The following is a 288,358-nucleotide window of genomic DNA, read 5'->3' as shown; positions in this document are numbered from 1 at the left end:
TGCTAATGTGGGTTTGGCAACTCCTGCAGCCCGGCTGGTATTGCCCTGCTTTCCTTTGGACGATGTGATGGGACGATGAGCTGCTTGTGCGTAAAATGCAAGTCCCTCAGAGTTTGATCAGGTTTTCAAACCTCTGCCTGTAACGGAGCCCCTCCAGCATGGCTGCGTCAATCACTAGTAGAATCCGAAAGTGGCTGCTTTCGGAAACGTTTCCAACATAAAAGCTCCTTAACGGAAACACGTCGTCTGGCCTCTCGGCGTGACAGTTTCCGTCGAGGTGTGGGTGTCCCTATAGGAGGTCCTGAGACCTCCCCACTGGTTTCGCTTGAAGCGTCTCTGAGCCATCCCTCCGACTCACTTTCCCTTGGAGTTCTTGCTCGCCCTCTACTGGTTCCCTCTTCCGCTGCTACTGCTCTCTCAACCTCAGGGAGCCTTTGCACCTGCGGCGCTTTAGATGTCAGTTCCCTGACATCCACCTCCCCTCCAGGGCCCCCTTCACCCCCTCCCGTCTCCTCTCCTACTGGCGGTGAGGAGGTAAAACCCCTGAAAGAACCTCCCTCATCTTCCGACGTCGCGAACACTTCCTTCCACTTGTTGCTGTTCCTACTCTCTAGGTACTCTTCGTCATCAGAGTCCACTCCATCTTCCAACTCCGACTCCGCGAACCCTTCCATTTCCTCTTCCTCATCGGTGGTGCCGAAATACTCCCTCCTAAACCTTGCTATAGGCTGAGGTTTCCTCGGGAACCTTTGGTGGAACGTTTCTGTTAAAACCTCGTCATTGACTTCCTCTGCACTTACCCAGGTGTTTTCTGACTCCGGTTCCCCTTCCCACGCCACCAAATACTCCACCTGATTACCCTTCCACCTGGAATCGAGGATTTCCGCTACATGGTTGCGGCGTTCCCTCTCTTCCAAGGCTGGTCCCCTGACGTGCTCCCCTTCACGTCCCCCCCTGTATGGTGACAGTAACGACCTGTGGAACACTGGGTGCAATTTCATGTGGTTGGGTAATCGGAGTTTGAAAGCTACCGGGTTGACCTGCTGAATCACCTCAAAGGGTCCCAATCTTCTGGGCCTCAGTTTCTTACAACCCCCTTTGAACGGCAACCCTTGGGTTGACAACCACACTTGATCCCCCACCCTTATGGTTTCACCTTCCCTTCTGTTCTTGTCTGCCTGCTTCTTATATTGTGCCTTGGCCCTTTCTAAGTTGAGCTGGAGCTGCTGATGGATGGCTTCCATCTCTTCTACAAAATGTTCAGCCGCTGGAACGCTCCATCTCTCCCCTCCTTCCCCTGGAAATGCCCTGGGGTGACACCCGTAATTAGCCAAAAAGGGACTCATCCCTGTGGACACATTCTCCGCATTATTGTAGGCAAATTCTGCCAACGCCAACTTTTCGACCCAATCGTTCTCTCTGTCATTGACATAACACCTAAGATATTGTTGAAGAATGCCATTTGCCCTTTCCGCCTGCCCGTTGGTTTCAGGGTGCCGGGCAGTTGAAAAATTAACTTCCACGTGTAGCAAGCTCATGAGCTTCCTCCAGAACCTGGAAGTAAATTGTTTGCCTCGATCTGAGATCACCCTCGAGGGAGCCCCGTGCAACCTAAATATATGTTCCACAAACAACTTCGCCGTTTCTTCCGCTGTGACTGCATGTGAGCATGCTACAAAATGGCACATCTTAGTTAACAGGTCTACTACTACCATGATGGCTGTTTTCCCCTTGGACCTTGGCAGATCCGTCATAAAATCTATTGATATCGCTTCCCAAGGCCGTTCTGGTGTGGGTAAAGGTTCTAATAACCCTGCCGGCGCCCTTCTTTCCCCTTTGGCTCGCTGACATTGGTCACACCCTCTTACATACTCCCTTACATCTTCCCTCACCTTAGGCCACCAAAATTCCCTGGTAACCAACCACATGGTTTTGTGTTGCCCAAAATGTCCCGCCGTGGGGCTATCATGCAACTGCTTGAGTACTCTCCCCCTCAATTCACCTTCGGGTATATACAGTGCCCCTTTGTAATACAATGCCCCATTTCTTTCCTCAAAACCTCCGGGGCTCTCGCCCTCCCCCCTGAGACCTCTGAGCTTATCCTGGGCATATTCATCATTTTCCGTTTCCTCCACCAGTTCCCGTTGCCCCACCAGCGCCGCCCCACACACCCAGCGGTCCTCCGGGATGACATGTCTCTCTTCGATCACCTCCTCCCCTTCCCAATATTCTGGTTTGCGTGAGAGCGCATCCGCCCTGACGTTTTCTGGGCCTGGCACATAACAAATCTCAAAGTTAAATTTGGAGAATTCCTGTGCCCATCTCACTTGTCGTTGGTTGAGCACTCGAGCTGTTCTCCAATACTCTAAATTTTTGTGGTCGGTGCACACTTGCACCTTGTGTTGTGCCCCAATTAATAAATGTCTCCACCTCCGGAATGCTTCGTGAATGGCAAGTAGTTCCCTGTCATACACCGTGTAATTCCTCTCGGACTTATTCAGTTTCCGCGAGAAGAATGCACACGGTCTCCACTCCGACGCACTCCTCCCCGGTTGAAGAAGGACCGCCCCTATAGCCCGGTCGGATGCATCTGTTTCCACTCTCATGGGTTTTTGTAAATCCACATGCAGAAGTTGTTCTTCCGAGGCGAAAGCCCTTTTCAGTTCTTCAAAGGCTCGATCCGCCTCCACCGTCCAAACAAATTTCTTCTTGCTGCTGAGGCAGTCGGTGATGGGCGCCGTCAAGTGGGCAAAGTTCTTGATGAACTTCCGATAAAAGTTCCCAAACCCCAAGAATCTTTGCACGTCCTTCTTGGTCTTCGGTGTCTTCCATTCCAGTACCGCTTGAACCTTGCCTGGATCCATGGCCAATCCCTTGTCTGACAAGCGGTACCCCAGGAATTCCACCTCCTTGGTATGAAACTGGCACTTCTCCAGTTTCACCCACAGCTGGTTGGCTTGCAGCCTGCCCAACACTTCTCGAACGTCCCTCACATGCTGTTCCTCATCTTCCGAATACACCAACACGTCGTCTAAAAAGGCCACACAGTTCTTGTAGAGCAAAGGTCCCAGAACGTGGTTTATAAAAGCTTGAAAACAGGCGGAGCCCCCTTGTAGACCGAAGGGCATAACGAGGTATTCAAAGGCTCCCAAAGGGGTAAACATGGTGGTCTTCCATTCATCTCCCTTCCTTATGCGTATCAGATTGTACGCCCCCCGCAGGTCCAGTTTTGTAAAAATCTTTCCCTTCCTTACTCTGGTCAAAATGTCGTCAATTCGGGGCATAGGGAAAGCCAGGGGCTCCGACACTGCATTGAGGGCCCTGAAGTCACACACCAGTCTCGGTTTGTCTGTGTTCTTTTTGTCCACAAAAAACACTGGGCTGCCCCCCACCGCTCGGGACTCTCTGATGAAACCTCGCTTCAAGTTTTTGTCAATGAACTCCCTCAGCTCCTGCATCTCCCTGTCTGACATGGCGTACAGCTTGCCTACTGGGAGTTGGGCCCCTGGGAGTAGGTTGATTTGACAGTCAAAGGGTCTATGCGGTGGCAGTTTGTCTGCTTCCCTTTCGCTGAATACGTTGCTCAGATCTGCGTATTGCGGGGGCACCTTCCCTTTGCCCATCACTTCCATCCCCGCTAGGGTGACTCTGTCTCCTCCCGAGACCTTCCCCTCCTTGCAGTGTTCTAGGCAATGCGCTGACCCAAAGGAGACCACCCTCTGATGCCAGCCCACTAGCGGATCGTGTAGCGCCAGCCAGCTCATCCCCAAAATGATGGGCGCTCCTCCCAGGATGGCCACATTAAACGCTATCTGTTCGGTGTGCCTTGCCACTCTCATTATCATCGGGACAGTCTGTTGGCTAACTTCTCCCCCCAACAGCTCTCTGCCGTCAATCGTAGTCACCTGCAAGGGGTTACTTAAAGGGATGGTCTGTATCTGGTGCTCAGCTGCAAACTCCTTACTCATGAAATTACAGGAGCTGCCTGAATCCAAAAGCGCCTTGACCTTTAGTGGGTGTCCGTTTGGCAGTTCTAGTAACACCTCTATCACTAAAGCAGGTCTGGGAGGTTCTGGCATGGGCACTTTCATTGCTCTTTGGCCTGGCTGCTGTGCCCCGACGGTGGCAGCCAGGCGTTGGCTTTTACTTGCTCCTTGCTTTCCTCTTCCTTTCCCCCAACAGCTCCTGCCATCCCTTGCCATTCCTTTCTTTGTGGGCAGACTCTGGCAAAGTGCCCTGGCTGTTGGCAGAGATAACATCTCTTGGCGCTCTTTCCCTCCTTCTTCCGCCCTTCACTGGGATTTGAAACTGCGCGCGCCCGCGCTGTTCCAACTTCCATCGGCTCTGCCGGCGGGAAAGATGGCTCTGGAATGTCTGGAATGCGGAACTCCCTCCAACGGTCTCCTTTCCCTTCCCGCCTTTCCAAAGCCCTCGCCTCCTGGCGCGCTCCTATGGCCAGCGCAGATTTGGTTAATTGGTCCATAGACTCCGCCCTGGGCCCCCGGGAAAGCTCATCTTTGACGGTTGAAGAAAGCCCCTCTTCGAAAAGCATTTGGATGGGCTCCGCCGATAGGTCCCACCCCAATTTATGAATCAGCATAGTAAATTCAGTCCAGTACTCACGGACAGATCTGCTTCCTTGCTGGCAAGCCATTAACTGCCTTCGCACCACCCCCTGCTCAATATCGCTGGAAAACATCAGGTCCATGGCACGAAAAAACTTCCTCGTGTCCTTTAGGATCTCATTATTCGCTGCCATCAGGGGTCTAACCCAATCTTTCGCCCCGGATTCGAGATGGCCAATCACATACGCCACTCGCGATTCCTCGTCGGGGAAGTCATCAAACTGCAAGTTTAGAGCGTATTGCATCTCTGTTCTAAAGGCATGATAGTTCCTGGGATCCCCCCCGAATTTCTGCACCAATCCTGGTACCTTTCTGGCGAGCGGGGTGGTTTTCTCCTTTCCCTTTTCTGCATCCTGAGCCCTCCTCTCCTCAAGCCTCGCCGTTTGCAGCGCCAACTGGATCTCCAACGCTCTGTACCTTTCTTCCAGGCTTGGACCCCCTCCAGCTGCTCCTGCACCCCCGGTTCCGGCTGGGTTGCTCATGATGCTTCTCTCTGCACAAGCTGGCTTTCGGTGACTTTCGGATTGCTGTGATGGGACGATGAGCTGCTTGTGCGTAAAATGCAAGTCCCTCAGAGTTTGATCAGGTTTTCAAACCTCTGCCTGTAACGGAGCCCCTCCAGCATGGCTGCGTCAATCACTAGTAGAATCCGAAAGTGGCTGCTTTCGGAAACGTTTCCAACATAAAAGCTCCTTAACGGAAACACGTCGTCTGGCCTCTCGGCGTGACAGTTTCCGTCGAGGTGTGGGTGTCCCTATAGGAGGTCCTGAGACCTCCCCACTGGTTTCGCTTGAAGCGTCTCTGAGCCATCCCTCCGACTCACTTTCCCTTGGAGTTCTTGCTCGCCCTCTACTGGTTCCCTCTTCCGCTGCTACTGCTCTCTCAACCTCAGGGAGCCTTTGCACCTGCGGCGCTTTAGATGTCAGTTCCCTGACAGACGACATCAATGAGGCTGAGGGCAGGAGTATTGTCATTTGGGCAGCCCAGCCTTATGCCATGGGGAGGTCAGTTTGGTGCTACTAATGCAGCAGTTTGACTTCACCCCTGGAGGCACACTCCATTATTTTTCAAGACAGATGGATGCCAACATTGACAACTTAGTTCTCCTTGTGTTGGCATTATATCAGCGATCTCCTGAACAGAAGAATTGCCTCAGCCTTTATTTAAATATAATGTCTGGCGTCTTCCCTTCAATACTGCAAATATTATCCACATTCTACCATTCATCAATTTCTAACATTCATTGACTTGAGCACCTCCAAACTCTGTTACCCCAGATCTGTAACAATATTACTGCTTATATGTGACAGGGGTTAAAGATAAGTGCCTTAACTGACAATTACTATACTTTTTGGCCCATGAGAAAATTTGTAAGCGGGCCTAACTCTTTTCTGGAATGGATGGGGTTTATATATATATATATAATGTTAGAATTTTCCACATATTTATTTGAATTAACCAGCCCATTCTTTGGCTTTAGGTTTCTAGTTGTCTGATAATGGCGTACTTGGCAGCCTAAAGGTTGCCTTAAACACCATATGTAGAAGATCAGCAAAAGTGAAATGCATGCAGTGGGGATGGGAAGGGGGACGAGAACAAGATTTGGAACAAGAACTGATCTAAATCTCACAACTAATATTTGAGTTAGTGGCACCCTGTATTCTGGTATTTTACCTCCCAGTGCCTGTGGTATTTAAGTATAATGAGGTTTTCATACTTGACCCAAAGACAACTCTTTCCCCCCGCTAAGCCTGCAAAAAGTGTTTTTTTAAATAATCGTTTCTGGCATATTTATTCAGAATGTACTATACTTAAGGTTGCTGTAATCACAGACACACATTGGTTTACCAGCCATGATGTTCAAATTATTAATCGTAGACCAAAATCTTTGGCAGATGTAAAAATTATGTTTTATTTATCAAACTGACTCATTTGAAAAGGCAATTCTGGTCATTAGATTCTGCTAGCAGTACTGGCAAAGGATGCTGGGATACAGAAAATTGTAAATAATTTTTCGGCTTGTTTCAGATTGTATGGGAACACAAATGCAGGTAGTTGTTGTTTTTCTCTGTGAATTCAAACCTGATTATTTGCTGGCATTTATTCTCCTGCCAGATTATATCAGCAAAACTAGATAGATAGATAGATAGATAGATAGATAGATTCTTTATTGTCATTACACAAGTGCAACATTGCACAAGTGCAACGAAATTGGATGCCATCCCTTAAAAAACAACAAAAGCAAAACAACAACAACAACCAAACAAACCACATTCCAGCCACACCCACACCCACACCCATCAAACTCCCAGGTCACACTATCGAGTTACAGCATTCAAAAAGGCCACAGCTCTTGGATAGAAACTATTTTTCAGTCTATTTGTCCTTGACTTGATGTTTCTATATCTCCTGCCAGAAGGCAGTAGTGCAAACAGACTGTATCCCGGGTGAGATGAATCCTGCAGGATGTTGTTTGCTTTCCTAAGACAACGGGAACCGTACAGTTCTTCCAAAGATGGGAGAGGATGACCAATAATCCTTTGGGCTGTGGTTATGACCTTCTGGAGCACCTTCCTCTCCCTAGCTGTACAACTGGAGAACCAAGCACAAATACAGTATGTGAGAATGCTCTCTATGGAGCCTCGATAGAAGGACACCAGCAGTCTCTCACTCAGATTGTTCTTCTTTAAAAGTCTGAGGAAATAAATTCTCTGCTGGGCCTTCTTCACCAGAGCAGTGGTATTTGCGCTCCAAGTCATGCCCTGATCGATAGTCACTCCCAAAAACCTGAATTCCGCCACCCTCTCCACCCGTTCCCCGTTGATATACAAGGGCTGAATGTCCGCCTTTTTTTTCCTGTAATCCACCACCAATTCCTTGGTCTTAGCCGTATTAAGAGCCAGATTGTTCTCTCCACACCAAACACAGAGCCGCTCCACCTCGTCCCGATAGGCGGACTCATCCCCTCCTGAAATGAGCCCCACCACCGTAGTGTCATCAGCAAACTTGATGATTTTGTTGCTGGAATAGATGGCTGTACAGTCATACGTATAGAGAGTATAGAGCAGGGGACTCAACACACAACCCTGTGGTGAGCCGGTGTTAAGGCTAAGGGCTGTGGACATATGTGACCCTACTCTAACCCTCTGAGAACGTTCTGACAAAAAATCCAAAACCCAGAGACAGGTGGAGTTGGAGAGTCCAATCGCCTCTAGCTTGGACACCAGTCTATGGGGGAGGATAGTGTTAAAAGCAGAGCTAAAATCCACAAACAGCAGCCTCACATAACTCCCCGGCTGCTCCAGATGGGACAGAGCAGCATGGAGAGTGGTGGTGATAGCGTCTTCTGTGGATCCAGAGACAAAGCTAAGACACCTCGCATAACAGTGCACTTGAAATATATATATTTTTTTCTGTTTGCCAACTACCCCCCAAAACTGAATTTTTGGTACTGCAACTTGCCAATCTCACATTTCCCTTCTCAAAAGGGCAGAGAGAAGGACAGAGTGTATCGTGTGTGTGTGTGTGTGTGTGTGTGTGTGTGTGTGTGTGTGTGTGGCATCATTCCATTTGCAAGGCTTTTAAAAGTCTCTGCTGACTGGACAGCTTCTGATCTATTCTTATGGTCACCTGAGGCATTCTCATGTTTTATAGCTGTACCACAGGTCCTGTTATTAGGTAAAATGAGGATCCCACCACAGATATTGGGTAGCAAGAAGCAGCAGTGAGGTGTGGAGAAAAGAGCTAAATGGGCCATGGAAGTGGAGAGTGATGCCTTGTGTCCTGCGTTGAAGTAAGACTCAGCTGCCAGTCCTGTTCTTTCCCTGCCTGCCTCCATCTTCCACCCTGACAGGTGTGAGGAAAAGGGCTGCAGATACAGTGGTGATTCTGCTGTTCCATTAAGACCTCCCTCTCCCCACTAAGCACCACTTCTTCCCATCAAGCCCCATCTCTTTTCAGCTGGGCATTGGGTTGCAGCCTCAGTTGGGAACAAGCCCCATTGAACTAAGGGGGCCATTTGTAACTATGTTTAATAATAATAATACATAATTATTATTATTTATAATTGCATCCTTAGTCCATTCATCTAAGACTAACGCTCTTTGAAAAATCAGCCTAAATATTTTGGAATACCTCTTTCTAGTAGTGAATCAGTGAAATATCTGAGAAACTACCTTATCAGGGATTCCAACTTGAATAAAATATTGGGGGGGGGGGAGTAAGCCCCGCCCTGCATAATTGATCACATGATGTGACACATACACACACACCATTTGATTGGCAATGCCCATCAACTTTGGGAGGGGCGACCTCTCAAATATTTTATTGGGGGGGGGGACTGAACACCCCTCAGCCCCTAGGAGTTGGCTCCTATGTACCTTATAATTGCAGTGATGTTGAGTATTTGTGAATAAACAGTTTCTCTATGTTGGTGGGCAGTGCTTCTCATAAGAAATGAATATTCTGCATTGTGTTTTAATGTCAGTGTAGAATTTTAGAATACACACCAGCACAGTCTAATGTTGCCTCGTCATTTGTCTGTTCTAGAATATAAGGGTGTGTGTGTGTGTTTCTCATTAACAACTTTGCAAACTATGTGCTTATGGTTTTCATGTGTGGCACATTTGAAAGACAGGGAAAGTGTCTGTGTTTCTGTGTGTGTCAGTTTGGTTTCATTTATTTGTTTTAGTTACTTAAGAAATTTTTATCCTTCCTTTAAAAAAATACAATTTTTCCAAGATGACTCACCAAAGGACAGAGTGGAATCACAATTGAACAGTTTTATAAAAAAATAATAATAGCAAAGTAACAAACAGTACACGCAGTATCAGATTAAAAACATATTTTTTTAAAAAAAACAAAACACGAGACAGATTTAAAAAGCGGCATTAGTGCAACGTGTTGGACTGAAAGAGAGTGAAGCAACAGCCAAGCAGATATATTTATGCAATGCTCCTGACCCCACAGCTGACTGGCTGTCCAAAATGCACTTTGTTTACAGACCCTGCTTTTCTGTAAACAGATTGCCTCTACACAGGCCATGCAGCAGGGAAGTTTCTGATGGTTGAAAAATGCCCAGGTGTGGTGCAAACCATCCACTTGGGGTTTGTATTAGCTGCCATTCTAGCGTGCTGAAAATGTTGAAGCTGGAAGCTGCAGAAACGAATGCTTCTCGCTGAAACTGAACGCAGGATGGGGAGGAATTGGGTTTTGTTACTATTTTGCTCCTGGGATCCTATTCTTCCTTTTTGAAAAAGAATTCTATAAATTGAATAACGGCTGAAGCAGGTAGTGTTCCATTCAGACTCAGCTGTTTTCAGGATCTCAGATTGTCCCCAGAGGCTGTTTTGTAGAAAGGGTAGAAATGGTGCTATAGATATTTTATAGATTTTTTTGTTTTTGTGTTTGAAAACTAGGCTAAGTAGCCGTGATAAGCTCTATGATTACTTCATTGTCCAGCAGGTGGCAGTCATAGAGCCTCTTCTGATGCTAAACCACAGACAAGTGTTAAGACTGTTCACCTGTATACAGAAAGTCAAGCCTCACACTTGCCAGAAGCTGCTGCTCAGATTTACCTCCATGGTGCTGTGGTAGGAGGAACTCTATACAGGTGAAATAAAATTTAAAAATTCCTTCCAGTAGCACCTTAGCAGACCAACACAGCTACCTACCTGTAACTAGATCTATACAGGTGGAGCATCTCTTAGAAGACGTCCAAATACGTCCCTGATGTTTGGACCTGATGAACTAGACTTGATTCTATGGCAAATGTACAGTGGGTTAAGGGATCTGAATCGATTTTGAATTTCTGCATTCCTGCACTCCTCCTTGAGTGGGCTTTGAATTGCTGCACCCTGCTCTTCCCATGTGCCTCTTGAAGGTATTAGTACCTTAGCACACCTTCTGCTTGCTGTTTTGCTGGCTGTGTGACAACACCTGCAGCTACTGTGGGCTCAGGCAATAGCGTTTTCATTAACTGCTTTACTGGATAGTATGGAGCGAACATTCAAAACCAATAAACGTCTTCAGTGATTTACAACATGGTCAAGGCAGTAAAATATGCCTTCCCCGTAAACCCAAACTACAAAGATTTTTTAACTTGCACAAAGATTGAAGCCAGTAGGTCCTGCATGGCTAAGGAGTTCCTGAGTTGGATTTTTCCAAGGACCAATGTCGCTTTATTGAGGAAAGAGTTGCAGAATGGAGAGAAACTGCTAGATATTTCATTTAGCTCATACATGGCAAACTTTAGCATGTGATTCATGGCAGAACTTTCTGACAGTAAGAGCTGTTTGACAGCGGAACGGACTCTCTCTGGAGGTTGTGAACTCTCCTTCCTTTGAGGTTTTTAAGCAGCGGTTGGGTGGCCATCTGCCATGGGTGCTTTAGCTGAGATTCTTGCACTGCAGGGGGCTGGATCAGATGATCCTCAGGGTCCCTTCCAACTCTTGTGTGTGTGTGTGTGTGTGTGTCCGTCCAATCCTGTCCTGTCCTGTCCTATCCTATCCTGCCCTATCCTATCCTAGTGTTTCTGTTCCTTGGGCTATTTCATTGAGTTCATTTAGCCAGCTCTTGAAATGTTCTTTGTCAGGAGACCCAGCTCAGTGATCACATCTGGGATTTTTGAACTGGAAAACTGCAGAGGATTCTAATCCTGCTAGAAATAAATGTCTCTGAATCCTTTCATACCCTTTTGTGGTGATGATGATGGCGATGATTTACTTGTTCTTCCTACTAAGGGCCCAGGACAGGCTACAATATTAAAATGCAATATTAAAGAAAAAGAGTTTGAAGCAACTTAGAATCACATAAATAAGGTGGGTCCTGAAAATAGACACTTCAAGTGTCAAAAACCAGAGCAAAGAGGTGTGTCATTGTACTTAGAATGACTGACAGGAGGAGACGTATAGCTCCTCATCTACAGTTCCCATCGTCCCCGACCATTAGCCACACTGGCATGGGCTGATGGGAGTTGAAACTCAACGGCATCTGGAGGGACCTTAGTCCTCCATCATTGTTTTAAGGGCTTAGTGTGGTCCATCCTATCGGCAGCAATATATTGCTCTGTAAGCAAGAGGGTGGGGAAGAGACTGCATACAAAGGGAGACCAGGCATGAGCAAGCTGCATTCTCCTGCATCTGATAATTCATTTTGTTAGAGGGCCACATAGATAATGTGCTGGAGGTTGGCAAGTCAGCACCCTGCATATGGGGTGTTGTTGTTTTTTTAAAAAAATAGTTGATATTGCCTTTCCTCTCAGTTCCCAGGGTTAAACTTTTCCATACTTGGTCCCCATCCATGACTCATAGCGCACAAGGAGGGCAAATGTTGTCCCTATTTTCAAAAAGGGGAAAAGAGGGGACCCAAATAATTACCGCCCAGTCAGTCTGACATCAATAACAGGGAAGATTCTGGAGCAGATCATTAAGCAAACAGTCTGTGAGCACCTAGAAAGGAATGCTGTGATCACCAATAGTCAGCATGGATTTCTGAAAAATAAGTCATGTCAGACTAACCTGATCTCATTTTTTGACAGAATTACAAGCCTAGTAGATGAAGGGAACGCAGTGGATGTAGCCTACCTTGATTTCTGCAAGGCATTTGACAAGGTGCCCCATGATATTCTTGTAAAGAAGCTGGTAAAATGCGGTCTTGACTATGCTACCACTCAGTGGATTTGTAACTGGCTGACTGATCGAACCCAAAGGGTGCTCATCAATGGTTCCTCTTCATCCTGGAGAAGAGTGACTAGTGGGGTGCCACAGGGTTCTGTCTTGGGCCCGGTCTTATTCAACATCTTTATCAACGACTTGGATGATGGACTCAAGGGCATCCTGATCAAATTTGCAGGTGACACCAAACTGGGAGGGGTGGCTAACACCCCAGAGGACAGGTTCACACTTCAAAACGACCTTGAGAGATTAGAGAACTGGGCCGAAACAAACAAGATGAATTTTAACAGGGAGAGCAGTACATGTGAAAAGGATCTAGGAGTCTTGGTTGACCACAAACTTGACATGAGCCAACAGTGTGACGCGGCAGCTAAAAAAGCCAATGCAATTCTGGGCTGCATCAATAGGAGTATAGCATCTAGATCAAGGGAAGTAATAGTGCCACTGTATTCTGCTCTGGTCAGACCTCACCTGGAGTACTGTGTCCAGTTCTGGGCACCACAGTTCAAGAAGGACACTGACAAATTGGAACGTGTCCAGAGGAGGGCAACCAAAATCATCAAAGGCCTGGAAACAATGCCTTATGAGGAACGGCTAAGGGAGCTGGGCATGTTTAGCCTGGAGAAGAGGAGGTTAAGGGGTGATATGATAGCCATATTCAAATATATAAAAGGATGTCACATAGAGGAGGGAGAAAGGTTGTTTTCTGCTGCTCCAGAGAAGCGGACACAGAGCAATGGCTCCAAACTACAAGAAAGAAGATTCCACCTAAACATTAGGAAGAACTTCCTGACAGTAAGAGCTATTCGACAGTGAAATATGCTGCCAAGGAGTGTGGTGGAGTCTCCTTCTTTGGAGGTCTTTAAGCAGAGGCTTGACAGCCATATGTCAGGAGTGCTCTGATGGTGTTTCCTGCTTGGCAGGGGGTTGGACTCGATGGCCCTTGTGGTCTCTTCCAACTCTATGATTCTATGTTCTATGATTCTAAGTTGTAAAGCTTTTTACATTTCCTTTCAGGTTGGATCAAAATATCCCCTATTTTTGCTTTGTTGCTTTGCCTGTGAATCCGAATGTCACAAGGTAATTTCATCCATCTCTTGTCGCCTGGAGGATGGTGTCCAGATAACGTTCCTGCGTTATAAAATAAATAAGATAATATTTTTATGTGCAGCGAAATCTGAAATCAAAACGATTGAGGAAGAAGAGCCTGATCTGAATTATCCAACGGAATATAAAGATGTATAACAGGGAGGTTGTTGGTGACAAGTTTGGCTTTATGAAACTAAAGTACATAATGGAAATCACTCCGTCGAGCTATCTTTTTGCCAAGCTGACAGCATTTAGAAGAGAGGCAAAGAAATGAGTCAACGGGTTTTCACGCTTGAATGCCGCACCTAAAAATCATAGATCCAAAACAAAAGGAACCGGGGAACGTGATGCCATGAATAATGATGAAAGCATTCTTTGCAGCTTAAACAACTCTGCTTACAAAACGCTTCTCTAAAAGTGCAGATAGCTTTCCCCACCCTATCTAAATTTGAGAAACAGAGTATTTAAACTGAATATTGATAAGTGCACAGCTGTCCCTAGGAACTGAAATGTGTTTGGTATGTTGTTCCCTTTGGATTTCAGGGAATGGCATTCAAGGGTGTTTTTCGTAAGGCCAATAGACAATGTTATTGTACAGGTTAAGGCGATACTAACATCTAAAATGCAGAGCAGGAACTCCTTGCCAATGCTGTGGTGCAATTATTCACGAGCAAAGTGTTTGCCCACTTTATTCACTGCACTGGACTCCTTGATGATATCCTGCAACTAATAAGATATCGATTTATTGAAAGCATGTTTTTTTATACCACTTTTTAGGCAAAAAAAGAGGCTTCTAAGAGCAGCTTAGCTTAGATACAATCAGTAAAGATAAGATGTGTCACTGCCCACAGGCTTACAATCTAAAAGACATGATACAAAAGGGAAAAGGGAGTAGGAGGGCAGAGGGGAAAGCAAACTCCAGTATGTCAAGTTAAATTGTTATTCTGCCAGCATCAACCTACTAGAATGGAAGGAGTTCAGGCGTCAAATGTAATGGGTCTTCCAGCAAAGCCTTCTGCCGCAGCCTCGTGGAATGACTGCTCTCAGAGAACAGTTGAGGGAGGAAAGACCGGATGAAACTGGTCTCCGAGCAGAGACAACAGAGTGATCCTGCTTCCGGTGCCTCCCTCTCTCCTAGAGACCGGACAAATCTGGATGATGATGTTAAAGTGACATGAACTCTTATCACAGAGAGCAGCCAACGACTGGAGGAAAATGGGATGGTCCTCACCTAATTATACGACATTTTCCAATAAAGCGGGGGTTTGCACATGTGATGCAACACTTTCATACAGCAACAGAAATACTCCCATTGATGAAGGGAAAATATGTTGTCCCCTCCCCACCAAAAATAATATCCACCTTTCTCAGTAACTGGATGCAACTGGATTGAGTGTGCAGTTCGGGGCCACATCTGCCCAGTCTAGTGTGCTGATGAGGATCTCTACATATTTTCATATAACAAAGTTTTCATTTTCATAAAATGATGATCAACTTTTCATTTAATCATCCAAGAAAAAGCAGTTTCCACTTTTCTTCTGTTCCACATCCTTGGTTGAACTGAGTTTGTTTATTCTTGGTCTGTAATTGTTTGGATCTCTTCTGAAAGTAAGACAAGAACTTACTCATGCCAGCCAAAGGAGTTGGAGGACTGTTTGCCACTGTGCACCTGGATGGAATGCCATCAAAGACAATGACACAATCTGCAAGGTAGGTAATCATGATGAAGTCGTGCTCTACCACAAAGGCAGTTTTTTTTAGCATGGAGAATGAAACGTTTGACAACTCTAGCTGCCATCAGACGTGGTTCTGTGTCTAGGTGTGCAGAAGGTTCATCAATCAAGTAGACATCAGCTGGCTTGCCAAGACAGAGGGCAAGAGCAACCCGCTGCAACTCACCACCAGACAATGTTTGTACCTCTTGATCAATGATATTTTCACTCTGTAGAGGTTTCGTTACATCAGTCAGAAACGGGGGGGGGGGTGTATAGGCATCTCGAATCTTTGATCTCTACATAAGTCAGAGATGGAAACGCATTTCCTCTTTGCAGAAGAGGCAAGCTGCTTTCTGCCGCAAGCCGTTTGCCAATGCGCAACTGTAGCACTAGTCATGTACAGTGGGACCTCGTGTTACGTACCGTCCTCCTTGCGAACGCTGCAGGTTGCAAGCTCCGCTAACCCGGAAGTAGATGCCCCTTGTTGCGAACTTTGTCCCAGGATGTGAGTGGAAGTCGTGCACCAGCAGCAGCGGGAGGCACCACCATTAGTGAAAGCGCGCTTCATGATACGAGAGGTTTTGGGTTACAAACGGACCTCTGGAACGAATTAAATTCATAACCGGAGGTACCACTGTACTGCATGCACTATGCCTGGACCAGCCAATCGAAAATAAACAAATTCTCAAAGGTATTGTGATATGGACCTCAGAAAATGGCCCTCAAAGCTCACCTTGTTTCTAAACCACACAAGGTTTACAGCTTATGTGTCACTGACCTCTAGGGCCAGGTTTGGGAACTGCAGTTTCTGTACCCAAAACCCCACTGGCTCTGCAGGTATCAATTATGTACAGCCAGCCACCACAGACCATTTAAGACATCTTATTTCTTCTCTGGCTTATGCGATCAACTCATCATAGATCCTGACAGATGTGCCTTGCAGTTCTGTAGTAGCTCACCAAGCTGTTCCCCTTTTATTGAACTCTTCTTCTGGATCACTTTGGTGGATCAAAACTTGGAAGAAGCTATGTGTCAGGGAACTGCCATCTAAAGCGCCGGGGGCGCAAAGGCTCACTGAGGTTGAGAGAGGAGTAGCAGCGGAAGAGGGAACCAGTAGAGGGCGAGCAAGAACTCCAAGGGAAAGTGAGTCGGAGGGATGGCTCAGAGACACTTCCAGCGAAAACAGTGGGGAGGTCTCAGGACCTCCTATAGGGACACCCACACCTCGCCGGAAACTGTCACGCCGAGAGGCCAGACGACGTGTTTCCGTTAAAGAGCTTTTATGTTGGAAAAGATTCCGAAAGCAGCCACTTTCGGATTCTACTAGTGATTGACGCAGCCATGCTGGAGGGGCTCCGTCACAGGCAGAGGTTTGAAAACCTGATCAAACTCTGAGGGACTTGCATTTTACGCACAAGCAGCTCATCGTCCCATCACAGCAATCCGAAAGTCACCGAAAGCCAGCTTGTGCAGGGAGAAGCATCATGAGCAACCCAGCCGGAACCGGAGGAGCAGGAGCAGCTGGAGGGGGTCCAAGCCTGGAAGAAAGGTACAGGGCGTTGGAGATCCAGTTGGCGCTGCAAACGGCGAGGCTTGAGGAGAGGAGGGCTCAGGATGCAGAAAAGGGAAAGGAGAAAACCACCCCACTCGCCAGAAAGGTACCAGGATTGGTGCAGAAATTCGGGGGGGATCCCAGGAACTATCATGCCTTTAGAACAGAGATGCAATACGCTCTAAACTTGCAGTTTGATGACTTCCCCGACGAGGAATCGCGAGTGGCTTTTGTGATTGGCCATCTCGAATCCGGGGCGAAAGATTGGGTTAGACCCCTGATGGCAGCGAATAATGAGATCCTAAAGGACACGAGGAAGTTTTTTCGTGCCATGGACCTGATGTTTTCCAGCGATATTGAGCAGGGGGTGGTGCGAAGGCAGTTAATGGCTTGCCAGCAAGGAAGCAGATCTGTCCGTGAGTACTGGACTGAATTTACTATGCTGATTCATAAATTGGGGTGGGACCTATCGGCGGAGCCCATCCAAATGCTTTTCGAAGAGGGGCTTTCTTCAACCGTCAAAGATGAGCTTTCCCGGGGGCCCAGGGCGGAGTCTATGGATCAGTTAACCAAATCTGCGCTGTCCATAGGAGCGCGCCAGGAGGCGAGGGCTTTGGAAAAGCGGGAAGGGAAAGGAGACCGTTGGAGGGAGTTCCGCATTCCAGACATTCCAGAGCCACCTTTCCTGCCGGCAGAGCCGATGGAAGTTGGAACAGCGCGGGCGCGCGCAGTTTCAAATCCCAGTGAAGGGCGGAAGAAGGAGGGAAAGAGCGCCAAGAGATGTTATCTCTGCCAACAGCCAGGGCACTTTGCCAGAGTCTGCCCACAAAGAAAGGAATGGCAAGGGATGGCAGGAGCTGTTGGGGGAAAGGAAGAGGAAGGCAAGGAGCAAGTAAAAGCCAACGCCTGGCTGCCACCGTCGGGGCACAGCAGCCAGGCCAAAGAGCAGTGAAAGTGCCCACGCCGGAACCTCCCAGACCCGCTTTAGTGATAGAGGTGTTACTAGAACTGCCAAACGGACACCCACTAAAGATCAAGGCGCTTTTGGATTCAGGCAGCTCCTGTAATTTCATGAGTAAGGAGTTTGCAGCTGAGCATCAGATACAGACCATCCCTTTAAGTAACCCCTTGCAGGTGACTACGATTGACGGCAGAGAGCTGTTGGGGGGAGAAGTTAGCCAACAGACTGTCCCGATGATAATGAGGGTGGCAAGGCACACCGAACAGATAGCGTTTAATGTGGCCATCCTGGGAGGAGCGCCCATCATTTTGGGGATGAGCTGGCTGGCGCTACACGATCCGCTAGTGGGCTGGCATCAGAGGGTGGTCTCCTTTGGGTCAGCGCATTGCCTAGAACACTGCAAGGAGGGGAAGGTTTCGGGAGGAGACAGAGTCACCCTAGCCGGGATGGAAGTAATGGACAAAGGGAAGGTGCCCCCGCAATACGCAGATCTGAGCAACGTATTCAGCGAAAGGGAAGCAGACAAACTGCCACCGCATAGACCCTTTGACTGTCAAATCAACCTACTCCCTGGGGCCCAACTCCCAGTAGGCAAGCTGTACGCCATGTCAGACAGGGAGATGCAGGAGCTGAGGGAGTTCATTGACAAAAACCTGAAGCGAGGTTTCATCAGAGAGTCCCGAGCGGTGGGGGGCAGCCCAGTGTTTTTTGTGGACAAAAAGAACACAGACAAACCGAGACTGGTGTGTGACTTTAGGGCCCTCAATGCAGTGTCGGAGCCCCTGGCTTTCCCTATGCCCCGAATTGATGACATTTTGACCAGAGTAAGGAAGGGAAAGATTTTTACAAAGCTGGACCTGCGGGGGGCGTACAATCTGATACGCATAAGGAAGGGAGATGAATGGAAGACCACCATGTTTACCCCTTTGGGAGCCTTTGAATACCTCGTTATGCCCTTCGGTCTACAAGGGGGCTCCGCGTGTTTTCAAGCTTTTATAAACCACGTTCTGGGACCTTTGCTCTACAAGAATTGTGTGGCCTTTTTAGACGACGTGTTGGTGTATTCGGAAGATGAGGAACAGCATGTGAGGGACGTTCGAGAAGTGTTGGGCAGGCTGCAAGCCAACCAGCTGTGGGTGAAACTGGAGAAGTGCCAGTTTCATACCAAGGAGGTGGAATTCCTGGGGTACCGCTTGTCAGACAAGGGATTGGCCATGGATCCAGGCAAGGTCCAAGCGGTACTGGAATGGAAGACACCGAAGACCAAGAAGGACGTGCAAAGATTCTTGGGGTTTGGGAACTTTTATCGGAAGTTCATCAAGAACTTTGCCCACTTGACGGCGCCCATCACCGACTGCCTCAGCAGCAAGAAGAAATTTGTTTGGACGGTAGAGGCGGATCGAGCCTTTGAAGAACTGAAAAGGGCTTTCGCCTCGGAAGAACAACTTCTGCATGTGGATTTACGAAAACCCATGAGAGTGGAAACCGATGCATCCGACCGGGCGGTAGGGGCGGTCCTTCTTCAACCGGGGAGGAGTGCGTCGGAGTGGAGACCGTGTGCCTTCTTCTCGCGGAAGCTGAATAAGTCCGAGAGGAATTACACGGTGTATGACAGGGAACTACTTGCCATTCACGAAGCATTCCGGAGGTGGAGACATTTATTAATTGGGGCACAACACAAGGTGCAAGTGTGCACCGACCACAAGAATTTAGAGTATTGGAGAACAGCTCGAGTGCTCAACCAACGACAAGTGAGATGGGCACAGGAATTCTCCAAATTCAACTTTGAAATTTGTTATGTGCCAGGCCCAGAAAACGTCAGGGCGGACGCGCTCTCACGCAAACCAGAGTATTGGGAAGGGGAGGGGGTGATCGAAGAGAGACATGTCATCCCTGAGGACCGCTGGGTGTGTGGGGCGGCGCTGGTGGGGCAACGAGAACTGGTAGAGGAAACGGAAAATGATGAATATGCCCAGGATAAGCTCAGAGGTCTCAGGGGGGAGGGCGAGAGTCCCGGAGGTTTTGAGGAAAGAAATGGGGCATTGTATTACAAAGGGGCACTGTATATACCCGAAGGTGAATTGAGGGGGAGAGTACTCAAGCAGTTGCATGATAGCCCCACGGCGGGACATTTTGGACAACACAAGACCATGTGGTTGGTTACCAGGGAATTTTGGTGGCCTAAGGTGAGGGAAGATGTAAGGGAGTATGTAAGAGGGTGTGACCAATGTCAGCGAGCCAAAGGGGAAAGAAGGGCGCCGGCAGGGTTATTAGAACCATTACCCACACCAGTACGGCCTTGGGAAGCGATATCAATAGATTTTATGACGGATCTGCCAAAGTCCAAGGGGAAAACAGCCATCATGGTAGTAGTAGACCTGTTAACTAAGATGTGCCACTTTGTAGCATGCTCACATGCAGTCACAGCGGAAGAAACAGCGAAGTTGTTTGTAGAACACATCTTTAGGTTGCACGGGGCTCCCTTGAGGGTGATCTCAGATCGCGGCAAACAATTTACTTCCAGGTTCTGGAGGAAGCTCATGAGCTTGCTGCACGTGGAAGTCAATTTTTCAACTGCCCGGCGCCCTGAAACCAACGGGCAGGCGGAAAGAGCAAATGGCATTCTTCAACAATATCTGAGGTGTTATGTCAATGACAGAGAGAACGATTGGGTCGAAAAGTTGGCGTTGGCAGAATTTGCCTACAATAATGCGGAGAATGTGTCCACAGGGATGAGTCCCTTTTTGGCTAATTACGGGTGTCACCCCAGGGCATTTCCAGGGGAAGGAGGGGAGAGATGGAGCGTCCCAGCGGCTGAACATTTTGTAGAAGAGATGGAAGCGATCCATCATCAGCTCCAGCTCAACTTAGAAAGGGCTAAGGCACAATATAAGAAGCAGGCAGACAAGAACAGAAGGGAAGGTGAAACCATAAGGGTGGGGGATCAAGTGTGGTTGTCAACCCAAGGGTTGCCGTTCAAAGGGGGTTGTAAGAAATTGAGGCCCAGAAGATTGGGACCCTTTGAGGTGATTCAGCAGGTCAACCCGGTAGCTTTCAAACTCCGATTACCCAACCACATGAAATTGCACCCAGTGTTCCACAGGTCGTTACTGTCACCATACAGGGGGGGACGTGAAGGGGAGTACGTCAGGGGACCAGCCTTGGAAGAGAGGGAACGCCGCAACCATGTAGCGGAAATCCTCGATTCCAGGTGGAAGGGAAATCAGGTGGAGTATTTGGTGGCGTGGGAAGGGGAACCGGAGTCAGAAAACACCTGGGTGAATGCAGAGGAAGTCAATGACGAGGTTTTAACAGAAACGTTCCACCAAAGGTTCCCGAGGAAACCTCAGCCGATAGCAAGGTTTAGGAGGGAGTATTTCGGCACCACCGATGAGGAAGAGGAAATGGAAGGGTTCGCGGAGTCGGAGTTGGAAGAGGGAGTGGACTCCGATGACGAAGATTACCGAGAGAGTAGGAACAGCAACAAGTGGAGGGAAGTGTTCGCGACGTCGGAAGATGAGGGAGGTTCTTTCAGGGGTTTTACCTCCTCACCGCCAGTAGGGGAGGAGACGGGAGGGGGTGAAGGGGGCCCTGGAGGGGAGGTGGATGTCAGGGAACTGCCATCTAAAGCGCCGGGGGCGCAAAGGCTCACTGAGGTTGAGAGAGGAGTAGCAGCGGAAGAGGGAACCAGTAGAGGGCGAGCAAGAACTCCAAGGGAAAGTGAGTCGGAGGGATGGCTCAGAGACACTTCCAGCGAAAACAGTGGGGAGGTCTCAGGACCTCCTATAGGGACACCCACACCTCGCCGGAAACTGTCACGCCGAGAGGCCAGACGACGTGTTTCCGTTAAAGAGCTTTTATGTTGGAAAAGATTCCGAAAGCAGCCACTTTCGGATTCTACTAGTGATTGACGCAGCCATGCTGGAGGGGCTCCGTCACAGGCAGAGGTTTGAAAACCTGATCAAACTCTGAGGGACTTGCATTTTACGCACAAGCAGCTCATCGTCCCATCACACTATGCTTGCCCAAAGTTCCCAACATGCACTGAGCAAGGTGACAAAAGTGAAGCCAGCTCTTTCTCTTGGTGTGTACATGTCTGCCTATATGTTCAGCCTCTTGCTGCCTGCAGTGACTCACGAGGGAAAACCTAAACAGATGCAGTGGGAGCAGTACATATTTATATCCTGCCTTTTCCCCCCGACAGAGGCTAAAGACAGCTTACAGATAAAAAATAAGAACAGCTAAAAATCTAGGGAAGAAGTATTCAGTACAAACAATTGAACCTATTTTCATTGCTTATCAACTAAAACAGATATTGAAAAAATTAAAGAATAGTTTCAAAATCACAATGGGAATTGGCAGTGGAGTGGGGGAGGGAGGTGGGTGGGTGGGTGGGTGATGGCATAGGCAATAGCCAGTAGGCACCCATAACAGCCGACCTGTCCTTGATGTGCTAAACCTGCCAAGTTCAGTTTCTGCACAGCTTGTTTCAAGATGCTTAAGTATAAAAACACTGGTGTATTTTCAGGGTAATAAGGGAGTGTTAAGGTCAGCACTGCCAATGTCAAAATTTTACAAATCTTACCTTTGCTAGTTACAATATATGTCATTTCCACTCAGCCTTTTAAAATACAAGGGATCCACAATCTGTCAGGAATTAAGTTCCCAACAGGACTTGGCAAGGGCAACTGCCAAAAATTAACACACAAGCACCTGTATACTCAGAGATAAAAAAGCTGAACTGAAAACTGGAGATTTGAGGCCAGGGAATTACTGCCTGTATGCTTCTCTTCCTAAATTTTTGGTTCCATGAATCCTGAGACCTTCCTAATAAATGTATTTACTTACACACGCATAACTGCAAAACCACCTGTGTCTTTCTTTCTTTCTTTCTTTCTTTCTTTCTTTCTTTCTTTCTTTCTTTCTTTCTTTCTTTCTTTCATTTGATACAGTGGTACCTTGGTTTTCGAACGTTTTGGAAGTCGAATGGTCTTCCAGAATGAATTTCGTTCGAAAACCGAGATATTTGTTTTTCCAGCAACAAATGCAACTCACAAGAATCTCAACAGCATTGGACAAGTGAACCATTGTAAACACTATAATATCAAACACTGTCTGTCTATCTATCTACAGTGGTACCTCGGGTTATAGACACTTCAGGTTACAGACTCCGCTAACCCAGAAATAGTACCTCGGGTTAAGAACTTTGCTTCAGGATGAGAACAGAAATTGCGCAGCTGCAGCTGGAGGCTCCATTAGCTAAAGTGGTACCTTAGGTTAAGAACAGTTTCAGGTTAAGAACAGACCTCCAGAACGAATTAAGTTCTTAACCCGAGGTACCACTGTATCTATCTATCTATCTATCTATCTATCTATCTATCTATCTATCTATCTATCTATCTAACTAACTATCATCTATATCTATCTATCTATCTATCTATCTATCTATCATCTATCTATCTATCATCTATCTATCTATCTATCATCTATCTATCATCTATCATCTGTCTATCTATCTATCTATCTATCTATCTATCTATCTATCTATCTATCATCTATCTATCTATCTATCTATTATCTATCTATCTATCTATATCTATCTATATCTATCTATATCTATATCTATCTATCTATCATCTATCTATCTATCATCTATCATCTATCATCTATCTATCTATCATCTATCATCTATCATCTATATCTATCATCTATCTCAGTGTTTCCCAACCGGTGTTGCCTGGTGTGCCGCGGGAAAAATTAAAAAATTCGAAAGATATCCGGAGAGGCGGCCTTCAGGCAAGTTTTAATTTTAATTTTCCTTCTCCCACTTAATGCCCCACGCTCGCCCGAGCAGCTTGCAGTCCTCGGTAACCACGGCGACCCGAGGGAGGGGAGGGAACAGGGAAGTCGAGGGCGGCGGCGAGCCGCGATGACATCAGTGGGCCGCGCCGCCTCGCCCTGGCACGGTGTGAGAGCCCCGGCTAGTGGCGCGAGCTTCGGAATAAGTGGGATCCGCGTGCGCGAGACCGAGATCGCGGGTAAGGAGCTCAGCCCTGGGCAGGAGGAAGCGGGGCCGCGCGTGCCGGCCACATCCCCACAGAGAACGAGCCTCCCCCGGCCCACCACTCCGGGCAGGTCCACTCGCATGAGGGGGCGGCGATGCCGACGGCCGGCAGCTTGCCTGCAATGCCATCCCTCGAGCAGGCGAGGAGCCCGGAGGCTACCAGATGCGAGTCCTCTTTCCCACCCTGCTCGGGAGTCCAGAGCACTTGGTCGCATTCAGGATCTAGAGTGGGGAAGCGGGGCTTGTGTCTGGGCTGGACACATTGGGCTGCCTGTGCCGCTCGACCTGCGGGGAGAAATCAGGGTGGGAGTCACGACCGTGAGGCAGGGCTGCCAAGTGTGGCAGAAGAGGACACGGCCGTCGCACCTGTCCTTAGGTAGGAGCTTCTTCCGTGTCGACCTGCTGCCCTAAAGTCTTGGCTTTTTTCTTGGCTTTTTGGCGGTTGGCACAGAAGGAAGGCAATGGGGAGGGGAAAAAATTGAAACTTACACTTTCGTGCGTCCCTCCCGGCGTGACGCTGCACGCTGACGTCACAGGGCTGTAATGGTGGTGTGCCTCGAGATTTTTTTCATGAAACAAGTGTGCCTTTGCCCAAAAAAGGTTGGGAAACACTGATCTATCTATCTATCATCTATCTATCTATCATCTATCTATATCTATCATCTATCTATCTATCATCTATCTATATCTATCTATCATCTATCATCTATCTATCATCTATCTATCATCTATCTATCATCTATCTATCTATCATCTATCATCTATCTATCTATCATCTATCTATCTATCATCTATCTATCTATCATCTTCTATCATCTATCATCTATCTATATCTATCTATATCTATCTATCATCTATCTATCTATCATCTATCTATCTATCTATCATCTATCTATCTATCATCTATCTATATCTATCATCTATCTATCTATCATCTATCTATATCTATCTATCATCTATCATCTATCATCTATCATCTATCTATCATCTATCTATCATCTATCTATCATCTATCATCTATCATCTATCTATCTATCTATCTATCTATCTATCTATCTATCTATCTATCTATCTATCATCTATCTATCTATCATCTTCTATCATCTATCATCTATCTATATCTATCTATATCTATCTATATCTATCTATCATCTATCTATCTATCATCTATCATCTATCATCTATCATCTATCATCTATCTATCTATCATCTATCTATCTATCATCTATCATCTATCTATCTATCTATCTATCTATCTATCTATCTATCTATCTATCATCTATCTATCTATCTATCATCTATCTATATCTATCATCTATCTATCATCTATCTATCATCTATCTATCATCTATCTATCTATCATCTATCTATCCATCCACCCACCCACCCCAAATGTCCCAAAGTTACCCCCTCTAACTAAAATGACTCAGTCATTCAAATAGTTCCTCTTGTAAGCAAACCTAGTTTTAAAAGCTCAAGGCAGCAAATGTTCTCCTAGCCACACTGCAGACAATGCGCAGACCTGTGAAGCGGAATCCCATTGCGCCGGGTACAAGGCTCTGGAGGAATTTTCTGTGGGCAGCCCTTGGTATGTGCCCTAACAGGGTCAGAGTGGGTTTAAGAGAATAGGAGAACCGAGCGAGAAGCTTAATCTGCAATGAAACGGGGGTTTAACAAGGAGTATGAAGTGTAGCGAAATATTACTTCCATATGCTGGAGAAAACCACATGTTGAACAGAAGCAAATGGTAGCCTATCAAAGTGGCAACTCAAAATCTGTGAGGGTTGGCAAGCTAACTCGGGACCAGCACTAAAAACAAACCACTTGAATGCTTCAAAAAACCTGGGTTGTTTCTCTTTATTTGGAGGGTGTGTGCGACTGTTACAGTCCTTGTGATCAACATTTGTCAGAGGAGGCGAGGCAGAATTGTGTCCCCACCCTTTTTTTAAACTTTTATTATGTTTGAAGATGCACTTTTCTTCAGGAAACAATTCCTAACAACTGCTGTCTAAATAACCTGGGATGAGCAAATGTATCCATTTCTGTTGCTCTCTGTTTCTCATTTTTTCTTTTTCAATTCATTTATTCACATTTCCACATCTGTTCGTGTGCTTTTTTCCTTTTAAGAAAAATCCTCATGAAAATTTTTCAGCAGTGTGGTGTAGACTTCTTCTAATTTTGTATGCAGTTTTGTATGTATTTTTGAAAGCAATTTCCCCTTATATAATGCATCTTTGTATGCTATTTTCACCAGTATATACATGTTTAATGCACACTTTAAACTAGTGTAGGGCCACATTACTTGGCTGGAGAACTGCATTGCAAAATTTGGAGAAGAGAGAATTTTGAAAGGTTTTGATTGGTGTATTGCTTGAGAAAGTGTGAATTAGGTAGTTTTGCCTTTAAATGTGGCATGAAGGATGGCAACGTCAACACCGCCATGTGGGAATCCCTTGCAGATGGCCACAGTGCCTATAAACAGACAAGTTGTGCATCCATAGTAGTGGCCAGAGGAGGGCTGACCTCTGGGAGGAGCGCAGAGAGAAGAAACGCCATGGCACTACTGGATTCCTTCATCTGCCCAGCTGCAACAAAACATGTCTCTCCTATATCGGTCTCTTCAGCCACAGCAGGCGCTGCAACTGTCCAACTGCTTGACTTCACTTCCAAAGGCACACTCCTCTGTTGTTTCCCAAGGCAGATGGATGCCAGACAGGACATTGTGAGCTGAGTTGAATTTCTGACTCATTCCTAATAACATCACTATGTTATAACATATCTGTGGCATATGTTGTTGCTGTTAGCTTTGCTGTCTGGTCTTTGACCGCAATAAAGATTGATTGATTGATTGATTGATCTCTTGCAACAGAACCTGGATATAATGTGATAACAGTCTCAGACTCATATGAGTTGCATTTTTATATGTGTGTTTGTGTTTGTGTGTGTAAATTAAAAAAGAACACAGCTGTATCTTGTACGCACCAAATTTTTAAAAATCAGCATAGCATAGTCAACAGCACACAGTTGCTAATGGATTCCTTAAAGTGCAACTGAGTCTTACCAGGACCTATTAGTCAAAATCGAAATATCATGCATTATTTATGAAATGAGATGAGTTCTTTCAAAGAAAGAAAGAAAAAATCTGTATGAGGTTATTCAATGCTTTCAAGTGCATCTTATCAACTTAACTTCAAGGCTACTTTCATTCGTCAAATATTGAACTCTCTTGCCGACAAACAAATGACTGGGAGTCACAGGTCTGATTGTTTGCTGTTACTTGGTTTTTAATGCCAGTGCTCAGATATCTTTTTATTCTTCTTCTTTTACAATAACTGGAATGGGAAAAAAGAACTATGTTTATAGAGCAGCGAATGATTTCCTGTCGTTCTTGTTAACATTTACAAGGAGATCCTATACCAGGCATCTGAGTCTCAGACTGTGATTTATGTTCATTTGATATATAGTTAAAGTCAACAGCAAACACTGTGAAGGACTGAATAGGCTGTGTGTTGGCAGATAACCTCTTGTCTAGCTTTTACAAGGTTTGCAAAGAGTCGGTTGCTCTGATTTGTGCTGGCTAAAATTAGCCAAAACACCTCGGCCATCTTTGTGTATCCAAGTTAACAACTAATGTAAGAAGCCATCCGGCATTAATGAACCTTGAAATAATGAACTGCTGATAACCTTTCCTTTATGTACACTTTTACATACAGATACAGACAAGGCTTGACTGAGTCACTGGGGCAATGGAAGTTGAGTTTTGTTCTGCTTCACTATACTAGACCCTTCCGTAGCATCAGGCTTGAAGGGCAACATTTGGTGATGAGGTACTTTGATGCTGGGCTGCCACAGTTGAGGACTTATTTATCAGTGGAAATGACAAAACTGTAAGTGGCCAATTCTAGTTCCATAAACTAGAAGGAGGGGGGACCACCTTTACATGGGTCTGTCAATAGAGACCTCCTTTATCTTGCCTTAACGCTAAGGTAGATGGCTGTGCAAATGGATGTAAGATAATCAGTGCCTTCCTATAAACAAATAGGGGGCTGAAGCCAATAACTACCCGAAGGAGCATCTCTACCCACATCGTTCAGCCTGGACACTGAGGTCTAGCTCTGAGGGCCTTCTGGCAGTTCCCTCACTGCAAGAAGCGAAGCTACAGGGAACCAGGCAGAAGGCCTTCTCAGTAGTGGTGCCCACCTTGTGGAACCACCTTCCCATCAGATGTCAAGGAGATGAGTAACTGAATAACCTTTGGAAGACATGTGAAGGCAGCCCTGTGTAGGGAAGCTTTTAATGTGTAATGTTTTATTATGTTTTTATATATGTTGGAAGCTGTCCAGAGTGCTGGGGCAACCCAGTCAGGTGGGCAGGGCATTAGTAGTAGTAGTAGTAGTAGTGTCTAGTCATGTTTATACTACAATTCATTATAGTCAAGTATTTGTATGCCACTCCAGAGCAGAAAGTTATCTACGTTGAGCGATCACAGCTTGTCTCACTCTGGAATATTTTTTTGGGAAGGGCAGCCTGAAGCAAGGGATAAACTGTGGTCTAGTTACAGCTCTGACCTCTCCCAGCATTCACATGACTGGTCCTCAATGGGTAATTCCACATATAGATATATTCCCACTCATTGAAGATCAAATGGGGTTTTTTTTCAACTACAAAAAACGCACCTGATTGGGGGCTACCAGAACTAGCATTGTGGGCCAGATCCAGCCCACAATGGATTCACTCCTGGTCTAATACATCAAGTGGAAATGCAGACAAATTGGAAGACTAGAAAGGTTCTCTGGAGGAGCCAAAAAGTTGGGTGAGTTACCTTGGTGATATTTTATTTTCAAAAAGCTGGGTTTTATGCACTTGCTAATCTCTCCAAGGAATTATGGATTGCAAATTATTTATATTGTAATTTGGTTGTTTTGTTAACTACTGACTAGCCACCTTATAAATAGATGTTGAAGGTAGGTGGATATAAATTATGTGCATCAATCAGTAAGCAATACTATTTTCTTTTTTAGAATCCCTGCATTCACATGTGATAAAGGATGTGCCCAGCACCTATTTGTGGCTGCAAATAATGCTCACTTCCAGATCAGCATGTTTTCCCTCCTGAGCAAGAGTCGATATGTCACAAACATGCCCTCCAGCAAACACAATCTAGCTTTTAGGCAACTATTTATTTTGACACATCCACGGTCATGCCCACATGCTCTTGTCAATTAACTAAAAATAACCCTGCAGGTAGGTGCAAAGAGCAATCAGTGCAAACAGCCACAGCACCTGTGGGCATGCTCTGAAAGGAGATGGGCAAGAAGCCAGGCTTTCCCCACTCTCAAACGACACCACCTGCACATAGGCTACATAAAAGGTAACAGAGTGACCCTGAGCACATTTGAACCCTTAAAAGGGCATGTATTCAGATAAATTTACAGGTTGATTCACCTCCCTGTGGCCTTTCCTGGATACCCAGACCAACACACACACACAAACGCACACACAAATGTAATTTCTGCCATAGCTTCTTCTACTCTGACAAACACCCACAGCTGAGTCAGCTGACTGAATGGGGAAAGTGTCATTTTAAGACATCTTCCACCCACTGAAAGAGCTCTTTCAGCTCCCATGGAGAGAAGTCGCAAAAGGTGAGAGAACGCAATTTGAGGTGGGAGTGGAATGACGCTAATATACTTGTGACACACAAATGAATAACTTAACCTCTCCTTCCCCAGAAATAATAGATTCTTATGCTTCAATGCAAACTCAAGACTTTCATTATGTAGCTGGAGGGGAAATGTATTGGCCTTTAAACGCATGCACACAGCGAGAGAGAGAGAGAGAGAGAGAGAGAGAGAGAGAGAGAGAGAGAGAGAGAACCAGTCCTTAGTGAAGAATAACAGTACTTGGATATATGTTCAATGTTTGTGAGACCTCTGTCTCCACCATTGTGTCTTCCAAGTGGAGAACGTGGGGCTGAGATCAGGATCTGGAGATGAAAAGGCAGCAATCAACTCACACTGCTTGATGCAACAGAAGACAAGCAATAACAATCTGACATTGCCGAATATTGCTTAAGGTGCAGAGGAACATAGGAAGCTGCCTTATACCGAGTCAGACCACTAATCCATCTGGCTCAGTATTGTCTGCACTGACAGCCAGCCCTGCCTGGAGATACCAGGGATTGGCCAGGGACCTTCTGCATGCAAAGGAAATGCTCTCTCACTGAGCTATGGTCCTCTCCCAGCTTGAATGCTTCACTAAGTAGCCAGGCTTGTGGGGCCAAATAATAAAAAACCACAAGCCAGATGTGCCCACTTTTTCCTTCACTGAAAACTGTAGTGGTCTTTGCTTGGCTATATTATTTAGCATACTTGTAAACACAACAAATACCGTTTGTGGAGTAGACAGGAACAATATTAAAGAATATTAAACTGTGCGGGGAAAAACAACAGTATAAACAGTACAATGAGAACCATTGGAAGACTCGTTTTGTCAGAAGTCTTTTTTATTTAAGTGTTTATTTAAGTATTAATTAGGAAGGTTAAGTTTTTTTATGCATGTAAAATGCTTTTTCTTCTTTCTTTTTTCTGTATTTTCTTCTTTTCTTCTTAATTGTTTTTCTTAAATTTTCTTTTTGTAGTATGAGATTGTAAATTCTTTGTAAATTCTTTGTATATGTGTGTAATTTAAATTAATAAAGATTATTTAATTATATATAAATCATTTAGCAAGAGAAATTTTGAGAAAGAACAACTAGTGACTCCTTTCTGCTAATCTGAGAACATAACGACTCCAAAATCAACGCAGATTGCTTTTACTGTATTCCCCACTCCCTTCAAGTTGGTGGCATTTCTATACACCACCCCTCAACCATGTCCTCTGGGTGGTCTACAAACTTGAAATGAAATTTAAAAATATGAAATGCTAAAGATCTAAAATGCACTAAAGCATATCATTAAAATGCCGGGGGGGGGGGATTAAAAATGGTATTCATGTGGTGCTGAAAGAACCGCAATGTAGGCACCAGGAAAGCCTCTCCGGGAAGGAGATTTAAGAATGGAGGCACCACCACCAAAAAGACTATGTCCCCAATAGCCCCCTGTCTCACTTTATTAGGTGCAGGAATCCAGAGAAGTGTCCTTGTTGAAGATTTAACTGCTAGGGCAGGAATATATGGGAGAAGGTAGTACCTGAGGTAACCTAGCCTCAAAGTGTTCAGGTATTTCAAGGTTAATGCCAGTACTCTGAATAAGGCACAAAAATGGACTAATTGATTTTAATGGAGAATACAGTGTATAATTTATCTCTTCCTCAAATCCATATGATGTAACTGCAACTAAAAGCTGCTAACAAGAGTAATACAAATACAATAAAATATGGGGAAACAACAAAAATACAGTGGATAAAAATGTTTTTGGGTCAGGATGATGCCCTTGCTTTGTCTCTGTGTTTCTAGCAAATATCAGTCAGATGACTATAGGGTAGCCTTTGCCAGTCTGGTGCCCTTGGCCAGTCTGGTTCTATGGGAACTGCAGTCGAAGACTGGAGGGCATGAGATTGGCAAAGGCCACTGCTGGATAGTGATGAAGGACCATCTAAGATGTGATGAAGTAAGGTAAAGGTAAAGGGACCCCTGACCATTAGGTCCAGTCGTGGCTGACTCTGGGGTTGTGGCGCTCATCTCACTTTATTGGCCGAGGGAGCTGGTGTATAGCTTCCAGGTCATGTGGCCAGCATGACTAAGCCACGTCTGACGAACCAGAGCAGCGCACGGAAACGCTGTTTACCTTCCTGCCAGAGCGGTACCTATTTATCTACTTGCACTTTGACATGCTTTTGAACTGCTAGGTTGGCAGGAGCAGGGACCGAGCAATGGGAGCTCACCCTGTTGTGGGGATTTGAACCACTGACCTTCTGATCGACAAGTCCTAGGCTCTGTGATTTAACCCACAGCGCCACCTGTGTCCCATGTGACAAAGTAGCCAGAAGCAAATATCTCTTGCAAACCAAGGAAGTGCTAGACCAGGCTGTTGGGTACCTTGTAAGAGATGTCTCACACTTAAAATTCCATGTTTTTCTTTAAAAACCATGCTGGAGTACATCACTACCGAGTGAACATCAAGATTCCTGCCTGTAAGGATCCTTTGCTGCCAGTGGCGGAGCTTCATGCTCTGGCACCAGGGAGGGCGGAGACCAGGCGGGGGCAGGGCTGGCGCGCATCCCGGGTGCATGGTGCACTGCCCACAGGGGTGTGATGCGAGTCCTGGGGCGTGGCATGCTGCCTGCGGGGGCGTGGTGCCCAGTGGGGCCAGGGGGGAAGCCACAATGGCATCCCACTGGGATCTCGCTGCCGGGGGCGATGCGCTTCCCCCACACCCCTCTTCCTCTGCCAGTGTTTGGCACCGACAGTGCCACAAGGTTGGTATGGAAAATGTGACTTGTGAATCCTGGCCTTTCCAACAGGGAGGTTATTCCAAAAGGAAATACTTTGCAGCTTATCTCTGACCATTTCAACTCGAAGTGCAAGACTAGAATGTTGGGCCACTGGCTGGCATCTCGCCAAAACTACGGCTGGCGCCAGACAGGCTCATCATATTAGTTAGATCAGGCTCTTGCCTGTGTTACTTGAGCTTATAATTGTTTGTGTGGTATTCTTAGAACACGAACACGACTGCTTTTGCGGCATTCCAAATTAATTCATTCCTTTTGATTTATTTGATTTCCCGAAGATGGCAGCAGGGCGAAGCTTAATATTTATTTTGAGGAACCTAAGATATGGAGGTATCGCAGTGAGGGTGAGGGATCAATGAGGTTTAGTTTCCTTCCAGTTGCAGAGGATACAGCTAATGCACAAGATTTTGGCTGCAGTAAGGAGACCAGTATAAATGTTTGCTTCACGGCATAGACCAAGATATGATTATGCATAACATGATCTTGCAAGGGGAAGGGGGAGGGACCGCTTATGTTCTCCTTTAAGTGGCATCCATATATCTTCTGAAGTTCACCCAGAGGTCTTACGGGAACTGCATAAACTACCCAGAGTCAGACTGAGGACATTTTACACATGATACTGGAATGCATTTCAGATGCACAAATGTTAAGATGGAAAATGAGTCGGAGACTTTTTAAAATCAAAGATAGCCAATGTCGAATTTAGATTTGAGTTTCAGCGACGGGAAGTGCAACTGCTTCAAGTGGCATTTGTGAAAGTTTCTGCTGGCTGAAATCTTTGACGCCTTTGATCAAGAGATTTTAGGAATGCAGCGACAACAACTGAGCAGACGAAAGTTAAATAAAGTAAGCTTTGCAAGGACAATCCATGCTGCTCTGATGCTGGCCTCTGATTAAACGGAAGGTGATACCTTGACCTCTTTTGGATTTGGATGTTATCAAATGGAGTGGAAATGTGGACTCCTTAATAAAATACAGTGGTACCTTGGGGTACATATGCTTCAGGTTACATACGCTTCAGGTTACAGACTCCGCTAACCCAGAAATAGTACCTCGGGTTAAGAACTTTGCTTCAGGATGAGAACAGAAATTGTGCAGCGGCGGCATGGCGGCAGTGGGAGGCCCCATTAGCTAAAGTGGTGCTTCAGGTTAAGAACAGTTTCAGGTTAAGAACGGACCTCCGGAACGAATTAAGAGCTTTTTTTCCTAACACTATTACAGTGGTAGAGGTACCACTGTAATAATAATTGTTTAATATGAAGAGGCACTTATGAACTACTTAGACATGTGCAGAGCTCTGAGTCAGAAAAAAATAAACCTTTATCAGATATGACTGAGAAATGCTGCTTAAATCTCTTCTCCTTTTTTGCCAGATCTTCCTTTAACATACTTTTGAGACATGGGGAAACCATTCCATACAAGATAGGAAAGAGAGGCAGGGAAATAACTCCCTAAACACGTCAGAAGAATATTTGGGTCTTAAAGCTGCATTTTCTCACTTCAGCTATTTCTGCCTCTCCTTTTGACAATGGTATCCACATTCAGTTCCGAGGGTATGTAGACAAAACAATTCCTTCATTTAAGTAACAGATCCAAGAAGCTTGCTCAGCATATTGACATTCGGTTGAAGATGGATGCCTGGCTCGCAGTTTCCTTCCTCCTCACGGACCACCATCTGCTCATCTGTCTCTCTAGGAATTAGATTCCTAGCAAATTGGAATAAATGTGCAATTAGGGGTGGGAAATCCAAAGCTGCTTAGGAGGAATAACCAAGTAATAGTATATTAGTATACTGGTGACTTGAAGCTCATTCAGCCTGGCTTATAAAAAAAAAAAATTATTGAGATTTTGTAATTGCAAATATCAAATATCATATACCATTATCCAATCCTACCTTAGCATTACATTTACAATCCCCTCCCTGACATCCCTCATCTTCCCCTTCTGGTTTGTTACATTGTTTGTTGTATTCTGCATGTATAAAAGGTAAAGGGACCCCTGACCATTAGGTCCAGTCGTGACCGACTCTGGGGTTGCAGCACTCATCTCGCTTTATTGGCCAAGGGAGCCGGCGTACAGCTTCCAGGTCAGGTGTCCAGCATGACTAAGCCGCTTCTGGCGAACCAGAGCAGTGCACGGAAACGCTGTTTACCTTCCCGCCGGAGCGGTACCTATTTATCTACTTGCACTTTGACCTGCTTTCAAACTGCTAGGTTGGCAGGAGCCAGGACCGAGAAACGGGAGCTCACCAAGTTGCGGAGATTCGAACCGCCGACCTTCTGATCGGCAAGTCCTAGGCTCTGTGGTTTAATGCACAGCGCCACCCTCATCCCATTCTGCATGTATATATACTATTAAATGTTATTGCATTATGATCCTCTATTTTTGTATTCAATAAAGTTGTGAAAGTTTATTCAAATGCTGCCAATGAGTCCATTTCTTTTTGTTGTTTCTGCAGATAAATTGTAAATGGTTCCTAAAGTCACTGTTATCTTTTTCATGTAGTTTGTCAGTTAACTTTGTTACTCTGCATAGTCCATCAATCTTTCTTGCCATTGTTCTTTTGTTGGTATTTCTTCAGATTTCCAGTTTTGAGCTATTAAAATTCTTGCCGCAGTGGTCACATACATAAATAACTTGCATTTCCCTTTTGGTAATTTTTAACCTAAAATACCTATCAAAAAGGCTTCTGGGGTTTTTTTTTTACCAGCCTGGCTTATATAATGGCAGCCAGGCAGTCTTGCTTTGACTCCATTTGTCTTTCACACAGATGCCTTTGCTATCATTGCTGTTGCGGTGGACCATTTTTTCCTTTCACTCGAGGTCAGAGAGGTGCCAGTATAAACACTAATCTTCATATTAAAATCCTTGCCAACACTGTGACATGTTTCTAAGACACTAAATTATTCCTTAGATAGGGAGCCTAGAAATGCTCTGAGGCAAATAGCCTTGTGAGGAATTTCTGGGCTATCATACAAAACCCAAGGTATGACATATAGACCATTGCATCAATGGCAAAAATGCTCTGCTATGCATTTCCTCTCAGCTGTCAACCAGACTCACAGTTTTTCTATGCATTGGAAAGACTTCTTAGGAAACCCTTCCTATAACACAGAATGCGTTGACAGCTATGGCATATCTTGGCTGCTTTTTGGATATTCCCTGGGCACTCTGCATACTCCCCAATATGGCCTTGAGGAGTATTCATAACTTAACAGGGTTTTGTACATCCAACCGGCCTTAGGGAATGTATACATCTCAACTGCATTTTGTATGTTCTTTGGCATTATACACATTCCCTGGTCATTATGCATATCTACCAAGAAACATGTCCTTTGTTGCTATTTCTAGTTCACTGGTGGATAATCCATTGCCGCTGCCCACCGTCACACTCCACATATGTTCTTGTGTGTAATGAATCTGCACATTATAATCTCCATATTATAAGGAACCAAATATTCCTTAATTAAAAAGTGAAACACATACCCACAGAATTCACAGTCTCAGACATGTATAAAAACTGCACAGCTGGAGGAAATAAAATGATGTGGGCATGAAGTGTTGGTGGGCATTTGTGCATAATGCTTCCTGCAATAACATACAGCACTATCAGGAGCCGGCGCACCCATGAGGCAAGGTGAGGCAACTGCCTCAGGTGGCAGGATCCACAGAGGCAGCAGATCCCAATGTAGATCTTTATTTCCCTGCCTGCTTTTGATGTAGAACTTTGCTCACCCATTCTTCCTTGGAAAGGAGGGGGTGCCATTTTGTGGTTCACCTCAGGTGCCAAAATGCCTTGGGCTGGCCCTGAGCACTGTCCTAAACCAAAGCCTCTGCATATGGGCTGGACAAGAATGATTAAAAGAAGCCCTTCCAACCTTTCCTTGAAAACCTACAAATCAGGAAACCATGCAACCTCCTGTATTGCCCATTGGTATTCTACAAGTGCACAACCAGGCACGAGCTGTGTGCATGATGCTAAACATCCTTCTGTAATACAGATGTGCTGGTGAATTTCTGTGGATGATGACAAAGAAGCATGATGGGTGTCAAGGACTTTCAGGATCACGCTGTTCTTGACTAAAGAGGTGCACTCTGTTCTCTTGCATTGGACCTTCTGAAATAGACCATGCAAACACAACATAAAAGAGTCCTGTTTTACTAATGAGTTTCCCAAGAACATATAACATTGCATCAAGCAGCACACCAGCATTTGCTGACCAGTTCAAGATCTTCTATGTGGCAGAGGAAGATAAACTGTTGACTTGTTATCAATATGTAACCAGGATCAGTTTATCTGACCTAAACTGCCAGCAGTTTCTGTGCTTCCTTCTCTTGCTCCAAGGAACAACAGCTCTTTGCAGATTTGAAAGCTAGAGGGTTTTTTGTTGTTGTTTTGGAGAAGGAGCTCCCAGTTGCCTTGAGCTGAAATTGAAGATTAAACATCTCATTCTTCATTGTGAAACAGTTCAGGATTCTTCTTGGCTTTCATTAAGAAGAACAAGAAGGCTGCTATAAAGTTTGGATGGTGTTATCCCAGTAATCCAGGAGGCATTAAGGCCAGGATCAGTCATTCCCCTTCCCCCCCCCCAAATGAAATGTTTCACAGGGGATCTGTTTGGATTTTGGCAAGTTACAAAGATATCTGCCAACTGTCAGCTTTTTTGCAAACTGGAGAGCTTGGAAGCTGTCATTTTAAAGATGTGTGCATTGCTTCCTTGAATGCTGCAGCCTTCACACCTGCCAGAAAATGTCAGCTTGTTTGTGCCAAGAATAAAAATGTGGACATATGTCTCATTCTCCATATAAAAAGTACAGCGTCTATATTTTTGTATCCACTCCCTGACGAAAGTCAGTCATGCTTTTCCTGCAAATCAGAGATGCAGAGAACATAAGAGCCATCTGGGATCCAGGTAAGGGTCTGTTTCAGGGTGGAGAACCTCAGGCCTGTGGGGTCAAATGCGGTCTTCAATGCCTCTCTGTCTGGGCCTCAGGACTCCCCCTTGGCAACACCCCTTCACTGCCACACATCCCTACTGGCACTGCTTCCTAACCTCCATGAATGTTTTCCCCTAACTGGAAAGCTTTGTTGAATTCTGGTAAAGCTTTTTGCTTGCCTGGATGCAGGACAGAGAAGGATGTGTGAGTATTTGTAGAAACTTAGGCACCTGTATAAAGGAAAAATGTACATTAATTGCCCCACCTACTTTTGCCTCTGGTCCCGCCAACCACTGCCATGTGGCTCCCGGAAGGTTGCCCACAGAGTACTTTGACTTTCAACAAAATACCTCACCACAGACTCCTGAGTAAACTTAGTGGTCAAAGAATAGGAAGTGAGGTCAGAAACTGGTTAAGCTGCAGCAAGCAAAGAGTAGGAATAAATGGACAGTTCTCCATATGGAGAGAAAAGAGTGGAATCCACCCCAAGGTCAGAATTTGAACCTGTGCTTTATAACTTGATCTAGAGTTAGGAGCGGGTGGCACTGTGGTCTAAACCACAGAGCCTAGGGCTTGCTGATCGGAAGGTTGGCGGTTCGAATCCCCATGAGGGGGGAGAACGCCTGTTGTTCGGTCCCAGCTTCTGCCAACCTAGCAGTTCGAAAGCACATCAAAGTGCAAGTAGATAAATAGGTACTGTTCCAGCGGGAAGGTAAATGGCATTTCTGTGTGCTGCTCTAGTTTCACTAGAAGTGGCTTAGTCATGCTGGCCACGTGACCTGGAAGCTGTATGCCGGCTCCCTTGGCCAGTAAAGCAAGATGAGCTCTGCAACTCCAGAGTCGATCACGACTGGACCTAATGGTCAGGGGTCCCTTTACATTAGAGTTAGGAGTAGGCAGTGAGGTGGCCAAGTTTGCTTACTAAATTGTTCAGGGTCATTAAAACGAAAAGAGATTACAAAGAGCTCCAAAAAGGATTTCTCCAAACTGAGTGAATGGGCAATAAAATGTTGAATACAATTCAATGTAAACTCCCTGCTTCCTGCTACTTAACCAGTTCCTTACATGACTGCTAAGAGCTAAGCTAAGCTGGTTAAGAGAGCTAAGCTAAGCTCTCCATGACTGCTAAGCTCAGGAGTCTTTGGTGAGGTACTTTGTTGAAGGAGTTTTGAAAGTCTAAGTACACTCTGCTGACTGGATCACCTCTGTCTGAATGCTTGTTGGCACTTTTAGAGAACTGCCTGAGAATCTGGAGAGTCCAATTAATCATGTTAATTGCCATCAGTTGGCCTAGACCACCTTAAAGAATCTTATGTCCAACTTTCGGGAGAGAACAATGAACATGTTTTGCCAAACACTCACCAAAGGGGGAAACTGCTCTCTGTTGATTTCTGTTTCAGTGATGTATGAGTCTGTGTAAGGTGGCATTCCAGCACAGAATACATATATTAACAAAGAAGGTTAATGAATGTCTGGAATCCAATATTACATTTTCTCTGATGTAGCAATGCAATGTGAAAAAAGCAAGAACTAAGACTGTCTTAGATTGATCCACCTTCCATGTGTTTTTTCTACATTAATGAGAAAGACTAAGAACTCATGGAGAGTATACGTTCTTGACAAAATATGTAATAAGCAGCATAATGACATTATCCACACAGATATAATTGTCATTATACAGAGAAATTACCTCTGTGACCCCAAAGCAACTTCAGAATGCAACTCTTAGAAGGTAGAAATCAGCAGCCATTTTCCCCAGTCCATTAATGCATGCGGTGTTCATATTATCTTTTCCAATTCATATTTGCAGGATTTAAGTATTGTACACTGTGTAGTTCTCCTACGCAACCATTTGATCAAAAAACTGTCATGAACAATCCCAGAAATCCCAGAATAGCATTGAAGTTGACATGTTGGAAAGTGCTCACCCTCTGGCTACTACGCTGTCATTCCAAGTCATCCTCGCTGCTGACCAAATCTGTACTTTCCAAGAATAAATCTTGTGAAATTGTGTAGTCAACATATTTAGACGGAATGGAAGAAAATCCCAGTAATGGGAACACTTAAGACTAGTTTCCACTGAAAATCAAACGAGCTAAATTGCAACAAGCAACTCCATCTTGGCATACACATTAATCTTTGTCCTCTTTACAGCCAGCTTATTTTAAAGAATAATAAGATTGATATTTATGCCTTTCATAATGAAATTAAACTGATACTCAGTGAAAGATGCAGCAGATCCACATCATGTATTTAAAGCACACCCAACACACAATTAAAGAACATGACTTTTCCCAAAGAATTCTGGGAACTGGAGATTAATTCCCAGTACCCTTAACAAACTACAGCTCCCAGGGTTCTTCGGGGGACACTGCATGCTTTAAATGTATAGTGTGGATCTGGCCATAACTGGAGAACTTGGAGAGCCAGTGTGGGGAAGCAAATAAGAGGGCTAGGTTTGGACTAGCTGCACTTGGGGTCAAATCCTTGGACAGGTACATAAAATCAGAGTACAGGATCACCATCACCATCAGTGTTAGCTCACCTCTTTTAAGCACTTTAGGATGAGATTTGAAGATGGCTGGTCATCTGTGTGATAATGTCATTACACAGTTTAGTAGCTGGTTGGTACTGGCATTAGTTGTATCTGTATTCTGAACAGTCTGGAGTTTCCTGTGTCTGTTCCATTCTTGTTGGGGAGAGACAATTGACGTGCTTGTCAAGCTTCCGAACTGGTGTGTCCTCTAAGCCTTCTATGATGCCCTTTCTTGTGTCATACTGACTCCAAGAAGATTGTTCACTTTAGGGAAAAAGAGCCAGACTGACGCAGAGATACTTTGTCCATGCCATACTTCTGCTTTTCCCCCCTTCAGCTTTCTGAAGGATTTCATGATGGCACAGACTTGAGCATGAATCTTTTACTGCCACTTACTGGAAACAGGCATCACTGCAGCCAGTAAAACTCCTGAAAATTGCTCTCAAGAAACAGACCCCTAGGTGTTTGCTTTCCAAGAGTACAGTGGTACCTCGGGCTACATATGCTTCAGGTTACATACGCTTCAGGTTACAGACTCCGCTATCCCAGAAATAGTACCTCGGGTTAAGAACTTTGCTTCAGGATGAGAAGAGAAATCATGCTCCGGCAGTGCAGCAGCCCCATTAGCTAAAGTGGTGCTTCAGGTTAAGAACAGTTTCAGGTTAAGAACAGACCTTCAGAATGAATTAAGTAGTTAATCTGAGGTACCACTGTACTGGTAATTCAAGGTCAATATATATGTACCAAGATGGCAGGTGTTTTTTTGGTTTTTTTGTAATGATGAAGATGATGAAACAATTTGAACTGTAGCTCAGTGAGAGGTAAACTCCAGTTCCTAGGATGTACAATGTGGATAACGTTCACACACTATGTTTCCCATAGAATGCTCTGAGAAACAGACAAGGAGGAGATGAAGGCAGAAGTCCTACCCACCAGTTTGTTTCTAGCAAAATGTATTTGGAGGTATATTACCTCTGAATACAGAGGTTCTGTTTTCCTATCATGGTTAAATATAGTCCCAAAAAACACATTTAGTTTGCAATCAACTATGCACTTTCAAGAGGGAGTCCCATTGAACTCAGTGATGCTTACTTCTCAGACATGCATAGGATCACACCATTACTGGCAAAATCATCACCAGACAGATTCCTAAATGCACTTATCTCTATCAATCTGTTGCTCAGGGTCTCAGAAAATGTCACTGTTTTCAACTTACAGGTGGAAAAAAATATGTATCTTCACATGTCTTCCTTGTTGTCCTATGTTCTTAGAACCCACTCATCAAGACCAGCCACCCTTTCTCCAAACAGTTTGAAGAAAATTACAGAAGACCTATAATTTTGGATGATCTCTATTACCAAGAGAAAGATAAACTGCTGTGTTGAGTTAGGAGACTGAAGTAAATTCTAGTTGGGAAGACAACTTAATATGCTCAGTTGCTAGGGAAACCAGACACATCAGATATGGAGTTTACTCCTGCAAAGCAGTAAAGACACTAACCCACCATAATCCAACCCACGAGTTTCTCAGGTTTGATACTGTGGGAAAGTAATATCCCTGGTGATAAAGCACCACAGCACAGCTAATAGGACAATAAAGGCACATGAGGCAAGGAGATCAGCAGCAATACTGGAGAGGAGAAACTCCTCTTTAAGTCTTCCAATTGAAATCTCATGAGATTGAGATCCCACCCAATTCCCTTGTTGGAACACACTTCTCAGCAAGGCATGTGTGGAACCAACTTCGCTATCATTTCAGTCGCAGTTTTTATCCTCCTGCACATGTGGGGAGCTCTCATGATATTGTTGTAACAGTGGCTTGGTTCACATGGCACACGAAGCCAAACCATGGTTTAGCCTTGCTGCTCCCAGGCCCTTTGTGCTGTTGCACCACACTGAGTTGAGCCAAGGATTGGTTTAGCATGTTGTCCAAATCTGGGTTCGTGATCTAAGTCTCTCCCAGACTAACCAGACATGGTAAATCAAGAGCAGGCCTTGGTGACAGCTCAATGCACATCTGGAGAGAGCGTAGCCATGAGCCAAGGGTTAGATGACATGTTGAGCCTAACTTTGGCTTATCTTAGTGTGGTAGCAAAAAGGAGGGAGGGAGGGGGCAAAGCAGCTGTGAGCTCCTCTGCAGGAACCTGGTTTACACTAAACCATGGTTTGGCTCAGTATGACCGGTGAGCCAGGTCACTATGTTGTGTGCGTTTTCCACAATTGTTATTGTACCACCATTGTGCCATTTAATATTTTTCCCATTGTATTCTATAGAGCCAGTGTGGTGTAGTGGTTAAGAGAGGTAGACTCGTAATCTGGGGAACCAGGTTCATGTCTCCCCTCCTCCACATACAGCTGCTGGGTGACCTTGGGTTAGTCACACTTCTCTGATGTCTCTCAGCCCCACACACCTCACAGAGTGTTTGTTGTGGGGGAGGAAGGGAAAGGAGAATGTTTAGCCACTTTGAAACTCCTTTGGGTAGTGATAAAGCGGGATATCAAATCCAAACTACTACTACTACTACTACTACTACTATTCTTCTTCTTCTTCTTCTTCTTCTTCTTCTTCTTCTTCTTCTTCTTCTTCTTCTTCTTCTTCTTCTTCTTGTGTTGAGACTTTTGTGTATAAAGCAATATGCAAGTCTAATAAATCGAATCACTTGTGACTTCCTTACTTTGGGGACAGACAATTGTATGGGCACAACCATCAGAGGTAAGACAGTTCTTACCGCCATGGCTTCTTGACAAAGCATTCTGGGAACTGTAATATGCTGAGATCTCTAGTCCTAGCTTTGCTATAGGGAAAGAATTGTTAAACCAGTTTTAAGTCTGTGGTGTGGATTCCTGGAGAGATTTAGCACTTCTATCCTTTATTTGTAAACCATATGTCAGGTGTCCTTTATTATGCAGATGCATACATTAAGTGCATTTTACAACAGTGTAGACAGCCCTTTGGTATGTGGCCCACTCTCTTTCCCACGGTCAACCAAATGTTAACTCTGTGATTGAACATACGAAAAAGTCATAATGAATGTATGTCACACAGCTTTGAACGTTACTTAACTGAGGCGAACAAGGAACTGAGTGGGCACGAATTTAACCAGGCAGGTTCCCACAGACCATTGCAAAGTGTTTCTCAGACAACAGCTTGCAAATCCAGTTTGGAATTATCTCATCTGCTTCTGCTTATCTTGACATAGGTTTTTTTTTTAAAAAAAACACTGCAGTAAGCGAATAGGTTTCAAATTATGGAGTGGAGGAAGAGCAGTTGAACATAACTAAAATATGGTGCATTGACTAGCATTAATAAAACCTGCTCTTTAAGATGCCGCTCTTATCAGATATTTTACATTAAAAAGAATAATTATCCTTCTCAGTTACTAATATCTTAAATAGGTGAGGGGCCATACCTTATGCCTTGAATGCAGAAGACCCAAGGCTAGTAAAAAGCATCAGATATTGTTCAGTGAGAAAAAACTTCTCCCTGAGACCTTGGAGGGTGTTGCCAGGTAGAGTAAATATGGGACAAGCAACTTGTAGCTCCCCCTATTGTTGTTGGGCTCTCATCAGCCCTGACTACCAGCCATACTAATGAATTCCAACAACATATAGAAGGTCACAGGTTCCCCATCCATGGGAAGAGGGAATGATTGTTAACCCCTCTGGAAACTGTAGCTCTGTGAGGGGAACAGGGGTATTCTAACATCTCTCAGCGCCATTAAGAACCACACTTTCCGGGATTCTTTGCAGGAAGCCATGATGGTTTAAAGTGGTATGATACCACTTTAAATGTATAGTGCATATGAGGCACTCATCTCACAAAGAATGGTTGAGAAGTCCTGCATATGTTTATCTTGGAGGAGAGAAATTAAGGGGAGGCATGAGGCATGTCTTCAAGGGTCTGAAGTGCTGTCATGTAGAAGATTAAGCAGACCTGCTCTCTTTAGACTTGCTTTAGAGGGCAAAACTAGAACAAATGGGTGGAAATGGAAATGGGCCCAGAATTATAAGGAACTTCTCTACCGGAGGTATTTAAGCAAAAAGTGGGTAGACATATCTCAAAGGCTCTGTAGTCACAAGATTCATATATTGAGCAGTGTGCTTGATCTGAAGACTTTGAACGTCTCTAAATAATAAACAATAACCAATAACCAACAACGTTCTACTTTGGGATATGAGGAGATATGAGCAGACTACTCCTTTCCAAAGAAAGCCCCACAAAGCCTTTTCTTGGCTGTAAATGTTGCCTGCTGTCTTGTGGACAAAATACGGAGCAGAACTTTTTCAATCGGGATGCCAACCCTGTGGGGTACCTTACTTCCTGACCCAGCTACCCCCGACATTAAACATTTTTAGATCATGTGTTGTTTGTATCATTTTCTGGTTTTGCATTAAAACTGTCGTCGTTGTCGTCTCCCCCCTCCCCCCGATCTGTTGCTCCAATGTTTTCATGAAAAAGATTTTTTTAGCTTTGTATTTTACCTGGATTTAACACCGTGTGTTAAAAGTGCAGACTAGAAATGTGTCAAATAAATAAATAAATAAATGTTGCCGTTTTTGTTTTTATCCTTTGAAGCTATGATTTTATTGTTGCAAATTGGATTTTATTTTATGTTGTCAGCTGCTCTGATTTCTTTTTTTTGAAGAAGAGGAACAAAGTTCTTCTTCTCTTCTCTTCTCTTCTCTTCTCTCTCTCTCTCTTTTTGAAGCAACAAGCTATTTCTTTTTCAGTAGTCTTGGAATCTTGGAAATGATGTTCTGCATGTCATTTATGGATGAGGAAAGGAATTATGAGGCTTTCTGAAAGCGAAGATTGACTCTGCTGATGCAAAACCCAGTTTGAGGTGGGCGCAACTAGAAAGGTGCTGGACCTGATGGACCTGTGGCAACTCTTGCAGTAGCCCTTCCCTGTCATCAGTGAGCATGTGCTATTATGCATGTCTCTAACAACTGTGTGTGTGTGTGCACTCACAAGTGACACATTTGATATGGGCTGACTGTGCAAATAGCACACATTCCCTCTCTCCAAGTCAAGGTGAAAATGATGCTGATGATGCTTCATTTATATGCCACTTTTCCTCCCAGGAGCTCCTGGTGGCATACATGGTCCTCAACCCCCAAATTTTATCTTCACAAAAACCTTGTGAGGTAGGTTAGGCTGAGATATAACAGCTGGCCCAAACTGTCTCCCAGTGAGCTTCCAGACTTAACATGGCTATGAACCTCGTTCTCCCAGCTCCTAGTACAACACTTTAACCACTACTTCTGATGTTGGCACAGTCAGTCAAATTCAGTCAGAAATTCTCCAGCATTTCCTTTTTGAATTATATGGGGAAATCTGTTATTTGTTCATGGATGGGAATAAATGCATGACACATAAGGTTGCTATGTTTGCCTTAGCAGCCCAACAGCTCAGAAAAAATATAATTTTATCACATGGGGTGCCATGTGCTGGTGAGCACCTCTGCTAAAATGTACTTCATTTCTGCAGCAGCCAGTGGTTTCTAACAAATGCACCTGACAGACAGACAGGCTGAAGCAGAAAAATCCCACACATGCCCCTCTCTCCCTCTTTATATAATATTACATGTAAAGTAGTAATACAGTGGTACCTCGGGTTAAGTACTTAATTTGTTCCAGAGGTCCGTTCTTAACCTGAAACTGTTCTTAACCTGAAGCACCACTTTAGCTAATGGGGCCTCCCGCTGCCGCCACACCTCCGGAGCACGATTTCTGTTCTCATCCTGAAGCAAAGTTCTTAACCCGAGGTACTATTTCTGGGTTAGTGGAGTCTGTAACCTGAAGCGTATGTAACCTGAAGCGTATGTAACCCGAGGTACCACTGTATGCTGAACTTTCATGGCACTCAAATTCAACTGTCTGAGGCGGCTGCAACATGGCCCTCTCACTTTGCCTCATGGTAGGGCTGGCTCAGCTGGCTGGAACAGTTTTTATGGAGTTGGAGGCAGAAAATATGGTGGTCACTGCTTGGGCAACTGTCGAGAGTTAACCCAACTGTCTGTGTATGCAAGGTGGCTGGATGGGTGAAAAGAAAGGGTGGCGGAATAGCTCGGTGGGTAAGCATGAGGCTCTAAATCTCAAGGTCGTGGGTTTGAGTCCCATAAGATCCCTTCACATTGCAGGGATTGATGACCCTCGTGGTCCCTTCCAATTCTGACCAGCTGTGGAAGAGAGAGCTAGTCTCTAGGCTCTTCCATTGCTCCTTCTTCCCCGTCCTCAACTGCCTTTCCAGACCCAGGGATCCCCCCTCTCCTCCCAGCTCCCCGAGCCTGTCCACTTGGATGCCTGCCTGCCATCATACAAGCGCCCCTCCGGGCAGCCCCTTCCGCCGGCTCGGGCGGCCAAGGGGCCGTCTCTCTGCTCGCCGCAGCTGCGCACGCGCCGTTTCCCCCAGCGTGCTCATTAACCAGGAAGGAGGAAAACCTGATGGGAAGCAAAACCCCGAGCGCGGCCAGAGAGAGCGAGGCGGAGAACGGCGCTCTCCCAGCCGCAGGCGCGCACCATGTGGACGACAGCAGCCTGCCTGCCCGTGGCGTGCCTCTTGCTCCAGCTCCAGGCTGCAGGTAAACACGCAAGAGGACCCAATCTGGCCGTGCTAGGATGGCGTGCAGAGCAGCCGAGGCTTGGGCTAGGAGGGTTGGAAGGGGTCTCTCTCAGCGCCCGGGCACGTTGAGAGGGAGAGAGGGAGGGAGAATCGGGGCCATTAAACCACCTGTTGGGTGGTCCCCCTCCTTGGGTGCGGGGCTACCATTCTTTACTGGCGTCCCAGGAAGGGTTTTGGGGCTGAAAAACGAGCAAATCGGCGTTGGATCCTCCTCGCTGTTCATCTGCGCGTTTTTGTGGGTCATTTGCTTTTGCGCGTTCCAAAGGGTGGATTTGGAGCAATAGCTTGTTCGCTTTAGCAGAGGCAGACCATCTGGTTTGCAGCTCCGGCGACGTGTCTTAGCCCCGCCGTAATCTGGGCTAGATTCGCCTCGAGCTCTCCCCAAAGCAGCCCGGAGCTGCTTCTCTCGAAAGCTGAAGATCCCTCTTTTGTTCGGGAAAAGTGTCTGTTTCCTGCCCAGACAGGAGCAGTTTGGGGGGATCGGGTGGGGCTGTTTTCTGTCGGTGTTGTCTGGTGTGGGCGCCTCTGTCCGTCTGTGTACAGTGCATGTTTTCGGGTTTCAGCACCAGGGTCAGCGACAAGCCGAAATACCTAGAAATGCGAAGCAGCAGGGAACCGGGCCAGACAATTTCTACATCTTGCAATCATACGGTCCCCGCTGTCCTGAGCTCTGTTAATAAGAATTACGGTAATTCAAAACAACACAGCATTGCCTGTGCACCTTTTTTGGTTTGTTTGCAGGGGAAATCGCACAAGTCATTATTGTAGCATGATGGAGGCTGCGCTTTAAATGCGTGCTGGGATGTGGAAGTAGCATTTTAGGAAAGGTGAAATCCTGCTGCGACAGCTCTCTCTTGTGCAATATCCGTACAGCGGGGATAATAAATCCCCTCTCTGCTTACCTAGCAAAAGCTTTGCCGCCTTCGGGGAAACGCTGCAATTAAAGCATTACAGCTCCCCTCCGTGAACACCTTTTTAATTTTGGCCATCGGTTTTAGACTAGTTATTATATGCTTGAATTTCTGCACAGAAAGAGAAAGATGGTTCAAAGAATATCGCAATCGTCTTGGGCTCCTGATCCCCGTCATTTAAAGTGCAAGGTCCTCATTTTAAACAGAAGGACCATTACTTAAAGATAACTCTCTGTTAACAGAACCACAGCACCACCTCATTTCAGCAAACATTGCTGTGAAGTTCTTCCTGCAATGAAAATGGATGTCGTCTGCTAAGGAGCTTCACTCCCAGTTTGTCTGAGTGGTCTTACATGGCTACAGTTTGGTGGTGGGGAGATGTTACTTGCCCGAGGGGTTTGTTTGGAAAAATCGAAGAAAGAAAAATCTTGCGGACTCAATACCTCACTAATCACAGGCACACACTGATTTGGAGTTGGGCATCCCTCCCCCAGCTGGTCATATTTTGTTGCATAAAACTCAGGTATTGCATAAAACTCAGGTGTTTAACATGCCTTTTCAGAAGCAAATACTGTTGCATTCAATGGGAATAACACTTTTAGGATTGCAGTTTTGAGTCATCTGTCTAATAACTGGAATGATGTGCCTTCTCTCACTCCTGCTAGTTTAATGCAACATTTTTATAATCTCTAATTGTATCTAGCTAGTGTTGGATGATGGAGGCTGCAAGCCTGTATCTACTTACCTGGGAGTAAGTTCCACTGAACAACAGTGAAACTTACATCTGAGTACATATTATAAGACTGTCCAGTGAGAACCCTTAAGGCCCTGAGCGCTCTCTGTATCTCTGCATTCATATGGATGGTTTGCCCCTGGAGGGCTTCCACCTGTGGACCTCCATCTTCACAGGTAGACCTTTCTCTCCACAATAACCTCTGGCCCCTGGGATGTACTCTTGGGGACTGCAACGTTACACCCTAAAACCAATTATACAATGCAAAATATTTCAGAGCTACAATATAGTAGAAACAGAGAATGGTGCAGCAGATAATACAAATTGTGGATCAGATAAACCTAAAGCCTATCAAAGGAAATGGTTTTTGCCCTATGGCGCCAACTGAGCCTCACAGGGCAAATACTTCCAGAATTTAAGTGTGGCCACAGAGAAAGGCCCTTTTTTATGCCCCTCAACTTATCTTCTGCCATGGCTGGGACATTCTAAACTTGCATGTCTGCATATGTTTGGATGGTAGTCACCTAAAGTTTACTCATAGTAGACCCATTGAAATGACAGCATATGACTAAGTCTATTAATTTCAGTGGGTCTACTCTGAGTAAAACTTAGCTGACTATTGCCCTTTATTTTTAAATAAAGTTTCAGTGGCTAAGATTACTTTGGAGATCAAATTGGAAGCTAATATTTAGAATAAGACCCCTGAACCTCAATCCAGAAGAGGGTAGGTAGATCACTGCCACATTTTTCCCCCAGTGGGAGTAGATTGCAGTCTCTTGGGAGTTGGACATTCCTGGACTATAGGAAAGGAGAGCCTGTGTGCGTTCAGCTGTAGACTCTCCCCACCATCAGGAACTTTACATCAGGTGGATAGGCTCTGCTTATAGGCACATAGGTTGCCCTTTTTGGTGGTCTGCTGAATACATGGGCATGGAGGTGTGTTTTAATGGGCAGTCACACCTCCTCATGGACAAGCACATCTACGTACTTTGAGTGTGTAGGCGTAACAATTGAGGAGCCATCCGATTTGCTTAGGATTGCATCTGTGCAGCCCACTCCAATGGAAACCCAGTCCTATTTATTTCATTTGAATCTTATTTCATTAATCAATATTCTTAAGAATGAAGTCTTGTGCTTAAGGTCATGCCCTATAAGCCATCTAGCTGGAGTAAGCCACAAATAAATGGGTTTAGGATCACAACCCACTAGGCAAAGGATAGCTCAGTTGGTAGAGCATGAGACTCTTAATTTCAAGGTCATGGGTTCAAGCCCCATGATTTGCAGAGGGTTGGACTACATGACCCTTGTAGTCCCTTCCAGTTCTATGATCCTGTGTCTACTAGTTCTCATGGTGGAAGTAAGCCTGTGTCTAAGCAGCACTGCTTCATAATGCTTCTCTATTAAAAACAGCAGCAACAACTTTGCACATAAAATACTTGGTGTCAGGGAAGAGTTCTAGCTTAACCTTCTCCAAGACATTCTGGTTTTCTAAGTGAGGGGATTCTTGTGATACACCTAACTATGATTCCTGGATCTCTTGCATACAGCAAAAGAGGAATCTGGCCAACAAGATTGTGAAATTCATCTAATCACGGACTACAGTTATGAATTATGCATGGTGGTTTCCATCTATAGCCATCAGCTGCATTGCACTTAGTGCGGCTGTGAGTCTCTCATTATATCCCCTCTGTGAGATGTGGCTGAAACATCTCTGGTTCTCAGTATGGCTCCCATTCTGTGGAACAAGCGGAGACTTTCTCAGTGTGGAGTTAACAATAAGCAACATATTAAAAAAATCTCTAGCATTCACTAAGTTAGGAAAGAAAATAGGTTTGTGGGCTTTAAGCTCCAGCATGCCATTGGCCAGAAGTTAGATTCCTGTTGTTATTGTTGTTGTTGTGGTGGTGGTGGTGGTTGTATGGGAGAGATCCAAGAATCATATAGTTTGGTTTATTGCAACAGCAATAGAAGAAAGCTGACTGAAACAAAGTGCCTGTGCTTTGGGCGCAAGAGGACGGCCCCCAGCTGTGCCACGGTTTAAATCTCCTTTGGCCACACCTCCCTCCAGCACTGATTGGCTGGTGGGGTCCTGCCCATGGGTGGGACCCCGCTGACCCCGCCCCTGCATTGATCTCCACCCCCAGCTGGATCACTGCAAGGCCCTAGGCCCGGCCACAGCACCGCCCACCAAAACATTAAGCAGACTTAAAAAACATATAGGCTGTACAGGGTCTTTAGAGCACATCTTATCCCATTGACTGGATGTGGAGGATGTCCTATGTAAGTGAAAGGCTTGCACTGACAATGCCTACAGGTTAATAAAAAGAATGCCACATAGGTTTGTTGGTTCAGTAAAAGGCAGCAAGGTGATATACAGCATACAAAATTACAGTAAGATCAATAAAAGCACCAGTAAAATATATAAATAAATACTGGTTGGTAAAAAGAAATTCACATTGTAAAGGCGTGTCTGAATAACACAGTTTTTAGGAGACATCTTAAGGAAGGCAGTAATGATACCTAAAACTGGTAGATATATCAAGCACTGTGCCTAAGACCTACCTTGGAGTATTTATTTACATTAGAGTATTTATTTAAAGGCTATGCATGCAATTCAGCTCATTAAAATGAATTGGCATAAGCTGCGTAACTGCTGGACTGCAGCCAATGAATCACATCTATAGGGCAGATCTGTCCCTGTCCTTTACTGGATCCTGGACATTTGGGGAAGGTTTTGGGTAGTTTTGTTCAGCATCAGAACTTGGTCACCACCACTAGGAGATGTTTGATTCAGAAGATCTTTATGTAAGCCTCTAAAACAAATCTATTGGGTCACATTAAAGCTCTCAACAATAATGCTATGCTGACAAATTATCCTGAATTTTTCAGCCATTCTACCACAAATTTATGTAAAAATCTCATGAGTGGAATTCAGGACTTACCTTACTTCTGGCATGGCCAAAGGATGCTTGTGAGTGTCCTTTCATTCTACAAATCCACAAGTTCTGCACACTTGGAACAGAGGAACCTGCCTTATATGAAGCCAGGCTGTTGGTCCATCTGGCTCAGTATTGTTGACACTGACTGACAGCGGTTCCCCAGAGTTTCAGACAGGGATTGAACCTGGGACCTTTTGCATGAGAAGCAGATTGCCTGCCACTGACTGGGCTATGACCTTTCCTCAGATGGCCATGCTACCTGAAAACTCTGCGTTGTCCTAGCTTAGGCTTTTCATAAGTTCAATGACCCTGCCTACCACGTGCCTGACAACTGTGCATTGTTGTTGTTGTGGTTTAGTCGGTTTGCTTTTATAGAAATCAGCACAGAAATAAATAAAGGAAGCACTTCCCTTAAAAACAAAACCAGTGAGTGAACCGATCTTAGGGGCTCAGCAGCCACCCTCCCTAAAACCCAGGGGAATACATCATGAGAACTCCTCCCTTGAGTACTTTTCCTCCCCAGAACAGGAAGCACAGGCAACTCTGTAGGCTGCAGAGCCCTGAAGAAATGTTTCATGGGATGGAAAAACACCCACACTACCCACATCAACCTCACAGGAATAAAGCAAGCCCAATACGGCACCCAACCTGCAAGTGAGGTAGAAAAACAGAAGGCTCTTTCGCAGGTGAAGATAACTTTTAGAAATTGGGGGACAGGTTTCAGCACAGCACTAGCCAACAACGATTTGTTTTAGTTTACTTTATTTGATATCCTATATTTTAATCGGCGCAGGACCCAAGGCAGATCACAACAAGAATAAAAAACAGATGCAGCTAAGAACATGCATAGAACAGTTAGGAAATTTTGCATATTAAAACCAGCACTGAATCAAAACAAGTTAAAAGCATCCAAAAGCACAAGAGGAGAAGAAAATGTACAACACCCACCATTAAAGGATCTTGTCATAACAGCCAGTTAATGGCCAAAGACCCTTCTAAACAAAAAAGTCATTGCTTGCTGGTGAAAGAAAACCAGAGAGGAGGCTGGCCTGGACACCCATGGAAGGGAGTTTTATAATCTGGGAGCAGCCCTCGACAAGACACTCTCACATATCCTCGCCAAATGTGTGGTGAGGGTGACAGGACAGAGAAAAGTGTCCGCTGAAGATCTAAAAACCCAAGTAGGCTCAGATAGGTTTGGAACATAGGAAACCACCTTATATGGATTTAGGCCAGTGGTTCATCTGGCTCAGGGTGGTTGGTACTGACTGAAAGTTGCTCTCCTGGCTTTCAGAAAACAGTCTTTCCAGCATTACCAGGAAACGGATGGATTGAAACCCTGACCTTTTAATAATCATAATAATTTTTTTATTTATACCCTGCTCATCTGCCTGGGTTTCCCCAGATACTCTGGGCAGTACATATAAAAACATGGTAAATCATCAAATATTAAAAGTTTCCCGATACAGGGCTGCCTTCAGATGTCTTCTAGTTCTTTATTTCCTTGACATCTGATGAGAGGGCGTTCTGCAGGGAGGGTACCACTATTGAGAAGGCCCTCTGTGTGTCACTTCTCGCAGTGAGAGAACTACCAGGAGACCCTCAGAGAAGGACCTCAGTGTCTAGGGGGTGGGGATGCTCCTTCAGGTATACTGGGCTGAGGTCATTTGGGACTTTAAAGGTCAGCACCAACACTTTGAATTGTGCTCAGAAACATACTGGGTGCCAGTGAAGATTCTTTTGGATCGGTGTTTTATGGTCCCAGGGGCTACTCCCAGTCACCAGTCTAGCTGCCACATTCTGGATTAGTTGTAATTTCCAAGTCACCTTCAAAGGTAGCCCCATGTAGAGCACATTGCAGTAGTCCAAGCGGGAAGCTAACTAGAGCATGCACCACTGTGGAGAGACTGTCTGTGGGCAGGTAGGGTCTCAGCATACCACCTGTGCCTCCATGGACAGCAATGAGTCTAAAATGACTGCCAGGCTGCACACCTGGTCCTTCAGGGGCACAGTTACCCCATTCAGGACCAGGGAGTCCCCACGCAATAGAGCATATGCCAGGCATAGGCAAACTTGGCCCTCAAGATGTTTTGGGACTACAACTCCCATCATCCCTGACCACTGGTCATATTGGCTAGGGATGATGGGAATTGTAGTCCCAAAATGTCTGGAGGGCCGAGTTTGCCTACGCCTGGCATATGCTCTACTGACCGTTTCTGGTTTAACTAAAGCAGGGATGGGGAATCTGTGGTTCTCCAAATGTTATTGGACTCCAACTCCTATTGGCCGCAACGAATGTAATCAGAAATGACAGGAGTCCAGAAACATCAAGGTGTTTGTGAGGCGCAGGATCACCATTCCTGAGTCTTTATCATCCTGGTGCCTTCCAGATGTTGCAGGACTCCAGCTCCCACCATCCTCGACCATTGGCCATGCTGGCTGGGGCCTGATGGAAGTTGTAGTCCAACAATGCCTAGAGAGCAGCTGCATGACAAAGGCTGATCTTCATATTGCCTACATGCCATTCTCCAGGAGCTCTGCCTAAACTGAAGCAGAGAAGAACAAAATGTATTATCTTGAGAGAAGAGCTTGTCACCACGGAGGTGGACTGCTCAGTGTGATCCAACTACATTCTACAGCAATGCAATTTCCATGTGCAGAATTATTTTAGGGGGAAGGAGGACTTGCGCTGCTATGTACATCGCCAGTCTACTATGCATATGAAAAGAAAATTTAGAATGAGCGTAGCTGACTCTGCTTTGAAACATGTTTAGAATTCTGCTTCACGGCATTAATTAATTTAAACACTTTCCAGCCATTATCCCTTAAATTTGTTCTGCTGCAGAAGGTTCCCTGCTGAAATTTTATTAGGACGTAATCTATGCTAGGAGGATGTAGACGATTATCTTTTTTTCTATGTGAAAGCTCAGCAGACATATTACAAAGTTATTTTTTGCTTTGTTTCAGAAGAGGCTAGTTAGGGTGTGTGCATGTGAAATAGCTTGCTGGTTCTGCATTGAGAGGGGGGGTGTACAGTGGTACCTCAGGTTAAGTACTTAATTTGTCCCGGTGGTCCGTTCTTAACCTGAAATTGTTCTTAACCTGAAGCACCACTTTAGCTAATGGGGCCTCCTGCTGTTGCCGCGCCGCCGGAGCACAATTTCTGTTCTTATCCTGAAGCAAAGTTCTTAACCTGAAGCACTATTTCTGGGTTAGTGGAGTCTGTAACCTGAAGCGTATGTAACCTGAAGCGTATGTAACCCGAGGTACCACTGTATGTGTTATTACATTGAAAAATATCTTCAAATCTGTAGGATGGAAGAATATTGGTAGAGAAGATTCTGACCAATCCAGGACTTGTGTGGTAATATATGGGCTGAGTGGACTCAATCTCACTTTAGAAATGTGATGGAGTGGTTGCATAATTGTTGTTGTTTCAAAACATACCTATATTTTATTATGCTGCCACCATACCCCTGTTGGAAACCAATACAGTGGCACGTTGAAATCTGCCTTTATGCACATGATAAAGCAATCAAATGAGCACTGCATGGTGCAAGTCACATCGATTGATTTCCTGACATTTCTATCCTGCCTTTGTTCTGTTGGGAAACTCAAGGTTCCTCAGCAGTTTCCCATCAGGGCATTGACCCAAACCCAGACCTGATTAGCATCAGCAAGGTGCTAGCTTTATGTGTCTTCAGACCATAGCCTGTCAGCACCGCTGTAATCCAGCAGACAGAGATTTGAGATTGAGGCCTGGGTTCCACGTGTCCTGCAGATCTTAGTATGATCCTAAGGAAATATTTATCTGTCAACTGAGAAGAGTGATGAACTGGGATATATTTGGAGATTTCTTCCCATTGTACATGAAACTTGAGAAAGCTACTCCCAGTCAGTGTGAACAGCACTCAAGTAAATTGACCAATGGTCTGATTCAGTATAAGGCAGCTTTGCTAATGGGATGGGGTGACACTGTGGGTTGAACCACAGAGCCTAGGACTTGCCGATCAGAAGGTCGGCGGTTCGAATCCCCGTGACAGGGTGAGCTCCTGTTGCTCAGTCCCTGCTCCTGCCAACCTAGCAGTTCGAAAGCATGTCAAAGTGCAAGTAGATAAATAGGTACTGCTCTGGCGGTAAGGTAAATGGTGTTTCCGTGCGCTGCTCTGGTTCGCCAGAAGCGGCTTAGTCATGCTGGCCACATGACCTGGAAACTGTACGCCGGCTCCCTTGGCCAATAAAGCGAGATGAGCACCGCAACCCCAGAGTCGGTCACGACTGGACCTAATGGTCAGGGGTCCCTTTACCTTTACCTTTAATGGGATGGTATATATAGGAATAAATGGTACTTCAGATAGCTTCATGTGGTTTTACTTAATGCTGTGTGAAGAACAAGCAAAAAATAAATTTATATTCAAAAACAAGTGCGGTTAATACAGAAGGCAGACCCTCTGGAATATCTAACACATGGACACAGCCTTGGATGCATGAAAATAATCCCAAATTCATTTCTTGTAAAGTGAGATTATCCATTCTGTTCAATGCAATCTCAGGGACGATGAAAAAAGGCACCTTCTGGAAAATGTCCAAGTTTTGCGCAACATTAAATGAATCAATATTCTGTGTATGAGTGAGTCAGGATTGTGAATGCATTAGGGACCAATCTATCAACTCTTAATTCACATGAGTGTACCACAGAAATCCAATTGCCCACAATATCAGATTTCCACTTCACTTAAAAGTTGATCGTGAAATGCATCTCTATAGTCAGAAGCTCAAATAAGCCCTTTTTGGTTTTGAGCCTTAAAATGCTGCCTTGGTCATGAGTTAAACACATATGGATGATTTATTCTCAGTGACTTCTAGCCTGTCAGATTTTCGTTTAAAAGTGTACCGAGCAGTATTTAATTATTTCACAAAGTATATTTAAATGCATGTTAAAATATGCAAAATCAAGGAAGAGCTTTGCTCTGGATGCAATGGATTTAGGGGAGGGGAAATGCAGGCAATGAGCCTGTCGCAACTGGCATGTGACCTCCTGCTCATTTGAGATGGATTTGTTAAGCAGATATTACAGATGCCAGGGATGCTAGCTCCAGATGGCTCTGTACTCAGTTGGACATTGAGCATCATTTGAAAGCATCCTTTGGGTAAATATGTTCTATGGTTTGGTTTGTTTAATTGGGAAAGGGGATATAATTAAAGCAAGCTATTTGTCTAAGCAGTTTTTAGTAGAGTTGTCCATGGAATCAGATATGTGCGTTTACTTATGGGGTTTGAGATGGGGAGAACGCACTCTTTATACTCGCACTGCTTCCTCTGCCTTCAATTATCAGCAAAATATTGCAAGCAGACGTAACTCTAAGTAGGCTTTAGAATTCAGTGCTCCAAGTAGCACCAGGTTTGTTATCTTTTTGGCACCAACTGAAGATGTATTTGTATTTATTTAGGATTAATAGTGATTATTATAATAGGTTTTGTTTTATTTTTTTACTCTTCCTCTCTCTGGGTTTCTGTGGTTTTTAAGAACAACTTCTTTTTTTAATGCTTTTAATTTACTAGGTATATTTTGCTATTGATGACCATTGTTTTAATTGATTGCTTTAATGGTTAGGCTCCCTGATCTTCTTAAGACTGAATAAAAACACTGTAAATAAATGGCTACTTCTATCCATGTCTCTTTTTAACTAGGGGTGGAAGACCTGTGGCTCTCTGAATGCTTATAGACTCCCAGCAGGCATGGTAAAAATGCTCAGGGATTATGGGAGTTGCAGTCTAGCAACATGTGGAGGGTCACAGGTTTCCAGCCCCTGTTTTAAACCATAAGAGTAGGCCAGGTGAACAGAACTTTTGGCTCTGTAGATATTGCTGAACTGTAACTCCCATTACCACCACCCCTGACAAGCATGGAAAACAGCCTGGGATGATGGGAACTGTAGTTCAGCAGCATCTAGAGGCCCAAAGCTTCCCCACATGTGGAACAGGTGATGTGATAATGATTATCATCAGTGCACACATACTTGTAAGTTTAAAAATGGTAGCTGGAATGGTTAAACAGGTACATTGGATGCTGAAGGAATATAGAGAACAACATCAACATGAAGCACAGAATCTCTTCTTTGAAGTTGGTTGAAACCTATGAATTTCCAAACCCAAGTCCATAATAGTCCAAAGGTGGATGCGTGCACACTTTCTGTGTAGAGTTTAAGAATACAAGTTATGTGGTGGGGCTGAGTACAGCTGAAGTCGAGGTTAGATGTACTGTATTTACTCAAATGTAACACACATCTTTTTTGGCCAAATTACATCACAGAAATTAGGGTACACATTAGATTTGATGGTGCAAGCAAATACTTTTTTGGTTTCAAGGTTTTGAAAACTGAGGTATGCATTAGATTCGATGGTGCGTTAGATTCACGTAAATATGGTAGTAATTTGGTTGTCTTCATGAGAATCAGTGTGATCTAGGATGTGAGAGAAGGCTTGAAAGATGAGGAATCTGGATTTGAGCCCTGACTGGGAGAGTTTGGAGGATCAGTCCTCTAAGGCTGTTCAGTGGTAACAACAGTGATGTTCCTTGCAGGGTGTGTTGGGAACTACAGGCGCAATCTTATGCAAACTGGCATAGTCAGTTGAACTCAGTTGGATTTTCTTCTGAGTAAACATGCTTCGCCTCATGCCACGTGTAAGATAAACACTGGAACACACACTGCACAAAGAGAGCAATAAGGAAGTTGACCACAGGGTCATGCTTTTCAAGTGTTTAACATGGAAACTGTATGCTCCTATAAAATTGCGGCCAATTTGGGAGGGAGGGGAAAGGCAGCAGTGAGCCTGGCACGGTGCAGACACAGCTGCAGGAGCATTGAAATGGCTCCGCTGCCATGCCTGCACCTGCCAAGCTCCTTACTTATAGAAGGAGCTATAAGTAGCCCTCTTCCTCCTCCTGGTGCTGAACGGTGTTTGAAAGGTGGGAAGGAAAGCAGCCCCACTCAGCTGCCCCACCAACTGTCTTTTTTCCACTGTTGAAGAAAGGACATGGGAACCTGTAGTTTCAGAAACAAAAGTTAGCACTCCTTGTTAGGAGGAGATGGAATCGTAATTTGTTTTTATTTTTTCTTCCTTATTGCAGTAGGACACTAGGACAAAAATAGCCGCCGAAAGATTAACAACTCTGTCACGAGTTCTCACTCGTTAGATTTGCCTCCAACTGTCAATTAATGGTCCAGTTGATTAATCTGATTAAAACTTGCAGTCCTGATTTATTAGGAGTAGTCTTCGTTGTTAAGTGCATTGAATAGGAGGATAGAAGAGGCAGCCTGTTCTCTCAGTAGGAAGCACCATCTGCTGTGAGGAGGTGGCGAGTGGGATGTCGGGTCAATTCAAAACCTATACAGAGCATCCAATGGATTTTATTGATAGCTACAGTGTGTGTGTGTGTGTGTGTGTGTGTGTGTGTTTGTGTGTGTGTGTGTGTGTGTGTGTGTGTGTGTTGAGGAATGAGGGCATAAAAAATACCTGAAACAGAGGTCTAAATGGTAGGTCAGATCTAGATTGAGAAAAGAAACCAGGAAAGCGACAGTGGTGATAAGAGACAAAACCTGCCTTAAGAAAAATAAATCTTTTTCAGTTTTCAACAGTAAACCAAAGAAACCCACTTTCAATTAGAATGACTACCCAATCACAAAAGGAGCCAATACTCTCAGACTTTTTCCATCGCTACACTGAGATCAGGTGATTGTATGGAAAGGATTTTATCTTTTTATTCAGTGGAAACAGGAAATTCTTTCTCTTTTTCATTTTAGAGAAAGACAAAACATATTAGGGGGTAGGTTCTGATATTTTTCTAATTTTCAGAGCCTATCTGCGTGGTAGGCTCTGGAAAAAAAAGTCCTCAAGGTTGGGAAACTCGGGTGTGAAGTAGTTTTCCATTCCTGAACATCCCCATAGACCCAAGATAATTACCAGAGGATAAAAGTGAAATAACCTGCCATTAAGCTGACTAATTATAATTCACTGGATTTTATTCATGCCAACAGAATGGCAGATACCATGTGTCGTTGCCTCTCACTAAGAGGAATAATCCATCCCTGCGAGGTCAAAATTCATAAGACCAAATTGTCCCAGCGGGAATGTGGGGTAAGGTGTGTGATGAAAGGATTGTGTGATTCTTCATCCTGACTGTAATTCCCAAGTCAACCTGTATTTAATGTTGTGAAGCTACTGAAAGTTAGCTGAATGAAAAACCAAGATGCTCACTGAGCAGTGAGCGACGAAGCAGTCATATTACCCCAGGGGTGGGAAACTTTCATCCTGAGAGCTGAATGTGACAATTTAAGCCTCTCTGTCTGGCCTTTCTCCTTAGGCCACATCTATCACTGATCCAAGTGCTTTTGTGTGTCTGGATTGAAGGTACGGAGTGTTTGAATGTGCGTAAAAACTAGCCTAGTGTACAAAGCTAAACGTCATATTTGTTTCTTCACCCACTTCGGCCTTTGACCTCCACACCACCAGCAAGCAGCATTCAAAAGGTTGCCCAGAAGTGATGTGGCAGTGACATGGCGTTCAGACTGAAAAATGTTCCTCACCCCTGTGATACTCCTTCTGTACAAGCAAAACACAATTCCATCAATCCACATTCCCACCATGTCAGAGTCGGGGTGTAGATTGTTTTTCAAAGCATCCATTTCCATTTCTTGCTCTAAAACAGGGTTTCCCAAACTTGGGTCTCCGGATGCTTTAGGACTACAATTCCCATCATCCCTGGCTGCTGGTCCTGCTAGCTAGGGATGATGGGAGTTGTAGTCCAAAAACAGCTGAGAAGCTCTGCTCTAAAATGACAAAAGGGCATGAGCAATTGCCAAGATACTTCAATATGGTTTCGTCAGGAGCGGGGACAGGGGGAAATTAAGCTGAAAGCCCCTTAGCGCCAACACTAAATATTTGTTCCCCTTTGGGGCAGGCTTGAGCTGGGAGGTGAAAACATCAGTCCTTCCAAGATATCAGGGAAGTATAACAAAGGGATCCAAAAATGTTGGTTGGCTCTACGTTTTCATGGCACTGACTCAAAATGATTACTGTTCTAAAAATAGAACTGACCACTTTTGCAACAAAGGGAGAGAATGTTGGGAGTCTGGAAGAAGAATTCCATTTCTGGAAGAATTATTTCTGTGGGAAACAAATTACGTTATAAATATTAACTGATGGCCTTTTGTAGCTGCTCAAGGACCTGGAATATTAGGCAGCTGAAACGGGCTGTGTATGTTTCCAGAGGTTAACGCTTCTATAGAGGTAGTGTCGGTGCATTGTTATGCTTATGTATAATTATCTTGACAGGTGTCAACTCGGATTTCTTTGATGAGAACACCTGCCCGTTTGGTGCCTAGACTGCAAGCCTGAATCTAATATCTAATGGCTACTGAAATATATATAAATGTCAATCACTCTTGGCTTGATTTTTTTGTTTTGTTTCGTTACAGGTTTCTCTTTTTGTTTTTCCAGGCTTGCTCACATAGTTGTAAACCTGTTGTCTGGTTCTCTTTCTACAAAAGCACAGAATTAAATGTCACCTGAACACAGCTAGAAAAACACTCACTTGCATAACTGTCCCGTAGATCAGAGTGTTGCAGCTGTTTGCAAGATCTGAGTTTTGGAATCTCCTTGAGCTTTCAGAAACTCTGCATAGTTCTTGGGTTTTGTTTTTTCTTCTTCTTCCATGGAACTTCAGCTTCCTTAATTTTTACATCACAGTTCTAAGGTTCAGGTGCTACAATTGCACTGGGCATCCATCCATCATCATCTATCCTTTCCCCCTCTCTCAGGTTACTGAATTTTTTCTCACTACTATGGTAACTCTGCTATACTCAGCCTTGTCCATCACTTACCAAAGTTCAGATGCTGCTACTGCACATGGTCTTCCATCTACCCATCCATCCTTACCCCCTCTCTTAGGTTATTGAACTACTTTCTGGCTATTTAACTGTGTTTTATTTTGCCTTTTCCATCACTTACCAAAGTGAAGTGACAGACTGCAATTCACTCTACAGCAGGAGACTTAATATTCTTGAAGTCTGTGCATGTGAGAGTGTTTCCATATGATCTCATACACATGGAGAATGATAATGTTCAGTTGTCCTTTTGTGTTACTGAATTCACATGATTCCTCCTCCAACCAGCAACCAAAAATTAAGAAAAGGCAAAAGTGTTTTTTACGGTAAAAACTTGTCTGAAATTGTCTAATAATTCTGACCTCTTCCCATATAAAGTGTTCTTAAAATAGGGAAATATCAAAATTTGCCTAAACAGAGCTTCCTTCCTAGAGCTAATAGAGTCTGCAGTGGAGGGTGTTGCATCCAGTGCTATTTTTCTAGAAAAAGAGGTGTTGGAACTCACCATGAACACCTCCCTTGTTTTCTTGTAACGGCAATGGTGCCCACATGAGAGGTGCCAAAACTCAGTTCTGGTGAGTTCTGGCTTGAAATAAAGCCCTGGTTACACTCCTTTCCATTTGTTTTGTAGTCCCAATAAAATTCGCCCCGCTCTCTGCTTCTTCTTGTTTTAAGGACACAGCAGCAAGGGATGCATTTAGCTTCATATCTAGTTTTACCCTTAGCCCAGGCTAGGGTGGAGTAGAAATCTGATAAGCTAAGAATTCTAAAAGAAAGGAACTCCTGAAATCTTTCCTCTATATGTTTGTTTGGAAGCACCTTCTCCCTGCATGCTCCTGTAAAATAGAAGAGGGAGCCCACCCTAGATAGCCAGCCCAAGAGGGTAGCAAGGTGAGACTATTGCTAGGGCTCCCAAGGCCAAAAGGGTCACAAACTAGCTTCAGTGCCCATCAAAGAGGACTGGAGAGAGAATGAAAGAATGCCGTGCCTCTTCTAGGTTTAAGGGACACACAGTTGGCCATGGATCCACCAACTCCTGGAGCTGATTCTGCCCTGTACAAAACCTCTTAAACTCCCCATGCACAGAATAGCTGAGGCTTCCTCTTTTCTGTGCTTGTTTTCCACAGGAAGTTTTGTGTTGCCCTGAGGGACCATCCCTCGTGGCGTTGGAGCACAACGCTGTGTTTCCGTCACGCACCAGCATAGACTGATACACCGAGAGTCAAAAGTCTGCTCTGTTGCTTTGTTGTTTTTTTCCATGCGCACTTAATAATGACAAACAGGAATCACATTAACAGCTTCCATTCACTCTGCGTCCTCAGTGCAAGCCAGATGATTATGAGCATGTTTTGTGCTTTTACAGTGTAGGCAACATTCAGCGATTAGTCAAGTCCTTTCATGAAGCGGGAGATTTTTGTGTGGGTTGCCGTTCTGAGGCCAAATTCTGATCTCACCGATACGACCGGATCCAAAGACCACTAATATCAAAGGGAGACTTCCCACTGACTTCATTTGACTTTGATTCAAGCCCTTAAAGGCCACTTACATCAATGGGGTTGCTCATATTTTCAAAGAGTGGATGCTGGCTCAAAAAGTTGCTTATGAAACATATTTTGATCAGCGATTAAAAAAACAACAACTTCAAAGACTGCAAAAGTTGCTCTCCTGGTGTAGTTTGTTTCCGAATTATGTTGAGTAATCAAATCCTTATCCTCTCATTATGTAGAATAAAAGACGAAATAACTGGTAAGCTACATTGCTTGTTACCTTTCAGTCCCATATCTGAAGTTGACGGTACAGTATGGACTTTTGTCTTTTATTGAAAGCAGGGAGATATGAAACAATTGAATATTTCCGGGATAATCTTGTAACCGTTTCAGGATTGTCACGATATACTTGGGAAATCTTGTACTGATACAATTACATCAACTCAAGGTCTTCTGCTCCCAATAAAGCTGGTTAAACACTATGCGCACAAGCCACTGGCCAAGCATTGCAGACATGCCAACCATTCCCCCCCCTCTAGAATTCCTTCTTCAACACACAGAGAGCATCTCTGTACTATGGGCTGGTGTCAGAGACATTCCCTCCCCCAGGGAATTCTGGGAATTGTAGATATGCAAGGCATGGTTGGCATCTCTAACACAGTATTCCCGGCACCTGGGCCAGACTCAGTATCCCAGGATTCCTTAGCAGTTCTTGGATTCTGTACATTTAAATGAGTATGCAACTGATATGACCGTACACTCCTTTCAAGAAGATACAATTTTGGGGTTATAAACTGAAATCGTAGGTGTAAGATCCTGATTTTAATTAGTCACAGATTGCAGGATCTTTCTGCAAGTTCATATTGCCCTGTCTCATGTTACTTTTCGATGTAGCAAACTCACAGGGTTATTTGATGTCATTGATGTCTGATGGTAAAGACCGTAACATTATATCCCCCCAGCTGCAACAGAATGTTAGTTCTCTGACTCTTCACCTGATATCATAAATACCATTTCGGTTATTAGAGATCCCATCGCTATTTAGAGATGTCTTTTTCAAGGACAGGTCTATGCTGATATGCAAAGTAAAATATTGCCAAAAAAACCACAACCCACCCCATCCTGTTATGCCACCAATATGATAACATTTGGAGGTTGATTAACTCCATCCCCTATCAGCCCCAGCCATCATAGTCACTGGATGATGGGAGGGCACCCCATCAGGAGGGCACCACACTGACTACACCAACCTCCTTTTTTGTTAATCTACTGACAGTCCTTTGCAATCCTTCTGTCTCCCCTGCTGTGGCCTTGTTCTGCCTCCACTGTCAGAAGCGGTAGGTTTCTGAAGGCCAGGTTTCCTCAAAGGGCTGTTGTCCTCAGGTCCTGGTTTTGGGCTTCCTGTAGACATCAGGGCAGCCACTGTGAGAACAGGATGTTGGGATAGATGGACCCCATTGGCACGATTCAGCAGGTTCTTCTTATGTGCTGATGCAAATGCATGACAAGGGCTGTTTCACAGTGTAGAGCAGGGTTTCCCAAACCTGGATCTCCAGCTGTTTTTGGACTACAGTTCCCACCATCCCTGGCCACTGGTCCTGCTAGCTAGGGATGATGGGAGTTGTAGTCCAAAAACAGCTGGAGATCCAAGTTTGGAAAACCCGGGCGAAGAGCTAAAAAGGAGAACTTGTGCCACCCAGATGTTGTTGGATTACAACTTCCATCATCTCTGATCATCGGTGGTCACTATTCATGATGGCTCTGTTCTGTCTCTGCTGTTGGAGGCATCATGCATCTTGCATACCTGTTGCTTGGAATCACAAATGGAGTACAGTTGCACTCAGGTCCTGTTTACAGGCTTCAAAATAGGTCTTGTGTTGACCACCCTGAGAACAGGATACCAGACTAGATAGGCTTTTGTTCTGATCCAGCAGGGCTCTTCTTATGTTTATGGTCTTAGATCCTCCTTTCCTTGATTTTTCAGACTGATATGAGATAGCTCATAACTCCCAGTGTCATCTGGAACGTAACACCTAATGAAATTTGCCATTGGTGCACCCACTTCCACAAATCAATTGCCAACCCGACTGGGGAACTGTGTTTAATAACATTCTTAGATTTCCCCGTTATCACAGGAAATCTGGATTAGTTTCACCCAGATTTCATAGCCCATTCCTTTGGGAGCATTATGCTCCCAAATAAATGTGTCCAAGGGGTTTGTTTGAAGCATCATTGGTATTAAAAATACAATAAGGTTTTTTTGCACTTCCCGTGCCTCTAAACCAATACAGTAAATGTCTACCTTCAGTGAAATGCTAAAGAAACTAGAACAAATATATTTTTCTTAACAATATTCACCAGTGACACTTCCTAGATTAAAAGCCATTTCTAATGTGAAAATGCCCTTTAGATGTTGCATGTAAAATCTGGCAAAGCACATACATGATATTGGATGTGTTAAATCCTTTCCAATCTTGTGTCTACAGGGACATACCTAGGGGTTGGCTAGGTTTGCCCCTGCCAAGGGTGCAGGCACGGGGGGGGCACAAAAATTGCTCTTCCCCACTTTGGCTCAGAGTGGCTAGGAGTCCACCTGCCTGTCCACTCCCTGGGATGCTCCTTCATTGCTCTGGGCAGCCAACATCTCCTTGCCAAGGACGCAAGGGATGGGGTGGGGGCACCAGTATAGCTCCTTGCCAAGGGCTACATGACTTCTACATTACATTTCTGCATAAATTCCTTGTAATAAGACAGACCTGGAAAATCTTCTGTTGCTCACAAAGCTCAAACCCAAGAGCTCGATGCCTTTGACTTCCCCTCCACTTCCAGCAAGATGTACCATATATCCATCCTTCTCTGAGCCTGATACTGCCAGGTGGGAGTCCTGCCTTGCTTTTTAAATTCCCAGTCCCCATCTGGTTTTGTTCTCTCCATGAAATCTGATATCTGGAGACAAGAGTGTGGGACTGTTTTTGATCAACAATAATTGTTTCCCCCTTAATCGACAGACAAGGTACAAATTACGTTAATTACATCAGAGATAGGAGCAAACCTCTTCCTTAACCGCAGCTGTTGGGAACATATTTTGAAGAGAGCATCATGTATGTAAAGTGGATTTTTTATTTTAAAAAATGCATCTTGTCATATAGATGGGGAAGAGCTTAGCAAATCCAGTCAAAGATTTAGGCAGTGTGCACATAGTGCATATGGTGGCAAATGTAACAAATTTGCAAAGAGTGAAGAATAAGGTTTCTTATGAGCTGTATAGTGTGAATGTTTAAATGACAATGGCAACAAATACAGCCCCACAAAGCATTTCAGGCATGCAGCATACCACATTCAAATGTGTTTCTCTACATTTCCCCAATACAGTTCATTACTTCAAGATGGTAAGGAAATGGGCATAACCAAAAAATAACTCTCTTTATTTTCCTTTTTGAAAGAGTCTTGTTTCTGTTTTTGTTTTAAATCATCCTAAATCAAGAAATAGTAAAGGGAAATAATGACTTATCTTCCTCCCCCCCCCCTTTTTTTAACAGGATGCTTTTCAGGAGACAATGATCACTTCTTGGCAATTCATCAGAGAATGAGCAGGAAGCCAATATTCATTTACCACCATGTGCAAAGTGTCGAGAAAAGTCTGGATACAAGTGATCGGAAGGATTATGGACACAATTCCCACTTATCTTCCCATGGAAAAATAAGCAAGCTGCACCCTGCTGTCATAGTTAAGCCAGCGTACGAACCCTCTCTCAACCTATTAGCTATGACTGGTGATGAGGACCAGGAAGTGGAAAATCTGCCTATTCCAGCAGCTAATGTGATAACTGTGGTAAGTTTTCTTGCTCTAAGTTCTGGCCATCATAGCTGAGAACCATCTACTCCAGAGGTGAGGAACCTGTGTCCATCCAGGTGTCATTGAAGTCCAACTCCCATCAGTCCAAGCTGGCATAGACAGTCGGTGGGGATAATGAGAGTTGTAGCTCACCACACTTTGGGGGCAATGTGTTATCTACTCCTGGTGTAGCCTGCTGTTGGTTTTTAGGCTGCTGGTGGCACAAAAGGCAGAGGCCATGTAAGTTTTAGAAGTTAGGGGTTAAGTGTGATTGAATGATCCTCAACAAAACCAAAACCGTTCCTATGCTGCAGGATACCTTGGAGACATTTGCTTTGTTGCACTTGCTGATACACTAGACAAACCTAGCCGTAACCTGTTGTACACAGAAGGTGATATAGTATAAGAAGCCCTGAAGGCTTGCTAGGAAATGAGGAGCAAAATGATGAATGAATTTGAATTTACAAACTTTCCTAGTGTAAAACAAAAAAATGTTGAGGACCACCAACTCTGGACCAAGCTTTTTTGCCATTGGTTGCCCTGGGTGTACTAGAGACAGCATATACAGGACAAACTATCACATTTCCAAGAGAGGAGCAACAGTGGTCATCCCTGACCACTGGGCACACTGAGTGGGCTTATGGGAGTTGAAGCCTAGCAATATATGGAGGCTATAGGAAATGTCGCTGAGGAGATGCAGTGATGAGCACATCTGCCTCTCTGTGTACCAGTGTCAATGAAAATATGGTAGAAAATCCTCTGGTACAATCTTTGCCAACCTTGTGCCTTCCAGAAGTTTTGGACTACAACTCCCATCAGCCTTGGCCACCCGTGCTGACTGAGATTGATGGGAGTTGCATCCAAAGCACCAGATCGGCAAAGACCGAAAGAATCGCCAAACTTCCTTTCTTTTCCCGCATGTGGATAAAGCTGAGCCATGCAGGTGGGAGGCAGGCGCACGCTTAACACAGCTACCATAAACATAGCAGCAGCTGCTTTTTAAAAGAAAAATGTGTTGCAATTTGCATGAATTATATGGCAACCCCACATGTGTAGAACAGAATGTGAAAGCTCCCTCGATTTGGCCTGAATTCTTCTACTGTGTGGGGGTTTGGGTTTTTGTGTGTGTTTTTTTACATAAATACCTGAAGCCTGAATTAAGCACATTTGCAGTTGGTCATTCTTACATAACTGCCCCATTAAATCTCCATTAGCTGCCTAGTGAGAGTCCTGACTTCCTCTACTTAATGCATTTGTGCAGAGCAAAGGCTGCTCTCCTGCGAGTGCCGGCCTGACTGAGAGCCATATGGGCAGCAATGGCTGGAGCACAACAGTGTGAATTAAGCACCCGGTTAGCCTCTATTTAGAGTACAAGCCCTTCTGTGAGGATATCTGAGGACTTTCTACTTATAGTATTGCCTCGTTAGGGTGGGCAGAGAAGTATTTCAGTGCACAAATATGGAGAGGAGAGTCAACTGCCAAACTGAATAATCATTCACAAATAAATTTCCCTCAGGAATGTCTTTGGGGAAGCCTTGACAGCTGGGGTTCTCCCGTGTTCCAGGAAAGCTGTGTGGGCCAGCGAGCGGTTAGGAGAGATTTGGGTTTAAGAATCCGAATGTTCTTCCCCACAGAGTCATTCCTCTCTCAAAGCATTTTTTGAATGATTTGCATTTTATTGCCATGCACTTTTCCTCTTTGTTTGCTTGCTGCTTTTGCTCTCCCCCCCTTTTTTTTTGCTTTGAACTTTCAGGAGCATTTTTTGTCATCTTGCTGACCTTTTCAGGAACACTAATACGCAAAGACGCTCCCCTGTGCATTAGTCACCTTCAAAGAAATGAGGTTGTGTCAGGGTTGTGGAACTGGCGACCTTCAGAGGTTTTTGGGGACTATAACTTCCATCAGGCCTGACCTTGGCCATACTGGCCATTCCAGCTGATGGGAGCTGGAATCCAACAACAACCAGGGGTTGTGGTGGTCACAGCTTCCCCACCCAGTTTTGCTTTTTGGAAATCATAGTGAAGGCTTTGATAGTAGGGCTTCTCCTGTGTTCTCTCAGGTGGTCTTTATCTGAATCCATTCTATTTATTTGTTTATTAACCCCCAGTTGCGCCACCATTTGATCACCCAAAGTGCCACTGAGGCAGGTTTACAATATTAACACACCTGCTCAAATAATGGTTCAGATCTGCTGCTGGTTACTTGGGCCAGTGGCAGAGGAAGCCTCTCAGGCACCTGGGGCAGCATGCCCAGGGGCAGGATGAACTGCCCATAGGGGTGGGGGGGTGCAGTGCCCATAGGGACAGAATGGGGCACTCGGCATCCCGTCCTGTCCCTTTGGGCGCCATGGGGCACATGGCGCCCATAGGGATGGGGCACGTGGCTCCCATACAGGACGCACAGCACCCATAGGGACAGGGCATGCAATGGGGCCTCAGCCGACCTACAACTGAGGGGGGAGGCAGCGGGCGGACAGCGCAGAGCCTGCGGGCACTGAGACGTGTGGCTGGTGTGCACTGCAGGCCCCACTGTGACGAGTGCCGCTCGCCATTTTGTCACCGCCCGTCAGGGTGACACCCAGGGTAGACCGCAACCCCCGCAACCCGCTTCCTACACCCCTGACTTGGGCCAGCTGCTCTATCTCATGCCAGCCTACCTCATAGGCAGGGCTTTTTCTCAGCTGGAACTCGATGGAGCTCAGTTCCGGCACCTCTCAGGTGCCATTATAAGAGAACAAGGGAGGTGTTCATGGTGAGTTCCGGCACCTCTTTTTCTAGAAAAATAGTACTGCTCATAAGGTTGTTATGAGGATAAAAAATATGGGGTAAGATCAGTGTAGGATGCCTTGGCCTATTGGGGAAAGGGTGGAATAAGGGTGGCCCTTGTGGTCTCTTCCAACTCTATGATTCTAATGTTTGAAATAAAATGATATTTATTTCAACTATTTGCTCAGTCTTGCTAGGGTGGCTTACAAAAATCCAGGAATCTCTGCTCTCAGGTTTACAATCTAAGAAGACATGGCATGTGAGGGAAAGGGGGTGGGAGGAAAGAGTTTAAAGCATGAGGACCAGTTATTATAAAGAATATGGTTGCCCCTCCTGCCACCAGATCAGCAATTGTTATTTTACAGATCCCATTTCTTTGAGTGGGTTTTGCCAAGGAAACCTGACCTTTAGATCCTGACTTTACTAGCGCTCCTGGTTCTTGAACTCATGAGAGCAATTGCAGATCATAATATCTCCTGCAGTCCAATTGCATCCTTTGAGTGCATTATGATGGAGTAGGAAAGTCTGGAAAGTGAGCTTATTTTTTCCTTTTAAATGCTGCCAGCGCTTGCAGCAGAACAAGAAGGTTCTGAGCACAATCCAGTTTTATGTATTTGCAAAGTAGAAGCAGGAATGGTGGGTGGGTGAATGTGCTATCAATCCTCCTTATTATGAGTGAAAATTTTGCATTAGAAAATGAGAATCTGAACAAAAAAAACAAAACACCAAAAGCTGTATTTCTACCCTATTACCATTTCCTTGAAACAGATTGCAGATGCTGAGAACTGGATGTAGCTAAGCAAAACGAAAAAGAAAATTGCTTTGTGAATCTCTCAATAAAGGAACTATGCTAATGGATAATCTGAGGATACATCTTGGTGTAAACCTGATCATTTTATTTGTATGAATAGGAGGTAAAGGGATTTTTCCCCCTCCCAGGCATAATTTCATATAACCTTGAGGGGCTTCCTACTGCAAGACAATGTTGTTCTTATCTGATGTTTTTAGCCTTTTCTATTAAGGAGCAACAGGAAATTGCTATGCAATTTCTAAGTGCCCTAAGCAGAATTTGATTATACCATAAGTAGGCCCCACAGATTCCGACTGACTGTTCCTCTTTAAATTTGGGCTTTAACTGTGCCTTTTTTGCAAATGTTCACAGTCGACTGCCTTAAGTTTTGTGTTGTTGTTTTTTTAAAAAAAGAAGCACTTGAAATAAAATATAAGATCAAATGTGGCTTTCCTAGTTTCCCAGAAGATTTGATGTTCACAGAAGTGGCTGAACTGAAAACAGAAGAATCCAATCAAACCTGACAACTTGCCCTGTTTGAATGGGAACTGTCTGGTGCAATTTGAAAAATAAATTAGAAAGTGAAAATAAAAGGTGTCATTATTTGCACTTTGAAATGTGATCTTCTGGTCTGGCCTTTGCCCTAGGACTCTTGCAGGCAGGTGATTATTGTGGAATAGATGCTCCTCAGTGTGGAAGTTTTTTGCAACTCCCACACAATGGCGATTTCATCAAAATGCCAAAAACACCTGTTGCCAACGAACTGTGTGATAGCTCATTGACCCCGTGTGCAGGGCCAGCTTTATGCATAAACTAAGGAAACTATAACTCAGAGCCTCAGATTATGAGGGGCCTCTAAATTCAATTTTTAAAAACTAGATTTCAAGTTTTAAATAATAGGTTAATAAAGGAAACAGGATAAACAGATGTTGTTTTGAGGCATACCCTCCAACATCTTGAGTCCCTAAACCAGTATGTTGGGTCTTCCCACCTGTGCTCCCGTTCGAGTCACATGATCACGAAGCCCATAATATGCGCTTCTTTTCAGGGCCGTGCTTGCATGGTGCCCAAAACTGTGACCTCCCAAAAAGCACATTTCAGGGCAAGATCTTGATGCAGAATTGCATGAGCACCAAAATTTCATGAGCACCAAAAATGGTTTCCATGTTCACACAAGAAAACGGGATGTCCCTTTTTTCCAGGGCACTTGTGGGGTATGGTAAGATGGCAAAAGTATACTTAATTCCTACACAATTCTTTGTCATATAGTGTTGATAAATCTGTGCATAAATAACTATAATGTAGTTTTGTATATGCCATTCACAAGGTGTTTTCATTTAAAGGTATTTTATCTGCAAATAGGCCGATGGTAAGTTGTTTATGTTTGTTAGGTGATTGGCTTTCACTGAATCCTCATATATGAAAATTTAAAAGTTTAGTATTTCTGTTTTCATCGTTCTTTGTGTCACCGAAAAACATGTGTATATTTCTAACATGATGCGGCCTCCTAAACTTGGCAAAGCTTAGAGCCTCAGCATGTCTTAATCTAACCCTGCAGGGCTAAGAAAACCACTTAGCAGAGCTAGCCCAAGACGTTTTGCTGCCTGAGGCGAAGAAGATGATAGCACCCACCCTCCAATCCTGTACCTAGTCCTACTGGACTAGCAGTTGAATCTTTCTTTAGTACTTGTGACAGAACAACACTGTACCTGAGGGTTGCAGGGTAGTTCAGGGGGGCATAGAACAGGCTAGCACAGTAGATTTAGGGAGAACAGTGAAAGGGCTGCTGTGACCTCTGGCAGCTGCTGCCTGAGGCAGCTGCTTCACTCTGTCTAATGCTAGGGCTGGGCCTGCACGCTGGTACCAAGGGATATCCTCTGGCAGCTTGCAGTGTGGAAGTAGGTCATTACATGCATGTCTCTTATCATTTAACTTCACCTTCCTATGGTTGTCCCCCCCCCCAAAAAAAAAACCACACACACACACACCCAAAACCTTCATTTTCTTTTTATGTTTTGGACCATTTTATGGTAACATGATTCCTTCAAGCTATGTAGCCCTCAGATTTCCTTCTTAGGGAAAGATGCCTCGTCCCCTTTATTTTGTGAATAATTCTAATTGGCACGGCACGTGTTCCAAATGGCATCCAAGGAGCCTCCAGCTCTGTCGTTCTGTATTTTGTTTGCACAAAGAAGTTTGCTGGCCTCATTTCCTTTTTGCTTCCTTCGGTGCACTTCAGCAGGGATAATTGTGGGACGAACTATTATGCTGGCATTGTGCTTGTTGTCAGTCTTTGTAGAGAGGGCAAAAAGGATTGTGTTTAGAGTCTAATGTACACTAGAACATCCCAAAGGCATTTTTATTTTTGTCTTGTTCCATATAAAATGAAGAGGAAAAATAAGAGTGCAATATATTCTTAATTTATCATGTGTGGAGTGCAGTGCACATATACTTGGAAGCAAGCCTCACTGAATTAAACGGGCATTGCTCACGAGTAAGTGGGCATAGGATTGCAGCCGTAGGAGTGCATTCAACTAATCCTACTCAAATCCAACCCATTGAAATGAATGAACATGTTAATCATGTAAATTAACTTCAAGGGGTCTTTTCTGAGAAGGACTAGTGTATACAAGGACTAATGTATACCATGTATACAGAACCCACTGTGCCAGCCCAGCCCTCACTGCTGCTGTTGCAATGTGGGCACGGGGCACAGAGGGCTCACAGGGCTGCACTGTACCACCTGCCCACCAGCCCGCACAGGGGGGAGCCCAGCCAACCGATGCAGCCCTAGGCCAGTGCATCACCCTGATGCTGGTCAGGCATCCATTCAGCGAGGGGCACGGTGGCACAACAGCAAGGCCAGGCTGGACTCTGTGACCCAGAGACCAGCAGGCAGGCAGGGTGGGATGGGAATCCCTATGTTGAGGCACGTGGTCCACGCCCCCTCAAAATCATGTGCCCCCTGCCCCCCCCGACCCTGACCCCACATTGATCCTTCTGTTCCATCTGGACCAAAATGGGGACCCTCTTCCTGATGATGTGACTTCGTGGATGATTAATGGCCTATAGCTTGGTAGGCTGTAAATGCACGAGGAAACCTTGCCTTAAAAAAAACACCTAGTGGACTGTTAGCAAGTTTTGCAAATGGGGGCAAGCTGGGATCTCTATTATCATTATTAGTACTATATTATGGTTCCCATAACAAATGTTGTATCATCCTTCTGTTGTCCTTTGCTTCAAGGTCACTCCTAACTGACAATTGGTAATGGAGCTTAATTCTTATTTGGCTGTGTTCCAGAAAGAGATGGGTGAAAGGTTTTCAGAAATCGAAGGTTGAGTTAATGCATGTCCTGTTCACTGCATGGTGGAAGCCTTTATGGGAAGAACTAGAACTAAGAATATATATGCAATAAAACATTATAATTAGGCATTAGTATTGGGTATGGTCAAGAAGATATATGGTAAATATATGTGTTACCCTCATGCAATCTTTGTTCCGATGTGGGTTTGAAATAGAGTATTATGTCCTTTATCAGTTCTTGGAGAATATTGTGAGAATATATTCTCTACAGTCTTGGGTGATATATACTTGAGAGATGATGGTGTGGAAATCATCAAACTGTTGAGCTGGAAGGGACCCCAAGAGTCATCTAGTCCATAAATGCATCTATGTTGTGTTAAATTTCAATTCAGATTAACAGTTTGGGTAGTTGTTTTCCTCTTCTCCCCTCCCCTATTATCCTTCTCCCATAATTATTTATTATTTTGGACATTAATATACTGTTTTGGGGGGTGCAAAATGTTTTCCAACTGGTCCAAATAACACAGTTGAGCAATACAGTATGAACCAGCAAAATTAAAGAATGCCAGATGAAAACAACATTATGCATAGATTTCAGTTTTGAAATTGTATTGGCTATGCTGTCTTTTTGCCCAAGAATGGTACAAGTGGTTTTTGTTTGTTTGCTCTGGTCTTTCTGTGATCTGTTAGTATTTTTGTAATTATGGATTATTTGGGTAAATGGCTTCTGGCACTATTTACATTGTGCTGCGTATAATATGACTTTGACTGATAACAGAACAGTCACCCAGGCTAATGAACACAAGCCCTGCTTTGCTGGCAATTCCTAACTTCTTCCATACAGGGCAAAACCTGCATGTAATGGACTCATTTGTGCCATCCTAATGTGACCAATATGTCTTGTCTTTTTACGAACCATCCTTATTGATTGCCTGCTCAGTTTTATTCTCAACACTTATAGGAAATCATAACTAATGTACGTCCAGTGCAAAGGCTCATGGATTTTTTTAATCTTAAGGGAAAGCCAAGACAGCGACACAGGAGAGCAAGCAGATTCATTAGCAGCATGCCAGACAACTTCCATTAACGTATTAATTAATTATTGCAGTCTAAAATCTAATTATATTCAACATACTTACAGACCAGGACCAGACTTTGTCTAGTGTCCTTCACTTTAATCACTTTCTTTATTCAGTCAGTGTAAATGAGTCTCTTCAAATAAAAACATCCTGAAGGTCCTAGGCCACAGAGAGGTTAGGCTGGCCTCAACTAGAGCCAGGGCTTTTTTGGCTGTGGCTCTGATCTGGTGGAACGCTCTGTCACAAGAGACTAGGGCCCTCTTTCCGCAGGGCCTGCAAGACAGAGCTGTTCCGCCAGGCCTTTGGCCAGGGCACAGCCTGACTTCCTCCTTCGGGAATCTTCGTGGAGCTCTGGCCCAATGGTTGCCATTGGTTTGATTTGAATTAATTTTATAATGAATGATTTTAGAGTGTTGTGTTGTGTTGTACTGTTGTACTGTTTTATTGTTGTTAGCCGCCCTGAGCCTGGCTTCAGCTGGGGAGGGCGGGATATAAATAAATTATTATTATTATTATTATTATTATTATTATTATTATTATTATTAATATTAATATTAATATTATTAATATTATTAATATTATTAATATTATTAATATTATTAATATTATTAATATTATTAATATTATTATTTATTGATATTTATTATAGACCCACCTTTTGTCCAGCGATCTGGCATAGGATCAAACGCGTAAAAAATGCTATATGTACAAATAGACATCTTAATCCTTCCAAGCAGTGTTGTTGGCGGCATCCAGCTGTCTCGAGAGACAGTGGAGTGTGCCTCCAGGGGTGAAGTCAAGCCACTGCACTTGCAGTACTGAAGCAACTTTCCAGGGTGTGCAAGCCAGGGCAGTGTGTATGGGGTCCTGGACTGCTCAGACAACAAGACCACCACCCCCAGCCTCTCTGATGTGGTCCAAAGGAAAGCAGAGCAGTGCGTTTGCTGCTCTGGAAAAAGTTCCAGAGCTGCACTCCTCCACATTCCCCCAGCACAGCCCCACTGATCTTGTCAATTTGCTCCCTATTTTTGTCCTTTTAACAGAAGATATCCATGGGAGATTGTTGCAACGTGTCTATGTGGGATGACAGGCAACAAGTGTCGAGGGGGCTTAGCTCAGTTTCCCAGGCAGTTTGTTCCTTTGGTTCAAAGCAATCTCTTAAAAGCCTACCTCTGAAGTCATTTTAAATCAAATACATTAGCATCCGCCCAAAGGCAAACTAGCAAGAAATTGCCTCTTTATTGTGGTTCTTGGCTTATACAAGAACTGCAGGGACACATAGGTGATTATAAGACCCAGTTAAAGGCATGTGAAGAATATGAGAAGCAAAAACACCCCCCAACAAACCCTAACTGTTTGACATAAATGCTTTGTGCTGCCAAGTGTGAAAGCATTCAGCATTGGAAGTCTTGAGCTCTGTATTGAAAATTGCTTTTAGAACAAATATTCAAATAAGGTGCTGGTGCTGTTTATTCCCTGTGTTAGGGATAGGGAACATCCAGGGACAAATGTGACCCCAGCTGGCCCTTCCCAGGCCACACCCCTCCTGAACTGCACCAACTCACAGGGTTGCCAACTTGAATAAAATATTAGGGGGCCCCAGGTAAACCCCGTGCCATATAATTGATCACAAGACATGGCACGCACATCCCATTTGAGTGGCAATGCCAATCAACTTGGAGGGGGGCAGCCTCCTCAAATATTTTATTATGGGGGCTGAGGGGAACTCGGCCCCTAGGAGTTGACTCTAATGCTACCTCACAACCCTTGCTTTTGCAACCTCCTTTGCCTGGCTGAAATGTGTCCCTGAGCTCTTCCACTTTGAGCAGATCCACACCAGACATTTAAAGCTCACCTGGCACCATCATTACATGCCTTTAGGCACCCACCAGGCAAAAACATTCCTCTTTACCCTATGGTAATAGCCTATGGCTATTAAATTATGGCCTGTGGGGGAGAAGACTGATATTAGGATGACTATTTTAATATTAGGCTGTCAGTATGCTTTTATTATGTCTTAATCGTTAATGTTCTGTAATGTGTTTCTAAATATTATTATTATTATTATTATTATTATTATTATTATTATTATTATTATTGGCAGCTCCCAACAGTATATTAAAAATGCGATAAAACATCAAACATTAAAAACTTCCCTAAACAGGGCTCCCTTCAGATGTCTTCTAAAAGTCACATAGTTGTTTATTTCCTTGACATCTGATGGGAGGACGTTCCACAGGGTGGGCGCCACTACCGAGAAGGCCCTTTGCCTGGTTCCCTCACTTCTCACAGTGAAGGAACCGCCAGAAGGCCCTCAGCACAGGACCTCAGTGTCCGGGCTGGATGATGGGGGTGGAGACACTCCTTCAGGCATACTGGGCCGGAGCCGTTTAGGGCTTTAAAGGTCAACACCAACACTTTGAATTGGGCTCGGAAATGAACTGGGAGCCAATGAAGGTCTTTCAGGACTGGTGTTATGTGGTCTCAGCAGCCACTCCCAGTCACCAGTCTTGTTGCCGCATTCTGGATTAGTTGCAGTTTCCAGGTCACCTTGAAAGGTAGCCCCACGTAGCACGAATTGCAGTAGTCCAAGCGGGAGATAACTAGAGCATGCACCACTCTGGTGAGACAGTCTCAGCTGGTGTATTATTATTATTATTATTATTATTATTATTATTATTATTATACAGATCAGTAGTAGAGAATGGCTTTTGGACATGAACTTGTAGGGTACCAGTCAGGGTAGATTTACAAAGAGCAAGAGATCACACAACTCTCATCAGCAGCCAGAGACCCTATGCATGACTTTGACCATCCGTCCTGCAAAGATGTCAAGAAGTGCTCTGGCTGAATGAGATTGTACTGTGAGTGTAGTATAGGGATGACCCAGCTGAGGTGAATTGAATGGGAGATATAGGTGTTCAAATGCACAGTACATCATGATGCCATGCCCTGTGAAAGCACACACCATGAAAAGACATGTAAGAAGACTGATTGTTCCTTTGGAACAAGCGTGGGATCTTAAGTATTTTGCAGAATGAAAAATCTATATATATTCTGGGACCCCAGATGTCATTACCTTTTGTGCAAACGACCTTTCCTGAAATGAAATGAGGGTGTATAGTGTAGGATCTTTTTAATTCAGCTCCTGACAACCACGTTGTGTTCATAAGCAGGAGATCTGTACTGTTCTGCTTTCCACGAAATCATCGGCGGTTCACATTTTCCTGCAAGGAGACAGCTGGACCAAAGAGAATACGACGACACGAGGAGATAAAAGGAAATCTTAACTTCAGAGTAAAGGAAATGGCATACTCTTTTCCTTGAGCAAAAAGAAGAGTGCGATAGAACATTACCCATGCCTCCTGATTCATACAATAACAAAAATGTTTTCCCCCCTTTTAAATGCTTTTCTTTTAAAAAGAATGGAAGATGCAGTTTTCATTTTTTTAAAAGGCTTTAAATGCAATCCGTGTGCCACTGAAGGCAGTGATTTTCATAGCTGTAAGAATGCATATTTAGAGTGACTGAAATCCACAATTTTAAAAACAAGGCACTTTTATAGGCAGTTCGTTGGTGGCAATAAAATAGCTTTCAGATACTTTACTACAGATGTGCTACTAGAACAACAATAAGTGGGAACAGCAGCAAAACGTTGCAATGTAAAGGGCTCCTATTCAGTGCCGTACACCTTTTCCAGGACACTCCCTTCCACTATCGCCTCCCCAGTTTTCCATTCCCTACTTTGACTGCCAGCAATCCATAGCAATTGAGCATGTCCAATCCTTGTTGGCTATTTGGATTTTTATTTTATTTTTTTATTCTCCTTAGGCTTTGTTTTAATTTGTAAACTACCGTTTGGCAAGCCTTGGGGTTCCTCAGCTTCTTGATCTCCACCCCCTTTGCGTGTGAAGGGTGTCATCTTGGCTATAAGGATCTACCCTCGGAAAATGAGTCACCCTTGGTTTATAGGATGTAAATGAAGCTGATGCGTTTACATTTACAGGGAGCTAACTATATATTTTAATCCTATCATCCTATTTGAGGCTTCCAGGAATATCCGTAGTGGCGTAATCTCGTAGCATATGATGCTTTGCATGCTTTGTACCATGTATGGAGGCAACTTGAAAGTTTAAGATAGACTCTCAAATTAATGTACTGCTTTGAACATACTGGCAAGCACCAGCTACAAGTACATTAAAAAATGAAGAATGACTATGTAAGTACTGATTATTAAAGAGCCTGGGGGTTTAAGGTGTCATTAACATTAAGAGGGAATCAGTAGTTAGAAATTTATCTATTGATAGATTTTGGTAAATATGGTTTATGTGATTTGATTAATGTGATTTGCATCTCTGCTTTTAGATATTATTATCAGATGAACTGAGATAGTAACGTAACTTTTATTTCTCCGTCTCCTATATAGATAGACCTTATTAGATTCTAGCGAATATTTGTTCATTTACTTCATTTTTCTACTTGCCATTTGAAAACATCAACACCTGGAGTGGTTTTCATTCCTTTTCAGTGTTTGTGCCTAGCAGAGGGTCGGGGCCATATAAATCTTAAACATCTGTAAAACCAGAGTTTCTAATCCAGTACTCAGACACATTGGGGAGAAGGTGCAATTTAAATGTGGAGTTTAACGTGCAATTTTCCTGTGTGTTCATGAAGAAAATGGAGATGCAATAATAATAAATCATAAAGAAGGGAAAGAAATATTTGAGCATCCCACTCATTAAAATTATACAGCTAGCCAGAGTTTCAAATTGTATAGCAGGGGTTTCGTTGCAAGTCAAGTCAAATAGCCTTTGATAAATAATTTGCTTTGAATAATTGGACTGTCTTTAAACATTAGCAATTTGCATATAGGCCTGGTAAACAAAAATGGATTAAGATTAGCTTAGACACCATAAAGCCTTTATGTTCATACTGGAAGCCTCTAGAATATCTATCAGCCTTTTAAAAAGTAGTTTACTAGTCCTTAATAAAGTGATAGACTTAAATCTGATTTGCCAAGCTCAAGTTTAGAATTTAGGGATACAATGAAAACTTTGGCTTGTAAGGCTAAGGAATTGATATTTGTCTGCGATAACAATGCTAAACCAAACCTTGTCACTGAAGCAATCAGAATTTTGGTAGGGTTGCAAAATGTCTGGAATTTCCCAGGTATAGCTGGTATTCGGCCCTCTTAAAAAAAAAAAAAAAGCAGCTGGATTTTCACTTTTTGAATTTTGGACTGTTTGCATATGGCTTCTTTTGGTATAACTCATCCTCACTCATTTGGCCAGAAAGATGTGCTGCTCTGTTGCTGGAGTAAATAGAAACAGAAAATAAAAGGAGCAAGAGAGATAAGCCCAGTGGTAAAAGTCTGGCTGCAGCCCATAATTATAGGAATGACTAAATTTACCTCCATAATAGGCACTCTATTACTGGGCTCAGTCAGCAAATCACACAGATGACACAACTGTTCTTGCCTTTTAGCCTTACGGGAAACATTCTGCAGAAGACAGAAATAGGTTTGTCCTGGACATTTAAAAACCGGAAACACAAACTCTGATATTTTTCTATATGTAATTCCAGTTTATTATATATTTGGGACTATAGTACCTGGCTTCAGAAAAAGCTTTGTTTATATGAAGTGGTGCATTCTGTGAAATACGCTCTTTAATGCAACTTTCTATTAGGGCTGTGCACCAGATTTGGCTGAGGCCCAAGTACTGAGCCAAATCAGGCTTACTCGGGGTGACTCAGGCATTGGACGAATAGGGTGCAGATGGTCTCATGTGGGGCTGGATGGCCCAGGACACTCCAGGGCTGTCAGGGAGGCAAGGCATCAGGAAGGAAAGAGTTGCAGGCATTGGGTGGGGAAACCCAGCAGAAAGTTTGAGACCTATTCCGCCTACCATCTGCGACTGGTAGACAGGAGGTCAGGTAAGCCCTGTCAACTGCTATTATGTGTGTGTGAGAGAGAACAGTGTTAAGCCAGAATTTCTGCAGTTTAAAATGGGTTTAATGAGGAGTTGTGCAGACTTAATTGAGATTAGTCTCTGCCTGGTACTAAAGAGCTTTTTAAGTTGCACAGAGGGCAGTTGTGACTAAGAAACCAAAATGACTGATCCCCTATTTTTTGAAAACATAACATCCAGCACTTTGCTTGCATCTCTCTTAATCCTTAATTGAAGCATATCAGTCCCCCGAGAAGCACAGAACAGAAGCAAAGAAAAATGTGGTGGTCATTATACAGTATTAGCAAAGCTCATTTCAGCTGATTGCTAAGATAAGAAGTCAAGGGAAGCCGAATTTGGAAGCATTACTTAGTGGTCAGAAAGCATGTCGCCTCCCACCCCACCCCCCAAAGTAAAGTAATACCATCTTCAGGTGATAGAAAATTAACTCCCTCTTATTTTAGGTTCCCTGTCTTGTATGGCTAAACTTCTACCTGGGGACAACACCTTAAAATTGCAAAGATTTTAAGGGACGTCCACAACTGAGATTGCGTGTTGGGCAGTCTAAATCTGTATCCCGATTAATTTGCCTTTTGAGGGATGGATAAATCTGCCAGTTTTGCTTCTCTAAGCTTCTCATTTTTCTAATCTTAAATTCAGTTCTTCACACAGCAATTTGTGATTTTTCAAACAGAAGAACTCTCCTGAAATTCACAAGCATTTTAATGCAAATTCCTCCTAACAGACACAAGTTTGTATGCAGTTTTAACTAACACACACATCTTTGCAAGCAAACTCCCCTAATGCATTTTTGTATGTTATTTTCACCTAAGATGTGCGTTTTGTTGAGTTGTAGAACTGTATCACAGTTGAGTTGTAGAACTGTATCACAAAATTTGGAGAAGTGTGGTTTTCAGAGGATAGCTGTGTTTTCATTTGCGCATTGGTTTGAGAAGTGTAAATTAGATAACTTCTCGTTAAAATGCAAATAAAATAGAATATTTCCTCCATCCCTAGAGAAAACTCGATGGCTGGAGTTTGCTACATGCTCCAGATCTTGCATGTTGCCTGTTGACAGGCTGCAAGGATGCTTTAGGTCTCCAGTTCAATTGAATTTCCTGCACCTCTTGTTTCCTTTTTTCCAAATGCATGTGTTAATATGCTTTTTAAAAAAAATCAGCGGTGAGCTCTTGGCACTGGGGAATAATGAGATCTAAAAGAAACAGTAGAGATATTGAGCATGCAGAGCTGGAATTTTGGAGAGCTCTTCTGCGTGCACTTCAAAATGAGTGTCAATAGGACTCGAAATGAGGGCAGGAATCTCCCCGAAGTCTGTGTGCACTAAAGAGCCAGTGAGATGCTCCAGCAGCAGGTATTAATTTCTTCAGTCAACAGGCACAGAAAGCCATGGCTCAGGCAACCGTGCTGTGAATAAGGTAAAAGCAAGCAAAGAAGTGGCTTCAGGTGCGTTGTGTGACTATGCAGGGGGCAGAAAGGGAAGCTTCTTGTTCTTTTCTGCGTCTCTGTCAGATACTAAAGGACAGTTCTGCAACTCCCTCAGCTGGGAAATAAGCAACCTTCCAATATAGTCCAATAAGAACATAAGAAGGGCCTGCTGGACTGATGGCCGGCATTCTGTTCTTACAGTGGTCAACAGATGCCTGTGGGAAGTCCATGAGTGTGACAGAATTCACCACACTTGTAGTTTCCAGCAACCGGTATAGAGAGGCATGCTGTCTCCAACAGTGCAGGGAGAACATAGCCCCACGGACAGCCTTATCTTCCAGGTATTTATCTAATCCCTTTATAAACCTATGCAGGTTGGTAGAAGGAAGGGAGGTCTCACTTTTCACTCCAGCCTCTGATGTCTGGGTCACTGCTTTGGTTATGTACCAGGTGCAAGGAGTGCAGGGAAATGTAGTTTTCCAGCTCTCGGTGAGCAAGTCAAATACAGAGAGATGCAGGCAAGTGGATCAGTTAGCGGCAGAGTTCTGAATTGGCTCAGAATATATGGACAGCACAATCCCAACCATGTCTACTCAGAAGTCCTATTCAATTCAGTGATGCTCCTGGATAACGGGGGCTACGATTGCAGTCTGAGTTATTTTTGTAGCCCCTCTACCCCCAAAATTGTATTCCTCCACTCCCACCCAATTTTAAGCTTGACTTGTGGAATTCTCTCCATTAGCAATTGATTCAGCTACATTGTGAAGATGCACAGCTAGAAGCATCCCAGGTAGCATATTTCATCTCTCTTTTGGAAAAGCATATAAAAAAGCCTGGTATGCTGCTTTATGTTCACACCTTGTACACAAATTTCATTTAAGTTTCTTTTAATTGTTTAGAAACCTAATTCTTTTTCGAGAATGGGTTGTTTACATTCCAGCCTTTATCAATCACACCTGAACTTTTGTAAAAGCTGCATTTTGTCGATTCTAGTGCGTTCTACCTCATTGTGACTTGCAGAATATCCACATCATTATGTGACGATAGTTTGATCATTTTGGAATGTGCTGCCAATGATCAGTTATAAAATATATGCAGGTATCTTAACGGGCTTTACTAATATCTGTGGAGTCTCGTTTCCTTAGCTGAGTTTCTCTTTTGCCATGTTGAGTACTTTCCACAATTCCAGCATATTAACATGCTAAATAATATATCACTAATGAGCTTGGTCTCTAGAGTTCATAATATTTGACTTTTGCGGATACAGTAATGCAGAAAGAGAGATAATGAAAATCAGAAATTAATTCGCTGGAAAGCTTCTTTCACTTTTCACATGTATTTTGGCTGGTACATAACTCACCCTTTTCTTTCTGGTCTCCTAAGTATCATTGGCAAGAAATTGAAGCATTGCAATTATTTCTAGTCATGAGTTTTGTCATTTTCCTATGATTAAAATCTCAATGTCTGTGTTATATGAAGTGTGTTCTTAGCTTATTGTGGTTTATATCCACACTATGCACACACTACATTTACTCCTTGTTTTTCTGTATTGCTTTTTCATGTTAAAAGCAATGGTGTATTCTTTCCTGGATGCAACTTTCAATTCCCATTAACATTAACGGGAGAAAGCCACAGGCATCAAGGAGATAGAATAGTCCCCTAAGGCCATTAGGTTCTCTTCCATGCTTTCAAAACACATGGCAAGGGAATGGAAAGTACAAGGGCATTTCAAGGAGAGATATTAAATTACACTTATCCCCTCCCCACTCATTGTATGGAGTGAGTGAGAATGGGGGAAATGGGCATGGGCACAAGGCCAAACGCACACACACATCAGTGTGGATCACTTGGGGTAACTGATCCATTCAGCAAATGATTTCCCCACCAGCACCATTGCAAATTAGGCTAGCAAGGCCAGCGGATATGAAGATTTTGGTGAGGTTCAGGAAATGCTGTTGTTAGACTTTGCTGATCTCATGGTTGTTCCCACCTTCCACTTTTTGTCAGCCTCTTCTTCCAAGTACTGGTGGCCACTTTAAGGTCTTGGTGCCTCTCTTTGAACTCAGTTTCCTTAGATTTTCATGATTAAGACACAAGCTGCCAAGATCAATACTTTAATAACATTAGTATTGGCATACCCACTGTAAAAAAAAATGTAAATGTACAGGACCCTACAGGGGATAATTAGTGAAAAGGAAATAGTTTTAATAACCCTTTAAAGTGAATTCTGGCCCCTCCAAATCTTCAGATGAGCGCTCTCTATACACGCAGCTGCTCAATAGTGTATCTTTTTTCGGCTATGGAGAGAGAGGGAGAGAGATGTTTACCCAGTTTCACAATTTGCCCCTGAAACAAGACACAATTTCACCACCGTGAAATAGGGGCAGCTATTTCAAGGGTAAGGCCCCAAACTAGTTTGTCCAAAGGCCATTCATTTTCCAGATAGTCATCATTCCTTCTGACGCAGTAATTGCTGCTTGTAAACATCTGTGATCCTTTCAAAGATAGTTACCTTCTTTAATCATTTGTTGCTTAACTGGATCACAATAAAAATAATAGTTAAAAAGCCTTGTCTTGTGGAAGAGCAGAGCAATGACTCTAAAGGATAATTGTTGTGATGCACAATTTTACAAAGATGAAAGCTGCCCACCTAGACCTTTCTAGACACTATTAAGTACATTAGGGTGATATTGCTTGGAAAAGTCCATTGCCAAATTAGTCGCAAGTGAGTGATCAGTGTAATGCAAAGTGACAGTCAGCAGGAGGTACTACTAAAAACCCATTTTTATAAATCTTGTATTGATGTCCCTCCCCTCTTTATACATATCAGGCTTTACTCTGAAAGCTTGGAGGTTAGCAAACCTAATTCCTTGTAAAGTATACCCAGTGCTTAATAAGGTCTCCATTAACAACTCAATTGAGTGCACTCCTCCATTGGGGTGGGTGGGTAGGGTTGCATGAGTGAAGCTGGAAATCTAATCTTTTGTCAGGAGCCATCTGGAGCTTGTACCAGGAGGAAACAAGGCAGGGCAGTGTTTTCAGCACCATGGAAAGCTCCTATTGAGCAATGTCTTCCAACAAAGGCTAGAGGTGAAACTATGAGTCTCTGGGTCCAGTCTATTCACCCTTAGCTTCACCCGCTTTCCTGAGGAGGGTGAATCCTTAAAAGAGTAATCTCCCATCGCATTGCTGCTTCTTTCTGTGGTGCTATTGGCCAGGCACAGTGAAACAGAAGGGACTTAACTCAGGTAAATCGCACCTGGGGAAAGGCATCCATGAGAGTCCCGGCACGGATTCTGCTGGCTTCTTATCGCTAGCCTCAGATCTAGTGTCAGGAACCCTGTCCAGCCGCCCCCAATGATCTCAGCTATTGACCTGGGGTGTACAGGACAAAGTGATTACCCTGTATCACATTGTGCAACTCACTCATTGCCTCTTTTTTCTTCCCCAGCAGGGGGCAACAACACATAAATCATCCAGAAGGGGAAAGGCTCCTTTGCTAGTGTTGAAATTTACATGGCTGGTGGCTCAGAAGCTAAGAGGATAAGATCACATGGCCCACAGAGGGGATAAGTGGAAGTGTCTGTGGTGGTGTATGACTCCAATCCAGGCATAGGCAAACTCGGCCCTCCAGATGTTTTGGGACTACAACTCCCATCATCCCTGACCACTGGTCCTGTTATCTAGGGATGATGGGAGTTGTCATCCCAAAACATCTGGAGGGCCGAGTTTGCCTATGCCTGCTCCAATCTTTTCCATGCAGTAAGCCCACAACTTATGCACATTTAACTTGTATGCATTCAGCTTTATACGCATGGCAAAATGTTTGTAAAAAGTGGGTAGGGTTCTGGGAAAGATGACATTGGCAGTCCCACCTGCCGTTGAACCCAGTGCGTTTTGACTGTACACAATTTTGACTTTAGGCACGATCCGTGGAACATAACCTCCATGCAAATCTTGGGCTTACTGCATCTATGATTTTTGCACTCCCAATCCCAGTGCAAAGTGCAGAAAAGTTCATTTTAACCACAGAGATTCCTTAGAGTTTCAGCTACCTTTTTAATGGGAAATGATGCCTTAGGCTGCAGTAGAGGAGGGACTGATGAGTCAATTTTAACATAGATAAATTACCGTTACAGTGTGTAGTGAGTCTTCTACCCATACCATACACCCTCACCAGTCACACCTTGGCCTTTCCCACCACTGGTATGTGGCCTCTGGAATGTTGCCCAGAAAGGAATTTGGCCCTTGCTTGCTTTAAAAACACACACACACACACACACACACACACACACACACACACACACAAAAGTACAGGTTCTAGCTTGTTAACCCAATGAAAACCATGAAGACCTGCCTCTGTGTCTCCATCAACAGTTCATATTCTGTCCTGGAGACATATATTGGATTAATCTTTTTCCCACTCACCGCAAAGGTTCTGTTATTGTCCTATGCGGGACAAACCCAGTGTGCTAAAACAGAAGAAAAGCAGGGCACTAATAAGACTAAAACTGACCAAGATCTTTCTTGCAAATATTTAAGCTAGCCGTTGACTTCGAACAATGCAAATCCATGCTAATGCTTCATAGGAATAAGATCACACCTCCTCTTAGAAGGCTAGTGTTTTTTGTGTCTGGGATTCTCCTTCTGCCTGGTAGATAATTCTGCAGCGACACATCCTAATGCTTTTTGAGTTAGTGAATCAATTCCATTTTTGCTCATTGCAAGTCTGAATGGCTGGCAGGAACTTGCAATTCATTGAGAAATGTAGGTCACTGTCTCCCAGTAACACTTAGCAGTGTCTTCCTCTGAAGTTGAAATACGAAGTGGCTTCTGTGATTGAAAAACGGAGGTGGGCAGACAACAAGAAAGCCAAGAAATGTATGATTGGAATAGATCAATCACATTTACACAATGGTCCCTAATAGGCATTGTTCGTTAGGCCAGAACAATTTGGCAGGGGGGCTTGTCCTAGAATTTGAAATGTTGCCTGTCTGTTTATTTCACTCAAGAATGATGGGAGGAGAATTGGGGGGTGACAGGTGTGCTTAGACAAGGAGCAAGGAGGAACCAGCACACAATGTCTTCCCAATAACAGGGGTCAGCCAAACATTGCAAGAATCTAGAGCGATTGAATGGCTAATGGAGAACCCTTAATGCCCAGCTCCAAAGCTGGTCACAATTTCTTGGTCCTTCCTGGCCAGAGATAAATAGGTGAGACCTGCAACACTATACTGTGGAGTTCTCTCATTCATAGCCACACCATTTCCCATTCTATTCTCAACCCCAGGTTTTCTGTTTCCCATAGTCAGTTAACAGTACCTGGCCTCTGAGCATTTTCAGTTCTCATTGTCTCTTATTGTTTTTTGTCCTGGTTTGGTATTTTCCCTATACTTTTTTTTTAAATAGTACTTCTGCAAACAGGGCCGGACTTAGGTTTGATGAGACCCTAAGCTACTGAAGGTAATGGGGCCCTTTATATGTGATGTTTTATGGATGTTTAGCAGGTGTGGCCCATTACTTACATGATAGGAGCCTACACAACACAAAACATTGTTGCTGTATATAGGTTTTATTTTATTTGTTTTTTATCTTATATTTTGGAAATGTATATCCAGTTTATTTTTCTTTTTTGGGCCCCCCTCCCCAAGAGAGTGCAGCCCTAAGCTATATCTTGTTTAAATCCGGCACTGACTGCAAAGATTGGGCTTCCCCCATGCCTGCTGATGCTTCTGTCCATCTGGGTGGTGCTGTTTTTCTGCATAAAAATGTAGTGATTCTACAAAGGATCATCACTGTGTTGTTGCAAAGGTACTAAGTATCTGCCTCATCAGAGCAAGGATTTCCAAATGTGTGATGGAACTTCCACATCTCCTTCCCCCCCTTGCACCCCACACTCTCCCCAAGATGGTTGGGAAGACCCCCCAGAATGGATTTCGGAGGTGCACAGAGGTGGGGAAATCCCTTTGTGCAAGCAGAAATTCTTGCACTGGTGGGACAACTACTTAATGCTACATTCTGAGCAAGCCAGAATGTTTCTGAAATTGTACCCCATCACACTGGTACAGAGACAGAGGCTATGTTGTGGCTTAAAATTTAGCGAGGTCATTTCCCGCCCCCTCTGTGTTTCAAGGCACATTTTCATGTTGTGGTACGCAGCAGATAGAGGGCAGGGAGATCTTCCCCTGAATTGCGTGACCTGCTTGGTTTCCTCATATGTGCCACAACTGTTCTGTTCCTATTCATGAAGCTGTCATGTGCTTGCACACTGCTTTGAGAGAAAATGGACAAACCAGCAACATCGGGATATATATATGGATTGTGGTTAACATCAAGTGTGCATGGCTTCAAACTTTGCTGTTGGGAGCATGCTGGAGCCAGAGTAAACGCAGCCAGAGACTTCCTATTTTCTCCTCCCTTCCCCGCTCTCCACCATGCATTCAGATGCTCTTTTCTTTCAAGGCAAGTATGCGATGCCAAGTGTTGATGCAGAATAATTGCTTTGCCAGTTTTCTAAGAACCGGCTTTGATATTTGCATTAGGGATCCACTTACTGAAGACCTTCACCAGCACCACGACGCTACTTCAAAGACGCCTTGTCTATGCTCTCGGTAATGTGCTTTGCCCTTTGGAAAACTAATCAGTTAAATCTGATCCTCTTTAATGTTGACATGACTTGCAGCAAGAGAACTGTCACAGTGCATTTCAATTAGGTTTGATTTTCTTACCTAAAAGGTCTTAAAAGCTAATTGCCACAGAGTGCCTTTGTCTCCCCATCGCAGAGGGAGACACGATTATCCGAGGGGCTGGGGAGAGGGAACGCATGGGACTCGCACAACTTTGCAGTCGCTAAGGAGTACATCTAAAAGGGTAAGGGGATCGTGTTACATGGTGCTTTGGCACAGGACAAGAATGTGTCATTTTAAAAGCAAGGAGGAGAAGGGAGTGAGATAGATATGGCTCAAGTGCAGAGATTCTCCCACACTGGGATCCATTTTGCCAGCAGGTGCTGTCACATGCTAAACCAGCAGAAGGGAGGTAAGGAAGTGATACTGTGGTATCTAAGAACAATGCAGTGTGTATGCGTTCCTCGAGGAGTTGGCAGGGTACAAACCTAAGTCTAATCTATATATTGTTACAAAAGTTGTGTGCTGCCCCCAATCTCTGCAAGATTCCTGAGGGTTCCAGGCACTTACCCAGGGTCTGTGTTACCTTGGTGACATAGCGAAGACTGTTGTAGCTTTAAGAAATATGGTTTATTCACCTACTTACACCTTCAGTCGGCATGGAGGGAGACCAGATCTTACAGCATGGTCATTTCAAGAAGGGCTTGTCCCCCATGGCCATGCAGGTAGCCTTCAGCCAGCCTGCCCAAGATGGATCCCAGTCTTCTTTCTTCTTCTTCTTCTTCTTCTTCTTCTTCTTCTTCTTCTTCTTCTTCTTCTTCTTCTTCTTCTTCCTCCTCCTCCTCCTCCTCCTCCTCCTCCTCCTCCTCTTTTTCCTAGAACACCCTGCTAAAAACTCTCTTTTCCTGTCACCTCACACCCAGTTACCCTGGCAACCTTCCAAATCCCCTGTTCACACCTCAGGGCAAGGAGAGAGGGAAGTCTTCCTGCATCGCCATTGGCTCTCAGTAACCCTGTATTGTTTCTTAATGGCCCTAGCTTGGCCAGGTCATTTTGCATAGGCTGGTTTAGGAATTCCTCAGCAGCTTGCATTTTTCCTTTCACACCCCAAATAATAAAAAACCTACCATTTATTAATTTCTAGGGTTTAGGGGGGTACCCCTCCCAAAATCTATAGCAATATATATCAGTAATAGGGTGTTCCTCACCCCTATCCCACCTCCTAAGCCTAATAGCAGCATGGAGGAAGCATGGCTAGGGAGAAATGACTTAGCCATCCATCCCATCACACTGCCATTGCAATAAAATGTATCTCCCACACCTGCTATTATTATTTTTTAAAGCTGCCCTTGTCTCTAAGGACACCTTTAACATCACAGGTACTTTGCTGTTTACTCCCTAAGTAAGTGTGTGCAGGATTGTGGCCTTAGGCGTTTGCTTTTACTTCAGTATTATTTCATTTACAGTATATACAGTATATATTTTTATACTGTTGCAAGCAGCCCTTGGGGTGCATAAATTGGCATTAGCCTCATAAGCAGCCTCTGGCACTCAGTTTGAACTAAAAATAAATAACACTGCTCATTCATTGAGCAGAAGCAACAGTTTCACAGAATGGCTCACTCTAAAATGCTTAGGTTTTCTCACTGTTAGGACTTTTTTATTTTTTGAAATTCAATAATCAGATAAGTAATAATGAAAAAAACTGGTTACAGTTTGAAAGACTGGTTGAACAGGAACATTCTAAAGATAAATCAGAGGGAGCTGGTTTAATATGGATGGGGAGGGAATTCCGTAACATTGCCATCCTGAATACCGTATTTTTTGCTCTATAGGACGCACTTTCCCCCTCCAAAAATGAAGGGGAAATGTGTGTGCATCCTATGGAGCGAATGCAGGCTTCAGGAAGCTATCCGCAAGCCTTCGGAGCGTGATGGGAGTGCCCGCCGGGCTCCGAAGGCTTGCGGATAGCAGCCTGCAGCCCGAAGCCCGGGGAGCACAGCGCTGCGCTCCCCGGGCTTTGGGCAGCTATCCGCAGCGTTTGCTGCCGCTCCCGGACCTGTTTTGGGGGCTGGGGGAAGCTCTGGCTGTGCGCAGCCTTTCTCGGCTGGAGAGGTTGTGCGTGGCTAAAGAGGAAGCCAAGACAGCCAGCGGGATGGCTTTTTCTTCATTTCCCTCCCCACAAAACTAGGTGCGCCCTATGGTCGGTATGCCCTATAGAGCGAAAAATACGGTACGCTGAATAAGCTTTTTCCATGCAAGTACCACATTCCCTTGTGGTTGTCCTTCCAAAGGTCACATGCTAGCGGTGGCCAGATCCTGAGGCAGAAGAGGGCAGATCTCTGTGTGTTTGCATTTTCTAGCTATGCAAAAGCCAGGGGTTTCTACATCCATCCCCATATCTCTCAGTCCAGGCACCTGGTGCCCCTAGAATCTTGCACTGCTTGGATATTTTAATGGCGCTGTGGTCTAAACCACTGAGCCTCTTGGGCTTGCCAATCAGAAGGTTGGCGGTTCGAATCCCTGCGATGGGGTGAGCTCCCGTCGCTCTGTCCTAGCTCCTGCCAACCTAGCAGTTCAAAAGCATACCAGTTCAAGTAGATAAACAGGTACCATTCCGGCGGGAAGGTAAACGTCATTTCTGTGAGCTCTTGTTTCCATCACAGTGTTCCGTTGTGCCAGAAGCTGTTTTGTCATGCTGGCCACAGGACCCGGAAAGCTGTCTGTGGACAAACGCCGGCTCCCTTGGCCTAAAAGCGAGATGATCACCGCAACCCCATATTTGCCTTTGACTGGACTTAACCGTCCAGGGGTCCTTTCCTTTTTACCTTTTAGTGTGTAACACTATTTTTTGGCCAATGTTGCTTTTAATTCTAATTTTCAGCTTTCATGCATTACCTATTATTGCTGTGGTGCTTGCCCAGAAGCGAAATTTCGTTGTCCGTGTTTATTTGCTTTACTAACTAACCAGAGAAGCGTCTATTAGAAATTGCTGTTGTTGTCATAGCAGATCCATATGTAACGTCCTATTATACAAATGTGATTTCACTTGGTTTAAAAGAGGACACCGCGAACCGAAATAGAACATCAAAAGAACCCTGTTCATTCAGAAAATTCAGAAACTAATTGGCTTTGACAGGTTTTATGCAACAGTAACTATATCCTAACATTGCAACTGTCAGTAATCCAGTTCCCCTTAAGGAGTGACCCATATAAGGTAGCAGGAAAACCTCATGGACATGCAGGAAAGTGTACAATCTTTCTTTGGAAATAATGAATACAGAATGTAATCAGAGAGCAGAAGTAACTAATCATTAAGCATGCAAGCGTATTAGCACCCCAGCACTGTTCATTGCTGAGATCTCTGCCGGTGATGCTGACCTAATTTAATTTTTTGCCCAGCTAGCCATAGGATTGAATCATAAGCATGTTCTGGTTAGCTCAGTATTTGCTTGGGCTTTTAAGTTCCTAAAGTGGTGAGATTTGCAATTATATTGTATTTTTCCTGCTTTTATTTATTACATTATGTCCCTAATTCTGTGACCACTTAGGGAAAATGTGCGTGACTTCTTGTTTTTTGATTCATAATGAAAGAATTAAAAAGAAGAGAGACTCGCAGCACTTTTCAAAAAACAACCAAACTCAGTAATTCACCCCCTGTTACTTTTAATGTTTGCTAAGATATCCCCCCCCCAAAAAATATTGCAGTTTTGTTTTGATGGGACTTTGTAAATGTTATCACACTGTTATGAGTGTGATTTAAATTGTGCACTTATTACACTTAATGTGGAATCAAACACTTAATCCAGTTGCATTCAAAAGCATTCTTACATTTCATCCCTGGGCCAGTAGGATAAACTTGCATGCATTCTTCTGTTAACAAAATATGATATTGAAGAGCAGACATAAGTGGGGTTTTTAAAAAAAGGGATTCTAGTGAATTGAAAGCACACTTAGGCTCTTAAAATGCATTTCTTTGTGTTTATCTCAATTATTGTATTTTCTGGCGTATAAGACTACTTTTTAACCCAGGAAAATCTTCTCAAAAGTCGGGGGTCGTCTTATATGCCAGCTACAGCAGCACCTCCTGCAGCAACTCCCCACCAAAGGATAAAACAACAGCAAATTAAATCAGAGGACATCAAGCTCTCTAGATGAAGCAGAAATATGCTTGAAAATTGGCCCCAGAAGCCCCCAGCCACTCGGAAGTGGAGCGGATTTCCGAGCCGGACTGGAGACTGTTTTTTTAAATTTTTATTTGGTGTGCGTTGGAAGAGGGGTAGTCTTATACGGCGAGTATATACCAAACTCTATATTTTAACTGGAAAAGTTGGGGGGGGTCGTCTTATACACCCAGTTGTCTTATACGCCGGAAAATACAGTATCTATTTTCAGTGGATTTAATATATTATTTATTCAAGGTGGTGCTTTTCTGCAAACTGTTAAATGCCTCTATATTTTCCCTTTGGACAGGAGCCGCAAAACATGTAACTCCAAACAAAAGTCTAGAAGTTAGTGTAGATGAAAATAGATGGATTGTTTGTTTGTGTTTGTGTGTGTGTGTGTGTGTGTGTGTGTACACACCCACCCAAATGAAGAGCACTAGTTGGTGTGCCTGTGGAGCAGTGGCTCTGGAAGTAAGTGTGAGCCATAAAACCTGGGGCAACAGCAACCTTTGGGCATCTGGTGTAAGGAAGAGGACTCTGATTCCACCAAGAAATTGTACTGGGGTATCTGAGCTGGACTTACCACAGCTATAGGTAGGCAGCTACATAGCCTGAAATGTGTGATCTCACACATTCTAAAATGGTGGCAAGAGCTAATCCCAATAATATTTCCGTTAACCCTGATTCCTGAAATGGCCAACATTCCTCCCACGGGTGGCTTTTCCGCAACCTCCCCTTCAGGGTGTGGTTAAAGAGTTCTATTTTTAACTTTTTCTTTTGTGCCTGTGAAATGATTTGGATGAATTTCATGAGCAGAAGGGTGGTGGCAGATGGCGAGGGAATGAATAAGAGTAATCCATAGCTACCAAGAGGGTATAACATGTATCATATTTCAAGGGAGGCAGGCTGGCATCCAAAACTACATCGAATTCACAAATGAGCCCTTAGGGGAAAATGCAAGGGAACATTAGGCTAGCTTCCTGAAAAGTTCTGTTGAAGCCAAAGTTGACTAATGGATGGCACACTTCAGTTTCATTCATTGCTGAGTTGATGTTTGGACGATTCCTGTCTCCTTGTTACCCTTGCGTAGAATCTGATTCTTAACTTGAGTCCCTTTAGATTTGCCTGTAGCTTTAGGCTGATTCACACCTGATAAATTGATTTCTCACAGCTCATCTTGTGACCTTCCCTGGTTCCTTTGGGAGGAATGGTGAGATATAAATGGAATGAATAAATAAAAAGCCCTTTGTTCGAGCTATTATTGGGAGATATACAAACCCTTGGTATTTGACTGGGGATGGCTGTGCTCACTCATGCAAGTCTTCAACCAGTGCTCCTTTGGTTGATAAATATGTACATGTGAACTCACATGGTATCCAATGATTCTCGGAAACCACTCTGGTGCCTACTGCACTCAAAGCATCTTTGCCGAGTTGTTTGTGCTCATGTTCAGCAAGGAGGGCAGCGTTAGGAGCAGCTGCAGATGCTAAAATGGATGATGTAACAGGGTCAGAAAGTGTACCCAGACAGTACAACTAACCCCCTTTTCCTTTAATGATTTAAACCACTTTAGTTATTGCAGTCACATTTGAAATTAGTGTCCCTGTGGCAAATTTCCAATCCTTTCGCAATGTCATATATTGGGACACAAATATAATAAAATCGATAAGGGTATGCATAAAAGCATAATTTAAAAAAAAAAAATCAAGACTGAATGGACTAGATTGGCTATTGACATGATGCAGCAGGGCATTTCTTATGTTCTTAACATTCCCGAAGCACCAGGAACACTTCAGGAAAATCTTGGGGCAGCCTGATACAAATCCCTCTTCATCTCGGGAAATTCTCAAAGCTCTTCAAGGCAATCCTTTTTGTCTTGGGATTTGGGCTTTACTGCATCTGACAGCGGGTGGCGCTGTGGGTTAAACCACAGAGCCTAGACTTGCCGATCAGAAGGTTGGCAGTTTAAATCCCCGTGACTGGTGAGCTCCCATTGCTCGGTCCCTGCTCCTGCCAACCTAGCAGTTCAAAAGCACATCAAAGTGCAAGTAGATAAATAGGTACCGCTCTGATGGGAAGGTAAATGACGTTTCCGTGCGCTGCTCTGGTTCGCCAGAAGCGGCTTAGTCATGCTGGCCACATGACCCGGCCAATAAAGCGAGATGAGTACTGCAACCCCAGAGGTGGTCACGACGGAACCTAATGGTCAGGGGTCCCTTTACCTTTACCTGCATCTGATATACTTCTCTGGTTTTTCTATGTTTTTGGTGAGGCATGGAGTTAATGTGAAGAAACTTATTTTGGTGCACTAACTGTGCAATCTTGTGTAAACTCAGAAGTAAACCCCACTGTGTTCAATACACTTTTTCCCCATATAAGTGTGCAATTTGGCTGTATGCTTTTTCCAGGAGTTAGCTGGTGGAACACAGTAAACATATATGGGATTGTACTGAACATACAAAATTGTGAAAGATAATGTCTAACTGTTGGTAATTTCCTGTGTTTTCTTTGTAGGGCTTATTCAGTGGTTTAAATTGATGTTGTGCTAATTAAATAACACCTACAGGAACCAGGAGCAAATTGCATTCTGTGCAAGCTACTCCTCAGGTGCTGTGTGTCAATTGCTAACATTCAGCTCATTAGCCATAATAAAGTCAATATGTGTTTACAAAGCTAGAAGCAGCTGGAATATCGCCCTTCCCCCTCCTCTCTGAGTTGCTGTTTGTAGCTGACGCAGCCTGCATGGGCATATATGCGAGTATGTGATAGAGAATAGTAAATAAATGTCCGATTTGTGACAATAACTTTTGCATTTTTAACCCAATTTGCTAGAGAAACTAAAACGACAAACTCCAGAGAGGTATATTGTGCATACGAGACACACAGAGCTTTCATTTCATCTACTATAATAGCCAAATCACTGTTGGATGATGTTGGTTGAGTGTGTTCCTGGAAAAGTAACCACAGTCACGCACCTGATCCTAAGAAGGCACAGTACACAGACATGGATATTTTCAGTGCAATTTTACTTCAGTGTGCTCAGAATAAAAGTACAAGGCTTGGACTCAAACTTGAAGTCTATGAATAGAACAAAATTCCCTCCACAGTCTCCCGCGCCCATGAAAATCTTTAGAAGATCCTAAATATTATCCTGGGAGGTAAAATGTAGAGGTGGTTATGACACTGAAGGAGGAATGGGGTGAGTGAAAGCTGGGACCACCACCACACACACACACACACACACACACACACACACACACACACACACAAAAACCACTGGCCCACTGACTTTCATGCTGTTAGATTCAAGCTATACAGTTGTACCTCGGCTCCCAAACGCCTTGGGAGCTGAACGTTCCAGCTCCCAAACGATCAAAACCCGGAAGTGACTGTTCCAGTTTTCGAACATTACGTAGGAAGTCGAATGTCTGATGGGTCTTTCACTGCCTCTGATTGGCTGCAGGAGCTTCCTGCAGCCAATCAGAAGCTGCGCTTTGGAAGCTGAATGTTTGGGAAGCCGAATAGACTTCCGGAACGGATTCTGTTTGACTTCTGAGGCACGACTGTAGTCTCTTCAATTTTCAAACTGGATTTTATTTTCCTCCTTTCAGGAAAGAATATTTTTAATCTATATCCCCCCCCTTTCTGTTACAGACATAGTTACTTTGGCATTTCACCACAAAGGCAGAAACATTAGACAAAAACTTATGATAGCAGCAACAACTGAGGTGTGGAATCACCTCATTAATTAGAACAGGTGAATAGCATCTGAATGTAGAAAAAAAGGAGTGAAAAATTCCCAGTGGAGGAAACACGATAATACCTTAACATTTGATCCAATTCCCAGTCTTCTGCTGGCATCCTCAATGAAATGCTCACATGCCACCCCCTCAGTCCAGCGTTGATTTTGTTGATCATTCAAGCAATTTGATTTTAGCCATGCTCTTCCAGATCTTATAGGACATTTAAAATTAGCCCTATTTATGATAATGAAGTTTCACAAATCTGCACAGTTACACAGCTGTGTGCCTTAGAGAATTTGAATATATCCAACAAAAAAGGCAAAATACAACCAAGACCAAAATGTTTTGTGAATAGTTTAACTTATGAATCATACTTATTATTATGTATTTATGAACTTTTATTCCACCTTGGGTTCTGAAGTGCTCAGAGCACCACACATGGTTATGGTCTCCCCATCTGACCTTCACAGCAACCCTGAATAAAATGAGAGAGTGACAAGCCCAGCATCACTCAGTGAGCTGAGTGGTTGATATGGGATTTGAACCTGACTCTCTCCACTCATAAGAAGAGTCCTGCTAGCATAGAAAAAGGGCTTTTCTTTGTCCACTGCATCTAACAGTTGCCTGCTTCTGGGAAGCCCAAAAGCAGAGGATGAAGAGGTTGAACTGCTACACAGAACCAAGTTGCCTCAAAATGCCAATTGAGCACTTAGTCCCATGTGGTAGACAATTCTTCCACTAGAGATTTGACAGACATCCTTGGTGATGTCCAATGTTAGACATGCTTAGAACAGACCTATTGAAATAAATGGACTTGAGTAACTCTTTTTTAAATATTTATATTTTATTAAGGTGATTTCAGTTAAAAGAAATAAAGTGATACAGAAAAAAGAAGGGAAAGTGAGAGGGAGAAAAACAACAACCACAAAGATACATATAAAAATATGCACACAAAAGAGCAATATACGATATTCCCACACATTCTTGTATAAATTGGTATAGTGTTATTGCCCTAGTGCTTATGTAAGTGCTAGTAGCCTACTACATTTTGTAAAAACTCATTCCAAATGTTACCGTATTTAACCATATAGAGTCTGTGCCTGTAAGCAATCGGTTCCTCAATTGCCAGTGATGTCGGATCATCAGTCCATTGACCGAAGGGTATCATATCTTTATTTTTTCCAGTTCCTCAATATCAATCTCTTGGCCACCATTAGGGCATGGAAAATCCATTTCCATTGTCCCATTGATAATTTCCATACTGCAGGTATATAATTCAGTAAGATATTCTCTGCTGAGAGATTTAACTTTTTTTCAATCATAGTTACACAGTCCAACACGTTCTCCCAAAACTTATTAGGTAAAGAACATTGTACAAACATGTGTTTCAGAGAGGCATTGTCCTTGCCACATGGACTTGAGGGCTTATCCACACTTATCTTTAACCAGTGCTTTTTTCTATTAAAAATATGTTTAGAGGTATAATAATAATAATAATAATAATAATAATAATAATAATAATTTATTATTTGTACCCCATCCATCTGGCTGGGTTTCCCCAGCCACTCTGGGCGGCTTCCACAAAAACCAAAAATACACTAAGATGTCACACATTAAAAACTTCTCTGAACAGGGCTGCCTCAAGATGTCTTCTGAATGTCGGGTAGTTGTTTATCTCTTTGATGCGTTTTCCTACTCATATTGAAATACTGCGACTCAATGAGGCCAAACTTAGATTCACAAAATGTTTAGGGGTATGTGTACCTACCCCTGCATCCCCCCAGGAAAAAAAAAACACTGCCTTTAACATTGAATCAGAACGAACTGCAATTCGGGTTTTCTGCGAACTGTCGTTTGCTGTGATCCAGTGGTAAAGAGCAGGTTTTCGTGGGGAAAATGCCAGGGCAAAAAGCAAGCAACAAGCCCAAACACTTGGACATGACACTTTAAAACACAGACCTGTGTCTGGAAACATGGCACAAAAGGAAGTCTGCATGAGCCCTGAGAATCTAAATTGTGGCAGTAATTCCCGCAGGTTAATGACGGGCTGTGCTTTATTTCCTCTGTCCAGAATCTTTAGTTCTGTTGTTGCTTCTATCTCATCAAAGACTATTCAACACTGTGCCTTCCTTTTGTGAAAAGTCTCTGTGTGTTTCAGTTCCGATAAACTGCAGGATCAGGAGCAGGCACCTGAGCTGCATCCCAAAGGAGCCAGTCTCAGCAGTTCTGGGACCAGTTATGCAGGCAGTGAGTTTACAGGGACTGGATGGGAATTGCTCTGTATTTCTCTGTTGGCTTAGAAACCAGGGTGGTTAGAGTGAATCACACCCTGACGAGAAAATGAGACAATCAGTGTCTTGCACATGGAGGTGGAGACATCAGCCAGATCTGAAAAAAATAGAGAAGCCAGGAAATTATTCAAGGTACAATGTTGTATTTTTTCCTTTCCCCCCAACCTCCCTGCCCCTTAAAAACAACAACCACAAAATAGAACAAAATGTATATTAAGTAAGGCTAAGAATTACGGTGTCTGCAATATCATGGGTTTTACAGTTCAATCCTATCCATATCTACTCAGAAGCAAGCACAATTTACTTCAATGAGACTTGCTCTCTGGTAAGTGTACAAAGGATTGCAACTATAGTGGCTTCAAAGCTGGTTTTATATAGTATTTGATTTTATATTTGGGCAACCCGTTTTTTAAAAAGCTTAGCACACCATGTAGCTTGATTGCATTAGTTTATTAAACTAAAATAATAATAATAATCTGAACAAGATATTGCAAGCTGGGTGCAGGTATATCTCCCAATTTCTAACCATTTCATTCAACTAAACTTCCTTGCCACCTCCTTCTGAAAGTGTTCTGTTTTTGGTACCTCAATCAAAGCCATCTTTTCATGTGAACCAGCCCTATCGGCTTCCAGGTGGATTTACTTGCAATAATGCTTATTTACTAGATACAGCCTTCGGGCATTTTTGATACAGTGGTAGTTAATGCTACATTTTAGCCACCAGGATGATAAATGACCACAAATGATTAAAAGGTGCTATTTTCCCGTTCTTAGGTATCTAATTTAATAAGAGCATAATTGTTTTTCCACTTTAATGTTCTCTTCGAATCAGCTGTGGTTTAGAGTTTGGTGTTAATAACAGGAAAGAAAATTAATCTGTGGGGGTGTGAAATTTTACTTTCACTTTACCTGGTTCAGTTATGGGTAGTACAGTGGCTCTGGTGTAGCCCCCTCCCCAGCCATTTCATCTCACCCCTGAGTGCCCTACAAAATACTCATCAAGTTGTTTTCAATAAGCTGTTAGATCCTAGTTTCCTTCATAGCCTTGCTATTGTTTCATTCAAATAAATCCTATAGTTCAAAAACGGTTTCACTCAAAAGTGGGGAAAGCATTTTCTTCAACTCTCAGAAGTAGGCAGACTCTGCATTTGAATGCTGCATTTTGATTTGGATTTGGATGCAATTTTCAGTCTGTGTCTCTCTGAGCATATGTGTTCCATAATATGTTAAATGATTTAATTTACGCTGCTGCTCCTGTTTGCACCCCCAAAAATGTATTATTTATTTTAGTAAATCTTTATCTCAAAGAAGGCTAGGGTGGCAAACAATACAGTTAAAAATAAACATGAGCATAAAAGCAGTGCAATTAAAAAATAAAAATAAAAATACCTTTAAAAACATGTAAAGCAAGCACATGCTGTCATTTGTAGCTTGACTAAAGCATTTTTCTTATATGTGGCTCCAGGATTTCAGTAAGGCTATTGAGCAAATTGGAGTGACACAGAATGTTTCCCATTTACCCTTTACAGTATAGATAACTACTTTTTCCATACCTCAATAGAATTAAATGTTGTTACTGAGAAAGGCTAATTTGACATATAAATGAAAAAAAAAATATTAATATATATTTAAAATGGTCTGAAATAAAATGATCCCCCATTCCCTGTAATTCATTATCCTACCTCTAATGACCATCTTCTGCAATGGCATGCCGTATTTTCAGGGATAATCTAATATCCTTAGCATCTGGGGAATTCCAAAGTATTGTGCTGAGAAACTTGTCGAATGCTTAATTTAATGTATTCAAACAAAACGAAGTAGGGTTTAATATTCTGTTTGGAAATTGTTTCACAGAGGGGCAAATCCATCCAACGTTCGAACACCCCTCCAACCATTGGTAGTTTAAAAGTCTACAAACAAAACACTTGTTGCTTTACATGTCTTTGTCTTGGTATTGTCTATAAATTATAAATTATTGTTTATAAATTAGCAAGGAAGGGGAGATCACTCCTCCATATGTGTTTTGTGTGCACTCATAAAGATTTCATCAAGGCAGCTTTCAATACTGTTTGGGCCTGCAAAAGTTTTGCGGAGCACATACTGCTTTGTCGCCAATCAGAGCATGTCCCATAACTTCCTGCTGAAATCCTGACACTGTATACAGAGACGTAGGGGGGGCGGAGGGGGGGGTCTCCCCGGGTGCCACTCTGGGAGAGGTGACAAGATGGGGTGGAGTTTTTGCAGTTAGAAAAGTAATAGGGAAATGCACTGAAAAGAATGAGATGGTCAAATTGGGAAGATGTCTAAATAGCCACAAGCAAATCGGCTTGAATACTCATAGTCATATAACCACCCTATTTAGCACCAATGCTCAATTAAGACTAGACATAGCCTAACCTCAGCAAATGCTTTCTGCAAGCAGATCAGGATGAAATCTCAATAAACAGATAACCTGAAGGGGTCCATAATTTGTTGTTGTTTTCAGCCACCCTCACTCCAGCCAGACATTCTATTTCCATGGCTGGCAAAGCAGTGTAATGCCACCAAATAATAGAATGATGGCATATACATACAATCTCCATTATTCACCAACCGACTTGTGTTACTGTAGGTTTTCTACACTATGTTCTCATGCATGTATCGTGAGGTAATTTGGAAGACCAGATAAGTGAGTTCAAAAACCAGGAAATGAGTTAGTTCCTAAGTGGAAATATAGTTCCAAACCAAAGCCACAGCACATAAAACAGAAGATAAGGGATTTTGTTTGGAATTCCTTTCAGACTTTGCTCCCTCAGACTGCTTTCAATCTCTTGGAATGGCACTTTTCACTTTAATGAAAATTCCACACAATCCTAGCTCTGCTTGAAAATTTGTGGGAAGTTTTTTTTAAGGGATGAGGGGGAAAAAATCCATGGTAGTTTGGGTAATGAATTGCTATTTGACAAATCTGTGGTAAATGTGATGTGCCAGTCACAGCAGGACTGCCAGCATGGATTGGCAGCCTCTCATCTTCCTTCAGAGCCTGCAAAAGAGGAAATGGAAATATTGGTCAGTGTGCACAATTTTCGCATACGCAATGGAGCTTTCATTTTCTCTTCTGTCCCCTCCAGCCCTCAAAATATGCTCTGGATGGTTGGAGGGGGACCCTCCAGAGCATATATTTTGGGGCTACGCAGGGGGAGGAGAGAAAATGGAAGTTCTGTTGTGTGAGTGAAACTCTGCTTGTACAGCATTGGGCTCAACCTATTACCTCTGAAGCAAAGCAGGTGTTTGGGTACCTTTCTTGAGGATAACCAAGGAGACAGAGAAAGGCCACCTGTCAAATGTACCCAGAAAGAAAAATAGAGGCATTCAGCAACTCCAAAAGCAACACTTCCTCTCCGCTAAATGAAGTGCCTGCTTTTCCATTCACTGTCTTATCTGTAGAGTTCATGAAACAAGGCAAACGGAGGGGCAAAGTACAAGGTAAACAACCCCAACTAGAAGGAAGTTAATTAGCTCATGTTTGCACATGGCTTCCAGCCTCTAAGCCTAATATAAAGTTTAGCCTGGTCTGTGATTCATTATGTTGAAAGAGGAAGGAGGTTCACCAAAGTAAATGGTGGCGACAGCAGTCTTGAATTTGAATTTCTTTCCTGACGTTTTTTAAAGTGTTGCATGAAATTGAACTTTCAAACTGGGTTGTTGTTGTTGTTAAAAGTTAAGACCGTGATTTACAGAGCCATTTTTAATTTCATTAATTTGTGTCAAAATATACACTTCTGACTCTTGTAGAGCTTCTGGGTGTGATCATGTCTGGGTGTCCTATCTGAAAGGTAGGCAGCTTGAGTGAGGCTGGGACTCCCTTAGAGACATAAAGATACATGCATAGGCAAACATCCCTCCTCTCCCTGTGGTTAGGAATCCTGCAAGAGCAGGATTTCCAATCCTGGAAAGAGATGCCCTATATAGCCTCCAAGCTGGGTTATTGCAATGCACTCTATATGGAACCACCTTTGGGATTCATTTGGAAACTGCAACAAGTTCACCAGGACAGCTTGCCAAGAACGTATTACACTCATTCTGAACAAGCTGCAGTGGCTGCCAGTTTGCAGTGTCCAAGCCAAGTCCAAGGTACTTGTTTGGACCTGTCAAGCTCTATGTGGAATACCTGCTCCTATACCTAGCCCAGATGTTCCAATCGAGCTGGGTTGCCCACATTTGCCAAGCATCTGCCATGTGGAAGCATTCGAGAGCGGGTTCTCAGTACTAACATGCCAACTGTGCCATGCCCTCTATGTTTAAGTGATGCCAACCCTGGTGGGTTCTGGGCCACCAGTTAAAACCTCATTCACCTTGAGACCTACGAAGGTTATGCCAAAGACATGGTGGACACTGAACCCCACTTCTTTGGGGGTTCTGCAATAGCCACCTTAATATCTAAGTTTCTCTGTCAGTGTACAGACCAGCCCGATTCCAGACTGGCATGGGGAGTGTGCCTACCGGCGCCAGCAAACCATAATGAATGAATAATGCCTTGGCTCTGTTTACGCTCTTTAGTGCTACATGGAAGGAAGCATCCCATCTGCTTTCTGCTCAGAACTGTTTTAAACAGAAATGGATACTGTTGCTTTGCTATTTTCACGGAGCAGAAGACAATGCTTTCAAGGTCATTCCTTGAAACACTGAAATGCGGATTTCAAGTTCCAAATAAAACCCTGGGGTTTGTGAGCCATCAGGGTCCATCCACCATCTCTGGGTAGCGGAGGTTGCTGAAAGCCTCCTTTGATTTTAGTGGGGGTTCTTGCATGTGTCGTGACAGCAGTCAGAAGAACCAGCTGGATTGGGCCAAAGACCCATTTAGTCCAGCCTCCTGCTCTCAGAGTGGCCAACCAGGTGTATGCAGGAAGCCCCAAAGCAGGCCCTGAGTGCAGCAGCACTTGTGATTCCTAGCCAATGGCATTCCGAGGCACACTGACTGTGTTGACGAAGGTAGAACATAGGCATTGTGGCTAGTAGCCTCCACCCCCATTGTTGAGCTAAAGCACTGAGGTAAAGCTCCAAGGGCCTTCTGGCGGTTCCCTCACTGTGAGAAGTGAAGCTACAGAGAACCAGGCAAAGAGAGCCTTCTCAGTAGTGGTGCCCGCCCTATTGAACACCTTTCTATCAAATGTCAAGGAAATAAACAACTATCTGACTTTTAGAAGATATCTGGAGGCAGCCCTGTTTAGGGAAGTTTTTAATATTTGATGTTTTATCGCATTTTTAATATTCTGTTGGGAGCCGCCTAGAGTGGCTGGGGAAACCCAGCTAGGTGGGCGGGGTATAAATAAATTATCATCATCATCATTAGCCATTGATAGCCTTATTCTCCGAGAAGTTGCTCCATATATGTGAGTAGATGTTACTCAAGCACCATACTTGCTTTTTATATTGTTTTTGTTTTGGAAAGTGCAAATTAGTAGCTTCCCATTAGAATATTAACTGAGCCAGCAGGCAGTTGAACTAGATGACCCTCAGAGTCTCTCCCATCTCTACAGTTCTATGATTAAATGCCCATGTGCAGCTACTTCATTTCCCCGTTCGCGTGAGTGACAAAGGAAGCCAGGAAGCTGCAGTTCCTTGTTGATACCCAAACTGGGAAGCTATGGTTAATGGCTTCCAAACAAACTGGAACACGAAGGCATGATCTAAAGCTGGATTCCAGACCCTGAATTGCTTGGAAGCCATTTGCTATAGTTCCTGGTTTCGTCATCCCTCAGAGCTATGGGAAACTTTGGCTTCTTGCCTTGTTCAGCGTTTTGCACAAAAGGAGAAGCAATGCAGGAGCAGAGGGGCTCTGGATGGGTGCATTAAGTTCATCTGCATCCCTTGGGTTATTGAGCTGAGGCTTATAAATGCAGCGGCAGCAATAGTTGCCTCATATTTTAATACTCAAATAATTTGTTGGGGTGGGGGAATTAGAGTGATCTAAATAGACGCTACTGCGCTAAACACGCTTGTAAGATGACATTATTCTGAGGACTGCAGGCATCTTTCAGAAGTCGAAGCGAGATTTCACAGTGTTTGTAAAGTACTCCTAATACCTACACATGCGGCATGCGAAGAATGGCAGCCTAAACGTACAATTGGGCTCAATGCCCTTCATGTTTCTCTTTATCATAAGCAATCTGCTTCTATGGGAGACCACGCTTGCCAATTACTCCATGTTGCTTAAAAGAGAAACCAAAATCGCCCGGCAAGAGTGGAAACTTTTAAAAGCAGGCTTTGAAATATATCTCAGACTGTTCTTTCAAGCAGCTTCCCACCACTTTGTGCTCAATTAGTTTCCACTCCCAGAAGGAAATGTCAAATCAAACGATGGCGGGATCCGAGCAAACTTTTCAAGGCAGAGTTGGGCATAAGTATTGAAATCAAGCTGTAGCTAAAGAAAACATCTCTGGGATATTTTCTTCCCTCCTCTGTGACTTAGCCTAGAATGCCAAAGCCTGAAAGGATAAAGGGGTTAGCTTGTCAAAATGGCCATTTTCAAAAAAAAGGAAGCGAAGGCTTTTATTCAGGTAAGGGAAACGTCTGTCTTTATGTATTGGAATTCTTCTTTATCAACAGCTATGAGAGCCACCAGGGCCGGGTTGTCTGTGAGGCAGGGTGGAGCAGTTGCCTCAGGCAGAGGTTCCTGAGGGTGCTTCTGCCACTGCTTGCCTGCAACACACCTGCTGCTTGCTGCCAGACACCCACCATAGGAAGTGGTGGTAGTAGCCAGCTAGGCGGAGCTGCTTATTCTCTGAGGCAGTGGCGGATGAAGGCAGGCCACAGGCACCTCTGTCTCCTTGGCTGCTTGACTCTGCTCAGCCAGTGGCTGCCCTGCTGTTGTTGTCCATTGTCCATTGTCCTTATCTCATGGCTGAACAGAGGGCATGGCTGGGAGACTTTCCCATAAGCGCCATTTTTAAGGAGCAGTTCCTTGTTTGAATTGTGTTAGAGCTCCTGGCAGCGGGGAGGGGAGATCTCCCTCATTCCATAATTATCCCCTTGTGGAGGAGCAATGTTAGGAGACGATACAACAGTCTGGCCACTTTACCTCAAAATCCTACACGTGAGCAGGGACAAGCATGCAAAGCATGCACAAACACAACACATTCACCACTATCCCTGTCATCCTGCTTGAGTTGGAGGGCCAAGTCTGAAGTGGGGAACCTCCCTATTCTTTCTAATTCACCTGGTCGGTGGAGTCCCCTGTTATGCTAGACCAACTGAGATTGCTTCCATAAACTTTCATAGAAAGTATTTAGGCTCCCTTGTACCCTTAGCAAGGAGATATATCAGCATTCCTCCCATCCCTTGCATCCTTGGCAAGGAGCACCTTTTGTGCTCTGCCAGTGACTTCTTCCACAGCCACCGGGATCAGGCCTGCTCAGCTACAACTCCCCTCCTCCTCCTCTTCCTCCTCCTCCAATTCCTTCAGTCCATCTGTCTGTGCGTGCACTTGGAGCCAGAGTGGAGAGGAACACTTTTTGTGCCCTCCCTGGGTCTCCATCCTTGGCAGAGGCCTCCCTGACCAACCTCTAGGTAGAAAGGTAAAAGATAAAGGACCCCTGGATGGTTAAGCCCAGTCAAAGGTGACTATGGGGTTGCTGTGCTCATCTCGCTTTCAGGTCAAGGGAGCCGGCGTTTGTCCACAGACAGCTTTCTGGCTCATGTGGCCAGCATGACTAAACCACTTCTGGCGCAACGGAACACTGTGACAGAAACCAGAGCACATGGAAACGCAGTTTACATTCCTGGCACAGCGGTATCTATTTATCTACTTGCACTTGTGTGCTTTCGAACTGCTAGGTAGGCAGGAGTTGGGACAGAACAATGGGAGCTCACCCTGTTGCAGGGATTTGAACCGCTGACCTTCTGATCGGCAAGCCCAAGAGGCTCAGTGATTTAGACCACAGAGCCACCCGTGCCTCTAACCTCTAGGTATGCCCCTGCATATAAGAGATATGCCTTGTAGTTTGGATGGTGCATTCCCTCCTTTTCTCAGATCACCTAATTGCCCTCCTGTCCTTTCTATAGAAACTCCAGCCAGATTCCATGATGCCACTGATTTTTACCTTGACGGGTTCCTCTTTGTTTTTAACTCCACCTTTCCAGGCCCCTCTTGACAGTATAACACCACTGCATTTATAGCCTGAAGCACAGCAACCTGGAAACTGTTGCTAACAGTTGCAGTAGCTAGATTAATAGATTGCATTGGGAACGTGTTCCCTCCAAGGTGACTTACCTTCCGCTCCTTTAGGCATACAAAGTCACGGCTGACAACACGTACCACACATTCAAAACTGTATTCCCCTTAGGGAACAAGTGCCGTAAATGATAAACAGTACAGATCAGCAAGGAATAATATGATTAATTAGTGTCAGCTGACTCTGGACAGTTCAACACTTCCTCTGTTGAATTAAAAGTGTCTGCAATACTTTGGAGACATAAAAAAATAAATAAATCAGAGTGAACTCGGTGCCCGTGATCTGCTTTTCTATTCCATGAATACCCTAGATGTAAAGGGCAGTTTGCATTGTTGTTATTTAGGTCATTATTTTATTTAGGTAATTTATATACCACTTTGCATTTCAAAGGAAAACTCTTAAGCAGTTTACGATGTCCCCAAAATATCACAAATCAACTGCAAAAAAGTTATTAAAAAATTATATGTTTTAGAGCAGTGCAGAGAATAATTAGATAAGCTATATTCTTGAACACAACTATAAACTGAAACATATGGGGACTATAATAACTACAAGCAGATTCAAAATGCAAAAATGTAGCAGAGACAACCAGATTCCTACAAGCTGCAGCCCTCTCCCTTCTGCAGCTGTTTCACCAACTTAAGCTCAGTTACAAGACTCTATACCAGGGGGTAGACACTTCTGACTTCCCATGCGAAGGCCTGGTTCCACGTGGCAAGGCCTGATTGTTCCAGACAAAAAGAGAGCATGATGTGTGTCAGGTGACTTACGGCATGTGCCCTGATTAAGATCAGCTGGATTAGGGGGATGTAATCTGTTGCACGTTTTACAAAGTAGGATGAGTTCTTGTACGACAAGAAGGGTGCATTATAGTCCTAAGAAAACAAGTGATTCTTTCTAGAGAGCCATTTAGACTAGTAGCTGATGGGAATAGTCGAAGCTGGTGAATGAGCAGCCAGCAAGGCTTCATTGGCGTCAAGGATCATCCAGAGAACATGCTCAGCATATCAGGGCTCAGTTCAGGAAGGTGGGAAGTGGCAGTAAAAAGGATGTTCAGCATAATGACCACAGCTCAGGAAACAAGCATGTAAAGCCATCAAATTTTGTACTCGGTTGCTTTATGCCTCGGAAGTGAAATGGTAATCAAAAACAAACCTTTGCTTATTTTATGTAATGCGAGGGTTACTACCCTGCTGCTTTTGCTCTGATTGACTTGTGGGGGATTTACTCCTGAGTAAAGCTTTTAAGATTGCAGCCAAAGAAGCCTTCTAACGTTCCGTGACCTCACCTTGAACTGAAAGTCGGGAGAAGACGAGATGTTACACACTTTAATTAGCAGCCTTCAACACAATGGAATCTGTCCATCCTGAAAAATGACAACAGCCCCCCTTGTTCATGATTTAAAACACACATTGGCTTCACAGATTTCAGGGCCATGTTTTGCTAATTGTGGGCAGGACAGCAAATGGTGCCTCCTCCTCTGGTCAAGGCACAATGGACTGCAGGACCGTCATGTATTTGGTCACCTGAACAGAAACCCCCCGCAACATCCTTCATGTTAACAAATTAAATAACTAAACAATTTGCTGCAATTTCATGACCCTCCTAAACTCCTCTGCCTCCGGGTAGAGCCAGTGCAGCTTTGTCGTCGTCCTGGGAAAAACCATTTGCACAATTCACCAAAGTCATTCATTAGCAGGGAACTGTGTATGCCGAGCAAGATTAGCATTTGTCTGTTTGGGGTTTGTTTTGCAGACTCTGCAAATGGATGTAAACAAGCTGAATATCACATTGCTTCGGATTTTCCGCCAAGGAGTAGCTGCTGCTTTAGGACTGCTGCCACAGCAAGTGCACATCAACAGACTCATTGTAAGTGGTGAGCATTTTGTGTGACAATTTGCATTTCTTAGTTTTCATGTCCTGGGAATAAAAACCCAGCACAGTTTTAAACAGTGAAAAGATTTCCCGTAGCTGCTGACTGCAAGGGTGACTTCTGATGGCCACTGAAGCTCTTTCATATAGCTCATTCTTCTCCAGACAGTCCCAGTTTGTATATACCACCATGGTTGCATGAGTGTGAAAACAGACAGTTTTTTCCTCTAATATTGTCTTGAGCACCAAAATTACCCCAGAACCTGACCACTGTAGAATCAGAAGGTCAAGTCACATGATCACATTTGTCATGGCCAACCAGCTAGCTTTAATTTGCATCTTGAACTGCCATTGGATATGTTGAACGGGTTATGTGCAAGGTCTACCGTAGGACGTAGCAAATCTTCCAGGGATGGGTTCAGTGACACCGTGCCCAGAGAGGCTATGATGGCATTGAGAAGTACCACACCCAACACCTTCCCCCTGGGCAAATTCCTATTTGGGCTGGAAAAGTATCCCACCAATGCTCATAAGAATCTGCCAAATTCTAGTGAAACCACTGGCCCACCTAGTTCAGTTTTTGTCACCGCTGAATGGTGACACTTTCCATGTTTTCAAAGAGGAGACTTTCTCTTAAATATGGCCAGGGGTTGAACCCGGCCTTTGTTTACATAAAGGCATATAATCCACCACTGAGCTACAGCTCTTCAGTTGATTCCATCCTGGTTCCTTGTGTAGTTAGCAGGCATGTGGCAGACATCTAGCAAAACAATGATCAAATTATGAATGAGCAGTTTGCTCCAGATTTTTGAGAAGAGAACATCTACCCACCAATTTAAGGAGGATCATGCAGGGTCATTTCTGAGCTTCTTTTCTCTATATATGAGGTGTGGGGAGCCTCAGGTCCAGGGGCTGGATATGGCCCTCCAGAACTCTCCATCTAGCCCTCAGAAGTGTCACCTGGCTGGAATGTGTCCTGCAACTCTGATAACGTCTCTTGCTTGTCTGAATGAAGGATAGAGAGGGATGTAAGAGTATGTGTAGAAACTAGCCTACCATACAAAAATAAAAATCAGTGTTAATTGCTCTGGCTGCCTTTGCCTATGGCCTCACCCACCATTGGCAAGTGACCCTCAGGAGTTAAAAATGTGGCCCTTGGGCTGAAAGGGAGTTTTCCAGCCCTGCCCTATATAATGTTATACACAACATATTCAAAGTGCATATACAAAGTTCTGATTATTTTTGCATTCATTCTTAACCAGTTTGCTTCTGCAGAACTTACCGGGTGAAACTGGTCCGATGGGGAGATTTTGAAATAGGTTAGCAGTGATAGACATTATATTGTGTTCCACATGTACAACACGCTGTATATCACCTCAATCAGGGACGATTCATTTTAAAACCAAATTTAGTTGTGTGGATTATAAGACACAGTCAACATGCTCCTCTTAGCACCACAAGATGGATGCGCACAGCTCATACAAGGCCTGAGGAGCAGCCATGGCTGAATTTGGCAAAACCCAATCCCAATTCTGACTCTGAAGAAATGTCACTTGGAATGTGAGAGCTTCCTTCACCTTTATATTTATTAACTTTACAACAATTATGTCTAGATCAGTTTTCCACTTTCTACGTTGGCCTTTGAGAGTTCGTGTCCCTGTAGCTGGCTGGACTTACTTGTGGTTGGTTGACAGCATGTCATGTGTGCCCCTATGAGGGAGATGAAACATCTGTTTTCATGGCAGTCAGAATTTGCTGGAGCAAACTAAATGAAGTTGAAGTTGTCCAAATGTATGATGTAGCATCTTTCTGATGGTGTGAATTCAGATTCGGATTATTTGCTTAAGGGTAACATCACACATTAGAAAACTGTAAATATGTAGCTATTATCAGGAAAGGATGTGAATCACCAAATTTAATCCATGAATTTCAAACCCTCTATATTCAGCCCTTGGGGGTTTAATCTTCACACTGATGGCTTGCACCTCACTCCTAAACATTTGCATCCACATAACTGACTGTAACATCACTTTTAAGCACAGCATAAGGAAGAGGAAATTTAAAACATCTGAAGTGCCATTTGGATGTTCTAAATAGCAACTGGACTCAGTTTGGTAGATATTCTACTTAATCCAATAATTCTGATTTGAACTGAGGGGAATTCACCCAGCTCTGGTCTCTCATGAACACTTGTAAGAAGAGCAAATCATAGAATCATACCATGTTTTGTTATTAGTAGAGATTTTTTTTAGAGGTCCGTATCCTGCTCATATTTATGTTCTCCAATTCTGCTAGGGCAAGAAGAACTGTGTTGAGCTCTTTGTATCACCAGTAAACAGAAAAGGCGTTTCTGAGACACTACCATCTGAAGAAGTATTGAGATCTCTTAATATCAATGTGCTACACCACAGTTTATCCCAGTTTGGAATTACCGAAGTCTCTCCAGAGGTAAGCAATCATGAGTATATCATGCTGCATCTCATTATTCAACACGCATCTCAAGTGTGCTCTTATTAAGCACTACCATTTCAAAAGGTAGTGATATAGTGCATAGCAGATAAATGTGCTCCTAGTCATGCCTAGATTCTAGCCTTAGTCAGATGTTTCCTATCCATTAGGCAGTGATGACAGATATGTCAATTTCAGTTCTCAGCGTCTAACTTTTTCAGTCTGAAGTTTGGTTTTTCACATTTTCACATCAGTTTGCAATTTTTTAAAAAGTCCTCATGAAAATTCGTTGCTGCAAATTTCTCCCAACATACACATTTTTGCAAAGCAGTTTTGTAATATACAGTGGCACCTTGGTTTTCAAACTCAATCCATTCTGAAAGTCCATTTGACTTCCCAAACATTTGAAAACCAGGGCACGGCTTCTGATTGGCTGATTGGCCCCGGAAACAATGTTGACAGCCGAAACGGATGTTCACAAACCGACCCTTAGTTCCGGGTTTGCTGTGTTTGGGAGCCGATTTGTTCATCAACTAAGCCATTTGGGAACCAAGGTACCACTGTAATGCATTTTTGTGGATTATTTTCATTAATATATGCATTTATATGCATACATTACCCTAGCATGTGCATTTTGTTCTGTACATTACTTGACTTGCAAACTGCATTGCAAAATTCAGAAAATTGTGAAGGTTGGCTACGTATTGTTTCAGCAAATGAGAATGAGGCAAGTTTGCATTTAAAGGCAATCTGAATCAAATTTCTTTTCCATCACCACCTATGAAAAGGTCAGTGAGAAGCGAGCCCTGCTGCTTGAAACTGCTCATTGGCCACTTCCCCCAGCTGACACATAGCTGTCATTAACCAGCCTCCTTCAAACTGATGTTCATTGCATGTCATGGTGTGTGGTTGAGGCACATAGCAGCATTAAGGAGTGGTAGCAGCCCCACACATGTTCTTGGCGTGTTTGGTAACCACAGGTACCAAATGCAAGAAAGGGCCTTCTGATGTACGTATTATGGGGGAAAGACCAAAGGCTCAGCCAGAAGGTAATCAAAACATTAACACAGAACTTTGTGACACCTTAAAGCTTAGCTGTTTTGTTTTGACATGAGATTCTCAAGGCTTGTGATTAAAATTTTAGCTTATTTGAAACAAAGTGTACATCGTTTTGACTACCCAAATATGCATGCATACACTGCTATTGAAAAATGCAATTTAGCTTGAGCAAAAATTTAGTTCCACTCCATTTGAGGATATATCAACAGAGAAGAGCCTTGACTACTGAAAACTGAGTGCCTTGTGAAGCAGCATAATATAAAAGTTGGGTTAGATGCAGACTAAGTCAGGATTTTTATAACTTATCTTTCTTTGCTTATCAGCTGCCTCCTAAGATTTCATTTGCACCTGCTTTCAGTTCTCTATATGGTTCACAGATTAAGGTTGCCTTATATAGCTATTGAAGGAGTTGTGGGCGGAGATACAAAACAAGTCGACCGAAAGTTTAAGCAATTCCAGTTACCTTCTCACCTGCTGAACCTGGTGATTTCCAAGAAGGAATTAGACTTGGCTATATAACTTGACACAGTTCGATTCATGGGTAGAAAGACTTTTCCAGTGCTCACTAAGGAAGGTATAAAGTCTCCTTCTTAGACAGGTTAGGGTGGTTTTTGTATCGTATTTGTTATAAGTGTGATTGGAACTGATTCATCCAAGCATTTTATATTATAGAAAAACACAGCAAAGGTTTTTTTAAAAAAAAAACCTTCATATCTACCTGACAAGGGCTCTCAAGTGTGCAACCAGAACAGTGTAATTACATTTTGTTTTGCTTTTGTGTTTTTATAAAATCAAAGAAAAACGTCTTGCAAGGCAAGCACGAATCGGGTAAACTCTGGAGCAAAGAAGGATTTTATGCTGTCATCATATTTCTGAGCATCTTTGTTATCATTGTGACATGTCTGATGGTAAGTCTGTTTCTTTACATTTTCTTTAGCTCATGCTTGTCTCAAAAGCCCAACCGGCAGATTTGTGCCAGAAGTATTTACATAATGCAGTCCAGTCTTTAAACCACTAACAAAAAGCAATAAAAAATTATGCACAGCCAGACTTGATGTAAGCTGGGTGTTTGCATCTGGAACGACTAAAGCTTTTCTGCAGCTGACTCAAAAACGGCTTATGCCTCACATTTATTTTGTAAGGGGTAGAGCCCAACTCAAAGCACGTGTGCTTACTTACAGCCAGAGGAGCCCTCCTCAAAAATCAGTAAGCGTTCTTCTCTATGGGGAGAAAGAGTAGAACAGATGACATCCAGCCCATCGGTCCTTCTACTAAACAGCTGATTTGTGTGTACTTACTCCTTTTTGGAGAGGGCTTCACAGATGAAGGCTATGCAGCTCGACTGGTGGAGAGAAACCATGGGTGATATTTTCCCACTCAGAGTAGAGCTATTGAAGTTAGTTGTTAATTAGATTCAAAGGCTCTACTCTGACTAGGACGTGCTGAACACCACCCTATGTATGCAGCACGCTTTGCATAGACCATTCTTCATTCAGCTTGGAGGGGGGGAGAGGGCAGAGGGTAGATTAGGAGCCCTTTGAAGGGAAGTTTTTGATGTTTGATGTTTTACTGTGTTTTTAATATTTTGTTGGAAGCGGCCCAGAGTGGCTGGGGAGGCCCGGCCAGATGGGTGGGGTATAAGTATTATTATTGTCAGGGTTTCTGGGAGAGAGGAGGAGATGACAGAGGAGACGGAGAGCGAGTGGGAGGAGGGGCAGAAGGATGAGGAAGAAGATGACGGAATTCTGAGGGAATCCACGAGTCTGAGCAGCGAGTCAGAGGATTCTCAAAAGGGGGTTACCTTAATCAAGCAAAGGGGAGGAGAAGGAAGAGGCGGCAGAGGATTCAGCCTCAGGCGAGTCACGGAGAGAGGGAACCCAGGGGGGCAGGAAGACCCTGCGGAAAAGAAAGGAGAGGAAGAGGTGGTCTAGAGCCAGGCTATTAAGTTGGTGCGGAAGAGGGGAGGAGTCAGAGGGGACTTCAGCGGTCTAACGTGGCAGACGTGCGGCCACAATGCTGAACTGTATGAGAAGCAGAAATCTTCAATAAACTTTTCCTGTAAATAAGCTGCAACGGAGTGAGGTCTCTTGTGAGCTGGGACCAGACCTGGGTGGCCGTGACAGTAAGTCCCCTCTCTGAAAGCAAAAATTTTTTTTTGCGAAGCTCACGAACGGGAGCAGCCATGAGCGCTGAGGAGCAGCTGGTTGCATTGCGGAATCAGGTTACCGCTCTCACATCGGCAGTCATTGCTTCGCAGAAGCAGAAAGACGACTTGGAGAAGACGTGCCAGGATTTGCAGGCAAGGTGGGAGCGCGCGGACAAGGCGGGGGCCCCAGGATCCAGAGCGGAGGGCATTGCGCTTGGACGGAGGGGGGGTGCCCTAGTTCCGCATTTTAATGGCAACTTGCAAGACTATCCCAATTTCAGAGCGGACGTTGTATATGCACTGCACTTACTCCGTCACGATTTTAAAGATGAGGAGGAGAGAGTGGGGTTCATTGTTTCGCACCTGCATGGGGAGGCCAGGGCTTGGCTACGCAATTTGTGGCGCGAAGATGGACCGGCCCGTCGCGATTCAACTGCGTTCATCAAAGCGATGGATTCTTGTTTTCAATCCTCTGTGGATGTGGACATTGCGCGCCGTCAAATGCACGGGCTGAGGCAGGGGAAAGCGACTGTGCGCCAATACCACTCTAAATTTTTTGCATTGCTCACCGCCTTAGATTGGCCAAAGGACAGTAAACCGGTCAGAGATCTTTTTTGGGAGGGATTGAGCCCCCCCATCAAGGATGAGATCGCTAGGGGGGACAGACCCCAGACCCTAGAAGACGTGGTGCAACGGGCTTTAGCTCTTGGAATTCGACATGAGGGGCGTCCGTGGCATGAGGAGGACGGGCCCCAAGCGCGTGCGCAAGCAAGGACTCTCCCTTTTGGGCACAGGGACTTCAGCCGTGCGCACCCCTCGCCAATGGGGAAGGACAGAGAGGAGCCAATGGAGATTGGTGGTGCTAGGGCTCAGAAGCCATCCCAGAGCCCTGTCCCTGGTGCAGCCAAAGCGAAGCCTCCTAGAGGAACCAGGAAGTGTTACATCTGTGACAGTGCGCACCATATGGCGAAAGAGTGCCCCCAGAGGCTCCAGAAGCACACTGCAGCGCTGGCAACTGTAACAGCAGAGGTGCAACCAGGGGAGCAGCTTCAGGGAAACGACAGTGCCTGGCTGGAAGCAGAGCTACTGGGGCTCAGCCAGGCGGATCTGTAGACAAGCCCCCAGCATCACTGCAGAGCGTGGACCCTTTGCCTCCCAAACCGGCAGTTCTGCTCACAGCAACACTCCAGTTGCCTGATGGGAGACTCCTCGAGGTTCCAATAACGATCGATTCGGGAAGCAACGCCGACTTCATGGGACTGCAGTTCGTTAAGCAGCACAACATGGCGCTCCTGCCTGCAACGACGCCTCTGAACGTGGTCACGGTGGACGGCAGGAAGTTGCTGGGGGGGCAAGTGGTGCAGCAAACCCCTCCCATGATGATGCAGATTGGCAACCATCGAGAGCTTATTAGTTTCAATGTCACCCACTTATCGGACACACCCATCGTGTTAGGCATGAGTTGGCTGGAGAGGCACAGTCCCGCGGTTGCGTGGTACCAGAGGCGGATCAACTTTTGTTCATCGTATTGTGCTCAGCATTGCTTTCAGACCGATCAGGGAGGAGAAGCTGAGCAGCCATTGCATCTGGGTATGGTGCAAACAGTGCCTCACAAGTACCAGGACTTCTTGGAGGTTTTCTGTGAGAAGGAAGCTGACAAGTTGCCGCCTCATAGACCTTACGACTGCGCGATTGATTTAGTGCCAGGGGCGCAATTGCCTGCTGCCAAGCTGTACTCCATGTCGGAGGACGAAATGCAAGAGCTTCGGGAGTTCATAGACCATAACCTCAAGCGCGGTTTCATCCAGGAATCTAAAGCAGCGGGAGGCAGCCCTGTTTTCTTTGTGAAGAAGAAGGACACGCCCCAAAAAAGGCTTATAGTGGATTACAGGTTCATCAACAGCTTGACTAAGCCCAAAGCTTTCCCCATGCCCAAGATTGACGACCTTTTAGCGACCGTCAGGAGGGGCAAGATTTTCACCAAGCTGGACCTACGTGGAGCTTACAATCTCATCCGCATCCGGAAAGGAGATGAGTGGAAGACCGCCATGTTCACCCCTCTGGGCACATACGAATACAGAGTCATGCCTTTCGGCCTCCAAAATGGCAGCCACGTTTTTCAAGCATTTATGCACCACGTGCTAGCAGGTCTCCTCTACAAAAAGTGTGTCTGCTTTCTCGACGATATCCTGATTTTCTCGGAATCGCCGGAGGATCACGATAAGGACGTGAGGGAGGTCCTGCAGAGGCTGAAGGAACACAGGCTGTACGCCAAGTTGGAAAAGTGCCAGTTTGATGTCAGAGAGGTTGATTTCCTTGGCTACAAGTTGTCCGACGAGGGACTGGCCATGGACAGGGCTAAGGTTCAAGCGCTGTTGGACTGGAAAAGCCCTCGAAATCGGAAAGAGGTCCAGAGGTTCATCGGCTTTGCCAATTTTTACCGCAAGTTTATTAAAGGTTTTGCGAACGCGACGGCGGCGATCACTGACACCCTCAGTTCCAAGAAGAAGAAGTTCGTCTGGACCGAACAAGCGGAGCGGTCCTTCCGGACGCTTAAGGGTCTTTTCGCCTCCGAAGAGCAGCTGCTCCACGTGAATCCCGGCAGACCCATGCGGGTAGAGACCGATGCGTCGGATAGAGCGGTTGGGGCCGTTCTTTTGCAAGAGGATTCACAAGGCAACTGGCGACCGGGTGCGTTCTACTCCCGGAAGCTCAGCAAGACGGAGCGCAATTATACCATATGGGACAGGGAGTTGTTGGCTATTCATGCAGCTTTCAAAGCGTGGCGACACTTCTTAATAGGAGCCAAGCACACGGTGCAGGTCCGCACGGATCACAAGAACTTAGAGTATTGGCGGACGGCTAAGTTGCAGACCCAGCGACACATGCGCTGGGCGGAGTTCTTTGCGGACTTCGACTTCAAAATAGAATACATCCCAGGAGACTCCAATGTTATTGCAGACGCGCTGTCCCGAAAGCCGCAATACTTGGAGGAAGCAGCTCCAATCGCAGCAAAGCACATTTTCGCACCGCAGGCGTGGACGTGCGCTACCATCGCAGTCGACCTGGACGCGGTGCGACGCGCGTTGCAAAGGGATCAGTTTGCACAGTCTAAGATGGAGGAGCTACGCGGAGGGTCGCGACACAACGATGAGTTTCAATTACAAGATGGACTTTTGACTCGTAAGGGTGCCCTTTACGTGCCCACCGACGATCTTCGAGCCAAGGTTCTGCAACAGTTGCATGACGCCCCTAGTGCAGGCCATTTCGGCAAAGAAAAGACGATGGAGTTGGTGGCTAGAGACTTTTGGTGGCCCCAGATGAGAGGAGAGGTGGCGGACTACGTCGCCAGGTGTGATATCTGCCAGAGGTCCAAACCAGTGCACCAGAAGCAGGCGGGATTGCTAGAACCGCTGGAGACACCGCAGCAACCATGGGAGAGGGTAGCGTTGGACTTTGTTACAGACCTGCCCAGCTCCAGAGGTAAGACGGCGGTGTTAGTGGTGGTGGACTTGTTCACCAAGATGGCGCACTTCATCCCTTGTGCCAAGGTGGCGACGGCAGAACAGACCGCAAAGCTCTTCATCGATCACGTCTTCAGAGTGCATGGACTTCCGCAGTCCGTCTTGTCCGACAGGGGGCGCCAGTTTGTTTCCACTTTCTGGCGAAAGCTTCTGGGCATCTTGCACGTCAAAATCAACCTGACATCGGCGAGGCATCCACAAACCAACGGTCAAGCGGAGAGGGTCAACGCGATCATGCAGCAGTATCTGCGGTGCTACGCCAACCAGCGACCTGCGGCGTGGGTGGACTATCTGCCGATGGCTGAATTCGCCTACAACAACACGAAACACGCTTCCACCGGGGTGACGCCTTTCTTCGCGAACAATGGCCGTCATCCCAGAACCTTCCCGAGATTTGCGGCACCAGGAGGGGGGGGGCCTCAAGATGCCGACCAGTTTGCAGCGGAGTTGCAAGAGGTGCACGAGGAGCTGCGGAGACATTTGGAGCTGGCAAAACAGGCGTATAAGGTGCAGGCCGATAAGCACAGGAGGGCGGGAGAGGACATCCAGGTTGGGGACTGGGTGTGGTTAGCAGCCCACGCGATGCCGGCCAGGTCATTGGCCAAGAAGAAGTTAGGACACAGGCAGCTAGGGCCATATCAAGTTGAGGCTAAGATCAATCCGGTGGCTTTTCGTATAGCCCTTCCGGAAGGTTCCAGGGTGCACCCGGTCTTTCATAGGTCGGTGCTCACTCCCTACAAAACCCCACACAGGTTTCAAGAGTCAGGAGCACCCCCAGAGCCACGTAGGAGGGCGCCTGAGAGGGGGGAATCGCCAAGACCAGAACCTCTTAACGAGGTCACAGAGATACTGGACTCGAGATGGGGGGAGGAGGGAGTTGAATATTTTCTCGCCAGGGAGGGCACACCAGCCGCTGCTAATAGTTGGGTGCCAGGCTACGAGTTAGACGAACCCCTTTTGAAAGAAGAGTTCCATGCACTTTTCCCACATAGACCCATGCCAGCTGAGTACTTTGATGACTGGCTTTTCACACCCACATTGTCAGATAGCACGTTCAGGGGTTTCTCTTCCCCCGAGGAAAGAACACCAGAATCAAGCCCGCCCAGGGGATCGTGCTCGGGGGTGGACACGGAAACCCCTTATTGGTGGGAGGAGCAGCCAGAGGAGGAATGGCGTAAGAGGTGGCTGATAGGTCCTTGGCGGGCAGCACCGGAGGAAGTAGCGATGGAAGCAGAGACTGAGAAGCATTTGGGGGAAGAACCCGACTTCGAATACACTTACACAGAACTGCCAGCAGAGAACATTGACGTAGACGACCTGTATCCTGAGCCTACCCCCGAAGAGCCGCAGTTTCCACAACCGGTCCCCGGCGAGCGGGAGGGGGGAAGGGGGGGCTTCGAGGGGGGGATGGATGTCAGGGTTTCTGGGAGAGAGGAGGAGATGACAGAGGAGACGGAGAGCGAGTGGGAGGAGGGGCAGAAGGATGAGGAAGAAGATGACGGAATTCTGAGGGAATCCACGAGTCTGAGCAGCGAGTCAGAGGATTCTCAAAAGGGGGTTACCTTAATCAAGCAAAGGGGAGGAGAAGGAAGAGGCGGCAGAGGATTCAGCCTCAGGCGAGTCACGGAGAGAGGGAACCCAGGGGGGCAGGAAGACCCTGCGGAAAAGAAAGGAGAGGAAGAGGTGGTCTAGAGCCAGGCTATTAAGTTGGTGCGGAAGAGGGGAGGAGTCAGAGGGGACTTCAGCGGTCTAACGTGGCAGACGTGCGGCCACAATGCTGAACTGTATGAGAAGCAGAAATCTTCAATAAACTTTTCCTGTAAATAAGCTGCAACGGAGTGAGGTCTCTTGTGAGCTGGGACCAGACCTGGGTGGCCGTGACAATTATTATTATTATTATTATTATTATTATTATTTTGGATCTACTGGTTCAAAGTAGCATCAGAGCTTTGTTATGGTTGGTTGCAGGTTGTTTGGGGCAATTAAAGTGAATTAGCAAATATAATAAATAATAGTAATGAAGTATATCGTCAAATGTTTATTATTCCCAACTGCTAAACACCAAAAATGCCCCCACCTTTTCATTTATGCTCATGAAATAAAGGAAGTTGGGGGCAGGGAGCAGAAGTAGATTTTTCTGTGCAAGGATAATGCAGTACTCATACTCCAAACAAAATCCGAGGCTAATAATTCTTAATTGAAAATGTCTATTTTTTTGCATCCCGTTCTGGTTGATGAATCTTGAGGTTCTACTACTAAAAAAAGCAATGTAGATTCCACATGCCTGAAATCTGCTGACTCCATAGCTGGGGGGTATTCGTGCAGAATCCTTTGTATATATGTCCCTTAGATGGATTAGAGTGGTTACATTTTTTGAAGTGTATGCTAGGAGTATTTAAGAGTTAAATGGGAACCTAGATTGTAATAAATCTATAGATTCTGTGGGTCCTGGTGTGGGAGTAAGGTCCATTGAACTGAATGGGGCTTACTACTGAATAGACAAGCATAAGATTGCACCATTGAGAGGTATGGGGCACTGTGCAAGATTGCTGTTTGAAGGAAAGGATCAATCTTTTGATATGTTTTATACATTCTGCCCCAATGTTTCTTTTCTTTGCAATAATTCTGGTTCAGTTACTTCCCTCTGTATCTCATTTATCCTTTTCAAAAAGCAACTAAAATGATAGATATTGGCATGAAGATGATTCCCTCAGCTGCAGACAATACAAACTGAAGTTTATTTACAGGAAGTGCTGAGTATTCTGGTCTCATCCCTACCATACATTTAAAGCACATTGCATGCACATTTTAAACACGTGGCTTCATCCCAAAGGATCCTGGGAAATGCAGTTTACCCTTCACAGAGCTACATTTATTAGCACTTTAAACAAACTACAGTTTCCATGATACTTGGGGGGACGACTATGTGCTTTAAATGTGGGCGTGACCTCTTTTGAAAAGAATCTGTAGCACAAAATGCTCATTTTAAAACATTGCCACTGACATTCTTTGCCATTGACTGATGCCTTGTTTAATCCAGTTTGTCTATCCCCCCCCCCCCGCTGAATTTAAGATAAAATCAGCTCTTCTCTCTGTTTTCAATAGGTCCTGTACCGACTGAAAGAGAAAATACAATTTTCGGTGAGACAAGATAAGAACAAGAAACAGGAAATACACCTTTCATCCATCCCACTGCAGAGAACTCCGTCTGAGTACAAGGCAGCAAACAGAATGGTCCAGCCCGAACCGGCTCCTAAAGCTGTGAATGTCATAGTAGATCCACAAGGGCAATGTGCTCCTGAGATCAAGCCCACCCTTTCAACCAGCCCATCACCTTTCAAGATCAAGTCAGTGGGGCTTCAAGAAAGGTAGGCTTACACCTCTCCAGATTCAGTTTGCCATTGTTCCCCTTTGCGGTTATAAGTAGGTGAGACAAGTGATGTGGCCCTGCAAATGTTCTTGTGCTCCTCTTTGCATCAGTCCCAGCCAAGCAGGAGCAGAGATGATGGGAGCTTATTCATTCATTCCATTTGTATGCTGTCCATCTACCCAAACGCTCTGGGACTTGTGCTCCAGCAAGATGCAGGTTGCCCACCCCTACTATAAAGGAAGTTATTTTCTGAGTACTTTGGAGATTATAATTTGCACTTAAACTGCCAAGTATTGAAATAATGTTTGGAATCAGTAAAGGTAAAAAAAGAAAAAAGGTTGGAAGCTTCCAAAGAGGGAAACAAACATGCTTTGAATCCGCAATGTGATCTTTTTGGATTGAGTGGTTAATTTCATCATTTTGCTTTCCTGTGTTTATGTCCTGGCCTCGGTTGCAGCACATCTGCTGGAAAGCCATCAATTAGAAACATACCTTCTAGTGCAAGCACTTTTCGTAAATCATCAATATGCTGCGCAGTGACTCTTGTTGGCTAAAGTGCCTAAGCCCAGCTAGCAGAGCAAAGAAAGATGCAAAGAGCATGCAGGCAACAGAAGCGAGGTGGGAGGGTGGGTGGGTGCTCAAAAATATTGTTATTTAAGAGCATTGGTGTTTAGGAAGAACAGATTCCTTTTAAACAATAGCATCTCACCTATAGATGCATTTTCATCAAAGGTATGTCAGAAATTGCAACAGTGTACAGGATGTGTTCTGAATACTTAAAAGGGCTTCCCTTTTGTTCAAATAAAGGAGTCCTGCTGGTTTCTCTGTGCAATAAAATAGTCAACAATGAAGAAAGGCCATTGGTTCTCAAGAGGGAAATGGAAATTCTACAGATATGCCCAGGTTGCATGGATATCTGTACCTGGATGGGGAACCGTAAGCAAGTGATATATGTATAAGGTAAAGGTAAAGGGACCCCTGACCATTAGGTCTAGTCGTGACTGACTCTGGGGTTGCGGCGCTCATCTCGCTTTATTGGCTGAGGGAGCCGGCATATAGCTTCCAGGTCATGTGGCCAGCATGACTAAGCCGCTTCTGGCAAACCAGAGCAGCGCACGGAAATGCCATTTATGTTCCCGCCAGAGCGGTACCTATTTATCTACTTGCACTTTTTGGCGTGCTTTCGAAGAACTAGGTTGGCAGGAGCAGGGACCGAGCAACAGGAGCTCACCGTGTCATGGGGATTCGAACCGCCGACCTTCTGATTGGCAAGTCCTAGGCTCTGTGGCCAGCTTCCACTAATCAGCTGTTTTGGAGAGAGACCCAATCAATCAGGAGAAAGATGGGAAGCTGGCTTTGGTACCCCATCACCACTGCCTCTCCTTTCCCTGCCAAAAAGCTAGTAAATGGAGATCTGCTTGGTTGGATTAGAACCATTATGTATTTAGTGATCCCAAAGGTTCTTTTGAGATCTTGAAATCTGCACATAAATGTAGTAGTCTATCACAATCTCTCTGGATTACTGAGCTGCAGATAGACACAAATTTTATTTAAAGAGAACAGAGTAAGATCGCTCCCCCCACCCCTTTCAGACATCATGTGGTTTTCTTCCTCTGGAGCAACTACAGTTCTGGCCAAGTCATTATTTTTACAAGCTGGAGAGGGATTATTAGCAGGCCCATGCCCTAGGTATACATGCTAGAGGCATAAATTGTTTTGCTTATAAAGGTGGCCACTTTGACATTTGTTGAAAACATTGCTGTTATTATCATGTTCATAAAAAGTAACAACATAAAGTGTTCTTCAAAGTGCCTTGCTTCCTGCCTCTCCACCCCAGATCAGTCTTAAAATATAGCTTAGGGTGGGCTTTTGATCCTTACAGAACATTTTGCTCCCCTTAACACACTTCAATATGAAATAGCACTCTGGCAAAGTCTGAAACAGGTGTACAAAATTCTAGCTAATATGGGATATATGATATGAGCAGACAGATCTCTACTGCATTGTTGAACAATTCATACCTGAATTGGGTGGGGTGCAGCAGAGAGAACTAAGCAAATCAGGTGTCCGTGTGAAAGTGTTTCCTCATACGCGACACTATCTGTGTGGTGAAGAGAAAAGGGCATGTCTGTCCCCCGCCAAATGTGTACTATGTTTCCTCCCAACATCTCTCTCAACCATTCCCCATCAGTGAACAAGAAAATAAATAGCATTGAAAAGGAGAGATTTTTTTTGGGGGGGGGGTGAAATTCTCATGGATGAGGTGCAGGGGTTTAGATGATTGTAAGTTATCCTTATAGTAACTCTTCAAGGTAGGACAGTTTTAGCATCCCACATATTGAAGATGCAGGCTAAGGTGATGGCGACTTGCCTAAGGCTTCTCACAGTGCAGTCCTACACATGTTTACTCAAAAGTAAGCCCCATTGAGATCAATGGTTTCGACTCTCTGGTCGGTGTGATGGGAATTGTCATTCATCACCAACCTAAAGTTTGAACCAGGAACATCTTGATCTGAAATTCACATTCTCAGACAGTGTGTGAGACAACCAGACAAATACTGATGTCTGAAAAATTGAAAGTAGGAAATATCAAGTGGATATAATCTGATGGACAATCACAGTCCCAACACATTAGCCCAACTATTTTTAAGAAGCTTCAATGCTGTGCAAAATGCCACCGTGAAGCACCATGTACAGTGGCAAAAACATAATTAATCAGGATTGTGCCACATCTTTCATTATACTACCAGGCATTAGTTCTTCTAGAAGCTTCCAGATTATTAGCAATATTTTGTGAGTTCACTAAATTCACTCTGGAGTATTATTTACGTGCATATGGTGTGGGCTGAGAACTTGCCATAGAGTTCTCCTTGGTGTAGGCATGATGCTGTTGCTTGATGGATAGTGACATCTAGCGGAAGAAGATAATATTGTCAGTGGATCTTCTGTTCCATCTGTTACAAATTCTTGTAAGAGTTTATTCGAGAAATTAGAATGTGCCCCCTGGTGGCAATCTTTCTGCTTTAACCAGCTCAGTAGTCCATTTGTATTTCTCTTTCACTATAGTGTGGCCTAATATTACTATCATAAGAGAAGTTACTGGGTAGTAGCAATCTGGGGGAAGGTCTCTTTCCCCCATGTATGTGTATGTGTTTGGGGGTGTTGTTTTTGCTGCTGTTTAGTCGTTTAGTCATGTCCGACTCTTTGTCACCCCATGGACCAGAGCACGCCAGGCACTCCTGTCTTCCACTGCCTCCCGCTGTTTGGAAAAACTCATGCTGGTAGCTTCGAGAACACTATCCAATCATCTCGTCCTCTGTCGTCCCCTTCTCCTTGGGCCCTCCATCTTTCCCAACATCAGGGTCTTTTCCAGGGAGTCTTCTCTTCTCACGAGGTGGCCAAAGGATTGGAGTTCTCAGCTTCAGGATCTGTCCTTCCAGTGAGCACTCAGGGCTGATTGGGGGTAGTGATAATTTTATTATCTAGTGTTCACAGAAGAAATCTGGCATTGGAAATATTGATCTCTACACAGTGAAAAAGAGAGCAGATAATAGGATGCATGCCTTCAGCAACCATTCCTAAGTGGTACCAACTGATCTCTGTGGATTCCATTGGCTACAGATCATGAAGCAGCCCGTTACACTGGCACAAAGCAAGATACAGCATTGACTGGGGTCATTCCCCCTTCTTAGACTTGCCTTTACTTCATCTGTTTCCCTGGGCCTCAGCTAGCTTACCCTTGTTCATATATCTTGGGGGGGGGGGAGAGAGAGAGAGAGAGAGAGCCACAGCAGTTAAAGAGGTGGGCAACTGAAATATACTCAGAATCGAGAGTGGATTTCATACTCTTTATTCAGCTCATAGCGGTGAGGAGGAATGGAAGTTCCCCACAATATCTGCTTTATATACATTATTTACACAATGGGCTGCATGTGATTGGCTAATTCCGGGATTCTCCTGTAAGCCAATCAGGTTGTGGATTCACTTCCACCTGGAGCTGGATTGGGTGGCTCCTGCGGACCAGTCATACTGCTGCATTGTTCTATGACCAATCATACTGCTGCATTCTGAATCCTATTGTTCTAGGACCAATCAGACTGCTGCATTTTAGATCCTATTCAGCTCAGTACATAACAGCAACCTTTTCAGGATCAAAGATCAACTTACACTGGAGAAAGTGACTATAGATGCTGCAGGCCTCAAGTCAGCCCCGTCCCCAATGCCTACCTAGGCCTACTGATCCCAGGAGAGCAACATGCAGCACTCTTCCTTGTAATTCTAATTAGATTATCTAAATACCACAGACTGGTGTCATTTATGGGTTTATCCTATCACGTTTCACGTGTTTTTATTTTTTAAACACAGATCTTAATGGCTGAGGCTGCAATCTTAACCCCACTTACCTGGGAGTAAGCTTCATTGCTCAGTAGGACTTTGAATAGACATGGGATTGTATCCAAGGTTAGTGGACCCATTGGAATTAATGGACATGACTAACTTAGGTCTGTTAATTTCAATTGATCTACTCTCAGTAGAACTTAGTTGGCTGCAACCCATTATTAGGATTGCCCTGCAATTTGGGGAAATCTATACTGGACCTAACTGTCAGGGGTCCCTTTACCTTTATATGTTACAATGTGGGGAGCAGTGCTGGATTTACGTATAAGCTAAACAAGCTATAGTTTAGGGCCCCACTCTTTTGGGGGGGCAAAAAAATAAAGGGAAAAAACAACCTGGATGTACATTTCCAAAATATAAGATAAAAAAATAAAATAAAACCTACCTACAGCAACAGTGTTTTGTGTTGTCTAGGCACCTATTTGTTATGTGCAAATGGCTTTAGATACCCATTAGGTCCATAAATTACCATATAGCATATATTCAACACAAAAAACAACGACAATTTGTTGTTGACAAAGGACAGCTGGACGTATAAAGGGCCCCATTACCTTCAGTAGCTTAGGGCCTCATCCAACCTAAATCCAGCCCTGGTGGGGAGCCCTATTAATGCGCAGGCATGTGCAGCCTCTAAGCGCATTCAGTTCAGCAGGTATAGACTAGGCTGGAAAAGGCCACCATTCACCTGTGACAAGCTATCTACTTTTTCAAATACTTCTGTGGGGAAAAAGCAGGGCCTCAAGTGTTTCTTCCGCTCTCATACCTTTTAGGTACTGATAAATTCCTTCCTTTCTAATATTTAATTAATTGAGCAGAATTGCTGGCTTAAGTATCGCTGCTTGTGCTATTTATAAGCTAATTATTATTAAACATTTCCTGCCTTTATGGTTCAGCATTCTGTTAACGGACTTTCGGGCATTGTGTAGCTCTCTGCAATTTGAATAATGAAACCGAGCCAGTGTTTGTGGATGGTTTCAGAAGCATGAGAACCTAATATATATTTACAGGAAGGGATCTGGAATTTCCTGGCTGAAATACACAGCTTTGCATAGATTTGGAGGATAAATTTACTCCATTGTGTTGAGATGAATATGCTTTTCTTTGTGCTTAATATAACCCTTAGGCATTTGCTTTCAGGGAAATGTCAGTAACAATTGTTTAAAGCAGAAGCTTGGGATAACCCCCCCCCCAAAAAAAAAAAGTTGTTTCAGAAGAGTATTTCAAAGATTGGACACAATGGAGGGGAGAGTACTGTAGTTTAGTTATTTATAAAAATGTTTGTATACCACAGTTTCACTTGAAAATTTCAACATGGTATGCAACAATTATAATGCCATAAAAAGCAGCACAAAAGCAACCCCACTAGGTTCCTATCAATGCTCAATGCCTTAGCCAAGCCTATTCTTTCCTATAATCGATAAAGTTGTGGCTTAATTCAACCCAGTACCAGTCTCCTATGACATTATTGTGGCCCTCCCTTCACCTGCCATAACCATTATGCACCTGTGCCGGGAATTATAATACCATTAAAAAACCCAAAAATTAAACTGTATCACCAGCATACTATAATGGGGGGCGGGTCATCGTCTACATACATCAGACAGCAAAGAAACATTTCCAGCAAACATTCCAGAGTTACTGTAGAATGCATTTGCTGAATCTCTATTGGAAGAGGATTCCACAGGAATGGGTCAGTAACGCAGAAGGCTTGGTTTCATGTTGATGTCTAATGAGCCTCACCAAGATGGGGGGCAACCCACGATGCTTTTGCAGATGGTAGTGATTGAGCTGGGATTTAAGGGTTCAGGCAGTCCTTAAGGTACCCTGTTCTTATGGATTAGATCAGGGTTTCCCAATCTTGGGTCTCCAGCTGTTGTTGGACTACAACTCCCATCATCCCTAGCTAGCAGGCGCAGTGGTCAGGGAGGATGGGAATTGTAGTCCAAAAACAGCTGGAGACCCAAGGTTGGGAAACCCCAGTTTTAGATCATTCCTCTTGAGTATTGAAAGCATGAATAGGCAACACGTGTACTGGCCCCACTCTCTACAGTTTGTGCATTTGGTGGCCTTATGAAATGCCCCATGTGCAAAGAGATGTCCATGCCTAGGGCTCCTCCATGCAAGGGGAGTCTCCTGACTAGTCCAGGATTCCTCCTCTCATGAAACAGCCAGAGGTGAGGCCAGTGGGTGCATGTAGCTGACATGCATGACATCAGCAGGGGTCATGCTAACTACCACAACCCCACAAGCCCCTCGCACATATATTCACCACACGAAAAACCTTAAGACAAAGTAATTAGAAATATCGTAATTTAGGGAGGTGAATTTAAAAGAAGCTAAAGTTTTAAGTAGGCATTTTCTCTTGATTCACAATGCAGCTATTTCAGTCTGAGGGGAACAAACAGGTTAGTATCTTCAGGGCCGAAATACAACTGTTTGTGACAGTAAATCAGGAACAGGGAACTTGAGGCTCTGGAGGTGTTTTGTTGGACTACAACTCCCATCAGCTGCAGCCAGCATGGCCAATGGTCAGGGATGATGGGAGTTGTTGTCTAGAGGGCCCCACCCCTGCAGTAAATATTCACAACAGAGACTTCATATATTTACAACAGGAAGCTCTTTCCGCTGAACACAGAGCATTGTCTTTTTTGTTGTACGCTGTGTCCTATACCAAAGGAGATCTTCCACCTTTCCTAAGAAACAATGTTCAAAAGAGCTCATAAACTGTGGTTATATTTTGGATTAGACAACTCCCAAGAGACACTCCGTTTTTATGACAATTCTACTTACAGCATCAGCATCTCCAGAGTCAAATAAATCTGCAGTTGCCACCACACTAATACTAAGCCTTTTATGTAAATTAGGCCAGTGTTTTGTTTTGCTTCTTTTCCTCAGAGAAGCATAAGCATATTGCAGGCTCACAGTTCTTATCATGGCCTGATTCTTGTTACAGTCGTTGCTACTGGTTTTAGCTTGTACACAGGAAACTGCAGTGCCAATCAATATCATTCCCAAGGTGACAGGAAACCTTCTTCAGTCAGTTGTTGATTGCGCTTGTCTTTGCTGCACCACCCATTGCATTTATTCCCTTTGGCTGAACTTAAGACAGATTAATCACTGGCTGACATCTGGCAGACAGTTTTGGTAGCTTGTCAGTGATTTGTCTCAGTGGCTTGTTAAAAGGTTCCTTGTATTTATAAGTGGCTGGGGGTGAGAGGAAGGGAAGGAGCAATAGCTTAGACTGCAACATAGGACCCACTTATCTAGGAGTAAGCCCCATTGAACTCAATAAGTCTTATTTCTGACACGAGAGCACTAAAATCGTTTTCAAAGAGTTTAGAATTTTCCGTTCCCCCAACATTTTAGGAGGATGGATAGTGTCAATCTGTGGCTATGTAGCATTAAGAAAACCAGGGTGTGTGAATGCACGTACAAATTAAAGAATTGTTCAGTCTGTATTGGTCTGCCTTGCTCACTTTAAGCTCCCAATTGTTCCTCTGAAGCCCCACCCTAACCCTCCCCACAGCCATAGCTGTCAACTTACAGATTTGAAAATAAGGGGCCAGCAGCCTCGAAAATAAGGGATCAGCAGCCAAAATGAGGGATTTTCCGAACACAGGTATGTTCAACTTCTGAGCCCCTCCGAGCCAAAGGCAGAAAGCCCAGCCAGCAGCCAAACGAAGCCTCAAGCGGTGGTTCCCACAGCACAGCAACCCGGCAAAGGCGATGCAGCAAGGAAAACCACCGTCACCTCTCTGCTGGGAAGCGCTGAGCAAAGGCGAGTCCCCAGGCAACGCGGCCAATTTGATCGGCACAAGGCATGCAAGCTTCACCCCCCAGTCATTCTTAGACTCCTTATTGGGTGAGCAACGCAGCCAAGCAACACAGTTGGAGCCTCCCTCCTCCCTGGCCAGCAGGCAGGGAGGGAGAGGAGCTGCTTCCTTTGAAACCCGGGAAATTTAAGGGCCATCATCAATAAGGGACAGCAGCGGGACACAGCGCTGGGATAAGGGACTTTCCTGCCAAATAAGGGACCGTTGACAGCTATGCCCACAGCTCGTGCAAATAATGGTCTCATCAGCTTTTGAATGCAGAAAATCCCTGGGATTTTCCAGGATTTTCCCAGCATCTCCAGGCAAGACTGAGACTGTCGCTTGTCCGAAACCCTAGAGACCCTCAGAGTGTGGACACTGGTGAGCTAGCTAGACCATGGATCTGACTTGGTATACGGCAGCATCCCTGGTTCTTCATCAACCAGGCTAACACCAGCCTTGATGGCAGGCTGTATGGGGAGGGCAAGCCTGACTATGCACCTCAGAACATGCATTGTGTATGTTCTGCATACAAAGACATGATTCCTTTTGGAATCACTGTCAGCAAAGGATACTTTTGTCTTTGCTGCATCTGAGAGCACTGTTCCCGTGCTTTACCTTTCCATGTAGGAATGAACGGCAACCAGTCACTTAATACAAGGGAAAAGTAAAAGAATCCACTCAGGGCCACTGCTAATGTGGTGACCCCAGTTGTTGAGAATCAAGTCCTCTCCTAACCACACAGACCATCTGATTTGTGTTTCTTGTGCACAATAGATGGGGAACCCTCCTACTCCCAGCATCCCAGACTATTGGGCTCCACTGGTTGGTGCTGATGGGAGAAATATCTGGAGGGCTATAGATTCCCAGTCCCAATGCTAGAGAGTGATGGACCAGCAGGAGAGCAGGACAAAATGTTGGGAAGTTGATAGGGGTGTGGGTGTGTGGGTGTGGATGTGGATGTGTACACACACACACAGCGAGAGGCATGAATCTTTGGGGGGGGGGTTTACTGTCAATGTTTCATCTGAAAGTATGGTTTACATGATAACATTCCAGTTCGATGGTAGAACTAATTGACAGGAAAAGATGGGAGGCTGTCTAAGCGTTCAGTTTTGAACAGTCAGTTCCCGTTGCTCAGCAGCACAGCCTTATCGAGGGAAGTACAGGAGTGAATTGGCAGTACTTTAGAAAGCCTGATTAAAAGAGGGAAAGCTGAAATTGCTCTCATGTCAGCTGTTTTCCTGCACAGGATGTTGAGCGATTCCTGTCCCAACCAGATACTGATTGCTTAAAACTTAAGTCTAGAAGTACTTGTCGAAATCATTTCCTTCATTTTTTTATTTTTTAAATTTTATTTATTTTGAGATGATAAAGTCTGAATGAGTGACTTGGAGTGTAAAGTTGGGCATTGAAGATGCTGGGCAGTTCATGAGTCATAGAATCAACAGGGTTGAAAGGGAGCCACAAAGATCATCCAGTTGACTCCTCTGCCAATGCAAGAAACCCATGACTACCACATCCCTGGTGGGTAACCATTGAGCCACAGCTTTAAACCAAGGCAGTCTGTGTGGCCTAAGTAATACAGCTGCCTAAGTAACGTGGTCCCACTTCCCTTAACCCTTTTAACCTTTAAAGCCCTATACAGCCTAGGACCCTCACACCTACGGGACCACCTCTCCTGGTATGTCCCCCGGAGGACCTTACGGTATTGAAACAAAAACACCTTGGAGGTCCCGGACCACAGAGAGGTTAGGCTGGCCTCAACCAGAGCCAGGGCTTTTTCGTCTGTGGCCCCGATCTGGTGAAACGCTTTGTCACAAGAGACTAGGGCCCTGCGGGACTTGACATCCTTCCACAGGGCCTGCAAGACAGAGCTGTTCCACCAGGCCTTTGGCCAAGCCACAGCCTGACCCCCTCCTTTGGTAATTCTTCACAGAACTCTAGCCCAATGGTTACCATTAATTTGATTTGAACTGGTTTTATAATGAATTGGTTTTAGAATGCTGTAGACACAAACGTACAATAAGCAGAAAGGAGAACCAAGGAAGACAGAAGTTGTGTCAGAAAACTTGGGGACAACAGACACACAGCTTGTTTAGATGCTATCCTGATTCCGTGGCTTGCTACCAGGAAGCAGGGACCATGGAGATGTGCCACTGTTTGTATGAAGGATTGTCCCCTGGCATAGGCTAACAGGGACACATACCTTGAATAATATCCTGTCCCCCTGCTCACGCATTTAACTAACTGGTCAACAAAGTCCCTTAAAGAGTGGTTTATTTAATTTTAGAATAGCCCTATAATTGTCGATTTTCACACAGTCTTTTGCCCATAAATGCAACAAGTAGCTTAAGCAGTCAGCACTAAATCCTGTGTCCTGTCCCAATTAACACTCGGTTTCAAGATAAATTTTTAAGTACAAGCAAGGCCATCCATCCATCCATTTCCCACCTTTCTTCCATCATGGAACCCAAAGTGGTTCTCAAATGGTCTCCCTTCCAGGTGGATTCACATATGCATGTATATCACTGAATTTATCACAGTTGTCCTACACATGACAGGGGTGTTTAAAGGTGCCTGTGTGATGTCCTAAATGTGTTCGGCTGTCTTCCAAGACAGAGCTGTTGGTCTGAAAAAAGTGCAGTGGTTGTGAATAGTGTATGCATGGACATTGCTAGGGTTAAGCCAGTTGGCGTTTTAGTGTATTCATGCCATCTGAATTAATGGGGTGGTTAATTAAAAACAACCACCTGGCATATCTCAGCAGCAGCTGGCACATGCCACCCTAGGCACACAAGTGCTTGCACAGTGTGCTTTTCACTTTCTGCTCTCTGTTATCGCTGTTCATAGACTGGCTACCCGGTCTTTAAAGCATGTTCATGCCACACTCTGTACATGATGCTCTGTGTGCTTTCTTCTAAACAAACGTCACACACAAAGAAGCCCTAGGGAGCTGTTCCTATCAAACTAAAGTGCAGCATGCATGCTTTTTCTGTGTGTCCCCACCGCACCCAAATGGGATAATTTGCCTGATCGCTTGCTCTCCCACCAACCCCTTTGTGGTGCTAATTCCAATGTGTTTGGTTTTTATTTTACAGATTTTCAGTTGAAAGCAAAGGACAAAATATTTAAGTACTGTTTTACTTTACTTCATTGTATGATGTTGATATTAGAAAACAGGCTCTCTAAAAGTCTGTTTGGAAAGAGAGAACCAGAGAGCCCTAGAGCCAGAAATAGGGTTGCAAACCCCACAGGGCAGTGTACTACACTTGTACTGAAAGAACAAGAACAATTTAGCACCTTTGTGCTGATGAGCATGGAAACGGCTATAGCATATTGCAAGGATCCTGGGAACACTGTGGAAAAACCTATCCTCCTTCGGGATTCATCCCCAAATATACAGAAGGCAGAATTCACAGGATATACACACACCTAGAGGGTCCACATCCAGGCAGCTTAATTCATTGTTGAGGATCTTGTGATGCTTTTTAGATGCACCTGGAACCTCACAGTGTTCTACCTTCACAGTGTGCTTCATAGCCAAGTGGAGATTTGAACCCTGGCCTCCCAGGTCCTAGTCCAACATTCTTTTTTTCTTTCTTTCTTTCTTGAAAATTTATTTATTTGGTTTTTCAAATTAAAAAATTACAGAGATATATCAAACATAAATCATAAAAACAAGATTCCAAGGAATCTCTTGGACTTCCATCCTCCCCTTTGTGGGTCCTATTATTAATCCTTTCTTCTCACATCTCTTATGATAATCCAAACTCTTTACCTCTTCCATTATGTCCAGAATTCAACCTTAAACCACAAGTGATATTCCAATCCTACTAACGATTTTAACTGTTTACAATGGTCTTTCAGATAAGTTTCCTCCATTCCTTATGAAACTTTTGGTCTTCCTGATTTCTGACTCTTCCAGTCATTTTCACCATTTCAGCATAGTCCATTAACTTCATCTGCCATTCTTCTCTGGTAGGAACTTTATCTTCTTTCCATCTCTGGACCAGTAACATCCGTGAAGCCGTGCTCACATACATAATAGTCTTCTCTGCATCTTTGGGATTTCAGCACCTAGAATTCCTAAACGGAAGGCTTCAGGCTTTTCAACAAAGGTTATTTTAAACATTTTTTCAACTCATTATATATCATTTCCCAAGATCCTTTTACTGCCTTACAATTCCACCACATATGATAAAAGGTGCCTTCTTTTTCCTTGCATTTCCAGCATATATTTGAGCATGTTTTATACACTTTTGCTAATTTACTAGGAGTTAAATACTATCGGCACATCATTTTCATATAATTTTCTTTCAACATGCCGTGAACTTTAAATCCCAAACTTTAAAACTCTAGTGACAGGTAGATAGCCATGTTGGTCTCCTGTAGTCGAAACAAAACAAACAAAAAAAAATCCTTCCAGTAGCACCTTAGAGACCAAGTAAGTTTGTTACAGTATTGGTATGAGCTTTCATGTGCATGCACACTTCTTCAGATACTGGTATGTGAAGAAGTGTGCATGCACACGAAAGCTCATACCAATAACAAACTTAGTTTTTCCCAAGCTGTAAGCTATATATTATTCCCAAAGTCCCTCGCCCAGGTCCTAGTCCAACATTCTAACCATTACACCACACTTGCCTCTTCGGCAATCCTTTCTCTTTGCCTGTCAGTGCAATCTCCAGATCAGGATGTGCATAGTTGTGATGCAGTCTTAACATGCAAAGCCAAGCACCTTTCCTCTGTAATCGGTCCTCCTGCCAGCTAATGAATGGCTTCCTTCCACCTGCCCTGTTGACACTGTCTAACAAACAGTCCCCAGCAGCAACGGGGAATCTCGGCAAATGTCCTGGAGGTCTGGGAGGCAGAAGGAAGTGGCTCCTCCCTTTGTCTGGAATACCAAAGTGAGAAGGCAGAGACTTTTAGATATCGGTCAGCCTTGTTTAATTCCTTGAACAGATTGGAAGAAAGGAAAATTTGCATGGCAGTCCAGTTTGCATTGGAAGAAAGCAGTGAATTTAAACTACATTGAGAGAGCAGGTTGCCAAATGAAATAGCCACGTATGACGAGAGAAGCGATTTAAATGTAAAGTGCGAAAAAAAGTATAAACAGTACAATGAGAATGATTGGAGGACTCGTTTTGTCAGAAGTCTTTTTTATTTAAGTGTTTAATTAAGTATTAATTAGGAAGATTAAGTGTTTTTTATGTACGTAAATTTGCTTTTTCTTCTTTCTTTTTTCTGTATTTTCTTTTCTTTTTTCTTAATTGTTTTTTCTTTAATTTACTTTTTGTAGTATGAGATTGTAAATTCTTTGTATAAGTGTGTAATTTAAATTAATAAAAAAGGAAGAAAGGAAAACTTGCATGGCAGTCCAATTTGCATTGGAAGAAAGCAGTAAATTTAAACTACATTGAGAGAGCAGGGTGCCAAATGAGATAGCCACGTATGACGAGAAAAGTGATTTAAATGTAAAGTAAAGGCAGGAAATAACCCCTTTAAAGGCTTGATGGTTTTCACCAGCTTGGATGCCCCCGAGAAGGAGAAGAGGAGTTTCTCGTACAATATTTCCCAGTTAAATGTCTCTTCCATTCACCCTTGCCTCACTCGCTCAAAACTGCTGTGTGAATCAGTTGGGGAGGATGTGAAATATTCTGAAATTGGGCTAAGGAGGATTTGTGAGTTTCTACAGAAAAGCCTTCCTAAGAAGAACTGCCTCATAATCTTCTTACATTTATAGCTCATCCTGTAACGCAAGACAGCATGCATGATGTACTCAGTGGTCATTCATTCAGGAACTGTCCAGTCTTAGACCTGCTTAGCTTTAGCAAGGAGGTGCTAAAGGCCTTGATACATTTCTTATCACTGACATTAGGTAAAAGTAAAGGCATGACTAAACCGCTACTGGCACATGGAGGACCATGATGAGTGCCAGCGCGCACGGAAGCGCCATTTACCTTCCCACCAGAGTGGTACCTATTTACCTACTTGCACTGGTATGCTTTCAAATGCTAGGTTGGCAGAAGCTGGGACAGAGCAATAGGAGTTCACCCCATTGCGCAGATTCGAACTGCTGACCTTCTGATCAACAAGCCCAAGAAGCTCAGTGGTTTAGACCACAATGCCACCTGCATCCCTAACACTGACGTTAAATACCATTTGGAACAATTCTTTGTTATTCCTTAACCATTTGAATAGCAAATTTATATGTGTAATTCTTGTGTTTCTTTCCATACATCTCCTTAAACTGTTTCCAATGAATTGCTTTCTTTACGCCTGTCCACCAGGGCTGTTGCACAGTTTTCTTGATCAATCTCTTGAACTGGAAAAAGCTATAAATTCAAAGTTATAATTAGATCTGGCCACATTTCTTTTTTTTGTTGTTAAAAAGGAAGTAGCCCTTTTGCCACGACTGACAGATATAACAATGTAAAAGCCAAAGAAAATATTAACATTTCAATTGTGCTTTGTTACAAAACAAAACAAATGGGTTTTCTCTGCTTGCTGGGGAAAAGAAAACGCAGGCCCTTTTAGAAAGTTAAGATTGCACACTATGTGAGGGGGCAGTTGATCTAGTTGCCTGGGCACCTTCTTCCCCCTGATATTTGCCCCCTTGTGAACAGTTTCACACCCATTTGCAAAGTGCTCTGGGAGAGTGGAGTATTGAAATGGGGACCCTTTTCTATGTAAAATAGCAGAAGCTGTATTCCACTAGATGGCAAGGATGACAACTGCTGGGAGTGAAACAGTTGGGATCATTCAATGTGTAACCTAAGGGTTAATTCTGCTCTCAGTAAGTCAGCTAACCAAAAGCCGGTGTTGGAGAAGATGTTGCTTACCAACCAGGCAGAGTGGCATGATCCCTACTGAGGAGGCATGTAATCTGACTGGCTGTGTAGTTCTGAGGGAGCTTTTCCTCTGTACCTGTGGTTGAATGTCTCCCTGCTATGTCCAAGGCCTGAAGTAAGAAAGATATAACCTATTTGTCTCTTTCTCCTTAGTTATATACTGTTTTTGTTCAGTTTCCTCAGTAAAGTATTATTGGGCTGTATGTATGTATGTATGTATGTATGTATGTATGTATGTCTGTCTCTGGACTTTGCTAAAAGCAAGGATAAAATCAAGGAAGATTCTCTTAGCTTTGATGCCCTCCCACTACATTCTGAGTGATTGTACAGTAGGCAGTACTTTTTTTCCTTTAAAAAATGTTTAGGGGTACTCTCATTTTCCTACTCATAGGAAATACTGCCCCTCAATGAGGCCAAACTTAGATTCACAAAATGTTTAGGGGTATGCGTACCCCCAGAAAAAAGCACTGCATACAGGAAGATCATCAGACTACTGTACAATTGATTGATAAAAATATTTATATGCTTCTATTTATGAAAAATATCAGAGCAACTGGCAACAGTATATACTGTACATAAAACCAGCTTTAAAAACCACGAAAATTTTAAAATCAGAAATTGACTGACTATTGTAAGAATAGCAATAACCCTGACAGGCTAGGAGGCACTTAAAAGTTGAAACGGAAGGCGTCTGCTGAATCTCTATTGGCAGAGTGTCCCATGTGATTAGCATCAGTGGGTGGTTTCCCTTAGAAAGGCAAGTAATAGCTCAGCTGTTAGAACATGAGATTCCTAATCTCAGGGTCATGGGTTTGAGCCCCACATTGGGCAAAAGATTCCTGCATTGCAGGAGGTTTGAGTGGACGATCCTTCTGGTCTCTTCCAACTCTACAACTCTATGATTCTTCGAGGGAAAGTGCCAGAATGAGGCAGCCGGCTCCTAATGAGGCTGCCGTGTGTGGAGGCTATGAGAGGAAGGCAAACATCTGTCAGCAACTTTGAACTCTCTTTCTTGGTGGATACATTAATAATTCCAAAGCTCTTATTTAAAACAGATATAAGCCTGCAAGCAATAGTGTTTTAGTTGCCCTCATTGATTTTTTAGCAAGTGTTCTTTGATAAATTATTCCCAAGCAACATCCAAATAATTAAAGTCATTTTCACTCTTGCAAAATGGCAGGAGCGTGCTGATTCAATCAAACAAACCTGAGTATATTGGAAGGATCCTTTGGCAGCAAATAAGAGAGAATGAAGGATTGTGTTTCCAGAATATAAAGAAGGGGAAATGGTTCTTTTCTAAGTTAGTTTTGCAATGCAGGAAGCTGCTAATTAGCTGAAAAAGCAGGGCAACATTGGCAGCAGCAGAATATTTTTCAAGGGGACAAGTCCATAAAATGAGAATTAACAGACCTAACAGTGACAGAATTGTATATTACATGGAGTGATCCTGCAGTGGGGCCATGATCAACCTATTGAAGTTATTTATTTCTTACATTTATATTATATCATTGTTCCCAAAGTGGTTAACATGTGGTTCCCTAGAACTCTTTCAGCTGGGTTGGACAGTCCTAGATCTGCTTAGCTTCAGAAAGGTGATGGTCCCATGCCTTTTCACACCATACTCAGATTGCAGTTAAGTCTCATCCAGAAGATTACATGTACAGTCGTACCTTGGATTCTGAACGCCTTGCGAGTCAAACGTTTTGGCTCCTGAATGCCGCAAACCCGGAAGTGAGTGTTCTGGTTTGCGAACGTTCTTTGGAACCCGGACGTCTGATGTGGCTTCCGATTGGCTGCAGAGCTTCCCGCAGCCAATCGGAAGCCGTACCTTGGTTTCTGAACATTTTGGAAGTCAAATAAACTTCCAGAACAGATTCCCTTTGACTTCTGAGGCACCACTGTATTACTAAAAATAACAGACAGAAAATGCATTGTATTTGGGGGAATTGCTTAGAAATATGTGTATATTGGTCAAAACTGCATAGAAATATTAGGAGAAATTCACACTAAATTGTGGAATTTTTTACCAAAAAATGTGCAAATTTCTGTGAAAAAGCAGAGAATTGAATTGGGGGGGGGGAGGAGGAATAAGATGGAGAGAAACAAAAATTGACAAATTTGTCCATCCCCAATTCCAAAAATATGTTCATATGATTGTGACAAAAATGCCTCCTGATAATTTTTACTTGAAACTACTTCTTCCTACCTCTGCCTCTGTACATGCACATGGACATGGACAGACAAACCTTACCCAGAAGATCATAGCATCATAGAGTCGGAAGGGACCCAAGGGTCATCAAGTCCAACCCCCTGCAATGAATGCAGGAATCTCAGCTAAAGCATCCATGACAGATGGCCATGGAAGGAGAGTTCACAACCTCCTGAGATCAGAGAACAGCCCAAAGCCAAAGTCCATTAGGTGCAAGGAGCAATGTGCTCTAATGTGAATTAGGTTTCAATCTGCCTGACACATAGCAGAGAAAAGCAAGCAAATGAATAGTGTGAAATAATAATCGATTATGACTCCCAGAGCAGAACCATGACAGTTTGTTTGCCTGCATTTCCAATGACATCAGGACAACAGCAGCACCTAATAGGTCCTGGGCTGATGGACAGTCTTCTGACGTTCTTAGGAAGCTTTTAGGGAGGAGCTTACAGAGATCAAAAGAACACACATGGCTATTTGAATCACATGGAACCGAGAAAGTGCTGCGCGATCTCGTACGTGTTTACTCCAATGGGACCTACTGCCCAGGAAGTATGTTTGGAATTGCAGCCCAAACTCCACATGCAAACAGTCAACCTAGATCAAATTTTAAAATAGCAGGTAAGGTCCTCATGAGATAAAGAGCTGATTGCATGTCACTTGTTTTGTAATGCAGGCGAGGATCCAATGTATCGCTCACCTTGGATATGAGCAGCTTGGGCAGCATCGAACCTTTCGTAGCCGTGCCAACACCAAGAGAAAAGGTTGCCATGGAGTACCTGCAATCAGCCAGCCGGATCCTGACAAGGCAGCAGTTGCAAGACACAGTGACAAGTTCTCATTTGCTCCAGACCGAATTTATGGTAAGTCTGTTGGCCTGTCATCACAACTAGCTCAAATCTGTGACCCTACTCTACGACTTAGCTTATTTTTATGTAGTTATTTTAGAGAGTTTCTATGCTGCTTTTGCCTTCCGTTATGAATTACCCAAGTGGTTTACATATTAAATATAATGCAAGACCATATACTCAGAGGTACCCAGCTGCTAAAACCAAAAATCCAAACAACCAATATCGGAACAGCAAAAAAAGCAGTGAGGACACAAAGTACATTTCCCCCCTCTGTTCTGGTTGACACCATCCAGCATCAGTGCCCACTGCTTGCTTACTGCCAGAGGAACTCTAATAATAATAATAATAATAATAATAATAATAATAATAATAATAATAATAATAATAATAATAATTTTATTTATATCCCGCCCTCCCCAGCCAGGCTCAGGGCAGCTAACAACAATAAAACAGTACAAAAGTACAACACAAACAACACTCTAAAATTGTTCATTATAAAATTAATGTACTTCTGTACAATGGCCAGGTGGACACCTGTGAAGGCAGTACAGCCAGCAGAGCCTCTCACAGCTTGATGCAACCGGTCCTGATAAGCTAAGTCATCCCAAGGGAAATTGAATTCAGTAACATTTCCACACCTGCCACCCAGTAGTGGGCAGCGCACTGGGACTGTGCTGTTTACCTGATCTCCTTCTGGCCAAATTGCTGTCTACTGGGAGGAAGATGGGAAGAAGTAAGGTGGCAACAAGGTCGGTGCGGTGCAAATGCACCAGCAGGAACACCAGATTAGCTCTGCCAGCATGTTTGCACCGTGCCAACCTCCCCAGCAACTTTCCATCCCCTTCTGCAGCAACTACGTAGCCAGAGGGAGGACAAGTATGTGGCACAGCTCCACTGTAAACATCCATCACCCTTGGAGAGGCCATTTTGAGCCGGAGATATGGCCAGCGGGAAAAAGACTAAGCACCCTGCCTCCCTCCCACTGCTGCTGTACTCAAAATTATAGTCTTTTAAGGCTGCTTTGTGGTTCCTTTCATGCAAGTGGTAAGTGGCACTTTATAAAAGCTAATGTGACTTGATTATGGGTGTATGTGCTTCCTTCCTCTCTAGGAAATCCCCATGAATTTTGTGGATCCTAAAGAAATTGACATCCCTAGTCACAGAACTAAAAACCGCTATAAGACCATTCTTCCGAGTAAGTCCGTTTAAACTGGTGTTTTTATCCGTCTGCTATTTAATCCAGTGGTGCAGTCCTCCCTTTTCCTATCATCAGTCCATTGCTGATGTCAGCCTTTCCATTCCCAACACTGGGTGTGCCTTTTGAACTAGGGCACCTGACAAGGGATGTGTGAAATGATGGCTTTTCTTTGAAAAGGGCTGTAGGCTGATAACCCCACCCTGTGCATTGCCAGTGACTTGTGTTAAAAGTTTTCCGTACTTCTGAATTATGATCTTTCTTTCCTGGGCTGGTCAGTTACCCAACCGTAATGTGGCATGGTTCTTAATTTTACAATGACAGAATTTTCTCCCCCCCACACACACACACCTTTATTCGGGGGGAAGGACCATGTGTTCTTTTGAGTTGTGGACCCTTCCTTTCCCCCCTGGTATTTATAGCTTATTGCAACATTATTTTCTTCAAAATTCATTGAGGTTTCTTCTTCTTATTCATTAAATTTCTATACCACCCTTCAACCAAGGTTCACAATATAAAAACACAAAAATACATACCATAGTAACAAGTGGAAACAATAATCCCTCCACACAAAGGTTATTATTATTATTTACTCAATCAATTTAGCACTATTTCTTTTGAATGTCTGGCTTCAATTGTATTGAAACTGATGCTGTAGATTTTCAGCCCACTCTAGAATGCAGCCAAACTCAAATTCATTGATCAGGGGTGGCAAACCTGTGATCTTCCAGGGGTTGATGGACATGGTAGCCAGAAGCCATGATGCTTATGTTCTACCTCCACTGCATGCTGGGAATCACAAGAGGGGAGACTGCTATTCCCATCATTCTTGACCATTGGCCACCTCACCACCTATTCCTTTTCGTATGCTTCTGTAGCTCTTAAAGGTAAATGGATTTTTATTTTGATTTCCAAGTTTGTTTTTCCCCTCCCAGATCCTGTAAGCAGAGTCTGTTTGAAACCAAAGAACCCAAGCGATGCTTTGAGCACCTACATAAATGCTAACTACATTCGGGTAAGTAAATCAATGTGAACTGTGTGAGAATTTACTTTCTTAAAGTTCATTTTCATGCCTTCAGTTTAGGAGTACTTGATTCTGGTTTACCTAGGAGACTATCCAACATTAGTTCCCTAGCTTTGCTGAATTAAAGGCCGCCATGTTTCTCTTTACTTCTGCTCTCTGTCTACCCCAGGAACCCATGGGTTGCATTCAATGCTAGTCCTGCTCTAAGTAGACCCATTGGAATGAACAAGCATGACTGGCTTAGGCCCATTTATTTCAATGGGTCTACTCTGAGTAGGACCTGATTGGACGGGGAAATGTGGTAAAAAAAAAGATGGGATAAATGACTGATTAATCAGCAAGCATATAACCAAATGAGGATAAAATCAGGAAGAATGCTCATTGTCAGATAGTCTCCCCACAAACAAATCAGAGCAAATGGCCAGGAAAGAGAAGATAGCACCTAACCTTTGTGTGAGCTTTATGCAAGCAAATCACAATGAAAGCACAATAACAGATTATCTGGAGGCACATTTAGATTATTGGTGCTTTAAGCTAAAGCTTTCAGTGTTAGCTCTCTTCTTTTTTAGGTGTCTGATTCTTTTATACAAATGAAGATCTTTAACTGTTAATCGTTCAAATGTAAGGTATCTTGTTTCTCAACCAGGGTTATGGTGGCCAGGAGAAGGCTTTCATCGCAACCCAGGGCCCGATGATTAATACAGTGAATGATTTCTGGCTGATGGTGTGGCAAGAGGACAGTCCTGTCATTGTTATGATCACAAAGCTGAAGGAGAAAAATGAGGTACGATTTCTCAGATGCTGGGATCAAATGATTAAGACCCAAACGTCATCATGATGAATGCAATATACAATCGGAACCCATTGCCATGCAGGACATATTTGGGAGAAGGAAAAGCTAAGGCGTAAACCCTACACAAATCTAGAGTGGAGGCCCTAAGATGGTTGGATGGTGTCTTGCATGCCTCCTTCTGGCAACTCCTGCAGCCAAGCTGGTGCCAAATGTATTGCTCTGCTTTCCTTTGGACCACATCAGCAAGGCCAAGAGGGATTGGGGTTTTTTTGTCATCTGGGCAGCCCAGGACCTCCATTCACACAGCACAGATACACACTGCTCATTGGGCATACCTTGTGTCTGGACTTCTGTCTTCAAGTCCTACCTTGACAGCATTGTTGTATTGAAGCATGCAGGATGGGTGGAGTGGGTACTATGATCAGAAAAAGAGTCTATGTCAAGGTTTCTCAAACTTGTGTTTCCAGCTGTTTTTGGACTACAACTCCCATCGTCTCTGACTACTGGTCCTGCTAGCTAGGGATGTTGGTAGTTGTAATCCAAAAACAGCAGGAGACCCAAGTTTGGGAAACCCTGGTCTAGGCAATTGATTGAGGACCTATCTATTTAATTATTACCCTATCCAAAATATACTTACAGGATATCTAAAAGATTGTATTCTAAGGGCACGTGAGAGATCATGAATTAAACAGATCCTTGTCTGACCTGATCAGAATGCTTATAGAAACCTGCGATGGCCACCAACTTGGATGGATTTAAAAAAGGATTGGACAGATTAATGGAGGATAAGGCTATCAGTGGATACTAGCTGTGGTGGCTCTGTTCTGCCTAATGTTTCTAGATACCAGGTGCTGGAAGCCACAGGAGAGCAGAGCGCTCTTGGGCTGGGTACTTGCTTGTGGGTTTCCTACAGCATCTGGTTGGCCACTGTGAGAACAGGATTCTGATCCAGCTGGCTCTTCTTATGTTCTTAAACCTATAATATGACCTAAAGTAGAAATATTTTCCCAAAGGAAATGCCAAATTTTTGAACACTTACATCTAACGCTGCTTGAAAAGAATGACTTGAAAGGAACACCCTATGGTTTCCAACATATCAGGAAGCCCTGTGTTTACCTGAATTGCCTAGGCTCCTTACAATATTGTTTATCTACATTGTCATGGACTGACAGTGGCAATTTCCTCCTAATAAAAGAAGGGGAGACGTCTTAAGTAGTTCCCAGGCTATATGGAGAAAGTCTGTGTTTACATGAGCTTCTGGCATTCCGCTGAGAAACCCTGGCAAGAGTATTAAGGACTGTTGCGATGGTAGATGAATGATTCTGTCACCTTATTTGCTACTAGAAGCACAGAGGTTTGGGCACACGGTTGTTTTGCTATCTAAATGTCTGTCAAATATTCAGAGAACAGGGGAAGAAAGGAAGGAGCAGCTGGAAAAGGACTGGTGATTAAAAAAGAGAAGAGACAAAGCATCGAAATGGTGCTGAGCTGTGTAAAAGCTTTAATAAGAAATATATAATGCCTAAAGGGACGTGGGTGGCGCTGAGGGTTAAACCACAGAGCCTAGGACTTGCCAATCAGAAGGTTGGTGGTTTGAATCCCTGCGACGGGGTGAGCTCCTGTTGCTCGGTCCCTACTCGTGCCAACCTAGCAGTTCAAAAAGCATGTCAAAATAGGTACCGCTCCGGCGGGAAGGTAAACGATGTTTCCATGTGCTGCTCTGGTTCGCCAGAAGCAGCTTAGTCATGCTGGCCACATGACCCGGAAGCTGTACGACGGCTCCCTCGGCCAATAAAGCGAGATGAGTGCTGCAACCCCAGAGTCGGTCACAACTGGACCTAATGGACCCTTTACCTTTACCTATCTAATGCCTAAAGTGTTTCAGCTGACCCTTCCTTGAGGGTATCAGGCCTCACTGAAATACTCTAGCAAGTCATGAGAATTCATATCTTTGTTTGCTCATTAACTTTCAAAGAAGAGCGGAGAGTTATTTTTATTTTGAAAGTACTGGCATGGCGAAATCTGCAAACCCCAACGCTCCCCACGAAAAACCAGAACCCAGGCATTTTGAGTGGCTTACTGCTAAATCCATATTCGCCAGAGGAGAGAGTGCAGGCACCCCATCCGCATCTCTAGTTGCTGTCAGTGAGACTTTATGGCAGCTGATTGGAGCATTCTTTATTAATTTAGACCATTAATAGTCTGCCTCTCATTCAAAGACTTGGGCAGGCAACACAACAGAATCGAAAAGCATACTATATCTATATGAAAGAGAATAGAAGCATTGGGGCAGACAAAAGAGCAGCAACATTATGTTGTTATCAGTAGCAGTTTTTACATAAGAGTCGTAATGGGTTACATTTGTTACTGTGGACTGAAGATAAGACTCCTCCCTTAGCCTTTTGTTTCTAGTCAGGTCTCAGGTTTTTTTCAAGCCAATTTTTATCTAATGCATTTGGCTGCTTTCTGTGTATTTCTTGATTGTAAATCACTCCATTGTCCTTTATGGGAAGAAATGCTGATCCTATCACTGAGACAATTTCCTCGGTATATATATTCAGTTTCAATTTTACCTTTTACTAATGAACTTAGGCCTGCTTTTCACTGGTGATTAATCTATTCACTAGCAGGTGCACCAGTATTGCAATAATAATAATAATAATAATAATAATAATAATAATAATAATAATATTCCTTAAACACTAGGTAGAAAGGGAAACAAGTGGATAAACCAATAAAAAGGACCAGCCTTGGTTTTCAATAGCAAGCCAATTATTACATAGGGATGTACAGATATCTGTGGTTTTCATTTCCCCAAAGGGGGGGGGGGATGCATGTTTGCCGTTACAGATAAGTGCCATGAATAAAGTACCTGGGTTATGAGAAATTTATCATGGTGCTGTTGAGGGGGGAGGACAAGGGAAAAGGCAGCAGTGAAATGTTCAACAATTTAACCATTTTTACTGCAGGTGTACTACAATGCAGAAGGATTGCCATGAAATGAAACTAGCCCAGAGTCTAGTTCTCAAACCTGCAGTTTTCATGGAGAAATGATCTGCAATTACGATCCAAAATAACTTGCAAAATGAATCCATAAGAGGAATGTTGCAAATTCCCCCCTCTCTGGTGTGGCTTTTACACCTTCAACAGCTATATGAGGGCTTGCTGGCTCAAAGACATAGGGGCAAGAAAAGTTTCACCTGTTGTTTTGGTCTGTTGGTTGGTTTTGTTGTTGTTGTTTTTCCTTGTTGTTAAGCTGTTCCAGAAATAGAAAAATGGTAACTGGTAACTGGGGTTTCCTAGGACAATCTTTTCAGGGGACACTCAGGAGGCACAGAATAAGTGAGAAGTTTCTCAGCTTTTCCAAAAACTTAAGTGTGTGTTTACTTTAAAAAAGAGGTGCATACAGCAATGGTGGGTAAAAAGTCTTTTCATGCACATAAGAATACAAAATTTAAAAATTCCTTCCAGTATCACCTTAGAGACCAACTGAGTTTGTTATTGGTATGAGCTTTCGTGTGCATGCACACTTCTTCAGATATGAAAGATCATACCAATAACAAACTCAGTTGGTCTCTAAGGTGCTACTGGAAGGAATTTTTAAATTTTGTTTCGACTACGGCAGACCAACATGGCTACCTACCTGTAATAAGAATACAAGGTTTAAAAAAAATCTTTTAGGCTGCAATCCTATACACATTTACCTAAGAGTAACCTCAACTGAACTCGGTAGGACTTATTTCTAAATAGTCAATATAGAATTACACTGTAAAGGTAAAGGGACCCCTGACCATTAGGGTCCAGTCACGGACGACTCTGGGGTTGCAGCGCTCATCTCGCTTTATTGGCCGAGGGAGCCGGCATACAGTTTCCGGGTCATGTGGCCAGCATGAATAAGCCGCTTCTGGCAAACCAGAGCAGTGCACGGAAACGCCGTTTACCTTCCCGCCGGAGAGGTACATATTTATCTACTTGCACTTTGACATGCTTTCGAACTGCTAGGTTGGCAGGAGCAGGGATCGAACAACGGGAGCTCACCCCATTGCGGGAATTCGAACCGCCAACCTTCTGATCGGCAAGCCCTAGGCTCTGTGGTTTAACCCACAGCGCCACCCGCCACATAATTTATTTCTTGGAAGGAGTCATGCTTAGTCTCTTTTTTATAATAAGACTTACTTCCAGTTCCATTCAGAGAGGATTGCAGCCTTAATATAGCAATTGGTTTTTAATCAAGACATTTATGTGCAGCATGAGATTTAAATAAAATAATTTCATAGGCAGTGGTATAATAATGGGGCTTTTAAAAACGTGTAGGCAGTTAAAGAAGAAGTTGCTAACAGCTGAAGAAAGTGTGGGAAAACTGAACTTTTATGAAAACTCAATGGAAAAGAAGTCAGGCAATATTCTATGTATTAGCTAAATGAATTTTGAACATGCAGAGCTCCTATTTCTGATCTCTAACATTTCTTTTTCACAAATTGTATGTTGGTTCCCCCACCACCACCCCCTTCTGTTATCTATTCACAAAACAAGGCATGTAAAGGCAACTGTAATAAATTTGCAAAGTAATTAAAATGTGTTATGAATATATGCTCATGCATTTGAATTCAAGGTTTGCATCTAAAGTTCACAGGGAAAGGCCATGATTGACTATTTTTTCTGGCATCATAAACCATTGGCTTGGATCACTGGATTGCCCTCCAGATGTTGTTGGACCTCAACCCCCATCACCTCTCAGCACTGGCTATGATGGGAGTTGTAGGTCAACAACATCTGGAGACCAAAGGATGAGAAAGCCTCAGTTAAAGGTGTGTAGAGGGTGGAGAACATGAATTGTCATAAAATCTGTTTCCAAAAATTCAAAGTGAGTCTCACTAAGGTGTGAAATGCTAGTATGTGCTCTAGGTGTGCTGTAGTGTGTCTGCACATGCATTTTATGTAGGTGTGGGCTGGAGACAAGATACACACACACACACACACACACACACACACACACACACCACAAACAAACAAAACCCTACCTTAGGGTAAGTACCATTGAACTCAAATGACATTTTTAAAAAGTCACCTACAACTTCTCCCCAAAAGGCAAAGAGGGAACAAAGCAGGGTCATGTTCCAGAAAATGGAACTGCCCATGGGAAATAAGGACAATATTGGAAATATTAGCATTTATGTTAAAAATTATATTGAAATATTCACAGTTGTAACAAGGGAGTTATTCCATCGCCACTATCAAGCAAAACAGGGTTTATTTGTTTGTTTTTAATCAAGCATTTTAAAATTTCTATTTTCCAGAAATGTGTGCTCTATTGGCCGGAGAAAAGAGGGATATATGGAAAAGTGGAAGTTCTTGTTAACAGTGTGCAAGAATGTGAGAATTACACTGTCCGTAACCTTACATTAAAGGTAATACAAGTTCTGGTCATTTCTCGTCTCCTACCATATCTGCTTGTGTCTTCTTTTAAGGAGTAATACAATTAAGAAAGCACTATTCGTGGTTCATCACATACACGTTTATTTGCAGCAAGGAAGCCTTTCAAGACATGTCAAACATTACTGGTACACATCCTGGCCAGACCACAAAACTCCAGATAGTGCTCAGCCCCTTCTACAGCTCATGCTGGATGTCGAAGAGGACAGGGTGGGATCCATTGGTAGAGGACCTGTAATTGTGCATTGCAGGTAATTTTCTTTCTTTCTTTCTTTCTTTCTTTCTTTCTTTCTTTCTTTCTTTCTTTTTAAAAAAGTTGTTTCTCTTGCAAATTCAGTGAAGCAGAATTTCTATAAGGGTGCTGGGGGGGGGATTCAGAAATCAAATCACTATGTAAAGTCACTGTTTGCTGCCATCTTTTCCTGATAACACTTGATAGGAAGATAGAAAGCTTGTATCTCCCATCCCAATGTAGATAACAATATTTCTACTGAATTCGAATCGCAGTCGCAGAAATGTGTTTACCTTTTCACCATTGCTGTTCTGCCAAGGTGTTGCTTCAACTTTCCCCTCAGCATATCTCTATATGCTAATTTTTAATAAAGCAGAGAAATGTGCAATTGCGCATTCCCACCATGCTGGGGCAGGAAACCATTACAATTTTGTGCAGTGGATCACTGCTCAGTTATGAAAGGAGCAAACTGAAACATAAGCAAACCTAGAAAACTAGGAGGGAAATCGGCAGATTGAAGCACACCTTTCATGCTTTGAGGAAATGGCACGTGTGTCACTCCTTGTCAGTGTTAACATTGTCTAAATTCTGCTCCTCTTTTTGGAAAACAATTTTCCTCTTTCATATGATTTCAAACATTATAGTCTTGTATGAATAGAAGGCAAGAGCATCCCGGTGCTAGATTTACGTATAAGCTAAGCAAGCTATAGATTAGGGCCCCATTCTCTTGGGGGTCCCCAAAAAAATTAAAGGGGAAAAAACCTGGAGGTACATTTCCAAAATATAAGATAACAAACAAATAAAATGAAACCTACATAGAGCAACAGTGTTTTGTGTTGTGTAGGCTCCTATGATGTAAGTAATGGGCCCTGCCTGCTAGCCTGCTCCCTAAAATATCACTGGTTTGCTCATTTCTCTATATAGGGTGCCTACATTCTGCATGGACTGTTTGCATGGCAACATGTGCAATGACCGCTCTCCACTTAAAATGGGGGGCGCCCTTTGTGTGGACATGCGCAGCCCTAGATCTGGAGCGGCCCCATCAGCATAGGCTTGGCTTTGTCTTCCCTCAGGTGGGATACCTGGAGGTCTCCGCCTACCTCAGTCAGTTGTCCAATCCCACCTGGGGGAAGCGTTGCCAAGGAGACCAGGCCAGGTAGGGGAGGGATTACCTGCCCACACAATAGAGGGAGGATCTTACCTGGGAATCCTCACTTGGCTCCAAAGCCTACATTCTGCATGGACTGTTTGCATGGCAACATGTGCAAATGGCTTTAGATACCTATTAGGTCCATAAATTACCATATAGCATATATCCAACACAAAAAAGTGACAATTTATTGTTGACAAAGGACAGCTGGACATATAAAGGGCCCCATTACCTTCAGTAGCTTAGGGCCTCATGAAACCTAAATCCGGCCCTGATCATCCCTCATAGTATTGGGCGGGGGGGATGATTTCAAATTGAGTTTATAAGGATATATTAAAACTAACGAAAGAACCATTTTAAAGAAAAACCCTGCCTCAACATAATCAGGGCCATATGTGTTTTTACAGAATAGAAACCTGAAAATGCCAATCTATTAATTCACCAAGCATTAATATTTTCTGCTGGGGGGTGAATATGAACCAATAAGATTATCCTGGGCTCACCATTCTTTCTTCTCCATGGGTAGAACTTTAACAGATGATGGAAGATGGTGATAACTGACATTTTAGTCTCTTTGATCTTTGGTGTGACTTTTTTTCTTCTTTTTTTAACTTTCAGTGCTGGAATAGGAAGGACTGGATGTTTCATTGCTACCGCAATTGGTTGTCATCAGCTGAAGGAAGAAGGAGTTGTTGACGCATTAAGCATTGTCTGCCAACTTCGTTTGGACAGGTAAGATGACGCCACATGCAAAATCCATCTGCAGTCCCAGTCCTGGTCACTTCTCCCATCCAACACTATTTGCCAAAACATCAAAGAGATGGAGATTCGTTCATGCATTGCCATCATCATATCTGATTTGGCCCTTAGGGAATCATTCTAGGAACAAACTCACTTTTGTGTATAATGAAGACTCAATAAATTCATTTGGAGATAAATTTGGTTTGCTTTGCAATACCTAATTCACACTTTCGGATATAATATGTGAGCCAAAACTTAGATATCCTTCCAAATTTGCACATCTCCGAAATTTTGTGATGCAATTCCCGAACCAAAATATGTGTACAAAAATGGTATCTGTGGGGACAGTATGTTTTAAAATGCATGCACCGATGGATATAAAGTACAAAAATGCATTATATTAGGAAATTTGCTTGCAGAAATGTGTTTATTAGTCAAAACAGCCTGCGAAGATGTGTATATTAGTAGAAATACACACTAAAATGCTGAATAATTTTTGCGAGGTCTTTTCTGTTGTTGCTTTTTAACACAAACCGATGCATAACTACAGCAAACAGAGCTTAGGGCAGGAAAAAGTAGAAATGGAGACAAAGTGAAATGGACAGATTCGCCCATCCCTAGCTTGGAGTTTTTGAAGAAAAATATTAAAAAGCAACTTCAACAGACTGCAATTTTCAGCAGACAAGTAGTGGTGTTAGGATTGGCACTTAATTCTTTCCCTGCCTTCCCTTTTAGTATGAGTCCTTGTTTGATAGCAGTGCAGAAACTCCAGGGTACTTTTGCAGTGACTTTTAACACATTTGTCATAGGTGTCCACATAGTATACTTTTATGGTCAAAACCAAATAAAAATGGCACTGTCGAATGCTGCAGTCGGTGAGTCACTGCTGCAGAATTTCTTCTGTGTCAGCTGGTAAGGCAGGAAGTCTGGGAGGCGTTAGAAAAAGGACAGGAAAACCTGCACTTTGTACATGTGCCCCTACGGTCACAATAGGTCACATATTTAATGTAAGAATGAAAATGCATTGACACTGGGAGCCAGGTTTTGATTTGCTGCTACGTTTTAAGACGCACGTTGCTCCGTCCAAATTAATTTGGAATAAATAGTTTGGTGGCTGAGGCGCCGCACGTTGCAAAAAGAGGAAGCAAAATCTGACGGTGTAATTTTAGATTTTCATAGCATGAAATATAAAATGCAGCAGATTCTCTGCAAACATCCATCTTTAACATTACGTTTCTGCTCATTACTGTATTTGGGGCTGATACAGAACCTCACGTGAAACCTTGTTAGACAGAAATAAAAAGTAATGTGAACCTACACACCATAGGCCAGAGATGAGAAACCTCTGACCCTCCAAATATTTGTTGGAATAATAATAATAATAATAATAATAATAATAATAATAATAATAATTTATTTATATCCCGCCCTCCACAGCCAAAGCCAGGCTCAGGGCAGCTAACACCAATAAAATAGTACAACATTCTAAAATCATTTCATTATAAAATTAATTCAACTCAAATTGATGGCAACCATTAGGCTAAAGTTCTGTGAAGATTGCCAAAGGAGGGAGTCAGGCTGTGCCCTGACCAAAGGCCTGGTGGAACAACTCTGTCTTGCAGGCCCTGCGGAAAGATGTCAAATCCCGCAGGGCCCTAGTCTCTTGCGACCGAGCGTTCCACCAGATTGGAGTCACAGCCGAAAAAGCCCTGGCTCTAGTTGAGGCCAGCCTAACCTATCTGTGGCCTGGGACCTTCAGGGTGTTTTTGTTTGAAGACCGCAAGTTCCTCTGTGGGACATACCAGGAGATGCTCCCAGCAACCCTATTGGCCATGCTGACTGGACCTGATGGGAACTGGAGCTCAATAGCATCTGAATGGCTATGCCATTAGCAGTGATACCCCTATAAACTCTCTGGGGTAGTGGGAACTATTCTGTCACTAAAGGTACTTGCCATCTCTTTCCACCTCCCCTTTTTCCCCCCCAGAGGTGGAATGGTCCAAACCAGTGAACAGTATGAATTTGTGCATCATGCGCTGAACCTGTACGAAAGCAGGCCATCTGCTGAAGCTGTCCAGTGAAACCAAGAAGGAAGAAGCAAATATGTTGATCTCTCTTGGGGTAATTTGATTCGTTACCTACCAGCAACTTCTTCAAGGAGTTTACAGGTGTGAAGAGGAGTGGCACTGCAGCCAACTTGTAAAAGGAATGTGGATGGTTAAAAACAAAAACAAAAGCATACAAGATTGACGGACCTTTGTCTTGAATGTATTGTGAGTTCCCTGAACCAGTTTTTAAATGAAGGTTAATGTACTGATGTTACATTTGGATTTCACATATATATCTTATGGAGGATTTGTTTCTGTATTAGTGGGATCTGCCACACAGAATGTATGTAACGTATGTTTGTATGTTCTACAATGGACTTGGGAAATTCCACTGAAGAAATGTGTACAAATGCTTTAAAGTTTGCAACAACAACCAAAAGTCTGTCTTGTGAATAGGCTGTCAGGTGTTCTACTGTACCTGTTAAGTGCTATTACCTATTATGTGGTAAACTTTATTCCGAGCCTTTTATGATTCTTGCCAATTATGATTCTTGGTCAATTATTGGCTTCAAATGGAAACAAATATTTTTTGAAAAGCCCATTGTTTTTGAAACTATTCGAAATCAGTTAGGTATTTTATATGACAGCTCCTAAGTCGTCTTATACGACAACTCCCAAGTACTCTTAGATATTTAAGTGTGTATAGTAAATTCTATAAAGCATTGTGGAACACAATGGCGGCCACACAAAGGGAGTGTTTCCTGTGCGAGCCTGACTGAAACAAATAAAAGTTATAAAAGAAATCCTGTATTTCATTCGAGGTTGCTGTACACTTGTGGACTTCTCTTTCGCTTCATTGGGGCTTACACAAGTGACATTTCCAGTGGTTGAGCCCAGTGTCTTTTTTTCAATGTTGATGTATATATTTGATACTGTCAATTGTCTTAGAAGCTGCTTTTTGCTCCAGGACAGAATCCGGTGTATTTGTAAATCTCGTGAGTCGTTTTAATTTTAAAAAAAGAGAAACTTTGTAACATATACTAAATGGTAAGAATTTTAAATATTTGCCTGTCTTTTACCGAAAGCTTTTTTTAAAAAACAACAACAGCAAGTTCCATTTATTGTAAGGAGATGGATGGGTGTTCAGGGGAACACAAACTAGAATGGACCATGAGGATCTTGGTGTTTAATTCTTTTTATCTTTGCAGTGATCAGTTTGTAAAGACAAAAAAAGTATCGCTGGAACCCCCCCATTTGGCAAGAACTGAGGAGTCTCAGCATAGGATTTGATAATGAGTTTCCAAAGCAGTTATGTTACCCTTGCTTCATCCAGCCAATAAACTTGATACAAAATATTTAAAGATGTCTATATTTTCCTCATGTTATTTCACCGATTACCAGCCAATTTTCTCCCTCAGCAAGCCCATGAAACTCAGGTCTGTCTCTTAGCTTCATGTTGAAGTGATACTCATCTCGGAATACCCCGCCCTGGGCATTTTACTTCCCACAGTACCCTGTAATATGCTCCTTCCTCCGGTCTACCTAGGCCTAATCCAAGATGTCTTTTCTGCTTGAGGTGAAGGACAAATTGACCCCCTCCCTAATTCCATGTACAAAAGATAATTATCTCATTGGCATCTGAGCCTTACCGTGCCCTCCAGTGCACCTGGGGGCAGCAGACTAGTTTCCGACGGCCTGTAGGACAGGACTCATCACAGCACACATAGGTTTGTCCACCAACACCTCACCACTTGTACCCAACACAGCACCAGCTGTTAAAGTTGCCCTCCCCACTCTGTCTAATGGTAGGGCTGGCTCTGGGCCATCTCCTCGGCTGGCAGAAAGTGCTGTGAGGCCATTGGTGAGCACATAAGGCCTTCCTCTGAAACATTTTCTGCCATTTCAGCTGAGTACAGTGTTCAGCTGAGTACTTTCAGTGCAGAAATCTCCCCTCTGGATGTGAGCGCTACGGAAGTTGACACATCCATCTTTAAAGATATGTGCAAGTAGTATTAGCTAAAGATGAGGAAATTAGCCAGAGCCAAGGGTGCAAGGTACCTCAGGATTATACATGTGTAGGGGCGAAATGAGAGTCAGTTTGCATTTAGAGGTTACCTAATCTGCACTTTCTGAAACAAAATGTGAACTGAAACACAGCCGTCCTTCAAAGTCACGCTTCTCCAAATTTGTGATGCAGTTCTCCAGCCGATGTGTCAAAAATGCCTATATTAGGGGAAAGTGTACATAGAAAGGATTATATTATTGAAAATAACATACACAAATGAAATTATATTAAGAGAAACTGCCTTGCAAAAATGTGCATTTTAGGCAAATGTGGATATTAGAATAAATTGCACTAAAATACTGATTAATTTTTGTGAGGCCTTTTTAAAATAGCAATTGCGTGGAATTGTGAAGAACTGAATTTAAGATTGAGAAAATGAGAAACAGAGAGAAACTAGAGAGAGATAGCAGAGATAGACATGGGTATATCTTGGTGGGTAGATTGAGAGCCATGCCCCAATACATGCCCCAGTCTCCCTAGAACAAAGGAAGAAGCTCTAAGATTTACGGTTCTGCACTCAGAAGAGGCAGACGCTGCATAAAAGTGTTCCATCCATCTGGACAAGGTAAGATCAAAAAAGGATACAGTGGTACCTCAGTTTTCAAACATCTTAGAAGTCGAACGTTTCAGTTTTCGAATGCCGTAAACCCAGAAGTTAATACTTCGGTTTTTGAACACGCTTTGGAAGGTGACCATGCCACACGGCTTCTGCTGAGTTCAAGATCTGGAGGCCTAGCTGTTGGCTATTGAGTTGTTGAATGTTTCGGAACTCGAATGGTCTTCTGGAACGGATTACGTTCGAAAACCAAGGGACCACTGTGCAAATGAGAGAAGAATCAGAATTCAGTGTCATGGCCTTCCCTTCATGCTGGCTTCCTAATACGAAAGGTCCAAGCCATTGGCATCAATTAAATTCACAATAGGAGTGTTCACACATGACATTCAACAAGTGTTCAGTTTGTGTACCTGGGTTCAGAACAGCTGAGTTGTCCAAATCTGCGAGTGTCCATTCTTTCACACAAAGACTTATACACCCATAAGGTAAAGGTAAAGGGACCCCAGTCCGTTATTTCCAGTCGTGGCCGACTCTGGGGTTGCGGCGCTCATCTCGCTTTATTGGCCAAGCGAGCCGGCGTACAGCTTCCAGGTCATGTGGCCAGCATGATTAAGCTGCTTCTGGCGAACCAGAGCAGCGCACGGAAACACCATTTACCTTCCCGCCAGAGCGGTACCTATTTATCTACTTGCACTTTGACGTGCTTTCGAATTGCTAGGTTGGCAGGAGCTGGGACCGAGCAACAGGAGCTCACCCCGTCGCGGGGATTTGAACCGCCGACCTTCTGATTGGCAAGTCCTAGGCTCTGTGGTTTAACCCACAGTGGCACCCATGTACAGTATAATGTGTGAATAAGCCTAATGAGAGAGACTTCTGGGTGTGAGTCAAACATGGTATCTAATCACGTGGCGCTCCTGGATGGATTCATAACATATCATTACACAAGCTTGAGTGTTTACAGGACAACATAGTATATATTTACATCGGCCAATCAAGAATACCTGCAGACACAGAATGGTTTACAGACAGGCAATTAAAGGAAATTATAGCCCCTTTTCCTCTGCTGAGTTTTCAAAGATGCTTAAGCTCTGTATTTGTTTTTGAAATGTACCCCTCTTTTGCTTGTGTTTTGCCTAGCCAGGACAGATAGCTAGTGCATGCTGAAGAATCATATGGAACGACAAAGTGGTATAAAAAAACCCAGAAAAACAATTGAATAGAAGGAAGTGTTCGTCACTGACATTTTCCTCCTGCGAAGGCACATTTCCTTCCTAGCCTTCGCTTCACTTATCTAGGGTATGCATTTTTCTAAAAAGAAAAAAAAATGAGCGAGAGAGAAAGAGAAAGAAGCAATGGGAGTAGTTAGAAGAAAAATGGAGAGTTTATTTCACATTCTAATTTCTACCTGCCTGGCTTTCGGGATCTCTGGTAAGTACAACTCCCCTTCAGATTTTTGTGTTTCTTGCTCGTTCTGGCCGTGGTTCCCAAGAGTTCCTGGGAGTTTCCCCTGAGCTGCTGAAAGGGAATGATTTCCGTGCTTCAGTTTATACAATAAGGGAGAGAGGCATTGGCCGAGTAAAACCAGAGATTGTTTAGGTTTCAATCAAAAAAAGGAAATAAACTTTCTTTTGAATCATTGCTTCATTCTTTGAGAAGTCCTCCCCACTGGATACTCTCTTTGCTCCATGCTCATTTGTGAGGGACTCTGAGACTTTATCCATGTTTTGTGCAGGCAAGTTATAAAATCAAAGGCTTTTACAGATACATTTTTGCTAGAACTTATCGTAATATAAATCATCCCACAGCTAATTACAAATGAAACACAGGAAAAGGGAGCAGCCAGGCTTATTCTTTAGCTGAAGATGGGGCTCATCACCAAAGAGCTGAAATTGTATTTATTCCATGGGAAAGAACTTATTTTGTGATGCAAGGGAGTGATTCCTTGTGATTTTGTGATTCCTAAGTCTAACCACTGCTGTATACATGGTACCAGTCAGTCATTGTTGCAAAGCAGTGAATGGAAACCGCATTGCAAGTCAGGGAGTTTATATTATTAACACCATATCTCATGTTTATATGAAGTAAACAGAGCCCAAGGGCAAAAGAATCAGAGACAGATTTGAAAACACTTTCAAGCAAATAGTTTGCATGTTGCAAACCAGTTTTTAAAAGGATTATTAAGAGTTTGACTTATTGTTTCATTGTGAAATGAAAACATGGGCAGTTAATGGCTTGGTTTGATCTTTTCCCCTCTACTCTGAGTGGAATTAAGTTTAGGGAATCCACAGAAGTATGCAGAAAGCCTGTACACCACGATCCCAAACCTCCTTTTGACACAACTGTAAACTTTCTTTTTACCATGATTTCTAGGCGATTACCACAACAGAAAGATAGTGAGATAATAATGGTTATGGAAATGAGTTATCACACTTGTGGAGCTTGTATGGTTGCTATTGTTTCTGTTCTGTGAACCTTAACATATATTCTGTCCCATTTGTATGGGTTCTTCATTTCCCCTCTCAGGTGGTTTTCTTATTATCCATGAGCTAAAACAGCAATGTATTTATGAGAGCAATAAAACAGTATATGTGGGAACATGCAACCTGACCAATATAAACCAGCAGTGGAGATGGATGAAGAATGAAAAGCTCCTCCATGTTAGATCTGGCCAATGTCTGGCTATCAGCAGGTTTAAAGCAGCCCATTCGCGCAAAGCCATCACCACCAACTGCTCTGAGGCACCCAGTTGGACCTGTCACAGCAGGGAAGGACTCCTTGAGGTGAAAAACAGCTTTCTGTTCCTCAAGAAACAAGGCTCGACGGTAGTAGTGAAGATGGGGAGGAAATATCTTCATAGTTGGAAAAGAATTGACGTCAACAAGAAGGGAGAGACTCTCCATGACAACCTGTGCTCAAGGAATGGTAAGCCACTCCTTCGAATATGCTTCCCATGAACCGTAAAGTGTGTCTTGCGCTGACCAATTTTGGAAGTTTTTGTTTTGCATTTATCTCATTTTTTCAAAGTAGTGTATGTGGTTCTTCTCCCTCCTTCCCTTCAACAACCCTGTGAGGTAGGTTAGGCTGAGAGGCAGTGATTGGCCCAAGGTGACCCAGTCAACTTCATGGCCCTGTCTACATTGACATTTAAGTAACATGACTTGCACTAATAAAAAGCCATTAAGAGTAGCTTCAAAGCCACTTTTGAAGGGAAAGAAATAAGATGTCTCTTCCTCGTATGCTTAGGTATTTTTAGCCTGTCAGGTGCTTTCTTAGCTGAAAGCCAGTATGGGGTAATAGTATGAGTGTCAGACTAGGAGCTGGGAGACCAGGGTTCAAATGCCCACTCAGGCGTGAAGTTCACTAGATGCCTTTGTGCCAATCACTTCCTCTCAGCCTAACCTACCTCACAAGGTTGTTGTGGGGATTAAAAGAGGAGGGGGGAACCATGTATGCCATCTTGAGTACCTTGGAGGAGAAGGCGGGATATAAATTTTAAAAATAAGACAATTATCATATTTGGTCCTTTGGCACTCTGAAGTAGCTTTTAAATGGCCTTTCTTGGTTTTATTGTTTTGTTTATTGTTGTGTGTAGGTCTGATACAGTCTGCAAAAAAGGAGTATACAAATTACACAACATCCCCTCTTAAAACATTTCATCACAGAAATGAAGAGTAAAAAAATTAGCAATCTTTTAAAAACAAAATCAAGCAACAGTAGTGGTGCATAGGCAGGTATATCTTCACAAACATAAGCTCCTCAGTTGTTTGTTCATCTGATATTACATAGCATTTACAAGCACTTAGTAATCCTAATAATAAGCAGGTAATGCAGAACTGTATTATTTGTTTTAATAATTTATATGCTGCTTAGTACTATAGTTTCTAAGCAGGATACAATAGAAGAAATACAGGGGGAATTCACAAAAATGTTGACCTACAGACCCATTTTTCATTTCCCAATACAGTTAACATGTTTTATTTCATTTTAAATATAATTTTCCAAAGTTTTGTTATCTGGCAACAGTTCTTCAAAATTTTACACTTGAGTGGAAAAAACTCGGGACGTCTGGTTCCCCCCTGCTGCCACCAAAGTTCTGTTAAAGACCTCTCCAAGAAAATACACCATGGCCCTTTGTCGTCTTGATAGTTTTGCTTTCCCATTGGGTGAATTGACAAGAAATTTTATGTTAAGAACAAAATCAGTAAAAATTGTGTTGGTTGAAATTCTTCCTTAAGGTTCTTAGCCTTAGGAAAAGGTGCTGGAATGTTACCTGAAATGTGTTATATATGCAATATGACAAATGTAATATACCACAATGTGCAACTTACATAGCATAAATGTACTGCCATTTAAACCTATTTTTAGGACAGTCATAATTCCTTCGCTGAGAACTTTATAATCATTAGGCCTGTTATTTCTACCATATCATCAGTGTGAGGCACCTTACAGAGTTTTACAGAGACAGGTGCCTGCCATCAAGGAACTTAACTTATCTGAAAGATAAGTCAGACAAAGGGAGTTGGTCATATGGTATCACTTTTAGAAGAAATGTAATATAATTATGTGTTGATATATTTAGTAATTAGGTACCCTTTTAAGGTTAATGGTCAGTAACTTTCTCCACTAGACCGTCACCTGCTTTCTTGAAGCTTGTTACCAGCTTCCCTTCAGGTGCATCATGGAGGCAGGTGCAGCCTGATTGGCTCTCCCTAGCTAGGATGAATAGTTGGTATCATCTAGAGCAGCGTTTCCCAAACTTGGGTCTCCAGCTGTTTTTGGACTACAATTCCCATCATCCCTAGCTAGCAAGACCAGTGGTCAGGGATATTGGGAATCTGCCTCATGGGTCAAATCTGTCAGAACTGCCCACCTGTCAAAATCTCTCATTCCCATAGGAGCCAAGGTGGATTTAAAGGGGAAGAGGGTGAAGATAGGAAAGCAAGTGAGGCAGTCTCATCCACCAAACTCAGCACAGATCTGAGTACAAGGTAGTTTAGCTTTAAATCAGAGGCAGTGTAAAATGCTTCTGATAAAAACTTGCTGTTCTTCTATCAAGGGCATCCTACTTTTAAGCAGTGTGAGGTGGCCACCCAGTTAAGTATAGTACTCTATTTCACTGAAATGGTAAATGCTTGTGTGCATTACTTTGTGTTTAAATCTGATTAGTTGGTAACTGAATTCTAGAGAGTTCTCATGTGATTGGCTAACAGGGGTCACATGGGAGGTATATAAACATGGAGAGACTCCATTTTATGGGAAGCAAGATGACTGTGTTTTAGAATCCACTGCGAACACTACTAAGTTGAATAGAGTGTTGGAGTGCTTCTTTGCTTGAAAGAAAGACAGGAAAGGCTCAGGAGAAGGTAAAAGTGGTAATCTCTCAAAAGAGCTGCAAGGCATGGCCTAACTGAAATACAAAGTACTGAGCTCTGGAAAGAGAGAGAAATGCAGCTGTTTGGAAGTTAGAAGAAGAGACTGAAAGCCCATGCTTGGACAAGCATGTGACTGTAAATATTATATTTTAATTCATCTATAAGTTTCTGCAAGTTAAATATTTGAATGTTAAAATCTGGACACTGGTTTAATTTCCAAAGAAGGGTGTCAGTCATATTTATGATATGAGCTTCTTAGCTGTGATTTCGCTACTCTTACTTCAACACGTCTTAGGCAGCAGATACTGGGGGCTGGTCATTTCTTGGTCCATTTCTCCTGAGCTCCCTGGCCACTACAACCTGCTGGGTTCGCACCCTGTATTGGTGATGCTTGCTTGTTTCTGTCCTGGCTTGGCTGGACATGTTACCTTCTCTTCACACAAAACAGGCTGCACCACTGGGAAAGTTCCCAGATTCAGAAAGCAGGCAGGTGGCTGTCAACCCATGCCACAGACGCCAGCAGGCACCACATCTGCGTATATTTTGCCTGCTCATGTGATGCATGCCGGTGCCAATGTTGCTGCATTGCGGTATTTGTTTGGGTGGGCAGTGAGCAGGCACCAAGTGGAGCAATAAGCAAATGCCAGCAAAGTGTTAAAGGACAGTACTGTTTGCCACGTGGTCTGTTCTGCTTCCCCCAGGACAGATCTGAGGTCCAAGATCAAGAGCTACTGGGTGGAAGTTGGAGCCTGCCTTTTCTAAAGAAGAGCATGCATACAATTTCTGGATGCAGTCTTAAGTTATAGCCACAGGGTTAGATTCAAAGACTATTCAAGGCATGTGAAGGAATATTCAGTTTCTTTGAACTTTTCTCCTTGCTAAAAACATTTTATGATTTTAAAGCACCAGTCCTATATCTACTTACCTGGAAGTAAGCCCCACTGAATTCCAGGAGCTTTACCTCTAAGCAGACATTCATTGAATTTCACTGTAAATATTTATGTGAGCCTTAGGGATAAACCTAATAAATTAAAGGAGCAGTTGTGAGGAGTACTATCAATGATATTGGCAAACTGAAATCCAGAAAATATTCTCAGTAGATCAACCTGTTAGGAAGCAGACAGGACATTGAGTTGTATCGCTAACAGTGCAATCCTATTCATGTCTACTCAGAAGGCATGGCCCATCCCATTCTGCTGCCTGAGGCGAAATGGGAAGTTGCCACCCCTCTGCCGAAGCCTCTCTTACCTGGGCTGTGTAGCGGTGCCTGCCAAGGGGTGGTGGCAAGTTCTGGAAAGATCTCATGAGATCTTAAAAGAGCTCGCAGAGCTCTGTGGAAGCCACTGGTGCTGCTCCACAAGCAGTAGAGCTGGGGAGGCTGGTGGGGCACCCACAAGGGTGGTAGGGCACCCATTTGAAATCCCACCACCCAAGGTGGCTGCCTCAGCTAGCTTTGTTGGTGGGCTGGCACTGCTCAGTGGTAAGCCCCTTTGAATTCAACAGGGATTAGTTCCAAGTAAATGGATATAGATTTTCGGCCTTTGCACTCCTATACCTTTAAATCAGTGTCATACCCCTTCAAACAGTCAAAGCATCCTGTGAACTGCAGTTTGTTCAGGGTGCTGAGAGTTGTTAGGAGACCCCCTATTCCCCTCACCATGCTACAATTCTCAGCATCCTCTGGGAAAACAGGAATGGTTGTTAAGCCACTCTGAGAATTGTAGCTCTCTGTATGTAGTGCATATGGGGTTTCATTGAACTTCCTTCTGAGTAGGCATGGCTATGATTTTGCTGTAAATCTTATCAGCATTGCACAAATTTTGAGACTCAACATATTTATATAACTTGGGAAAGGACTCATTTGTTTAAACAGTTATTTGCAATTTGTCCTTAAAAAAAAATAGCTTGCTAGCTAAATTTGTGGAGTGGATAGTTCACAAAGCAGAGAGAAGGAACACTGGTTCAGTGGTTGCAAATGCAGTCCTTACCTTGTTTTAAAAGCTAACTTATTTCGTTTTTAGTTTTATTTGAAAAGGAACTCTACATATTATTGACTAAATTGTACTATGATTAGAAGGCTAATAATTTTTTTTTAATCCCCCAAAAGAATCCTCATTTCAACTAAGAAAAAGAATTATCAGACACCAAGTGTGACATGAGTCATTTTACTCGTACTTTATATCCTCCCTTTGTTTTGTCTGCAGTCTTAAGTAGACAAAACAGAGGATAAGCGAAAAGGATATAACATAATAGCTAAATGACTGATGTGCGTTTGGAAGGCATGGTGATAAGAATGCACTTACAGTTTCTCCTAAATAGTCCAGCTATGACTCAACAAGCCCAATTATGAGAGCAAAGTAGTGATCCAATGAGCCCCATTACAGTGGTGCCCCGCAAGACGAATGCCTCGCAAGACAAAAACCCCGCAAGACGAAAGGGTTTTTCGGTTGTTGTGTCGCTTCGCTAGACGATTTTCCCTATGGGCTTGCTTTGCAAGACGAAAGCCCATAGGGAAATCTCTGGGGACCTCTTTTAAATGCTGGCGGTGGGGAGCAAAGCCTTTCCCCCCCCTCCGGACTTCAGAAGAGGCCCAGGAAGGCCGGCGGGGGCAAAAGGTTTTGCTCCCCACCGCCAGCATTTTAAAAGCGGTCCGGGATAGCAGGGAAGCGCTTCCCGCTATCCCGGACGGCTTTTGAAAGCAGGCGGTGGTCCAGGACCTCTTCCAGGACCTCTTCCGAAGGCGGGCGGGGGGCAAAAGTCTTTGCTCCCCCCTGCCTGCCTTCCCGGGAGAGCGGAAAACACAGCGCTGCCTTCCCGCTTTCCGCGGAAGGCAGGCAGGGGGGACAAAGACTTTTGGACCCGGGACTGTCCGGGGCGATTTAAAAGCCCCCAGACGGCTTTTGAAGGCAGGCGGGGGGGAGCAAAGACTTTTTTCCCCCGCCAGCCTTCAGAAGAGGTCCTGGACAAAGACTTTTGCCCCCCGCCCACCTTCGAAAGAGGTCCTGGACCTTTTCTGAAGGCTGGCAGGGAGGCAAAAGTCTTTGCTCCCCCCCGCCTGCCTTCAAAAGCCGTCCAGGGGCTTTTAAATTGCCCCGGGACAGTCCCGGGGCGATTTAAAAGCCCCTGGGAAGTCCCCCCCTGCCTGCCTTCCTGGGAGAGCGGGAAGGCAGCGTTGCGTTTTCCGCTGTCCCGGGAAGGCAGGCAGGGGGGAGCAAAGACTTTCGCCCCCCGCCGGTCTTCAGAAGAGGTCGGGGGACAGACTGTCCCCGGACCTGGTCTGAAGGCGGTTTCCATAGGAACGCATTAATTGATTTTTAATGCATTCCTATGGGAAACCGTGCTTCGCAAGACGAAAAACTCGCAAGACGAAAAGACTTGCGGAACGAATTAATTTCGTCTTGCGAGGCACCACTGTACCTACAAAGGCATATGTGTGCACAATAAGGGTTGTGACTTCACTATTGCCATAATGATGGTGATGATGTGCATATCCAGTGGTATCCTTTGACTGATGTTCAGCAGAATAAAGGGGGAAGCAATTTTCTGTGATTCCCTTTCTCCCCTGCACCTTTATGCCTTTCTAAATCTGCTCTGGATGATCCCTAAACTTTCAGAGCAGATTTAGCTGGGTGTGGGATGGGATGGGGGAGAAAATTGATTCTGTTTGTATTTAAGCTGAACCTCCCAAATTTGCACTTTCAGATACTATAGAAGAACCAAAACACAACCATCCTTTAAAATTCGTACTTCCCTGAATTTTGCAATGTAGTTCTCCAGGCAATTACTGTGTACAAAAAAATACATATACTGCAGTAAACCATGCACAAAATGTATGTATCATTGAAAATAACATTAACATGCATCGTATTAAGAAAATTGCTTGGTAAAAATGTGTATAAAGGTAAAATTGCATAGAAACTTATATATATATATATATATATATATATATATATATATATATATAGGGGGAAATCTGAGTAACATGCTGGTGAATTTTGATGAGGACATTTTTAAAAAAGAAAAGAAATGCAAACTGATGTGGAAAAGTGGAGTATTGAAATTGATACTGCTGGAATGATAACTTGAAAAACCAATATTGATGGATTGGCTCATCCCTAGTGTGTGAGGACATTGTGGGTGCTAAAGTTGCTTGCCTTCCCATTCTGTTGATGGAAGCCTTACTAAGAGCCGAGCAGCATTGTTGGCTATTTATTACACCATCATAATCTACTGCTACTATATCTGCCACACTACTTAAAGTCAATACAAAAACAAAACAAATATACAAATCAGCTAGTCAATAAAATAACATTGATTGTAAAACCTTAACAGCAACTCCTTCTGCTGCATCACAAACTACTTTTGAACCCACAGGTTTGAAATCAGCTTTGTCTCAGCCACAAACATACTTTCTATTCAAGAATATGTCCCACTGACTGCAGTAGTACTTGTAGGCAAATGTTCATAGGATTTAACCTGAAAGACATTACTAAAATTTGCAAATATCACAGTCCTTCCCAGTGGACACAGCCTGTGCTTTAAGTTTCACTTGTCGCTCCTCCACCACATTTCTTCTATTGTAGTTCTGATTTAAAAAAACAACAACAACACAATCACAGGCAGTATTCCAATATGCATAGTGTTATTATTTGTTCCAGTCCTGGCACTGGTAAGCGAAACAACACATTTAGTGTAATAAAATCCACTGTGTTGATTGATTTAATCCAGAAGTGATGGTACTCATTCTATGGATAACTTGCAATTCAATGGTTCCACGTTGGAGTCTCCCTCTGAAGTCCAAGAGTCTCCCTTTTCGTTCAAGGATGGCCACCTTATAGTTATAGAACATACCAGGAGGTTGGAATGTTGGGATGTTTCCCTGATGGTTTGGGGAAGTTGCCATTTCTGATATCAGATTAGTGCCCATTTATTCTTCTTTTAGATAAAGCCCTGTTTATGCTGTGTAGAGGGGCATTGTGATGCATATGTCACATTAAAAGATGAGAAAAATGAATGAACCCAATATTGTAGGTGACACTATCAGGCCCTGTAAGAGCGTTGCCAGAGAAGACACTAGGATAGAATTGTTATAGGGTTTGGTCTTTGTGTCCATATCTCTGTAATGTTGTTGCTGATGAGTAGCAGTGTTAGACTGGGGGTAGAGGCTGTTTGTAAGCAAGTATAGACCTTCCACCACCAAGGCCTGTGAGAGTGAAGTGCCATTGTCAGGACTGATCATTGACAGCATGCTTGAGTGGTTCATAAGTAGAGATGGGTGAATATTTCGATTTTGATTCTGAAATCAGGATCATGATGGGGGAAAGGGTTAATGCCCAACTCTCTGCATTGCGGTTTAGGGATCCCCACACCAGCTATTTGCAAAAGAAAATACTGCTATGCAGAGGCAAACTGCATGACCGTTATCATCACCTCCACTTTGGCCCTGAATTAACTTGGCACATTTTTTTAAGCGTATTGTTGACACAGTGTTGCCCATATGTTCCAAAATCTCCTGAAGGCAATAATTGAAGCAATCATCATGTCACAAAAGCTACATCGCTCTATAATAACACAGAGTAGTGATTCCCATATGAAGGAGTTTAACCCACAAATGTATTATTGGACTCCTGCGAATGGATTGTCACAGGGCCAGTGCTGGATATTGGGCTGGCCTCACACTTACAGGGACTTTTGTGTGTGTAATTTAACAGACCCCTACAATTTCCTCTTCGGAGAAGAGCAAAGATTATAGTTTAAAATAGAAAAAACATTTGAAGTGAGTCGTGTGTTCATTGGCGGGGGTGGGCCTTCCTGATTATTTCAAAATACATGTTAGGCTAATATAACACACATGTTTTACATTGAAAAGGACCTCGGAGGAACATGCATCTTGTACATGTAAACAGAAGATAGACAGTTTTATTTTATTGGTAGTATTAAACATGCATGTCAATGTTGTTGTTTTTAAGGGATGTTGTTCACTTCAAGATGAAAGTTCACAAAGTGGTCCTTTTGGCAGGGGAGAAATCATAGGTTGACATTCTAAGACTTCATAATTACACACTGAGTGATCATATTTGGAAACATCTGCTGCTTCTAACCTAGTAATTACAACTTTTTTAGAGGGGCTGTAAGCTAAAAAATTTATACGTGGCAGGCAGCCTACTGTTGTGGCAGCAAAACAAGGTTTTGCCATGCGTGAAACTCTGCTTCTCAGAGTCATTTGCCTCATGCAAACATATCCTGCTATTGAAAGGTAACCTGGTTTTCTGTGAGGAGGGAAGTTCACATTGCAAACTTTTTGGCCTATAAATGTAGCCGTAGTGATCATAGAACACCACAGATTGAGCCTTAATTCCCAGTCACATAGAAAGGACATGACATTCTCTTACCACATAGGGAGAAGTACAGAATGTGAACGGAAAATGTGTAAAAGTTTCTTCCTGCACTCCCATTGTAATTTTGGCATTCCCTAAAAGATAGGTGACTTTAAAAAGCTCATATAATTACAGCCCATTACCAGAAGCTTGTGGGCAGTGCCCTCCAGGTTATTTCCTGAACAAAGCGGGCATGAGATTTTACATGGAAGAGTTCTGAATATCTGTTATTATAAAGCAGACTTGAGCCATTTGTGACCAGCCAGGCTTAACGCAGCCTATCAGCTCTGTACAGCAGAACTGGAGAACTTCTTGGTTTTGTAGTAGCCCACCAAAATCTGCAAAAACAAGTTGCTCCCATATGCCTTGTAGAAAGAGGTACACAGGTACAGAGCACATGAAAGGTTAGAGGAGAGGGCACATGCAGGAACATCAGGATCAGATCCTCCAAAGCTGAAGGGTTACCCATGTCTCCCTTGATGAACAGTGAAGAAAGCACTGGGTGTGGAGAGGGATAGGAACTTGCCCCAGACTGCTAGGAAGTGCTTCAAGAACAGGTGTGAATGGGCTTAGCGTTTACAGGTTTGCCAGGGACGCAGTTGCATGTATCATGCACACCCACAAAACGTAGTGAACCTTGTATATACAGGTGCCTGTTAAAAGTGAATTCCTTGACCTTGGGCAGAGGTGTTTCTAATAACCAGCCCACATAATCAATTGAATTCCATTCCGTCTTTTATTGCATATGCATTTTTCTGTATCCATTTTGAAGATCTCAAACAAGCTTGCTATTGTAGGGTGGTTGCTGATTATCACATGAGAACATGCTTTTTGAATTCATCAGTCATAATAAACGAATAAGTCAAATTGAAATGGTAAAAAAGCAACCCACAACCATACTGTTATCTGTCTGTCTGCTATAGCTCAGTAATAGTACATCTGTTCTACACTGAGAGGTTCAATTCTGCACATCATCAGGTACAGTATGGGAAATACTTCTCTGAAATCCTGGAGAGTCACTGCCAACGTAGACCATACTGAGCTGGATAGCTACCTGGAAAGGTTCCATATCTCTATCTGTCTATCTGTCTATCTATCCATCTATCTATATCTATCTATCTATCTATCTATCTATCTATCTATCTATCTATCTATCATCTATCTATCATCTATCATCATCATCTATCTATCATCTATCATCTATCTATCTATCATCTATCTATCTATCTATCTATCTATCTATCTATCATCTATCTATCTATCTATCTATCATCTATCATCTATCAATCTATCTATCATCTATCATCTATCATCTATCTATCATCTATCTATCTATCATCTATCTATCTATCTATCTATCTATATCTATCTATCATCTTTGGGCACTTCACTTTTATTATTGAACTGTTTGCTAATCTGCCTGTTCTTCAGTCTTTAAATTGGATTTATTTTTGTGGGGGGATTAAATGAGTTTGGTTGGATGTGGAATTGACCCCCCCTTTTTTAAAAAAATTGGATTTCTTTTTTTTTTTTCTTTTTTGAGAGGACTTTTCCACTTTATTCTTTGTGGATTAAATATATGGGTTTCCAAGCTAGAACCTGGAGTTCTAGTTAAAATATATTAACTGCACTCAGTTAAAATATATTAAAAGAATTGCTACTATGCCAATCAAGCTCTTTCCTGAGATAACCAACCCTGGAAAGCAGCTTGTCAAGATGTTGTTGCTGGTGTTTTCCAGAACTGAGCTCTGTATTGCCCTTAAACAAGTGACAACTAAGGGATTGGCTCTTCTGGATAGAATCTAGAAGGCAACCTGCAACTAATTGTTGTTGTTGTTTAGTCATTTAGTCATGTCCGACTCTTCGTGACCCCACAGACCAGAGCATGCCAGGCATTCCTGTCTTCCACTGCCTCCCACAGTTTGGTCAGACTCATGTTGATAGCTTCGAGAACACTGTCCAACCATCTCGTCCTCTGTCGTCCCCTTCTCCTTGTGCCCTCCATTTTTCCCAACATCAGGGTCTTTTCCAGGGAGTCTTCTCTTCTCATGAGGTGGCCAAAGTATTGGAGTCTCAGCTTCAGGATCTGTCCTTCCAGTGAGCACTCAGGGCTGATTTCCTTAAGAATGGATAGGTTTGATCTTCTTGCTGTCCATGGGACTCTCAAGAGTCTCCTCCAGCACCATAATTCAAAAGCATCAATTCTTCGCCGATCAGCCTTCTTTATGGTCCAGTTCTCACTTTCATACATCTCTACTGGGAAAAACCATAGCTTTAACTATATGGACCTTTGTCGGCAAGGTGATGTCTCTGCTTTTCAAGATGCTGTCTAGGTTTGTCATTGCTTTTCTCCCAAGAAGCAGGCGTCTTTTAATCTCGTGATTGCTGTCACCATCTGCAGTGATAATGGAACCCAAGAAAGTAAAATCTCTCACTGCCTCCATTTCTTCCCCTTCTATTTGCCAGGAGCATCCTGATAACAGCATTTTAGAGCTAGTTATCTGACCAAACTCTTGCCAGTTTCAGGAAGCTGCTTTTCCAAGTGATGCCCACCACAGTCTTTGAAGGCCACTATAACAAGATCCCATACACAGACACACTTTGTATCTGTGGTTAACCTGAGGTTTATCTTTTAGCCTGCCCCCTTTTTGCAGAGATCCAAGAGATCACTTTCTGAACCCTTTGTTCTCACTAGCAAGCAGGAATGGTTTGGCTTTTCTTGGCAATAACATAGAGAGCATCCAGTATGTACGAGCTGCAAAAATAAAATCAGGACAAATGAAATAGATAAAATTGTTATAAGTTGTTTTGGTGATTCTGGGGTTTAACCTGAAATTAAGCTAAATTTAAGATTCTTGGTTACTCTAGTATCTTCTCTCTCATACATCATAGAGGTTGGCTTTTATTATGGATGTATTTTGTTCTGGATTATTTTATTAATATTACTGCTGCAAGTTTCTCATGGCCTTTGGCTAGAACAATAAACAAGATGTGATTAGTATGCCTAAAAGTATTTTCAACTATGCTTAGCACTGACTTTATTTACTGTCATTTATTCATCTTAGATTTTGAAGATACTGAAACATTTGTTCGAACCACTAGAAGCACAGCCCTTACATTTAATTCTATAACACACAGTCCACAGAATGTTCTTGGCACTAGCAGTACGGTGGTTTTCATCAGCAATGTCACAGAAAGCAACAATAAAAACATGGGCAAAGTCAACCCTACCCAGAATGTACTTGAAGTGACAAAAACACCCTGGATTCCCACACCTACCCATCATTTCTCTACCACCGAAGAACAGGTAAGTTCAGCTCATAGCTGGGATTGGCGGTAGTTCTTCTGCAGATACTTTGAGGATAGAATCCTTCAAGCTTCACAAATTGTACCCAATCTAAGGCGTGCAAAACTGACTGAGATTTGCCAGAAACTTGATCGTCACCCTAAGAGATAAATCATAAGGTGCAGAGGAGTTTGTGTGGATATGTGGTTCTATTGTATGCTTTAAATTGCCAAGAAACAGCAACCTATGACAAAACAGAATGCCTCAAACACTAGGGGATTGGACGGTGGTCCTCACCATTGGCAAATGATTTAGCAAGTAGTGTCATATCTATATTGCAGCTTCTGGCACAGGCCGGTTGAGCTACTGTGTTAGATAATGGTGCAGACAAAATTCATATTTCCTGGCTCAGGAAAGGCAAACATTGCAGGCTCACAAGTTCTGTAGCTCATGGTCACAGAAGAACTTTAAGCCCTGCCTCCCTGTTCTTTCCCACCCCATTCCTGCCTCATATCCCCTTCACTTATCTTCATTGCTGTTCCAGCAGAAGGGAAAGGGAGGAAGATATCTTGCCCCCCTCCTTCCTTCTCTGAGGATGCTTGGTATGCTACTATGGCAGCATGCCAGGCATTAAGGGGGGGAGGGAGAGAAATCTTTCTTCTGTTGCTGCTACTCATACTGGAAGACCAGCAAAGACACTGGGGACAGCAATGGCTGCTAGCCGTTCCTCCCAAGCCCCGTAAATGTCTCCCTCTGTTGGAAGGCACAACTGTGTATACGACATGGCCTGCGCTGGATCGCTTCAGCTAGCTTGCTTTCTCAAGTGCAGTGGAAGAGATTATCCCATTGCCAGTGTGGAAGCACAGGTTCAGTTGCTGGTTTAGACAGCTTCTGAACCATGGAATGGGGAGAAGGCACCATCTTGATCTTTGCCTCAGGTGGCAAAATGCCCTGGAACAGGCCTGAGGATGCTGTCTCATTGCAGGTGTCCAGGTATGATTTATTTGCCAGGTCTGTTGGTTGTTGTATTTGGGATGGAGGATACTATTCATAAACTAGGATAAACAATAAACTAGGAAGTGGCTTGCAAACCCTAAAGGGGCAATGGGAACCAAAAAGCAGCATTTTCACTCATTTTCTCATATTTTACAGTTGAATTATCCAACCAGTTTTTGGTTGCATGCTTCAGAGTGGGGAACTATGTGCCACACAATAGAGACAACAGGTGTTGCTATCCATCTGCCAGCTCAGAAAAGACATGTACCCCAAATTGAGAAACGAATCCGGGGAAGAATTCACTCCTGTCCAATCAGGGGTCAAAAGCTTCTTTAAGAAGGGTTGCATAAGAAGGCTGAGTTATATGAGGCTAAAGGGTTAGATGCTGTGGCTTGTGCAAATTATCATTAATTTGTTAAGGGTACAGGGGTAGGAGATTTATTTATTTAATATTGATTAAGACTAAACACTTATATGCTGCCTTCCAGGCCACTTTCAAAAGACCATTACACAAGAGGAAACTGTAGCTTCATACACAGAGCAGGGGTCACCATGGAGCTCACAGCATCACAGCATGAAGCAACTCCGCTGTGATAAAAAGTTACAGCATTTGGGATTTCTTAGGTTAGAGAAAAGGCAAGTAAGAGGTGACATGATAAGAGTTTGCAAAGGTATGCATGCCACTAGAATTTGTGGACATCCAGTGAAGAGAAATGTTGGAAGATTCCTCTTCCATTGATAGCAGTGGAATATTGATTCACTTATGTGTTGAGGCATGTTTCAGTATGCAGCACATCTTGTGTATATTTTTGAAAGGAGATTCCTTTTTATATGGATTCATGGTGGGTTGCAGTGTTAATTATGCTTTACCTTGTTTTGCTTCTGACCATCCATATCCATGTATATCAATTATTCAGGGAGGCACATTTTGTTCAGGGAGGCACACATCTGAGACATTGAAAACGTAGTGGACAGTGTTAATATGCTAAACATTATTGTGAAGAACAATAACATTTATTCGTTTACACAATGAAAGGCTGGATGCTGCTGTTTGACTGAGGTCAACTGATTTTCAAGGCACGGTGGTGGTTGCTTGGTGATGATGGTTTTTAAAATTGTTTACACAAGACCAACCTTGGGTTGGAAGTAAATCTGCAGCTCGCACTTTCAGAACTATGAGAAAAGCTATGCAAAGCCCATTTCCTCTTGATAAAAGAGAGAGAGAGATTTGTGTGCGTGTGTTTTAAAGCCAGGAAACCTTGAGAAAGGATCTAAGGCAGACTGGAACCTACTACTGATGATATGTTCAGTCACTCCCCACAGTTACTTCCAGCTCTTTCTTTTACTCTGTCTTCTTAAAAGTTGGGTCAGCAGAAATAGTATTGTTGCACATCTATTCAGTATCAGCTGTAATATTTATTTGACATACCTACATTTGTTGTCCCATTACAAATTATGGTTATGTTGCTCTACTAAGTGTCCATATGGTACACTTCAACCTGTTTGTACTTCATCTTGTTAAAAGATAATTAATAGTGAGTTCTTCGGTGTCATTTTAGACCTCACCTTAGTATCGTCTGCAGTAAGAGGTAGACATCAAACTCAACTCCACAGTGGTGCAGTATTTAAGATATTAAAAGCTGCAAGAGCACTCTACCTATGTAAACCAAAAGGATTGTCTTCCATCAGTGCTGCCTTAATTCTCCTGCAAACTTTACAATTTCTTTACAGATTGTCTCTTTAGTGATACATAACTCTAACTAATTGTTATTGGAAAAGAAATGACAGAATTCATTTGTCTGTTCTTTTTCCAAAGGATAGGCAAATATTCCTTGAAAATATGGAAATTTGCTTGCTTTAAGTTATATATATTTCTTAAGGGCAATTTATTTGGGTCCAGGGTGGTAGTTGACTCCAAGGCACATGCTGTTCCAAGGAAAAGAAAAACTGAGACAAACTGGCAGTTTTTCAGACTAATGATATTCCTACAGCCATGGAATTGAGATACCATTGGACTTTTTGCGCTTGACACAACGCTTGTTGTTTTCAAGTTAGCAAGGCTATATTTTTAAGCTATATTGGCTGGAATGTGTGAGAGAAAAATAATGGTTGTCTGTTGCTTACGGATTTGTGCTTGCTAAGACAGAACAGAGGAAATTTGCATTTCCGGTAAAAGGGAGGAAAAGAGCTTGCCTACAGAGAAAAAAATTATATCTCAGCTCTGAAAGGGCACTTAAGGTCTTGTTTGTACAGTCAAGAGAGTTTGGAATAGTTGCTGAGGTGGTTGTTGTGGGGAGAGCCATCTTTGCTCTTAGTTCAAGGGAGCCCAACGCCAGATGGCAGCTCTGTGTTTGTAGAAAATTTGCATGAGCCATGTTCACCACAGGTATCGGCCACGGTACCCCTGGGTTCATTTCCATGACCCTGATAACTTAGCGGTGCCAACTTGAATTTTAAAAAATGGGGGGAGCCTCAGATAAGCCCCATAACACAATGGCAATGCCTATCAACTTTTTGGGGGCAACCCTCTCAAATATTTTATGGGGGTCAAGGGGACCTCGGTCCCTAGGAGTTGCCTCCTGTGGTCTAACTTCGCTTCAGCCTTGGCTCTACCCACTCTACCTCACGACCCCAGGGCTGAAGCGAGTGAAAACAGTGGCTGCCTCTCTTGTTGTTGTCCAAACAAGCTCTGGATCCCGGGGAGAAGAAATCCCCTGAGGGGAGAGGAGAGGAAGGCAAGCGACCACTGAGGGGCAAGTGTGAACTGAGGAGGTTTAGAGAGGACATTCCAGGGGGAGGAGAAACGCCTGAAGGAAACCATCTCCAGTGTCAGAAATAGCCCTGGGAAAAGAAGGTCCGAGGCGAGCGAGGGGAGGAGGAGGAAGGAAGAGGGGCAGGGTGCGGCGGAGGAAGACAGAAACGCGGAGAGGGCATGAGGGAGAGGGAGAGGGCGCGCGCCGAGGCGCTGTGAGGAGAGGAGCAAAGGGAAAGGCGGCAAAGAGCTGCTGGCTGAGGCAGAGGGCTCGCTCTCTCTCTCGTGTGTGTGCCGCCCGGACATTGGCTCTGCTAGGGGCAGAGAGGAGCAAGCGGCCGCCGAAGCGCCTGGCCATGGCCGCGCGGGGAGAGCGGTGGGCAGCCGTCTCCCGCCGCGCCTTCCCACCGCGCTTGCCCGCCTTGGGCAGCCGCCCGTGCGCTCGGCCGGCGCGAAGGAAACTTCCTCGAGGAGCGTCGTGAGGGCCGGCCTGCCTGCCGCGGTCGAGCTGGCCAGCAGAGGGCGGCCGCGGGCTGCTACCCTCGGCCCCGCGGGCGGGCAGGGGAGGGAGCTGAGGAAGCCGCCGCCGCCGCCGGCGGTGGGGCCAAAGGCGCCTCCTTGCCCTCACCACCTGCAGGCTGCCTTGCAGATCCAAGCGGATGGCAAGGCTGAGATGCGGAGCGGGAGTCTCCTTGTGGATTCTCGCGCTGGCCCTTCTCAAGGTGGGTGGCAGCCACGCGCAAAGCAAGAGGATGGGGAGGGACCTGGGGGGGGGGACTTGCAAGGCAGGAGCCGAAGCTGGAGACAAGCCGGGATAGAGCATGAGACTCTGAATATCGAGATCCAAAAGATCCACGCATTGCCGGGGGTTGGACTAGATGACCCTCGGGGTCCCTTCTAGGATTCTCCCTTCTGGCAAACACAGCCTGCCTCCTCCAGTGCTACCTGTCAGATCAGCCTCTAACCTACCTTTGCTTTCAGCGCCAGCTTATCAAACAGGATCCCATCCAGGATGGAAGTTCTCTCCTGCGTTCTCCTCTCCCCCCCCCCCCACATAATGATACTTCTCCAAGCTGGCTGCACAGAAGTTAACCACTACTGATGCAGTTCTGAGCATTCAAAAAGAGTTCATCATCTTGCACATGAATTACCATCCTTTCACACCCGTGACCCGCACACACCTATTCAAAGAGGAGAATGGGGCGAAATGGAAGCTGTGTTCTGCTGTGGGGGTTTGTGTCTACAGGTGTTGGGTATTCCATGTACACAGTGCAAGACGTGTGTGTGTGATTTTACATGCACACATATAAGGAAGTCATTTCCATCCAAACTGAGGGACTTGTTCCATGTTTAATATTAAAGTGCCGCAATCTGAAATTTAGAACAATTGCCTCAGGTGACCGTAGAAGAAATCATTTGCTCTTGGGTGAGATAACCACTGTGTGCTGTTTCTGATCCTTCTCCAGGGTGGTCTAGGAGCTCCAGTAAAATGCACCATCAACCAGACAGAGTGGAAGGTCTCCAGCCAGTCTGTCCATCTCAGGTGGGACAGTTTGGGATACCCCTGTAACTTCAGCGTCACCTGCAACTCCCACAATGCTTTGTACAGGGTTTGCCAGCCCATCCAGAAAGTCAACGGTTCCTATGAATGTGACTACAACGGCTTGGAAGCAGGGACTTGGTACTATATCAGGATTGTCTCTCTGTCTGATGGAGAAACCAGCAATATCACATTGCAAACAGGTATGGGTGACAGGTGCAGGTTTGATGAGGGGAGTTTTGGCATAGAGGGAGGATCTGTCATTGCCCTGTTGTCTCTGTGATGTTCAACCTGAACTTCTGAAATGGAGATTATGAAGGGATAGCACAAGTCATTCCAAATACTTTTCAATATATTCCAAATGTAGGTCAGTGGGTACACAATTAATCCACACACCCCCCCACCTGCTAGAACTTTATTCTAGTTCCTAAAAACAATCTCTCTTAGTTACGCTTAATAACTGGTTTGACTTTCAAGGTGAGCAATGATCTGGAACTCATTAAAATAAGTGGCTTAAAATCTAAAAAAGAAAAAGAAAATCAAGCATATATATCGTACTTTACAACTGTGCTTATATTTTGAGTTTCTGTTTATATTAGTCATTATTTTTAGTAATCTCACTTTAGTAATTTTGTCCCAATTTAGGCTGCAATCCTATGCTCCCTTACCTGGAAGTAGCCCATTTTGGACTGCTGGGCATCTTTCCTGCCTTTAGTTGTTTAGTGGCTGTATACAAATTTTACCCAGGATAGTTGAGTGATACTTGATGGTAACTATCTAAGTGACTTTCTTTTCTCAAATAATGCAGTTAGAATAACACTGAAAAAATATGGATGGTTCTTCTTACAGGTACATAGGTGAGATTAGTCATGAATAGTCACTCAAAAGTATGTCCACTCAAAAGTAAGTCCTATTGAGTTAAGTGGGGCTTACTCCCTAGTAAATGTGGAGCGCAGGATTGCAGCTTTAAGAATTAAAGAGAAAGTGATTATGAAAGCTTTCCAAGGAAACATACTCGGTCCTATATATATATTTAAAGGACCTGCAAATGCTCTTAGTTTTTAACATCAATCATCACAGAGCATTTGTGTAATATTCCATAATATGTTATCAGATGCAGTCCTAGATGCACAGTTTTAAAGTGCATTGTAGTTTGTATTTGAAATTGATGGCAGCAGAATAATCCAAAGTGATGATTCTTAGTTATTGTCTCAGGACACATTTCCTTACCTACTTACACCTCAAACTAAGAGATACATTATTAATGTAATTTCACACAGCCCAGCAAAGCTTCCACTATAATGATTAGGGTGTATCTTGCAATATCATATTACTGATAGGACAAGTTCTCAAGGTAGAAACAGACTACAGAGCATTATTTTCCACAGCAAGTGAAATGTTATGCAAATAAAAACATTTCGTATTTGGTTTGTAAATATCATTTGCAACATATATCCATGCTTTTTGGAAATTGTGTACTGTAGAAAGGCAATGGGTTGTATTGTCCTTAGTCCTCAGAGCAGACCAATGAAATTGTTAAACCTAAGTTAGATGTCATATTAAATATATATAGCTAAGAAGTCTTCTTCCCCTTCAGATACAATATAATCAATTGTGCAATATAATCTATTCCTGTGCACAATACTCTAAAATGCTTTTTCAACTTGGATGTTTAAAAGAGTAATAGTACAATCTTGTCAATGTGTACTCAGAAACATGTGCCATTGTGTTCTATGGGATTTACTCCTAGGTACACATTACTTGGGAGTAAGCCCCCATTGGACTCTGTAGGACTTACTTCTGAGTAGTCAAGCGTAAGATTGCTCTGCAAATGAAATACTCTAAGACATTATTGTACTGCAGGACATAACTTAATAAAAGGAAAAGCATTTTTGTATGAGAACAGGGTTCATATTTTTCAAAATTTGAGACAGATAGACAATTAGCTTCTCTGTAAGAGCACTAGCTTTTTGTCAATACATTAATTTGATTTGGCAACAAGAAATTGATGTGGAAGGTAAAATACTGACTCCTCCTATTGAAGCCACTTGCAATGCTTTGCTAGGAAGCTGGATAGAAACTGAAATACTGTAATAATAACTGGTGCAATTGGCTTCTTATATGGAATCTTTACAAAAAGCACAACTTTTCAAAGTTTCAGCACAATTGATTTCTTATTTAAATGTCAAATTGTGCAGCCAGTGTTCGATAAGAGTCCCGCAAAAATACCTTCTTAAAATTTCTTATTTCTATGATATATCGGTATTGGACAGCTGCCAGTCAAGAACTTTATAACAATGTAAATGGTTTTTTAAGTGTTTGTTTCCAGCCAGGGCTTTTCAGGCCAGGCACTTCCCAAGCTCATTGTTCCTTTGTTATAACGGATGTACAGAGGACTGGGTGTTTTGTGTTCTGGGCTAGATAGATTAGATAAAGTCTGAATTTCTGAACTTCGCCTTCTAGGCACGCAACCTTTTAAAATTTGCTTTAGAAGTTGTATCCCACCTCCACGTCTTTCCTCATTTGTGTAAATTTTTAATTTAAGGGGCAACCCCAACTAGACTTAAGCACCCTGAGAAAGTTGTATTTGCTTAATTCTTCCGCAGAAATCAACACAGGTCTTTAAAAGGGACTGGATGACTTGAAGCATTCTCCATCCCACAGTTCAGGGCAGTAACAATCTGGTAAAAACATAAAACCCTACCAGGTGTTAAACCTCAGCCCTTAAACCATCTTATTATTCTACTATCCAAAATCCAGAAATGTTTTTAGCACTTTGTAAATCACATAGGCAGAACCTTGAATTTCCATTATCAGAGCACCAATGGCACATGCTTCTAATGGCCAACCTCTGTCAGAAGGCAGCTGCAGCTTCCAAAAATGCTATCAAGGGCAGTATTTTGTAGAGCAAATTGCAATAGTCTAGTCATGAAGTTATGAAAAAATGAGTGATGCTTGCTAGGTACAAATCTGAGGAGAAAGGCAGTGTAACCAGGTGGATTACAGATGGCATGATACAGGAATGGCCAGTTGGTAGCCTAGATTGGTGAGGGCAGCACACCTGTCAGATGAGGAGTTGGTTTGTTCTTGCAAGCCCCAGCCAATAAGCTACTGATTTGGATAATGGGGCATCTACATTAGAAGCAATACACAAATCTCTCCAGTGCTCAAGGCCACTGGCCAAAAGCAGTGTGGAAGCGATCAACACACAGCTTCTGACCCTTATATTACTTCTGAGAAAGCAAAATGTGAGAGTGTCCCTGTTGCTATTGCATAATCACCCCATTACTTTCCACGGTGGTGTTGTCTTTCTTGTGCTCCTTTTGACTGTGGCACCTATTGTGGTATGAAGAAGAGCATTCTCTGAAGATCACTCTGTCACTTTCTTTGGGGTGCCATCCAGGTGAGAAGCAACATGCCTGCGTGGCATGGTTGACTTAGGGATTTGTGCTACCACACCAAAATCAATGCAAGAGAGTTGTGAACCACTTCAACCTGGGTTGCCTTTGGTCCTGCTCCCAACAGAGGCTACTGAGACAGCGTTGTGCACTAATAACTCCTACTGTGTTATCATCACCTGTGTCATCACCCACTATGCCCCTCCCATTTAAACTGTGATCACTCTCAGTCAGTCAAATATCTTCCCCCTCCATCCTCATCCTCAGAGTGCTTGGTTTAGCATTTTCCACTTTGAGGTATCATCTGTTCCTCTCCCGTTCTCCAAACACCACTTACATGCTGAAGAGCAACTTTCTGCTCTTTTCCTTGGCATGTTGTTGACTTCGGGCTCACCTTCCCAGTGACTGCTATGGAGAACTTTTATTTTCATACTTGTTAAAAGATTAAGTGAATTTGTGTGCATTGCATTAGGGTTTATTACGTGTTTGTTTGTTTTCTGGAATGCAGACCCCGTGCCACCTGCGAGATTTGAAATTAAAAAAGAAGGAATTACAACCACAACCTTGCAGGTGTGGTGGAGCCCATCCTTAGGAAAAGTAGACTGGTATGAGCTGCAGTTACTTGAGAGTAACACCAACAAAGTCCATGAGGTCCAAGTTCCTGGAGGGCTTTCAAGAAATGAACAGACATTTGCCAATCTCACCCCTGGAAGCAGATACACTATATCGATCAGTGCAGCTGCTGGAAATAAAAAGAGCCCTTCAACTAACATCAGTGGTTCTACTGGTAAGACATCTTTCTTTGACTAACCCTACTATAATATTGGATGCGGGTGGCGCTGTGGGTTAAACCACAGAGCCTAGGACTTGCTGATCAGAAGGTTGGCGGTTCGAATCCCCACAACGGGGTGAGCTCCCGTTGCTCGGTCCCTGCTCCTTCCCCCCTAGCAGTTCGAAAGCACGTCAAAGTGCAAGTAGATAAATAGGTACCGCTCCTGCGGGAAGGTAAACGGCGTTTCTGTGCGCTGCTCTGGTTCGCCAGAAGCTATACGCTGGCTCCCTCGGCCAATAAAGCGAGATGAGCGCCGCAACCCCAGAGTTAGCCATGACTGGACCTAATGGTCAGGGGTCTCTTTACCTTTACCTTTACAATAATATTATTCCACTTGCATTTCTCATATCCCATAAAAGGCTATGGTGAAAACATAGTATCAAACAAGAAATATGCATTAAAAAGATGACAACGGGTTAGTTACTGAAAATCAGCGAAGTGATATCCATAATCCCATCTAGCCATTTAAACAGGTGTTGCATCAGAGTAGCATTAGGATGGCTTTCTGTTTTAATTGCAGCCATTTTGATTTCTCTTCTAAGCATAAATAAGTATTTTGAGTGAAGCATAACAGTCATTGTTTTGTAAAATATGCAGTATATTTTAAGGACATTTGTGTTGCAAATCCTAAATATTTTAACAGCTGTACAATTTTGTTTGTATATAAACCATTTTTCTCCCTCCCCACTCCTTCTCTCTTAACAGCTCCTTCTCCAGTAGAAAATATCCAGGTCTTAGTCAAGGCTGAAACAATCCATGTTTCGTGGTTGCCAGGTGCTGGAAATGTGGATCAATACGGGCTGGTTTTGCTGGATAAAGATGGTCCAGTTCAACAAACGGATCTAGAGAAAGACTATTTGGCATACAATTTTTCAGGACTAACACCAGGACGTCTGTATAATCTCACTGTCATTTCCAAAGCTGCAGGGCTGGAGAACTACAACTTTAGACTAATTAGGACTGGTAAGGTTTTACAGATCTTTCCTTGAATAAGAGAACAGAGTGTGGGGATAAAACTACCAATACATTTTTCAGTAGAAATCTAACAACTTAGCCTCCTCTGAGGATCGCCGTCGACATTTGAAAGATTTGTTCATATAAATGTCCCTATAGATTGACTGCAGAGCAGGAGATTGTAAGGAGTGCCTGCAGATTTTTGGGGGAAATGTGAAGGGCTGCAGTCTCGAGCTGCTTGAGATCTTTAGGAGATTTGTGTAATTCAGAGTCTCGTGTGTAAATCTGAGTGCATAGGAGTCACCAGCATACAGTGGTGCCTCGCAAGACGAAATTAATTCGTTCCACAAGTTTTTTCTTCTTGCGAGTTTTTCGTCTTGTGAAGCACGGTTTCCCATAGGAATGCATTAAAAATTAATTAATGCATTCCTATGGAGACCGCTTGCCAGGCTGGCGGTGCGGAGAAGGGCTTTTCTCCCCACCGCAAGCCTTCAGCACAGGTACGGGAACAGAGGGGAAGGCGCACAGCGCTTCTCCTCTGTTCCCGGGGCTTGTGGTGGGAGGAGGGTTTTTCCTCCCCACCGCCAACATTCAGAACAGCATTCTGAATGTTGGCGGTGGGAAGGAAAACCCTCCTCCCACCGCAAGTCTTCAGGACAGCCTTCCGAAGGCTGCCGGTGGGGCGGAGAGACCTCCTCCCACCGCCAGCCTTCGGAGCAGCCTTCCGAAGTCTGCCGGTGCGGCGGAGAGACCTCCTCCCGCCGGAGCAGCCTTCCAAAGGCTGACGGCGGGAGGAGGTCTCTCCGCCCCACCGCCAGCCTTCGGACAGGTACAGGAACAGAGGGGAAGGCGCACAGCGCTTCTCCTCTGTTCCCGGGGCTTGCGGTGGGAGGAGGGTTTTTCCTCCCCACCGCCAACATTCAGAACAGCATTCTGAATGTTGGCGGTGGGAAGGAAAACCCTCCTCCCACCGCAAGTCTTCAGGACAGCCTTCCGAAGGCTGCCGGTGGGGCGGAGAGACCTCCTCCCGCCGCCAGCCTTCGGAGCAGCCTTCCGAAGTCTGCCGGTGGGGCGGAGAGACCTCCTCCCGCCGGAGCAGCCTTCCAAAGGCTGACGGCGGGAGGAGGTCTCTCCGCCCCACCGCCAGCCTTCGGACAGGTACGGGAACAGAGGGGAAGGCGCACAGCGCTTCTCCTCTGTTCCCGGGGCTTGCGGTGGGAGGAGGGCTTTTCCTCCCCACCGCCAACATTCAGAACATCATTCTGAATGTTGGCGGTGGGAAGGAAGACCCTCCTCCCGCCGCCAGCCTTCGGAGCAGCCTTCCGAAGCCTGGCGCGGGGAGAAGGGCTCTCGGCCCCATCGCCAGCCTTCGGAGGAGCCTTCCGAAGCCTGGCGCGGGGAGAAGGGCTCTCCGCCCCATCGCCAGCCTTCGGAGGAGCCTTCCGAAGCCTGGCGGGGGGAGGAGGGCTCTCCGCCCCATCGCCAGCCTTCGGAGGAGCCTTCTGAAGCCTGGCGCGGGGAGAAGGGCTCTCCGCCCACCGCCAGCCTTCGGAGGAGCCTTCCGAAGCCTGGCGCGGGGAGAAGGGCTCTCCGCCCCATCGCCAGCCTTCGGAGGAGCCTTCCGAAGCCTGGCGGGGGGAGGAGGTCTCTCCGCCCCACCGCCAGCCTTCGGAGGAGGTCCGAGGACAGTGGGGAAGACGCGCTGCGCTTCCCCGCTGTCCTGGAGATTTCCCTATGGGCTTTCGTCTTGCGAAGGAAGCCCATAGGGAAATTCGTTTTGCGAAGCGCCTCCAAAACGGAAAACCCTTTCGTCTAGCGGGTTTTCCATCTTGCGAGGCGTTTGTCTTGCGGGGCACCACTGTATATGGGTTGTCCCTCTTGCATCAGTAATGGAAGTAGCTCCAAGCATTCCCCTTGGAGGAGTCCAAGGAGCACACATCAGAGATCCAACCCACAGCAGCCAATTATGGATCAAAGCAACTGAATATAATAAAGTCAGCTGTTGGCACATGTTAGGTATTTCTGAACATTCGCTTTACTCGTTTAGACTCTGAATTAAGGTAACTCTATTCATCATTTATATTTTAGACTCCCTATGCATTGACTGTTTCACTTGGATGTTTTGTGGAAGCACTGTTGCCTTAAAGAAAATATTAGATAGTAGTCAAAAAGCCAGCTTCAAAAGCAGTTAAATATGGTTGCTCAAAATTCTGTGGCTTTCCCAATGGTGTTGGATTGCATTAACCCTGACTCTTGACCATGCTGGTTGAAGCTACTGGGAATTAGAGGCCCAAAACCACTGGAGTCCCCAAACCACATGTTGTCCATCGCTGCTGTAGACTCAGTGACACCATATTGAACCTGGGGCCATCTGTGTTCAAAGCAGATGCTCTAGCACTGTGGTAGGGCCATTTCGCAAAATGTCCTGTGTCAGAGCAACAAAGAATTCTAATTAAACTGTAAACCACCCTGTGATCCTCGGATAAAGGGGGGGTATAAATTAGCAATCTTATACCATTATAATCTGGACAGCTCAGTTGGTTAGAGTGTGGTGCTGATAATGCCAAGGTTGCAGGTTCGATCCTCATAAGGGACAGCTACATCTTCCTGTGTTGCAGGAGTTTGGACTAGATGATCCTTAGGACCCCTTCCAACTCTATGGATTCTCTGTAATTGGGGATTTTCTCTAAGACAGAATGTTGAAGTCAGATCACCTAATGTCATGTAATGCATGGTGGTTGATAGTCTGTGGGGGTGGGAAAATTTGGGACCCAGCTCACTGGCTGAATCTGGCTCCCACCCCCTGGTTACACAGAGAAGATAAACCCTGCCAACCCATTTAATCATGCAATTTCCAAGGCTGCTTTCTAGATGGCATCCACTATTTTTCCTCTTCACTGCTGCTGTTTTCCTCACTTCTGCCCTTCCACAAGTGTTCCTAGACAAATAGGGATTGTGTACTAGATGTGATGATATTACAGTCTATTTGGCTGTCAGATTTGGCTATTTGCTGATTTTACTAAGGAACAATTAAGCCCATTTAGTGAAGGCATTGCTGCCTCTAAAGGTCACCCGAGTCAACACCATTGCTACCCTTTATGAATGATTTGTGAAGAATCACTTAAAAGGGTATCATTTCCCAAATTTTGAGAAACATTTTTGTACTAAGCCATAGTATCTATTACTGTTCTGTGCATTGTTATCCTAGTTTCCAGTATTACATACAGTTCTGAAGTCTACACAGCCGATAAATTTCTTACTCTTTTTTTTATAAAAAATAGTTCCAGCCAAAGTTTTAGATTTGCTGGTAACTAATGACGGCAGCTTGGATACCCTAAAAGTGACGTGGAAGGGGCCTCCAGGAAACCTTGATTTCTACAACGTCACCTTGTTTCATCTTGGATCTGTTAAAGAAAGGAAGTCTTTAGAGTCACATGTCACAGGGACATACTTCAACAAACTAGTATCGGGACGTCTTTATCAAGTTGATGTCAACACAGTCAGTGGTGAATTGTTCACTGGAGCGACAGCATATGGCAGGACCGGTACGTTTCTACAATTTTCTAATCAGAAACACTTTCACGTTTTCCACCTATTACCTTCCATACAGGAGATATTATGGGGAAAGACAAGATTTTGGTTTCAGAAGAATACAAAAACATTGTACCCAATTGCAGTTCTCTCTACTGACCGGTCTATCTGCAGCAGCCTTCTTTTAGCAAATCCGTGTTATATCCTCTGAAGGAAGATTAGGACAGATCTTGATATTATCTCAGAAAACACATGGCCCTGGCCTGCGTTTGATGAGACAGTCTGGACTGTGGAGTTGGGTACTGGCAGGACAGAACTGCTGTCAAGAGGAATGCTTAAGTGTGCCCCAACAGTTCACTGTTCAAGGACCCTACGTATCAGCCATTCTTCATCCCAGCCTGGTCACTTCTAGTTTCAGAGTCCAGCTGGATAAAAAAAGCATTCCCACCCACCTGCCATTCCTCCCTTACAATTGTCCCCCATTGCTGGCCTGATACAGGAAACAGAACCATATACTGTTCTTTCATTGGGCATTGAAAAGTAATGTTAAATTCATGCTTCCAGTATTGCCTAGTCATTTTGAGAACAAATATGGGAAGCTATTGACTAGAAGGTTCTTAACTGAAGTACACTTGTGAACCAATGACCTCTTCCATGATAGAACACAGTCTTCTGTTTCATGTTGTTGAAATTATGTTTCAGTTCCCCAGAAAGTTTCAGAGCTGAAAGCCGACAGCATGGGCTCATTAAGAGCTCTGAAAGTGAACTGGTTGCCCCCTACTGGAGACTGGGAGAAGTACTGTATTGTGCTGTTTGACCATGCTACGGTGCTGCTGAATACTACAGTGGAGAAAGACCAAAGGGAATATATTATCACTGGTTTAAGGCTTATTCCAGGAAGACAGTATGAGGTGGAAGTTACTGTCGTAAGTGGAGACTTGAAGAACACAGCACGCTGCAAGGGCAGGACAGGTAAGCAAACTTTTTTTATGGTAGAAAGAAACCCCGAAAACTGACAGAGAGATTGTTTGTGGGTGATTAGATGTAGTCTATTATGGGATGCATTTGCCTTCGCGAAATGCTTATGTGTGGATTTATAATGCTATTCTAATGTTGGCTGTGTTTGCATGAGCAGATTCAATGAGCATTAAGTGTATCTGTAGAGATCAGTCACGAGAAGGTGGCTTAAACATTTTATTTTCACTGTCCGTATTGCGATAGGTATAGTTTTACATGTTTATAATAAGCAAACTATTGTTTACTCAGACTGAAATCTTTTGCATTACCTGTTATGTGACGTCTTTTAAGTGGATGTCATGTAACTGCCATGGCTTCTCTCAAATAATTCTGGAAACTATGGTTTGTTAAGGGCACTAAGAGCTCTTAAAGGTAAAGGTAAAGGGACCCCTGACCATAGGTCCAGTTGTGGTCGACTCTGGGGTTGCGGCGCAAATCTCTCTTTATTGGCCCAGGGAGCCAGCGTACATCTTCCAGGTCATGTGGCCAGCATGACTAAGCCGCTTCTGGCGAACCAGAGCAGCACAGGGAAACGCCATTTACCTTCCCACCGGAGTGGTACCTATTTATCTACTTGCACTTTGACGTGCTTTCGAACTGCTAGGTGGGCAGGAGCAGGGATCAAGCAACGGGAGCTCACCCCATCGCGGGGATTAAAACCGCCGACCTTCTGATCAGCAAGTCCTAGGCTCTGTGGTTTAACCCACAGCATCACCCGCATCCCTAGAATGCCCTTATTCCCCTCACTGAGCTACAATTTCCAAATTTTCCTGGGGAGATGCATAGATCGCTAAACCACGCTGGGAATTATAACACTGCCAGGGGAATAGGGTGTCTCCTTACATCTCTCAGCAACTAAACAAGCTACAGTTCCCAGGATTCTTTGGGGGAAGCCATGACTGTTTAAAATGGTATGACACTGCTTAAAATGTATGGGATATATGTGGCCAGAATAAACAAAAGGCCATATTTCAAGTAATAATAATAATCTTTATAACGGTCCAACGACCCATAACATTGATACAGAATAAAATACAGACTCATATAGACAACCCCCCAGGGAAGGGAGACTGAAGCGTTATTTGTTTAGTCATGGGTATGCTGGTCATTGGTTCGTATGACTACTGAAAGAAACATTGCCAAGTTGGTTTTGGTTTCTTGCTCTTGGGCTTGTTGATTGGAAGTTTGTTGGTTCGAATCCACGCAACAGGGTGAGCTCCCATTGCTCTGTCCCAGCTTCTGCCAACCTAGTACAGTGGACCCTCCGGATATGAGCTTAATTCATTCTGAGGGTCCTTACATACCCCGAAAAGTCTGCAACATGAGGTGCCCCTTCTGCGCATGCGCACAGCACGATAGAGTGCTTCTGTGCATGCACGTGGCACGCAGAGCACTTCTGCACATGCGTGAAGCGTGCAGAGTCCTTCTGTGCATGCGCGTGGGGCGAAACCTGGAAATATACACTTCCGGGTTTGCCGGGTCCACAACCCGAAAGTTACGTTACCCGAGGGTCGACTGTAGTTCAAAAGCACACCAGTGCAAGTAGATAAATAGGTATCACTGCAGAGGAAAAATAAACGGTGTTTCCATGCGCTCTGGCTTCTGTCAAGGTCCTCCGTGCACCAGTAGCGGTTTAGTCATGCTGGCCCCATGACCTGGAAAACTGTGGATAAACGCCAGCTCCCTTGGCCTGAAAAGCAAGTTGAGCGCCGCACCCCATATGGACTTAACCATCCAGGGGTCCTTTACATTTTACATTTTACCTACCACTCATGGGCAACCTGTGTCTTTCCACCTCCCTAGATGCAGCGCCTCACACTGCTGTTGCTGCTCCTATCACCTACTGATACTTATTTAAGCACAAGGTTTAGATATTATTATTATTATTTATTATTATTAATCAACTGAAAACTGGTTTTCTTATCATTTTGACAAGAAACTGCCCTGCATAAAAAAGCCTTGGAGACTAACCATAACTGGCCCATGAAATGGAATTTGCCTCCTCCTGAAATAAGCTATTGCTGTGTGCAGCAAGCCAAGTATTCAAAATTTACAAAAAGGAAGGGAGTAGCCTGGAAAACAATAGATAGAAGGGTGTATAAGAAATCAGGGTGGGAAACTGTGCCTTATCTTACACCTCGTGTTGATTATTTTTCCTGCTACACCCTCCCTTTTGATTCTTTAGACGTTGCATGCTTTTTGACTCTTTGACACCATATTTTTTTCATAACCACAGAATGCCAGATTATTGTGGATTGTAGGAATGCGCTATTCATAGTCATTTTGTGATCTTGCAAAGTTCAACAAGCATCCTTTTGATGTCATTCTGAAGCAAATCCTTTTAACTTAGTGGAGGGAAACTGCTATTCGGTAACAATAACGTTCCCATTTAGAGACAGTACTTATGGTGTCTCGTGTCTGTTTTAGTCATTCCACATAGGAGATGAATAAAATGGTGTTACTAAATAGAGCTATAAGGTTAGGCTCTTGAGTTCAAGTCTCAGTTGATTAAAAGTCTTCTGTGCTGTTTTAAGAAACTGAAGCCAATTAGATGCAGATGCAGAATCCTGCATCTCACAGAAACTCCCAGACATTTCTGTAAATCACTGGATCATAGCTTTTGATTTGTTCAGTTTAGTTTAGTTTAAAATCTGATTACATACAGATTGTGAATTTTCATGAGTGAACACTCCATTTGTTGAATAGCTGAACAAATGTTCCTCCCACACACATTGTACTCTGTTTAAAGCCTTTCATAAATTAGGAGCTACGTTGTTAAATCCTAATAGAATAGCTAAATAGCAGATGGAGCTTAATTGTCATCTTTGATACTTAACACACGCGTTTTCATTTAATAGCAAGAGAATAAAGCCTGTTCTAATAGCAACTTGCAGACAGAAAACCAAAAGAAACACAAAAAGCAAAGGTAACCACACTGGCCAATAAGAAAATTTCCAAAATCCACATTAGGGCAGTAACTTTCATCAGTCCTGCCAAAAAGTCACAAAATAGCATGCAAGCTTTTGAGTTCTTCATAACTCTTCATGAAGCTAGATGATAAATGAAGCCAAGCTTTCTAACCTTCTGGAGAACTGAAGTGCTTGCACACGGTGATATTTGGGTTCACCTAATAAAAGTATTGTGCTTTAAAAGGAAAAGGAAAGCTTCTTGAAAAAGCAACTTGCTAATCTGCACAAAGTAAACTACACAGGTTTTGAAAGCTGTGAGCTGAAGCATGGTTATGATGGGGTGTTTCTCACTGGGGAAGGGCCATAACTCTGTGGTAGATCATATCATAGAATTGGAAGGGATCATAATGATCATCTAGTCCAACCCCGGCAGTGCCAGAATGAGGAATTGCATGCAGAAGTCCCATCCCACTCCCAGCCTCGGTCTTTGGCATCCTCTGTTAAAAAGGATCAGGTTGCAAGTAATTTAAAATACTTCTTTTTGAGAGCTATTACCTGTCAGAATAGCTATTACTGGGCTTAATAAACATATGGCTGTTTCCTGTATTCATTTGGCTAGGATGTGGGGGTTGCTTGAAATTGCTTCTGCATGGCTGCTTTTTCTCTTCTGACCTATGGATGAGGCCCATCTGTGCAGCTTTCCTGGATGTTTTTGCTAGGCATCTCTGGCGGTGGTGTGGGGCAGCTACCACCCTACAGAAGCAGTGAGAATTGGTGCCCGTCTCATGTTGATATTATGAGTCGCAAACCCTGTGCTTAAGATGTTATTTTATTCTCTGGTTAATTGTGCTGTTTTGAATGTGCATTTTATAACAGACTTCCTTTAGCAATGTTTCCTTTTGAAATGCTCAGTGCTTTTTGTTTGTGAACTTTGCTGCACTAAATGTAGTTGGCCTCCTTTGTAATGATTTGTTTAAGATAATCTTTTAGTTTCCTGTTAATTATGTCGCTTCGAATGTACGCTTTATATTTGACTCTCTTCAGTAATGTTTTATTTTGGATTTTTATTTATTTATTTGATGTTTCCATGTGTTCTAAACTGCTTTGAGATTTTTTTATTAAAAATATAAAGCGGAATGGAAATGTAAATAATAATAATAATAAAGTAACCTTTAGAGGAAACACAGCAAGCTGAGTAGGATACAGATAGTATCACAGCTGCTTTAATCAATGTCTGTTTACTAACTAATGTTACCAACTGTCATCAGTTTGTTGGGACATATGTAACGATTAGTCACCTTTAATCCATTGTATCTATTTTCCTGTAACAGAAATCGTAACTACTACAGTTCAGCCCATTGTTTGCAGTCAAGTTCAGCATTGAGCATTAGCATGATGACTGAAATGTGTAATGGTATTAATATTTTGTCGGGCGGATCCCTCCAGCCTTACTGTTTAGTGTTGTGAAATCCCCTCTTGCTGTGGCTCATCTGGTGTTAAGTATTCCCCCCACCCCCTGTTTCTCTTTCCCACAGCTCCACAGCCAGTCCTCCAGCTCCGTGTAAAGCACGCCAATGAATCCTCTCTCACCATCATGTGGGTGACGCCTCTAGCTGAGTGGGATGGTTATGTGGTTTCACTGGGAGACAGAAGCCTCACGGTCATAAACAAGGCTCTTGCGAAAGAAGCCAAAGAATTCACTTACACAGACCTGTTACCTGGGCGGAAGTACACGGCTACAGTCACCAGCATAAGTGGGGATCTGAGCAATAGGACTTCTGTTGTGGGACGCACAGGTACCATACGGTTGGCATAATGCTTCTTCGAGCTTTCCTTAAACAGCAAGCATCATGTTTTGCTTCATGGGAACTTGATATTCCTGTATAGCAGAGGGTTGGACTAGATGAGCCTCAGAGTCCCTTCCAACTCTGCAGTTCTATGATTCTTTTTTTTAAATAAATATTTATTGAAATTTTTAAGTTACAATATGCCAAACAAACAAAGTTATAACATAACATAAACATATTTTCTCATCTTCTTGTGACCTCCTCGCATCTCCCGCCCCTACCTTCCATATTAAAAAATTAATCCAGCAAATTATCACCTTACTTCCATCCTTACTGTCTGATTATCAATTGAATTTAGCCAAATAATTATCCAAAAGAAAAATTGTTTTTTCTTACATTTTAACTTATCTTCCTACTTCACTTCATCAGTTTTAATGGTGCCAAATTGTTTATGATCAAGCATCCTGCTTAACATTCATACAGTTTGCAATGTTTTTGCAAATAAATCTTAAATTTTTTCCAATCTTCTTCTACCGTCTCCTCTCCCAGATCTGCAGTTCTATGATTCTATGTCTTTTTAAAAGTAGGGGACGTGCACACTCAAAACTATTGTGAACGACGTTGTGGTGTTTTAATCAATATACATAACTGTATTGTTGCAGCTGTTAGGGTTGTTGGGTTTGTTTAGGATAAATAATCTTTTATCTGTTCACTGACCACGATTCTGGCCTTGAATTGCAGTTCCGGCACAAGTGACAAGTTTAAATGTGGCAAACCAAGGAACAAGCAACAGCCTGTTCACCAGCTGGATAAGGGCCCACGGAGATGTGGATTCTTACCAAGTCTTACTCATTCATGAAAACGTTGTCATAAAAAACGAAAGTGTTCCTAGCGACACCAACAAATACCACTTCCAGTCTCTAAAACCTGGAGGGCTCTACTCAGTGGTTGTCACCACGGTTAGTGGAGGAGTATCTTCAAGACAAGCAATCGCAGAAGGGAGAACAGGTAAAGGGGAATAAATGAAAGCTTTGTTGAGATAGAAAAATGTGAAAATCACAGGCAGTGTTCTATTTCCCACCCCACAAAAATATATCACTCAGTGCTTTAGCTTTCCTCCATGTGCAGCCATGTTTCACTGTTGTTTCATAGTTCAATTCAGCAAAAGGTTCCGCGTGTTTTGTATATTGTGCTTTATCCACACTAGCACAGCATCATGGGTTCTCTAGTCTTGAGCTTCTCAGTTCCAGCCATATATGCATTTGTGTGTGTGTGTGTGAGAGAGAGAGAGAGAGAGAGAGAGAATGTCTTTAGTTCAAAGACCTTCTGTATCATCACTAAAATGCAGGGATCGCAAGAATGTGTCATGGCTGACCATTAATATGACAATGATCTTTAAAAAACTGAATTTTTAAAAAATGACACATTTTTTTTTAACTAAAGGTTTGTCAGCAGCAGAGCTGAAGCATTTAGGAGTGGAGTTTATTTGTTGAGTGTTTTGTATATGTTGGAAATATATCCCATTGGGATGTGGCCATATATATATATATATATACACATACACACACACACACACACACACACACAAACATATATATATACATATACATACACATACATATTACTTCTGGTAATTCTTGGGAGAACTAAACACATCTAGCTTAGCTCTGCAGCCAAGGTGGGGCAAAATGCTGCTTCACGCCCTCCCAGATTTTTTATTTATTTTTTAATTATAACATGACAGTCTCCAATTAAAGAACGACAGAGAACAGGACAACAAAGCCTAATCTGGAAGAGCCTCCCCACCCCCTCCTGACTGAAGACTTTCCCTGATTGAGTGTGGATTTTTCATGATCACAGTCACCCTATAAGAAATGACCCTGACAACAACAGCATATATAGTAACATGAACATTGAAGTGTTAAATGTTAGGCCATTGTATTAGGGGCTGGAGTTAAACTCCACCCCTTGGACTTCCCTTTGTTCTGCTTTTCAGTTCCAGCTGTTTAAAGACAGTGATGAAGCACGTTTGATTGCCTGTTGTAAGAATTAAAGAGTTTCTTTCTTCTGCAGTTACAGTGGTGCCCCGCAAGACGAACGCCTCGCAAGACGAAAAACCCGCTAGACGAAAGGGTTTTCCGTTTTGGAGGCGCTTCGTAAAACGAATTCCCCTATGGGGTTGCTTCGCAAGACGAAAAAAATCTTGCATCCCCCCGCGGGTTTTTTTCGCTTTTTTCGCCCTTTTCTTAAGCCGCTAAGCCGCTTATCAGCTGTTCCGCTGATAAGCCGCTTAACAGCTGATCGCTGGAAGGCGCTTGACAGCTGTAGCGCTAATCCGCTAAGCTGTCAATGGGCTTGCTTCGCAAGACGAAAAAACTGCTATACGAAGAGCCTCACGGAACGGATTAATTTCGTCTTGCGAGGCACCACTGTATTATGATGCGTAGAAGAGCATTGGGTGTTTATTGATAAAGGGTGAAATAATGAGAGAGCTTAAAGTGACCTGGGAAAAAATTATCCTAAATTATCCTTTTAAAGCACTACTATACTCTCAATCATAGAAGCTTTTTTCTTTATTCTTTCAATCATAGAAGCTTAATGGGAGATAATGAAAACAGTCCTAGAAGAAGAGAAACTGTACTGTGCCCAATAGCTGGCTGGCCCCCTAGGCTGTAACTCAGGCCTAATTTCCTATTTTTCCAATGAATGCAACTCAGCATGAGGCCTTTTCAGAGTTTCTGGACAAATAAGTCCACCCAGCAACCAGTTTTTTAAAAAAATCCAAATGCTTTCCACAATTCGTTTCCAGTTGCTTAGTTTGTTCCTTTATATAGCATCCATTTTATTTCATGTTTATCAAGCATTTTTATAAGTTTCTGAAAGGAAGTCTATTATGCAGCAAATACTGCACAAAGTTAAGGACTCGGTCTCATTGAATTCAAAAAGGAAAAGATATGCATATTATTCTCATCACTCTTTAAATATTTGCCTGTGATGGCATTGTAACATACTCTGTTTCTAAAGTTGGCTTTTAAAAATTGTTGTCATTGAGATAGAACTGAATTTTCAAGAAAACAAACGCCACACTAGTTTTTTTAAAATTTCTTTGTTATAGCATAAACTATTTTGTTTGCTTTAACACGTTTTGGTATCCGCTTGTGGTCCTAAGAAGAAAGGGTGACTACAGGGCTGACCTGCATAAACTTTGTTTCACCTCTTAGAAAATTATTCATAATTCTTTCCACTAGAGGGTGCGAAACTCTCAATATTTCTATGTAATTCTTAGAATTATCTGCTGTGATGCTTTCACCAGTTTTAATGTACAACAGCCTCTTGTGAAATTAGTAAGTTGTGTTACTCCAGGTGCTTGCTGTATTTCTTTGGTTGAGTTTGGCTTTCTTCAGGGGGAGGTTTTCCCTCTTCAAAATTGTAAATAAAATTCCAGGGACTTTGATGTTTTGTTTATGTTCTGTGACTTAGCTGCATATTGCTCTTAAGAATTTGCTGACTCAGTGAACAGCACTTATACCATGTGTGCATGCAAACTGTATATTTCTCACATATAAGAGGTGGTTTTAAAAGTTTTAAAAGTTATAAAAGTATTATATTAGCCTTTATCATAGCCACCTGCAGGAAATATGTACAGTGGTACCTTGGTTTACGAACTTAATCCGTTCCACAAGTCTGTTCTTAATCTGAAACCATTCTTAAACCAAGGCGCGCTTTCCCTAATGAGGCCTCCCGCCGCCGGTGCCCTTCCACCATTTGGCTTCCATTCTTAGACCAAGGTAAAGTTCGCTAACCAGGACACTACTTCCGGTTTTGCAGAGTTCGTTAACCAAATAGTTCGTAAACAGGGCTGTTCTTAAATCGAGGTACCACTGTATTAGGTTTCGGTCCACTATAAGAAAAAAAAGTCCTGTTATACAGCATGAGGAATTTCTCTAAATACACTGAAAACACATGTTTGTTTTAATGCTTTGTTGTACAGTTCCTTCCAGTGTAAGCGGAGTAACAGTGAACAATTCAGGGCGGAGCGATTACCTCAGTATTTCCTGGCTGCCAGCTGTTGGAGATGTAGACAGCTATTTGGTAACACTCTCTCATAAAGGGCAGACTGTTCATACTGTCACCATTGCAAAATCTGCCAATGAATGTTCCTTCAACACCCTCACTCCTGGGCGACTCTATGATGTGACAATAACTACAAAGAGTGGAAAATATGAAAAGCAATCCTTCAGTCAGGAAAGAACAGGTAAAAAGGTGAAGGAAAGAGGTATACGATATACTTGCAGTCACAGAGAAACCATGTCACTGTTCCTAGACATATATATTTTTATTTATACAACTGCAGGGAGCATGGGGTAAATCGGAAAAGAAGGAAATGATGATATGACAACAGAAGAACAACATCTGCTGTAGATGTTGGTCCCTTTAATCTTAAAAGCAACATGTCAAATGATTTCAAACGACTTCTTCATAAGAATGTTTAATTATATTCTAGGGAAAGTGTACAAAAGGGGAAAAACATTTTTAAAAATAGACATTCGTAGCTTAGAAATATTTGCATGCACATTTTCCAGTGAAATGCATTTTATACCAAGGCAGTAAAGGACTAGGACATGGAACAGTACGATCCTATGCATGTCTACTTGGAAGTAAGCCCCACTGAGTCACACCTCAATTGCAGTCTCAGGTGTCTATTTCTCCTGAAACCTTCTTGCAAAAGATCCCTTGTTAAAGGTCATTTATATCTCAGGCAACCTGAGACTGAGAGAGAATCCATAGCAGAGGTAGTTTGTCTCTTTGCTCAGATTTCACATGTCCGAATAAAACAAGGGTGAGAGACCTTTTGTCCTTCAAATGTTACTCAGCCACAGTTCCCATCAGCTGCAGCAAGCATGGCCCAATGGTCAGGGATGATGAGCATTGTAGTTCAGTAACATGTGGAGGGCCAAAGTTTGCCACCCCTGAAATAAAACATGCCTACCTTGGTCCAAGTAACATGACCCAGGCATATATCACTTGCTGGATTGGGATTCAGGAATTGTAGGCAAAAAATGTGAATGTTGTCTTATTTTCAGTTGAATCTGGGTGGGGTCTGAACTTACATCTCCATCCACATTTTGGCCCATCTAGTCACATTAACTATGCATGACAACAGCTGGATCTGGCTGGGCTTCACTGTCTTCTCTCCACTCCCAACACACACACACACACACACACACACCAATTTATTTCTCAAATTAGCCTCAGTCTGCATTGCACGTTTATTATTTCTGAAATCAGGACATGTTGGAGTGTGTTCTATCTTTTCAGTGCCTTCAAGCGTCCAGGGACTTACAGTGAGCAATTCTGCAAGAAGTGACTATTTAAAGGTGTCTTGGCAACACGCCACAGGAGACTATGATAATTATGAAGTGATCATCAAGCACAACAATGACTTCATCCAAACAAAAACCGTCCCCAAGGATAAAAACGAAAGTGTGTTCACTAACTTGGTTCCAGGAAGACTTTATAGTGTCACGGTCAGCACAAAGAGTGGAAAATATGAGACTAGTGAAAGGGCCAGTGGAAGGACAGGTAAATAAATGCTCCAGGTGGATAATAATAATATTTTCTCAATGTTGAAAATGTCCAATTTAATTGTTAAATATCCAGTGTTTTGGGACGCGGGTGGCGCTGTGGGTAAAACCTCAGTGCCTAGGACTTGCCGATCGTATGGTCGGCGGTTCGAATCCCCGCGGCGGGGTGAGCTCCCGTCTTCGGTCCCAGCTCCTGCCCACCTAGCAGTTTGAAAGCACCCTTAAGTGCAAGTAGATAAATAGGGACCGCTTTATAGCTGGAAGGTAAACAGCGTTTCCGTGTGCTGCGCTGGTGCTGGCTCGCCAGAGCAGCCTCGTCATGCTGGCCACATGACCCGGAAGTGTCTCCGGACAGCGCTAGCCTCCGGCCTCTTAAGTGAGATGGGCGCACAACCCTAGAGTCGGACACGACTGGCCCGTACGGGCAGGGGTACCTTTACCTTTACCTTTTATCCAGTGTTCTAGTTTTTGCAAATTTATTCAGTGAGGGGTCTTCAAAATATGTTTTTCGGGGTGGGGAATTCAAATTTGCTATTGTTTTTGTAATTGGACAACATTTAGCTTGGTAAGTCTATGTTGACTGAGAAACAAAGAAGCTGTTTTTAGAAAACTGAAGAATTTTTAATTTTACTTTCTGAAAGTGTCAGGTAATGTAAAATATGTATAATATATAAATATAATAATATAACTGCAAGTACTTGGCAATCATTTTTAATGGTTTCTATGCAATTTTACACACACCTTATTTACCAAGCAAAACTAAATTATATTAATTTAAATCAAATATCTTTTGAATTCCCGAGTCATGTACCCACTTTTTAGCAAATTCCCCTCATTTTTGGAATTTGAAAGTTAAAAAAAAATTGAACATGGCCTACAACATTGTAGTAGTTTATCCCAGGTATCATCAGTGTATCTTATTGAAATCAGTGTCATTAACCATTCATTGAAGTTTGGTGTGGTTTGCTTTCTCCAAATTGTTATATCACATGTTTGTATTATTAATAAACTAATATATGTCACCATGCAGACATGTATTTACAAAAATTGTGTGAGCCTATGAGAAATTATACGTATGCAAAATATATCTGTGACTTTGTTTTTCCACAAACTAGACTTTTATGCTCCACACATAATTGCTTTCAGCAATGTATTGGCACTTCATATACCTTTGTGGTCAGTTTATTTCTTTTTCAGTAATAGTCATTATTGCTGTCTGACAATGTCCTGTCATTCCTTTCCCAGTCCCAGAATCTGTAAAGAAATTGACTCTAAGTGGTAAAAGCACTGAAGAGCTGTATATTACTTGGTCCAAAGCTGATGGCGATGTTGATCAGTATGAGATACAGCTTCTGTTCAACGACATGAAGGTTTTCCCACCCAATCACCTTGAAAACACCTTTGAAGAATTCAGGTTCACATCTCTAACTCCAGGACGCCTTTACAAAATTGTTGTCATCACAATTAGTGGAAAAGCAGAACGAGCGACTTTTATACAAGGACTGACAGGTTAGGAAAAGTGTATATCAAACAGATTTTGAGTCTGTCTGTGCTGGTACGTTACAATGTGATTTTTTGCATGTTTTCAGAAAGTGGTAGGTCAGACTGAGAAACACAGGTGCCATTTCTCACCACTCAAGACACAGACAGACCTGTGTCTTTAAACATTATTCTGCCTCAATCACATGTAAAACTGGGGATGGAGTAGTGATTTAAAGTGGAAAGGACGCATGCAAGTAAGGAGTACTGACTCACTTTGTGCCATCTTGTTTTCCCATCACTGTATAACCCCTAAATGGGACACGGGTGGCACTGTGGGTTAAACCACAGAGCCTAGGACTTGCTGATCAGAAGGTCGGTGGTACGAATCCCCGCAATGGAGTGAGCAGCCGTTCCTCAGTCCCTGCTCCTGCCAACCTAGCAGTTCAAAAGCACATCAAAGCACAAGTAGATAAATAGGTACCACTCCGGTGGGAAGGTAAACGGTGTTTCCGTGCGCTGCTCTGGTCCGCCAGAAGCGGCTTAGTCATGCTGGCCACATGACCTGGAAGCTGTACGCCGGCTCCCTCGGCCAATAAAACGAGATGAGTGGCGCAACCGCAGAGTCGGCCACGACTGGACCTAAATTCATTTTTCCTTCAGTCAAACTCTAGTGCTGGAAACAAACCTGCATGGGAGAAAGAAAGTTGGGTAGAAGAATTATTAGCAGATGAGAATTGTCAGGGGTCTGCCATCAGAACAGGAGAGGGAGGCAGAGGGGCCGTTGGGATACAAGGAGCCTCCGAAAATCCTGTGAAGTAGTTCCTCTTCCTGCGGTGGGGAAAGCCACACCTCCAGTGTCCCTTTGATCACTTTACATTCACCCGCTACCTCCTGCTATTAGGCCAGTCATGTTTTTTAAAGACTCAGGTCTCCCTTTGCCATGTATAATATGGCCCATTATATAACAAGTTCAAATTATTTATTTTCTCTCCCTCTGACACTTGCCTTTTTAGCTCGTCACTTCTCGACAGCCTCTTTGTATCTTTCTCTCTGTGTTTCTGCCTCTCTCTTTCTCGTTCTCTGTATTGTAACTATATAATATTAAGTGAACCTTCGCTGAATGGTCCCATGGCGGGTGCCACAATGAAAATAAGTAGCATTTACATTGAAATCGTAAAATAAAACCACCAGTGACAAAGTAACAAAGCAGCAGCACAGAACAGCAGTGCGCAGCTGCACCCAGAATGTTAACTGCCATCTCAGCACAGGACTCTGGCTATATGTGCATTCAGGTGCAGGAATTTGGAACCTTCCCTCATCCTGTTACCACCACATCCTGAAATGCCACTTGTCATGACCATGTGCTTTCCGTGGGTTCATGGGCAGAGATCTGCCATTCCTCTCCAACTTGACTGTGCCATTCCTGCATCCTGCTTTAATGCCAACCTTTTAATACTCTGTTACAAAAATCACAAGGTAAAAGCCTTCCGTGTCTTGTGGTCTGGTCATTATCTAGCTTTCACAATTTTGTTAACCACAACTTTTAACAAAAAAATTGGCATGGTAAGAAAATACTTATTGACTTCTTTGGCCATTCTTGTTGGTATTTCCCCCTCTTTAGTTCCAAGCGCTGTCAAAAACATTCATATTTCACCCAACGGAATGACGAACAGCTTGAAAGTGGTTTGGACCCATGCAGGAGGAGATGTTGATTCCTACACGGTCACAATATTCCATCAGAACCACCCCCTTGATACCCAGACCGTTTCCAAAAATGTGAACGATCACACATTTAACAAACTGGAAGCAGGGGAGCTGTACAAGGTTGTTGTACAGACAAGGAGCGGAACTTTGCACAACAACTCAACAGCCTTTGGGCGAACAAGTAAGTTTCTCCCTGAATCAAAGCAGGGCAAAATAATTAAGAAGACTGTTCAGTTTCCTGTTGAACAGCACAAAGGAATGGGGAAGGGGAAAGAGAGCAACTCAGTTGCAATTTTAGGTTCACAGGCTAAAATTCATTGAGTGGAATTCAACGTTGCACAATTACAAGCAATCTATCTGCACAAGCATATCAGATTGCCAGGTAGAACAATCCCCCCAGTGTGCTATCTGGGGTTTTTCTTGATTCTCCAGAGCCTGTTTCTTGGGGTATGGGAAACCCCATTGCACAAGTGGACACCCCTGTGCAAGGCTTCCACTGACACAGTTCATTAGGTGAATCTCATCCATTATTTCTGTAAGTTCATGATCTCAGAACAGTGATGAGTAAATTCTCATCAATTTTTAAAAAATCGTAGTTACCTGCTCCAGCACAAGTCAGAATATTAAAACCAAAGTCAAACTGTGGGTTAATATACTGATCTGTTTCAAAGCTGGTAACCTCCGTTTCCCAGTTTGAATAGAAAAGGAAATGATAGTTATAAATGCTGTGAAAAGGCTTGTTCCTAGTTTGGCTCATTACACCTTGATATGATTGTCTGAATATAGCCAATGAATGCTAAACATTATTTACAGAATCTGAAAGAGAAAAGATTTCACTTCTTCAAGATCTTCAGAAAGGCACCCTCCCACTGAGGTGTGTTTTTTTAAAAAATGTAAATACTGAATTTCTCAACCATTAAATCAGTAAAAACTTTACTAGATTATTAGGCCTGACATTTATAATACACAGTACATCAGTTTTTGAGCACTATTTGCATCTAGCTAAACTCAGGTCTGAATAAATATGCATGACTCCTGGTTGAACCAGAATGGGTATGTATGTCACCCCCTCTCAGCTCTGTCTTGCAAAATATAATTTTAATGAGGATGGATACGAAAGATAACAAAATATTCTGTGTGCTAAGGAAATGGGAAGATGACACAGGTTGACCTGAACAAGAGATCTGGTTGACTGAATTTGATAACAACAATTGTATGTGTGTGTAGTGTATGTGCGTGTTCACAACTAATTAGCTAATAATTTTCAAGACGCATGGATGAGCCTCACCTTTTAAACCATTGTTCCCAGTCCCTGCTCCTGTTCAGAAATTACATGCAGACAATGCATACAGCAGTTACTCGTTGGTTGTAACCTGGCAAAGCGCTGCTGGTGTGGCTGAACGTTACGACATCCTGCTTCTGACTGAGCACGGCATCCCTCTGAGCAACAAATCAGAGCCAGCTACTGCTAAGCAACACAAATTTGAAGATTTAACACCAGGGAAGAAGTATAAAGTACAAATATTGACAGTCAGCGGTGGCCTCTTCAGCCGTCGGGCAGAAACTGAAGGCCGAACAGGTAATTCCAGCATTTTTATTAGGGGACAGCAAAATAACTGAGGCTATAAATGTAGAATATTCCAGAAGACCTGCTCCGTTTTTAATATCTTAGAAAGTGTATTGTGAATACTTGTATTTGTACCTTTATGAATGAATATTGTTATTTTTAATTACTTTCTTTTTAGCTGATGCACCCAAATAGGTTTTAAATATGTCAGCACATATACAAATAATATAACTCCTTAAATCTTCACTCCCTTAAGCTTTTGGAGACTGGCCTGCAGTACCACAGCTACCTGTAAAATAGATTGTCCTCGTTCAGTCAGAAGGTTCAGCTGAAATTAATGAGAACTTTGCTTGAGCAGGAGATGGAGGCAACTGATAGTGAGGATACTAAATATAAATCTAGCAAAACAGATTTGGGCCACATGATGCTTAAATCAGCATTTACTTTCCCAGAATATGCAATTTAAAAATATACGAAAACAACATTGGCTAGAATGTATATTCAGCCTGAAAATGATTTTCTTCTGCTTGCTGTTTTGCTTACTTTGTCCCAGATAAAAGGGTCATCTTAGTACCGTATGAAAATTCTTTGGCACTAATTTTGGCTTGAGCAAATATTTTTGCACAAACACGAAAATTATTAAATAAATTACTGCATTAACTACACATTCTTTGGCGTTTGTTAACTACTTTGATTTTGATTCATATAAAGGCAGGATAATAAATATATTAATAAATGCAAAACAATCTACTCATGATTCTGAGAATGTCCCCTAAACTATGCATCGTGTTTAATGATAGCAAAGGGTTAATCTACATAGAAGGAAAATATTGGCATGAAACATGTATAAACATAGTTTCTGAGGTTCAAAGGACATTTCTGCTGCCCATTTCTTACTGCTTGCCAAAAGCTACAACAGTGGATGCAATATCTTCTCTTATTTCAGCTCCAGCAGCTGCCACAAATCTGAAGGTCACAAATACGACCACTGGGCGCCTGTCGTTTAGCTGGACAACTTCTCAGGGAGAGCTGGACAAATATGAAATCTTTCTATATAACCCAGACCAATCTCTCCAGGACAGAACTTCAGGAGACCAGAATCTCAAACAGTATTCTTTCCAGAACTTAGTACAAGGAAGGTTGTACAAAATGGTGATTGTTACCCACAGTGGCAAGCTTACTAATGAATCATCCATCTTTGGGAGAACAGGTAAAAGTATCTAATGAGCTGATCCATCAGCAGTGAGATACACTTTTAAAACCTCAATGGGCTACTTTAAATGTAAGAAGGGATTGCTAGAGGAGGCCGATAAATAAAACACAGACTGCTTTCCTCTGTCTTGATAGAAGGGTTCTCAGAAGCATCCTAAAACAAATAACGAAGTTTGAATTTCTTCAAGGGAACAGATCAAAGATGCAAATTTGTGTTTGTTTGTTGTTTAGTCGTTTAGTCATGTCCAACTCTTCGTGACCCCATGGACCAGAGCACACCAGGCACTTCTGTCTTCCACTGCCTCCCGCAGTTTGGTCAAACTCATGCTGGTAGCTTCGAGAACACTATCCAACCATCTCATGTCGTCCCCTTCACCTTGTGCCCTCCATCTTTCCCAACATCAGGATCTTTTCCAGGGAGTCTTCTCTTCTCATGAGATGGCCAAAGTATTCCAGTGAGCACTCAGGGCTGACTTCCTTAAGAATGGATAGGTTTGATCTTCTTGCAGTCCATGGGATTCTCGTGTTGGCAAACCCCAATTTGGCTAAAGCTTAACTGGGCATGTGTTTGATGTACACAAAGGTGGATCTAGGGGAGGGCAACCAGTTCCGTTGTTGTCAGCAATATGCTGATGACACAGCTCTACTTCTCCTTTACATCTGCTGGTGTGACAGTGGAAGTGCTAGACTGATGTATGGCCTTGAGAGTAGATGAGACTAGATGAGAGCCAGTAAAATGAAGCTTAATCCAGACAAGACTGAGGCATTATTGGTGGGTGGCTCCCTAGACCAGATGGAAGGGATGAGGCCTGCTCTGGGTGGGTCACACTCCCTCTGAAAGAGCAGGTACATAGCTTGGAGGGTACTCCTGGATCCATGACTGTTGCTTGAGGCTCTAGTGAGCTCAGTGACACAGAGTGCCTTCCATCAGCTTCAGCTGTTGGCCCAGCTGCACCCCTTTCTGGACTAGGATAGCCTCACTTCTGTTGTCTATGCTCTGGTAACCTTCAGGAAGTACATAGGGGGAGGCTGCCTTTGAAGACGGTTTCGAAACTACATCTGGTACAGAATTCAGCAGCCAGATTGCTGATCAAGGCAAGACAGCCTGAGCATATAAAACCAATTTGGGCATAACTCCACTGGCTACTGATTAGTTTCAATTAAAAGTGCTTGTTTTGACCTATAAAGCCATCTGCAGCTCAAGACCCTAGTACCTCAAAGGCTGCCTTTCCCCACATGAACCAATCTGGACCCTGCATTCGGTATTCAAGGCCCTTGTCGGTGTGTTTTCTGGAAGGGAGGGACAGAAGGTGACAACACAGGGACAGTCATTTTTCAGTGGTAGCTCCCTGCTTACAGAATGCTTTCCCCATGGAGGTATGCCTGGTGCCATCACTATTTTCAGCACCAGGCAAAAAAATTCTTTTTACCCAGACCTTTGGGAGAGTTTCAGATATTTGTGGCCTTGTTCAGAGGGTAGGATATGTTAGACCTGCCTTTTCTATGTATGGATATGTTTGACCTGACTTTTCTATGAATGAATATGTTTTTATTCTGTTTTGGCTATTATGCTAGGCTATCTTTCTAGTATTTCACCTTGGATTACATTTTGTAAAGAAAGGCAGCTGAAAAGAGGAAAGAATAATTAAGCAAAGTATAAAATACCAAAAGGAACTTAATAGTTTTCAGTGGCCAGGGTTGTTTTTAATTAAAATGTCTAATGATTGGAGACATTAGGATTATTATTATTTAACCTATTTTTATTATGCCCTTGTATGGATACCATAACTAATTGTCATCTTCACCTGCCCTAGGATGCAGAGTGACTCTCCACTGTTTCCTTTTTTTTCATAGTTCCAGCCTCAGTTACGAATCTGAAAGGGTTCAATAAAAACATGACAGAGAGTCTGTGGTTTACCTGGGACCCAGCAGCAGGAGACGTTGACTCCTATGAACTGAATCTCTATAACCCAAATGGCACACAGAAAGAAGCACAGTACGGAAAAGACTTGACAGAATGGCACTTCCAGGGCTTAGTCCCTGGCGGAATATACACCCTTGTTGTAGTTACCTATAGTGGTGACCTGACCAATACAGCAGATACTAAAGGCAGAACAGGTAAAGAACAGCAGTTCCTTGTCTTGTTTATACTGTTGCTGCTATCATTGATTGCTTCAATGCTCTAATCAGCAGGTGTAGCAAAATAAAGACACTGGGAAATCCAATAATTGGTCTGCTTTGGCCTTAAGTCCAACAATTTCACTCAGGGTTGCTTGTGCACCTTGGATTTGACTTTTGCATTCCCTGCCCCCCAGGCTTTAGCACTCTCAATATTTCATGTTCCGCTAGTAGAAAACTTTGGGAAGTTCTCCAGTGAACCTGCTGTCTGAAGTGAAGGAGACGAGACAGAAGTTGATGATGCAGGTGAGCTGTGCATAAGCAAGCTGCCGGCTAGCTTTGCAGAGGCTCTTTTTATCAGCACAATATGCAAAACCAGTCAGATACATTTTGGACTGTGCCCTTTACACATCTTCCAAACACGAGAGTGTGGGGTGGTACAAAGTTATTTTGGCACCTGTTTCCACCACGTCACTTTCCCCTTGAACAATGTTTAAACAAAGGAGACAAAGGTCACAGACAGGGCACAGCAGACTACTGAGAAAGCAAAAGGTTAGATAGAGGACATGGTGTTCAGACAGCTGTGGCTTGTCTGTGGGCGGAAGTGTGCTTCACACCCAGCGGGCATTCCTACAGCTGTCAGTAGATGATTTTTGGAAATATGAAAGAAGTCTCCAGTCAAGGTGGAGTAAACAAAGGGCTTGTCCACGCCTGGCTTTAATGTGTATTTCAAGTCCCATTTAAATAGCATTGTCCACATGATGTCCCCCTCAAACATCTCCTATCCTGTTGGTTTCCTCATGCAAATTTGAATTTCCCCAGTCCATTGATAATTTGATAAATTTTGAAAAATACAACTCCACTTGAGACTCTCTCTTTTTTGCTGGGGATCAAGAATCCATTTTGCAACTTGCCTTCCACACACCTTACACTTCCCTAACATCAGCTCTGTTCTGGCAGTGGTAGTACCTAGTATCCTTGCAAACTCCTTAGGCAGCTTAAAAAGAAAAAGAAAACATATTTGTGCAATACTGGAAAACAAAAAACCCATGGTTTCTCCAGATCTCCCTGCTTCATTCCACCCCCCTATTGATTTCACTATATATTACTCTATCACACAACCATATTCCTATTTTAGAATGGGAAATGCATGCCATTTTAGGATTGAATATAAAGTGTGTACATGCAAACATATTTGGAACTGGGAATTCCCTGGTGTGTGTTACTGACGATTCCTGGGTGGATACCTTTTTTAAAAAAGGGTGTACACACTGCTCAGCAGATTCCTGCATGCTTGCCCTGTTTGCACAAAATTAATACATTTGAATCAGCAAATTTGAATGCAGGGAGAAAGCCAAAAGGGAATGTCTACAGGTATGGATGGAAACTAGTGGATTTGATCTTCAGCTGCAAATGAACACAGGTATGGACTAATAAGGTCAAATCTGAATGGAGGAAACATGGATGAGAGTCAACCCAAATGTGAACAAGGCCAAATACATAACTCCTGAACAAAACAGAAATCTATTTGTTGGTTTCCTTCTTAAATTTTTTGGGAATTATTATGTATTATGTATTCAAGAGTAATTATTTATTTTCCCATTTTACGCTTTCTCTCTCTTAGTACCAATCCCTCCGAATACAGTGTCATTTGCTGATGTCACCAACACTTCCTTGTCCATCATGTGGTTGGGTCCTCCTGACTGGACGGATTATGATGACTTCGAACTTCAATGGACCCCAAGGGAGACCCTCACAGTTTCCAATCCTTACAGCAGTAGCAAATCAAAAGGACGCAAAATAAATGGACTCCACCCAGGGAGACTGTATCACTTCAGTGTTAGGAGCGTTAGTGGAATCATTCATAAAACGTACAGTAAATCACTTTCTGGAACCGTGAGAACAAGTAAGACACCATATTGGGACATTGATGAAAAGTTTGGTATTAACCTCCAGTGCTTTAGTTAATGCTCATTTATATTATATTAATTTATATTAGCACTGTAGTCAACAACATCCATAGCCCCAACATCCATTTGGGGACCTGCATCTTACTATGTTACCATATATTTGTATAGTTGTGGTACTGCTGTTGCGATCCACCTTAATGTTAGTCTTGACCCAGTTCTCCACCCCAACCACCAGCTGATTCATGAGTGCTTGTGCAGGGATTGATGTCTTTACCTGTTTCACATTTCTGTTGTATCCTCATCTGCTCTCACTGATCAAATGCATGCACCAGGTTGTCCTAATAGGACAAGGGGGGGGTCACAGGAAGGAAACTAGGTCGGGAAAAGGTTGAGAAAACACTATGGTAAAGAACTCTGTCCCATTGCCAGAATTGAAATAAGGTCTAATGGCCAGTCTAGTTGGCTCCATTGTACATGGAATGATGGGGATGCCATTCTGCAAAATGTCTTAGGACAACCCTGTTGGTTTCCTATGATGTCCCCATCCAGATATTGAGAAGACCCTGAGCTGCTTAGCTTCAGCACGTTTGCTGTATCCATATGTCTTCAAACATTGCCTTTGGACTTAGCTCACGTGACTGTTCTGAGACTGTAATGGGATAGGCATATCTATGACCCCCCTGGGTTCTTATAGGGAGGGTGTGGTATAAATATTGCACACACACAAATAGCAGTGAAACTCCTATCTCTCATCTCAGTCAGCAATAAAACAGTGACCTAATTTTATTACAGGATTATTTTGAGGGTGAATAAGACAAACACTGTGAAGACATAGCATTTTTTAAAAGTGCTGTATAAATGATTCATAACAACAGATATAAGACATAAATATGATTTTGCAAAGTAATAGGTTGAGTTCAAAGGAACTTAAATAATGTGGCTGCCATCTAATTAACTGTAGCATTAACATTAGCATTAGTACATTACCATGCTGTTCCCTAATTTAATTTTAGCTTTCGTATGGTGAGATACATCTTTGTGCTATAAAGTAAGCTCGAAATATACAATGCACATTATTGATTCTGCTCCTGCTTTGCTTCAAAGGGCCAGACAAGATACAAAGTTTGCATTGCCGACCGCAGAACTCGACTGCTATTGCTTGCTCCTGGATCCCTCCTGACTCTGATTTTGATGGATATAGTATTGAGTGCAAAAAAATGGACACTGCGGAGATTGAGTTCTCCAGAAGAATAGAGAGGGAGAGATCTGTGTACAACATCATGACCCTCGTTCCCCATACAAGATACTTGGTTTCCATCAAAGTGCAGTCAGCCGACATGACCAGTGAGGTGGTAGAAGACAATACCATCACTATGATAGACCGTAAGCCTTTTATTGTATGGATGGCTACATTGCATTGCAATGGAAAGCAAAAAGGGGGGAGACAGCTTCCAGTGCATGATGCAATACTTTGAAATGAATGACATGTGGCCATAATGTGGAACATCTGTTCCGCTGCATTCAGTGCATGTTGTAAGAGCTGACATAAGTTCTCAAAGTGCTGAATGTTATTTTTAATTGCTAAACTTGCTTGCTTGACTCATACTTTTAAAAGTCATAGGCAGTTCATATATTCTAACATGCCAGCAAAACTCAGTTATTGGTTTACCTTCCATTTGCAAACTGTTTCTTTCACCTTTCCCCCCTTTTGCATCCTTCAAACAAAACAGCTAGGTGTATCTTCCTTCCTACAGTTATGAAACAGGAAATCTAGATTCTCACAAGCCTTTCTCCCTACTCTTGATGTTTGCTTATTGTACCAGACGTTAAGGGAAGAAAGCATAGCTTCTGTGAATCCTCAACAGTTCAATCATTTCCCCTTCAGAAAAAAATGGAGAAGATGCCATAATGGTGGGTGACAACCATTGGTTTCTGGGCATGTACACACACAGTCTGATGATCTGCATTCAGTGCTGGATGCAGTTGTATTTAGGGTTGCTGTACACATATTGCCGCTGTGTCAGTGCTGTCCTACATCGTTGGTTGATGTAAAGTACATTCTGGTTTTAATCCAATTCATGATGAGAATGCACTTCTCAAGCACTTGCTGCCACCATCTGTATACAGAGAGTGTTTTCTTAAGTCACTTCCTATTGGGGTAGACCTGGTGATGTCTTAGGGTTGTACCACTCGTCCTATCCCACCAGAAATCTGGTTTATTAAAACATATGCAATTAAGCAAGGAAGGAGTTGCATGTGCACAGGTACAGTGAACCTTATTTCCACTAGGGATGGAAGGACCTGCCAATTTCGGTTCTCTTTCTCATTTCCCCCATCTTAAATTTGGTTCTCTACATTCTCTGCAGCAATCTGCAAGAGTTTCTTTAAAGAAAAATCATGACGAAAATCCTTTACATTTTAGTTCGATTTTTTTCCCTAATGAACACATTTTGTATATCTCACTAATGTACCAGCAGTTTTCCTTAATATAAATGCACTTTTAATGCTAAGTGTTCTATTAACAAAGAAGGGATGAGCAGCCTGAAACCACTGTTGAGTCATTAGAATTTGAATTCTAAAGGCATTCGCAGCTGATGGTTGGGTCTTGCAAAGTGCTGTACACTGAGCCCTGCCCACCTGACAAACTTGGCTTGCAGTGGGTGAATCCAGTTTCTTACCCCTGATGTAAAGAGATGAAGAAAGACTACAAAAATCTGCAATGGAGCTCACTGCAACCTAACACACTGCTGCAGTCTACTTGCTAATCTTCAACTACAAGATACGTTTTGGTGGCTGGGAAGAGCATTTCAGTGGATATTTGATTCCACTTGGGTAAAAGTTTGCATTTAGGTGCCTAGTACTTATTGATAAAATACAGCTTTTGTAACACAACTACTGCTATCATTTAGGCCCTCCACCACCACCTGCACATATTCGAGTGAACAAAAAGGATGCAGTCATTACCAAATCTTCCATCCACTTCGCTTTCAATTGCAGCTGGTTCAGTGACACCAATGGAGCTGTGAAATACTTTACCGTGGTTGTGAGAGAAGCTGATGGTAAGTTTCCATGGCTATACAAGATCGCCTGCATTGACATAGTGCCTTTGCCATAGTCTTCCACAATCTGGTTGATCATTGTAAAATCCCATTATGTCCCACAAGGGTGATTTCAATATACAATATTCATGGATAAAGCATCTTAACAGAAAAGTATCAGGGGTCCTTGGTAATCTACAGGCCTGTACAGTGGTACCTCGGGTTAAGTACTTAACTCCTTCCTGAGGTCCGTACTTAGCCTGAAATTGTTCTTAACTTGAAGCACCACTTTAGCTAATGGGGCCTCCTGCTGCTGCCGCGCAGCAGGAGCACAATTTCTGTTCTCATCCTGAAGCAAAGTTCTTAACCTGAAGCACTATTTCTGGGTTAGTGGAGTCTGTAACCTGAAGTGTATTTAACCTGAAGCGTATGTAAACTGAAGCATATGTAACCTGAGGTACCACTGTAATTTGATCCCCACAAGCCTTGTTCTGCAGTAATAACACAGTATTTAACTTCCATTTTTTAACTTTCCAATCACCCCTTTCTAGGCAGTGAAGAGCGGAAGCCAGAACAGCATCACCCTTTGCCTTCTTACTTGGAATACAAACACAACAACTCCATCCAAATCTATCAAACAGATTATTTTGCAAGTAAATGCACTGAAAGCCCTGACAGCGTTTCAAAGAGCTTTGATATTAAGCTTGGAGCAGAGATGGAAAATCTGGGAGGAAAGTGTGATCCAAATCAGCAGAAATATTGCGATGGGCCACTAAAACCCAGGACTGCCTATAGGTCAGATTTAGTGCGGTAATCATGCCACAAAAAAATGCGGCTTGTCATTTGGAACTGTGCTTTCTGGAAGCATTTGAACTACCGAAGATTAATAGCCTCTGTTGCATGATGTTATCTGTGCTTTACTGTGCCATTTATAATAGCTTTGCCCTGCACTGTCTCATAGATAATGTCTAAACATTTCCTTCACCCATGTCTGTCTATCCTGCAGTGCGTTAGATAGAGGACTCTGTAACGTGTCATTTTTACACTGATCGGTGAACGTGCTAATCCCTCAGCGGATAACCTTAGGATAGTCCCTAGTCCTCATTTGCAGTATAAAAGTGTTCAGTGCAGCTAAAATACCAGCATACACATGATGGATACTTTTGAAATTGTGAGCAAAATATACTAGACTCTTTTGTCAGTGTAAGACCAGTTGCCAAATCAAATGGTCCAAAAATCATGATCAAGTTATTTTTCCATTTCCCCCTCCCTATCATAAATCCTGTTGACTTGTGAGAAAAAACTCCAACCTTGTAGGGTCTGAATTTTTACTAGCCTATTTAAAGTACTGCCTATGGTAAGTTTTTTTCCTGAAATTCTCAGACTAGAAAAATGACCTCATGAAAGTATTATCAGTTGGATAACTTTGCCATTGTTCCAGTTTAAAAACAGGTATAAATGTAGAATCATTTTCTGATTGACTGTGGAGTTACTAACCAGGGTCTACCTATTAGTATGGGGCTGCTGAATAATCTGTTACAGCCCAGAACTTAGGTTTGCTGTGCCAACAAATACGTATTTAGGATAAGTGCACCAAACTCTCTGCCAAAACAATATTAGTCATCATAATGCAGAACTTTAGAATCAGAGTGCCAGTTCTTTAGAAGGTGGGCCCAGTTTTCCAAATGTATTATGTAGCCAACTTTGAGAATTGACAATGATAAAGCAAAATAAGCAACACACTGCCCACTGGGTAGTGAGACTAATCATATGTGGTTTCTTTCATCTCTTAAGTGTGCATTAGTCTCAGTGCAAAATGGGCCAGCATGTCTCCCACTCTCTTACAGGTCATTGCAAAACTTTTGTTATAATGCATTTCCTCTGACTATGTTCAAAGGGCTTTTTGAGCTTGCTTGCAGGACTATCCCCTAAAACAAGCAGGGAGCATTTGTGGATTATGAAATGCCCTGTGCAGTTTGTGATCAACATATCCAAAGACAAAGGCCAGGTTCTGCATTGTGATTTAGCAAACAATCTGAAGCACTGTATGCAGCACAGAGAGCAAGCAGTATGATTAAGGTGCAAGGAATTCATAAGAAAAAGGTGGGGAGGGGTTAAGCGCAAAATGTCAGAAGCATCCTAGGTTCTTGCATTCATTTCTTTCTTAAATTATTAGGAGCCAAACTGCAGAGAACTCAGGAGATCCATGACTGGATTGCTCAAAGCCCTTTTATTTACAAAAAAGAAACCACAGAGGGATTGTATTAAGCCCACAGTGCTAGAAAAGCAGGCTTAACTCTTTCTAACAGCTTCCCTTATTTAAATCACACACGCACACTTAGTCTGAAGTTGCTAATGGCTGTAGAATAAGAGGAAAGTAGGTACAATTAGGAATGGAAGAGAAATTTGATTAAGTTTGCATTTAGAGGCGATCTTCCCCAATCTACACTTTCCAAAACAATATGAAAATCAAAACGCAGCATTTTTTTAAAAATCACACTTCTCCAGTCAAGTAAAATGTAAAATGTCTTAGGGTAAAAAGGGCATAAAAACACAGATATTTGTGGAAATGACATATAAAGATGCATTATATTCAGGGAAATACTTTGCAAAAATTCACACTGAAATGTTGATAAATTTCTATTAGGACTTTTAGTGTGCGTATGCATGCATGTGTGCAAACTGATGTAGGTATGTGGAGAACTTAATTTAGACTTAGAAATATCAAAAACTGAGAGTAACCAAAACAGCTTTGCTGACCTCTTTCTGCAGTACAGGCCCTGTATCCCAACGCTACCACCGCAGCGAATAGTAGCTTTGAATGTGGGGTAATTTAAGTCAAGGAAAGTACACAGAGGAAAGAATGGGAAGCATTAAAATTTCTTCTCCGTCCTCACATTTCAAAGTGTTGTGGCCTTGGCCCAATATGGGCACATTACAGATGTTTTCTGACTGGCTGTTGCATCACTCTAAAGCTGTAGGAGATGGAAATTACTAGTAAATTACAAGTAGTGACAGGTCAGAAGCCTGGCTTTGTATATCTTATTACTTTGTGTAGCCTTTAATACAGAACTGGGGTCCTTTGGCCCTCCATATATCATTGGCCTTAGTCCCAGCCACATGGCTTTTGGTCAAGGATCATGGGCATTGTAGTCCATCAACATCTGGAGAGCCACAAGTTCCCCAGCCCTGGTTTAATATTCAGTATTCCTATAACCCTTAACAATTCAAATGCTTCCTTCCATTTAGCACTATCATTGTACATTATACATCCCAGGAAAATCTAATTTTAAAAACCATTCCCCTCCTTTCCAGGATCAGCATCCGGGCTTTCACACAACTCTTCAAAGAAGACCTGAAGGAACTTCCTGAGCCCCTGTTCTCTGATACCTATTTCTCTTTGCCAATTGTTACCGAGTCAGGTCAGTTTCCCCTCCTACCTATGAAGCATTTAAAGGTATCTAAAACCTGAGCATTTGATGGAGACAAAAGACAGCAGGAAGGGGCTTGTAGAGCTCTATCTTGGCCAAAAGTGACTTTCGTCAAATCCATCCATTTAGAAGGCTGATTCAGCCACTGCTATTTAATGAGAACCTGTAAGCAACATGGTTCATGCCACCTTCACTTGGAGACTCTGTAGTGAGCCACCTTTGATGAATCTCTAGAGAGTGTCTGATGTTGTGGAGAATGTGGAAGCCTGCCTCTTAATAGGGACGGGTCATCAGAAGACGATTTTGCAAGTCTAATTTCAGCCAGAGCTGACTGGGACTCATAAAGCTTTATATTGTTCTGCTTTAAGGATTTCTTTTTCATCGCTCCTTCTTTATTTAAGCATTTTCTGCATTTCAGAATTACAGTACATTTGAAACCTGAAATAATATGGGTTCAGCACTAGAATGTTTATTTTTAACACAGTTATCCCCCCCCACACACACACACTTTTTTATATATTTTTATTTATTTTTAGCTACTCATTCATTCAGGAGTTTCTATATTGTGGTTTGACCAAATGGTCACAGGTTGATTTATAATTTTAAAAAATGCTGGCTATGTTCACTGTTGGAGGCAGTATGCCTCTGCATTACCATTTGCTTGGAACCACAGGTAGGGAGATAAAACAGGAGATGAAAGTAACAACCCCTCTTCTGCCGTTTGTCCTCAGCGTTTGGTAACTGACAGAATACTACCCTTTGAAAATGAAGGATTTAGCTATCGCTAACCCTGATTGCTATGTTCCCCCTCCACAGTTGGAGACAATATGCTTCTGAATGCATGCTGCTGGAACCCATGGGGAGGGGAGAGTGTTGTTGTATGCAGGTCCTGCTTGCAAACTTCCCTTTGGTTTCTGGTTGGCCACTCTAACCACAGGATGCTCGACAAAATGGGCCTTTGGGGCAGATCCAGCAGGGCTTCTCTCACGTTTGCTGAAATTGCAAACTGAAATAACAACAACAGTATAAGCAAACTGGCAGTGTTTCTAATAGTTACATAATTCTAATTGGTCCAAATTGTGCCATTGTGTGTGCACACGCATGTGTTTGCATGTGCAGATCCTTGCTAGGAATTGTATCGGAAAACAGCAAAAGGTAGACATAGACTATTCTATCATGACCTTTCTTCTAACTTTAAAACTCTTAAGTCTGATCTGTGTATACAATTGTTTCAGAGCCCTCACTTGGAGTTGTTGAAGGGGTGAGCGCTGGTCTGTTCCTAATAATTATGCTGGTGGCTGTCACTGCATTGCTTGTCTGCAGACGAAAAACAAAGTGAGTAGAAATTCACGTTTCTTTTTTCTTGGCCCCAGAAACAATAAATATAAACTTATTCATCATGCAATGTAAATTTCACTTTGACAGGTGCTCTAAATGCGAGAACTACGATTTTATAGTTGCACCTTTTGAAGCTATTCCTCAGTAGGTCCTAAGTGTGTTCTCTCTCTCTCTCTCTCTCTCTCTCTCTCTCTCTCTGTGTGTGTGTGTGTGTGTGTGTGTGAATCTTGAGTGGTAGATAGATTTGCTATAATATTTATTGGTCCATATAAGTAGGAGCAGGATTGCAGCCTTAATGCTGTTACTGTTCTTTGAAGAGGAGGTGCATCATGTGCAAAGCAGCAGCGTCACACAGAAAAATAGAGGAGTGTGATGTTGCAATGATTCAGTCTTGAATTGTTCTTGTAACAGACATGTTTGCTTTTGGCCACACGAGGTGGCTGTCCTGGCAGGGCAAAACAACATATCTCCCTCACTAGGGCTCTAGATGTAACAAACACTTGACAACTTCTTGTGTTGCAGTAGTGGCCATGAAAGACCAATGGTGAGAATGAGTATTCGCAGGGACAGACCGCTCTCTGTTCACCTGAACCTGGGACAAAAAGGGTAAGGTCAAAGTGCTTGCCTTGGCATCATTGGACAATGCAGTCTTTCTAATCACCATCTGACCTTTTCTTTCTTTTTCTTTCTTTCCAAATAACCTGAAGGAGCCGGAAAGTGTCCAGGTAAGAGCCAATGCTAAGTCATCCTTTCTACTGCATTGGAAAATACTGGCTCTTTGTTTTAATAATGTGTTAACATACGGTGTTTTCTTTCTCTCCTTGCCCCTCCCCGCGCCCTGCTTTGAATGTTTTAGCCCCGTAAAAGTCAGTCAGTTTGAAATGCACTTCACCAAACTCCAGGCAGACTCAAACTACCTCCTGTCAAAGGAATATGAGGTAAGGACCAATCAGAGTGAAAAGAATGGGCTGTTTGGGTACATCTGGCTATCATTCACAATGCATTGACTCAAGGCCAGTCGTATTAAAGGAGACCGGATCAGTGGCGGTTGACATACGCAGGGAGAAAACGTTGCATTGTTTGGGAATAATAATAATAATAATAATAATAATAATAATAATAATAATAATTTTATTATTTGTACCCCACCCATCTGGCTGGGTTTCCCCAGCCACTCTGGGCGGCTTCCAACAAAGATTAAAAATACATTAAAATGCCACACATTAAAAACCTCCCTTCAGATGTCTTCTAAATGTCATCTTTGACATCTGATGGGAGGAGGCGGGCGCCACTACCGAGAAGGCCCTCTGCCTGCTTCCCTGTAGCTTTGCTTCTCGCAATGAGGGAACCGCCAGAAGGCCCTTGGCGCTGGACCTCAGCGTCCAGGCAGAATGATGGGGGTGGAGATGCTCCTTCAGCTATACTGGGAATCAAGATGGAAAGGGACATGACATAGATAGCAGCAGGTATCAGAGGGAGGGAGGTATCAGTGGAATAGGGCTCTAGGGCCTAGGCTAAAAAATGCAGGTGCCATTTTGGGGTCCTTGCTCAACAGTTTTCAGCAACCGACACAAACTGTTTATATCAGCATTTTGACCTGAAGTGGCTGCTGAATATTACTGTGCACTATTTGTTCCTCCTGGTTTGTTCCCTCTCTGCTGTTTCTCCTTTGCAGTACCCAACAGTATGTATATATGGTGCTTTTCCACTCTTGGTTGGCACTTATTGGGTCTCTGAGCAGTGCAGCTCATCCATCTATGTACATCGCCCTCAGGCATCCCCTCTCAATCCAATTAAGAAGAGCCATCCTGGATCATGCCCATCTTGTGCAGCATCCTGTTCTCACAGATGCCAACCAGTTGCCTATGGTGGAGGGCGGCAGGACACCTGCAAGCAGGACCTGAGTGGAACATCACATTCCTTTCTTGTGATTTCCAGGTTGATCCTCTATGGACAATACGAGTACATTGCATGTCAGCCTCCAAAGTCTTTATTGTTTGCATTTATTTAAGCAAGTTCCCACGTTTCTAAGCAACAGACTCATCTGGCATGATGAGAAGTGGCTCTGTTGTATAGTAGCTTAGCACTAGAAATTGCCTTGGAGAGGTGAGGATCAAAGGCTTGAACCATTTGGTACTTGGCACAAATCCAGAACTGCTTGAATTCAATCACACATCTGTTTCCACCCTTTAGTCTTGAATAGCTGATGTGCTATAGAGACCATATATGAATATAATTTAACCATTTTCATCTCCTCTTTTCTTTCTTTTGGATTTTACAGGATCTAAAGGATGTGGGTCGAAACCAATTGTGTGACATAGCACTTTTGCCAGAGAACAGAGGGAAAAATCGATACAATAATATATTGCCCTGTAAGTTTCCTGCTGGATGCAAGCCTTTTCTTTTTCTCTTCCTACATCTTTTCAGCAAGAATAAGAGAGGCAGGAAATGTGGTATATCCTTCATCCCAGTACTTCTACCTGGCAGGAAAGCACCACTCCCATCAAGGGGTCTTACCCTTTGATATTCATACTGCAGGTCGCATAAATGAGAGAATTCTCTCACTTCGAACCCAAAGTGCAGTGACTAATAATGTTCATCTTGGTTATGAAAGGCTTCAGCCGTTAAAGCAATTTTGCTGAATTGTCACTGTTGATGGTAGGCAGATGTAGCAATAAATAGCAACCTTTGCATGCATGGTTGGTTTTATGTGATCAGCCAAAAGACAAACAGCCGAGTTTAGTATTTGCTCAAAAAAACCAGAAACCAAACCTGTTCTAATACGTCCATAAATCACTCAACCAGCATTACTGATTTGGTAGGCAGTAGATTTTTCTTTTATCTATCAGAATAAATTTAAAGTCCACAGAAAGATTAATGGTCCATGACTTTAGAACACAGAACAAGTGAAAGTAGGATGCGTTTTCAAAAAGTGCATGTCTTTTTTTCATCTACAAACTCTAAGAACTCTACCGCAACGTGTAAAGAAGAGAATAGCAATAAAAACAGGATCTCCATAGTATACTCTCTCATGTTTTGGGAACATTTACTGAGACAGCGAGGAGTCCCAAGTCAAATAGCCAAGATAAGAGGAACAGCCTCCCTCATCTTAACTGGTGAAGGTGTCAACCGAATCTTCCATGACATCTTTTTGAAGGGTCAGTTTAAGTGATCAGAGAGAAGATATCCCAAAGCTAAGAAACCTCTCAAGCAGCATTTATGTTTTTAGTATAATTTCACGTGGGAGGGTTTTTCTTTCAGCTGTTAATAAAAGTAGTACTCAATGTATCCAATGATGAATCTTTGGAGACAAAAATCTGGGCTACAGTGTTGTAACAGAATTTGTCCCCATGGTGAAGTCCTCATCTCAGCTTCACACAAGCAAGTGTCCTGTCCCATAAGTGGAGTCTTGTTTGAGAAAAGAACTGAGGACAGAAGATCTAATTTTAATCCACAAAATTAGTCATGGTCACATGTCTCCACTCTGTCCAGGAATAGAGGTTTTGTGGGAAATCCTACTCGGGCAAATTTATCATATTACTTGCTTGCTAAAAGGTAATAAGAGGACAATGAAGAATGCAACCAATTTTTATGGCTGCAATGAAATACATTTTTCACTTGCTGCTGTGCCTCCAAAAGACTTTTGTGCAATGTGAAACCTCAACAGCTGGGCGTGTCTATATGCTAACCGCTCGTCCATCTCTCTTCCTTGATCTTGGAGTCATGGAAGAATCAGCTCATCATCATTTCTCCCCTCCTTGCACCCTCTTGTACCTTCTGCTACCTAAAGCAGTGTCCCAAGAAACTCAAAATCTGGAACCTGAAAGCTGCTCCAAAGCCATCCAGTATAGCCATCCAGTAGTATGAGGAATTGCAGTCAGGAAAAAGAAAACACCAGAACACATGGAGATGTTCTTGCACAAACCTAAGGAACACTGAATCCTGGTTCTCTAGCTTTGTTATAAAATTGTCCATGATATAAGATACAAAAGAAATAGCCTGATGACACATCTAAAAATCTACATGTATATTTCCTCTATATTGTCAATTCCTGCCTTAGCTAATCAGAGGTTTTGCAGCCAGTTGGAATAATTCCCAGTATATTTGCCTGTAAGAATTCATTTCCAAACCCATATTTCTGCATCATGCTTCTGAAAGTTTTCAGCTACTATATTTCACCAAAAGAGAGGGCAGACAGATAAAAATGAGGACAAGATTCCTCCACCTTTAATTGTTGTGTAACAGGGGAAAATTCTGCAGGTGTGACTTTCATGTTTCATTCTGCAGGTGTGACTTTCATGTTTCATTCTGCAGGTGTGACTTTCATGTTTCATTCTGCAGGTGTGACTTTCTAATCTTTAGAGTCATCAGCATGATTTGTCTCCTAGTTAAGAAATTCCCTGCCCCCATTTCTAGCATGCCTAGATGAAACATACTGAATAAATATGGACCATCATTGCTACATACATACAATTGAATATTTAGATTCATACCTTGACTGTCAGTACTTATTCATTGTTATGCTTTTATTAAAATTAAGGGAACCAATAGTGAAAATGTTTTTGCAATGAATCTCTTCCACAGATGACACAACGAGAGTAAAACTTTCAAATGTAGATGATGACCCATGCTCTGACTATATCAATGCAAGCTATATCCCAGTAAGTGACTCCGTGCTTCCTTTTTACAGCCCTTTTAAAAATTGGGTATTTGACAGCAATTTTTACTCAAGTTCATAAACCTCTAATCCTCATACCCAGCCCAGTTATACTTACAATCCAAATTTGAAAATTGTGCCTGGCAGGCTGCCATAGAAATGAAATTCAGTAATCACTTAAGGCCATTTTCTGGACTTTCTGTAGCTTTGTGTGAGCAGCATTAGAATCAGCCAAGAACAACTTTTTAAATATCTCTGTCTTTGTGGAACGTCTACAGATAGGTACAACTGTTTGGCACACAGTGCCTGAAATTGTACTTCATCTTGAAAGCATGCATATCTTACATTAAAGCACAACTGGCAAAGATTACACTCTCATTTGTCATAAATGGCAGAATGTCTCCAGATCCATAGATCACCAAATAATGTCCTATCCATGGTGGTCTATCTACCTCCCACAACCCATGATCTGGTTTCTAATCCCTGTATTAGTGTTTTCCTAAGTCACATTTACGTTTTGCTTTCCTCTCATAAGGTAGACCAGTGTTCTTCAACCATGGGTTCCCCTGTATTGTTGGACGGCATCTCCCATCATCCTCAAACTGCTTAGCCAATCATGGGGGATTCAGAGACCCAAGGCTGAAGGACAATGAGCTATACTGTTGTGAACACTCAATGTTAAAATTTTCACTCTGTCATCTATTGTAATTATAACTGTGGACACTCCAGAAGACCTTGATGAATTGATTGGGTGACTTTGTTGCCATGACATCCCAGTTTAGGATATTATTTCTGTTGTTGTTGATCTTGCCCATCCTTCTGTTGGCAAAATGGTTCTCTTTCTCCCATTTTATTCTCACAATGAACCTATGAGGTAGGCAAGATAGGGACCGGTGGCCCAATTTCACCTAATGAGTCTGATGGCTGATGAGGGATTTGAACAGCTTTGGCCATGCCAGTGTTCCCCAGATGCTTTTTACTACAATTCCCATCATCCCTTGCCATTGCCGATGCTGCCTGGGGTTGATGGGAAATGTAATCTGAAACGGCCATAGGGCAGCAGGTTGGTAAAGGCTGGCCTAGTACAATATAGTTAACATGAACAAGAGGAGCTAATAAATATCTCCTAACAAGATCCAAGTTGTTGGGTAAACTGAATTTACTGTGGTCTAACCCACAGACCCTAGGGCTTGCCGATCAGAAGGTCGGCAGTTCTCCCTGTGACAGGGTGAGCTCCCAATTTTAGGTTCCAGTTCCTACCCACCTAGCAGTTCGAAAGCACATCAAGTGCAAGTAGATAAATAGGTACCACTCCGGCAGGAAGGTAAATGATCTTTCCATGCGCTGCTCTGGTTTGCCAGAAGCGGCTTAGTCATGCTGGCCACATGACCCGGAAGCTGTCTGTGGACAAACGCTGGCTCCCTCGGCCTATAGAGCGAGATGAGCGCCGCAACCCCAGAGTCATCTGTGACTGGACCTAATGGTCAGGGGTACCTTTACCTTTACTTTTAACATTTTCCTTGGGAAGAATCAGTGGATAGGCTTTGATCATAATCTTGCTGTTGTTTCTTAATTTCAAAACCGTTAGTCTTTTTTTTAACCTAGAGCTATTTGTCCTTCAGGCCTCTTTTAAAGAAAAGCCTGCTCTCCCCTTGCATCATTCTGTTTTGCATTGTGTGAGTCGATCTTGAGAGGGCAAGGACGATTGGCTGGTGAGGAATGGATGGTATTGTTTTGCGGCATTGTGCTTGGAGTACAGTGCCTTTTGATCCCCGTGATTCAATGCACTGACACATTCTCTTTCTCTTCTCCAATCACCTTACTGCTCTCAAGCCTCAAAGCAACCTTCAGCACTGTGCTTTAAAGCCAGTTATCCAAGAAAGATGCCTCTGCATACGACGACACTATCTAAACTAATCATAGGTTTCTAAATTGGCAGGGCAATAATTTTCGCAGGGAATATATCGCAACTCAAGGACCTCTGCCCGGCACAAAGGATGATTTCTGGAAAATGGCATGGGAACAGAATGTTCACAATGTTGTCATGGTAACCCAATGTGTTGAGAAGGGTCGGGTGAGTAAATAGCTTTCCTGTTTCTTGATTACATATATGTATCTATATCTCACACTAGCACTAGGGATAACCCAACCAGGGTCAGGACATGTTGCATTCCACATCGTGTAAAGAGCTTCACGACAAATGCATGAAAAGATCTACAGAAGATAATCCAAGTTGCTTTCTGCCTTGGAGCCATTAGTCCTCCAGTAGCAGATCAGTGTGCTAATGTGATTATCTTCCAGAAGGAAGGCTGGGTGTGGATCAGCGATGCTATTGGTGCACAGGACAGCTGTCGTTTTAATGTGAAATTGCTACTCTTTTCCCCGTAAGAAATGAGTGAACATGACAGAAGATAGCAGGATGTACCTGTTGAAGCGTGGCTAGTTACGTGGCTTACTGTGGGAGAATAATGAGTGGGCAGCATTAAAAACCCTCTGTCTGAAAGCACCCTAGCATTCTACAGTTGTAATTTGCATCCTGATAAAATCTGCACTATGCTTCTAGAAGAGAATACATCATAATTTGTGCCATCCATGTAATTGTATATAATTGTATATAATTTGCTGGGCCTTTTAAAGTTAAATATAAAGAATTCACATCAACTGATGTTATGTTTTGTCATTTTTGTTTATTCATTACCAAAGGGAATATAGGCATAAAAGTAAATCTATTCTTCTGATGGTAAAAGCAGACTCTTCTTTGTTTCTTTAGGTGAAATGTGACCATTACTGGCCCTTTGATCAGGACTCCTTATATTATGGAGACTTAATAGTCCAGATGCTATCTGAGTCAGTACTCCCAGAATGGACAATACGAGAGTTTAAGGTTTGCAGTGTAAGTATAATATAACTATTTTAGCAAGCCTTCCTAAAAAATAAAGTTACACTGGCAGAGAGTGAGTATTAAATAATCAACTGGTTCCTTGGGCCAGAAGTTAAAGACTAGGAGTCTCCCAATCCGATACTTATTTACCTGGGAGTAAGTCTCACTAAACAAAATGAAAGTTACTTCTGAGTAGGCATGTAAGAACTGCTCAGTGGAAGTTGTTTCTCACATTACAATGAAACAACATGAGAGTGTGTTTGTGTTTTGAAGAGGCATGCAGATATCATTCTACTGTCACAGCATGAAGCAACCAACTTTCAGCTAACTCTTTGAGCTGTTAGATCTGACTAGTGTGTGGCAAATATGGCCCGGTTGCTGCTGTGTCATAAACTTTATATGCCTATCTATCTGCCAGATCCTTCTCACAGTTTTTTGTTTCCTGGTCTGACTGAGAGCTATTTACAATTGAAATAAAAAGCCAAGTGTCATCCCTTATCTCAGGTCTGGGGGGGTGAGCTTTGGCCCTCCAGATGTTGCTGAACTACATCTGCCTTCATCTGTGGCCATTGACCATGATCACTTGGGCTGGTGGGAGTTGAGGTTCAGCAACCTCTGGAGGGCCAAAGGTGAGAACCTGCCTACTCAGCGGAGATACACAGTGGTGTATATTGTCTGCTTTCCATGTCTAATTTTCCCCTCTGCCTTCAATTGACCTTATAGGAAGAGCAGCTTGATTCCTCTAGACTCATTCGTCAGTTCCATTACACGGTGTGGCCAGACCATGGTGTACCAGAAACCACCCAGTCCCTCATCCAGTTTGTGAGAACTGTACGAGATTATATCAACCGAACACCCCGTGCAGGACCAACCATAGTACACTGCAGGTATTAGCAGGACAACAGTGCTTTGAAGACTGGGTTGGGGGTGGGCGAGAGAGCATCAAAAAGTATTTGCCTTTTATTTGCTTTCCAGACTCATTGAGCAGGTAGGACTTCTGATAGCCAATTGGAAGTTTAAGTCTTCCCCAAGTGCAAAGGGTACCTATCAAGAGATCATTCTTCCAACCGTTTTGCCGGTGGGCAGCACTGAGAAGTTTCCCTGCTTCTCTCTCAGCTAAAATACAAAAGATGGAAATGATGGCAATGAATACAAATGAGAGCTCAGCTTGAGCCTCCTGTGTCTTACTAGCTAGATGAGGAAGAGGAGCAGCAAATCAGGAGACACACTGTTTCTGTATTCTTTTTCAGTGCTGGAGTTGGAAGAACAGGCACCTTTATTGCACTGGATCGAATTCTTCAGCAGTTGGACTCAAAAGACACTGTGGATATTTACGGGGCTGTGCATGATCTGAGGCTTCACAGGGTCCACATGGTCCAAACAGAGGTAAGCATTATTAGGATGCCACTATTATCATACCACAATAACCGGAGAGTCCTTGCTAAAAACTGAATTGTTTGGTTCAAACCAGTGTATGAAATTCCAAAACACTTTCCCCACTCTCCAGTCTTCCTGGCCCACTCTTCTGGGTTTGGGTGAGGTTCTGGTGCTGCTGCTTCCCACAAGCCCCTTCCCTCACCAGCCCTCCCCAAACTCTGCTTGTTTCCACCCTCACCCTTCCTCTCAACAGAAATAAGTCTCCAGGCCAGTGGTTCCCAACCTTTTTTTGGCCATGCCCCACCTAAGCATCTCTGAAATCCTGATGCCCTCCCCATGACATATAATTCTTATTATTCAAAAAGTGAACTCCTATTCACACGAAGGAAGCCTAAAAGGCCAGTAACTGTTAACTCATTCTTGAATTGCCCCCCTTAAAAATCAAATTGCCCCCCTGTGGTGTGTGCGCCCCACATTGGGAACCATGGCTCTAGAGGTTTCTCCAGCTCCTTTTCCTCCTTGTGCCCATCTTTCCTCAGTTCTACATCATCTCCCTCCCTTCTCAAATTCCTGGTCATTTAGAAACTGCTAATCAGCTAGGGGAGGTGGTCAGCTAGCATAGATAAGCTGTTCTCATTTTTATGTGTTTTTATCTTGCATTTTTTATGCTGTGTACAAATGAAAGCTGGTATACAAAGTTAATAAATAAATTGCTGGTCAGCTAGCAACTGCTTGTCAGTTATGGGAGGAAGTCAGCTAGCAAAGGTAAGCTAGGCACAGGTAACTTTCCTCAAGGGCCAGAGTCTCTGTTCCCTGCTGTGATCTCAGATTGCATTAGAACACCACTGAAGGAAATGGAACGTTGTCATCCCCATGCAGGGGGTGTTGGCAGGGGTTGCAATCCCAATTAGCAGTTGGGTAAAGCCTACTGCTTCCCACACTAGGGACATGATTCAGCCCCCCCCCCCCCGCCACTCAATCCCCTTGCTGGAAATGTGTGGGTTTTTAGAAATAAAAAACACCCTGCATTTAAGGGCACAGATTAGTGAGCCAATGTATCATCTAGGCCTTAGCTCATCCCTCTTTGTCTTCTTGGACCTCATGCATCATTTCCTAAAAGTGCTGAGTTCTCATGTAATGTCTGGATTTCTATGGCTATCCAGCCACCCGTCCTATAACAAAGCTTTGCTTGTACAGCAGTACCTTAAGTACCTTTTATCTCCCATGATGCCAGCTAGCCGCACTTCAACAGGAGGTTTTTTTTCCCCCCTTCTCCTTTCTTCGCTCCTTTTTGTACACCTTCTGTATTGCACAGATGAATGCTGGTACTACAAAACAATCAGTAGCTGCTGCAGCTTAATTACTTAACTTTTCAAAATACGAGGGGGATGTACTTGCTCCCTAACAGCAGTCTCACAAGAAATGTAGTCCTTTACAATGAGGGAAGTGAAAGCAATTTTCACCAGCTCTGGGGAAGTGCCTGTTTCGCTATCCATTTATATAGACAGTAATTTACAGGCACTCTGGACAAACAACTAGGGATTTTTTTCCCCTCCATGGGTGAAATAGGGTCAGTGTTTCAGAGCATTAGGCTTAGTGGGGTAGACAATGGTTCAAAAGATGAGACATACTTAGGAGCTCTATGTATGAGTGCTTAGAAAACCATCAGACAAACAGCCAGAGATAAAGAAGGATATATAACTGAAGATGTAGATACTTATCTGTGAGCTTATTACTTAGAAGCTGCAAGGTCAGAGGGAGAGACAACTTTTAGTGTGTTCTATTTATTTACCAAGCAGGTCTTGCCATCATTCATTATTATGGTATTGGGAAGAAGAGATCAGTCTCTTCCCAACATGTTGTTCACAAGTGGGTAATAAAACAAGATGAGAGCACAATTCTTTAATTTAAAACACACAGAAAGAGAGAGAGAGAGAGAGAAGTCAGTCACATAATGCTATTTAACCAGAGATACTAGAAAACAAAGAAAAGCAATGTGTACATTTCTGTGCTCTCTTAAGAGGTATTGCAATCACAGGCTAACCCAAAGTGAGCTATGATACTAGTGGCTTTACTTGCAGTGCCAGTTCCCAGAGGTTGGTGCTACTGTTGTTCATGAGGACACTTGCTATGCTTGCAACCAGGATGCTTCCAGATAGGGATAGGTGCTCCTCATGCATGTTTGTTTGTTTGTCTAGATGCCATTGCTGGCATCAACATACCAGCTAATATTTTTTCCTCATTTAATCTGGATTTTAAGTGTAAAAATAAGAAGTTAAAACAAAAACAAAAAACACCCTGATGCCAGCTTCCCATTTGCAATATCTGAAGGACATCTTTGCAATATTAAGCCCCTATTTGGAACCATCACAGCATTATGCACGCTGCTGTGAAGTCCAGGAAAACATGCATCTTGCATGTAAAATAAAATAATAATAAAATAATTTATTTATACCTCACCCATCTGGCTGGGTTGCCCCAGCAGCTCTGGGCGGCTTCCAACACATATAAAAATCTAACCAAACATTAAGGACTTGGCTACATTGGTAAATAAAAATTGCTTTATATGCATTGTTTATGCTTTCTACGACTGTGACACCAGCTGCGTACTGCGGAGTTTCGTTTTTGCTAAGCCGATTTCGCACACAAAGTTTACAGCGCATTTAACTGAAACACTTCTTTGATGTGTCTAGATCTAGCCTAATAGTAACAATCTGATCCAATATAAAAAGTCACAATAACTTTAAAATAAACAACATACCAAGCAAAGCGACATTCAGCAATCCATCAGGATCTAATAGTAAACAGTAAAATTAAACCTCAGCATATAATAATTAAACAGTTTGCACTTATCAGCCACAATAGAGAATTACAGTACATCTCCCTCAATGGTAGAGAACAGGGGAGGAAACAAACAGAAGGACAAATGCGTTGGGAAAGTCTTATTATTATGCTGGAAATATGGAGTGGGGGAGGATTAAACAGGAAGAGTAGCAGAACTGGGAGAGCGGATTGTTAAAGTTCAGTGTTGTAGTCTGGGATCCTGCAAGCCTTCATTAGTTTAAATTCTTCCTGGTTGGCTGTTGGGAATTTCTCCCTCCCCTCCAACCAGGCACAATGAGAGAGGGACTGTTCCAGCAGTATCAAAATCCAGGTCTGTTTAATTTGTCAGGTTACAGTCATCTACAAATTTCTGTGTGTCTCTTGCAATACAGAGACTTAGACTGTGCTTAGCACTGTTTGAAAATGCTATGGTGCTGTTGCTTGGATCATAATGAAAAATCCAAGTGCTTCCTAATAAATGAGATGCTCTAATATGTTCAGGCTTAAGGTTTTTAACAAGCAAAGCTGAGAAACCTGTGTTATAATTGTGGGGGAGATTTTGCATGTAGGCACTGAAAATGATTGCATTGCAAAAAAAAAAAAAAAAAAGACGCCTTAGTCACAAGGCTGGCATCACTCTGGAAAATATTACTACCATTAAGATGATGAGTATTATTAATTGAATTAACTAATGGGGATATTCTTCCTTCCTAGTTGGAAAAATGAAACTAATTTATTTTTAGATGGGATTTACAATAATATTCCAGTTATCTGGTATAAAAGTGCGGAGAAGATTGAATGGTTTTGAGTTCTTTCATTACATTTAAAATTCAACATTTTGAACTTTACTATGATCCAAGCAGAATAGGAAGGAGGCAAAGAGGCCTCCACAGTCTTACTGCCACAGACTTGCTGCTTCTGTCAAGGAAATGGACCTTTCGGATCTACCTAGCATGGCTATGGGCTAAAATGTACTGTGCAGTCATGCAATGCAGCTCATTTAAACCACTTGTACATTTCTGGATCAAAGAGGTCAATACTTCATAGCATGTTGGGGGCTAGCAAGAACTTACAGGTGGGTGTTGAAATAAACAGAGGGAAAATCTCACCTCCCCCCCCCCATTCATGCTCTATAATCTAGTAGCATTACAGAAGTCAAGGGCAGGAGCAACCATTCTGAACCATCTAATGTGGTATGCATGGTGGGGAGCTAACATTCCATTTCAGTCTGGTGGTATGTCATCCAAACCCAATGCCTCCAGTCCATTCAATTATTAGGAATTCTGGCCCTTTAACACTTTAAATTATGGCGGAAAGAGAACACTTGGATAAGAGGAATCCCCATCCTAATAAGCCAGCTGCAAAAGGCTCTCTAAGCTATGAATGAAGCAGACCCCCCCCCAACAACTTAATGATTCAAGTGTTGATTGGTGTCAAGAGATTAGAGGGATCTGTCCATTTTGATTTCTCACAATTTCTCATTTTTCAAATCTTAATTTCAGCTTATCTAGTTTCTGTGCACATTTGCAATTTTCAAAGAAGCCGTATGAAAATTCATAATATTGTGTCCATGCCTCCTAATATACACAGATTTATCTGTTATATGATTTTTTTTGCAAGCAATTTGCACCCAATGCATGCTCTCTCTTTAATATGGTTTGGTTACAGAATGACAATGCAAAATTCATAAAATAGTGTGTGCGTTTTTTCCCAGGGAAAGCTGTTTTCCAGTTCATATATTGGTTCAGAAAGTCCAAAATGACCTGAACAAATATGTTCTCCTATCACTAGGAAAGGAAGACCTGGAAAAAACATTTTTTCCTCATCTTGACACATTCTCTTCCTTCATTGTAGTGTCAGTATGCGTATTTACATCAATGTGTGAGAGATGTTTTAAGAGCAAGAAAGCTACGCAGTGAACAGGAAAACCCATTGTTTCCAATATATGAAAATGTGAATCCAGAGTATCACAGAGGTAAGGATTTATTTTTTTAAGATTAAAAAATATAACTTTATGATGTGTAAAAACGTGATTATAATATAACTGGTAGTTATAGCAAAAGCAGCCATCTCTTTCAATAAATATAAAAATTGCAATTTTGAATGTCAGCACACAACCTGGGACTTCTGTTAAAAGAGCTGACAATGGATGGTGAATCATATAATCTGCTTCTTACGGGTAAGAAGGTATCATGAGCTGAGAAGAGAAGCAAGATGGTTCTGAGCATTAACCCTCATTTTGTTTTTCTTTAGTTGTTCATGCAGTTCCTTTGAACCGACAACTCCCTGATATTTATTACATTTGTGCTGTTATTGCGCAGTACACCACAACACAGGATTCAATATTTTCATTTAAACCAATCTACTCCCACTGAAAAAGTTGAGAATTTACACCCCAGAACTTTGAACGAAATCTCATGGATATAGTTTATTACTGTCCAACTTGACCTTTCTATTATTTGAAAGAAATCTCTGCCATTGAAGGCATCTCTAAACACCATCTAGTTCTTTCAACTTTTCATGGACTGTACTTGAAGGCTCCATTACAGGCTTAATGTGTTTCCCTTCATGTGTTATATGTTCATATGCCATATTTTATGCTATAGAATAGCACCCTTTTGCTGCCTTTTGAGGTTTTAGGCTTTCTGGAGAAGGGAGAATATATTGTGCTAATAAAATACCAGACATATTTACTATACCAAACAAATGATCTTGATAAGAATAACCTGCCTTGTCCTTCCATCACTTTCTTTGCTTGACATCTTGCTCCAGTATAGGAAGTCATAATGAGAGGATTTACTAAAGCCTTCTTATCAATTTTTGATAGTGGAATCCTGTATAGTAATCACTTCTGTGGTGGTAGATTCACAGAATATCTGACTATTCTGCAGCTAAATGCCCAGTAAACTTTTTATTTTATTTTTACCCATACTGACAATTTTTGTAAGTCTCTATTTTGTTCAAGGATAGCCAATGGGATGTCTCCAGATGTTGTAGACCACAACTCTCTTCATCCCTGGGCCATGGTGGCTGGGGCTGAAGGAAGGCTTAGCCCAAAACTCCAGAGGGTAGGCATGATAACCATACAGTGGTACCTCGGGTTACATACGCTTCAAGTTACAGACCACTAACCCAGAAATACTGCTTCAGGTTAAGAACTTTGCTTCAGGATAAGAACAGAAATTGTGCTCCGGCGGCACAGCGGCAGCGGGAGGCCCCATTCGCTAAAGTGGTGCTTCAGGTTAAGAACAGTTTCAGGTTAATTCGTTCCGGAGGTCTGTACTTAACCTGAAACTGTTCTTAACCTGAAGCACCACTTTAGCTAATGGGGCCTCCTGCTGCTGCTGCGCCACCGCCACGCGATTTCTGTTCTCATCCTGAAGCAAAGTTCTTAACCTGAGGTACTATTTCTGGGTTAGTGGAGTCTGTAACCTGAAGCGTATGTAACCTGAAGCGTATGTAACCCGAGGTACCACTGTACCTGATTTAAATTTATTCATTTTCACAAGATTAATGGATGTTCCTTTGTGAGGGTTTGCAGTTTGAATCTAATTGCTGTTTCATAGATACAAATGTGTGGGTGTTTTAGGCCAATTTAACTGCCATAGCTCCCCCTGCCCCCGGCAAAAAAAATGATCCTACTGTATGAATTATAAAGATTTCTGTTAATTCCCTGCTAGAATTGTTTTCAACACATGTGTATGCCAACTCTCCAGAGCATAGATTATTTACAGCACCGGTGAAAGCCACTAAACAGGCCTGTTGGACTCTCACTCCTATCATCCCTGACCATTGAAGTCTATAACATCTAGGGAGTACCAAGATGGCTGCCCTGAAAAAGATACTATTTTTTTAAAGAACCTTTTCCCCTTCCACAGAACTAAAGTTCCCAGAGTTCCCTGGGGTAAGGAATGATGGCTTAACCAGTTCAAAGCTGTAACTCCAGATGGGAGGAAGTCCTACAAAACTATGCAGCACTTGCATCTGAGTAGACAAGTTTAGAACTGCACTGTAAGTCTGTAGTATAGATGATACTGAATACTAATATGGCTACCTCCCCACCCCACCCCGTTACAGAGCTTATGTCCTTTACGAGCTGTGTGATAAGCAGAAATCCAGCAGGAAAGGCTTAACCTAATCACCGAACTCGTATGCCAAAAAGAGCTTTCTTTCCTCAATTTCTGCTTTTTATATAGCTTGGTTTTGTTATTTGTTTTTGTTTAAAAGATTTATAGGGCAATGTCCTATTAGCGTTAAAAAGGCAGGAGTCCTGTCAAGGAAAAAAAATATATGACTGTTCTGTCTTGTTCTAAGGCACAGTTGCCGCTTTCTTATTTTGCATAGAGACACAATTCTGGTCTCCAGCTATCTATATCATTCTAGTACTTTCATAAGGACATGTTTACAGGCTGGCACTGGAAATACGAAAACAAAACCATTCTGTGTGCACTTCCTAACTTCCGTTTTCTTTTTGTTTCAGATGCTGTTTATTCAAGGCACTAAAACTCCAACAGATTCCTGCTTGTTGCAGTTGTACCTGTTGGTTTTTTTAAAAAAATATTTTATGCACTACAGAAGTGCCAGACATGTTTGATACTGTGTATAATTTATTAGTCTGGTGACATTTTTAAAGTATATAATTTAAATATAATAGATATTGTTGTATATAAATGTACTTTGCTATTGTGTAAATATGTATTTTATCTATAATGTTTATATTAAGCTTCAGATAATACTATTTTTCCATGCTAAAGTTATTTTAATGAATTCTTCCCTATAAACTATCTTTTGCTGAATAAGTAGCAAGTTTTTAAGCATGAGACAAAAATGTGTAACACAACACTTCCAGGCATGGGTGGGCAACCAGCACACCTAGACTAGCTCCTCCTTGCATCTATGTTGTTAAGAGTTAAAAATTATTGATCATTCAAGAGCTGCAAAAGCATGCATATTTCATACCTTATGAACTGTGATATCAGCTTCCATTCATCTGTGCGCATGTCATGTTCTTTAGACTTCTGAAGGCATCAGGGTTTTAAATAATAATGAAGACTGCAATCCTGAGGGGGAGAGAGACAATAAAGAGACTGTCATATTATAGTTGACAGGGGAAGACCTGGCACTAGGGATAATAGCTTCATTGATGCACAGGAAACTGAGGTGGTGCTCCAGAAAACCTGCTAAAGGTTGGGAAACTACAAGGAGGAAGCAGCTGGAGAGAATGACTCATGGTTTCGGTTGTCTCTGTACTAATGCACAGAGTAAGGGGAAACAAGCAAGACAAATATGAGCTCTTAACACAGTATGGAGAAGACAGATAAATACTATTAGGTGACAGAAGGCGGAACACCTACTTTATCTCTTTCATTACTCAAAAGAAAAGCAGTGCCCAACCTGTTGAGAACAGAATAAATGATGCACAGAGGGAGCTACAGCCCAAGATGTGGTAATGGAACATCTAGCTACCTTAAATGAATTCACATCTCTGGGACCTGATGAAGTGCACCCAAGGGTACTAACCTTCCTTGGAGGTTTGTTTTAAAAGATTCCTTCATTGCCGGGAGTTGGATTAGATAACACTCAGGGTCCCTTCCAACTCTGACACTCTGCCCAAGGCCTGCTGCCTATTTTTCAGCATCAGATTAATTTCCATTGAGACACTCTGGAATGAACAAAGTTGCTCAACTTTAAGAACAGCCAGCTGCTTTAATTGGCTCACTTTTATGAAGGTGCTGCAATATGTTAGGTCAATAGGAACAGATGCAGGGCATTAAAGAGTTCTATTAAAAAGAACATTGTTGCTAAATGGGACAATAAGCTGAGACTGAACTGTTTCCACTGTTGACGCTTAACTTCATATTTTCACTATAAAATGAATATGCAGCCTGATCTGAAAAATGCATGCAGTGAATAAACACTTACACAGCACAAATGTATTTTAGATGCAAAGGCTAGAATATTTGTGCAGCACATTAAAAAAGTTTTGAAGACAGATCCTGAGTTTGATGAGAGACCATCTGATAGAAAGTCTTCAGCACAATAAAGACATAAAGACTATCATCAATCCTCTCTACATGTGGAGGACAAAGGCTCTATAGGCAGAGAATGAATTATAGCCAAGATTTTGCCACATTCTTAAAATACTTCAAACCTTGCTGTTCATGGCAAATTGCTTTCTTTCCAAAAAAGGTGGAGGGAGGTCATTAATATTTATAGCCAATGTTGTGGTGTTTCTGGACACACCACACAAAGAACCACTGCTGTACTTCATCTAATTATGTCATCTGTAGGCCCTCTTTCTGACAAGGTGCCCGAGGTGATGTACAAAAGAAAGACAGTCAAAAGGCAATGCCAGTAAAATCAAATTTTAAAGCAACAACTGGATACAGAAAACATATAAATACAAGTAGCAGCAAATTAGGAGAGATATTTGTTTATGGCACAATACTACACATTGCCTACTCAGATGTAAGACCCACTAAGGGCAATGGCACTTACTCCAAGGTAAGTTGTGTATAGGATTGCAGCCCAGCAAACAAAATGACTCAGCTAAATCATAGATGGCAAGAAGAGACGTAGCCTGCCAGGCTTTCACATTGTCTCTGTCCATACAAAAGCAGGGATAGGAACACTGTGGCCTTCCTAGTTTTGTTGGACTACAACTCCCATTATCACTGACCATAGGCCATGCTTCCTGGAACGGATGGGTAGTGCAGTCCAACAACAAACGCTCCCCATCCCTGACCTACATCCTCTAATTCAATCATGTGACTTTTCAGACATTTCTGAACTACAACTCCCTGACCATTTGCCATGCCAAAGTTGCTTAACAAAAGTGACGTGCACCTCCCCCATGTAACTTTAATGGGACATGAATGTTTTAGATAGGAAACACACATCATACAAACATTTTATTTGAGGGTAAAGACTGATTCATGTGACTCCCCCAAACTGGTCCTAAGATTATGGCAACTGAAAGCACACATTGGCTAGCTGCACAGTGAAGTGGTCAAATCATAGCTTTCATTAGTAACTGCTGTTATAGGCTTGTGATTCTTTTTTTCTGTTCTGATCAATCACATGTGGAAAAACTAATCAAACAGAATGTTAAGGTCAGCTAGAAGACTCCTGCACATTTTTTTATATTTTCAAACAGCAATGTGGTTGTTGGTAATACGTCTAGTATTTAGTATTTTTTTAGCCCTCAGTGAATTTGCCCAGAACATGGGGTTGTTGAACAGAAGCACAGAATTTATTTTTGAGGGGACCTTTGAGGGGCGTAGCAAGGGGTGTGTGGTGGGTGTGACCCGCACCGGGTGTCCCCACTGAGGGGAGTGACAAAATGGTGGGCGGCACTCACTGCAGGGCCTGCAGCACGCCCGAGCCAGGCGTCTCTCCTGGGAGTGACATGGTGGTTTGGGCGCCTGCAGGCTCAGCGCTGCCCCTCAGCTGAGGGGGAGGAGGCAGACTGGCTCCTTGGAGGCCCTGCGGTGCCCCTGTGGGTGGGTGGCCCTGCCCTCGGGTGCAGGGCACATGCTCCACCCCAGGCGCCCGATCGGCTTGCTCTGCCGCTGCCTGCCACCCTTCTGTCCATTGCCTCCCTACTCATAAGAAGACTTCAGCAGGCTTCTGACTGTTTGGCTCTCCATTGTTAACAGCAGGTATCTGTTTAAACTGGTTGGACACAGGCTCAGCTAAGCAGAAAATCAAAGTTAAATTTAGAATCATTTGTCTATGCTAGGAGAAAGAAACTGGGAGCCAGTGTGCAACCCTCTTGTCACCAAGGAGACAGATGGAGCAGATGCTTCTTCGTTTTTAGCACTTTACAAACCAGGTGTTTTTCGGCTACAAAACGCATGGCAGAGAACAGCTGAGGAAGAAATCTCCCTCCCTGATCCCATAGAATCTAATTCCACTAAAGGCCTTCCAGTGTGGCCCTCCTTTCACCTGCCATGACTCCTTCTCAATAGCTATCAATAATAATAATAATAATAATAATAATAATAATAATAATAATAATAATAAATTATTTATACCCCACCCAGCTGGCTGGGTTTCCCCAGTGGGAGTGAAATGGGAAGTAGTGTGTTCAGAGAGATTATAAATTCACATTGCTTCTTACTTCCCTGTTTACCTACCAAAACAATGCAGTGGGGAGTGAATTTAAATAATCAAAACCTTGTGTCTCTTTTGAGGGCAATTGATTCGACATTCATCAGCAATCCTGTTTCCTCAGCATCACGGCAAAAATGAGATTCATTACCAGTAATACAATTACAATGTGTTGAGCAACTCTGAGGAAACATCAACTGCCCTATATAAATTATCTCCAAGATCTATTAAAGTGTCATCTTTCTGCTGAGGAAATGAATCCTATTCAGTAATATATGATGTGAGAGCAAGCATTTTGGATTGTACATCATTCGCCAAAGAATACAAATGACACCCCCTTTTCTCATTTCCACTGCTCTTTGTTTTCATTTTTCTCCATTGTACACTCGGTGTATACAAATAAGACCACATCATTCTGCCAACAGCCATTTCAACCACTTCAGGAAGCCACACTTGTGATTGGTTCATGAATCTATTGCTCCCCATTGTTATCATATTCTCTGCAGAATCAACATCTGGTATGTTCCCAGAAACCAGATGAGTAAAAGTATTGACAGATTACAATGCTTTTGTATAATATTGGTACCACTATCTGCTATATATTTTGGAAAATATTTGTCTCTTTGCTATGCCTTTAGACACCATTTATAGCAAAACCGAACTGGAATGCTGCTCTCCTTGTACATATTGGCCCTCAAATGAACTCCCCCAACCCTTTTTTTTTTTACTGTATAATTTAGTTCTTGAATTCTGCCGAAGAACAGAGTAATTACTAGCAACCTCACACCCAACAATAACAACAATGCAGTTTTGAAAGGTTCAGCCCACCCTAAACACAGATGAAAACCTGCTCCATGATCTCAGGAACCATCCTGCACAATTTATTCTGTGAACTGATAATTGCTGCAAGCAACATAGGCCACTGGTCCCAAAGCGTATGGGAAACCGCCCTACTGGGAAAGCTAACCAACAAACTCAAACTAGCACAGGGACAAGCTGCAGAAGATGCTTCACCCCAGTGTGGTTCCCCTTTATTAGATACACAACACAACAAGACAATAACCTATACCCCCTTTAGCAGCTTACAAATCAATATGGCTCACCTGACCAAACAACCTAGCCCACCTCCCTCACACAAATAAACCACACTGCAATCAACTAAACACAACCAAGCAAGCTCAGGAACCCCTAACCTATCGCAATATTGATAATAAATAAATAACTAAATAAATACTCAAAGAACACGCTCATGTGATGTTGACACAACCCACCCCAACACTAAGAATAGGCAACAGAATGAAAGAACAGTATCCCCATTTCTCTACCCCCTCACCAAGATGTCTATGACAAAAATGTCTTTCACCAAATGTAAACAAACTGTGAAAAAGACTGAATTCAAAGTGGAGACAACAAATGTACTGTTCCCCTGTTTATAACACAAAAAACCCAATAAAACTAATAAATAATAATAATAATAATAATAATAATAATAATAATTCCTGCAAGCATCCTCATTGCTGTCACAGAGCATTCTATGACATCAAAATGAGCAAGGCTACCCGTGTGCATCACTAGAGTTCTACTGTGTGCAAAGCAGAACCCTTTAGAACTTTGGGTCGTGTTAATACATTTTAAATGTAGGTACAGTCTAAAAGAGGACACGGGTGGCGCTGTGGGTTAAACCACAGAGCCTAGGACTTGCTGATCAGAAGGTGTCGGCGGTTCGAATCCCCGCGACGGGGTGAGCTCTCATTGCTCGGTCCCTGCTCCTGCCAACCTAGCAGTTCAAAAGCACGTCAAAGTGCAAGTAGATAAATAGGTACCGCTCCGGCAGGAAGATAAATGGCGTTTCCGTGCGCTGCTCTGGTTCGCCAGAAGCGGCTTAGTCATGCTGGCCACATGACCCGGAAGCTGTATACCGGCTCCCTCAGCCAATAAAGCGAGATGAGCACAGCAACCCAGTCGGCCACGACTGGACCTAATAGTCAGGGGTCCCTTTACCTTTACAGTCTAAAACAAATATAAACTAAGCAACATGAAACTAATTTGGCAGTCCCTGCTTAGCAATCCAAAACTTCTGATGAGCTGTGCTAAAGCTGCACATGTTATGCCAGTATTGAGTTTGAGCTTGAGTATTGGACTAGGATTGGCGAGACATGGGTTCAAATCTCCACTCACTTGGTGACCTTGGGCCAGTCACTGTCTCTCACCCTAACCCACTTCACAGGGTACTTATGTGGATAAAAATGGAAATAACCTTAAACTCTTTGGAGGGAAGAAAGGATATATTTATCCAATAAACAAATGACATGTGATTAAAGTAATAATTCAATGCAAGGAAATCCCATTGAATTAAATGGTGCTTATTCACAGGAAAGTCGGTATACGATTGCATCCTAAAACAACAGATTAGGCATGCATGATGCAGGGAGTTTAAGCCAATGCAAAATTCCCTTTTTATGAAATACATTGTTAAAATAACAAGAGAGGATAGTCTAAAGTTAATACTATTTTATTAAAAAATAAAGCATTGCAGCAGAGACCATTGTTTCCTTTGCCAAGGCAATGAATTTTTCATGCTGAGAACTTAGTCCTACAACATTTCTGTTTATAAAACCAGAACTCTATGGATTTGAGGAGAACGAGGACTCCACAACCTCAGTTCATCCTATGATCCAGATAAAGTTAGGCACTTCCAATTTTTCTACATTTCAGCAGAGAAAAACTCAGCATATTATTATTAACTCTTCGACATCACTGGGACTTAAAAAATCATTAATGCTGGCTGGATTGTACTCTCTGTGCATGAGGGAGGGGTGTGTGTGTGTGTGTGTGTGTAAAAGCACTACTATTCCTGCAACTGACTAAAAGTTTACAAAGGATAAAACTGTGTTCGATTCAAATCATTAAGGCACATGCAACAGGCATAAAAGCAAAATGTCAAACTCGCAGGCCAAAAGCAGATTGCAAAAAGGAGGCAGCTAATCAAACACCTGGCAATTTGCAGTACGATGAATGAGTCTGGTAAGCTTGTTGTACTCGTTTGTTTTGCTATCATTAAAAAATAATAGATATGGAGGCAACTCACTTGCTCCACAAAACTCTTGCAAAGGGTTGGTGTCAGAGGTACTGTAGATGGCTTGATAGCAGATGCTATTACTCAGGGTCTGTCATTCCATGTTTTCCAGAATGCCTGAAAAATAGGTATGTGTGTGTTTAAATGGTTTGAGTTTTCTGCCAAATAATAATCTAATACAGTATCAATTTTTAATCCAGGAATGGGCAACCTGCAGCACTTTTATTTTATTTTTAAAAGCATTAACTAGCCAGCTCATTAAAAAAAAAAATATTGTGTCACTGCCACTAAAATCATCATCATCATTTATTAAATTTCTATAGCACCTTTCATCTGAGGATCACAGGGTGGTTTAAAATATAAACACACACAAAAACAACAACACAGTAACCAACAGAACAATAACCCCCATCCCACAGTTTAAAATATCATAAAATCATAAAAAATACAGACCAAATGCCCAAGCGCTCAGTAAATCTATCCTCTAAAAGCTCTCGGCAAATAAAAAATGTTTTCAGTGGGAGACGAAATATCAAAATTGCAGGTGCCTGTCTGATTTCAGTGGGAATAGTGCTGCAAAGTAAGAGTGCCATGACTATGCTGAAAGGTTCCATTTACATAGAAACTTGGCCTAGTTTGCTGTAGCCTCTGGCATAATTTCAACAGCCATCTGCATAAGCCAGGCCTCTGGCCAAAGGGGTTTGTTCCTCCTCTTACAGCCTCCTGAGTGGGAAGAAAAAGCGAGGTGTCAGAAAGGCAGACATGTGGTAGAAGGAGGGACAAAAGTGGGTGGCCCATTGGTCCAGCCCACCATCAACATAGATTAGTTTTTGGCCTGATAGATTTATTTATTAAGAGAATGTGCCCCTCAACAACTCAGGGGTGGGGGGAGGGACGTAGAGAATATCAGATTAGGCTGTAGATCACAACAATTCTCTGATGAAAATAGGGATGTCCTATTATTCATAATAATGTTAAGAATAATAATAATACCCTGCTCATCTGACTGGGTTGCCCCAGCCACTCTGGGCGGCTTCCAACATATATAAAAACATAATAAAACATCAAACATTTTTTAAAACTTCCCTATATAGGGCTGCCTATAGTTGGAGATGCGGGTGATGCTGTAGTGTAAACCACTGAGCCTCTTAGGCTTGCAGATCAGAAGGTCAGCAGTTCAAATCCCCACGATGGAGTGAGCTCCCGTTGCTCCGTCCCAGCTTCTGCCAACCTAGCAGTTAAAAGGCACACCAGTGCAAGTGCTGGGAAGGTAAACGGCGTTTCCATGCGCTCTGGTTTCCATCACGGTGTTCTGTTGCACCAGAAGTGGTTAGTCATGCTGGCCACATGACCCGGGAAGCTGTCTATGGACAAATTATTGAAAGCTAGATGAGTGTCGCAACCCCATAGTTGCCTTTGACTGGACTTAACCGTCCAGGGGTCCTTTACCTTTTTACTTATCTCCTTGGCTTGGGGGTTGCATAACTCCATACCATCCAACATTTCTCCTATGAAAATAGGGATGTCCTAAGGAAAAGTGGGACATTCTGGGATCAAATCAGAAATGGGGATGCCTTCTGTAAATCTGGGACTGTCCCTAGAAAATAGGGACACTTGGAGGGTCTGGCAACACAATTGTATAAAATAACCATGTACTCTAGAGTAATCCCATTAAGGTTCAATAATATTTGTTATAGGTCACTTCACCATCAACAGATGTTCAAAGACTATCTACAGAAGCAGAAGGCCATAACTTTGCAACTGGTGCCTGTTGAACACACCAATAAAATAACACATTGGATTATTTTTAAAGTCCTTGGGGGGGTGGAATAGTGATTTTGACAAGCTCATTATATTTAAGAAGTATTGTAAAAAAAAAATTAATCAGATCCAATTGCATGTAGAAGTGATTAATTTTCCATGGGTTATTTGAAAGCAAAGCAAATAAATAAAATAGTGTTGCTAAAAGCCAAGCAGCCAAACACATATTTGATAGAGGGAAGTTGTTTACAGCAGTCCAGGAATTATTCTGAAATATGTAGACTATAAATTCTGTTCTGACCATTGAAGACTTTAAAAGTATCTGGGGGAATATAATACATTTTATATGCTGCATTATTGTATCCATCTGTGTTCCTAACAAACCATTTACCAACCAAACATAATACAGTTATTGTTGATTTAAGTTATGTATCTTAAGTGTATTTTTATACTGGAATCAACAAATCCAAACTCTCTGAGCATGTGATGCACGTTTTTATGAACAGTTCATAAATAAAACAATTGCTTATTTAAAGCAAGTTCTTTGCATTCTACCTGACTGCTTTTTTGTATTATGGATTTTCTTGTCAAGCTGTTCAGAGAAAAGGTCATCAGGAAGTTTGATTGGGGAGAAAAGCATTTCCAGGGAACTTAAAATTAATCAAACGCCTTTCCTTTATATTTCCTTGTACTTGTGTGTCACAGATAAATAACCCTGTCGCAACTGATCATTAACTTCTTTCTTCTAAATGTGTTTGCCTTTGTGTTTTTAGTAAGCAAAAAGAATACTGTACATTTATAGCCCCATCCTAAACATGCTTAACCTGGGAGTATATTTCACTCCCAAGCAAATTTGCATAGATTTTCAGCTCTAGACTACAAAACCCATACAAATCTCATGCAGGGGGAAAGCCCATTGAGGGACATGGGCGGTGCTGTGGGTTAAACCACAGAGCCTAGGACTTGCCAGTCAGAAGGTTGGCGGTTCGAATCCCCACAACGGGGTGAGCTCCCGTTTCTCAGTCCCTGCTCCTGCCAACCTAGCAGTTCAAAAGCATGTCAAAGTGCAAGTAGATAAATAGGTACCGCTCCGGCGGGAAGGTAAACGGCGTTTCCATGTGCTGCTCTGGTTCACCAGAAGTGGCTTAGTCATGCTGGCCACATGACCCGGAAGCTGTACGCCGTCTCCCTCGACCAGTAAAGTGAGATGAGCACCGCAACCCCAGAGTCAGTCACGACTGGACCTAATGGTCAGGGGTCCCTTTACCTTTTAAAGCCCAATGAACACAGTGAGGCTATTTCTGAATAAAGGCTGTCTGGTTACTTGGTATATTATGCTGTCCTAAATTCCAGGAACTAGAATTGTTGGTCTTTCAAAAAGCACCCCATGGCCCATGGGCAGAACATATGTGGCCCTCCAGATGTTGTCAGATTCCAGCTCCCATCGGCGCCTGCCAGCAAAATCAGCAAGGGTGCCAACTTGAATAAAATATTGTGGGGGCCCAAGGTAAGCCCTGCCCCACATAATGGATCAAATGACAAGGTCCACACACCCTATTTGAATGGCAATGCCCAGCAACTTTGCAGGGGCACAGCTCTCTCAAATATTTTATTGCAGGGGCCAAAGTTGCCACGGCCCCTAGGAATTGACTCCTATGATAGCCAGTGATCAGGGATGCTGAGAAGTGGAGTCCAGCAATATCTGGAGGGACAGAGCTTTCCATCCGGACTGAGCATATAAAAGGATTTCTCTTCAGTTTAATGGAGAAGAACAGCAGCTCTGTCCCTATGCCAATGGCAGTGGAGTTGCCACTTGGCCTGGTCTTTTCAGAACACTGGATTCCCAGGCATAATGCGTAGTTTAGCACTAGGACGGCTGGCCCACCCATGAGGCAAGGTGAGGCAACCACCTTGGGCGGCAAGCATCATGGGGGCAGCAGATTCAGCAGATTCAGGAATGCATTGCCTGCTGCTGCTGCCACTGCCGCAGTGAGAAGAGGAGGAGTTTGGATTTGATATCCTGCTTTATCACTACCAGAAGGAGTCTCAAAGCGGCTAACATTATCCTTTCCCTTCCTCCCCCACAACAAACACTCTGTGAGGTGAGTGGGGCTGAGAGACTTCAAAGAAGTGTGACTGGCCCAAGGTCACCCAGCAGCTGCATGTGGAGGAGCGGAGACACGAACCCGGTTCACCAGATTATGAGTCCACCGCTCTTAACCACTATACCACACTGGCTCTCAGTGAGAGCAACAGCTGTGGCCCACTCCTTGGAGGCCAGTTCTGCCACTACAGTGGTACCTCGGAATGCTAACAGGATCCGTTCCAGAGCCCAGTTCACATCCTGAAGTGAACGCAACCCACGTCCACGCATCTCTGCTTGCGCGGGTTGCGTTTCGTCGCTTCCGCGCATGCGCGTGACATCATTTTGACTGTCTGCGCATGCGCACACGGCGAAACCCAGAAGTAACATGCAACCCAAAAATACTTAACTTGAAGCACATTTATCCCGAGGTATGACTGTACTTTGGCAGCCCCACCCCAATGACACTTCTACAGTGGCCTCTTGGCAAGTAGAAGGCGCTGCTGGTCTCCTCCCACCCCAGGAAGGAAAATGTGGGGGTGCCCTCTGAGGATCTACTGGGCTCTGCACCCAGCTGACATGATCCAGAACAGGCCCCTCCCACCACCATGATGGCCTTTGATTCCCAAGGGGGTACCATTTTGTGGTTCGCCTCTGGTGCCAAAATGTCTTGAGCTGGCCCTGAGCACCATCATAGGCCTCCTGTTTTCCACACTATCGTTTGAAATCTTACCAGGGAGGTATGGAACTCAGAACCAAACTTGACCCATAAAATCTGTGAATGAGACCTCCATCGTTGTTTCAGTCAAAGGGCTTGCAGCTGGGTCGGGAAGCAGTACTGAGTTCTAGGGGTGCCATATTTTGAAGAACAAAAAAGAGGACACATTTGCCGACTTCTGCTTTTAACTGTGGGTCGCTATGATGACTCTACCCATGGAAAAGAGGACCTGTCCCAGAAAAAGAGGGCTTATTGCAACCCACACTGCAATTTATATCTCAAATATACACACTCCAAGCTAAGGTTTTCCTTGCAGGACACAGAGCAGCTTCAGGGAGAAGGGACAGTTTAAACAGAGAAAAATGTGCAGTGGGAAAGGTTAAGGCTTCTATCTGCCTTGCTTCTCCTTCTCCTTTGGTTGGTTGGTTGGAACAGGCATGGCTAAACTTGGCCCTCCAGCTGTTTTGGGACTACAATTCCCATCATCCCTGACCACTTGTCCTGTTAGCTAGGGATGATGTGAGTTGTAGTCCCAAAACAGCTCGAGGACCAAGTTTGGCCATGCCTGGTTTAGAAGAAGCTTCATGATGTCACAAATGTCCCACTTCTGCACAGGTCTCTCACTTCAGATCTAGTTTGGCTCATTAACCACATGGAAATGGCAAGAGCATCACACAGGTCATTAAAGAAGTGCTTCTAATCCCTAGAAACTGTCTTATACAGAGGTCTCCCTAGCTTAAGTACTGTCCACAATGGTGGGCAGTGTCAATCCTTACACATTTGGATGCTTAAGTGATGTCATTTGGGACAAAATTTGATTCGCAGTAGACATACATCTACAAGCTTGGAAAACCACATTCTTTGATTTCCCTTTGCTCCCCCAGTCTGGGTTATGTGTGAAGTCTGGGGGCATGAGTGAGCTTCATTGTGAAATTAGGGGTGGGTGGGGTCAGGGAGATGCATCGAATTGACTCCAGCTTCTGCATCCACAGATGGGCATTCACATTCACCAGAGGCTTCCAGCCAGAGCATAACAATGACAAGGGGGACCTGCAGTCAAACGTGCAGCTACTTCAGTACTATTTACCTGAGCAACTCAGGTTTTACCTGAGCAACTCCTTTTGAGGGGAGGAGTGTTTCACCCCATCCACTTTTTACCTCTGAAAATTCCAAACATCGTCTCCCATTGGACCAAGGAAAATCTATACAGCGTTGTGGTGAACCTTGGAGATTTAAAACAGAGGAGAAAAATAATTAACAGAACCAGTTTTTCTAATTATTGAAAAATTCCAAGGCAGGAAATAAGAGCTGTGTATTGTAATACTGAGATCATTCATAATGGGAGCAAACTACTAAGTGGAATGGTAAATTAACTGTGTCCATAAACTATAAAATTGATTTTCAGCTTTATCTCCCCCCTCAATATGCTGCAGTCGAAAGGCAAACTACTATTGCCTCTGCTAGAAGGGATCATTTGAATGCTACCCTCACCCCTTATACAGGAGGTCACACCAAGATAATTGGCTTCGTCTGACCTTTAAAATGGATGTGCTCAGCAATTACAGGAACAGGAGAAAATCCAGTATCTTAAAAAAATATAGTGGTGATGGCCATGAACATTCTGAAATGTTTCCAGCTGTGGTGCATTAAATACTAACCTTTTTCAGAAAAGAATTGTTTTAGAAATGATTTTCCCCATTTTTTTCTTCATGCTCTTTGAGAAAATGCCTTCCCCAAGCAGGTATTGTTGACACAGGGGGCAAGTGCAGAAGGGATTATGAGCCATGTATTTTTCGCATGCTCTGTCTCCTCTTACTTGAAATATAAGCTACCTCCTTGAAACCAAATCAGACATTCGGGGGGAAAGTAACTTGTAGCTTTCATCAAGCAAATTGTTTAGCTGAAATCTGTTTCTGGGCAGGTAACTTTACTTACAGTTGGAGTAAGGAGGAGCTGGCAGTCCTGATCCTTTTTGGATCCAGTACCATTGTCTCTCAAGACAGACGGATACCAACAACTTTATCCAGCTGGGGAATGAAAAAGAATCTGGGATGCATCACGGCTGGGCTCCCTAGACTTATCTCCAGTTAAAAATAGCCTTTCATAAAAATGGCAGAACATTCATCATCATCATTCCACCAAGGAAATGCTCCCTATGGCCTCATCCAAATGGAAGCTTCCCACACAGTAGGTTGTAGGGAGCAACCAGGAAGACATAGACCATATTTATTTATCTCTTGCAATTACAGGTATTTATAAATCCTACCAAGGTGGCTTACATATTACATATTTTAAAAATAGCAACATATGAAAAACACATATACTTTTTTGGAGGGACAGCTATTTTAGGCCACCAATAGAGCAATCCTAACCATAACTACTCAAAAGTACGGTAATTGGCTTTTGAATTCAGTGGAGCTTACTCCCAGGTAGGTGCAATTAGGGTTGCTGTAACATTGTGAACAAGGGCAGCCAGTGATGCAAAACAATATGGTTATGAGCTCTGCAGACAAACATACTGGGTGCATTAAAGGTAAAGGGACCCCTGAACATTAGGTCCAGTCGTGACCGACTCCGGGGTTGCGGTGCTCATCTCGCTCTATTGGCCAAGGGAGCCGACGTACGTCCACAAACAGCTTCTGGGTCATGTGGCCAGCATGACTAAGCCGCTTCTGGCGAACCAGAGCAGCGCACGGAAACGCCGTTTACCTTCCCACCACAGCGGTACCTATTTATCTACTTTGACGTGCTTTCAAACTGCTAGGTTGGCAGGAGCAGGGACTGAACAACGGGAGCTCACCCCGCCGTGGGGATTCGAACCGCCAACCTTCTGATTGGGAAGTCCTAGGCTCTGTGGTTTAACCCACAGCGCCACCCGCGTCCCACGGAGTGCATTAGAAGGATGCTAAAATCAAGTCAAACTGCATTCTTGGGCCACAAAATAAGGGCAATCTAGGTAGAACTCAGGCAGGTTTTTGCTGGTATGGAAGCGGCTTCCAGTATGTGATGAGGTCCTCCACAGTGCTATTTCTCTAGAACAAGAGGTACCAGACCATGAACATCTCTCTTGTTCTCTTATAATGGTGATGGCGCCCAGCTGAGAGGTGTCAGAACTGAGTTCTGGTGAGTTCTGGCTGGAAAAAAAGTCCTGGTGTTCCATCACATTTACTTTTTGAAATCTAAAGAGATCTTTTGATAGCAGACAAGGATTGAGCATTGGGGCAAAAGGTGATGGAGTCCCAAATGTAAAAAGAAAAAAATATGTAATACAGTTTCCCCGATGTTCACATTTCACTGAGAGGGACGACCTGAAGGAGAGATGCCTATCTCTGTTCTCCCCACACAAAAACTCCACATCCCACAAATTGACTTTCCTTTGGTAGTGAATATGTTTTGGTTTCAATTTTAGAGGGACAACCCTTCAGTAGGAAAGTATGTGAACAATGCCTGATTGCAGGACTGAAGAAACAAAATTCACTCAAAGCTTTGCTCCTTAGGAATCATCACTCTTACAACCTTAGAGATCCTGGAAAACGGTAAGTGTGCATTTAAAAACTTCAAGAATGTTGAAGGAATCTCAAGGGGAAACATTGTTTTTGCATTTCAAGCTCATTTGTTCTCATTTAGCTGTGAGCATATTAAGCTTGTAGCTTTTACAGAATGCACATCACATACTTTTCTGCATACTTCCTTCTATACACATCATCCTTCATTTACTTTTGCTGTGTTCCTTATCTCAGTAATTAAATTATGCAGCCCATTTGAGTGTCTTGGACAACAAGACAGTGTGAAAGATGGCGTCTAAAGTAGGGGAATATTACTATACTATTGTGGGCACATACACCCCAGAGTAAATTGCTTATTTGGAACTTTCTGTGTGGGGCTTAATGTCACCCATGTGTTGAGGCCAAGCCTAACTTTACGGGACTGATCCTAGAATTGGTCATCCTACCATTCTGTGTATGTCACCACGAGGATATGGTGGTGCTATTATTGAAGGAACGGATGCATTTAATGCGGATCCTCCAGACCAGTGAAGATTTTTGCAGGGGGTTTTTTTGCAAAAAGAGTGCATTCGTGGTAGATTTATACTGGACTGCCCCCTCATCATTCCATTCTATGAGTTGTTCTGTGATGCTAGATGTTATCACACTGTTGCCATCTTGACGGGCACGCTTGTACTGTAGAGCAGGGGTCGGCAAACTTTTTCAGCAGGGGGTCGGTCCACTGTCCCTCAGACCTTGTGGGGGGCCAGACTATATTTTAGGGGGGGAATGAACCAATTCCTATGTCCCACAAATAACCCAGAGATGCATTGTAAATACAGTGGTACCTTGGGTTAAGTACTTAATTCGTTCCGGAGGTCCGTTCTTAACCTGAAACTGTTCTTAACCTGAAGCACCACTTTAGCTAATGGGGCCTCCCACTGCCACCGTGCCGCCAGAGCAAAATTTCTGTTCTCATCCTGAAGCAAAGTTCTTAACCTGAGGTACTACTTCTGGGTTAGCGGAGTCTGTAACCTGAAGCATATGTAACCCGAGGTACCACTGTAAAAGAACACATTCTACTCATTTAAAAACACGCTGATTCCTGGACCGTCCGCGGGCCGGATTTAGAAGGCAATTGGGCTAGATCCAGCCTCAAGGCCTTAGTTTGCCTACCCATGCTGTAGAGCAACAAAAGTGGAGCAAACCAATAAACCTGAACAGCCATGCTATAAAGTTGCAAGATTTCAGCAGCAAGCTACATGCATACACTGATTGGAAAGAAACAGCCTAGCCACCCCAAAACTTTTGCAGGCACAAACAGTATTGAAAGCAGCACAAGTCATCATGAATGCACAATTAAAGGGACATATTGAGGGGCCCTGGATGTAGCCAAGGTAACCATGATTTTTCCAAAACCATTAACCAGAATTATATTTTATTTATGCAACAGGAGACCTTTTCTGTCACATAAATGGTCTTAACAACACCAGCTTAACCAACAATTTGGGCAAACCTCAGGTTTGCTTAGTTTGCTTCAGCTTTATTTAATTTGCTCTGAAACCTTGAGCCAAATTGAATCAGACACTCAGTTTCCACTTCTGTGACAGAGTCAACCAACCACAAGAAGAAAAAGCAAGTTGGGTATAAGTTACATCCCTGTAACATCTTATGAATCTGTGGAGAGAATTACCAATAACCAAGTTACAAGTCAGTCATAATGGCCTCAGTAAGAGACGGTAAGGCATGATTAAATCTCTCTGGCATCCATCTGATAAGTGCATTAAGCTGTGATTTAAATCCCATTGATTTGGTGCTAAACCTTTTCCTGGTTTACACCAGGTGCTTTTGAAAGTTATGCAGTACTCGGCTTCAGGTCTGAAAGCTACCATTTCAAAAACGGGCGCTAAATTTGGTTTGGTTAGGTTATTGGTTTTCCAACAACAAAGTTGAGCTCAAAGCACGTCACAGCCATAACAAAGCAGTGGAAAATTACATCATGCCGCCATCAATATAACACTATAAATAAGATTTTTGAAATGTAAGGCATCCTAGTGCTGCAGCAATAAAACTGCTAGCACATTTGCAAAGCTAAAATGGGTCAGATATGGTTTCAGATTGGATGAGTGACGGTGTGCTGAAATTCCTGCATTGCAGGGGGCTGGACTAGATGACTCTCAGGGTCTCTTCCAGTTCTGCAAGTCCATGATTCTATAATAATAGAAAAACCTGAAATCATTTCAGATGCCCCCCTTACTCTACTCTCAGACACACCTCACGATGACAGTTGTGTTACAGCTCATCCACATTCACGAACAGAAAAGGTCACCTGAATCAAGTCCATGCCTACAAAAGGATATTGTATTGGAGGGGAGGGGAAGAGTCCCTCCAACAACCTTGTTTGTAGGGCAGAAAAACTGGAAGCTACCCACCCAAGGTGTTCAGCAGTACTCTATTTCTGGCCTGGACTGCTAACCCCTCTCTTGGGCCCAGTGCATTGTCCATTATGCTGGCATTGCCTAACATTCTGCAGTCTAATATGGCTTTGAACATCAGTTACATTTACTGTTTAGCTTGTTTTCTCTTCTCTCAGCCAAGCAGCTGCAGCACTCCCCACCAAGCTGTGTTCAGGTTGCTGCATTGTCCCATATTACTCCTTTGTTGTCGATGGCTCTTTGGTGCCAGTATTATATTTTCTACAATTTATATTTGTTTTTAACTTTTAATTAACTTCCAAACAGTACTTTGCTTAATTTTGCCTGTATTCATTTTCCTAAACCGCCATAGCTTTCAAAATATTTTCACTAAATCCATTCCATTTATAGTTTTGGGATATATTACCATGCAAATCTGTGCATTTCATGCTCAGCTCCCTCGATAAAACATAACTTGATTTTCTACTTCCCTGCCAATTTGTTTTCCTGTGCGGACACTATTAACTTTCACGGAGCACAGAAAAACAGTAGCTTTTCTTTCTTAATCTCATAAAACACTGACCTAATAAAAACCACATTTCCTATTATTGTCTGAGCATGTTATTCAGTGCTGTTTCTACAGGGCTGGCAGCTGACCTTATGTTCTTTTTTCAAGACTTGATGCCTGATTACATTTTTATAGCGTTCTGGAACCACTTCAGGAAGCCGGTGAGGAAAAGAAATTACATAAATGCAAACATGAGGTGTCCACCATGGTTGCCATGCACAACCTTGAAGAAAATGGCCGCCCAGATGTTGTTGCTCCAACTCCCATCAGCCCCAGGCAGAAGAGCCAATGGGCAGCAATGATGAGAGCCAGAATCCAATGAAAGTGCAAGAGTCACAGGTTCATCATCCCTGCTTTAAAGCATTTGGCATGGGGGGCAGGGAATCTCTGGGACTGAAGACAGTTATTGCCAGTTAAAGTACTGAGGTAAATAAATAGTCTGACCTAGTAAAAGGCAGCTTCTTGTGTCCCTAAACTCTGTTTAATTCCATTGTGCTCCTAATTTCACCTCATCAATTTGCCTCTTTTGCTTATTTGACAAGATATGCCCAAAATAGCTAACTTTAATATTATGAAACTCAACACAAATTAGAGTAAACTCTGCCAAAACAAAAGGCAAAAGAGATAGATAGAAAGAAACAGATGAAGGGGAAATTATTCCAAGTATATAGGAAAATAATATTAAATTGAACAAATTGATAGCATTTAGGAATCTGCCACCGAAGTCATTCCTGGCTGCTCATTGATAGCCATGCCACAGTGGAACAGGCTGATAGTGCCATTTGATGCTGCTTACTCAGACGTAAGTGCCACTGTGATCAATGGTTCCGACTCCTAGATAAATGTGCTTTAGTTTGCAGTCTAAGTGCCTAACAATGTTCTGAACTGCTGTGCAAAGATAGGTATGTAAATGTTATAATGCTGTTTTTATAAATCAGTGCTGCACACCATTTATCAATTATGCTTACAGTTCTAATCACACTTTAACGCAAGAGGTTCTGTCTTTTCAGATACAGAAATGAGTTAAACAATGTTTTAAAAATTGTCGCTGCATCACTGCAATTCTTTTTTTAAAAAGTGACAATCAACATGCACTCAGTACAGACATTTACAGCACATTGGAAGATACCAGTGGTTTCTTTGTGATGGTAGTCGCTGGTCTGAAGTACCATCACATTTTTTATTTTTTCTATTTTTGTTGCCATTGGCAGCCATTTTGTGCTGGGACCCTCAGCTCTTTTATCAAGATATGAACCCTATTTGTATAGCACCTTAATAGGGAACTGTTGCTTTTGCCATGTCTTCATGTCCTGAACCCCTGGCCTACCTGGCAGCAGGTCAGCACACCAATCCAAAGTTCAAGGTCTGCAGGTCAGTCCACACAAACAAACTCCAAAGGTCAATAAACACAGTCTAGGGTCGATCCAAGGAGCCAAGTCCAAAGTCCAGCACTCAGAATACAGCCCAGAGTCAAACCCAAAGCACAGTCCCATAGTGGTCGAGGAGCAGCCAAGCCAAGGTTCATCAGCACAAATAGTCAAACAAACACAGCACTTCAGCTCTGCTTCCCTTTTGTACTTTGCATGCTGATTGCAGCATCTGGGCTTGATGAGCCATGTGAGCCTCACCTGTCCTCAGCCTACTTCAGCTGAGGAATCACACACCTCCTCTCAGAGCTAGCGAGCCCCACCTGGTCAGCTAGGAAGCTGGGCTCTGGGCCTTTGCCTGCCTCTGCCTCCTAGAGTGTTCCTCATGCCTCAGAGTCTGTCGTGTTCGGGAAAACAGGGGCTCCTCTGGCTCTGGTGATGGGTCCCGCTGCTCTGGTTCCTGTGCAGTGACCCCCATCCCTTCACTATCCTCCGTCGCCCCATATTTTCTACGCCTCTTGTTCTCCATCCTTAGCTTGCCCCAGTGTGTCTAGTCCCAGCTACACCCCTCACTCGGATCCTCTTCCTCCTCCCTGTTGTCCTGCCAGTTCATGACACCCCACAATAAATAATGGCTTCGGCATGTCAGCCTAAACAGGGCCCAAATGGCACTCCCCTCCTCCACTAACTTCAACACTTTAAACAAGCCTTGCTGTCACCATTTATACACCAATTCCTGCTTTCACCTTTCCTGTTCCACCATCATGGTGTCCCCTGAAGTGGGTTGCTTCACCCTGCTGAACAACCTGACACAGTGTGAAGGCCAGTAAGAAATCTTGAGTTTTAAATATTCCTGGAGGTCAGGGCTATGGATCTAGTGAACATGAAGTGCAACCTCATTCTTAAAACAGCCATCGTGTTGGCATTTGGAAGGAGGGATGAAGAATGGCCGCTCCACAGTGCCTAAAGAGAATATCAAAAGAGGGCACAGATTTGCAAGTGCTAATTGATATGTATAAATGCATATTTAGAAATACATTTCTATATTTTTACCTCAGAAGACAATGACCACGAAGTGTGCTCACATAGCCCTCTGTCTAAGGGCTATCTGTTGATGGGCAACTTTAAGGCCTCTTTGATCTCCCTTGTTTATCTTTAATCTGAACTTGAATGAGACACACCTTCAAACAGAGGATTGCCCCACGGTAAAGTAGGATATATGCCCCTCCTAGGCTAATCCTACAAAATCATCCAGGACCTAAATTGGTTCTGAACCTGAATGTCTGTTTAACTGGAGGCCCAAATCATCCTTCAGGGTCTAAGGACCTGATTCCCTTGGCTCACCTGTTCTCTTGTCTGCTGATTCCTTAAAAAAACAGCACTAGAGATGAAAAATTTCCTTGTGATCTAGTATCTGGGATTGTCATAAGATTTGTAGTAGTGGTGGTAGTAGTAGTTATTTAGACTTGTTAGAAGTCTGTTACCCAGTGCCATTTTCCTGGAAAAACAGGTGCTGGAACTCGCCATGAACAGCTCCCTCGTTTTCTTAGAATGCCAATGGTGCCCACCTGAGACGTGCTGGAAGTGAGTTCCGGTGAGTTCTGGTTGGAAAAAAGTCCTGACTATACCCTTAAAAAAAATACAAAACACCTACCATTCATATAAAATTATAAATGCACACACACACACACACACAAAACAGCCACAGGAAGCTTTGGCAGAACACTAATTCCAGCAACATCACCTCAGTCCATCAAGAGCCTACAGGAAGAATGAAGTCTTTACCTGGTGCTGAAAAGATGTCATTGAAACCACCAGGTGGACAAAGAGCTTTATGGGTCAGTACATTGAACTGCAAAAAGTTCTATGCAAGAAAAGAAAGGCACATATGACAGCTTCTGATACAAAGGACACTATGGGGGGCGATGACATTCATTATAAGGATATATCCTCTGCTATAAAACACATACCCAGCATCTTACGTTATTCCTTCAGTCATGAATGCTTCATCTTTCCAAATGTATCCATTACACTTCGTGATATTTGGAATAATAATATATCCCTTGCTGAGACAGACGTACTTCTTGATGTTCGTTTGATCCCTATAAATATTGCTCAAGGGGAGCTTTCATGAACCTCCAACCATTTTATTTTGCTTTTGGAACTTGCCATTAAAACAGCATGATCTCTTTCTTTTTCTTTCTTGTATTATCTTATCTCATTTGTAAGGTATAAGCAAACAGCTTTTTTGTTCCGTCAAAGAAATCTTTCGTATTCTTAACATTTTAGGTTAAAATATGCACTCCTTGGGAGATGATTGGACTAAAGACAAGCATATACACTAGAATAAAAAGAAGTGGAGAGTGAAAAAATGCCATTCTTCTCAATACAAACAAATGCTGAATAGTTGCTTCAGACTAACCAGTAGATGTTGCCTAAATATACATGAATAGTCTACTCTTTCAGAATAGAAGCACACAAATGAATACTTGTTCTTATACTGGAAAAGTAATTTCCCTCCCATTTTTCAGGATTCAGATGCTCACAATCCATTAAAATGTTTCTATGAGGTTGAGTTCAGGGAGGCAGATATGCAAGTAGGGAGGAGTGGATCAAGGAATCTATTTCCCCAATCAAACTGGTCAGTAAATTGCAGGTTACATTCAGAAGTGATGCGAATCACACCCATTTCCTTTCAATTTGCATTTTAAGAAATCTGTTCATGCAACATATATTGTGGGAAGCATTGCTTTTAAAGATAAAACGATAGCTTGGAAAATGTGGCTCATGATCTGGTGGATTTTTATGAACTCTCCTCAGGTACCCAGCCCTACCCACCTTTCTTGGTTCAACTGACCAAATTGTGAAAAGATCTAGCATCCATCTGTGGCGCTTGTGTAAACCTCTCGTTTTTCAGTTTTGATCACTCTGGTGGTTGTTAGGATACCTCTTATTCCCCATGCAGCACACCTGGAACAAAGCAGTGGTATAACCAAGATATCATAGAAGAGGTCAGTATTACACCTTAACAGGAAACTTCCTCAAGCGAAGGAGGTGTTGGGCTGTTCAGAGAGGTCCTGCCCCCAACATTCAACAGCCTTACCCAACAGGTCCCCACATTTCTTGTATTGAATGGGAAGGTTTGAAGGGCGCTTTTCCTTCAGTATGTATGGAAACTTCTGCATGATCAAGGACCATACTTTATCAGGGTCCCCAATTATGTGGAGGGTTCTACTTGTATTCAAGCAAACATGAGTAAGCACCCTCTTTAGACCTTCTCCACACATCATGAGGAAGGTCAGGACAATATGCACCAGGCAGGACTTATGTCTGTGCCTATGCTCCCATTCACTGTTTAAATAATCACATGTTCAGGCAAATGCTAGACAAGAACTTTATTGTCTGGAAACCTCTGAATCTACCCAGGTACACCTAGGTCTCGGGCCACTTGCTAACTCAGCTATATAATGACACTAAACTGTGTGTGGATATGCTTTCTGCAGACCCAACTCCTCTCAAAACGGTCAAGCAAGTCATGCCCAGATCTCACTGACTTTAATATTACTTGAACAGAACTATTCTGGAATAAGTGGACCACAACCTCATATTTTGGATACAACCTTACTTTACGCATGAGAATTGAGTCTCTCCTGTATGGCTCTTTTCTTAAGATGAAATAATTATGGAAAGACAGTTGTAGCTCCTCAAACAACGGTGCCTCAACGAAACATGATATGTTTATTATATTCAGACTGAATATACACACTAAAATGTGTATTTCATTTTTAAGGCATAGTAAAACCACTGTCTGAACCAGTGGCTCACACTTGTCTTGTAGCTAAAAGCAACACTTACAAAGTTGAATTTCAGAAAAGGTGTATAGACATGTTGAAATTATTTCCTATGTCAAATTTAGAGATCTGAGCAATAAAAAGCTAACCGGATTGAGATATCATGAGAAAAAGAAACCTAATTGAAACACATGAAAGAGAATTAGCATCCTTTAATAAAGCTGAGCATCGGAGAGTTTGCTGCAGCAGAATTTTTCAAAGTAATGACAATATAAATATTGAATAAAACAGAAAAATCAGGACAGTTGGCTGTCTTAAAAGATACATACACCCAGCAGGATATGTCTGAAAAATTTGCAACCAAAACAATCCTTCAAGATAGATGAAACCAAATGTAAATAAATGAGACCTCCATAGAACTGAGGAATAAAAAATGCAGGTTTAACAAGAAATGCTAACGTTGTGACCCTCCAGATGTGATGCGACTCCAACTCCCATCAGCACCAGGCAGAACGACCAATTGCCAGAGATGATGGGAGCCAACATCCCACAACATCTGGAGGGCTGCAGGTTATCTACACCTTGCTTAATGGATCAAATAGCTGTGCTGGAAGAATTGACTCAGTGGGCAATGAACAAACCCTTAGTAGCACTTAGAGATGTTGACATTTCTCACATGCTGTGGCAAATTTCATGCTTTTCCACTTCAAAGCTTCTATAAAGTTCAGCCAAAAACAAAGCAAAAAGGGGAGGCATGTTCTCCTCGTCATATTGTCCCCTTCTTCTGATTTGGGTGCAGCTATATAAGGGGGCAAAGCAGAGAAAACCTTATTCCAAAGGATGCAACACATGCTTACCCCAAACGTTACGCTAAATAAGTAAGTTGCAGAGAAGTACCAATAATGTACACTTCTCCCAACAGCCTCTAGAGTCTTACCTTTGGGTCTACACAGAATGTGCTAGGAAAAGCCCTGTTAAGCTATATGGAGAAGGAAGATGATGCAGAAATGCACAACTCAGTCAGCCCAGTGCCAGATTCATAATTTGTGAAAACATCTTGGGCACTGGAGAAGGGGTACGATTTGTGGCATCTGCACTCAAGATAAATTCCTGGTGTCTGGCATGTTAATGGCTTGCTGCTGCTCAGCCAGGCCTCTTAGTTCACCACCGTTTCCTCCTGCCAATCATTCACTCCAAGCTGAAAGGCAAGGAGATGATTTACCTTCTTAGAATTGATTTACTTCCACTGAGCTCACGCAAGCTGCATGAGCCTATCAGATTCTGAGGTCAAAAGAGTCTATATAAGAGAGGACAAAATTGTCCAAACTCGCTTTGCCCCTTACCTTTGCGGAGAGTCAACTGGGCGATCAAGTCACAGTGGGCCTAACAGGGGCATTTCGGTCAATAAGTCTTTGAAGAAACTCAAACTGCTGAAGGAAAACTCTCAATGAATTTATAACTGAATCCCACACAAAAAAAGGAAAAGAGAACAAAACAAAGGGCTTTTATTCAAAAGTGTTCATCCGCACTGAGTTACGCTCCCAGGACGCAACAAAGAGGTTTGCCATAATTTCAGTCAAATGGCAAAATGGTCAGAAGGTGGCAATTTTCTGCGTTCTGCCAAACCTAACAATGCAAAGCCCTGGAATGTTTTCCTTGGTTACCAAGGTAACAAAACCGCAGCATATGGAGCAGAGGGCTCAAGAGCGACTTAGTGTAGCGGGCTAAAAAAAGATGTACTTGGCTGATCGATACAGCTTCACACAGTGGTTTCCAAGGGATGCTGGTTTTGGTTAGGTATGTTAAATAAAAATTGCACCTTTTATCGATGACATGTTGCACTTCCACACACTCCAGTGAGACACTCCCTGTGCGTAGTATATTTTCTCGGTTCCAGGTGGGAGAAAGGAGTGTTTTGTTTTAATTGCATACTGCATTGAGACATGCAGACACATATACACCCTGCCTCCTGAGATCAGGCAGACGCCTTCACTGTACTCTTTTGGTTAAAAGCATTTAGACAATCCTAACCAGAAATGTATAATGTTGATGTATGTTTCAATCTGCTTGTAGTTTATTGCTGATCTTATTGAGGGTTTGAAATGTTTTAATTAGCTGTTTTTACTGATAATTTTATTGTTTTATTCTCTTTGTAAACCACTTTGAGGCATTTTTGTTTTACCATCAAGTAGCGCATAGATTTTATGAAATAAATATACTACCCACTCCAAGAATAATATGGAGGATTTCACTGAATTGCACAGATTTCTCAACCTCCAGTATCGGGTCTCCATTTCAGCCCATTACACAGCTATGTGCAAACACAAGACTCCTCATCGGGCCTTAGAGCTGGAAATTAACAGAACCAATGTGAAATGGCAAGTGTCTAGCTGTCACAGTTGAGAAGATGAAAACAGGTAAGTTCACAGCTTGAGTCATAACATAATTCAGGATGTTGTCAGTTGACACACACCCTCCTGTTCCAATGTTTGGTGTTACCATAATGGGAAGAAGGTAGCTTGGGATCTACTGATTGATCTCTAAGTGACTCAAAAATAGATTGGTGAGGATTTTGAGTCCCAGTTCTGGCTCTTCACTCCAGCTGCCAGCGGTGGTCCTTCTGCCCTCCAGCTGTCACCATGGGGGCTTCTACAGAATCATCTTGCCAAGAGAGAAGCAAGCTGTGTACACATTACTGCTTGAAATGCAGCTAGGTCTTTCTTTTTCTCAGATCAAAGAAGTATTTCCTAAGGAACAACATGGATTGTAGCTAACATTGTGTGTATCCCGCTTCAATGTTGGGAGCCTACTGGACGCAGAGTAAATGGGATTATGTACACAATTATAATTGTATTTTCTATGCTGTTATAACTCTCCCCCCCATCCCATCCCACAATGCCTATTGTTGCAGTAATCTTATGCAAACTGCTTTATGAGGCTTGCCTGAAAGGCAATATATAGAAACTATAAATAAAAGAAAATAAATCATACTACTGAAATGGCAAAAACTAATCTTCTTTGGGGGTGGAGGGCAGAATAGCCAACTGATATTTGTGCAGGAAGACAGTGCGCTCGGTTCAGCTCTGAAACTGAAACCAAATGGCTGGGTTCAGAAGCCTTTCAATCTAAGGGCATGGTTTTTATACCTAGCTCCTTTGGTGAATCTCAAGGTTCTAGTGGAAAAACAAAGTAGATTCCACAAGACTGAAATCTGTTCACCCCTTATATAAGCCTTATTCTACCTTTCAAGAGCTCCGAACTTTAAATGCATGCAAGGGTGCCAACTTGAATATGGGAGCAGGGCGGGTAAGCAATTGATCGAGCAAAAGGATTTAGGTGCTTAATAATATGCTTAGCTTCCACTGATCTCAATGGGATCTGGACTTGGAGAACACCTCCTGGATTTATTGTCTCTAGAGCTTAAAAATGCCACAATAATCAGACAGGAACTACCGGTAAATTAGTTTCAGCAAAGTGTGCTCATAATGAATTCATTGTATTTGACTTTGGTCTACAGAAAAGTGCTATTCCTGTTGCAACAAAAAAAAGAAGAAGAAGAAGAAGAAGAAGAAGAAGAAGAAGAAGAAGAAGAAGAAGAAGAAGAAGAAGAAGTAGTGAACGCCACTGGGTTGATAGGTTTTTATCTACAAGACAGCTTATGCCATGAACTCAATCTCCTTGGGAGAGGGGAGCTGCCCACAGAAGCAATAAGCAGAGTCTCCAATGTACAGAGCAGCATATGAGAAGGGCGAGTAGGATGAGATTATCCCTGAAATTGTGTTGTCAGTCAGCAGATAATTTTGGCACATACATGTGTTCAAAATTCTAATTCCAAAATGGCACCATTAAGGACAATTAGGTCATTGTGACACTTTTTTTTTGTCTTTGACTTGGAAGGTAAACCCATTCACAAAATAAAAACACAGACTAATAAAAACCAACCACTTTTTAATATTTCAGAAATACAGTCTATGAGAAAGGAAATAATAAATATTCAATACTAAATAATAATGGTAAGAAAGATCATTTTGCTAAGATGAAGTCAACCACACTTTGGGGGATCCTCCCCCCAAGAAACTGTCCATCAGTCCATCAAAAGACCTGGAGTGAAGAGCCATCGTTCAGATTTCATAAAATGCAGTACAGCCAGTTTGGTGCAGCTTAGGGTCATATTTTTTTTTGGAATAGACACATTTTGCTTTCTTTAGTGGCAGAAGCAGCTAGCTAACAATTCACAGCGTGGTCAACCTAAGAGTAATCTTCAGGCATCAGCAAGACCAACAGCTGGCAATACACTGGGAACGGGCATCGCTGGGAAGCGCCACGGGAGTGCCAGTCAATTGCATTTGGCACTGCTGACTCCCCTCCTACAAAATCCCCTCCGCTTTCGTCCAAGGAAAGTGAACCACTTAGGAGTGCTTCCTTTTCTTTATCGCTTCTGCTTTGACAGCCAAGCTCTTTGCACATATGGTGAGGACCACAATGAGGACCCCAACCAGGAACGTCACCACCGGCCAAAGGAAGCAGTGCAAAAGAACCGACTCGTCGTGTGTGCGTCGTAACAGTACGTCGTCCGGTCTGCAACAGGAAAGGCAGAATTACTGGGGGAAGGAAGCGAGGAAAGCAGGGCAGAAAAACCAAGACATCCAGAGTAGGTTTTTAAAGGGGTGAGGCCTGCAGTGGAAACTGGTAAAAATTATCTCCACTGCTTCAACCTGCAGGACCATCCGATTAGTGGGATTCCACCCTGTAAATAAAAGTCAAACAATAAAAAGAAGAGGAACCACAATAAGTTCTACAAATTACTACCATGGTGCATGGCAAATATTAACTGGAAATAGAAATTCTAGAGTTTTCCACATTTGAAAATGACTCAGAGAAACATTGCACAACTTCAGACTGCGTGACATTTTCAATAAGTGCATAGGTGTTGGGATATACAGAAATATTTTAATTTTCAAAAATATATTCAAACATCTCTCCTTTAAATTAAGCCAATAATAGTTAACTATGCAAGTGGAAAAAAGTTGTGAGATACAGGATAAATGGACAACAATTATATCTAAAATCTTGGATTATGCCATCTGAGTTGATTTATGTGTCTAAGCATCCACCTCAAACAATTTGGGGATTGAAAAAAGACTAGCAACCAGCTTGCAGAGTGAACCAAAGGTGGCAACACAAACCCACAGTGAGGCCAGCTCCTCATGCCCAGCCAATAGTGATGGTTAATGGGTTTCCCTAGGGTAGGACACCTTATTGATTTGTATCCCTAGGTTGTAAAAAAGTGCCTTGGAAAAGAACACAACAACGGAATCTGACTTGTGTTCCTGTGAACACCTAGGGCGCTTCCAGACAGAACGTTTTGCAAGCTTCCAGCAGACTAAGCCCACTAGCCTTCGAGGGGCAAAGCCAATCCCCCAAAAACACTGTGTATTTTGTCTCTTTCCCATAAATGAAATTAAGCAGGTGAGTTGGAGCTCCCATGGGGTAATATTTAGACGGCATCACCAATCGGTTTATATGACATATACTACATTTGCAGATATCTACATTAGCACACCCCCTTCATGGATCACTGCCTTGCCATGGCGAAGGGGCTTGAATAACTCAGAGAAGCTATGAACTATGCCGAGCAGGGCACCCAAGATGGACAGGTCATAGTGGAGAGTTTTGACCAAACGTGATCCACCTGGAGCAGGAACCGGCAAGCCACTCCCGTATCCCTGCCAAGAAAACTCCATGGACAAAGACAACATGCATATAAAAGTTACGACGCGGGTAGATGAGCCCCTCAGGTCGGCAGGCGTCCAACATGCTACTGAGGAAGAATGGAGGACAAGTACAAGTAGATTCAGAGCTGATGAAGCAGCTGGGTCAAAGCCGAAAGGTCGCTCAGTTGCGGATATGCCTGGAAGCGAAAGGAAAGTCCAATGCTGTAAAGAAAAATATTGCATAGGAACATGGAATGTAAGATAGTGTTCTCGAAGCTACCAGCATGAGTTTGACCAAACTGCGGGAGGCAGGGAAAGACAGGAGTGCCTGGCGTGCTCTGGTCCATGGGCTCACGAAGAGTCGGACGTGACTAAACGACTAAACATCAACAACATTAGCACATAATTTCTTTGGAGTGTGGGTGCTCTGATGCGCAGGTGAAGCACCCACACCTGTAAAGGTTTATCCATTCACTTCCCTGAAAGCAACAGTTCCATCAACACCTGGACCATTCAGGCAATGGGTCTGTTTCCTGTGAACGGGGAAACTTCTCTGAGAGGAACCTCATGGGCAGTCTTGCACTCCTAGAATTCTGGGCCAGAGTGCCTTTCCCAGTCATCAACATCCTCATGCAGCTTTGCAGATCCCTGTTGATTGCAGCTCACTGGCCCTCTTCTTTTAGCCTGCCCCACCCCTGTAAGACTCCACTCGCTTCCTTAATTCTGTTACATAAATGAAATGCATTCAAAGACAGATTGTCTTGCACAGCATGATCTTTTCAGCATGGGGTCCTGGTTTCAATCTGGATTTGGTTGCCACTCCAAAGAAGAGAGATCAAACTACGAGGACAAAGCAAAGCCTAACAGATGCTCTAAAGCAGAACAGTCTCGTAACAGTAAGTCCTCCGCCAGCAAGTAATTATTCCAAGATGGATGACCCCCAGGGTGCAAACTAGTGATCCTCAGATAGTCATCGGTCTATTACATGCTTTCATTTACTGAACCCTAATCAAATATTTGTGTATAGCACTTTCTCCTGGCACAGGATAAAGGGTACAGCTGCCAAGTCACAATGGAAAATAAACAATAAACTTATTTCAGCACAATAGGTGAGGATATATGCACAGCCCCCAAACTGCCATGCTAATTGCTTGCAGGGGGGTGGGAGGGAGATAGGCAGAGTCAACACCTGGCAAACAACTTTCCTTGAGCAAACATAATCTCACTCTTCAACTGAGATGCTTAGTAGGGAGTACAGTGAGACCCACACTAGTTCCCAGCCAATTACAGCAAAGTTACAGCAAATTGGGCTGTTTGGGTTTAGGGAAAAAGGTGAGTGTGGGATCAGAGAGGTATACAGAGCCATGTGTGGCGTGGAGAGACTCCTCCATCTCTGGTAAAAATAGAAGCTGGGGTCATCTAAGAAAGCTGACTTGGAAGATTCAGGACAAAGTGAAGTACTTATTCACACAGCACATGGTTAAGACGATGAAATTTGCTCCAAGATGTAGCTATGGTCAACAATTCAGGTGGCATTTAAAGAGGGTTAGATGAATTTGTGGTGGTTAAGTCTACTAATGGCTACTAGGCATGATGTCTGTGTTTGAACTACCTTCAGCCTCAGAAGCTGTTTGCCTCTAACACCCATTGCTGAGGAGTTCACTCTTTCTTTGTGTCTTGCTTATAGGCTTCCCATAGGTATCTGGTCCACAATGGTTAGGAACAGGTGGCTGTACTGCGGCCGTATTCACAACATACTTTTAAAGTGCTATGATACCAGCTTTGAATATTCACAGCTTCTCTGGCGCTGTCGGTTAAACCACAGAGCCTAGGACTTGCTGATCAGAAGGTCGGCGGTTCGAATCCCTGCTACGGGGTGAGCTCCTGTTGCTCGGTCCCTGCTCCTGCCAACCTAGCAGTTCAAAAGCACATCAAAGTGCAAGTAAATACATAGGTACCGCTCCGGCGGGAAGGTAAACAGCGTTTCCGTGTGCTGCTCTGGTTCAGCTGTACGCCGGCTCCCTTGGCCAATAAAGCAAGATGAGCGCCGCAACCCCAGAGTCGGTGACGACTGGACCTAATGGTCAGGGGTCCCTTTACCTTTAGTTTATTAAGGGGCCTGAGAAGTCCCTGTTCTCCTCACAGAACTACAAGGCTTCAGAGTTCATGACTATTAAGCCACTCTGAACTGTAGTTCTGTGAGGGGAATAGGCAGTGCTATTTTTCTAGAGAAAAAGGTGCCGGAACTCACAATGAACACCTTCCTTGTTCTCTAAGATGGCAATGGCGCCCACCTAAGAGGTGTTGCCGGAACTGAGATCCGGTGAGTTCCGGCTGAAAAAAAGCCCCAGGAATAGGGATCTCCTAGCAACCCTCAGCACCCTTAATAAACTAAACTAATTCTTTAGGAGAAGCCATGATTGCATAAAGTAGTGTCACAGTGCTTTAAATGTATGGTGTGGATGTGGCCTGGGCAGGTCTTGGGTTTGATCCAGCACATTATGTCTTGTGGTCTTAAGCTAGCCCACACAGTTGTCCTACTGCTCCAGGAGGCATCATCACCTATGGCTTTTGACAGTGGTCCAAAAATTGTATTTTGCTGTGCAATCTGACATTATCAATGATGGTAAAGCTGAGAGCACAAGCTGGGACATCTAACATGGGTTTCGCATGTGCAGGACGTTATGTGTAAAATTTAAAACAGTGATGTAACATTACTGGTTTAAATATCTGCCTCACAGCACTTTGTAAACAGATTTCCTTATTCGTGAATTTTTGGGAATCCCCCCCCATAAAAAGGTAAAAAAAAATGCTAGTAGCCAGGTTACCAGGGACAAGTTAAATGGCTTTGTAAACCCCACATCAAGGCGGGGTGTGTGTGAGCCTGTGACACCCTGACAGGCGTTGCTGGAGTCCATCAGCCCTGCCCAATGGTCACAGATGATGGGTGCTGGTGTTCAGCAAAATTTGGAGGACTACAAATTCTCTATCTGTACTCTACATTATAAAGTCTAACTCAGGGGTGGGGAGCCTCGGGACTGGGGGTGAATGTAACCCTCCAGGCCTCCAGCCATCAGGATTTTTCACACCCCACCTCTAGCCCTCCTTCATGCCCTCCTTGGGTGTTTTTGCCTAGCTGGAATGCATCCTTTAACTCTGCCCATGACTCTGGCTTGGCTGGAAGAATGATGGAGAGGAATAGATGTCTGTACAGAGGTGAAATTAACATTCATTGCTCTGCCCACTTTTGCCTCTGGCCCCACCCACCAGTGGCAGATGGCCCTCAGGAGAAAATGTGGCAGCTAGACTGGTGACTAGGAGCGGCCACCAAGATCACATAACACCGGTCTTGAAATACCTACATTGGCTCCCAGTACATTTCCAAGCACAATTCAAAGTGTTGGTGCTGACCTTTAAAGCCCTAAACAGCCTCAGCCGAGTATACCTGAAAGAGCATCTCCACCCCCATCATTCAACCTCGACACTGAGGTCCAGCTCCAAGGGCCTTCTGGCAGTTCCCTCACTGCGAGAAGTGAGGTTACAGGGAATCAGGCAGAGTGCCTTCTCGGAAGTGGCGCCCGCCCTGTGGAACGCCCTCCCATCAGATGACAAAGAAATAAACAACTATCTGATGTTTAGAAGACATCTGAAGGCAGCCCTGTTTAGGGAAGTTTTTAATGACTGATGTTTTGATGTATTTTTTATCTTTTGTTGGAAGCCACCCAGAGTGGCTGGGGAAACCCAGCCAGATGGGTGGGGTATTAATAATAATAATAATAATAATAATAATAATAATAATAATAATAATAATAATAATTTGGCCCCCAGGCTGAGAGTCCTCAGCTCTCAACAAATAAAACACAACGATAAACTAGGCTTTCCCCCATCAATCTTTGCAATGTTGTTTTCCATCTGTTAAACTGCATGCCTAGCCTGGCCCTGCCTACAAGTCAAACCTTCCAAACCCCATTTCTGTCTCTAGCAAGAAAGGACATCAGTTACACTGAATGGCTTTGTAGGGGTGTCCACTGGACTGCTGCTAATGCATTTTTAGTGATGAACTTCCTTCTCCCTTCTTTTTACAAGCTCCAGCATGATCACTAAAGGGAAACATGGCTGGAGGCAAAATGCTAAAACGCCCGAGCTTTGCCAACGTGTTTGCCAATAAAATTTAAGTTCATTAAAATAAAATACAAACATTTTGAGAGAAAACAAACCAGGAGTGCCATGCAATCAATTACAGCTTTGCTGATGGTGAAAGTAATTAAGGCTGGTGCAGTGAGTCAGCACAACCTAACAGGTGCTGCTTATTGTTGGCATTCTCTTTCAGCATTGTTCCTCTCTCTGCTCCTGGTCTTTAGAGATGAGCAACATCTGAAAGGGCTCTTGATGCTCATTTTTTGCCACCCTCTTGGGGAAGTGGACTGATAAACACTGCCAAAGAAGCAGTGTGCTGTACTGGGTATTGAAACGGAAACAGAATGAAACTGAAGCTAAATTACAAAGGCAGAAATCATGGTGTCCAGCAGTTCTTCTGACCTAGGAATGATGGTTTTCAAGGGTGTTTTGTCCATGGAGTTTTCTTGGCAGGGATACTGGAGTGGCTTGCCAGTTCCTGCCCCAGGTGGATCACATTTAGTCAAAACTCTCCACTATGACCTGTCCATCTTGGGTGGCTCTGCACGGCATAGCTCATAGCTTCTCTGAGTTATTCAAGCCCCTTCGCCACGGCAAGGCAGTGATCCATGAAGGACTGCAAGAAGATCAGACCTATCCATTCTGAAGGAAATCAGCCCTGAGTGCTCACTGGAAGGGCGGATCCTGAAGCTGAGGCTCCAATACTTTGGCCACCTCATGAGAAGAGAAGACTCCCTGGAAAAGACCCTGATGTTGGAAAAGATGGAGGGCACAAGGAGAAGGGGACAACAGAGGATGAGATGGTTGGACAGTGTTCTTGAAGCTACCAACGTGAGTCTGACCAAACTGCGGGAAGCAGTGGAAGACAGGAGTGCCTGGCGTGCTCTGGTCCATGGGGTCACGAAGAGTTAGACACGACTGAACAACGAAACAACAACAACAACAAAGGGTGTTTAGCCTTCCCAATTAAGTTCTGGTTTACAGGCTTCTGTTGCTGTTGAACCTAATGGATATGACTGTAGTTACTAAGCAGAATAACTTTCCACCAACTGCTGATAAACTGACTCCCAACTTTTCAAGTCATGCTCAAAATGCAGCTCCTATTCATTTATGTAATTGTGGCAATAGACTACTGTAATGAAGTAGGCATGGGTCTGCTTGATGAAGGTATGGAAGCTTCAGCTGCCAAAGAAATTCAATTCAATTCACGCTAGTTACTGCTGTTTTTCAGTGTCTGCACTGGTTTCCAGGCCAATTCAAGGTGCTGTTCATGAGATATAAAAGAGACCACTTTAACCCTCTGTCTCACTTCAGCCTCACTGGACTGGTTACCTAACTTGCTTCCTAACTAGGGAATGCCAGGTTAGAAATAGGAGGAGAGGAAGATAGCTCCAATATTAACAAAGAGCAGCCCTCAAGGTCACCATGTAATGTTGCAAAGGTGTGTAGGACAGGAAAACTGCATGTAGGCTGGCTTTTAGTGATGGGACGGATGTCTGCAAAGCCAGCCCATCAAATCCAACATCAGCCTACAGAAAATGGGCTGCTGTTCAAATGGACAAAAAGCCCTTCTCCCACACAAAATGGAATTTATAATATTTATCTGTTTATATCCCACAGGAGGGATCCAACTGGGAGGAGATCCAACGGACAAAAAATCCCAAGCAAATTAAAGCACCAATTGCAGAATATCACAATCTCAGTTTGTTTTGGGTCAAGATGAAATAGGAGGGTTTTTTTCTTCTTATGCAACATGCATAAGATTCCCTTTTTTTATTGTAGTCTACATATATAGAACCCGTTTTACTCAGGATAGTGTTTGGACCGTATCCAACACTGCATCTCCTCTGGTGCAACAGACTTCTGTGCACACCAGGAAGCTTCTTCTTCCTCTCCTGGGCCTCCAGTCCCCTCACATGCTCTCAAAATCACCTTTGGGGGGTTGGGGGAACCCTCCAGAACAATGTCTAGGGGGCACATGAGAGGAGAAGAAGTCCCATTGCACCAGCAGAACTCAACCGGTGCCACATTAGATAACAATCCCTAAAAAAAAACCCATTTCCCGGGAATGCTTTGTAGGTGACAATCAGGAGCTGCATGCATCCTTAGGTCCTGGACTTACATTGCGCATCCATGCCAGTTCTTGGATTGTGCTAGACAGGAAAGACTATAGGAAGCCTTCTTGGAATGACATTTATTATCATCATCATCATCATCATCATCATATCCCCCAGAAGCAATGGATACCATGAGCTCCCTCCAGGCTATGATTAGATGGGTCCCCCTTCCTGTTGAACCTCAAGTGCCCGTCAAAGATCTTTCTTTTTCAGCAGGCATTTTAAGGAAGATTTCTGCTTTTACAGTTGAAAAGCGTACGCTTTCTACAATTTTTATGTTCGCTGCTTAGAAACTATTGGAATTAAGTGTTCTATAACCACCTTAAATAAAGTAGGAATTAAAAATAAAATAAAATACTGGAAGCCAGCTTGTAAATTTTTAGCTGAATAGTAGGGCCTGTACTACAAAATAATAATAATAATAATAATTCTAACTTCAAATGTTTATTAATTAGTGATCAGCAAGACTGTGGCCCTATTTGGGCATTCAGTTTACCCTTGTGTAAGCGAGTACACAAAAGGCAGCAGAGACTTGCTGCTAAGCCCCACCCCCTTCAGCACATCACATTTTACACCATTTACAGCCCTCCTTGAGTATGAGAGGTTGGAAGAGGGGAGCTGCCTCTCGACTTGTGAAGAACCTGATTTTTCCAAAGTTTTCTAAACCGCCGGAGGAACTCCATGAGCAGAAGAAGCTGCCACATCAGATCTCTGGCCTCAGACTTACAGAAGTCTATAAACGGTGAACTCAGTTACATTAGTAAAAAAACAAACAAACCAGCAATTTGAATGAATGCATTATAAACATGCAACACCGGAGACAAGCATGGCACCAGAGACCACAAAACCTTTCTAGAGCATTTTTGCGTAGGTTTTTTTAAAAACCTTTTGTTATAACGATTTAATTTCGGACTTTGGTTATAAATAACAGGGTTATTTTCCCCTGCGAGTAGATTCACCCTGGGTGAAAACGACATGCTCCTGCTCCTTACGCACAAGTAAATTGAATGCCCAAACAGGGTGTCAAATTTGCTATACGGGTGGTACCTCAGGTTAAGAACTTAATTCGTTCTGGAGGTCCATTCTTAACCTAAAACTGTTCTTAACCTGAAGCTAATGGGGCCTCCCGCTGCCGTTGCGCCTGAGGTAAAGTTCTTAACCCGAGGTACCATTTCCGGGTTAGCAGAGTCTGTAACCTGAAGTGTCTGTAACCTGAAGCATCTGTAACCCGAGGTACCACTGTACAGTTATATCTTAGTTCGAATCCTGGAATTTCTTTTCCAGTCAGACCCGAGCACTGTTGAGATGTATATAAACCAGCAGGTGTCTTGTGCAATCCAGCCGAAGAAAGCAAATGGCTGATAGTTAAATTTTGGGGCGGTGGGGGGAGCACACACATTTGCAGCAGCTCCTCAGGTGCACCGGATACACAGACGTCTGGAGTCTACATAGCTGGCATTAACTTTTCCAGGTTTGTGCCTTGCCTGGCGTAGCAGTTGAAGCAACATTGGGACCATGCCTCCCCCTCCCCAGGCTTATATACCCTCGTCTGACGGGTTTGTGCACACAGCCTGAGACTTCTGCTGCATAGAAGTCATTGCTGTGCTTCCGTCTTCAAGCCCCTCCTGGTTGTAGGGTATTTGACCAGCCTGTCCCTCAGCTGAATGCATAAACAGCACGTATGCATTCTTCCTCTGCTTCTTGACAGGTCCTGAGCCCGGATCCCCATCTCTGACTGCTCAGATCCTGATTCCCTTCGCCTTGGCTCCTGCCTCGTGTGTGACACACAGCCTCTCTCCTTGGTCAACCTCCCGCCCCACTGCCTCCGCCCCAAACTCGCCAGAGCCCTGCTGGAAAGAAAAAATGCTTTATACGCGTTGTTTATGCATTCTAACACTTGTGAGACCAGATGGTGCTGTGGAGTTCCGTTTTCGCTCACCCGATTTCTCATACAAAGTTTGCAACGCATTTAACGGAAACGCTTCTTTGATGCGTCTAGATCCAACCCTGGACCCTGACAGCAAATGAGCCAAGATACTCACCTGAGGTGTTGATTAAAGTAGCACGTGAAAGGCTGAGAGCCAACTTCATCTTCCCAGTAAACCTGCCAGAGCTTTACATTTTCAGTGTTCTTCTGGTTTTCTCTTTTGCAGGGAGGGATATACGAACACTGTTGAAATAAATGGCATTAAGATGGCATCATTTTCGCTTGCAACAAGTAAAGACTTCAATTCTCTTTGGACATCCCTCAACAGTTTTTATAATTAAAACGAAAGCATATGTTTCAGGACTGGGCAAAAAGACAAGCAGGAGGTTTAACTGAATACTGTTGCTGTTTAACAATTGTTACTGAATGCTCAATGGTCTAACTCAAAGTGGGTGGGTCTAACCTCTAATTTTAGACAAGTTACATAAAAGGAATGCATGCATAACAGAATAAATCTGTCATTCTGCTCGTTTAAAAAACAGAGGATTACTTGCTGTTTTATCTCTAATCAAAATCTATGACTTTGAAACTGGAAATAAAAGAAAATACAGATATATGCATGTACAAAATCCTTATGCAGTGTTATAATTTAGTGAGCAATGTGATGAAGTCAGCCACTGGCACACAACAGGCATGGAGGTATTACTCGATTCAGAGACAAGCAAAGAAGATTAAGGTGCAATGAAGTGCAAGGAGATTAAAGCTCCCACCCAGCTTGGTTTATCATGAGGATGGTGTTTAGTTCATTGCTAACCATAAATATTAAGGATATCTTGGCGGCTGCTGCTGCCTCTTCCAGAGCACCAGAAATAATAACTAAGTGAATTATGGGTAGCACAGGCTACACTTCAAAAACAGAATTCAGAGATCTGTCGCCGTAGAGGTGGATCCCAGGGAGAGGGGGACTGAAGTTTCTGAGCACAAACATTATAATCTCAATCTCAATGTCATACTCTTTTCCAAGCAGGCAGCTGGTTAGAACCCCACCTGTACTCCAGGCCTACTGCTTCGCGCTCTCCATCTTTATACATAGAGTACCAACAAAGTGTTTCAAAGGATTGATTATTCATCAACATGGGCACAGATTCCCACCGCAGGCACTCAAGTTCACCTGAAGACCCTCAGACCAAATCCATCTAGCCTACCATGTCTAGTTTGACATTCCATGGCCTCAGACAGATGCCTTTCCCAGCTAGAAACCAAATATACTTATTAGTTGCAGGTGGTGACAACTGAACTTGCAACCTCCTTCATGCAGATCACAAGCTCTGATGATGATGATGATCTATGGCCCTCGTCCCTCACCCACATCCTTCCCTCACTCCTGGGCTCAAACAAGCAACCTGCAGCTTGCCAGAGACAGACAGACAGACAAATTCTGAACTGGGTCTTTGTTAATGAAATTAGTGGCAAGAAAGGCATAAGGTTCAAACACAGTTACTCTTGTCCCAAGTCTCTTAAGCTGTCAAGTCTCTGGCATGGATTAAAAATATAGACTGCTACTTAAGGAACCAGAAGAAGGCCACAATGATGTAATTTAATTTATCTTCAAAACAAGATCCACAAAGCAGATGGGCTGAGGCTGTTTTAAGCCAACAGAATATATATAGTTATAAATATAGATGGATACAGTTATATTTTAGGCTTTACTCCACCTTACCTGGCCTAATCCTTTAAGAACCAAACAAGTTGAGGGCTGCATCAAGGTATTCCGATTTCCTCCAAGATGACAACTGTTATGGATCCAGCAGTCACACTCTTGGGGGAGAGAGTTTTGTTCCTTCGCATTTGTGGCACTTGCTAGTGCAGGAATAGACTTACTGGGTATTATGAATCTAAATCAGACTGTGATACTATAGAAACTGGAAAAAAAATATTTTTACAGCTCCAAGAAGTGTTTGGGGAAGATTTCAAATGGCAGCTAATTTGGTTTTGTTGTGTAGGAAGTACTCCTGAGACTAAAGTACACATTCTGCCCCTCTCCATAGCTATTGGTTTAGCAGATGGCAGATAACCCTACTGAGAAGTAAAACAGGAGGGGGGGCAGAAGAGTCATCTTTTAACATGGGGGGGGGATGCACCAACAATTAACTTATTCATTGTACTGTAGTTTTTTTCTTTGAATAATTACAACGCATCTGGTTGCAAGACATAGAATACATCATCAATGGCATGTCTAGGGAAACACGATGCTGATTCACAGATGCATGTTCATCACTTGACTTCCGTGTGCAAATGTGTTGCCACAGATCTAAGAGCACGGATTGAGCTTTTGTGTCAGCCAATCCCAGTGTCAGCCTCAAAGGAAACACTTTTCAATGGAGCCTGCAAGTCCTCAAGGGTCAAACGATGACAAATAAAGTGGTGAATGATCAAATAATGTGCATGTATGCCTAACAAGCTAGCTAGCTGATAGGAATGATCACCTTCCTTATATATCGGGAAAGTGATACCCATTTTCCATCCAGAGGGTATTTGCCCCATGTTGTTTTTAGTGGTAAATACGCGGGTGGCGCTGTGGGTTAAACCATAGAGCCTAGGACTTGCCGATCAGAAGGTTGGCAGTTCAAATCCCCACGATGGGATGAGCTCCTGTTGCTCGGTCCCTGCTCCTGCCAACCTAGCAGTTCGAAAGCATGTCAAGTGCAAGTAGATAAATAGGTACCGCTCCAGCGGGAAGGTAAACAGCATTTCCGTGCGCTGCTCTGGTTCGCCAGAAGCGGCTTAGTCATGCTGGCCACATGACCTGGAAAAACTGTCTGCGGATAAACGTTGGTTCCCTCAGCCAGTAAAGCAAGATGAGCGCCGCAACCCCAGAGTCGGCCATGACTGGACCTAATGGTCAGGGGTCCCTTTACCTTTACCTAAGTCAGCCAGGATAGGCGAATCTTGTATTCTAATCTATATTTCATCAATTTGTCCATGGGTTCCTCTGATGAATTCTTACGAGAATCCTTAACTGCCTTAGCCAGAACTTTCTTAGCCACTTTGCCCTGACCCTCAAACCAGCCAAGGTGTGTTGATTATGTGTAATTAGACGTTAGAGGGTACAAGTTCTGCAACAATTCCCTGGAAGACATCAACAGGATTTGGATTTTTGTTTTAATGGAGATATCTACTCAAGCTGGCCCAAAATTGGCATATCGAATATACAGCAGAAGCACTGATCGAGCAGAATCACATCATTGCAAAACAAAACTGTGCACCTTATCCTGATTGTTCACTTTTGTAAGCCATCCTGGAACTGGCACTACATTATCTGGGGTGAGCATGACCTCAGAAGTCATTGGCGAGGGACTTGGCAAGACACTTTTGTGGCGATCACCACAGGGTCCCCGGACGTTTAACAGTCTATTGATCCCTGTGCCACCACTGTGCTCGCTTCCCCGCTGCCACCAACCTGTTACTCTCAAGTACACACTGAGTCCAGACAGTTGTTAAAATTGAACCAAATAAACAAGTTTATTTTATAAGTATTAACAAGTTTATGGTTTCTCAGATAATATTCTTGTCAGTTTCTTAACTTTAGTTTCTTTACCGGCCTATACCTTCCTAATACCTTCTGACTGATTATCTCAACTGTTTGACTGACTCCTCTTAACAGATTCTCTCACTCTCTCACACCAGACTAGCCCAACCCACAGACTTATCCTCTCCATCTCTCTTCTCTAACTCCAGACTGACTTCTTAACAACTCTAACTCCTCCCCTTGGGTTCCCATTGGTTAGTCATTTTACAATTAGTTAACCCTTTCCTTCCAGTAGTGATGTATGGAAGTGAGAGCTGGACCATAAAGAAGGCTGATCGCCGAAGAATTGATGCTTTTGAATTATGGTGCTGGAGGAGACTCTTGAGAGTCCCATGGACTGCAAGAAGATCAAACCTCTCCATACTGAAGGAAATCAACCCTGAGTGCTCACTGGAAGGACAGATTGTGAAGCTGAGGCTCCAGTACTTTGGCCACCTCATGAGAAGAGAAGACTCCCTGGAGAAGACCCTGATGTTGGGAAAGATGGAGGGCACAAGGAGAAGGGGGCGACAGAGGACGAGATGGTTGGATAGTGTTTTCGAGGTTACCAGCATGAGTCTGACCAAACTGCGGGAGGCAGTGGAGGACAGAGGTGCCTGGCGTTCTCTGGTCCATGGGGTCACGAAGAGTCGGACACGACTGAACGACTAAACAACAACAACCCTTTCCTTATGAACCCAGTATGATGTCACACACCTAGGAGGGCAAATGCCACAGCTATGTCAAAAGCTATTTTTGAAATCCAAAGAAATAGTGTTTACCAAATTACCTCAACCCTCATACAAAAGGTGTGGAGTAGGGGGCTGAACCAACCAAAGATTGGTCTTTTTTAGTTGCAAATCAATATGGTTTGATTCTTGCAGCCACCAGCTGGTATACACTCTTGTTCAGGAAATGCATGATTTACATGAATTCATCCTGATACCTTTTATGCTTTTAAAGTTTTGAAAAATACCCGTAGGAACTCACTATTGTTATCCCACTAAACAGTTATTTTAATGTCTCTGTTGACTTACCACCCCACATATGTTACTACCCAGTTCAAAAGAGATTGATTATGCAACGTATGAGGACTTTTGGATATGGCTGGGTGTGTTTTTTAGGGATCCGTAAAATAATCAAAATGTATCTCCTCTATGCAATTCTTCCAGTGTTTGTTTAGTTAAAATTATGCCTGAAGAATTTACTTACCTAAACAAATATACCCTCTATTATGTACTTAGTCTCATCCAATTAATTAAAAACACCGCAAACCAAAAGGGCGAACATTTCTAAAAGCGTATTAGAAACGTCCAGTAGTCCATGCTAAAAAGATATTTTCAAGTTCATACATATGACATACTCACTCTTGGCTATTCACAACCACCCTTCATGTAGCAACACACAAAATTATGGCAGTCCATTTCTGAGCCTCTTTGATACTATTCTGCACATTTCAGGATCAACTCACACAACTACTGACACTGGTATGGGAAGACCCGGCCTTTCTGATGTTGCTGAACTAACAACTGCCCTCAACCCTAGCAACCATAGCCATTGGCCAGCAACATCTGGAGGGCCAAAATTTCCCCACGCCTGCACTATATCTGGGCCTTAACCCAAGGGGGCTCATGTTAAATGGGAATCGTGGGCCCCAATTGTGACTGGGTGCCTTTTATGTATTTTTTACTTAATTATGAACAATGTTCTTAATGGGACTGTGGATTCCTCTGCCCTTAGGCTGTCTCTTGCAACTTTTAACACTGACATATGTCCTTATTAGTATAATTTGGAACCTTTGCATTCCTTCGTTTTGATGTGCAACATCAAAGCGGGATTGCTAAGCAGATAAAAATTAGGTTATCTCAAGGTGCTTAAACACCTGCAGCATAAAAGAATGAAACTCTACAGATCATCAAAAGGACAATGGTTCAAAAGGTTTTCAGGATTGTTAAAAAAATTAAAATACTTGAACTGTTCTATGCAGCTAGGGACTTAAACCCCTAATACCCTGCAATGTATTCATAAGCTGGAAACGCCAGAGCAGCCCTAAGTATAGAAGTGAGTGTGTAATCATAGGACAGCTGCACTAAAAGTAACAACAGCAATGAAAGATGTCAGAATCACAGAATTGAGGATGGAAGGGACCACAAGGGTCATCTAGTCCAACCCCCTGCAATGCAGGAATCTTTTGCTCAACGTGGGGCTTGAACCCACAACCCTGAGATCCAGAGTCATCTTGATTTACTAAGAAAAGCAACCCTGCTCAGTACTCACTTCATTAGATTTGGAAGTAGCTAAAGCACAGCATGGGACGCAGGTGGCGCTGTGGGTTAAACCACAGAGCCTAGGACTTGCCGATCAGAAGGTCGGCAGTTCGAATCCCCGTGACGGGGTGAGCTCCCATTGCTCGGTCCCTGCTCCTGCCAACCTAGCAGTTCGAAAGCACGTCAAAGTGAAAGTAGATAAATAGGTACCGCTCTGGCAGGAAGGTAAACGGCATTTCCATGCACTGCTCTGGTTCGCCAGAAGCGGCTTAGTCATGCTGGCCACATGACCCGGAGGCTGTACGCCGTCTCCCTCGGCCAATAGAGAGAGATAAGCGCCGCAACCCCAGAGTCGGCCACAACTGGACCTAATGGTCAGGGGTCCCTTTAAAGCACAGCACACAAAACACAACAGAGACAGGTCCTCTCTAGTGGTCGGCCAATGTTTTTGATATATTTTTTTACAACTAATACTGAAGGTCTTGGAGCTTCCCAATGCCTCACTCAGCTAACAAAACAGACAAGGCCAGTCTGTGTATGTTATATTTCTGCTGATATTGTCATGGCTGCTTTTAATTTAATTTACCATTTATTGTAATCTTTGGGGTGATTTTGTTTTATTTATCATTCGCTGATATTTTGTTGACAATCATTTTGTAATATTATAAGCAAAACAAATCCTTGAATTTCCTTAATTGTTCCTTTTCGGTCGTATTCTGAATTGTTATAGAATGGCAATGTATTTTGGGGTTGTATATTTTGACATTTCTATGGGTTATAAACTGCCTTGGGTACAATAAGATAGAAAGGCGTGAGACAGTTAAAAAACGAAATGGAATGAAAAAGAAATTGGGAAATTGGAATATCTCCGGCAGAAAAGCATGCAGCTGTGTCTAGGGACAAACAAAGTTGAAATGGGTTCATAAACCAGGATGACAAGAAGGTCCCTAGCTTTCACTTTCCAGGTAATCAACCACCTTTTATATCCCTCAATTATACAATATTTTACTGTGTTCCTTCTTTGAACTCCTGCTTCTCTCTCTTTCTCTCCCCACAACTCCACCACAAATTCCTCTTGCCTCTCATAGCTAATAGACACACACATAAATAACTTCAGTAAAGTTTTAACCTTGGTTGCATAGTTATTCTCAATTTCTTCCTTTAGCCTAACATTTTGTTGCTTGATGATTAAGCACCAAAAAGTAACTCTTCAGTAACTCTTCAGAACAAACATTAAGTAACCCTCACAACACCCCTGTGAGTTAATTAAAAGCTACTGTGGACATAGAACAGACCGGAAGAGCCTGAAAGTCAGCACATTAATAAAATTGCCACTCAGGTCTGGGGAAGATGTTCAATGTCGTGCACTCCCAAATTTGGCTTTATACTCCCAACGAGTCCCGCTAGAGCACAACATGAATAAACAGTCGATGAGAAGGGTCTCTTGTGTCCTCACAGGTTAGCCCTATTCTGTGCTGAATCCTTTCCGGAGCTGTTTAAGGTAGCACTTATTTCTAATACTCAGACCTCAAAGTCCATATCCACAACCTCAGGTGCGTTGGGATCAGTAGTGAAGGAAACACTCTCTATATAAGGACCGATATATGTACATTATGGCAGGATGCGGGTGGCACTCTGGTCTAAACCACTGAGCCTCTTGGGCTTGCTGATCAGAAGGTCAACAGTTTGAATCCCTGTGACAGAGTGAGCTCCCATTGCTCTGCCCCAGTTCCTACCATCCTAGCAGTTCGAAAGCACGCCAGTGCAAGTAGATAAATAGGTACCACTGCGGCAGGAAGGTCAACAGTGTTTCCGTGCGCTTTGGTTTCTGTCACGGTGTTCCATTGCACCAGAAGTGGTTTAGTCATGCTGGCCACATGACCTGGAAAGCTGTCTGTGGACAAACGCCGGCTCCCTCGGCCTGAAAGCGAGATGAGTGCCGCAACCCCAGAGTCGCTTTTGACTGGACTCAACTGTCCAAGAGTCCTTTTACCTTTTATCTGTATGTACATTAGCCCTAGCAACGAAAGCAAATTCTGAGACAAAGCCTGGCGAGTTGTGGCTCAAGTTCAATCCACAAAAAGGAAGACAGGTAAGCAAATGTATTTATTTTTATTTTGTAAATAAGTAAAATACTATGTCACATGTCTTCACCAGCCCAGAACGGAGAATTTGAGCAACCCATGTCAAATAATTCATCTACTGCCCACCAGGAACCTGTAGGCTTCCCATTTGTGCTGACTGGGGATACTGGAAGCCAAAAGAGAAGGGATAAGGCAAGTGACAATGAAGGAAACAAACCTTTTCTGTTCTGATATCCATAGGAATACTCACTGCCAGGCTTTTCAGTACTTTTCATGATTAACCTACTGCCTTCTTAGTCCTCTGAGTTTCAGTTTCAAGTTTCTTCACTTTTTTAATGTCAACTTCTGCTTTTACAACACTACTCTGATTTTGGAGACTGTTTCAACGTGGGTCACATTTTATTATCATATAAGCTGCCTGAAGAATTCTAGGTGTGGTGTGCAACAGTTATCCATGCTCTGGGTAACTTCCTGGTTAGACTACTGCAATAACCAAGGTGGAAAATGCTCACAAGTGAGCACAGTGCACCTCATCTTTAAAAGCTGAACATGAGTCGACAGTGTGATGCAGCAGCAAAAGACACTGTAGAGTGTCCCAATCAAGGGAAGTCATAGTCCCATTCTATACTGCCTTGGTGAGAGCACACCTGGAGTCCTGTGTCCAGTTCTGGGTGCCACAATTTAAGAAGGATGTTGACATGTGCAAAGGAGGGCAATGCCACACGCAGCCTTCTGGATCCCATCAATGGTAACAAGTTACCCAGCCTTGTAAATAAGCCCACAAAAGTTACTAGCTTGGGGGGGGGGGAGTCTCCCTCTGCTGCAGCCAGCATGGAAATGCAAACCAAGTAGTCTTCTAGCAAGTACACTTGCAGAGGAGGAACAGAGCAATCTGTTCCTCTTCCACCAACCTGTCCAGTTTCCATGCTTGTCATGAAGAAAGGGACTTTCCTTTTCTTTTCTTTTTTCAAAATTGTTTATTGGTTTTCCAAATTTATGACAAACATATAAAGAAAACATCAAAAAGAAAAAGAAAACAAAACAAATAAACATAAATCCTAACTGTAACAATTCCATTTTTGTTAACATTGTTGGGTGACTTCCTCAAATCCCTCTGGCTGAATTTCCGTATATATCAATGTAGCAGAAAACTAATTTCACCTAAAATTTACTTAGTCAATTAACCTCTTCATGAAGAAAGGGACTTTCCTTCCTTCACGGCTAGGCATGGAAACCAAGTGGACTGGGTGGAAAGATCCATCTTGCTCGCTCCACCTTGCTCACTCGCCTGCATGGGATTCCTGATCGCCAATGGCTACCAGGGCAAGTTGTTAATTATAAGGCAGTATTTACTTAATTAGGGGCGCAGGTGGCGCTGTGGGTTAAAGCCTCAGCGCCTAGGACTTGCCGATCGAAAGGTCGGGGGTTCGAATCCCTGCGGCGGGGTGCGCTCCCGCTGCTCGGTCCCAGCGCCTGCCAACCTAGCAGTTCGAAAGCACCTCTGGGTGCAAGTAGATAAATAGGGACCGCTTACCAGCGGGAAGGTAAACGGCGTTTCCGTGTGCGGCTCTGGCTCGCCAGAGCAGCGATGTCACGCTGGCCACGTGACCCGGAAGTGTCTTCGGACAGCGCTGGCCCCTGGCCTCTTAAGTGAGATGGGCGCACAACCCCAGAGTCTGTCAAGACTGGCCCGTACGGGCAGGGGTACCTTTACCTTTACCTATTTACTTAATTGCTCCTTAAATTCTGAACACATTTTTCTTAATCCTGGAAAGAAGATTTATATACAGATGTAGGCATGGCTAATATGGATGGTGATGTGCACATTGTGATGCAGATTTGAGCCTCCTTAAAAAAAGGGTGGGTGTGTATTCTGCCTAAAACTAGAGTGGGATTGGGCAACATTGACTCTCATTGATTTTGATTAAAGTTGTCTAAATAAGTACGTTTAGGATTATAGCCTTTATTCAGCAACACGCAAAATCTCGTCCATACTCCTTTCACCTGTAGTAAAGCAAGTAAATTGGAAAAATCTAATTGCTTTCTTTTCTGATCCAGAATCATCATGACCTATCATAGCAGCCATCCTGAAAACCTAATACTTCACAAAGCAATCAGAGTTAGTGCTTTATCCATTCTAAACAGCGGGCGGGCAGAAAGGCACGTACATTTGAATTAATAGCAATGCTCAGAAGACACCTTCCACCAAGAAATGGTGTCTATTTCCAAAGTAAATATTATGGTGTCTCTAATTTTGTTCAAAGGCATTAATTCTCACTGTAGCACAAATACACAATTTAGTAATGTTCAATTAATTAAAATAATAGCTTGTCCATTTTTGTTTTTGTATTCCAAGCAGAATGAGGTGGGGGGACTGGACGGGATATTTATGGGTCACTTGCTTCCCAAATCTTGTATTGTTGTTAGAGACTCAATGCTTTTGCAAATGAGTGCCCATGAACTGAGAACTTAAGGGGGAAAATTGGGGGGAAAGCTTGTTCATGGATGATAATGACTACCAACTCTAATGGCTATTTCATACCTCCATTGTTGGAGGTGGTTTGACCTAAAAACCCTCCCCTACACTACACTCTTGCCAATTCTGCCCCTCCAGCCTTGCTGCTCCATTTCCCCCTCTCCTTTGGTTTCCCACTTGCCTTCTTCATCTTGCACATCCAGTTGGGAAAGAAGCAAAATTTGGTTGCCATGCAACCAAAGGACGCAACCTCTGTTGCATCCACATTGTGCCTTCTTTGTTTCCCCCCCTCAACCAAGAAAGATGCTTCTTATTCTCTACCTCCACCCTCATTAGCAACAAACAAAACAAAAACACAGCGGCAACGGCTTTGAAGGGTACAATGCACCTGAACAGAGTGAGAAACGCACAGAGGAGTAAAACAGCTCTACTAGAATCCAGACAATAACAACATGTAAAATGAAGATCAGCTGTCCTCGAGCAAGCAATGGAATGGGAATTCTACAGAAGCATGGCAGGCTGATGAAAATACATACAGTGGTACCTCGGGTTAAGTACTTAATTCGTTCTGGAGGTCCGTTCTTAACCTGAAGCACCACTTTAGCTAATGGGGCCTCCTGCTGCCACTGCACCGCCGGAGCACAATTTCTGTTCTCATCCTGAAGCAAAGTTCTTAACCCGGGGTAATATTTCTGGGTTAGCAGAGTCTGTAACCTGAAGCGCATGTAACCTGAGGTACCACTGTACATGGTGGGAAACTTCAGGCCTGGTGGCTGAACATGTCCTGCCAGGCCTCTCTATCTGGTCATCAGAATCCACCCCAGGCCCCATCCCTCACTGTTCCAGCCTTGTACTCTGAGTGCTTTTACCCATCTGACAGCGTAAGAAACTCAGATAGATAAGCAAGGTGCCAAATGGCACCTTAAACCTAGGTTACGGTCGCCACAACATAATGTCTATTAGCCAGAGGGTTGGACTAGATGGCCCTTGTGATCACTTCCAATGCTGCAGCTGTATGATTCTGTGATCTCAACCACATTGCTTGACTGTAGCTTGCTCTTACAGCAACTCATTTGTCCCACTATGAAAGGAGAAATCCACACAGGGGAAATGGAAGTGGTATTAACTATGGACTAAGGCAGTGGTTTTTTAAACTACGGTCGCCAACCTGTCACCCAGAAATCTCCACGCAGTCACAATTGGACCTGTGCCAGTAGCAAAATGCGCCTGGCTTCCGCCTAGTTTCAAACACTGGTCTGGAATGTGTCCCTGAACTCTGATAAGGCCTTTTGCTTGCCTAGGTAGAGGATAGAGAGGGGCGGGTGAGCGTGTGGGTAGAAGCTCCCCTACTGCAGAAAGGTAACATTTACATGCATTGCTCCACCAACTTCTGCCCCCGGCCCCACTTAACCACTTGTATGTGGTCCTTGGCATGTTGTGGCCCATGGGCTGAAAACTTACCCATGCTCCTCTAAGGTGTGATGATCTGAAATGTTCCAGGCTGTAAAAACAAGAGAGGCCGAGCTCTGCCAATAGACAAAGGTGCAAAGCGGTCTCTGACTTTTGATGAGAAATACATCTTCAAAGCCTGCTGGGAGGCTTCTGTGAGGTGAGGGAAGTTAGACACAGAGTAGCTTGACTAGAATTTACCGGTAGGCAAAAGTTTTACAAGCAGTTTATTCTCTCAGAATCCCCTAGCTCTGAAGTCACCCTCTCCCGATTCAAGTAACACTAACTCATAGGCAATGAGAAGCTCAACTAGTTGCAGGTCCCCTTTACCCCGTTTTATGAGTCTTGAACATAAAGTCTGAAGTAAGGAGCTATAGAAACAACAAATATTGAGGAAAGTAAGCTTCGATTGTGCTTCCTGTTCTACTAGGAGATGCCTCCAGTTCCAGTTAATCACCATTGTTTCTTTCTCTCTCTCTCTCTCTCTCTCTCTCTCTCTCTCTCTCTCTCTCTCTCTCTCTCTCTTATTTCCGCAGTTTATTTGTTGAATTCATTTTCTCCCCTTTCTTCTCATCTCTTTGTCCATTTCAGTTCACCAGGCTTCCCCCCAGGTGTGTGTTGGCAAGAGCACATGCTGAGCAATGTTCAGCAACTCCCCAACCCTCAGCCAGCCAGCACCCCTCAGCTTGGCCCAGTCTATCAACTTGCTGCTGATCTTAGACCCATTTGAACCTGAAGTTAAAAAGGCAGAGTGGTAACCCTGCTTGAAAAGTGGAGCTCACTTTTTTAAAGTGACATACAAGCAACATAAGAATAGCCGTGCTGGGTCAAACTAAAGATCCATCTACTCCAGCAAGCTGCTTCTCAAAGTATCCAATCAGATACCTCGACTGGGGGAAGGAAGTGAGTTGGCAGTCTCTCTAGAAACTTCTGCCCAGCTTCATGGTAAGTCCAGCCCTGTAACCACAGCTAAGCTTTGATACACCACTGAACAACGGGTTTTCTCTTTCCTCCTCTGCCCTGTACAGTAAAGTTTTTGACTTTTTATGCTCAAAAGTCCTAACGGCCATTTATATCCAAACTTGATTCTGCTCAGCAGTTTCTTTTCATTCAGAACATCACGCTTATGAACAGCCTGGTGCTGTAAGACACCACAATCAATCACAATACACTCTTCCCAGCATTTAAATAAGGAACTTTCAGATTTGAGCCAAATATAAGGGACAAAAGAACCCACCCAAAACTTCACAGCATATTTTTAAATGATAATGGGGCACCTTCTTTGTATCACTTTGAGGATGCATGTGAAACATGGTTGTCGCAGGACAACAGCCATTCTAAGCGGCTCTTCCAGAGCCACCCAAACAATAAGATGAAGCCATGAGCTACTCGTCACGAGAGAACTAGCATCTTTCTTCTAGATTCTCACACCGCACCTTTCCCAGTTCATTCTCCAACACTGGCAGGTCGCTCCCATCAGTATAGACAATAAGTCAGATGGAACAATGGTTTGACTTGGAATGAGGCAGCTTCTGATGTTCCTAAGCACAATAGGTGTTTTTCCATTTTCTGAACCTGCTTAAAATATGCCTGTGCCACAAGGGAGCGCAGCAATGATGTAAGTAAACGAGGGCAAGAAGGAGGAGAGGAAAGGGAGGGGATGATGGTAGATGCAGGCAGGCACCAAGGTCAAAGCTAAAGAACAAGAGAAAACAAAAGGGATGATGACAAATCCAGTCAAGACTTTGGATTTCTTGTTTTTTTACTTATAGCTCAACTACCACAAGGAACAATATGTTTCTTATTCTACATCCTATCTGGTCCTACCTTTAAGCAGAGTGAGGTAGCTACCTCAGGCAGCAGATACTGGGACAAGTAACATGCCCCTGCCCCTGGAGCCATTTCTCTTGAGCTTCCTTGGCCCTTTCTATCCTCCTAAGCTGGTGACTTGGCAGTGGCAATGTTTGCTTGTTGTTGGCATGAGTTGGTGTCATGACCCTAGAGACCAGCAGTGACCAAGCCACTGAGTCAGAAGCTATAGTGCCACCAGTTGGGGAGCTGGACCAGGTTCCTAGCTCTGAACATGAAGCTGGCAGACAGGCACCTGCCAAACCAGATCCCACAGCACCAGAGTCTGTAGAAGCAGAGCCAGGACCCTCGTAGGCACTTCTCAGGGGCCAAGGAACTGACTGCCTCCCAGAAAGTGCACCAGGTGAGAACCCATGCAGCAAAGGAGAAGCATCAGTCTTCGGGTCAGAGGGTTGGCCTTTCAAGAACTGCAGTTCTTCAACAAAAAGGGCAGAGCACAGAAGAGGTGGAATTGGCAGCAGACACTCAGAAGGGTCTCAATTCACCTCCAGCCTTCAATGGAGAAAGTTGCTCACTAAGAGCTCTCCTTGGTGCTGAAAGAACTCAACCTGCCTTGTTCAGTGATCTCTTCCTGGGGGGCAGGACAAAACAGTTGGCCGGCCATCTTGCCTAGTCACCTTCTCGCAGCGCATCACAGATAACACTGTTGGGAAAGGCCCCTGACCAAGGAAGGAGGTCACGCACTTCCAGCAGACATTGCACATGTGCACAGATTGCCAACTCAGCTGATGCATACTGGTGCTACCATTGCTACATTATAGCTATTGTTTGAGCAGGAACCAGTGAGCATGGTGTTGCAGGACAGGTGCTGTGCATGCTGCATGCCCTGCCTTGCATACCCTAAATTTGCCAACTGTCCCCAAGTGCAGTGGAGGACCCTGTCCCAAGGCCAGGGTTGATAGGAAGTTTTAGTTGTCAGTCCGGTCAGACTGTAAGCATTGAATGAAAGGATAGCACTATCTTGTCCTTATTTTCCTAGTAGTGACTGCCTCTGTTTCACTGCTCTTAAAAATCACAGCAACTACTGTATTTTTCGCCCTATAGGACGCACTTTTTCCCCTCCAAAAATGAAGGGGAAATGTGTGTGGGTCCTATGGGGCGAATGCAGGCTTTCGCTGAAGCCTGGAGAGCGTGAGGCATCGGTGCGCACTGACTCCTCTCGCTCTCCAGGCTCCAGGAAGCTATCCCCAAGCCTTGCATGCCCGGGGGGGAATTCCCCCGGGCGCGCAAGGCTTGCGGGCGGCAGCACGGGGCGCCCTTCGGAGGACGCCCCGTGCTCCGTGCAGGTGTCTGCAAGCCTTGCGCACCCGGGGAATCTCTGCAGGGCTCCCCATGCTGCGGACAGTAGCCTGCCGCCCGACACGCGGGGCGCCCTGAAGCAGAGCACCCCTCGCGCCGGGCAGACATCGGCCAGCCCCACAAGCTCGGGGGACAGCGGGGAGGCACAGCACCGCCATCCCACTGTTCCCCGACCTGGTTTTGGGGGGAAAATAAAGGGAAAATTTTTTTCCTTTATTTCCCCCCAAAAAAAGGAGGTGCGTCCTATGGGAAGGAGCGTCCTATGGGACGAAAAATACGGTACCTTGGATGTTTCCAAGACCTACTGGTGGACCTGATCTTAAATTTTGAGAATTATTAGAGGCAAATCAGATCAAAGGTGAAGACGAATATTGAGAGTTAGCTTATAAGAGCAGAAGTACTAGGAAAGTGGACATACCTTCATTGCCCATCTAACGAGCTTACTGTAGCATGAACCTTCAAAACCAATAGCCCATTTAATCTGATGCTTGAGCTGGATCCAGGAGGAGATAGCTATCCATTTATTTTAGAGGTTGCCTCAGGAGTAGCCATGATTCTGCCACCCACCTTTTTATTGCTTTAGCCGCCATACTTTTTTAAAAAAGCATGAGCAATTCATTTGCCATCTACAACTTTTACAATGAATAATGGACAGAGAGGTTTCGCCACCCGAGGAAAAGAAAGAAACCAGTCACACTTTTAAATTGCCACTACTAAAGAAAAAGATGGTGCAAGTAAGAATCTCATGGCATTATCTGGATTTCATTAGTGCACATAAATTTGCAGGATGTTCTTCGTCTCTCCTACAAAACAGAGCCAAATTGTTGTGTGTGTTTTTAAAAATAAAACTCATGTTAATTCCCCCCCCCCCCCCCGCACACTGGGTTTACAGGCCTGATGAGAACAACTGTAAGTGTACCCCCAGAAAATGTGAGGTGGAAATTTGGAAACATATGCCTCATATAGGAAACTTTGTCAGGCCACTGTTACAGGTTGCAGCTGCCTTTTGGGTATACGTTCAAACAGCTGGGAGTTTGCAGCTGGATGCAGTAACACAAAGAGTCCACGTGAACCTACCTACTTGAACTGTAAGTGGATAAAAGTGCAACATAAAAAATTACAATAGTAGCACCACCCAATATTTGGATATTCAAGTGCTCAAGGTGCTTCATGTACGCTGCCCATGTTTGCACATAGAGGAAAGCCAAACCGTATGTCAGTGCAAATGTGTGGACTCTCCGTGAGGAGATCGCACCCATTTTGCTCCTCCCTGGTCCTTTTAACTCAGTGCAGCACACCAGCCAAGCCAAAGTTTGGCTTAGCGTGTCATCCAGGCATGGGATTGTAGTTAGGATTTGTTCTTGGCTAGAGCTCGTGGTTAGTAAGGAGAGAGTTTAACTGCAAGCCCAGGTTCAAACAACACACTAAGAGCCAAACCTTGGCATACCTTTGTGTAGTGTGTGATTTAAAAAATGGGAGGGGGGAGTAAAGCAGGTGATCTATACGCCAAACCCTGCAAGGTAAATCTGTATAAACACCTCTCATATTTCAGATGGGAAGTGGTTCCCCAATGGCTACCTAGGGAGCTCGGGGCAGAGATGAAATCTGAACTGGGGACTTTCTGTTTGCAGCTTAATCCCTTTATTGCAACTGGGGGCGGGGGGGGGGATACAAATACATTTAAGTGAGATATCTGTATCTCAGTGGACATGGCCCAAGCCTGTCACGGTTCCCTCCACTACTTCTAATAGATTCCAGTGCCTCAGGCAACGATCAATCAATTTTTGGCTCCTTCCCTGAAATTAATTAGAAATCTCCTTTCCTTTTAAATCAGGTTCTGCCCAGATTCCCCTCCAAAACCAGGGCTAATTTAATGCCAAACCCTTAGCAGGCACATCCACTGCCAGGAAGAGGTGAAAGAACAAGAACAGAAATGATTTATGGGGGGAAATTTGAACATTCACACTATACAAAAAGAACAGTGAGCAATTTACTTCACCCAGCTCAGTTTTCCGGTCTGTGAAATAGGAACACCAACATCTTACTTCACAAGGTTTTAAGTAGCAGTAGTAATATTCCTACTTCCGCCTGCTTCTTGGGATAAAAGCAATGACAAACCTAGACAGCATCTTAAAAAGTAGAGACATCACCTTGCCAACAAAGGTCCGTATAGTTAAAGCTATGGTGATGTATGGAAGTGAGAGCTGGACCATAAACAAGGCTGATCGCCGAAGAATTGATGCTTTTGAATTATGGTGTTGGAGGAGACTCTTGAGAGTCCCATGGACTGCAAGAAGATCAAACCTCTCCATTCTGAAGGAAATCAGCCCTGAGTGCTCACTGGAAGGACAGATCCTGAAGCTGAGCCTCCAATACTTTGGCCACCTCATGAGAAGAAAAGACTCCCTGGAAAAGACCCTGATGATGGGAAAGATGGAGGGCACAAGGAGAAGGGGATGACAGAGGACGAGATGGTTGGACAGTGTTCTCGAAGCTACCAGCATGAGTTTGACCAAACTGCAGGAGGCAGTGGAAGACAGGAGTGCCTGGCATGCTCTGGTCCATGGGGTCACGAAGAGTCGGACACGACTAAACGACTAAACAACAACAACAGTAATATTCCTCCTGTGGCAAACAGAAGCTTCAGGTGGGGAGGACAATTTGTATCAGGACCATGGTGCTGCAAGGAGGATTCAAACCTGCATGCTCATGGGTCCCAGGTCCGATCACACACACACTCCACCCCTGGCAGCTATTTACAGTTTTAAAAAGACACAAGCAATGCCAATCCACGTGTTTAACATCACTTGTGGTTTAAACCCTAAGGAGCCGAGGGTGGCGAATGTACCCTTCCCTTCACATTTAAACCCACAACAACAACCCTGTGAGAGAGGCTATGCGGTAAGAAAGAACGGATGTCCCAAGGTCACTCGTGAGCTTTGCACACAATAGGGATTTGAGGCACTCCAACCACCACAACATGCCAGTATTGGGCAACCTTCGTTACTGTGAGGTGTAATGAGAGGGCAGAACAGCTCTGTAAGTAAAAGCGCTCTGCACACTCTCAGGAACCCCGTTATACCACCTGCTCCAGCAGCAATCCCAGTCAGGAAAGCGGGGAGGAGGCGCAGTGGGGAAAGACATCCCCACCAGCGCAAAATGTCAAGGGCGCAAACTTTCCAAAGCTGCGCTTGCTGCGCCTCTGGCTACTCTGAAAAGAACCGGAGCTCCGGCTTCCTATTGGAGCGGGCGACTTCTAGAGCGTGGGCGGCCCAATGGGCAGGAGGTCCTGCATTCTATGGAACGGACAGGATGTTCTGGGCTACGGGGCTCTGGACTCGGGTCCCCGGCCAGTTAGGAGGACAGATCCCTGGCAAGCTTCTCTGGCACTGACGAAGCCGCAAGAGTTGCCAGCTGTCTCGAGTCCCGGAACATCCCCGGAGCCTCCTGACCCTTTTTCTTGGTCCGAGAGTCGACCGCTGCCCACAGAGTCCAGTGGAGACACCTGGGGACGCACGGAGGCGCAACAGGCTGCCCCTGCCTACACTCGCCCAACTCCAGGCACGAATCCCGCCTGCGGACCTTTCTGTGGATCCCCTGGCGGATCGGGCCGGCGAGTAACGGGGCTTCCTTTCTCAAACCCCCAACGCGTCCCAGTTCAAATCGCTCCCGTTCGCCCCCTTCCCCAACCTTCCCTCCTGGATCCCAAGATTTCAGCGGGTTGCCCTCTGCACGTGCCCAGAGGAGGGTTCCGGGGCTGCGCCTCCCCCGGGCTTACCTTGGGGTTGGCGAGCAGCTCGTGCTCGTCCTGGTGCAGCAGCGCCCGGGCGTCGGACTCGGAGTTGTTGACGTAGATCTGGAGGCAGGGGTAGAGCGCGGTGCCCTTGCAGTCGGCGCCGCACGTGAAAGTGCACTCGAAGAGCTCGCCGACCTGCTGCACCGACACCACCGTGCAGTTGGCCGCTTTGCCCTGCAGGTCCTGCAGGGCCGGGTTGAGCCAGCAGAAGCCCAGGATGAAGAGAGACACGATGCCCGTGGCGATGAGGAACAAGCCCAGCCGGATGCTCTTGTCCTCGGCTTCGGTGTACTCGTAGGACACCCGGATCTTCGCCATCGGGATCGCGGGAGGCGGCGAGCGAACCAAACGGAAAGGCGGGCGGAGGAGGAGGAGGAGAGGGGCGGGAAGAGGAAAAGCAGCAGAATCGGCGAGGGGTTTGGGTTTTGCTTCTGGCTCCTTCGCGTCCAAAGCGGGGAAGCCCCGCTCCGTCCCGCCGCCGCCCGTTCGATCCCAGCTGCGGGACTAGCCCTGGCCGGGCTCCAGCCCAGGGGGAGGCGCCTGGGGCCGGCGAGCAGGCAGGGAGGCTCCCCTCGCGGCGCGCCAAACAGGCCTTGCAAGGCGGGAAAAGACCCGGGCGCGCTGCGCTGCGCTTCCCTACTCCCGAGGACAGGGGGCTTCCCCGGAGTCTGGCGCCTCGCGGCTCGCCTCCCACCGACTGGATCCGAGCTGGCTGGGAGCCTGGCGACATCTGCCACGAGGTAAGCGCCTTACGGCGGAGGAGGGAGCCCGAGCCGCCGCGCTGCCCTTGCTCAATCTCTTCCCTCCCTCCTCCCCCCCCCCAAGCCGCTTCGGGGGGGGGTGTAGGGCGGGGAGGGGGGCTCGCCATTGACAATCGGAGAGAGGGACCCAGGCAGGCAGGCAGGCGGCACCACCTCCTCCTCCTCCTTTTCCCTCCCCCGCCCCCCCCGCTCCCTCATCTCCAGTGAAAGCGGACAGGGACAGCTCGGCCCAGGATTATCTCTTGTTTTAAGTCCCGGAAGTGGAGCTTGATTACTCGCCCCGATTAAGGGCGTCCGCAGGGAGGCAAGTCTTGAATGGGGGCAGCGCCACGTGCAGCTCATTCAAGCGCCTCCAAGCGTGGAGGGCGGGAGGGACGCGCGGCAGTCGCGCTGGAACGGGAGCGAGCACGTGGCTCGCAGCAGGCGCTCGCCGCCCCCTCCAGGCCGGCTTGCTCCTCTCTCTTTTTTTATGAAGGGGTTTTAGCCGCTTTAATCTCCTGGAAGAGACCGAGAAATCTCATTCAGTAATTTCTCGTTCTCCTCCCCCACCCACCCTCCGTGCCCTCCACGCCCGGCCGGCCCAGCTGGCCAACCATCAAGCTCGCAGCAGCAGCAGCAGCGACGGAAACCACATGCGCATCCCACTTGCTCTCTTTCGCCCGCCTAAAAGTTTCCAAACTGGAGCCGATGCTTTACATGTGCACTGGAATGATCTGAAATAAAGGAATGCACGTTATAAAATATGATGGTGGTGATTTCCTGGCAAGAAAACTTTAGTATTACTATAATTTCAAAGTGTCGCCATCTCTTGGAATAAGGGTTTGCCTACAGGGCAGCTGGGCGGTGCCCCGTGCATATTCCGCGCTCTTCTTCCGATCGTTCAAATGGCAAATCCCGGGGCAAGATCAGCTCAAACTACACAGTCCACCTGGGCAGCGGCGGGGGAACCTCGTTTTTTCTCCCCTGCGCAATAGGTAGTATCTCTCGAGAACGTCCCCTATCCACGCCCTGGGCTTTAGGGCTACAGAACAACAACAGCCATGGGATAAAACAACCGAAATGTCCTTACAATGAAGGGAATCTAAAGCAACTCCAACAAACACAGCAGTACCATCCCAAGATTCTGCTCAAAAACAAAAAGCCGAATATACAAAAACCCAGTGGCAAGAATTGCTACTAGCAGTAATGAAACAGAGGGGAAACAGATTCTGGGAACTGGTGGCCTGGGTTTAATGGAAGAGAGTTCATCACAGGAAGCCTCAATTCCTGCCTCTGATTGGGTTAAATATTTCTCCAACCCGAGCCAGGGCCAGCCCAAAATGTTTTGCTGCCTGAGGCAAACCAGAAAATGACACACATTGGTTGGTTCACAGGCAGGGCCCTGCCTCTCTAGTGGCTGCTTTCCCCCTTTTCTTCCCTGAGGGATAGGGCTGCCATATTTCAAAAAGTGAAAATCTGGACAGAAAAGTTGTTGGATTTTTTTGCAAAAAAAAGGGGGGGGGGAGTTTTTGAGCTGTTTTTAAGAGAAATTGCCAAAAACGACACTGCTGACATGGCTTTTCCTGGACTTTTCAGCAATTTCTGCCAGGACACTGCTACTGAAGACCAATTGCCAGCTATGTCCAGGAAATTCCAGGCATATGGCAACTCTACTGTGGGAGATAGACCTAGCAAATGGGTCTTGGTTCACAGCAGCTGCATCTATCTCCCTCAGGTGTGGATCTGCCAGCCTTCCCAACTGTCCAGAGTCTGGCACCCAAGGCAGTCACCGCCTTTCGCCTCATCAGGTCTACAACAGTTAGAGGGGTCAGGCAAACTCCCTGTGGCAAGATAAGGGAACTCCAACAGCAGCAGCCACAACACATTCCCCACCAAGTGCTCAGTGGGAAGAGGGTCTTCCCTGTGGTGGCACCCCCAGATTTGGGATCCAGATTTCCTGGCAGCAGTGGGAGGGCACTGAGTTAAGCAGTGCTTTGAACTGCAGACGGCTGCATACAAACCGTACATTTAAAGCACGCCCCTTGGCCGAGAAACCTGGGAATTTATTATTAAGGTTGCTGGGAATCAGTGGCGTAGCGTGGGGGGTGCAGGGGGGGCGGGCGCAACATCTGGGGGTTAGGGTTAGGGGGCGCAAATCCACAGGTTAGGGGGTGCAAATTACTTGCCTTGCCCCGGGTGCTGACAACCCACGCTACGCCACTGCTGGGAATTGCAACTCTGTGGAGGGTAAACTATAGTTCCTAGTCTGGCACTCTAACCCACTCCTCCACACTGGAGATCATCGGCTCTGAAAAAGCTCACATGCTTTTATTGGGCAGTAGGAGCGGGGAGACCAGAGGCATAATCTGGATGGGCATTGCTAATCCAGTAGATGTTCCTATTTGCACACAAGCCTGAGCTAAATCCAACTTGCATCTCTAAGAAGAAGTGATGGAGGGAGAAGCAGAGGCAGAGCTGGACTGGCCTTGGTACGTAACTTACACACACACACACACACACACACACACACTGCTGCATGATACAGAACGCTGCTTCCCGCTCAGCAGCCCATCAGCATTCTTCATCCTTAACAACAGAAGCCATGACACTTAATTTCTCACCACGAGAGCCCAGCAGTACACTACAGGCAGTCAATAACCACTTTATCACTTGAGCTGGCCGCTATATTATAGATTCCCCCTTTCTGTGAACTCAGCTGACTACTGCAGTTCCTTCAGAATGCAACTTCACTTCCCGGACTGTAGTTCAGGAACACATGTGCGGGGTTTGTTTTAAATCTAAAAGTCAGCAGTGTCAGGAATCAACGTGGACCGACTAGGCCATAAGGAAGCATGAGTTCAGAGTGGATTTTTACAGGCCAGAGTTCAGCACTAGATGTGGAGCGTGGAAGTATTCAAAGAAAAACATATAACTAGGCCTGAAACCCAGGACTAAGGACCAAAGGAGATGTCTTTGCATTGAAGATGCAACACAGATTGCAGACACTGGAGGCTCAGCTATGTAGAGGGAATTTAACCCTTCCCCTCCTCTGAATCTGCTCTTTGTCAGGGTGGGGCAATCCCCCAGACATTTAATAAGTTTCATATAAAGATATATGGCAGAAAATGTCAAGGTACTGTAACCAGCAGCATGGAAGTTCCCTTCTTTTCCCCAGTGTTCCATTTTTAGGTTTTGTTTAATGATTTGGTTTTCATGCCACCCCAAAAAAGTCAATAAATGAACCCACGATTCTCCCTTTCACCTGCTATTCACACAAGCAACTGCACAACAAATTTATTATAGCCCGAGATTTCATCTTATGGCCATATTAAATAACATTTCTCACCTTTAAGATGCCACAAGGCTCTGATGTTTCCAGAGAAAAGTAATCTTTCTATCTGTACATGACATGTTTTCACCCCTACAACTTGTGCAATGCAGTAGAGGAAGCATATACAGTACATAGTATTATGAGGAAGGTTCATAATGCAAGAAAAT

The 288,358-nt window shown here is 43.5% G+C and overlaps 3 protein-coding genes and 2 long non-coding RNA genes across 12 annotated transcripts; 3 read left to right on the top strand and 2 right to left on the bottom strand.

Annotated features, from left to right (window-relative positions):
• The first annotated feature begins 46,008 nt into the window (after positions 1-46,008).
• Positions 46,009-152,902, top strand: PTPRR (protein tyrosine phosphatase receptor type R). Of its 2 annotated transcripts, none has more exons than XM_081928036.1 (14): positions 46,009-46,187; positions 65,725-66,017; positions 108,147-108,260; positions 110,559-110,711; positions 112,568-112,678; positions 120,546-120,808; positions 138,757-138,943; positions 140,042-140,126; positions 141,062-141,141; positions 141,797-141,934; positions 147,241-147,351; positions 147,470-147,627; positions 149,377-149,490; positions 151,487-152,902. In XM_081928036.1, exons 1-14 carry the CDS (start codon positions 46,127-46,129, stop codon positions 151,578-151,580), a joined length of 1,962 nt encoding a protein of 653 aa, XP_081784162.1. In that variant the 5' UTR covers positions 46,009-46,126; the 3' UTR covers positions 151,581-152,902. The 2 variants fall into 2 exon arrangements, with proteins under 2 accessions (XP_081784162.1, XP_081784163.1); XM_081928037.1 differs by lacking the exon at positions 46,009-46,187 and adding an exon at positions 55,884-55,961.
• Positions 152,903-155,484: 2,582 nt separating this feature from the next.
• PTPRB (protein tyrosine phosphatase receptor type B) lies at positions 155,485-230,034 on the top strand. The gene is made up of 33 exons (XM_081928141.1): positions 155,485-155,596; positions 156,692-157,090; positions 168,983-169,224; positions 174,418-174,694; positions 178,398-178,676; positions 179,427-179,684; positions 182,957-183,220; positions 183,909-184,178; positions 188,668-188,928; positions 189,661-189,927; positions 192,911-193,174; positions 194,239-194,502; positions 195,750-196,013; positions 197,608-197,871; positions 199,000-199,269; positions 200,204-200,467; positions 202,324-202,587; positions 204,212-204,493; positions 205,602-205,880; positions 207,407-207,556; positions 208,087-208,330; positions 210,851-210,957; positions 212,202-212,301; positions 212,827-212,910; positions 213,161-213,242; positions 214,586-214,676; positions 216,889-216,965; positions 218,901-219,035; positions 219,732-219,854; positions 220,566-220,729; positions 221,093-221,228; positions 225,897-226,017; positions 228,523-230,034. Exons 1-33 carry the CDS (start codon positions 155,521-155,523, stop codon positions 228,543-228,545), a joined length of 6,645 nt encoding a protein of 2,214 aa, XP_081784267.1. The 5' UTR covers positions 155,485-155,520; the 3' UTR covers positions 228,546-230,034.
• On the bottom strand, positions 226,032-253,042 carry LOC309379202. Of its 7 annotated transcripts, none has more exons than XR_014172390.1 (8): positions 252,761-253,042; positions 252,355-252,615; positions 252,039-252,216; positions 250,465-250,575; positions 236,938-236,998; positions 235,243-235,347; positions 229,002-229,102; positions 226,032-226,239 (listed from the first exon to the last, which is right to left on the bottom strand). It is a non-coding gene; the product is annotated as an uncharacterized lncRNA (long non-coding RNA). The 7 variants fall into 7 exon arrangements; XR_014172391.1 differs by having other exon boundaries at positions 250,465-250,596; positions 252,059-252,216; XR_014172393.1 differs by having other exon boundaries at positions 250,484-250,596; positions 252,059-252,216.
• A 61-nt stretch (positions 253,043-253,103) lies between these two features.
• LOC309378937 lies at positions 253,104-254,259 on the top strand. Its single transcript, XR_014172301.1, has 3 exons — positions 253,104-253,214; positions 253,682-253,834; positions 254,149-254,259. It is a non-coding gene; the product is annotated as an uncharacterized lncRNA (long non-coding RNA).
• Positions 254,260-255,348: 1,089 nt separating this feature from the next.
• KCNMB4 (potassium calcium-activated channel subfamily M regulatory beta subunit 4) lies at positions 255,349-285,471 on the bottom strand. Its single transcript, XM_081928116.1, has 3 exons — positions 284,103-285,471; positions 265,428-265,555; positions 255,349-255,995 (listed from the first exon to the last, which is right to left on the bottom strand). Exons 1-3 carry the CDS (start codon positions 284,436-284,438, stop codon positions 255,827-255,829), a joined length of 633 nt encoding a protein of 210 aa, XP_081784242.1. The 5' UTR covers positions 284,439-285,471; the 3' UTR covers positions 255,349-255,826.
• Between the last annotated feature and the right edge of the window lie 2,887 nt (positions 285,472-288,358).

Source organism: Podarcis melisellensis (genome assembly GCF_964234715.1).
Source record: "Podarcis melisellensis genome assembly, chromosome: 10".
NCBI lineage: Eukaryota > Metazoa > Chordata > Lepidosauria > Squamata > Lacertidae > Podarcis > Podarcis melisellensis.
This window is presented reverse-complemented; position numbering and strand designations above follow the sequence as displayed.

Excerpts from the sequence above, each read along its gene's own strand:
- PTPRR (XM_081928036.1), top strand. The coding sequence starts at position 46,127 with ATGTGGACGACAGCAGCCTGCCTGCCCGTGGCGTGCCTCTTGCTCCAG. Across the intron at positions 66,018-108,146 it reads CAGCTAATGTGATAACTGTG|ACTCTGCAAATGGATGTAAA; the intron begins GTAAGTTTTCTT and ends TTTGTTTTGCAG. Across the intron at positions 149,491-151,486 it reads TGCCAACTTCGTTTGGACAG|AGGTGGAATGGTCCAAACCA; the intron begins GTAAGATGACGC and ends TTTCCCCCCCAG.
- PTPRB (XM_081928141.1), top strand. The coding sequence starts at position 155,521 with ATGGGAGTAGTTAGAAGAAAAATGGAGAGTTTATTTCACATTCTAATT. Across the intron at positions 179,685-182,956 it reads CTTTAGACTAATTAGGACTG|TTCCAGCCAAAGTTTTAGAT; the intron begins GTAAGGTTTTAC and ends TATAAAAAATAG. Across the intron at positions 184,179-188,667 it reads ACGCTGCAAGGGCAGGACAG|CTCCACAGCCAGTCCTCCAG; the intron begins GTAAGCAAACTT and ends TCTTTCCCACAG.
- KCNMB4 (XM_081928116.1), bottom strand. The coding sequence starts at position 284,438 with ATGGCGAAGATCCGGGTGTCCTACGAGTACACCGAAGCCGAGGACAAG. Across the intron at positions 265,556-284,102 it reads AGCTGCTCGCCAACCCCAAG|TGTTCGTATATCCCTCCCTG; the intron begins GTAAGCCCGGGG and ends TTATTTCAACAG. Across the intron at positions 255,996-265,427 it reads TACTTTAATCAACACCTCAG|ACCGGACGACGTACTGTTAC; the intron begins GTGAGTATCTTG and ends TTCCTGTTGCAG.